General features: G+C 36.4%; 1 protein-coding gene, 2 long non-coding RNA genes and 1 pseudogene across 9 annotated transcripts; 3 read left to right on the forward strand and 1 right to left on the reverse strand.

Moving 5' to 3' along the window:
- The first annotated feature begins 5,616 nt into the window (after positions 1–5,616).
- On the forward strand, positions 5,617–156,546 carry LOC141406589 (uncharacterized). Of its 7 annotated transcripts, none has more exons than XM_073992382.1 (8): positions 5,617–5,740; positions 7,152–7,239; positions 16,230–16,362; positions 16,423–16,620; positions 128,183–128,711; positions 128,783–128,984; positions 129,044–129,109; positions 155,157–156,546. In XM_073992382.1, exons 3-8 carry the CDS (start codon positions 16,255–16,257, stop codon positions 156,316–156,318), a joined length of 2,265 nt encoding a protein of 754 aa, XP_073848483.1. In that variant the 5' UTR covers positions 5,617–5,740; positions 7,152–7,239; positions 16,230–16,254; the 3' UTR covers positions 156,319–156,546. The 7 variants fall into 7 exon arrangements, with proteins under 7 accessions (XP_073848483.1, XP_073848469.1, XP_073848458.1 ...); XM_073992368.1 differs by having other exon boundaries at positions 5,642–5,740; positions 128,183–128,723; XM_073992357.1 differs by lacking the exon at positions 5,617–5,740 and having other exon boundaries at positions 6,987–7,239; positions 128,183–128,723.
- LOC141406613 (DNA replication licensing factor Mcm6-like) lies at positions 33,371–36,800 on the forward strand (annotated as a pseudogene).
- Positions 33,838–35,493, forward strand: LOC141406620 (uncharacterized). The gene is made up of 2 exons (XR_012413451.1): positions 33,838–35,095; positions 35,128–35,493. It is a non-coding gene; the product is annotated as an uncharacterized lncRNA (long non-coding RNA).
- On the reverse strand, positions 121,269–122,775 carry LOC141406618 (uncharacterized). Its single transcript, XR_012413449.1, has 2 exons — positions 122,000–122,775; positions 121,269–121,940 (listed from the first exon to the last, which is right to left on the reverse strand). It is a non-coding gene; the product is annotated as an uncharacterized lncRNA (long non-coding RNA).
- Positions 156,547–288,358: the final 131,812 nt, after the last annotated feature.

The raw sequence follows: 288,358 nt of genomic DNA on the forward strand, positions 1-288,358 counted from the left end.
CCATGTGGCGACTATACGATTTGAGCAACGTAGGACGGTTAATTCTGAGTTGTACACTACAATTTCTTTACCTGAATTCTCCAGAGAAATTCGAAAAAGGAACATGAGAAGGCGAATCATTGAGCACCCTGACAATGCGAGCTCTCAAACACCGATTCCAAACAGCGCCTTTTTGACAGGACAAAACGTGGAATTGATGGGTCATCCGCCGTACAGTCCTGCCTGCTTTACTTCATATAATTCCCGAACTTAAAAAAGGCGTGGTCAACGATTTTCGTCGCCAGAAGATGCTGTTGAGACATTTTTTCTATACAAGCAAAGTGCCCGCTACTTCGTATGCGGAAAGGATATAAAAACAAATAAACAATATATAATATGAAAATGGTGAACACTGAAAATTTTATTGTACTTATACCAATTTTAATCAATATTTATTGTTATTTTAGTACTGTTCGTACGCTTTAGTTCGATTTTCAAAAAGATCAGCCGTATCTCACCCTTACATGTTAACAGCTAGACCAACATTGTACACCAGTACTCACACTAAATCCAAAAAATGCAGATTCCAGCACTGTTTTTACACCCAATAGTACGATGCGCTATCGCTGCACTCAAATTGTACCATTTGGTATATTTCGTGGCCATAAGTACGAATTTCAAAAACTACCTCCATGTCTCAATCCTACACTCCAATCGTAGTCTTACCAATTCCAGGATTCCAGCTCTATCCGTTCCCCGAAATACCCACTGTACCAAATTTAGTATCATTTAGTACTTTTCGTAACCATTAGTACGAATTTTCAAAACTACTTCCATTCTACCAAATTTCAAGATCCCAGCTCTATCCGTTCGCCCAAATCGTAATTGTACCAAATTTAGTACCATTTAGTACTTTTCGTACCCATAAGTACGAATTGTCAAAACTACTTCCATTCTACCCTTCAACTGTAGCCTTAATTCACAATTTCAGGATTCCAGGTCTATCGGTTCATCTTAAATCCAAATTGTACAAAATTTAGTACCATTTAGTACTTGTCGTACCCGTGAGTACGAATTTTCAAAACTACTTCCATTCTAATCTCTAACAGCAGCCTTAGTTCAAATTTCAGGATTCCAGCTCTATCCGTTCAACCTAAATCCAAATTGTACCAAATTTAGTACCATTTAGTACTTTTCGTACCCATAAGTACGAATTTTCAAAACTACTTCCATTTTACTCTCCAACAGTAGACTTATGCTTGGTTTACATTTACGAAATCCACTCGATTCCAACTGTCAAATCCATAGGTTAAACGTCAAACGAAATCAAGATGAGATTTCATTTGACGTTTGAGCTATGGAATTGACAGTTGGAATCGAGTGGATTTCGTAAATGTAAACTTAGCATTAGTTCAAAATTTCAGGATTCCAACTCTATCCGTTCGTCCAAATCATAAGTGTACCAAATTTAGTACAATTTAGTACCCATAAGTACTAATTTTCAAAAATACGTACATTCTACTATCCAACAGTAGCCTTAATTCAAAATTTCAGGATTCCAGCTCTATCCGTTTGCAAAAATCATAATTGTACCCAATTTAGTACCATTTAGTACTTTTCGTAAACATGTGTACACTTTTCCTAACCCAATGATTACACATGCAAGTAACTTGCAGACAATTGTGTATACATATTATAGTCGAAACTTCAATTTTTTCGAACTGACACTTGCATGTGTAAACGTTCGGGGAAAAATGAAGTTACTTTCCAAGCACTTACATTGATTACTGACAATGCAATTTTATCGGCAGTGAGGTTGATAGTTGGCGTGGCAGTGAATATGTGTGAGTGTATTGGTATTTTTCGAACTGTCACTTGCATGTGTAAACGGGGGTTAAGCCACCTCCTTATGTCAACCGTACTTTTTAACCTTGATTCTCACACCGAATTTCAACCTTTGAGGCCTGCGTACATAATCTACCTTGCCTGCTTACCTTGCTTACTTCTGATAAAAGAATAAAAAAGAAAAGGGCAACCCAGTTCGTAATTTCCTCGGCCTTCTTTATTATTTTATTTTTATTATGTCAAAAATGAAGTAGGAAAGCAAGGCAATCAAGCAGAGCTGCTTATGTACGCAGGCCTTTAACCTTTATCCGTTCACAAAATACGAAATTTAGTACACTTTAGTACTTTTCGTACACTTATAATTCGAATTTCTAAAAACCTTTTAGCATCAGTGACCATCAGTGACCTTCATTCCAAATTTCAAAGTTCTAGATCTACCGGTTCGCCAAATACAAATAGTACCATATTTAGTACCTTTTAGTACTTTTCGTACCATTCCCGTACAAATTTCCAAAAACCCAGCCTTATCTGACACCTTCGGACCAAGGCTGACCCTCACATAAAATTTCACGATTCTAGTTTCAGCCGTTTCGTCTGGGCGTTGATGAATCATAAAGTCAGTCAGTCAGTGAGTCATACACTTTACTCTTTTATTAATATATGGTCTGTTCCAGTACTGCAAGAATCTACTAATTTTTACCAAGGCATATTCATATAAGGTAGAAGTGACAATCAGCTGTATTCTTACTTTTTTTGTAAATTTAGTTTTCAAAATGTAATAGGGTCTACTCATGAAATTTGAAACTTCGAAATCTGCTACCATAAAATACTGCTTTTCATCCTAAACGTGTAATAAAAACAACCTACGAGAGTTATGAATGTTTTATACTTACATGTTGCTTCAAATTTGTTCTATTCTAGAGGATTTTCAAAATGCATTTATGTATTTCCTGAAAAAAATTTTGGAACGACCCTATTATTCAATATTTTCTTTGACAATTAATTTTCAATAACAACAATGTTGTTTTTGTAAATTCGTTAGTTGTTGTAATTCATGCATATACCTTATAATAAATATACCTTGGAAAGGAAAACTTGTTATCGTAGTAAATAATTGTAGATTCTTGCAGGTTCTGGAACAAAGCAAGCACAATTACCCAGGTAGTGGCATCGTATAATTTTGAATATGTTATGTCAAAACTTTCTTTTGGTCTGTTCCTTTACTTTTAAAAGGGGTAACAGTGGCAGAAAGTGGTAAAAGTGGTGAACTGTTCTCATATAAGCCCTGTTCCTTTACGAACAAGAATCTTCAAGTTTTACCACCTTTTACTCGAAAAGCGTTCCTTTACTTCAGAGACCATACAATTCATATGGGTACAGTTTACAACTTTTACTACTTTTGCCGGTTTTACCATTTTCAAAAGTAAAGGAACAGGCCAATAAATTGTATGCTTTTAAAAGTAAGGGAACACTTTGCGGGTAAAAAGTGGTAAAAACTGGTAACCTCTGGCACGTAAAGGAACACGACTTTTATGTTGTTGGAGAAATTACAACAAAAATATTTTTTTTATAAAGGGATTTGACTTTTCATATTCGATCAGCTGGTGTGATACCACTACCTGGTAGTTCTGCCATGTCCAGTACATATACGAAATGTCAGAGATTTAGTATTTGGTTTCCGTTGGGTATATAAAACAAGTTTTTATATATTTTTGATATAGCTCTAACAGAACGATTCCGCCCGATTTTCGTTATAACGAATTACCTCTTGTTCTGAGAGTTTTTTTCACATTCCAATAATGCTTTTCGGCTTAAAGTGCTGAATCATATTACTTCTCAACGTGAAATATAGACTTGCTCACAATGTTTGTGCTCATTGCTTGATTTTCTTTTGTCTTCCATGACGTTTGCCATGTAACAACAATTTACCCGCTTTTTATTAGAGTCTATGAAAGTCTATTAAATGACTTCTATTGTGTTTGGTTGCAATAATGAAACTCGACATGTACCTTGCCTATTGTACCGTAATTATTGGTTTGTTCCCATGGTAGAACAAATACAAGGTAAAGTTAATACTACAACAAATACAACTCGAACAACAACCACAAAGGAATTTGTTTTTGTTTGTAACGTTACTGCCAGTTGTATTTGTAAACAAAACAAGGAAATGTCTATAAATTATTGGAACTTAAAAAACTAATAATTTTTCACATTTGGTTGAATATTTTGGAAAACATGAATGAAAATTCGTTACATTTTCAATTTTTATGTTTCCACATCATTCCACTAAATGCATAAATTCTCGCAGAAAGTAGAATTCTTGCAGAAAAGTTTGGGGTCGCTGGAAATTCATAGAAAAAGGAGAAGCTGTTTCAATGTTTTGTTTTAGAAATCAAAGAAGCACATGTTTATTAGGCCTTTATTTTTTTAAATTTTAACAAAATACCTCACATATTAACAAACGTTGTATCGCCTCTACAAGCGGGGATTTACTGCGCGGCTTATCGTTCGAACTTAGAGGAGGTTACATATCATTGATATGAAGAAGTCTTTCCGGGAAATAGTTTTTTCCGAATGATATATTTTTTTTTCAAAAAATATATGTCCCTAATGTACATCGAAATAGAAATAAATGTATAAAATGTCATATGAAATTTGACACTAACGTTACAACCCAGTTCAGTCAGCTGTGTATTGCTGCTACCTTTTCTTATTCTACCATGGTTTGTTCCAGTACTGCAAGAATCTACTAATTTTTACTATTTTATTTTTTTTTTTCGATAACATAAAGGAAAAAATGTTATCGTAGTAAAAAGTAGTAGCTTCTTGCAGGTTCTGGAACAGGGCATATGTTTGCTGCTTATTGGCCACTTGTTAGCTATACTTTTTTTCTTTTTCTTGATTTTCATTTTTAATGGCTGGGGAGCCAATTATATCAACACGCATTAAGAATTAGATTTTATAATTAGTTCTACTCGGAATTTAATATTTTGTTAATACTTGGTCTGTTCCAGAACTGCAAGAATCTACTAATTTTTACTATTTTCTTCGATAACATAAAGGGAAAATTGTTATCGTAGTAAAATTAGTAGATTCTTGCAGGTTCTGAAACAGAGCAACTATTTATTTGGCCTTGAAGGCTTTTGTATTAGTATATGGATTGAATGAATAAAAAAATAAATAAATAAAATAAAGCTTCGTTCCCGTACTTTTTAATAGTAAAACTCGTAAAAGAGAGAACTGCAAAAAATTTGTTCTAACACACAAGTTTTTTGAAATAGTTCGGGAACGGAAAAATGGAAAATACGTCAAAACAACTGGAACAAATGTCAAAGTCGGCGTATCAGCCAATCAGACGCCGGCAACCATGTTACTATTTTTTTACTCGCCCAAATTTGTCGTGTAAAAAGTTTTTAAAGAGAGCGTCATTCAGAGCCATTTTTGTTTAAAGAGAAGTGAACATTTTACAACTTTTTTGTGTACGGGAACGCTTTTTCGAGTAAAATGTGTAAAAGTCGTAAAAATTGTAAAAACTTTTTAGTTCTGGAACACAGCTTAAATTGGAAGTAGTGCAATGTAGACTAGTTCTTTCACGACATGTTCTAATACAGTTCAAACGGAGTCATGAAAAAGGTACTCCATTCCCTACATTTTAACAGCATTTGGTTGCGCTCCAACGATTGACATCCATTTCTCACATTTAAATTGCATCCGGATGCAGTTTAAGGGAGTCGTGAAAAAGTCACTCCGTTCGATACATTTTACAAGCAGTTGCTTAGTGAACCCTACAAGTAAGCAAGCCAATTTGTAGATACCTACAACTATAGATTTTTTCAAAGATAAAAAAGTGTGCATCAATTTCTAAAATTTTAAAATAAAATAAAAAATACAACAAAAATTTGGAAACATTTTTACGGTAACTCACGAGAAGAAAATAAATTGCTGTTGAAGTACTTGCCGAAACCTCAACTGTAGTGGGATTCTGTAACTTTTTTTTCTACCGAACCGATATTGATAATTAACGAAAATTTTCGGTTGAATTACCGAAAGTGCTATTCTGTATTTCAATGTTATCGATACAAAAATTTTACCGACGAATATCGGTAGAATGATGGAATTTTAAAGAAGATGCAGGTCATTTCAAAATGGAATGAAAAAAAATCACACTTTAAACGACATAATGCTTATTCAAATTTCTAATGAAATTATTTAAATCACAATTGTATATAAAATGATTATTTTTCAAATTACATGTAGAAAAATTCAAACTAAAAATTAAAAATCGTAGTTAAAACTATAAATGTACGTTTACATATAACTATATTTATTTTATTTTTTTATTTATTCCAGTGGATTTTTATTGTCAAATCCATTGGGTATACGTACATATAAATTCTCATAACCCGACAAGTTCTAATGTAAACGTGGTGTAATATTCGACAAATTGGTTGAATTGTATTTTGTTTTCAGAATTTTTATGATGTGGAGGGTTGTTTTTAATAACATCGAATATAGGGTGAAAAAGAAGATGTATAATTCTAACATTTAATATGTGTATTTTGAACAGGTTTTTTTAAATTTTGTTTATTGATCTGTTATTTAGAATTACGAATTATCAGGGAATACGACGATCATGGTGATATTCTTTCTTTTATTGTTGATGCTAATCGAAGCCACCAATAAATTTTTATATGGGTAGAAAATGTTACGGAATATATCCTTAAACATATTTTGTTCGTACTAAAAATAGTTATTATTTTCTCAGAAATTTTTCGCGCAATTCTGGAGGTTACCAAATGACCCCCAATTTCATCCATTATTTTATAAAATGTATCCATTTCCATATGTCGCAGAATTTTCTTTTTTATGCGTAAAGAAAAATATATCTCAGCTTAAATTTTTATTCGGCATAATATATATTCCAAAATCATTTCTTAAAATTTTGATTTTTATTGATTTTTTTGTTTAAAATATGAAAATTCTTTTATGTCAGTAGACTTAACGACTCCTTTTTTTTCGTCGGTAACTGACCGATGATTTTCGATAATTAACGACATAAAAACCGGTAGAATTTGTATACAGAATAGCACTTACCGACAAATATCGCTAACTATCGACATTTGTCGTTAATTCCATCGGTAGAGAGTTACAGAATCCCACTACTGGTGATGGGAAGACAATATAAGAACCCCTTTAGCAGATGAAGCAAAAACATTTCACCTTGGATCAGTTGCGATTAAATTTAATGAAGAAATTTCATTATCTGTGTTACCGCCTGTTTTTGTAACATTTTTTATTCTTCTCACCCGAATTGTCAAATTTTGTAGATCGAGTTACTCGCTTTAGCGCAAATGAGGAGCGATGATTTTTTAATGAATTCTTAACGATATATGGAACGGGTACACGAAAAATTAGGTATGTATATCTTCTGGCGGCTGAGCTATGGATACCTAAATTATTAAGAATATAGACGAACTAACAAACATTAGTTACAAAACAGGGGGTTAATGTAATAAAGTTCTTATAATTCTTGTTTTACACAAACAATAATTTTTTTATTTATTTTGGGATAGTTTGTAATGGCTTGCATTTTTATCTTTGAACTCCAAAAAAATATATTCCGAAGAGTGCCTTCAAATTCAACCCAAAGCACTGCATCAAAACACGTTCTTTAGAAGCAAATTGGACTACATCCTATTCCACCCTAAAGGTTAGTTAAAATGCAGTGCTGATGGAGTGCATCTTTCAGTAGTCACGCTCTTGTAAAATCATGAGTGAATATGCCCAATTTTTTGCACTTCCAGATCACTTGTACATATGATCTAACTGCATCTTTGGAGGCAAACATTTTGCTGGGTATGGGTATACAACATTTCCTTACAGCCTGTTTCTGTATGTCGAAAGAAGAATGTGTGCGAAAGAAAAACGTCCAAACTCTTGCGTGTTTTTCAAATTTGTTTTTTGTTCTGAAGCAAAACCAAAGGTAAAATTATTTCGAAAACTAAAGTTCGGGCGTGTTTCATTCGCACACATTCTTCTTTCGACATACAGAACCTGGCTGTTATACTATGTTTACATTTACGAAATCCACTCGATTTCAACTGTCAATTCCATTGCTCAAACGTCAAATGAAATCCTATCGATTTCAAATAAGTTTTCATTTGACGTATTCGCAAAGGAATTGACAGATGAAATCGAGTGGATTTCGTAGATGTAAACATAGTCTTAGAGAATTGATATTCTGATATTGCAGCTTTTTATGAGTATCGGTCCTTTTTTGGTATTTTGAAGGATTCTACCACATTATAGAACCAACATGGCTTATTAAAGTTTTAGCTGGAGAAAAAACAGGCTCAAATACCCTAATGCTTGGTTTACATTTACGAAATCCACTCGATTTCAACTGTCAATTCCTTTGCGTATACGTCAAATGAAAACTCATCTGAAATCAATTGGATTTCATTTGACGTTTGAGCTATGGAATTGACAGTTGAAATCGAGTGGATTTCGTAAATGTAAACCAAGCATAACTATGTTATTTGCCTATCACGCCGATGAACAATTTGGGGCACGTTGTTTGGTACATAGTTGTTTTAATGTTTCTTTATGTTTAGGAATGCAAAAAATGTTAAAAGCAAAGCAAAAATTGGATAGTACCGGTCCACACTAGCGTGAATTTCATTAAAAAATTTCATGAAATTAGGTGTTCTTAAATCGAATTCCCCACTACAGCAATTTTATGATTTTACTTTACTATGGAGGTCGATCTAGAGACACATAATTTCATGTAATTTTTTCAATGAAATCACTCTAGTGTGGACCGGGACATAGTTGTTCAAAATTCAAAAAGTTACCAAACCAAAAACGAAGTTACCAAATTACCAACCTCCAAAAAAGTTACCAATTTTGGTAACATTCTACCAACTATGGCAACTGTGATTCTAAACGATCAACTGTGCAGAGCCGATTGGTCTTATTTGACGGCGGTTATCTCTGTGGGTTTGTAATGTACATGTATTTGGCGGAACAATTTGTTATTTAAAGGCAGTTTACATATCAATTGGATATTGAATTTTTTGGATTTGCAAGTCATTTTCCATAATTTTCATCTCATCAAGCCATTTCATCAATCAATCGCAGTCTTTTTTTTTCATAGAATCTGAATCCATCAAGAATTTAATTTCAATCATAATCAATCGAGAACCAACCAATTCAATTTGTTTCAACATTTCATACGAAGCTTTAAACTTGGAGTGACATCTGCAGTGGTCTTGTGAAGCATGTCGGGGGATCCGGGTGAGGAGAACAATGGGAAGAGAGTAACAGGTAAGAGGAGTCTTAGTAATGAGAGGCTGATGGCCAGACCAAAAGAGAGAAGAGTGGAGGATGGCAGAAAAGTCATCAGGGGTGTAACTAGAGCACGGAATATTTTACCAAATAATTCAATGAATATTGATACATCAGTTAATAATGTAATGGCCAGTGAGAGCACTAACAGTGCTACAGTGGAACCGAGTAATAACATAAATGTGGTTGAAGGTGTCTCAGCGGGATCTGTTGACACAGACAATTTGTCTTTCTATGATGACTCCCATGGAGGTCGGTCCTTATGTGGTATATGTTGATACCGAGCCTAAAAATTTGCGTTAGACAACCGCTTAGTCTTGTTTCCTTGGCGCGGCACGTAAAATCTTTGGACATCAAAGATGTCATAGACGTTACCAAGATTGGATATGGTAGAGGAAAGGTTTCTTTCAAAAATGCAAACGCTGCCAATGTTTTTGTTAAGGATGAACGAATGATCTCAGCTGGTCTGCAGCCTAAGATTTTTCCACATTTCTTATCCAAATGGGGATTGATCTAACTATTATTTCTGATGAGGAGATAAAGGCCAATTTTATTAGCCCAGTGCCAATATTAAAGATAGAAAGAGTTATGAGGAAAGAAGGGGATGAGTTAATAAAGACAAAACGCGTTAAAATCTTGTTCAAAGGGGTGCAAGTGCCTGCTCAAATTAAGATATATAACATATCGAAAATTAATGTCCGTCCAATTATTCCATTTGCTCAATGTTACCGCTGTTATAGATATAATCATTTCGCTAAACATTGTAAGCAGAGAATACCTATATGTCCAATGTGTTTTACACCTCATGAGGTTGGGGATGCTTGCAGTAATGAGCCAGTTAGATGCACAAACTGTTATCATGACCACAAGCCAACTGAGAAAAAGTGCCCGGCTAGAACCAAGGCATATAATATTAAACGAATAATGACGTTGGAAAACCTCTCAATTAACGAGACAAAGACCAAATACCCGACTATTTTTAGTAATAGATTTTATTTACTGGATCATGACATTGAAGGGGACTTCCCAACACTTCCAGTACCAAGATCGAACAATAACAATAACAACAAACCAGCTCAGGGTAACATTGCTGAATCTGCCCGAGTCATGCATAGTTACCAGTCATTTTCAAAGATAGCCAAATCTAACAAAAATAAAGAAAGAAAGAAAGAAGACAAGGAGAATTCAGCAACAATACCAGGATGCTTTAAATGAAGGAGAAACTTATAAGTCGCCAAATGGCACTGCACTTAGAAGATTAGAAGAAGACAAAGTTTTAGATTTCGAGAAAGTTATGAGTGATATCACACTAATGATGAACACATATGTGGCTACCTCCAAAAATGTAAAGAAGGAGGAACTTAACATTATTGAAAAATTAAGAGGGGAAATAAATAGTGGTCGTATTAATTTTGACTTAGAGAATATAAAAAGAGGAATTGCAGATGATAACAATAATAATAATATATAATAATCATGAAGTTATTACAGTATAATATACAAAGTTTATATAATGAGAATAATAAACATTTACTAGAATTATATTTAGAAAACAATGCTATAGATATAGCATTGATTACAGAAACTTGGCTACGCGATAATGCGTCGTCAAATATATGCAATTATAATTATGCTTTTAAAAACCGTCCCGATGGTTACGGAGGGGTCGGTATGTATATAAGAAGAGAGATTCAGTTCTCATTAGTAAATATTGATATCGATATGGAAGCCATTGGAATTAAAACTCTTAATCTTAAAAAAAAATGTATTTTAGTAGTGGTGTATATACCGCCAAATACCCCTCGTTCTCAATTTGAATTTTTTGGTAAATAGTCTTTTTATTCGCCTTGAGAATTCCTCTCTACCAATAATAATTGGGGGTGATTTTAATGCCAGGTCTATGTCATGGGGAGACTCGGTGACGGACTCTCGTGGCTCAATTTTGGGTGATATAGCAACAAGGTGTGGTTTCTTTAGCTTAAATAATGGGCAGCCAACTTTTCGTTTGCAAGATAGACATGCTTCAGTTCTTGACATCACTTTTGCCAAAAACTTAGATACAGTACCTACATGGAAAGTCAATACAGTTAAATTAACGAGTAGTAATCATCTACCAATAATTATAGAGCTTCAATCTGATTCAAATCCACCTAAAGGAACTAGGAGAATTAAAAAAAGAGCAGTTTTTGAGGAAATTGCGGGAATGGATGTGGGTTCATCCATCCAGGAATTCAATGATAATATCCATAATATAGTGGATAGAAATACTATTACTATTCATCCTAGAAATAGGTATGTTCCAAAGAGATGGTGGAATGATGAAGTTTCAAAACTGTTTAGATTGAGGCAAGCGACTAAGGGAAAATATTTTAAAACAAAAAAATTTGATGATCTCGTGGAATATCAGAAGGCTGCAGATGCCTTAAGCGAAAAAATTAAAAAACTTAAAAATGAGAATCTAGCTAATGTGTTAAATGAACTTTCGACTAACCCTTCCTCCCAAAATTTTTGGAGAACCATGAGAAACATGAGAAAATATAAGCAACCAAAGAGTGTTAATCAGTCTTGGGATGAGGACCAAACAAGTAAGAAAGTATCAGTCAGCTGAGCCGACAGAGATATACCCTCAGCCACGTACCCGAAGAAAAAAAGTTAACACAATACTTCTGTAGGTTTTTTAGCTGTTGAGAAAATTTTCCAGGATGGAAAGGGCCGCAAACGACGAGTGCATTTTTTCCAAACTTTGGGTAGGGTGTACCCATAGGAGTGATCCGACGTAGTAAATATTCGGAACTAATAAAAATCTGTAGGAAATATTTTTTTTCTTTATTAGTCTATGGATATTTTCCTTACAGACTATATAATTAAATATGTTGTAAATCGATTTTTCTCTCAAAGGGTTATTTTACACATTAGCCAGTTTAGGTGGTGCCGGTAGGATTTTCTGGACCTCTTTGGGTCATTATCTCAGGAAGTATGGACTTTCCCACGAAAAAAAATTACAACTTCGTAACAGGGGCCGCAAGTGCAACCTGCTGCGCCACAAATTAATAAGATCAGAGAGGAGTTGTTAAACTATACTTTTTCCAAATTTTGTGTGGGAGGTACTCAAATGAGTGGACCGATATAGTCCATATTAGAACTCGATCTATGCCTGAAAGTAATATTACCAATAGCAAAGTTTGGCTCAATTCGGTTATTCCCTCCTAGAGTTATCATGCCCACAATCTTGGCGAAAAATGTTGAACCTTTGTGTGGGAGGTACCGGAAGGAGTGGATCTTCGAATTAAACTAAGTTTGGACAAAATATTGAAAGACCCAAAATTTTAACCAAATATGTTGATCCGTTCGAGAGTTATCGTGCACTCCAACTACGACACATGGTATTATATGGGTTGTTTGCAGTTTTCGTGCTGATTTCAGAGGATATATGGACTTGCTCCTGAAAAAAATTATATCGTCGTAATGGGGGCAGTCAATAAAAGTGGCTGCAACAAAAATCAAAGCGATTCGAGAGCAGGCCTTAAACTGCACTTAAGCAAAATTTTGTGTGGGAGGTACCCGAAAGAGTGAACCAATAGGGTCCATATTGGAACCTCATCTATGTCTGGTAGAAATGCCACGATGTGCAAAGTATGGACTAATTCGGTTACTCCCTTCAAGAGTTATCGTGCGGACAAATTTTCCGAACATTTTTGAACTTTTGTGGGGGAGGTACCTGAAGGAGTGGACCGATATGGCCCATCTTCGAACTTAAATCAAATCTAGACAAAATATTTCGATACCCAAAATTTGAACCGAATCGATTGATCCGTTCGAGAGTTATCGTGCGCACCAGCCAGCCAGACAGACGGACAGACAGACAGACAGACAGACGGACGGACATTGCTAGATCGACTCAAAATTGTCTGAAACGGATATCGTACAAACATACTTGGGGTCTAAAACCATTATTTCGATGAGGCACATTTTTGGCCGTATCAAAGTGTAAATACCCTCTTTAGCCTAAAGGCTGAGGGTATAAAAATTGAGTATTTGGAAATTTTAGCTGCGTCTTCCGCTAATATAGAGTCGCATAATCAAACAAATAACACAACATCTAATGATATGTTAGATGCGCCGGAGGAAAGGACTATTGACCCTAACGCTTCAGTGAGTACAGGGACATCGCATGAGACTGAACAAAGTAATGTACTAATTGCTTATTTCTCTGGGGAGGACCTTGTGGCCATCCCTGCTACACTTCCAAGTGAACCCGACTCGCATCAGAATCAACCGGATATGACTGTTTTTAAACCAAAACTTTCCTATGAAAGCTTTATGCGTTTTCTCCAATCTAGAAGCTCCGCTTCAGCACCAGGTTCGGACTTGGTTTCCTATGATTATCTTAAAAAACTAACTCCTGAAGCTTTGTATAAGTTTTTCAAAATATTATCGGAAATTTGGCAGAAGGGAGAAATTCCGGAGGTTTGGAGAAATATTAAAATTTCTCCGATTCCAAAACCTGGAAAGGACTTAACTAAGGTTGAAAACTACAGACCCATTTCGTTACTATCTGTGCCGCTTAAATGCGTAGAAGCAATGCTCAAAGAATTAATACAGAAGCACATTGAACATAACAATCTACTCCCAGAAAGATGTTATGCCTTTCGCCCGGGACATTCAACGTCCATGTGCATAAACGATGTTATAAACACTGTTTGTGCGTTGAAGGCTAAAGGAAATCAGGTTTTGGGTTTGTGTGTTGACGTAGAGAAGGCTTATGACCATGTACAGGTGGGAATTCTTAAGGAACAACTGGAGGAACTTCAGATCAATGGTGCGGTAGTCTCCTGGGTGGTGGATTTTCTTCAAAGAAGAAACCTCATTCTGGGAAAACATAAGGTTACAGTTAATGCTGGTCTAGCTCAGGGTAGTGCTCTTAGCCCCATCCTTTTTAATTCTTACACTATTAAACTTCATAGTATTGTGTCACCGAATTGTTTGCTATATCAGTTTGCAGACGATTTTTTTATGGTAGTTTTTCATCCTGATTTTGAGACAGCGAAAAATTTGTTTGAAACTATGATTGCGGAGTTTTCAGGTATTTGCAATAATTTGAATCTGAATTTTAATTTAAATAAGACAACGACTATTCACTTCAACAGGAGGCCTAGGCAGTTGGAGTTGACACACAATGGTATTAATATAAGTCAGGTTAGTAGCATTAAGTATTTTGGTTTCTATGTTGCATCAAACAACTCAGCTAAAGAGCATGTCCAACATACACTCAATGAGATTGACAAAAGGAATAAATACATAAACATAGTAGGGGGGTGTAAACAAGGTATGGACCCATCTAAGTCCTTGTTGCTGTATAAGTCATGTATAAGGTCAAAAGTAGAATATGCGTCTGCCGCTCTGGCCAACGCGGACAAGGGTTCGCTTAATAAGGTAAGAACAGTTACGAACTCATGCCTAAGGAAAGCTCTTGGTACGATTAGATCCACCCCTGTGGAATGTTTGTACCATTTGGCTGCAGAACTTCCGCCTAAATATAGATTTCAGCTAACAGCGGCGAAGGAACTTGTGAAGTCCTTTGCGTACAAACGTCCAATTGTAAAAACTTTCAGGAATTTAACTCACCCTATAAATACGGGAATGTATAAAATTTTCATTAGATACAGAAGCCTAATGGAGTCTGTTGGCACCACATCACCTTTAGGCCCTGATTTTAATAAAATAATAATTGATGACGGTTTTTTTAAAGGGGTTTCGAATAAAAAGTCTGAAGTTGGCCTGCCCGTTATAAAGCAAATTTTTGAAGAAAAAATGGCTTGTCTTAAGAGTAAACAATTGGAAATCTTTTTCACAGATGGGTCAGTTATGGATGAATGTACGGGTTCTGCATTTATTCATGAAGGACCAGGTATAGTTTTCTCCTTTTATAATAACAACAAATTATCTTCTATGTCGGCTGAGATCATTGCCATGATAAAGGCATTGGAGTATGCGAAAAGTAATAATATTTCGAGATTGGCAATCTTAACTGATAGTTTAAGTGGGTTGCTAGCAATCAAAAATAATAGAAAAGGAAACTACTTAATTGACAGGCTAGTGCGGTTGTCTAACGAAATTAATGGCGTTATAGAACTTCATTATATTCCTGGCCATGCTAATATTAGCTTAAATGAAATTGTAGATCAGGCAGCAAAAAGAGCCAAAGAAATCGGTACTGAATTAAAGACACCTTTGACGATTTCGGATGCCATAATCCACATAACAGAAGATTTATGGTCAGCTTGTTCAGCGGAATACAGGGACCGTGGTTTGACCAGCTCCTCTCATTATTTTGCCATCTTCCCTGATGTACTCAAAAGCCCATGGTTCAAAAATGCCAAAACTAACCCTCTGGAGACTAAGCAAATAAACAGAATTCTGACTGATCATGCCTTTTGTAATGCCTCACTTGGAAGAATGAATGTTATGCCATCAACCTTATGTGATACATGCGACGTAGAGGAAAATGTTGATCATATCCTATTTCAATGCAACAAATTTTCAAACGAGAGAAGCTTACATCCACTTATTCAAGATTCAAGATCCACCACTGATTTTATAAACAAATTCGGACTAGATAAAACACCTGCCTTAGTTAATTTTTTAAAGAAAATCGATTTTAACCTTTGAATTTAAATCAAGAATGAAGTCATTGTTGATAATTTTTTATCCTCATTCATCGGAACAATTTCTCAAACGAGAGGATTTCTTATTTATATACTCAAGACTCAAGAACCACCGTTGATTTCATGAACAAGTTTGGCCTCGACAGTAATAGTTAATTTCTCAAGGAGAATCAAGTTTAACCAGTGAATTTTATTTCAGAAAGAAGTCTTTGTTGACTACCGTTGTCTAAGAAGGACAACATCATTAAAGTTACAAGGTTTGCGTACCTTTAAAACATATGCTGTGGTAAAGCCGTGACCAAGAAGCCCTAAGGGAACAACAACATTTTTAAGCACAAAAAAAAAAAATAAATAAATAAAGGCAGTTTAGCCTTTATTGACTTTCATTGAAAGCTTTTAGAGATATAATAGATATAATATGGACTTCACTGTGGTAAAGAATAAGGAAGAACTGTGCAAACTAGTTGTCTGCGAGTTAAAGTTATTGGGTGTCAAATGCTTTAAAGAAAAATCAAAAACGCCGCAGGTAATATTTTAAGGTCGGTATTAAATACTTCATATTGGCTCAACAAATTCATATTTGCAGAAGAAATTAAGCAGCAAGAAAGGCATTTTCCGGACTCCTCTTCATCTCCTTGAGTTATGTGATGTCATTCTCGCTAATGGTAGCGTTGTACAAATTCCAAAATTTGTTGCCGACGCAACCAATCGTATATTGGAACAAGTTGAAACAGAAGGTCTATTCAGAAAAGCAGGCTCGTCCTTGAGACAAAGAGAAATTCGGGTAAGTGAATTAAACGTTTTTATGTAGAGCAAGTGCAGCTACTCGATAAGATACAGTGAACGGAAATTATTCATAATTTTTAAATAAACGTCTGTTTAAGAAAATGCTATGTACGTACATTCACGAAAAAATCGTATGCCACAAACCAAGATTTATTGGGTATGGACGGATCCATGAAAATGTAAAATATATTCTTCTGATGGCCATGTCTGGTTACTCAAAAGTTTGCAACAATTTGTACAACTTGCTACAGAAAGTTGTTTGTAAACTCACATTGTTTACCGTTCTTCATTGAGAACTTGCAAGTTTTTGCTGGAGAAATTTCTTTTACCAAAAATTAGGAAGTAACCAGACACACATCTTGTAAACTCTCAAAAGATGCTAATTTTTAACATTTTGGCTTAATTCTAGTTTAGACCGGTCTGAAATGTATACCAAAAATATTGTTGCTTCCCTTTGTTATCCGGTTACAAATCAAGAGCAAACAAACTTTTTCAAAATTTTCCTTAAGACTTTAAGGTTTCTTGCTTTCTTTTTTAGCTGACCTTTGGACTGATATTTTAGATTTTCTACTATAGACTACTATGGGTACCACCGTGGTGCAAACGTATGCACACCCGCCTTGCACGCAGAAGGCCGTGGGTACGATTCCCCGGCTAGGCAACTTCAAATTTTTAACGGTGGCAAAATACTCTTCAGTAATGTTGGCGACATTTCCTGAGTATTTCAGTCATGTAAAACTTCTCTACAAGTGGTGTCTTAGGACACGAAGCTCTACGTGCCATATCATTGAACTATTATGAGTCGGGGTGCAAATTTCGGCTGCGCGGATTAAATTTTCATTACAACTGAAAGTGGTCTAAGTGGGCGACGTTATGCCATTTTCTGATGGTAACATTCAAAAGTTGTGGTTCACTGTGATTACCCATCTCACAAGTTTATATCTCTCGATTAAACTGAGCATCTGTATAAAAATGTCATTACTTGTGATCATGTTAGTGCTCTTGAATTTACACATTAATTTTTGGGCTGCAATTTCGTGATATTATTAAACGAAGGACTATATTACTTTTCTTAAATGTCATGAAAATGCAGCAACTTAAATTGCTTAAATTCTACCAGAAGTGTTCAAATTCACATTCCGCTTGTGCGTTCTTATATTTAGTGCGTGTTTATCGCATCTGAAATTATCTCCCAAGCAGGGTTTGAAAATTCTCAACGATACGGGAACATTTTAAAAGTAACGATAAACCTTATAGCTGTTAAGAATGTCTATAAGTACGTCCGCCTTGCACTGAAAAGGACAGCGGTTCAATTCCTGACCAGAACATCAAAATTTAGGGCTCTGGCAAATCTCCTCAGTTACATTTCTTGAGTATTTCAGCCATGAAAAAATTGTCTACAAATGGCGTCGTAAGGCACGACGTTGGGACTCGGCGATTAATTTTTGTTTGTATATTTTTTCACCATGGGAGCGGCAATATATCCCGGAATGCCTGCTCCGAGCTCTTTTGGTCCGTGCCGGGATATAGAAGAACCCCCGGCCATGGATCTCTTCCGTTTTCCAGATTTGCATCCACCATATGTCAACTCCTGTGAGATGTAATTAATGTAGGCAATAAGTGAACTTCAGAGGCTGCCCAGGTCTTAGTCGCCTCCAGAAATACTGCATTAGGAGTTATGTTGCTGCTTGTCTCGCCAGAGCATCCCCCACCTTGTGTCATATTTTATTGTCGGAATCATCGTCGTCGTCATAATTTGCATAATCTAACAGCCCAAGTTGTTGTACAGCGCATCGGATATGCATCATACCTGCAATTCAATTGCAACGGTCTGCGCATCAAAGTCAGCAGAGTAGTGGCCCAGCAAAAAAAGTCCTCCCAAAATCATGGGTTTTGTAAGGGATTTTTGGCAGCCGTAACTACTCGCAAACCCCCTTTCTTCCCCATTATTTTTACAAGGGCATGTCGCACTCAGTTTGTAGTTATTTTATGACCACTAGAATAACTAGTTATTCTGTGGCCACTAGAAGTTGAAAAGTAAGTTGAAAAAAATTCTATTTTTAGAACAGTTGATGTAGAGATTTTTTTTTAATTTCATCACACTTCTTTACTTTTATTTTATTTCGCTTGCTGTGCGAGTTGAACACACGAACCCTCTGATTTCTAGCCAAAGACACTACATACTATGCCACGCACACGAACATTAAGGGTTGCTTAAGAACTTAAATGTGCAGTACACATGTGCACCACGAACTGTTATTTTTTAATTAAAAAAACTCGCGTGCCGACAGTGAGCGTTGAACACACAACCCTAGGATTTATAGTCAGACACACACTCACTGTGCCACCGTCCTCATTACTAGACATCGGATTTTAGCATGTTTTTTATTTCTTATCCGATTGGACTCAAATTTTGGATCTAGGCGTTTTGAGGGTCAAGTTTTCGATATTTAGGGTCATATCAAAAATATGCAAAAAATATGCAAAAAATATGCAAAATATATGCAAAAAATATGCAAAATATATGCAAAAAATATGCAAAATATGCAAAAAATATGCTAAATATGCAAGTGTTTTTTTGACGAAAATCGTCAATTAAATTTGGAAAATCATCAAAAAAGGATTCTAAATTAAGTTTTGTGTCGTTTAACATAGTTTTTTTGCAGATTATTATGTTATTGAGACTCTCCAGATGTTCCGCCGTAGCAATAAATCTGGACTAATAAGACTTAAATCAGTTTTCACAAGGTGAGAAAATGTCAAATAACCAGCATTCCTATTACAACATAAGTTGCTTCCTATACAAATGAAGGTAATGGAAAATTTTCAAAAACTCAATCAGAAATGTCAAAATCAACGTGTCCAAATATAGTGATAGTTTCTACTCGGGCAAAATTGTCTAGCAGGAAAACAAAGGAACTAGAATTAGTCATCGCAATTTTTGTTTATTCAGTATATGTGGTCAAAATGTTTCTTTGGAAAAATATTCTAACTGCCGCTTTAATATTGATGACATGGTTTTAGTTTAATGCACTAAAAATACATAATTTTATATGTATATTGTACGCATACAACCGCTTAAGGCAGAATTGGGAAATGTTCACTCCTCGGCGAAAAGTAATGCATTATTGTTATACCCATCCACGATGAATAATAAGCAGAATGAAGAACACCCAATGATTAGTGCAAAATAACATCACTCAGAAAAACCACACAATAGCGTGGTAGTGGTAAAATAAGTCAAAAACCTTCGAATTATCTTTAAAATGACACAACCACTCACATATTTCTGCTAGAAAAGCATTTGGAATGCTAAAAAATATAGTTCATTCATTCCTGCTACAGGAAACAATTTAGATAACACAGTCGAAAAGTCATAACCCTTTTGTATATACAATTAATTAACTTATATCTGACCGTGTACTCGATAATTTGTACTAATCATTACAAATGCTTCGAATTTTGACAGTTGTTTAATGGAGAAGTTGCTGTAAAAATTGTTTCAGCAACATTTAGTAAAAATTATCGAGTACAAGGATATAACACCTTTTATAACACATTAGTCTTGTTGTCTAGAATATAAATAAATATATTTAGAAAAATATTCTCCGCAATATTGTCATTAAAATTGCCAAAGGCACTATACACCTAAAAGGCAAAGATTTCAAGGAATCTTAATTTCCAAAACAAAATGAAATTTCACATCTGTCCCGTGTTTTGCTTACATCCTGATGTAAACTTTAAAAAGTCATATTTCTAGCTATACTTTAACAATCTGATTGGCTTTTCTGTAATTTGGGAAAATTGAGCCTTGTTGCATTGTAAATTGGTAAAAAGTAAGGAAAGGAACAAATAGACAAATCTCACTATTTTTTACACGTAGAGCACTTTTTACTTCTTTATTTAATTTAAAAGTTGGGTATTAGCAATTAGAATTTAAAAAAGTATTATTAAATAACTACCACGAGTGATTTAATCATAGAAAATAATTTATTTTCTTTATTATTCGTTATTCCGGACAATTTGATAATTCGGATACCGCCGAAACCTGTGGTGTAGGGATTATCGAGATTATACTGTATATATGTGGGCAATATCCAAATCTGAATCGATTCTTACCAAAATAAACAGGGATCGCGCTAGGGCCAAAAAATCTCCAATTTTTATGCGAAATAGTCTATAAATGTGACCTGTACTTTGTTTTCAAAAAGACATGGCCAGATGGATAAGTGCGAATCTATGCAGATCATCAGAAAGAACTGTGGGTCTATTTCGTTTCCTTTTGTTGCAAACTCATTCACTAAGACATAATACTCTTAGGGCCATTATTACATGTGTTCTTTTACTATCTGATGGATTTGAAAACGCAAAATAAACCAATTTGGAGGCATTAAAAATATAATTTTTACATTGAAAGTTAATTTTAAGAAGCTCCTCCTTGAAATTCAATGATCACTTTTAACTTTAAGTTAACCGGAACGCTATAAATCTGTTCGGTAAATCCAAACTATAACAAAAGAATACTTGTAATAATGGGGGTATGAGTATTAAAATATAGTTATCAGAGCAATCATGAATAAAAATTCCGTGCGGAATTTGTTTCAATTCCACAATTTCACAATTTTTTATTTCCATATTTATGCCCAAAAAGGGAATATTTTTGTCATTCGACTAGAATATTCCATAATAATGCGAATCTAGTAGTTTTCAATTTTTAACAAATATTGATTTTAATATAATTGAGCTACAAATTAAGACTACACTTTCTAAAATTATTATCCGTGAGGAAAATTCAGAGATTCATGATTGCCCTGTATATGTTTTTATATGTTGTATATTTTTCGTAAAATATGAAAGATTTTATGTAGTCTTAATTTCTAGCTAATTTGTTATTCTGTCAGACAATTTTGGCCGAGCAGAAACTATCAACATATTTGGATACGTTCATTTTGACATTTCTGATTGAGTTTTTGAACAAATTTGTATTAGAAAGCAACTTATATTGTAATAAGAAGGCTGGGTTATAGGAAATTTTCTAAGTCTTTTAGTCAAGATTTATTGCTGTGGCGGAATAATAATTAATAACATAATAATCTGCTAAGAAATCGACGTTTAACGACAATAAACTTAATTTGAAACACTTTTTGATGACTTTCCAGATTTAATTTGACGATTTTCGTCAAAAAAGTTAGTTGCATATTTTGCATATTTTTTGCATATTCTGCATATTTTTTGCATATTTTGCATATTTTTTGCATATTTTGCATATTTTTTGCATATTTTGTGCATATGCAAAATATGCAAATATGCAAAAAAATAAAAAATATGCGCCTGTCATTGCATTCAGTTTTCTTCAAAACGAATTTTGGTCCAATCAGAATTTTCGTATCTTTATTAATAAAAAATATGCAAATATGCAAAATCCGATGTCTACTCATTACTTAGTGAGGAGCAAAGTAAGTAGGTTTGCCTTGTAATTTTTTTAAGAAGTATCCCATTACTTTTCAGATTACTTGTAATGGGAAAAGAAACTTGTTTACATTACTTTGTAATGGGTTACGTAATGACTACTGGATCCGAATTTTTGCTGGGGGCTTTATGATCGGAGGAACATCATGGTCGCCGCGAGGAGGACTTATTATCCTTATACACCAGTCTGTCCAGTACAGGCCTATCTCGTTTGATTTTAGTAAACCACATATACATGGAATGTATGGGGGTAGCAGTGAAGCTTTGGACTGGCGAGGTAGAATTGCTGTGTCTTGCGTTATATGCCCGACATTAGTTTGCTATTGGAGGACAATAACTGCCCAGCAAAAAAAATTTGCCTCCAAAGAGGCAGTTAAATCATATGTACAAGTGATTTGGAAGTGCATCAGATTATGCATTTTCACTCATTCTTTTTACAAGAGCGTGACCCCGGAAAGAGGCAGTCCATTGCACTGTATTTTAACTGACCCTTTGGCACTGCATTTTAACTGAACCTCTGGCACTGCATTTTAACTGACCCTTTGGCATTGCATTTTAGCTAACTATTTGGGGTAGAATAGGATGCAGTCCAAAGCACGTGTTTTGATACAGGCATTCTGCGAAATGTGTGCAAGCCATTACAAAATATCCAAGAACAAATAAAATGCATTTATTATTTGGGTAAAACAAAAATATTAAGATCTTTTTTAACTGGCCCTCTGGCACTGCATTTTAACTAACCCTTTGAGGGTAGAATAGGATGCAGTCCAAAGCACGTGTTTTGATACATTCTTCGAAATGTGTGCAAGCCATTACAAAATATATCAGAACAACTAAAATGCATTTATTACACTGTGCTACAGTGAAAATTTGCAGGGGTTCTGATGCATAAAGTCGGTATTGTGGGAGTCCATGGAAGACGAAAATACCTTTGGTTTCTTTGGGTCACTTCGTTTTTTGATTTTATAACGGGAAATGTGTTGTGTTTTTAAGACAAATAAATGCACGCTTTGAATAAGGAATAATTCAATAATGATGTTTTATTAAAATGGTAAAAAGGAGATTAACAACCGATGTGTGTGATGGAAGAATCAAAGAATTGAAGTGAAGAGTTAAACGTTACAATTAACAGTAATCTCATAAAGTTACAAAGTGGAATAGATTTATATACAAAGAAGATAAAGATTAAAAATAGAATTCAATAACATAGAATAAATAGTTGCCATATATCAATTTTGGATACTACAATTCTCCCAGGCTAATAACGAACATGATCTGCAAGATGATTAGGAGGTCTTCTAACTCGGCTTGATCTTCTTAATTCTTGAGTTTGATGTTGTAAAGCTGGTTGTACTAGCGGTTGAGATGTAGCTAAGCTTGGTGGATAGGTAACACGGCGTTCAATTCGGATTTCATCAAAAGGTGGTTTTTCTTTTGCCGGCTGATCAGAAAAGGTAACAGTCTTCCGTGGAATTTCGACATTGGATTTATAAAGTTGGTTGATATGTCTTTTAAGTTCATACCCATTATCGAGTTTCACTTGGTAATGAAGATTTCCAAATTTTGCTTTAATTGTTCCGAATTTCCAGGTTGGTTTATTTTTGTCATACCATCTCACTTGCACTCTGTCTCCCAGGCTTAAATGTCGTATTTTTGAGAAAATTGAAGATGATTTTATTTTTTTCCAAGGGCGAATGGCATCCAATTTTATTCTTAGTTCCCTACCGAGATATAATTGAGCTGGACTTTTCCCATTTGCTAGCGGCGTAGCCCTGTATCGAAAGACAATTTGTTGAACTTTTTCCATTAGCGTTGATTTAACATTTGCCATTGCTTTTAATTTATATTTCAGCGTTTGAACATATCTTTCAGCTAATCCATTAGTCGCTGGATGTCCTGGCGCTATGAATTTCTGAATAATTCCATTCGAAAAGCAGAAGTCATGAAACGTTTTACTTTGAAAAATAGACGCGTTATCCGAAACAATAATTTGTGGCAAACCATGTGTCGCAAAAATGTTTTGCAATAAGCATATTGTTTTCTCAGTTGTCGGTGCTTCCCGAATCACTTTTACCTCTGGCCATTTTGATTTGGCGTCGACCAATACAAAAAAGTAATGATTTTGGAATGGCCCAGCGTAATCTATATGGACTCTCTGAAAATTTTCATCTGGTTCCTCCCACTGATGCGTAGTAACTTTGGATGGATTCTTTTTCACTGTCGCACAATCAGAACAGGATCTTACCAAATTTTCAATGTCTGCGTCGATGCCTTTCCAAAAACAGTATCTTCTGGCCAATTGCTTCATTTTGACAATGCCAACATGGGTGTGGTGTAATTCTTTAAGAATGTTTGCACGGAGCTTCAATGGGATGACAACACGTTCGCCTCGGAAAATGACTCCATTTTGAATTGAGTATTCTGGATCAGAATTTTTACCACTCATCAAATCCTTTTTCAGTTTAAAAAGTTCATTATCTTGGTCCGTTTCGTTTGCAATGGTCACAGCCGTAATTGATGATGTGGAAATTTGATTAACGATTTGATTTTGTATACTTCTTATTTCTTCTTCCAGAAAGTGATTGAATTTTGTAGTTTTTGAAATTGGAGCCCTGGACAAACAGTCTGCGTTTACATTATGCTCCCCTCTGCGATGTTCGACTTTGTAGTTGAAGTTTTGAAGAAAAGATGCATATCTTAGCAATCTTGAAGACGTCATAGCAGGAGTGTTTGCATTTTGATGAAATATACGAGAAAGCGGTCGATTATCCGTTATAAGTGTAAATTCTCTTCCGTGAAGATAAGTAAAAAATTTGTCAACAGCAAAAATTATTGCTAAAGCTTCTCGATCTAGCTGACTGTAGTTACGCTCTGCTTTCGTCAATGACCTCGAAACAAAAGCAATGGGTCGTTCAGCCCCATCCATTATATGCGATAAAACAGCTGCTATTCCAGTAGGACTGGCATCACAAGCAAGAGTAACTGGTAACATTTCATTATAGGGAACCAAAACCCTGTCCGAAGAAATTTCTTGTTTTAATTGTTTAAATGTGTATTCACACTCTGGAGACCATACAAATTTTCGACCTTCTTCCAATAGTTGACGTAATGGTGTTGTTATTGTAGAAACATTAGGAATAAATTTAGAATAGTATGTGATCATTCCCAGAAAACGGCGTAAATCATTGACATTCTCAGGTCTTGGCAAGTTGACTATAGCCTCTATCTTACTTGGGCATTTTGAAATTTGATTATAGCTCACTATGTAGCCCAAATATTTGAGTTGTGTTCTGAAATACTCACATTTATTTTTGTTGACATGAAGATTATTTTCTTTTAATTTTTCTAGGCACTTGATCAAACGGTCTTCACATTCTCTTAAAGTGGCACCATGAATAATGATATCGTCGAAGTAGGAAATTGTTCCCTCTAAGCCTTGTAAAATCTGGTCTAGAATACGGTTGAATTCGCTTGGAGCAGTTTTGATTCCAAAGGAAAGCCTGTTCATACGGTAAACTCCTCTATGCGTTGAAATAGTTTGAATATTTTTGCTATCATCGTCGACTTGAACATGCAAATAAGCCTTATAGAGGTCTAACTTGCAAAAATACCTTGAATTTTTGAGGCTATTGAAGATTTCGTCGATTCTTTTTATGGGGTAGTGAGCCGGTTCTAATTGAGGATTGACAGCTACTTTATAGTCGACACACAAGCGCACGTTCCCATCTGGTTTTGGTATTATCACAAGCGGTGAACCCCAGTTACTGGTATTTATCTTGGTAATAATGCCATCTTTCTCCAAACTGTTTAATTCCATCTCGACTTTTTCACGAAGAGCAAACGGTACCTGTCGCTCTCGCAAAAACACAGGTTTCGCACCCTCTTTTAATTTTAAACAGCATACGGCATCCGGAATACATCCTACCTCTTGTTTGAAAATATCGGCGAACTTTTCCATAATTTTATCGATCGAATTTACCACATAATTTCCTTTCGCATTGTCAGTTGAACGTTCCAGGTCGATATCATTAAGATTTATTTTTAGGTGACGAATCCACACTCGTCCCAGCAGCGGTGAATGATTGGATGACACGACATACATTTCTTCCTTCGATGTTTTATTGTTGTATTTGACGTTGACGTCGACGACACCCACTGGCTGAAAAACATCACCGGTATATGAACGAAAAGATATGTTTGTTTTCCTCATAGGATTCTTTATGTTCAGCTTCTTGAAATCGTTTTGTGGTATCAGCGTGTACCCAGCACCAGAATCTACTTCAAATACTTGTTTTCTGCCTTCAATCAGAATTTCCGTAAAAAAATTTATGTGTATCCACTGCTGATATTTGTTTATGTTTTGAATAGATATCGATTACACTGTTGATTCCATAAAACTCATCACTATGGTGAGTATCGCTGTTTGACGTTTCTGAACAGTTATCGATTGAATGAGTGTTGACCTTCTTTTGTTTAAGTCTGTGTTGAATGCATACTTTCTGTATATGACCAGTTTTACCGCATAGACGACATTTCAACGTGTTTTTATTTAACCTGCAATCATTCGACACGTGATTAGTACGTCCACAACGAATACACATACCTTGCAATCCTAATTGTTTATAATTGATTTTTGTTGAAGTTGATCTTATCCGGCTTTGACTGTTACTTCGATTTCTTCCTCTTCGATTGTTTTTTTGAATGTGGTGAATTTCTCCTGTTGATGTTGAGTTGTTGGAAATCGCTTTGTTATCAACTTTCGCAGCTTCTAACGTTGTTGCTTTTCCCACTACTTCCGAGAATGATGCATTTGGCGTTTGCAACAGCTGTTCGCGAATATGTCTGTCTCTTATGCCCCTGATGAACTGTGCTCGTAGAAAAATCTCAGCCACCGATTTCTCGCACACACACACAAAACCACAATCAGCAGAACGTTGTTGTAAAACGGACACAAACTCTGTGATGGTTTGGTTTTCATTTTGGATTTCAGATAAAAATTTGTGTTGTTCTACCAACATGTTTTTCTTGGGACAGAAATGCGATTCAAGCAATTTAATTAATTCATCATATTTCATGTCACTTATGATTCGCGGAGCGGCAATGTTCGAAAGAATTGAGTATGTTGAAGACCCAATGTACTGCAACAAAAGTTTTCTACATGTTTCTTTATCAGCAAATACACCTTTAAGTTGAAAATGAAGTTCTAAACGTTCTTTATATGTTTTGAAACTTTCTGTTTTATGATCGAAATTGTCGAAGTTCGTTACTATGTTAACGCTTGTTGTTGTGGCTGTTGCTGCAGATGCCTGTTGATTCTGCATTGTTGCTGCCATTGTTGAGATGGCTTGTAATAATGTTTGCAACTGTTCTGAGTCCATTTTAGGTTATGTGAATTCACTTATTGAAATTAATTAATTTTGTCGAAATTTTTATTCACACTTTGTTTAAATCGAGTTTATACTCGTCGCCAATTCCTTGTTGTGTTTTTAAGACAAATAAATGCACGCTTTGAATAAGGAATAATTCAATAATGATGTTTTATTAAAATGGTAAAAAGGAGATTAACAACCGATGTGTGTGATGGAAGAATCAAAGAATTGAAGTGAAGAGTTAAACGTTACAATTAACAGTAATCTCATAAAGTTACAAAGTGGAATAGATTTATATACAAAGAAGATAAAGATTAAAAATAGAATTCAATAACATAGAATAAATAGTTGCCATATATCAATTTTGGATACTACAAAATGTAGTGAAAAACGGGGTTTCTTGGATTTTCAACTTAAAACGGACAAAACATCTTTTTTCACAATGGGCTTTTTTAGCTTATTTTTTATTTAAAAGGTGAAAACAATGTCTTTCGGACAAGCCACAATTTTAAAAAATCGGGTTACAAATGGTTAAGTTATAGTGATTTAAGTGTGACAAAAACGCATTAAAAAAAAAAACAGGAAAATGATTTTCCTCGTGTTCTGAGCTGCGTAGAAGACATCAATTATTTAATTATTTACTTCTATCAAGAAGGAAATTTAGTTAGCTTTACAAAATCGGAAAAACCAATGAAATCGGTTAAAAAATGCGTGAGTTATGCCATCTTTAGTTTTTTACTTTTTGGTTTTTCCTTTATAAAATATTGGTACCTTGTGTGTTATTATTAAGTAGACAAATTCAAATTACAATCATACGCACTAAGGCACCAACGTTTATAAAGGAAAAACAAAAAGGTTAAAACACAAACAATGCTATAACTCATCTATTTTTCAACCGATTTCATTGGTTTTCCCCATTTTCCTTCTTGTTAGAGGTAAATAATTACGCAGTTCGGTGTCTTCTACGCAGCCTAGAGCAAGAGGAAAAGCATTTTCCTGGTTTTTAATACGTTTTTGTCACAAAATTTGTGGCGACAAAAATTGTGGCTTGTTCGAAAGACATGATTTTCAGCTTTTAAATAAAAAATAAGCTGTAAAAGTCCGTTGTGGAAAAAGAAGTTATGTCCCTTTTAAGTTGAAAATACAAGAAACCCCGTTTTTCATTACATTTGCCTTTATAAAATCAAAAAACGAAGTGACCAAAGAAACCAAAGGTATCTTCGTCTTCCATGGACTCCCACAAAACTGAATATATGCATCAGAACCCGTGCAAAAAATGTTTGCCAACTTTTGTAGCACAGTGTTATTTATGTAAAACAAAAATATTAAGAGCTTTATTACATTAACACAAATTATGAAAATTCTCCATTGAATTCAATCGCAACCATGCGTGTTTCCTCCGCTCTCCATTTAATCCAAGCTGAACTGTTCTTGCTACATCTGCTAAATGGATTTGATCTTCCCATCACCAGTTAAGATTTCGACATGTACTCCAACAGCACTCCATTGGGAAATTTTCTTACCGAAAAAATGTTCGCAAATTAAATATTATTTATTAACAAATTTGTGGAAATGTTAACACGCTTATCTCTTTTTGGAAAATGTATGCCGCTGCCTGTAGAGATGAACAAACTGATTTATGTACTTGCAGGGATCTCTAACAACTGCTAATAAAATGTTTGGACTGCATCCGGATGCTGTTAATTTGTTGTTGTTGTTGTTGTTGTTGTAGCAACGCATATATGTTCGTTCGTGTATTATTTCAGTTATCAAGTTCCTCTGTATCCAGACTCAAGAATTCTGCAACCTGGACTGGTTGCGTCCATAAAGAATGAGGAGACAGGTGAGTGGGGTTAGCTGGGCAGTTGAATAAATGCAGAGTATCGTGTGGTCCCAATCCACACGCTGGGCATATGTTGGGTATCGTGGCGTCAATTCTGGCCCAATACGAATTGAGGCGGCTGCATCGTCCGGATCTTAACTGAGCTAAAACCACTCGTGTTTGCCTTGGCAGCTGTCGTTCTTCTGCTGCGATGGATGGGGGATGGTTTCCAAGTACAGCATTCACACTGTATCTTCGTACTGCTTGCGCAACCATGTTGGTGTGAATGCGATTCAAGCCTGCCTGATAGGCTCGTTGATCTAGCGGTTCTCTTTTATACCTTTGGACCTCTCTCTCTAGATCATGAAGGTCTCTCCTGACGTGCCTGGGTGGTGGGCGCCTGTCCATTAAATCGTGACAGGGATGCTCACTGCGGTAACACCCAAGCAGGTACTGCATCGACAACATCTTATTGTGCTGACGCACCGGTAAAACCTTCGCCTCCTCATGAAGATGGTCCACTGGTGTCATGAGGAGGCACCCTGTTGCAGTCCTCAGGGCGGCATTCTGGCAGGTTTGAATCTTCTTCCACTGCGATGCGCTAACCTTTGCGGACCACGCTGGCGCCGCATAGCTTACCACAGACCGGCCTATTGCATTGTAGGTGGTCAACAAGGTTTCTTTATCAGCTCCCCAAGTGCTGCCGGCCAGCGACTTGAGAACCTTGTTCCTACTTCTGATCTTATTGCAAATAGCTGTGGCATGCGCGGACGACTTGAACATGCTATCGAACGTTACACCCAGTATTTTAGGGTAGTTGGTGGTCGGAATCAGTGCACCATCGACCAATATGTTCAGTGGGAGCCTCATCTCAGCCGTCCATGTGGTGAACAGCGTGGCTGTGGATTTAGCGGCGGATATTTTCATATTCCTCAGATGGAAGAACTGCACTAGGTCAGCTATGTAGACATTTAACCTATCACATATGTCATCGACGATAGGACCCGACGCCAAGATCGCACAATCATCCGCATACATCACGATCTCTATGCCGTCTGGAGGGTGTGGAATTTCAGAAAGGTAGAGGTTAAACAGTTCCGGAGATATCACCCCTCCTTGGGGAACTCCCTGTTTCACTCTACGGGTTTTGGACTTCTTGTTTCTGAATTCTACAAACGAATGGCGTCCACACATATAGTTGATTACCCAACGTTTCAAACATGGCTGGAGATTAGTTTTCTCTATATCCTCGAACAGCTTGGCATGGTTGACGGTATCGAAGGCCTTCGATAGGTCAAGAGCCACCATGACTGTTCGGTCGCACGGCCTTTTCTGGTTCAGTCCTCTACTGATATGTGTGGATATGGCGTCTAATGCTGTTGTAGTACTATGCATTTTCCGAAATCCATGTTGGGCAACTGGAAAACACCTTCTCATCGTGGGGAGGAGTAGCGCCTTTAGGATCTTTGCTACTGGCGACAGGAGTGAAATCGGCCTGTACGATTCACCTCTGCTGGCATCCTTGCCAGGCTTCAGTAGCGGGACCACCCTGCCACCTTTCCAGGCATCCGGTACAACATGGGTGGCTAACAATAGGTTGAGAACACTTGTTAAATACTCAACTCCAGGTTCATCCAGCTGCTTAAGCATTACCATCGATATTCGGTGCGGGCCCAACGCTTTGGATGATTTAGCGTTTCGGATGGCATCTGCAACATCGCTCATCGTAAATTGTGGTGGTACCTCCTCGGCTGGAAGAGTTCTTCTTATACGGCGTAGTACACTTCTCTTCGCCCTATCACTCTCGGGGTGCTCTATGAACTGCCGGTTAAAATAACACGCGCACCTCTTTGGGTCAGTTACTGTCACACCGTTGAAAGTAACAGCCGTTCTGTCATCCTTCTTTTCCGGACTCGAGAGTGATTTAACCTTTGCCCACAATTTACTTATTCCTGCACCAATGTTGCACTGCTTCAGATGGTCTAGCCACTTTTTCCGCTTATGTTCGCCCACTAGCCTGTGACTTCAAGAGTAAGTTCTCTAACTCTTGGGTCTTCGGGGTTCGTACGACGAAGCTCATCACGTTCATTTGCTAGTCCCGTCGCCTCTGCTGGGAAATTTGGTCTTATTTCGGGTATTCGACCAGCAGGTATGTAGCGAGCGGCTGCTTTAGTGATGATGTCTCGGAAAGTTCTCTCAGCCGAGGATCTGAGGGGGTGGGCAATTGACTGAAGCGGTGATTGGTAAATTCTCTGAAACCTTGCCAATCAGCTTTCCCATGGTTCAGGAAAGTACGGCGTTCAGAGGTTATGAAGTCGGGTGGTCTGTTTACAGAGACGATGATAGGGAGGTGGTCCGAACTAAGGGAAATGACGGATTGCCAGGTTACGTCATTTATCAGACCTGGTGCCACAATGGTGATATCTGGCAGCTATGGCAGTTTCCTCTAATCCTCGTAGGAGCGTCTTCATTCACCGTGCAAAACGTGGAGCTATCGATTTGCTCTGCCAGCGCTGTACCCCGCTGGTCATTACCTAGGACGGAGTGCCAAAGCTCATGATGAGCATTGAAGTCCCCTAGCACCAGACGGTTATCGCCCTCTAACAGCGAACTAATATTGGGCATATAACGTCGGGCACAGCTATTCATCGGCGGTATGTACACATTAAGCAGCTCTACCTCGGCAGTACCACACTTTTCTGCTACCCCCATACACTCCATGTATGGGTCACTAGAGCCAAGCTCAAGCGAGATAGGTCTGTACTGGACAGACTGGTGTATTAGGAAGGCAAGTCCTCCTCCTCCGCTTCTTGTGCGATCCTTCCGCAAAACGTTGTAACCACCATCACAACGTAAGCTACAGGTGGCGGTGAGCTTTGTTTCCTGGATCGCGGCGACCATGATGTTTTTCCGACTCATAAAGTCCACAATTTCACTGACCTTATTGCGGAGACCGTTGCAATTGAATTGCAGGAATGATGCATTTCCGGGCCGTTGAACAACAACATGTGGTGTTAGATGCTGCATTTGTTGTTGTTGTTGTTGTTGGGGAGACTGCGGGGGCGTCTCGTATTCCGACGACGACGAAGAGTCAGACGACGACGTAGAAGACGCACTGGGTGATGCGCTGACGCAGCAAGCAGCAACATACCTGTCGCTGTAATCCCGGGTGCTACTAAGGCCAGAGCACCCACGCAAATGCACCCATTCCATACATCCATTACATCTCACCATTGTTGACATGTGGTGGATGCGGATCTGGCAAACGGAACAGATCCATACTGGCCCGGGGTTCATTTCTATCCCGGCACGGACCAGAAGAGCTCGGAGCAGGCATTCCGGGATAAATTGCCGCTCCCATGGTGAAAAAATACACGAACACAAACACATAATTGTTGAGGTGACGGCCCCTGGTCGAAGATTCCTCCGAGTCAATCCGGTGCATAGAACCGGCCGTCGCGGGATTGCTGTTAATTTGTGAGGAATTGGAGTGCCTTTTTCACGAATCCGTTGAACTGCATCCGGATGTTGTTAAAATGTGACAAGTGGATGTGATTCTTTGGATTGCATCCAAATGCAGTTAAAATGTGAGGAATAGAGTGCCTTTTTTCACCACTCCGTTTGAACTGCATCTAAACATCCCGTGAAAGAACTAGTCCACATTGCACTACTTCCAATTTATTTTGCTGGGTGCTGCTAGAGGGACTTCAATGCTCTCCATGAGCTTTGGCATTCCGTCCTAGGTAATGACCAGAGGGTAACAGCGCTGGCCGGGCATATTTATAGCTCCACAGACATTGGGACTCGCGGTATAAAAATTACGTGTGCCGGCAACCCGCCATTTCCCTTGGCTCAGACCATCTTCCTATCATCGCCTCCGTAAACAGACCACCCAACTTGATAACCTCGCCGTAGTTTCCCAGTTGCCCACCATCAACATGGATTTCTGAAAATGGACATCACACAACAGTATTACACGCCATATTCTAACATTTCAGTGGAGGACTGATTCTGATCAGGCCGTGCGACCAAACACTTATGGTGGCTCTTAACTTATCAAAAGCTTTCCATACCGTCAACCATACAGCATGGATATTGCTGATTCAAATGTTGGTCAATTGCGTGTTAAAGATTAAGTGGGAATAAGATGTCAGAAACTATTCCAAGATTTCCTGGAAGAATTTAAGGAAGGAGAAATTCTGGCTGGTTATTTGGAGTGATTTTCGCTGCACACTGGAAGTCAGTTTCGATGATGTTGATAAGTATAATCAAAACTTGGCCACAACCATTATTGAGGAATATTATAGAATATATCCATATTTGTGTCAATCTGTATCGAATTTCCCCAGCAAAATTTTATGGAAGTGGTTCCATGAGATGCCATGATTTCACTGGATCTTTTGCATTGGTTCAAATGAAGTCGTGAAAGATCCGATCTTTTCATTAGCATTTAAACCCATGCGAAGGAAGTCGTGAAAGATCCGATCTTTTCATCAGCATTTGAATCATTTGTGCAGATCACTACAAAAAAAAAAAAAAAAACAAGTCGATTTGTACATCCCTACATGTAGCGACATCAAAACAAAAGAGTATACATTTCCAAAAATTTTGTTATAAAATTACAAATTAAATGTAGGTTCACGAACTAGAAATTCTTAAAGGAGTGCTGTTGAAGTCCATGTCGAAATCTGAACTGGTGATGAGAAGATAATAGAAAAGCTTTTGTAAGATGAAACAAAATCTGTGGCTGAGAGTGGACGAAGTAAACTCTGTTGCGGTGCAGCGGCGGTGTTTAGACTGCCACAGCTGGGACAGCCGGAAGTCAAGTTTCTCCCTTAAATTTACAACCTGTCGCTTGCCAAACACATCGTTCCCGAAGTCTGGAAAATAGGCCAGCTACTGAAGCCCGAAAAGGATGCCAGCAAAGGTGAATCTTACAGGCCGATTTTGTCGTCCGTAGCAAGGACCCTTGTGGCTTTAGTTCTTCCACCATCAGAAATAACTTTCCAGTTGCCGATCAATAGCATAGGATCCATAAGCAGCAGGCCATCTCCATATTAGCCGAAGACTCACTCAGAGCAAGCTGTGCGATAGAACAGTGATAGTGACACTTCATTTAGCAAAGCCCTTTGATATTGTCAAGCACCCTCGTTGTTTGATGTCATCGAGCAGACTACGTACCGTCCAAGTTTGAAACGTTGGATAATAAATTTTAAGTGTGGATGACAGTAGTACGTAAAAATTAGGATCAAGAAGTCCAAGACCCGTAGAGTGAAGAAAACCTCTTCTGGATTCCAAACGCTGCAGACGGCATTGAGATCGTAACGTATGCGAATGATTGTACTATCTTGGCGTCAGGTGCCTTCCCTGACGACATTTGTGAAAGACTGAGCTCCTTTTTGTCTGATCTTACCATTTTTTCCACGCGAGGAATATGCAAATACCAGTCAATAAATCTACGGCCTCTTTGTTCACTACCTGGGCGGCCGAGTTGGGAACAATAGAGTTGAATGTCATGGTCGATGATAGCAGAATTCAGACCACAGGCCCAGGCAGCCAGGGGGTCTTCATAATCTAGAAAGAGAAGTCTAACGTTACAAGAGAGAACCACTAGATCAACAAGCCTTTCAACTGGGTTTAAGTAGCATTCACACGAATGCAGTCGCAGATGCAGTAAACAGTTATCGTGTGAATGCGGTCCTTGGAGAACATCCACCATCTATCGCAGCTGAGAAGCGCCAGCTGTCAGGACAAACCAGAGTAGTTTTGGGTCAATACGCTCGGGATGGTGCAGCCGTCAAAATTCCTATAGGGCAAGTATTTATTTTTATTTTTTTTATTTTAGAAACAACTTTACATTAATTCAAAGCCATCTGGCCAAAAAAAAATTGAATTAAATTATATTATATAGATTTATGTACAAGTACTGATGACACCGTGGAAAACATCTGCCCAGCATACAGCACAGGCCCCCACGACACACTGCTCCTTTTCAATTGCCCTACCAAACCATATAAATAGCGAAATAGCCACATTCTTACGACTGATAGACCAAGAGTCAGATTAAGCAGAAAAATGAGAATACAAACATATTAACTACTGTTACAACAACGAGAACAAACTGCAAATATAGATGTAAACTTTATGATGATAAATAAATTATAGTTATTTCATTAATTCCTTTGAATTAATAAAATAAAAAAAATTAAAATCATTTTTCAATACAGCATTTTCCATTTTCCGAACAAGACGTGAAAATTACATGCCAAAGGGTTGGTGAAAATGACATGCCAAAGATTAGTGAAAATGCTATTCTTGGGAATTGGTTAAGATGGCATGCCAAAGGATTGGTATAGATGCCATTCCAAAGAATTGTTGAAGATGCCATTCCATCGAGTTAGTAAAGATGACATGCTTAGGATCTGAAAATGAATTGCATCTTTTGGGGGTCACGCTCTTGTAAAAAGAATGAGTGAAGATGCTGAAAAAATTACATTCCATTTCACTTGCACCCATTCTTGAATAGCATCTTTGGCATCGAACATTTTGCTGGGTCGTAAAGGATCGCATTGGGTTGAAAACTGAAAAGGAATGATGTGTCTCATTTACTGAAGTACCTACACGTCACAAAGTACGTGGTATGACCACTTCCAAGATTGGAACGCTAATTCGCATGGCCAAGTGGTAAGCACATACCCTGTACATCCCGAACTGGTTTTAGGTACATATGTGTTTGGATTGCCAGACTGAGATATGGAACAACAATTTAAGTTTACAAATCCGGTCGTCGTTTTATGTTGGATGTGAAGTAATTGTTTATCGATTTTCAAAAGATTCGCATACAATAAACTCAATCTGAATTGCACAGAGGTTGTATCCCCCGTTCAGTGGAAATTATTTTACGTTCTGAGTTGGTGGATACGGTACAGGCGGGTGGTCGCTTTAATTTTACGGGCACATTGATTGTCGACCCCGATGTTAGTGTATAAAATATGCCTGGTGCTAAGCCAGATCAGTGTTCACGATGGTCTTACCAGTTTGAAGGCTTTGGGCATGCGTGAACTTAATAACCGTGTGCAGTGTGCAGCCACAAATGTGCGTTTTGGTGGTACTGATTTACCCATGTCTGAGGTAACAGCAGAAGATATGAAAAAACAAATGACTGATGTGGAGTGGTTTGGAATAAAGTCTATGAAATGTCCAAGAATCGGAATTTGTACAACAATCTCATATCGAGTTTGTTCCCTTCAATTTATGGCAATGAATTTTGCTGCAGTTGTTTAGTGGTGTGGGCAAGACCACACATGAAAAAACAACTTTGCGTGGTGACATCAATGTTTGCATTGTGGGAGATCCCAGTACAGCCAAATTTAAATCACAAATCAAGTGGCCGATTTCTCTCCGCGAGCTGTTTACACTTCAGGCAAACCCTCATCAGCGTACGTAAAAAAAATACTTTATAAAACATTTCCAATTGTTTTGTTTCGTATTTTCCATAGGAACAATACACGTTGACTGCATTCGAAAACGAAAAAGTTCAAAACACATGAACTATCCCTGCCAGCAATTGGAAGTGAGTTTCGCACTCCCTCGCCTAGGAAGTCACGCCAAGGAAGATCCTTGGTGAATTACACAAATAATTTCTATAGCCTTATTTGTGATTACGTTTTTACCGCGTATGCCGACACTTCGGAGTGACTTTTGAGTGACTTCCAAGGCGTAAGCATACTCGCTTTGCACTCTGAAGGTCCGGGTTCGCTTCCCAAGTCAGGCAACAAAACATCACATTTTTAAAATGACAAAATTAATGTAGGCGGAAATTGCAAAGAATAATTTCTCTAAAAGAGAAACAAAATAATAAATAAATAAAAATAAAGTAATTAAAAAATAATAAAAAAATAAATAGAAAAAAATGTTTTAATTTCCAGAACTATCACGGAAATAGTGTCGCTGGAGTGACTTTCAAAAAGACACTCCGGCGCGGTTCATTTCTTCACAGCGGAGGTCACTTCAGGGTGACTTCTGCGACTATCGCCGCGACTGTTTTCATCGCCATGGGCGGCACGCCTAAGTCACTTCCGCGATAGTTTTTGCTTGCAGGGATTCAATGAATGAATGATTCGTTTGGTGCTTGAAAAAATCAACCACATCAACCCATGGTACAATTACTTATTGTATGTTCAGTATGTTGATGTTAGCGATAGGAGCCCTGTAGGAAATGTCAATAGTGCATCTATACTGACTACTGACATTGGGAGTTGAGTTAAGTAACTTGAGAGAACGGCCGTGTTTTTGTTTAGCTCCGATTAAATAGCAATTTTGTGGTGATTTTAAATATATTTAATCTATGAAAAGTGTTCAACATAATGTCTGAAAATCGCTGATGTGATTGAAAACACTGGTTATATGTTTCAACAGCAAAAAAAGGATCTGTCTTCTAATTAAATGTTCCACGAAATTTCATGAATTTTGATGTGCATAACAAAAAAGAAGAAGAAAAAAAAAAACAAACAAAAACTAGAAGTTTGAGAGAGTGAGAGTGAACTGAGAGCATTTGACGTTTACCTAAGATTATTAAAGGCAAACAATAGATTTTTTAACATTATGTTAAAAAGCTTTTAATCCATACTCAAACCGCCAAAAATACGTTAAAAATCCTAATAATTGCTTAATTTGAAATTATTTGAAAATAATACAACATCCTAAAAGTATACTTTAATTACATATGAAGACATTAAGCGTTTAACGGCAGAAAATGAGGAACTAAGAGCAGAGATGAGAACTTTAAAAGAAGGAAAGGAAGAAGATAACAAGAGACTACAACGGTTGGAAGATCAGTTGAACCGATGTAAGATTATTATACGAGGGCTTCCAAAACAAAAATCTTTATACGGAACTGTAAAGAAACTCTTTTGTTCAAAATTAAAAAAGCAAATTGATTCTGAAATCGAAGACATTAAAAAGCTGCAGGAAACAAGCGATAAAATGACGGTAGCCGTGGAGCTTAAATCGGCGAGAACAGTGTCGGCTGTCTACCAAGTTGTTAGCTGGAACCTCTATCTTCATAGAACGAGACATAAGCGGACCCCGTTTGCAAAGGAAAAGGGTGATGCTGTTACTGAAAAAAGAACTACAGAAAATTAACAAAGATGTCAGGATAGGTGCACGTGGCGAACAGCTTGTAACAGAAGGAAGGTCTTTGTCGAGGTTTGAGCCATCCCAACAGCAAACTATGATATCGATATTAATGTTATCAAACTCGACAATGACGTGATTGTCTTATCGATATTTTGCCATCATTTGTCAACCAAATTGGGGATAAGCAAGATCGTCTTGATCGTCAAAAGCAAAACTAAAAAATAAAAGTTTTAATTAGTTACCGCCTGCGTCCATATTTTGAAACGTTTGTTTTTTTTATTTTCTATTCTCTTGTGGCAATTTTAAATTGCATTTGAATTACACCACGTAAGTATATTTGAAATACTTGTGGTGTCCTTTCTGCGTATTTGCTGTTTTGTTTAGTTGTTGCCTTTCCCGCCAACAACGATTTACTCCACCTTAATTTACGTCCGTAATTTAAAGTCAAATTGCAGATTCCTCGTCATTTTTGGGGAAATCTGTACATGGTCCTTCGAGCGTTTTAAACAAATTAGCGGCCTAGACTTGCCATTAATTATAAACACTTAAAATAAATTAAAAAATTTCCAAAAAAAAAAATCATTTTGTTTGTCATCAGTAGACATCGGATTTTTGCATGTTTATTATTTCTCATCCGATTGGACTCAAATTTTGGATCTAGGCGTTTTGAGGGTCAATTTTTCGATATTTGGGGTCATATCAAAAATATGCAAAAAATATGCAAAAAATATGCAAAAAATATGCAAAATATATGCAAAAAATATGCAAAATATATGCAAAAAATATGCAAAAAATATGCAAAAAATATGCAAAAAATATGCAGAATATGCAAAAAATATGCAAAATATGCAAACAGTTTTTGGTCGAAAATCGTCAAAAAAGTCGTAAAATTTACAATTAAAGTTGGAAAAAATCATCAAAGAAACTTTAAAGTGTCCTAAATTAAGACTTTTGGCCATTTAACGTCGATTTTTTAGCAGATTATTGTGTAATTGATACCTCTTACGACGGTGTGGTGTAGGGTATATGGTATTGTAGTACTATTTTTATTGTTAAACTATGCAAAAATATAAAATTTGATAAAATATCAATCATTTTATGTAAATTTAATATTTTCTTTGTCTTAGTTTGTAGCTTTAGGCTGGTTTTAACTCAAAGGGAAGAAATCGATGTCGGATTTTTTTAGGCGGGGGTGGCGCCTAAACTGTTTACTTAGATTTTAGATAGATTTGAGATTAAGATTGCCAATTGAGCACCATTGGAATAAGTTAACACGTGCTACTGGAGCCTCGAAGTTATGAAAATCTCGTCTCTCTCGGCGACCCATATCTGTGCATCAGTTAAAGCTATTTGCCCGTATTATGCATTAAATTAAAGGCCATTCTGTTTATTTTATATTCAAAAACAAAATGCGTAAGTATTACTGAATTCGAGATAGAAAGCCAGTATCCCGATTAACGTGACTACGTACGTAAAATGGAGTCTATCTGGGTATAGCCGACTACTTGGAGAACGCATTGTTTTAGTTGTTCGTCCTTTGTAATTAATTAATTTATTTATTTATTTATACATTGCGATAGAACCCTATTGGCCAATTGGTTAATTGGTTAATTGGTTGTAATCTGTGGTGAGCTCGACTCGGAGTTAATGTGACTTTTTTTATGAATTTCGAACAGTTGTTCTTTTGTAAGTTTGGGTCGAATATTTCCGGAGAAGTTTCCATCTTCGCTTTGTTAAGATTTTTGTCGCCATTTGACTCTTTACGGTGTTTTGCACTGTCGGATCAAACAATGCCAAAGCCAACAAGTTCAGGACTAAGATACCACAGGTGATTTATCATTTTTTATTTCCTTTTTCTGTCTACGTTTTCGTATTTCAATAGATTTTCAATGAGGTCTAGGTCTTCTTTTGATGCTAAACGCTTCGTAGAATCTGAAGAACCATCTGTCCCGAAAATAATCAAGCGCAGCTTCAACAAAAACTCCTAACTATGAAATTGTCATTGCTGCTGGATCCCTGTAAAGTGTCCTATAGGAACGTTAGTCGTATCATTTTTTCTACAGTAGAAGCTCTCGGAGAGGACCCCAACAAATATGTGATCTTTAGAAGCTTTATCCGTTTATTCCGGAGAATAAACAGTGAAAAATACTAGCAACAACTTCAAGGAAGATACCCCAAAACAAGGCTATTTGCGTGTACTGGCACGTTTTGTTTTTTTTGTATTGTTGAGAGGGATTTTTGACTGCAAGTTTGGCAGCACATCCGGACATCAAACAAACATATTCACGCGATTTCTATAAGAATAGTCTGCGATTGACAAATCCAAGTTCGATGTAGGCGAAAATGTTTTAAAACTACTTCCCAGCTGACTTCCCAAGAACAAGAGGTCGTAGAAGCACTTTGTGTTTTCATCTTTCGAGCCCGGTTTAACGCGCCCAGAACATTTCTTATTTTGTTTATTTATTTTGTATCAAAGGACAACAACTGAGTGTTATAAATGAGAGTGTGGGTTATTGATTTTACAAAACCTATAATGAACAAGATAATGGTTATGTACATATAATACAATCGCTATCACTTTGGATCTCCTCTAATGGTTTGGCTATCAACTGGGATAAAACTGAAGCTGTTGTTTTTAATACGCCTGTTAATTCTGTAATTCCTAATATCTGTGTGAGTTCTTCTGTTGTTAATGTTGTTGGTGAGATTCGGTGCTTGGGTGTAGTCATCGATTCTAAGCTTAGTTTTGTAACGCATATTGATGTTCTGTTGTCTCGTGTTCGCTTTCAGCTTAGGAGGCTTTATAGTCTCCAAGTATATTTACCCCTTAATGTTAGGCGGAAAGTTGCTATGTCGTTGTTGATGTCTCATGTAAACTACTGTTTGGAGGTTGTTTCTGGAGCTAGTTCTTCTCAAATGCTGCGTGTTCATAAGTTTGTTAATTCTATTGTGCGATATGTGTTTGGTTTGCGACGTGGTGACCATGTTTCGCAATTTGTTGTTAAATTCCTGGGCTTGTCCTTTGACAAGTATGTTGAATATCGCCTTCTTTTATGCCACTATAGGATAATGAAGGACGTCAACTCTCCCCTCTTTAATAAGTTTGTGTTTAATCGATACTTTAGGAATCCTCAATTGTCATTTCCTATATTTTCGTCGTGGATAGGAGAGCATTCTTTTGTTGTTAGGGTTGCAAGATTTTGGAATCGGTTACCTCTTGACCTACGTAATTTTGCTTTCTCCACCTTTGTTTTTAAGAGAAGGTGTTTTGAGCATCTCTCTAATAGATTAATGTAGATTAATGTTTGTTTACTAGTCACTAGTTACAGGGTATACATATATACTTGTGATTTTTGTGGCTGGGGAGCCATATTTATATTGTTTGTTTTTTTTTGGACTTTTTTATGATGTGGTTCCTGTAGACCTTCTATGTTCACTCTAGTGATTGAGTGAAATATAGCATTTATTGTGTAGGGACGTCCCTTGCTCATCTCCCCTCCACTTTTCTTAACATTTGTTAAGTGAAGTGCAGTGGTTAGTGGCTATGAATAGGGAGTCTATTTTTATTTGTATTTCAATGAATTTCTTTGATAGTCATTAATCATAGTATGCATAGTATTTATGTATATATTTTATTTATGTATTTATATATATATTTAATTTTAATTATTTACTTCTAAGTTCTTGGTGTTTGGATATTGTAGTAAGATAATATAAGTTATTGGCCATGTTGGCTTTTTTATATTACAATTGATGAATAAATGAAAAATGAAAAAAAAAATGAAATATTGGATGGATTGGGTAAACATAATCAATAGGTTGAAAAGGATTAGAGACAATAGATTGAGTTTAATACAACAAATACTGAAAGCGAAATTAAGAAATATTTTTTAGGTCCAAAAAAAGACCTAAACCGCATTGAAGATTTATTGAAATACGAAACAAATATCAGATAAAGGAAATAACAAAATTATATACCATCTGTGGTATCTTAGTCCTGAACTTGTTGGCCTGATCTGATAGTTCAAACCCCCGCAAAGAGCCAAATGCGACAAAAATCTTAACAAAGCAAGCAGAAGAAGATGGAAAAAACCAAACTAATAGTACGGTTACACTAGAGTTTTTATGCCGGGTTAACCCACTTCGAGAGGATTTATTTGACGTTTGCGCTATGGAATTGACATTTGAAATCCAAACCCACTGGGTTAATCCGGCTACGTGTAAGCGTGGTATAACAAAAGAACAACTGCCGAAATTTCCAGAAAAAGTGTACCAGGCGTAATTACAGGGTATACTTACTTGTTGTTCAGGAGATTAAGCATTAACTCAGCATTTCTTGATAAAGATCCTGTAACTTGACCGCACATCAATTACCAGGAAGGGTAAAGGATGTTAAACAACATGAATGTTGTGAACGACATAGCAGAGCAAAGAGTCGAGTTTATCACCAAGTAGTCATCTTTACCCAGATGTCTCCAAAATCACATTATGTCAGTCCCTTAAATAAATTTAAATATGAACAAAATGTAAAAGACATTTGTTTTCATTGCCAAAAATTTATAATATGGGAAGAAATAAAAAATAATTTAAAAAATTAAGTTACTTACTTACTTACTTACTTAGCTGGCCCATTACAGAACATTTGTTCTATAGGCCGAACTAAGAAGAGATCTCCATTCCTCTCTATTTGTTGCTTTGCACTCTGGAATACCGCGCCTTTTCATCTCATCATCCACTTGTTTGCGCCATCTATTCCTTGGCCTGCCAATTCTGCGTGCACCGCCATGTGGCATGTATTCATACGCCTTTTTAGCGGGTTCATCATCGCTCATTCTTATGATATGGCCTAGCCAACGCAATCGCTGCATCTCGATACGTTTAACAATATTGATGTCGTTGTATAGCAGATACACCTCGTGGTTCATGCGACGTCGATATTCACCGTCAACGCAGATTGGTCCGTAGATCTTTCGAAGAATTTTTCTCTCAAGCACACCAAGCACTGCCATGTCTGCTTGCGCAAGTACCCAGGCTTCGGAGCCATACATCAGCACGGGTAGTATCAGTGTTTTGTAGAGCGTTATTTTTGTTTGACGAGATGTGGCTTTGTTTTTAAACTGCTTACTTAATCCAAAGTAGCATCTGTTGGCCAATACAATTCTTCTTTTTATTTCACAACTGATGTCGTTTGTTGTGTTGACGGAGGTGCCGAGGTAGACGAAGTCTTTTACTACCTCAATATTATAGGAACCAACTTCCACAGTCGGTCCGAGCTCAATGGACGCATTGCGCGTCGACACCATCAACTTGGTCTTCTCACCGTTTACCGCCAGACCCACTTTAGCAGATTCTCCTTCGACCTTTATAAAGGTATCAGTTACTTCTTTTACTGATCGACCCATGATGTCTATATCATCAGCATAAGCAAGTAACATGTGACTATTGGTGTAGATTGTGCCACTTCTTTTGACGTCTGCCTCTCGTATAACCTTTTCTAGAAGGATGTTGAAGAGGTCACACGAAATCTGTCTCCTTGTCTGAAACCTCTTTTGGTACCAAATTCTTCGGAGAGGTTCTTTCCTATTTTAACTGAGGACCTCGTGTCAGTTAAAGTCATTTTACAAAGCCGGATGAGCTTTGCGGGAATACCAAATTCAGACATGGCTTGGAATACCTTTGAGCGCAGCGGGCTGTCGAAGGCTGCTTTATAATCGACAAAAAGGTGGTAGGTGTCGATCTGCATCTCTTGGGTCTTCTCCAGGATTTGCCGCAGGGTAAATATCTGGTCAATGGTGGACTTGCCAGGTCTAAAGCCGCATTGGTATGGTCCCATAATCTCGTTGACCATTGGCTTTAGTCGTTCGCACAATATCCCTGACACGATCTTGTAGGCAATAGGGAGTAGACTTATGCCCCTATAGTTAGAGCATACAGTCTTATCTCCCTTCTTGTGGACGGGGCACAGGATACTCAGGTTCCAATCGTCGGGTACTCGTTCTTCCTGCCAGATGGTGCTAACTAGCTGATGAATACACCTTATCAGCGTGTCGCCTCCGGTTTTGAACAGCTCGGCTGGTAAGCCATCGGCCCCTGCTGCCTTATTATTCTTCAGCCGATTTATTGCTGTCTTTACCTCATCTTGGCTGGGCGGTATACATTCAATACCATCTTCTGGGATTGGGACTGTGGTATCTTCGTCGTCTTTGCTGCTATTGGATACCAACAGATTTGAAAAATGTTCTTTCCATATCCTGAGTACACTATCTGTATCAGTTACCAAATTACCTTGCTGGTCTCTACAGGAGGATGTGCCTGTACCAAAGCCATCAGTTTGATGCTTGACTCTTTGGTAGAATTTTCGGACTTCATTCTGGCTCCTGTACATCTCGATTTTTTCACACTCCCGCTTTTCCATCTCTCTCTTTTTCCTGCGGAAAAGACGTTTCTCCTCTCTCCTTTTCTCCCTGTATCTCTCTCGTGCGCTACGCGTTGCTACGGATTGTAAAGTAGCCTTATATGGCGCATTTTTCTCTTCGGTGGCAGCACGACACTCCTCATCATACCATGGATTCCTTGGTGGAGGTCTCTGGTATCCAAGTATGGATTTTGCGGCTGCTTGCATGGAGTGGGCAATGCTTTGCCATTGCGCTGATATGTTATCGGGATGAGGAGGGCTTTGATTAAGCAATTGGGCTAGTTGAGTGGAATATGCTGTGGCTATCTGTTGTGATTGCAGCTTACCGATGTCTAACTTTCGTGTTGTGTCTGTTCGTACTTTGTTTGCTACGTTTAAGCGGGTGCGTACCTTTGCTGCAACAAGGTAGTGGTCTGAATCAATGTTTGCGCCTCGGAACGATCGTACATCCAACACGCTCGATGAATGCCTTCCATCTATCACAACATGATCAATTTGGTTTCTTGTTTTCTGATCTGGAGACAGCCAGGTGCCCTTATGAATATCGAGATGATTAAATCTGGTACTGCTAACTACCATGTTTTTTGCAGCTGCAAAGTCTATCAGTCTCATACCATTGTCAGATGTTTCACTGTGGAGACTGAATTTCCCGACTGTTGGGCCAAAGATATTCTCCTTTCCAATTTTGGCATTAAAATCGCCTAGTATAATTTTAATGTCATGGGCAGGGCAACGGTCATATGTTTCTTCTAAGCGCTCGTAAAATATATCTTTGGTCTGTTCGTCCTTTTTTCAGTGGGAGCATGAGAGCAAATAAAGCTGATGTTGAAGAATTTAGCTTTTATTCGAATTGCAGCAAGTCTTTCATTCACTGGGGTGAAGCTGGATACAAGATGTTTTAGTCTCCGACTAACTACGAATCCACAACCAAACTCATGCTTTACGTCATGGCAGCTATAATACAGTGCGTCACCTTTAGGTGTTGTTGTGACGCCTTTCCCAATCCATCGTATTTCCTGTATGGCAGTAATATCGGTCTTGTACTTTTCAAGTACGTCTGCCAATGCGAAGACTGCACCTTCTCTATAAAGAGTGCGAACATTCCAGGTGCAGATTCGCAGATCATGGTCCTTAAAACGTTTGCGGGGTTCGTCAACTTTAGAGGGGTTTGTTTTTCTTTTCTTTCGTTTTTTCATAGTAGGCTGTTTTTTCTAGGGGAGGGTTACTAACCCGACGCCCAAACCCAAGTTTTTAACGTTCTTATGGGTGAACGCGCGGCACATGTTAGCTCACTACCTTTAACGGGTGTTAGAGGCAGTTCCCCAGGTGACACCACGGGGAGGTCAGTGTCCACTTGGGTTGAAAGAGGGACCAAGATAAATCCTGGGCTTTGCCATGTTAAAACCGGTCAGGACCGTTCCTTGGTATCTTCCATCCCCTACGTCACCCAAAAAATTAAGTTACAATGTTTTATTTATAAAAGCGCTTAAAACTAGAACATAATTTTTAATGATGGATTCTCTCAAATAAAACGCTGGTGGCCGTTTAATATTGCCACAATTTTTAATTCAAATGTAAGCGTTTTATTTGAGAGATTTAATCATTAAAAAATATTTTCCAGTTTTAAGTGCATTTGTAAATAAAACACTGTAACTTATTTTTTTAACTATTTTTTATTTTTAACTTTTCAGCATTTAATTTTTTTGACCACTGCAAACCTCATAACAAAATTATAGCCAATTTAGGCCGAAAATGTAGATAAAAACTTTAAAATACCTGAAATCGTGTTGTACCGTTATATAGGGGCTATACCAAAACCTTGACCTGAGTCCAACATTTTTAGTGAAGAAGTTTCTGTACCATTGGGAACCCCAAATGCCAAGTTATAGCCAATTCGGCCTAAAAATTTAACCAGAATCCTTAAAATACTTTAAATCGGGTGGTACCGCTATATGGGGGCTCAAAGAAAAAAATGGATCCATATTGGTTTTGGTTTCATATTCATGTATTGTCATCCAAGTCTGAAAAGTGTGCAAAGTTTTAGTTCGATTGGTCAACTACAACTGTGTGGAAAATAAGTTACTAGATTTGAACTAAACAGACACAAAAGCAAGTTAAATTAAACACTGTAAAAAGGTTTTTTCACAATAGACTCCATTTTCACCCTAAGGCGTTTTCGGGACATTGGCTTTATTACCTTGAATTCAGTATTACTTACGTATTTTGTTGTTCGGCAAGAAATATTAAGAATAGTATGGCATTTAATTTAATGCATAACACGGGCAAATAGTTTTAACCGTTTCATAGATATGGGTCGTCAAATAGCCAAAAAGTTGAGATTTTCATAACTACGAGGACCCAGTGGCATGTGTTAAAATATTCCAATCGTGCTCAAACTTTAACAATCTTAAAATCTAACCAAACTAAATACTTTAGGGGATTGCCGCATAAAAAATCCGACATCGATGTTTTCCCTTGAGTTAAAACCGGACTAATGCAACAAATTAAGACAAAGAAAATATTGAATTTTAAATAAAATATTTGACAATTTATCAAATTTTATATTTTTTAATAGGTTAATAATAAACAAGTAAGAAAAGCGTTAAGTTCGGTCGGGCCGAACTTTTTATACCCTCCACCACAAATTTCAGCCATTTCGGTGGATTAGTGTGGCCACAACCTTCAAAATACCGAAATTCGGAAGGTACCGTTCTATGGGGGCTATTGATGGCGTGGACCTATACCTACAAATGTCTGGGAGAAAGTTTTATACGCCTAAAGAAGACTAAATACCAAATTTCAGCCATCTCGGTGTGATAATGAGGCTAAAACCTTCAAAATATCGAAAATCGGGAGATATCGTATTATGGGGGCTATATCAACACGTGGACCTATATAAACATTTTATGGTAGAAATGTTTCTTAGCCTCTGGAAACACAAAATACGTAGTTACAACCAATTCTTTTGCCAAATGGGTCTAATTCATTCAAAATATATTAAAATGACGCGTACTTTATAAGGGCCTTATGTGGAGGCTATACCAAAACGTGGACCTATATAACCCAACTTTGGTAGGAATGTTTTCTGGCCTCTGAAGACACAAAATACCAAATTACAACAAATTCTGTGGTCAAATGGGTCTAATACATTCAAAATATGTTAAAATGACGCGTACTTTATATGGGGCCTAATATGGGGGCTATACCAAAACGTGGACCTATATAGCCCAACTTTGGTAGGAATGTTTTTTGGCCTCTGGAAACACAAAGTACCAAATTACAACCAATTCGGTGGTAAAATGGGACAAATATCTTAAAAATTCCTTAAAACGACGACGCGTCACGCGTCATTTTGTATGGGGGCTATACGAAAGCGTGGACCTACATAGCCCGCTTTCAATACCAAAAGTACTACTTACACATAATATATTTTCCCAAAATTTTATCAACCTACGTCAATCCGTTCGGACGCTAGAGTGATTTCCACAGACGGACAGGCGGACGGACATGGCTATATCGATGTAGAATTGCACGCTGATCAAGAATATATATACTTTGTGGGGTCTACAATGATTATTTCGAGTAGTTACAAACGTAGTGACAAACTTAATGTACCCCCCATCCTATGGTGGAGGGTATAAAAATGGTATTACAATATATATATAACCATATTTTTATATCCACACTGTGGTAAGGGGTCTCAATAGCATAATAATCTGTTAAAAAGCGACTTTAAACGGCCAACAATTTTAATTTAGGACACTTTCATGATTTTTCCCAACTTTAATTGTCAATTTTACGACTTTTATGACGATTTTCGGCCAAAAACTGTTTGCATATTTTTTGCATATTCTGCATATTTTTTTGCATACTTTGTATATTTTTTGCATATTTTGCATATTTTTTGCATATTTTTTGCATATTTTGTGCATATGCAAAATAAATACAAAATATGACCCTGCCATTGAATTTAGATTTCTTTGAAACGAATTTTGGTCCAACCAGAATCTTCGTATCTCTATTATTAAAAAATATGCAAATATGCAAAATCCGATGTCTAGTCATCAGTGTTGAAACATTTCGCCAGTTGCTTATAATTTATGAAAAAAGTACGGCAAATCTCAACACTATCATTGAGTAAAGAAGAAGAACAAAAAAACAAAAACATTTGGTTTTGCAATATTTATTGCTCGTTTATAATTTACAAATAAAACTAAAACAAATTTCGAAAAACATATATTTAAAAATGTTCATATTTATAACAAAATTACCACTTCATATTAAATTTCGTATTTTTCTATTTTATTTTGTGAATAAATAACACGGACAGACGGTCGGTTTGTTTATATAGTGTTATAGACCAGAGGTCCGCAAAATGACACTCGCTTTTAATGCATATTCGCGATTTCGTGCTTTTTTCATTGCTTGCTATTGCCATCTCTGTTTAATGCTATTGCTTGCTTTGCCTTTACTTTCATGAGTGTGTGCCAATTGCACACACACAACACACTACAAGAGCTCGTTGCCTTTTTTTGCACGCTGCCTTCGAAAAAGCACGCTGCATTACAAAAAGCAGTAGATATTTCTGGTCAAATTTACATTTTAATAAACATAAAAAATTAATGTTGAGACAATAAAAACAATTACTAGTTTAGTTTATCCTATTATTAAAGAAACTCAAAGAAAAAGCGAAATTTGGCAAATGTATTCATTTATTCAAACAGAAGATGGTACGATAATGTGTGGTGGTATGCAGTATTGTGCATACTGCATTTGCGAATCGTGTGAATACAAATGTAAAAGCAAGCAAGCATGCACTAAAGCAGTGAATCATTTTTTGGGGTGAATCTGCTTTTTGCACATTCATATTTTTTATATGCAAGGCACTGCACTATTCGCTTTTGGGAAAAGGCAATAGAGTGTGCCTTTTATATGCATTTTGCGGACCTCTGTTATAGACATTATAAGTAACGATTACTGAATATCAGTGATCATATTAAAATAAGAGTTCAGTTAGTGAAAACGTAACCCAACGTAACACAACACACGTAACATAACGTAATTCGATACGGTGATTGCATTTCATTGTATTCCATTTCATTATTAAATAATATCACAAATAAAATTGAAAGGTAAAAAATAAATTAAAATATATCAATAAAATAAAAAATATAAAATAATTAATAATAAATATAAATAAATGCTGGACTTTACTCCCAAAGTTTAAAAAATAAACTTTCGAGGAGTATATTTATAAAAAGCTATTAAAGCCAAAATAAAAAATAAATTAAATAACTTCAGTCTCTTTATCTTGAAAGAAACTTGATAGTTAAAGAAGGCAAATAGCAATAATAATATAAAATATATAAAAATTAATATAAATTACATATATAAAATAATAAATAATAAAATAAAAAATTTTGTTTGGTAATAGTTTGGCTGAACTATAACCAAACAAAATTATAATTCAACAGGTCAACAATAACAAAAAACAATAAAATTAAAATTAATTGTATAATAACATAATAATAAACAAATATTGAAATGGGATCAACAATTTGCGCACGTTTCGAATACGAACGAGATAATTTGGTAAGATATTAAATACCCCGGAAAAAGATCTATCTGAATCGTTGATAGAAACTAAATTAGAGGCAATCGATGAGGATTGGCATAACGTCTGTAGCGCCTTTGAGAGCGTTTATCTTGCCGATGACATGGCAGTAAACGGTGAATATAAAAAGAAAGCAAAAGACGATTCTGCGTCCGTTCGTAACCAATATCAAACAACCAAAGCCAATTTAATGGAAATTTTAAAAAAGAGAAAAAATCTTTCCAATAATTAAGTGGGAGAAGACACTACCAATTCCTCAATGTTTCATAGTTCAAGCATGTTACCCCCAACCACAACTTTTGATTTGTCGGAGGTGTGCATTAAAGTGCCACCTTGTGATACGAAAGACTTCTACGGAAGTTACGAAGAATGGCCAACTTTTAGGGATATGTTTGCGGCCATATATGGTACTCAAGCAAGATTAACATCAGCGCAAAAATTATATTACCTAAAAAGTAATACAAAAGGTGAAGCTGGGAAAATCGTTGATCGATTTCCTTTGACAGATTTAAATTTTACCCTAGTAGACAATCAACTCAGACTTTTGTTTGAAGTTCCACCTGCAAAATCTGAGAACAGTGAAGATATAAAACAGATCCAATTAACTATTAGCGATTGTCTCGCAATTCTCCAGGCTAACGATATCAGTGTGGGTCAGTGGGATCCGATATTAATTTATTTATGTTCTACGAAGCTTCCTAGAGAGACATTGACATTGTGGGAACAATCTCTTGAATCTCATTCCGAGTTACCAAAGTGGTCTCAAATGGAAGAGTTTCTTATTAATAGGCATCAGGTGTTGGAAAGAATTGATCGCCTCAAAAGTCAGACAGTTCCTCAACCTTCTCGATTTGATTACGGAACTCAACAAACTTCCATATACCAAAATTCAAATAGATGTGTTCTATGTGGAAAAAATCATTTGTTAAAAAATTGTTCAAAGTTCAATAGCATGGCCACACTCCAAAGGATTGAAGTGGCAAGAGAAAACCGACTATGTAATAATTGTCTAACAAGTGGACATGTTACTCCAGAATGTATCAGCATGCATAGATGTATGCATTGCAGCAAGAAACATCATACGAAGCTTCATTTGACAAACGCATCACAAGAACAATCGACTGCTAATGCCGTAGCGCGAGAAATAAACAGTTTTCCTCAACCACGAATGAGTCGACAAACTGAAACACACTTCACGACTGGCGAACAGCAGAATGAATTGCCTTGCTCCGTACATGTACATGACTTTGAGTAATGGTGATGTTACGTTGCCAACTGCGTTGGTACAAATTAAACATCGTGATCAAATTTCTACTGTAAGAGCTATTTTTGATTCAGCTTCTAAACGATCGTATTTGACGAATGAATTAACAGAGCGCTTGAAAATAGAAACTAAACAAGCCGAGTTCCACATTAGTGGATTATGTGGCACAATGGTGGCTGATGCTAACAAATCTTGCAAACTAGCATTATGTGCCGACAAACACAATTTCGAACTCCACACCGAGGTGATAGTAGTTCAAAATCTGACTGGTTTAATGCCAACAAGATCACTCCCTAACTTGAATTTAAGTGAAGTGGTAGATTTAAATCTTGCTGATCCAGAGTTTGCCATTTCAGCACAGGTGGATATGTTAATTGGAAGTGACATACTCCCCTCCTTAATACTAAATGGTATAAGAAAGAATGCGCTCGGAAAAATGATAGCACAAAACTCAGTTTACGGTTGGTTTATTTTCGGGCCAATAACATACGACAGTATCGTGTCGGCCCCAAACGTGGAATATTCAAAGATAGAAGAAGATAGAAGTGACGTAGGGGATGAATGATACCAAGCAACGGTCTTGACCGGCTTTAACATGGCAAAGCCCAGGATTTATCTTAGTCCCTCTTTCATCTCAAGTGGACACTGACCTCCCCGTGGTGTCACCTGGGGAACCGCCTTTAACACCCGTTAAAGGTAGTGAGCTAACATGTGCCGCGCGTTCACCCATAAGAACGTTAAAATCTTGGGTTTGGGCGTCGGGTTAGTAACCCTCCCCTAGAAAAAACATCCTACTATGAAAAAACGAAAGAAAAGAAAAACAAACCCCTCTAAAGTTGACGAACCCCGCAAACGTTTTAAGGACCATGATCTGCTAATCTGCACCTGGAATGTTCGCACTCTTTATAGAGAAGGTGCAGTCTTCGCATTGGCAGACGTACTTGAAAAGTACAAGGCCGATATTACTGCCATACGGGAAATACGATGGATTGGGAAAGGCGTCACAACAACACCTAAAGGTGACGCACTGTATTATAGCTGCCATGACGTAAAGCATGAATTTGGTTGCGGATTCGTAGTTAGTCGGAGACTAAAACATCTGGTATCCAGCTTCACCCCAGTGAATGAAAGACTTGCTGCAATTCGAATAAAAGCTAAATTCTTCAACATCAGCTTTATTTGTGCTCATGCTCCCACTGAAGAAAAGGACGAACAGACCAAAGATGTATTTTACGAGAGCTTAGAAGAAACATATGACCGTTGCCCTGCCCATGACATTAAAATCATTCTAGGCGATTTTAATGCCAAAATTGGAAAGGAGAATATCTTTGGCCCAACAGTCGGGAAATTCAGTCCCCACAGTGAAACATCTGACAATGGTATGAGGCTGATAGACTGTGCTGCTGCAAAAAACATGGTAGTTAGCAGTACCAGATTTAATCATCTCGATATTCATAAGGGCACCTGGCTGTTTCCAGATCAAAGAACAAGTAATCAAATTGATCATGTTGTAATAGATGGAAGACATTCATCCAGCGTGTTGGATGTACGATCGTTCCGAGGCGCAAACATTGATTCGGACCACTACCTTGTTGCGGCAAAGGTACGTACCCGTCTAAACGTTGCAAATAAAGCACGAACAGACTCAACGCGGAAGTTGGACATCGATAGGCTGCAAACACAATAGATAGCCACAGCATATTCCACTCAACTAGCCCAATTGCTTAACGCGAGCACTCCTTGTCCCGATAACATAACAACACAATGGCAACATATTGCCCACTCCATGCAAACAGCCGCAAAATCCATACTTGGATTCCAGAGACCTCCACAAAGGAATTCATGGTATGACCAGGAGTGTCGTGCTGCTACCGAAGAAAAAATGCGGCATATAGAGCTACTTTACAATCAGTTACAACACGTAGCGCACGAGAGAGATATCGGGAGAAAAGGAGAGAAGAGAAACGGCTTTTCCGCAAGAAAAAGAGAGAAATGGAAAAGCGGGAGTGTGAAAAAATCGAGATGTACAGGAGACAGAATGAAGTCCGAAAATTCTACCAAAGAGTGAAACATCAAACAGATGGCTTTGGTACAGGCACATCCTCCTGTAGAGACCAGCAAGGTAATCTGACATATTTCACCTTTTTGTCGATTATAAAGCAGCATTCGACAGTCCCCTCCGATCAAAGGTATTCCACGCAATGTCTGAATTTGGTATCCCCGCAAAGCTCATCCGGCTTTGTAAGATGTCTTTAACTGATACTAGGTCCTCAGTTAAAATTGGAAAGAACCTCTCCGAAGTAGAGTTGTATAGTTCATGAACGAACTAGTTCAATTGAACGATTCATTGAAAAGAGCGTATGAACTAGATCAGTCGATATAGTTCATTATAGTTCAATAGTTCACTGAACTATAATCAGTCGGTGACCGTACGATCAACGAACGATTCACAATCTAGTTCAACATGTCGTTCACAAATATATATAGAGGCGGCGTCGTTTTTATGTTAAGGGATGCCTTTGTAATGTGATCAGTTTGTTTATGTTTTGAATCAAGGTACATGGAATAGCTGTCCGAAAATTAAGATTTTTACAAAAACATACGAGACATAACATATTACAATATGTCGAATCCAGATTCAATCTGCCTTTTTGGATAGAAAAAAAGGGGAAAAAATAAAAAGAAACACACACACATAACATACGATTTATTGCCATCCACCTAAATGAAGGATGATTTTTCTAAAATTAATTAATCTTTCTTTAAGAATGCAATAAAACTATGCAAATGTAATATTTTTGTTGTGGAGTAGTTAAATTATATAAGTCATTTGTTTGTTTGTATTTGGTGTATGTATGCGTTTTCATCAAACGACCGATTAAGAGCCGGTGAACGATTTTGATCCGAATGATTGAACTGGACAATGAACTATGAACTAGATTACTGACCTAGTTCAGTTTAAAGAGCTGAGCTATTGAACTAGATCTTTCAAATGAACTAGATTGTACAACTCTACTCCGAAGAATTTTGTACCAAAAGAGGTTTCAGACAAGGAGACAGCCTTTCGTGTGACCTATTCAACATTTTGCTGGAAAAGGTAATACGAGATGCAAATGTCAAAAGAAATGGCACAATTTACACCAATAGCCACATGTTACTTCCCTATGCTGATGACATAGACATCATGGGACGATCAGTAAAGGAAGTAACTGATACCTTTAGGAAGGTCGAAGTAGAATCTGCGAAAGTGGGTCTGGCGGTAAACGGCGAAAAGACCAAATTGATGGTGTCGACGCGCAAAGCGTCCATAGATTTAAAAACAAAGCCACATCTCGTCAAACAAAAATAACACTATACAAAACGCTGATACTACCCGTGCTAATGTATGGCTCCGAAGCATGGGTACTTGCGCAAGCAGATAAGGCAGTGCTTGGTGTGTTTGAGAGGAAAATTCTTCGAAAGATCTATGGGCCGATATGCGTTGACGGTGAATATCGACGTCGTATGAACCACGTGCTATATAAGCTATACAAAGACATGAATATAGTTAAACGTATCGAGATGCAACGATTGCGTTGGCTAGGCCATATCATGAGAATGAGCGATGATGAACCCGCTAAAAAGGCGTATGAATACATGCCACATGGCGGTGCACGCAGAATCGGCAGGCCTAAGCTCCGATGGAGCAAACAAGTGGATGAAGAAATGGAAAGGCGCGGTATTCCAAAAAGTCAAGCGAAAAACAGAGAGGAATGGAGATCTTTTCTTAGTTCGGTATATGGAACAAATGTTCTGTAATGGGCCAACTAAGTAAGTAAGTAGAAGAAGACAATACAAATATAAAATCAATCAAATTCTGTGAAAAAGAGGAAGTCAAACGGGCTCCTTTTCTAACAAAACCGTCGACAGGACGGAAAATCAGATGCTAAAATGCCATTATCGTTTTCAGAATCGCCTCGATTCGGAATGTTACCTAATGATAATGAAGAATGTGTGGAAAAATTTTAAAAATTTTACGATGAAAACACGAACCGTCGACCGGACGAAAATCCTGATGTAAAATGTTCGTTTTTGTTTCTAGAATCGTCACGATTCAGAACAAGACTCCACAGTACGAACGTGAAAAGGACAAAACAAATAAAAGAATACGAATCCCTTGCTAGTACCGGCAATGAATTGTCAGAAAAGTACATAGTCATAAAAAATATCCAACAAAGTAGATCAATATAAGGCATATTGATTCAAAGAGATATCTGTACTACTTTTTACATTACGCGGTCTTTTGCCCGGAAAGTACCAGTAAAATATGTATGTTTATTAATGACTTATACCAATCAAAACGTTCTTACTCACTCAATGCTAAAGTAAATATAAGCAACGAATTGATTTCAGCAAATTTAAAACAGTACATTTACATGTGCGTATATAACGGTGACATCGAGAAGATGTACCAAAAATTAACACACGAATCTGATATGTGTCAGAGTATTTTGTATCGAAAGGACATACACGGTCCCTCGGTAGATTATGGAAATTTTAAATTTGGTGTTAACTGTGAGTCATTTCTGGCAATAAAAACGTTATTGCAGGTGGCCACAGAATGGCAAGTTGACCGGCTGCTAGCAGCAAATATACTTCGAAAAGAATATGTGGTTGACATGTTAGCAGGCGGTCACACAAGATATTCAGCTTTAACGGCACTAGAATATATGACATTTACGGGGAAATCGATCGGATTTCCGTTAAAGAAAATAAAAATCGTTCATTTTCTTAATATATATTCTCAATATTTATTTTATGATAAATTGAGCAAACATCTTTTGTCTGATCTTGCAAAAGAAATACTATTTGATTCCGCAAATCGGCTGGAATTTATATTTTTGACATTTACGAGGAAGTCGATTGAATTTCTGTTGAAGAAAAGTTTGACAAATGTTCTATATGATATTTATCCTCACTATTCCTTCTATGCTGAATTGGATGATAATGATGTCATCACTGTTGCAATCGTAACACAAGGCAAATCAACTGTTCCAGCGGATCAGTTGGCTTCTAAATTTATAGCATCGAAATATACCAAATATGTTTCAAACGATCGAATATTACAAGATATTTGGTCGAAAATCAATACCTACAAGGAACAAGTCTGTGGTATAACATCCACGAAATTCGTTAATTTGGTTCGAATTATTGCATATGTATTGTACAAAGACGAACAAAACATAACTAACGGGCCATATATCGTATGGTCGATTTCTGTTTCTTTGTTCCTTAAGTATCTTTTCAGAAATATTAATGGATTTCAAGTGCGCTATGCTGTTTATTGCAAGCACAACATTATGATGACTGAGTCCATATCGAAGAACACGACAAATTTCAGAAAAGAATACGTATCAAAACCCAACGACCACTGCATAAATGTCTTCAATCAATTTTGAATTATATCTCCCATTGATACAAACGAAATCAATCAGGGAAATTCGCTCAAGTCAAAAAGAGAGATCGCAGCAACAGAAGGCTCAACGACGGGAAAGCCTGGATGAAGGTTCCAAATATCCTGCCGGAACAAATCACTAATTTTGCACCCGTGCAAGGGGGGGAGCATGTCGAGGTTTGAGCCATCCCAATACCAAACTATGATATCGATATTAATGTTATCAAACTCGACAATGACGTGATTGTCTTATCGATATTTTGCCATCACTTGTCAACCAAATTGGGGATAAGCAAGATCGTCTTGATCGTCAAAAGCAAAACTAAAAAAATAAAAGTTTTGATTAGTGACCGCCTGCGTCCATATTTTGAAACGTTTTTTTTTTTTCTATTCTCTTCTGGCAATTTTAAATTGCATTTGAATTACACCACGTAAGTATTTTTGAAATACTTGTGGTGTCCTTTCTGTGTATTTGCTGTTTTGTTTAGTTGTTGTCTTTCCCGCCAACAACGATTTACTCGACCTTAATTTACGTCCGTAATTTAAAGTCAAATTGCAGATTCCTCGTCATTTTTGGGGAAATCTGTACAGTATTTCTACTGGAATAATGAAAATAGGCTGATGTGTGGGCAAAGTTGTGGTATAGACGTTTTGATCAATATTTTCGGTGGTATTATTAAAAACATAAATTTAAATTACACAGACTTTGTTGAAAAACTATACTCAAAAAAAACTAAGCAAATCTATAAATGCGATTCCTAATATTTGTCATAAAAATAAAAAATCTTTATATACTTTTAAACAATCTAATAATTATACACTAAAGATAATAGCTTTCAACATTCATGGCTTGGCCAACAAAAACCTTCACCACTGTTTTTTTCAATACCTAGATAAATGTGATATATTTATTCTTACGGAAACTCACCTAGAATCAAAAAATCAGGAACATTATTCAAACAAATTTCCAAATTTCAAAACCTATTGGACTCCAGCTACAAGAACTAGTTCTAGAGGAAGAGGAATTGGTGGACAATTACATCGTTTGAGGAAAAAAATAGAAAATAATGGCTTTAAGCATACTTTCACCCCAATGATAACGGTCTGGTAATATTAAATGGTCGCTGCAATAGGGATACGGAAGGAAACTACACTTTCTCAAACAATAATGGAAGCTCAGTGATCGACCTTTGCGCAATTAAAATAGGAATTTTAAATTGACTACAAGTAGATAGTCAAATTTGGTCGGACCATTTTCCTCTTATTCTGTCATTATCTATGCCTGGCGCACGTTTGGAAACTTCAAATAAACCCAACCTCTTGCCAAAACTTATGTGGAGAGAAAGAAACTTACCTGTATACCAAACCACATTAAATAGAAACTTATATAAGTTATCACATAGCTCCAAGGTTAATGAGTTATCCAGTTTAATATACGAGTCATTCCCTAGTGAAAACAATACAAGGAAAAGATTAAAAAATAAATGGTTTGATATTGATTGCTCAAAGGTCAGAAAGAATACGATGGAGAAAGCTTAATAAATTTCGTAGATCAGGTAACGCAAACGACAGATATTTATATCTTCAAGAAAAAAAGAAATATAGTCATTTATGTAAGAGCAAAAACAGGAATATTACCAAAAAAATTAACAAAAGTTGGAGTCTGTATCAGATAGCAAAGCCTGGTGGAGGTTAGGTTTTTTATGTCCCTAATAACACAGAAGATGGTCTTTTGGACCGAGATTTCACACTTGCAGAACTCAAGAAGCAATTAAAAATTGTCAAATAAAGCCCCAGGGGAAGATCGAATACCATATGAGTTCTTTCTCAACGCTACCGATGAATTCTTAAGAAAACTCAGGAATTCCTACACCAAAATATTGAATGGCGATGACGGTCTTGAACTATTTCGCACCTCTATAATCTTCCCAATTCACAAAAAGGGTGATGTAACCGATGTATCTAACTTTAGAGAAATATCTTTTATGAATTGCATTGCTAAGCTGATGATTGGAATGCTGAATACCAGGATCACCGAATGGGCAAACCGATACAAAATACTCAATGAATACCATGCAGGTTTCAGAAAAGGTTACTCTACAATAGATAATATATTGAATCTGGCTGCAGTAGTCAATATTAAATTAAACGAAAATAAGAAAGTATATGCCTTCTTCGTGGTTTTTAAGGCTGCCTTTGATAGAGTGCCAAGGGATTTGTTAATCTTTAAGCTATATGAGATTGGGCTGCCAACAAAAATAGTTTCTTTTATTGAGAACATTTATCAACACACAAAGTCTGCTGTTTGGTCCGGTACCGAGATGTCAGAATATTTTAGTACATATACTGGAGTAAAGCAAGGATGTTTGTTGTCTCCTATTCTGTTCGCAATATACTTAAATGATTTGCATGATCAACTTGGTGGGTGACTATACATAGAAGAAATAAACATACGACTTTTAATGTATGCGGATGACATAGTGTTAATGGCTGATAACCCTTTAATCCTGCAGCGAATGATCGATAAACTTGAAAATTGGACATACAAAGGTGAAACAAAAAGAATAGTTAATGAATACAAATATTTGGGGATGATCTTAACGCCCAAATTTTCTTTTACCAAACATTTGCTTAAAAAGGAAGAAGCCAGCAAAATGTCAATAAACTCGACATGAAAAAATTTTATATGCAGACCATCTATAAATTTAACTTCGAAATGGAAAATGTTTTTGGCTGTATGTCGTTCCATACACAGCTATGGTGCGCAAATATGGGGAAATTCATATTTTAACGAGGTGGAAAAACCTTATCGGTATTTCATAAAAAGAACATTGAAACTACCAGATTCAACTCCAAACTATATAATATCCTTGGAAACCGGGTACGAACCTGGGTATATATACATATTCTCTACACATAAGCTACTTGGCAACAGTTTTATTTGACCTTAGCAATCATAGGCTACCAAATATACTCGCCTTGAAACTGGGAAACAGAAATTTATCATGGATCAAAGACTACAAGTCAAAACTTGCGGAAAACAATATAGATCGTGTAAATGTCATGACAAATAAGAAATGTTGGATAGATGCCGGATATAAACTGTTAATTGCATTGAAAGAGTTTGCTTCGTTTATACAAAAGGCACAACAAAGCGAGCATCGGATATATAAATACCTTGATTACGGCATTGGTCCAATGTACTGTAATGAAGCTTTAACGCAAGAACAAATCACGCTTATAATGAAAGCTCGGGGAGATCTACTTCGGTTAAATAGTAACAAACAAGCAAATGCTGATAATCAAACATGCTCCCTGTGTAACTCCGAAGACACAGAAACAGTGGTCCATTTTATTGGACGGTGCCCAATTTTGAAATACACAAGAGCAAAACCTTTAAATAAAAACGTCTTGGATGCAGTTGAAGTTATTAGCATACTGAATGGTGGTGAAGATTTTTGCTGGCTCAGTTTATATCAATTTTTAAAAGAGTCATTAAAATACAGAATAATGTTAATTGCAGAATTTAATTACTAAACAGATAAATACTAAAACTAAATAACATGTAGTGTGCATGCCTCAGGAATGACAAAATTTTCCATAAAATTATTTGCAGATGAACTCTAGGGCTGACCACGCATATTCCACCGGCCTTAGTGCTCGTCGTATGGGGGTGGGACCTTGACACAGAGTCACCCAATTATCCACTAACCAACAGTCTTAAATTTTTAATGCGTGTATGAGTAACAACGAAGAGATAGTGTTAGAGAAAGTAACAAATGAAAAGGCTACCTATAGTGAAAGGGAGAAAAAGACGTTAAAACATTTCCCATTATGCCAGGTTGACGCATGCACCGATGTAACCGCATGCCAGCCCACCCTACCTGTTCACCTAATTATCCAAAACCGCAAGAAAATATCAGAACACTCTATAGTGAACCCGCCATCAATTATCCTACCTTACCGATCAGTACCCGTCAAACTGGAAGAATTTTTCAGTTCATAATAGGTAAAAATACATTTTATTGAAAATGAAAACTAATTATAAACAACTTGAGATTGCGTTAAAACTAAAGCAGAAGTAACACTTTTATCAATATAATAATTTGGTAGAATTTGCCACCACTATTCTTAAAATTCATTATAGAAAGGCAATGATAATATTCGCAACAGGCTAAGCAACCTATCATTAAACAAGTAAAGCAAATAACAATGCACCCAATATCGTTACAATTGCAGTAAATTAAGTTTATAAATCAAATAACTTGTTAGCCTTATTGGAATTACAAGATTTAAAATTAACTTGGATAGCGTTCTTAATACTTAATACTATCAGACACCATACGCTGGCTATTCCAATTTTGTACAAAAATATGTTTTGACAATGCGTATTAATGTTGAAGGAATTCATTCAAATCATATCAAATAAGTACAGTAATATGACGAAGCTGATTTGGATATATTGACTCAACTTAATAATTCATATCAAAATTTATTAGCATGAAAATCATAACTTGGATGTCAGGGCCAAGCAGTGCTTTACAAACTGTGACTCTTTACCAAATGCTTAACAGCGAATCTGGCAACGCTATGCCTTATTAGAAGTGTGTTTTAGCAGCTGTTCGTTTTTTGTTTATTTTTGGCTAGACTGTGCCTTTGAATGTGAATAAATTCTTTAAATATTATTCCGCGAACTTTTTTTACTGTTGGATTGAATGAAATTAAATCGTTTTTGAATTGGAGTGGACTAATTGTTGAAATTTTGCAAATTACATTTTTTTCAATACGTTGTTGTTGTGGCAGCTACTGTATTCTTATTGCTGAATTTGTAACTGTGACTATTTACTTTTGATTCTTTGCTGCCCACCACCTTTTGTTACTATTCTAATATGCCGACTGCAAGAAGTATGAAATGTGGATCCTGTGATCAAGCTATTAACAAATCGGGCAGCATAAATTGCAAAATTTGTTCCACCTGGTTGCATGCTGCATGCGCTAAATTGTCTGAAGCTGATCTTCAAGCCCTTAAGACTGTCAAAACCAGTCTGTTTGTCTGTGGTTCTTGTGAGCAAAGATGTATTGGGGCGCAAGATGATTCGAATGTGCCTACTGGTATTAGAGATATTAAACGCAAACTCGATACTTTTATTTCTACAAATCAGTCTGAACTAATTTCCATTAAGGATGCGATTCAAGGTATGAAAAGTGAGATGTGTTCCTGTTTGAAGGAGATGAAAACTGAAATTAGTGAATGCAGTAAGCGGATTACTACTGTTGAGTCCAAGAATAATGACAGAATAAAAGGCCTAGAGATGCAGAATCATGTCTTGCACCGAAGACTTAACAGGGCTGACTTTGTGGTCAGTGGTTTGCCTGAAGGACTGACTGATCTGATTGGGACTGTTGTTGCTATTGCTGCTTTTTACAATATTACATTGATGAAGCAAGATGTTAACCATGTGTGTTATATGGGGAAACGCAAACTAATTCTGGTTAAGTTAAATAGTGTTCAGTTACGGGATACTATAATGTCAGAGTACTTCAAAACTCGGACGCTCAAAGTATCGGATGTACTAAATGGTGATGGTAATGATGTAGACAGCAGGATTTACCTGAATGATCACCACTCACCAGCGGCAAGCAATCTGAATGCTATATGCCATAAGCTATTGCGACAAAAGATTGTAATGAAGTTCAGTGTTCTAAATGCTGATAAGCTACAAGCTAAGTTGAAGATGCCTGATGGCAGGGATATGTACTGTAATGCTGAAGAATGTTATGCCCTTTTAAATCCGTCTGATGCTATTATTGCCTGAAAGTTCGGAGTTGGTTTTTTTTTTTTCTCGAAAATTTAAGTGAACTTTTATATAGATTGTAATTTTTTTTTTCTTAAAATTTTCTTAAATGAATAAGATACTATTTTGGATCTCAATTTGTTTGAAGAATTTATTTATATATCATTCTAATTTTTTTCTTAACATTATAACGATCAGTTGTTTTTTGCATGGAAATGAGTTTTTTAATGATTGGAGAGATTACATTTGTTATTAGCATATCCAATCCTTGGTTCCCCATCAAATCGTTAAATATTTTTGATGTATTTTGATAGTAATATTGGTCCGATAATTAGTAATAACTCTGTTCTGAACTCTGAGTTGCGAGGTAGTAATGAAGTATTTAATGTGGGCCATTGGAACTGCCAGAGTATACGTCCGTCAGCTAACTCAACAAAGTTTGAGGAATTTAGATCCATATTTGCAGGTAGCCGACTTGATGCCATTGGACTGTCTGAGACGTGGTTGAAGTCTACTGTTTCTACGCGTTCTGTGCAAATCCCTGGCTTTTCGCTGGTGAGAAATGATCGTAAAGGCTCTAGGGGTGGTGGTGTGGGTATATACATATCGAATAGAATTAAATATAAGGTTGTACACAAAACATCTATTTTGGGGAAGTGTGAATCCATCTTCTGCGAGTTATATTCCAGTTCGGGTACAATTTTATTCGGTGTTGTATATTTACCCCCACCTGCTGACATTGCTAAATTTGAAGAACTTCATGCTGAACTCTTTTTGAAATATAGGAATATAGTAACTGTTGGAGACTTTAATACTAACTTGTTTAACACCTCGTTGGCTACATGTTTCCGGTCTTGTTGTGCTAGATTATGTCTCTCTGTTTTTCATAACTCAAGACCCACCCATTTTGATATCTCTCATGGGTCATCTTCTCTAATTGATTTTATGCTGGTGAGTCCTGATGTGCAAGTCTGCTTTTCAGGTCAAGCTCAGTGTCCATCGATTTCTCGTCATGCCCTTATATTTTCATCTCTTGCTATCAAGTTTGAGAGATCTGAAGAATTTGCACGTTTCTATGATTATTCGAATATTGACTGGAATGGTCTATTATGTTACTTATCTGAGTACAATTTAGCACATTTCTTCACTGCTTGCGATGTTGATGTTAAGTGTGAACTGCTTACTAGGCTTTTGGACCAGTTGCATACTTTTGTTCCAACCGTTAAAAGGAAGATACCTGTAAGGGACGACAAGTGGATGGACTGTAATGATATACGTTTAGTGAGATCTTTGCGAGATCTGTCATATCGTGCATATCTTGATAATAGAACTCATAGAAATTGGAAGGTGTATACTAGATATAGAAATAAAGCTAAATCTATTATTAGGAGAGAAAAGAGGAAGCATTATGTGAAACACTTTAGTGGAATGGATGCAAATGGACTTTGGAGGGTTCTTAGAAAATCTGGATGTGTTGGTGGTGATGGTCTATTATATAATGGTAACTTTGATGATCTTAATTCTTTTTTCTCCAATACTTTTCTTCCTGGTGATGCTTATGGTGTTGATGTTAGTATGCTCTCGGATTCAAATGGTTCTTTCTCGTTTCGATGTGTCAGTTTTGACGAAGTTGCGCTAGCTCTTAATAAAATAAAGTCAAAGGCTGTGGGCGTGGACAATGTTTCGGTAAAATTTTTAAATGTGATCTTTCCATACATAGCGGACATAATTGTAGATCTAATGAATACAATTCTTACTGCATCAGTTTTTCCTATGGCATGGAAAACAGCAAGGGTAGTTCCTATACCAAAAACATCTGCTGTGAATTGTCCGAATGATTTAAGGCCCATTTCGATTTTGCCCGTTTTATCGAAGCTTTGTGAGCACTTGATGAAGGAACAGGTTATGCTACATATTGATGATTGTTTGTTTGAAAATCAACATGCGTTTCGTAAGGGTTACAGTACTACATCTTTATTGCTTCATGTTACTGAATTGGTGAGATACAATGCTAATGCGGGAAGGTTATCTTCATTAGTTTCACTAGACTTGACAAAGGCTTTTAACTGTATCTCTTATGAAATAATGATTAGAAAGCTACATAGTCTGTTCAATTTTTCGAAATCTGCGTGTCGTTTGATCTTGTCATACCTGACTGATAGATCTCAATTTGTGGAGCTGAATGGTGTGAAATCTAATATTGCTTTTTTGACGTCGGGTGTTCCCCAGGGTTCGGTCCTTGGACCGTTGCTATTTGTTATGTACTTGGATGATCTGTCGCAGCACTTGGATCCAAATATTTGTACTCCGTTCTTCTTTGCGGACGACATTCTTTTACTTTTTAATGCCAGACAAGATAGTCCTGATGTTTTAGAGGCTAAAATCAATTCTTGTTTAGAAACAACTTTGAATTGGACTAATAACAACTCTTTTACAATTAACCCCTCTAAAACGAAGGCTATTTTGTTTGGCAATAATAATGTTTCCCTGGATGTCTTTTTGGGCCAACATAGGATAGAGTTTGTTGACAGTTATATGTGCTTGGGTATTCATATAGACAGAAACTTGGATTTTGGGTTACATGTTAATCATATATATTCTAAAATATATGGTATTCTGCGTAGAATTTACTCATGTAGCATATATTTTCCGTATTGGGTAAAACTGAGGTTGGCACATGCTCTATTGCTGCCACAAGTCCGTTATGGCCTTGAAATTGTTTCTGGAACTGGGTCTTGTAACATGCTAGGATTAAAAAGGCTAGTAAATACCGTAGTTCGTTTCGTTTATAATATTAAAAGACGAGATCATATTTCTGAACATACAAAGCGTTTTTTGGGAATTTCGTTCATGGATTATGTTGATCGTGGTAACATGCTTTTTTTTCACAAGATGGTTAGAAGTGGAATACCAAATTCTCTTCGACAAATGTTTATATTTTTCCGGTCATTCCGAAATCCGCAGATAATAATTCCCTTAATATCTTGTTCAACCTTTGAAAGGTCATTTTTAGTTCGTGTTGCGAGGTGTTGGAACCGGCTTCCAATTGAGTTACGCATATTTTCTCACTCAAACAATGTGTTTCGAAGAAAAATTACTGATTACTTTCTAAACCCTTTGCGTATACGTCAAATAAATCCTCATTAAGAAGGGTAACCCTGAAAAAGGCTATAATATAAACATGGTCTTGGTATATGTATTCTTTTATAATCTTTGCTTTTTTATTTTCCTTGGTGCTTATTTTAAATGTTATTACTGATTCGGACTTTTTAACATAAAAAACTTTTTTCTTGATGTTATCATTTTGGTTGGGGAACCAGGAAATTGGAATGTATTTTGTGAAAGTTTGAATATATTTTGTGAAAGTTTGAATATATTTTGAGAGTGTATTTAAAAATTGGATATCTTTTTGAAGTAGTATATGTTAAGGCATAAATTTGTTATGTAATAATTTTTAATTTTGGCCTAATGAGGCTTAATTATTACATTATGGAATAAATAAATAAAATAAATAAATAAAATAAATTGAAACGACATTAACAACAAATCGACTGTTAAATCAGTGGTGCTAACATATCCAACTCAGCTTACAAGGTACGAGACAAAAGGAAATGAAAAGGACCCTACACTCAGAAAAATCACTTGGAAAATTGTAATAATAATATTTTATATTTGTTAAAAATATTTTAACAAATTGATGTAAGAGTTGAGTAAATAAATTTTAATCTGGACAAGCGCCACCAAGATCGGGAGAGTTAACGGGATTACTGTTCACTCTCTGACCCAAGTGATTTTACAGCGAGTGCATTATGTTAAGAAAAAAATTTAACAAAACTTACTTTGTCGTGTTGTTGGAGCTCCCACGCAGAAAGGCCTTTCGGTGAGGGGGGTGAAACATAAAATATTCTCCGCAAACTCCAGCCAATATCAGCATTTAGTCTTATTGCACAGAAAATACGCACATACGTGATGTTCCAAATTATTTAATATGATTTCTAATTAATTCTATGGTTCTTCCCTTGTGATTTCTTTTCAATAGATTTGTCTTGAGGCAACCGCTCTCACTGCACAATAAATGTTCATAAAATATTTCACTCAATTACACCTTGTTTCACTACCAAAAGTTCCGTGGTTACAGTAAAACATTAAGATTTCTTCTTACACTCGAATGGCAAATAATATTAATATTTAAAAATAAATTAATTAACTAGATACGTCTTTCCGTGTGCAATATGGAGATTTTTCCCGGTTAAAAAGCAATTTACTTCACCAGTCAACATTTGCGATTAAAAAATGATATGAAGAGCTTAGTTTTCGTCTGTCTTCCACTAGTATTGATATGTAGACAACCAACTCAATGGTATGTACAAAAACCACTGAGCATTCCAAAAATTTGGTTTTTCTCTCCTCAGACTGTAAAAATTCTGCCGACAGCCTGGGACAAAGGGAAGTGTACGGGGCAAGAGGGTATCCTGCGAACAAACGAAAGGAAAGGCCACAAAGACACCATCAGTTCTCAATTTATTGAGATAATTAACAGAAGTAATGCAACCTTACCAAGTGAATTCTCCTCCAAGAGCTTGTACTTATATGATATGTGCAGCGAAATACAATGGGATTCCGTGATTAGTAAAACAGCATAACAGCATCAAACAGAAAAATAAATTCACTTGCAGGAAAGTGCAGTGAAGCAAATGAAACAAATAGTTTCCAAACGCAATTTCTTCAACAAATTTCCTCCCGAATTTATTGATGGTCGCTGCGATTTTCACCAAAACACTTTTAATGATCAAATTTTGAAATCCTACGGAATCGAATGAACAAAGGTATAATGTTGGAACGGACTACTCCATAACCTTTGTTGTCACCATTAACACGATCTCACGACCATTACCAAGTTTGCACAAAAATGATCCCTGTGTCCAGTCCGTTATCGGGTTTTGTAATTTCAGCTACCCCAATAGTATATGCAGCTGAAAACTACCACAAACCCAATTTTCAAAAATGCCAATATCCCAGCCAGCATTTTTTTAAAATTTTAATCAAATTCGAGTCTTTTTTGATCCGACTGCACGATCAAAAAGCTGGAATATGAGCTCATTTTCTGATCATAAATGACTCCTTTGTCGGTAGGAAAACATAACCTCAGGCGACTCGCCTAAGCAAAGCACAAATGAGTCTTCCTCTGCATTAGTTTCGAGTCATTTTTGCCCATTTTCTGATGGTATATAAAGTCTTTTTCGAGTCGTATTTTAATCATTTATTGGTGATTTGTTGATTAATTTGGGACTCTTTTTCGAGTCTTTTTTGAGTCATGTTTATTATCGTTTATGAGTCTTTAGGGAGTCATTTATGAGTCTTTTTATTAGACGAAAACATTAAAAGAATTTTCTTTTTATTCTTCTTTTTTTTTGTTCTTTTCTTTGTTGTGTTGTCTTTTCTGCTTTGCTATGACTTTTAATTATCCCCTTTACCTGAACATGTGTTGTGTTTGTCTACACTCTTAATATTATACGTTACATTTATATCAATTTTTTGTAGAAAGTGTACATGAGAATTATTTTCAACAAAACAAAAATAAAACAAAACAATCAGTATTTAATCACCTATCTGTTCAAAATATGATCAGAAGATACATAATTATAATCACTTTTCACCTGCATGACCCTTTTTTGATTAAGCATTTTTCAATCTTCCAGATGATCAAAATGTGACAATAAATAACAAAAAATGGTCACATTTTAAACACCTCAATGATTTATTTGTGATTGCTACACATTTGTTGTTGTATTTTAAATTGAACACTTTTAAATCATTACAGGGAGTCACTTTCGAGTCCCTTTCTGATCACACAAGCGACTTAATCAATTTTTGATCACCAAAAGGACTCTAAAAAGACTCCTCAATGTGATTTTTGACAAAACAGTCTTCTAAATGCTATCTGGGATGGCTACCTATAATAGTAGTATACACTTGCCACTTTCAAATTTCCATGTCAATGTATGAGTAGGCAAAAAAAAAAAAAAAAGAAATTGGAAATGCCACTCAAAGAGGGAATTCATTTTTCACCACACCATGGCTAGGGGAAATTATAGCAACATGTCCAACTGCCCTTCTGCCAACCATCATGAGTGCCCAATTGAAAGTACATCACGTTAAAATAATATCATAAATCAGGAAAAACGAAGGTTGTGGAAAATATCAAGAGTAAATAAATAAATAAAAAAAAAAATATTATGAAAAAAAATCACCCCACTGGGATTTGAACCCTCTCCAACCATCTATTAGCCCAGGACTCTTCCTCCGGGCTATCGACAGCCAATGCGGGCTACTGACTTAACGGTAAGCAGAACCGATCCAACACAATTTTAAAAGTATGTTACAATAAATGTAACAGCGTCAACACCACAATTGGATGTAACCGCTGTTAACAAGATCTGTAATCAGGGATGGAAAATTAAAAAATTCAAACAGTACTAAAATGGTACTTTTTTCATTGAAAAGGTATTTTTTTAATATTTTTTTAGGAAAAAAAAAATAACTGAAAATTGATACTTTGTATTCGATATAGATATAAAACACTCCTATAGAGAATGTGGGTATAGATGCACGTTTTAAATAGCCTAGAGCTGGCAAACTATCGTTAGTTCGACTATCGTTTTGATCGCTGGCGTAAAGCCTTGTTTATATTGGACTCTAAACAAATTATTTTTTAAATAATTCGTGACAGATAGTCCAAAAAAGTTTTGGTGGCCGATATAAACTTTGTTTTTCGTCAGTAATAAAAACGATAGTCAGACTGTCTTGGTTTTGTAGGACCAATATGGCCCCCATAGAAGAGATATTGCAGATTCTCATATTGGAATCATGGTAGAACAAACCAGGTAAAGTAAATACTACAACAAATACAACTCAACAACAACCACAAAGAAATTTGTTTTTGTTTGTAAACGTTAGTGTCAACGTACATGTAAACAAAATAAGGAAATGTCTATAAATTATTGGAATTTAAAAAACTAATAATTTTTCACATTTTATTGAATATTTGAAAAACATGAATGGAAACTCGTTAGATTTTCAATTTTAATGTTAGTGGAATGATACTAAATGCATAATTTCTCGCAGAAAGTAGAATTCTTGCAAAAATGTTTGGGGTTGCTGGTAATTCATTGAAAAAGTAGAAGCTGTTTCAATGGTTTGCTTTTGAAAACAAAAAGGCACATGTTTATTAGGGCTTTATTATTTTCAAGTTTAACAAAATACCTCGCATATTAACAAATATTGTACCGCCTCTATAAGCGGTGTTTTAGTATATGGCATGTCGTTCGGACCTGGAGGAGGTTACATGTCAATTATATGAAGGAGTCTTTATGGGAAATAGTTTTTTTTCTGATGAATAAATTTGTTCTTCAAAAAAATATATATCCCTAATATACATCGAACATAGAAATAAATATATAAAATGTCGTATTGAATTTGACACTAACACTACAGCCCAGTTCAGTCAGCTGGGTATTGCTGCTACCTTTTCTTGTTCTACCATGTATTGGAATGTACTTCGATACCGCTCGATGTGAAGTCTTCTAAATGATTGATACCGTTGTGACTGTAACTTGATATTTCGGATTCTCAAAGAGTGGAAGAACTCCACAAAGAAAATGATCAATATATTTTGGTATGTTCCCAACATATATCCAGATTTTTAAAATTTCTAGTAAACTTACCTTGAATTTAGCATTTTTAGTTCCACATAAAATTTTTCTAGACTATAGTATGGAAATGGTACTTAATTGGCCGCGGGGGTACTTCGGTACTTTTTATAGTGAAATGGTACTGAAAAAATTACTATTGTACTGAATTTTCCATCCCTGTCTGTAATCCTCCCTTAAACAGTGCTAAAATAGAACGAAGCAACAGTCAAAACTGTTTATGCAAATTAACATAGAGCCAGATACAAAACAAAACCTGAGAAGTACAACCATCAATTCCTAGGTGCCAGCAATACTCATCTTTGCCAGTATCTACAATGCGCCTCTACAAACAACTCAACATCCCAGCTGACAGTTCTCTATATAACCATGGTGGAATATTCTTTATAATTTGTATAATGTATTGCAAAATTATTATTTTATAACGTTATATGAAAATAAAGAACAATTGAATTGAATGCTGACATTGTCAATAGTACTACTAACAAACTGTAGACAACTCATGTAATTTCCTATAGACATTTTGTCTGAACGTGTCATTCGAAAGTCAGTAGTGACATTGGAACTAGTGTGTCAGTAGTAAGTCAGTAGTTGCTGAGGGACCATGTGTTGACATTGGAGGTAGTGAGTCAGTATATACATTGGAGGTAGTAAGTCAGTAGAGACATTGGAAGTAGAGAGTCAATAGAGACATTGGAGGTAGTGAGTCAATAGTACATAAAGGGTCATATGGAGACATTGGTACCAGATATTCACTACTAAGTGTTTGGCCTAGTTAAATTTTTTATAGATTAAGAAGCTATATATTGTGTTTAATAAGACGATGAAGTTACACTTTTGTTTAAATATGTAGTATATTTTATTAGAGAAAAATCATATAATATTGAAAATGCTAAAACAGTACAAATTGCGTATTACAGTATTTTTTATCTTTATAAAGGGCTTAGCCCAAGATTCCACATAAGCACAAAATTAGTAAATAAAGCCAATATTTTCAAGGCTGGCTAAACAATAATAAGGAAATCATTTTCATTGTCGGAAATATCATCGCCTTTTTTTCTTTTTTTGCCATAAGAATTGGTGCGACTTGCCTGTTTAAAATATATCTCCTTCTGTTGCACTTAACGTTTTATCAGGCGATTTGCTGAATGTTGATATAACATCTAGGAATTGAAAAGAATAAACATTTGTAAATAAACAAAATGTCCTTAAATTTGCTTACATATTATAGCTGTATAAACATTGGAAAAATCTCGCAATCGATTTTTGCCAAATAATGCTTCAACATTGTAACTCATTATTATGTCATGTCCACATATCAGATGCAAGTTGCGTTCAGCATTTCCAGCGAGACGGGACAATGTATTCGTCAGGCTCCACAATCTTCTCTAAAGATTCCACAAAATGTCTAATTGTCTAAGTTTCACCACAAATGTGAATTTGTTTCTATTTTTTCACTTGTCTTTATAATTTACGTTCGCTCATACTTGTTATTAAAATTATCGTTAAATTCACGATACTTTATTGATTTTTCACAAAAACATTTTATTAAGAATGGCCAAAATTATTTTAACCAAACAATTAAGAAAATGAAGAAAAAATAAGAGGCTTAACTCTAGTTTAGTAAAAACTCTCCGATTTTTCTGAATTTTTTTTCCAGAGGTAGATATTGTTGCACTGATCACGGAAATGTATAATTTTCTTGGGGGACGGACCCGGTTATTGGACCCGAAAGTCCGGGTACAAAACCCCTGTTAGACCCGGCTCTACCGAACCGATTGCTACAAAATGGATATCATTCGAAAATATGGAAATACCTATCTAACAAGTGGTCATATGATGGGGTTGGTTTCAGGTGGTCAGGTGATATAACCCAAAAACTGATTTTTGGACCCGGATTTTTCCATAAAACCCTCAAAAAGCCGAAAATGGGCCCATTATGTGTCCCATTTAATTTAAACCAGATTGTAGCCCACACTTTAACCTTTCCAAAATGGTGCTATATTTTGTAATACCTTCCCTGGATCCAGAGATATGGCCCTTAGAATCTTGAGAATTCGGTTCTGTAGGGCTCATTTCTTTACATTATAGGCGTCTATGGAAAAATTTAAAGTTCTAAATTAAACAAAATTTTCTTTTAAACTATATTTTTTATTGTTTTTTAAGTCTGGAGTGTTAGATAGGTATTTCCATAAGGATTTTTTAGGGTTTCAGCCCTTGGTAAGACATCCTTTGTTATCCTTTACAGCTTTTACCCTTTTTGGAAAAGATTTAACTAAGTTTTCGGGGCAAGATATCGGCATTTTTCCCCATTCTTCTTGCAAGGCAAATTTCAGGGTTCCTGTACTTTAGATGTTAACAACATGTAACAAAATGTAAAGGTTAAACGAGGAAGAAAATAATTCTAAGTGAAATTTAAAATACCATAATGAATTATGTTAAAATGAATTATAATATATATTTTCCTCGACGTTTTTTCACAGGAAAGAAATAGTTCAGATAAAAATAATTGAATGTGTTGGTTAACCGAAATGGTTTGACAAGATTTAACGATTAAACATGGACGAAAATAATGGTAATATAATTTGATTGAGATTATTATGGAATGATTATTATTGCATGTTAATACAATTGTTCGTTTTTTTACTTTTTTTCTTTTCGTCGACGTTTAGTCAGTATTTATTTATTATTTTTATTTTTTTTTAAATTCATGTAAGATACTGTTTTTTGTGATTATCTAACTATGTATACATAATATGAATGCAGTTTAAATATTCAAGGGAATGTTTCACGTTAAGACCTAAAGAACATTAAGTTCGGTGAGTTTTGAGTAGTGAATTCATAATTATGTTTTTTTTTTCTTTCATAAATTAATGCACATACGATTTTGTTTTAAGTAAAAAAAAGGAGGAAAAGAAAACGATGGCAAAGGTTTCAATTGAAAGGAGAAACAAATTCAAGCAAAATGTGTGCTAAATATCAGGAAATAGAATACAGATTAATACGTTACGTTTCTGACTTACCAACGTTTGTTGAGAATGCTGCTGTCGCCGAGGCCTCGATGATCAGTGTATGCTCAATGGTATGGTTTTATGTAAAATTTTACGTAATTTCAGGATGACGATGACAGATGGTATTTTAGATTCTTCTTAAAAATGCCACTGAAATGCACAAATCTGGCTTGAATATATAAAATTGTAACCTTTGCTATGTTGATTATTTTACGCAAGTATTTCTTAAATAAGCTATGCAATATTCTTATGCTACCACGCTGGTTTCTTAGTTGCGGTTGATACGCCAAGTGCTCACAAGTAGTTTCTGACAAAAATTCCTGGAAAAAAGTCCGGGACGGGAGTAGATAACTCTTGGGGTGTTAGATGAATTACACCTGTTTGAATTAATTGGTGAAAGGTGTTTGCTGATTGTCTTGTAAAAGTTTCCAAACACGTTAATCTTCGCTTGGAGTTGAGGTTATAGATGGTGGTTGCGAATTCAATGACTTCTAATAAGCAAGACTGCAGGTTTTGCAAAATTCGCAATGCCACCTTTTATGGATAACCACAAATTTCATGCAAATTCGACAGGATATTTCGGGAGGAACTTCGGTCCTCAGACGAAATTGTCTCTCTCTGGCTGATGGTTCTATGTTGGTTCTATCAAATAAAAAACAAGAACACAGGTGGCCAAACACAATGAACAATCCGATGTATCCGTTCTTTGACCGGGGATAAGGTCCTAATATGTCAACGTACAGCCGTTGAAATGGTCTTATGACGGGTACGAGTTTTCCCATTTCTGGGCGAAGGACAATGTTTGGGTGTTTTGAGCCTTTACACACCTCGCATTGATCGACGAATTTTCGGACATCAGATACAAGTCCTGGCCAATAAAAATTACGCCGAATCAACTCTACCGTTTTACTCATTCCTCCTTGAGCTGTTATGGGTAAATTATGAGCTCTGGATATGACTGACTGCCTTAAATTTTTCGGTACCCATAGTTTCCACGTTCTATCATCTTGGACCCCCGAATAGTGTTCGGTACCGATGTATACGAAATTGTCAAGTATTTTCAAAGCGGGATATTTCTCCGAATTCTCCTTAATTTTGGCTTTCAACTGGGAATAGTCTGAATCATGAAAGCAATTGGAGGTCAAGTCGATTTCAGGCTCCATCAATTCTAGCCCCGATACCTCATCGCACGGTATTCTTGATAGCGCGTCTGGGACAATATGGTCTCTTCCCTTCCGGTGGCTTATTGTAAAGGAATATGGCTGCAATTTAAACACCCAGCGGGCTAGCCTTCCTGTTAAGTCTGGCTGTTTCATAAGGGGTCCGTTACTACTTCGAAGTCTTGCAACTCTAAGTAGCAACGGAACCTTTTGATTGCCTCAATAGCCGCTAAACACTCTCTCTCCGTCACACTATAGTTTCGTTGAGAGGTGTTTAGCTTTTTAGACATGAACGCGATGGGTCTTTCTTGTCCTTCATCGTCGATTTGTACTAAAACTGCGCCGATTCCGTAATCGGACGCATCGCAATGAAGGTAGAACTTTTTCTGAAAGTCCGGGTTTGCAAGGACTGGGGCGGTGGTCAGACGCTTTCTGACATTTTCAAAGGCCAATTGGGCCTCATCGGTCCATTTCCTTTGGAGGACAAGGTCTCAGTTATTGGAAATGTCAGCGTTGAAAAGTTTTCAATGAAGCGCCTGTTCCACCCCGCCAAGCCTAGAAAACCACGAACTTCTTGTTTTAGTGTTTTTGGTACCGGCCAGTTGGTAATTGATGTGACCTTTTCGGGGTCAGTTTGTATACCCCCATGCCCAATAACGAACCCGAGGTACTTAACTGACATTTCTCCAGGTTGAGGGTCAGGTTTGCCTTCTTAAATTCTTCGGGAATACGTACAAGAATGGCAATGTGGGCAGAAAATTTTTCCGATATGATGACCAGGTCGTCGAGGTATCCGAAAACGCAATGCCTTAGGTCTGGCGGTATGAGCTGGTCCATGAGACGGCACATTGTCTGTGGCGCATTGCACAGACCAAAAGGCATTACGACAAACTGATACAACAGACGACCTGGTATCGTGAATGCCGTAAGAGCCTTTGATTTTTCCGACACGGCAATTTGCCAATATGCGTCCTTCAAATCCATTTTCGTAATGATATTGGCTTTAGGAAGACGCGCAAAGATGCCCTCGATGCTTGGTAGAGGGTAAGCATCTTTCTTTGTCATCTGATTAAGACGTCTAGCATCTAAACAGAGACGTACCTTGTTTGGTTTAAGGACGAGGCGCATAGGGGAAGACCAGGGAGAAGATGACGATTCTATGGCCCCTGTAATGAGTGCCTGTGTACATGCCATTGCAATATTTATTTTTAATTTTTTTTGGTGTCGTATGGTATGCTGGGTAACTCTAATTATCGTTGTTGATACTATTACTCCCATCGACCTCCCTTTCTTCTTATTATTCTTTACTCTACCCTCTTTTTGCAATTACCTTTTAAACATTCTTTTTGATCTTGTAACGCGTTAACCGTTGATCGCAGTTTTTGCATTAGTGTGGGTGATCAGTTTAGCCAATGCATGTTACTTAATCTTTGGATATACGATTTGTCAGACTTACAGTAGCCCAGGGGGTGAGTGCTGGCGTAAGATGCCGGAGGCCGATGTTCGAGCCACCGGGCCGGCAGATGTTTCTTTTTTTCATTGTTTTTTTTTTTTTGTCATTATGATGTATGAAGGGTAGAAAGGAGAAGATAAAAACTTCTCTTAATATCTGAACAATTCTCTTGATATTCCCTGAAATGAAACGGTTCAACCGAGGTGAAATTTCATTCTATGTATTTAATCTTCTGTGTCGGCAAATGGGCATAAGGTTACATTAAAATAATTTTAATTTCTTCTCTTTGTGGTTGCTGAACGAAACACAACAGTAATTAAAGTGTAAAATAAACTAGATTGAAAGTTTTATTCTTGGCATTAAAAACGTAAAGTGAATTTATCGAACAATATCTGAGTAATCCTGCGCTAAATTACCAAACTCCCACAAACAATTTATTGAAAATAAACAATTCTGTACAATTCCGAAAGAATTTCGTAAACATTTTTGCCCCGAAACTTTGTTTTTTAAACGCAAAGTCTTGATTGCTGATGAAAATCCACACCACTTTGGGTGAACTTTGAAGTGGAATCATCATACAAGCCCCAATTAATAGTTTAAAGCAAACTAATAATATCTGCTCAGGTAATATATTATCGACAAAAGAATGATCGTGGAATTCATAAGATCTTTTTTCCATAGTCCCCTTGTGACCACAATTTGCACCACATTCCAGGTCAGTTTTTTTTTAACTGATAGGTTACAAGGAGGGCTGCGCTCTAATCTCCACAGAATATAAACCCTTAACTGGTATCTCATGTTGTTGCTAAAGTGAATCCCTGCTGAGGGGAACCTTTGTCTTCTACATAAATGAGTGTTAAGTGGAGTCTACTAATTCAATAAATGTGGATGAGTAGAACTGACCAACGAAGAAAATATTCACCGACCTAAATGCAGACCATCGCAGAATGTAAACTGAATTTTCTCATCCTGAATCCACCTTTATAACCTCTACATTGAATTACATCAGCCATTTACATCAACTGAATTACATCATCGATCCAGAAAGTTTGATCACTGTTCTATTGCTAGTGTATCACCTATCCATACACCAAAACTCAAGTTCCACGATTTAGAACTGTGTAATATCATTAAGCATAATTAATAATTTTGCCTTCATAGCCACAAGCGTCCAGATCGATATATTCGAGGCCTCGACGTAATCAACGGACCGGTAAAGATGGTGAATCACTTAAAACTGTGTTTCATATTTAACTATATGTTTTAATGAACTTTATTGTATAATTTGAAATCGTAAAGGCACAATTTTTCAAAGCTAAAAGAAAAAAAAAGAAAATTCAAGAAAAAGAAAATTAAAAAAAAACTTTGGTGTTCGGATAAGAGTATACTTTTGCTAATCCCATTGTGGCTTCTAGCAGCAATAAAATTTGGGTATTTGACTTGTATAGTAATTAGTTAAATAATTTAAAAAGTATTATTGGAACATCTTAAACTCCTTAAAAACGAACTTAAAAGTCATATCTTAATCTCCAAATTTGCCAAAAAAAAAAAGAAATGTTTACTTAATCGTTAAACCCCAAAGGTTCCATATTCTAATAGTCATCCCTTACTATTATACACTTCGATTGACCCCAATTAATTTAAATCTAACATCATTGAACAAACGTAATTTAAAACTTAATTATTAAGCTAATAATCATATACAAATGTTCTATGAAACCAGTTTGAGTTCGATTGTAGCTTAATGTATTTTCGTGTATTATAAATGAATTTTACAACAATAAATATTAACATGAATAAATGAATTCGAATGTTAATGGATTAAACATGAATTTGTAAAAGAATCTTTTAGTATGGATACGATGTAGGGGTAAGACGAATAGAGTATGTTAGGGGCCTTAACAAAAACAATAGCCATAAACGCCAAGGTTGGGACGGGTCATGAGGCTAACGATTTCGTAACATCAGAAATCTTATATTGCTTTCATTGAAATTACGATAGATTGTTGTTGTTTTTCTGGTTGGGGTAAACCAATTTGACCGATTCCTTTTATGATTTTCTTGTAGTTTCAGCTAATTTTTTTTTTTGGAGTCTACACAAATAATTTTGTTTATGTGGAGGGTAGGAGCTGAGGCATTATCGGGATACGAACCTCCCAACTGACTGAAGCTAGTGATATACGGCTCCCAGTCCCCGTAAAGTCCAGAGATATAGTTAAGATTTTTTTTGTCAATTCACCTACCACTCATGCAGCTGCTAAGTGCAAGCATGCACCTAACCAGTTTGTACATTACATAAATGAATGGCGCCCATCGTGGGGCAAATTGAACTTAAGATTTGGGAGATATACTAGAATGAAGACTATGCTAGTTGATTTTAAAACTTGAGGCAGATTTATGTTTCTGTCATAAGAATTTGTCTTTAATAAAATAACCCAAATTTAGAGGTTAATGCCACCTTATCTTTAGGTTGTGAGGAGCCCTTTTTCCATAGACCAGTAGTAGTAGAAATATAAATTTCCATATCGTAATCGGATGTAGACTATGGCGTGGTCGGATAACACTGCGTGTTAGAATAAATATTGGAATTCCCTGGACTTTCTAGTATCTGATGGTTTCGGTATGTAGACAGGGAACAACTCCAGTATTATTTTCGATACGAGTTATATTCGACCAGATAATTTTCTATATTTCGTTAGTGAGTACACCTCCATGCTGCTATAGGGTTTTGAACTGAGGTATAAGCCTCCTGTTTGCTATTGGAATTACTTCATTTTAGCTAAGTGCATTATGAAGTCCATAGGAAATAGTAATCGTTAAGAGATATTAGAAGGCTAGTTTGTTTAAATCTTACAGAGGTACGCAGGAAATATTTACTCCATTGCCCATTTTATTTATTTATTTTTTTTAACCTATCGTAATTTAATTTTACGTTCGTCTTACTCCGTTATGCATCAGTAAGTAGCCATAAATGTAATTATTGAATTTCTCCCTTATACAAATTTTACAATTATACCCCGAAAGGTAGTACATTAAAAGAAAACTTATTATTTCCAATTAATTGTTATTTCCACAATTAATCTTAACTTGAACTTGAATTACAATGACTCAACGCAGTCCACCTCCACCATTAGGCTCCACTTTGGGAGCATGTTCGCTTGCCTCAGGTCTTAATGAAGATAAATGTAGTATCTGTGAGGAAGCTATGCTCGTTGATTTACAAGAATGCTATACGATAACGACTTGTAATCATGTATTTTATCTCAGCTGCGTTGAACAAGCTTTGTCCTCTTCAGCAGAATGCCCCCAATGTAATCTTACATGTGGTCCTTCAGATTTGCGGAAATTTAGTAGTAACGCCAACGCGATTTGAAATAATTCAGTGGGGATGTCCACTCAAACTGGCAACCCCAAATATCCGAAACAAATACTTCGAGGTAAAGGTAGAGGGGCCATGGCTAACCGACCAATTACCAGGAATTTTAGTAAGACTTTGTTTCCTGAAATCTCTGACCTGGATGGTATCCATAGACCAAACGTTGAGCATTTAATCGAGGTCAATGAACCATTTTCGGCGATAGGCAAGTCTAACCAGTATCAACGTCTCCCTCAACCAAAATATGATAATTTGTTAGTCAGACCCCAAACCCAGGTAACGATTGATCGACGTAATCAACGGACCGGTAAAGACAATGAATCACTTAAAACTGTGTTTCATATTTAACTATATGTTTTAATGAACTTTATTGTATAATTTGAAATCGTAAAGGCACAATTTTTCAAAGCTAAAAGAAAAAAAAAATTCAAGAAAAAGAAATTAAAAAAAAAATTTGGTGTTCGGATAAGAGTATACTTTTGCTAATCCCATTGTTGCTTCTTAGTAGCAATAAAATTTGGGTATTTGACTTGTATAGTAATTAGTTAAATAATTTAAAAAGTATTATTAACTCCTTAAAAACGAACTTAAAAGTCATATCTTAATCTCCAAATTTGCCAAAAAAATGTTTACTTAATCTTTAAACCCCAAAGGTTCCATATTCTAATAGTCATCCCTTACTATTATACACTTCGATTGACCCCAATTAATTTAAATCTAACATCATTGAACAAACGTAATTTAAAACTTAATTATTAAGCTAATAATCATATACAAATGTTCTATCAAACCAGTTTGAGTTCGATTGTAGCTTAATGTATTTTCGTGTATTATAAATTAATTTTACAACAATAAATATTAACATGAATAAATGAATTCGAATGTTAATGGATTAAACATGAATCTGTAAAAGAATCTTTTAGTATGGTTACGATGTAGGGGTAAGGCGAATAGAGTATGTTAGTGGCCTTACCAAAAACAATAGCCATAAAGGCCAAGGTTGGGACGGGTCATGAGGCTAACGATTTCGTAACATCAGAAATCTTATATTGCTTACATTGAAATTACGATAGATTGTTTTTGTTTTTCTGGTTGGGGTAAACCAATTTGACCGATTCCTTTTATGATTTTCTTGTAGTTTCAGCTTATTTTTTTGGGAGTCTACACAAATGATTTTGTTTATGTGGAGGGTAGGAGCTGAGACATTATGGCGATACGAACCCCCCAACTGACTGAAGCTAGTGATATACGGCTCCCAGTCCCCGTAAAGTCCAGAGATATAGTTAAGATTTTTTTGTCAATTCACCTACCACTCATGCAGCTGTTAAGTGCAAGCATTCACTTGACCAGTTTGTACATTACACCCCTAATGCTCCACTGCGGGAGAAAATGGATAAAACCTTTGTTTTATCGGACGGGCGTCTCCTACCTCGATTTCGTGCTCGATAGGAGCTGTTCTTCCCAGGCCTTGTTGCTGAAAATCCGGGAATAATTTCATAATTGCATTCATTAGTTTCAAGGGCTGAGATATCGGTAGGTTGAAAATTTGGTTGATTTTTATTCTCTGAGATTGACGAAATTGGAAGAATGCCACAATTTGACACCAGTGCGGAATTGAAAATATCGGTGGCCAAATTGAAAGCCTTCCAGAAATCAAGACCGAGAATTAAACGTTGGGTAATTGATGGTACAATAAGAAATCTTAATCCTTTGGTCTGATCTCGGAACGTCACGTCGACATGTAAAAACCCGATGGTTCTTTGCAATATACCATCTGCGGTCTTAACGCTAGATTTAGAGGGTATGAATTGATTGAAATCAGAGAAGTCTGTGGATGCCAGATTGGAACCAATGCAAGATATATTGGCACCGGTATCCAACAATCCGTATTCGGAAAATGATAAAAATTTTATTAGTGCATAATCAGCCCAATCATGAATATACTTGCGGAATGCAGTTCTCGCGGAATAGTTTTTTCTCGAGAGAACATTCCTCCTATCATGAATAGCTGGGGAAAAATAATCATTGAATTTGGCAGCACTGAAGGGTCGTTTTCATACCTTGTGTGCCCTAATTGTTGTGAAAACAAAGAGAAAATGTCAAGTGTTTGTGTTTTTAGACAAAATAAACAAATTTAATCAAATAAATTACGTTTTTACACATCAAAGAAATTCAGAAGATGTTACTTGTTATGAAAATCATTAAATAAGATTGTAAAATTCCAAGGAAACAGTGCATTGTGCTATCGAACTGCCACTATCATGAATGTATAAAAAACGAGTGTTTTTAATAAAAAGATGGCAAAAATAGAAAAATATGAATTTTGAAGTAAAAATAATTGCAAATATGCATTTATCCAGTGTTTTTCAACAATATCGAAGCGGTGTTTTGTATGTGCAAAATTCTGCCATCCTTCGTTGATAAAGTTGAGAGTGACCGAGTTTGCAAACTAATGTTATTTTGTGAAATATGTTAATTTTTTAATAAATTTCCATCGCGAATTGAAGATTTTAGTATAAAAACCCAACAAAAGTGTTTATTTTGCATGTTTTGTACAAAGTTTGTGGGAAATACTAAAATTTTTTGTAAACTCCCTTCAGTTTTGCAAGGGAGATTTTTTTGGAGGAAAACACATGTTTGAGAGCGTTCATGATACCTACTTTTTCTCCATCGGAATTTTTTTCCGTGCGGATTTTTTGTTTGTGATAGCAAAGAAGGGAAAAGAGAGAAATTCCGCACGGAATTTTTATTCATGATTGGGCTGAATACCTTTGGTCTTTCATATTATGAGTTATTGAGGAAATGGTATTTTTTTTTGCTTCTTTGCGTTTTTTATAATAAGTTCTCAGTCGTATAGTGGACCTCTTTGGTCGTTTTGGTGCCAATTCGCACATTGAAAATATTTTGTCTCGTTTTAATTTATATTCTAGGTATCTTTCGTGGTATGGTTTGATGAGGTACAACTTTTGGGTATGGGATGCATTATCCTTGAAATGACGTTTGAGTATTTGAATTTGAGGTGGTGTGTCAGGATGATGACAGTGTAAAGGGTTGTTCGACAAATGGTCTACTGACGACTTTGTGGTGGGTTTTGGCTCAGATAGTTTTTTGTGGTAGTTAGTTTCCTACTAGCACATCTGGAGCACTGGGGTTTGTATACATTTTTTGCCCCACACCCATAGCGAAATATTGTTCATTCTCGTAGACAGTCGTCCCAGAAGTGTCCCGATTCGTCACAATTCCAGCATTTCGCTGCATTGGTATTTTGAGTTATGGCATGAACACAGATATCTGGAGACGAATTAGTGGCTATGTCATCAGAAGATTCGAGTTCAGATACATTTTTTCGAAAACTTAAATTACCAGAAGTTGTTGGTTATATTGGCAAGCTTTTGCGATAATAGTCTTCGGAGAAAAGTTTCTCCCGTTTTTGGACTAAATTACGCAAATGAGCTATAGTAAATACCGGTACGTAAATGAACTCATGGCATATTTCCGGTCTTAAGTTTCGCATTAATATCTCCACTAACTCTTCTTCCGGCAGTGGTTGGGACAGACGGTCCACTATTAAGCTTATTGCATCACAAAACTGTTCAAAAGTCTCTCCCGGTTTCATCTTTCTGTTCCGAATTTCTTCTTTTATATCGAAACTAGACCTCATCTCTTTATACTGACACTTTAATGCCTCGCAGAAAGATTCCCACTGAATGGAGTCCACTTGCTTGTGGTATCTCCAATACCACTCTCTTGCTTTACCACTCAGTAGAACGGGAAGATGTTTACAAAGATGTTGAAATTGTTGTCGAAATGTTCGGCTTTCAGAGACTTAATTCGGTACAGAAACTCTTCTACGGTTAGACCGGAACCTGACCCATCGACCTTTACGTTCCAATTTTGCACAATGGCTGTAATTTTCTCTGGACGCATTGTGGAATCAAAGTTAGAATAGGTTGGAATATTAAAAGGATAACCAGGAATTGGGGGAATACTCTGATTACTTCCGGGAATCTGAGCATTTGCTGGTCTGAGATTTGGCGACTGTAGATTTGGTTGTGGGACAGACGATAAGTTCATATTTTGTAAAATTTTACGAATATAACTTCCTATCATTCTATTAATTTTTGAATAATCGACTTTAACAGGTTTTTGAGCTGGTTCTGAATCATTGGCCTGTTGGATTGGTTTATGGCTATTTTGTTGCAATGGGGAAGCTGGTTACTCAAGGTCTAGTAAATTGTTATTAAACAAACTTTTACTTAAACTTCTGGTAGTCGGACGAAAGGCAATAGCTCCACGCGGTTTTCCCCGAGAATTCTTACTTTTCTCTTCTGAATGAGAAGGATTGCTAGAATTCTTACTCTGCTCTTCTGAATCATTGAGTAATGAAGTGCTTCCACCCGGATTAAATTTTTGTATTAAATTGAAATTAAATTGAGATATTGTGCTCCAAGCTCTGAAGCTATTGACGCTGGAGTAGTTCTCTGGGTCATTTTGCAAACATATGCTTTTTATAGTAAAAATAATGTCAATATTCAAAATTTTGTTTAAAGTGGATATGTGTTTTTATGATAGTTTATAAAATTTTCCATAAATTAAAGTTCTTACATTATGGGGAATTTCGAGATTTGAAAATGTTATGGTGTAATGTATTGAGTTAAAATTGTGATTAATAGAGGAAACAGGTCTGGGATATTGTGTAGAAGTTTCGTTGGGTAGCAGAAAAAATAGTGTTCGTAAACCAACATACTTGTTTATACGAATGGCTGAATTAGAACAGCGAGGGGAATGGAATGGACTGTAAGTATGAGTGGACAGACAAGCAAACTCCCTGAAGCCTAAACAAAATCAAAGCAATAACTTTGATTTGATTTTGTGGCTCGCCAACAAAAAACAAACGACAGCAGTGTAATGAACAGACACCAAAATGAATACACAATTGGATGCGAATGATGATGAGTACAGTTTTATTTTGTATATTGGAACCTTACCAAGTAGGTGTTGATGCTTCAACGGTTAAAAAAATAAGAAGGAATTCAATCTTAGTTTATATATTAGCAATTTTCATGATTACTTTTTCGGAGTTAATATCAATTATTTCCATTTAACTAAGGTCGATATTACACTACCTTAAAAGTATTTGGGAGATATTCTTAAAAGTAGGGATTTCAGTTTTGACGTATTCATTCCGGCCCCCATTGCAGTACAACTGCAATAAAAGCCAGACAGTCTATGATTTAGAATCTAAATAGTATGAATATATTAACTATGTTCTTATTTATGCACTGGATAATTCAATGTTGCTAGGTACTTCAAATTATAAATGGAACTAAGTAGCAAAAATATTAGGCGTACGGATAAAAATATCATAATTTTTGATTTAGGTTACAACTTCTTCTGTTCATGTGGAAAATGAACCGAACAAAATAATTGCAAAAGTTGTATTTTGGGCCGTAGGAAGTCCTGTTCGCACAAAGATGCCGTCGGAGACCATTCGGGAATAAACATCGACCCCGAGGATGATATCGACAGGTGAACGAATGTTAAATGTTTGGTCTGCCAAAACAAAACTCTGAAATTTAGCCTTTATATCATCAGGGAATGATTTCTTCGGGGTGACGTAACGGATTCGGCCGTTGACTTTTAGGGTGACATCCAGCTTAACGTCGAGATTGACCACAGATTGTAGTGTGACTGCGCAAAGTGTTTCACCGTTTGACTCTAGTGTCGCTAATTCCAATTTCTCGACAAGAGACTTCGAGATACAGCTCATACGACAGGCAGTATCAACCAAGCACCTCGCTAAGTTATCTCCTTCTTTTGTATGGATCTTTACTCTTAAGGTTGGAAGAATGGTAGCCACATTTTGTTTGAGGATCGACGTAAGAGTGGTTGCGAAAATAGGCTCGAAAGATGAACGAATTGGCGCAGAACTAAAGTTCACTTCTTTAGATGTGTCATTGAAAGAACGTTGGGGTATGATGGTTTTAGATCTGGAACGATCGGGGGATTTTTCTAAGCGACTATGTAAGTGTAGCAATGAATGGTGTTCCTTATGACAGTACCCGCAGCCGGTTTTGGTAAAGCACGTCTGTTGTGAGTGTGAATGAGCGAGGCAATTAGGGCAATACCCAAACCTTTTGACAACCTCTCTACGCTTCGCAGTATTCATGTCCCGAAATCTCCAACAGTTTTTGAGTGGATGATGCTTTCTGCAAACTCTACAAGCGAATTTAATGTTTTGTTTACGTGAAGATTTATTTGGGCTCATATTTCTGTAAGAAAGGAAATGGGATTAGATATATGGATTGGTATGGAAAGGTAAAGGAAATAGGAATCAGTTTAGGAAAGGGAAAACAATACTTATTCAGGATTCTGTGATGACGACTAATTTTGTAATTGGGCGAGTAATGGTGCCTTTTTGAGTAAGCACATCGGCAACCCTTACTTTTCTGTCGCTACCCTGATATACATTAGTTATCCTCCCGAGACGCCAACTGTTTGGAGGCAAATTCTCTTCCCGCACAACTACAATCGCATCCTTCTTCAGGTCACTTTCTGGCTGTTTCCATTTATTTCGCTTCTGGAGTTCCTTTAAATACTCATTTTTCCATCGGGAGCAAAAATGCTGATGTATGGATTTCAGACGTTGCCAACGATTTTGAATGGATATTTGGGAATAGTTGGCGTCGGGATCTAATGGAGTCAGGATTGGACTTCCGATTAGGAAGTGTCCTGGAGTTAGGGCTACTAAATCCGAAGGATCCTGGGAAATGGGAGATAGGGGCCTAGAGTTCAAACACGCTTCGATTTTACACAGCAACGTCTGCATTTCCTCAAAGGTATATTTAAAAGATCCTGCCATTTTCTTAAAATGGAGCTTAAAACTTTTGACGCCGGCTTCCCATAAGCCGCCCATATGTGGAGCCCCTGGCGGGATGAAATGCCATGAGATATTTTGACAGGAATAATTGGACATAACTGCTTGGTGGGATGTTTCTAGATATTGCCTTGTTAGGACTTTGGACGCACCGACGAATGTAGTCCCATTGTCGGAGTGCAAATGGAGTGGACATCCTCGCCTGGAAACAAAACGGCTAAATGCTGCTAGAAATGTTGAAGTGGACAGGTCAGACGTGACTTCGAGGTGTATCGCCTTTGTGGAGAAACAAACGAAAACACACACGTAGCCCTTGGAAATCCGACAACATCGACCCGAATATGTCTTGATATCGAAGGGCCCGGTGAAATCAAGGCCAGTGTGAGTAAATGGACGAGAAAACTCACACCTCTCTGGAGGAAGCGCTGCCATTAGTTGGCTTTGACACCACTTTTTATAGATAATGCAGGGTTTACACCTGTGAATAGTGGTTTTTATCAAATTCTTTACCTTGGGGATCCAGTATTGTAGGCGGATCAAACGCAGGACAAGCTGATTGCCACCGTGAAGACTAAGAAGGTGAATAAAATTGACTAAAAGTCTGGAATACTGGCACTGATAAGGCAGAATTATAGGATGCCTTTCATCGAACGTTAATAATGGAGACTTTTCTAGTCGACCACACGCACGCATTAAACCATCAGGGTCTAGAAAAGGATTGAGATTTAGCAATGTGCTGGAAGATGAAATCGTTTTCTTTGAGTTAAGAGAGGAGAATTCATTCGGAAAATATGCCTTTTGGGTGGTTGAAATAAGTTTTTTCCGAACTAATTGAATTTCGCTAGCTGTTATTGTGTAATCAGTCCTTTGATAGTTTGGTCTAAATTTGGGATGAGTGGCAAAAAAGAACCTGTATATGTAGGAAACAACACGCAAAGCTCTGGGAAACGATGAAAAGTTTTCTAGGATATCTTCGAATTTTTCGAAATATGCAAAATTTACTTTGATATCTTTCTGCTCCAATTCCATATCTTGGATTATAACATTTTTGTGGGTTTCAGGCCAATATTCAGAAGGTTCTGCGAGCCAACTCGGTCCTTTCCACCATAGGTCCCTTTCTAACAGATCCTGGGGATAGACACCTCTGCTGGCCAAATCAGCAGGATTGTGCTCGGAATCTACATGGAACCATTTGCTGGGATCTGCTACTTCTATGATCTTGGACACCCTGTTCGCCACGAACGTGTTCCAGTGGCAAGGCGGCTTCGCTAACCAGGACAGGACAATCGATGAATCAGTCCAACAGAATAAGGAATAGTTTGACACATTTAACTGAGGAATAAGCGCATCAGCCATTTCGGCCAAAAGTGTAGCACCACATAGCTCTAACCTTGGAATTGATAAAGTTTTTATTGGAGCTACTCTCGTTTTGGAAGATATCAAATTTGTGCAAATGGAATCAGGATAAATAATCCGTATATATATTACGGCTGCATATGCCTTTTCTGAGGCATCAGAAAAACAATGGAATTGAACCTCACCGCCTGGTACAAAATTGATCCATCGAGGTATTCTAATGTTTTCTATAGCTGGATAATTATTCTTAAACGTTTTCCAAAGTTGTAAGGAATCAGGTGTTATTTCCGCATCCCAACTGGTTTGGTCCATCCATATTCGTTGCATTATTATTTTAGCCATTATAATAATCGGGGCCAGCCAACCAGCGGGATCAAAGAGTTTGGATATTTGTGAAAATACTTCTCGTTTTGAATAGATCTCAGCATCTGGAAGATTACTTGTGGAAAAGTAAAACTCATCATTCAGTGCGTTCCACCTGATTCCAAGAGTTTTAGCAGCACTATGTTCATAAAAATTCAAAAAATCGGCATACAAAAGATCTTCCGCTGGAATTCCTTTTAATATTTCCTTTGTGTTGGAGGTCCATTTCCTCATGACAAAACCTGCAGACTCCAAAGCTTCAACTAACTGCTTTCTGGTTTCTATTGCGGAATGAATGTCATGGGCTCCAACTAAAGCGTCGTCCACATACATAGATGTTTTAAGAACCTGGCTAGCCAAAGGGTACTTTTCCTGTATATCGTTTGCTAATTGGAGAATTGTCCGTATGGCAAGATACGGGGCACAATTGAGGCCAAATGTAACGGTCTGAAGCTCATAGTCCGTTATTGTCTCATTTGGATCCTTGCGATATAAAATCCTTTGGAAGGGAGTATGGATAGGATTCACGAGGATTTGGCGATACATTTTCTGTATATCACCATTAAATACAAACTGATAGAACCGCCAGTTAAGTATAAGGACGGTTAAATCGCTTTGGAGAACTGGGCCTGTGTATAGGACATCGTTTAGACTAACACCATTCGAAGTTGGAGACGATGCATTAAACACCACCCGAACCTTAGTGGTGGTGGAGTCGGGCTTGAAAACCGCATGATGCGGTAAATAGTAGTACGGTGGACTAGAGGAATTATTTCTCGGAGGTTCGCCGATAGAGAACATGTGATTCAATGTAAGATACTCTATGATATTCTTATCATATTCTTCCTTAAGGCAAGGATTTCGGAGAAGACGATTTTCGCTTCGGAAGAATTGTGCCATTGAAATGGATCGGGACTGTCCTAAACACAGTGATGCAGGAAATTCTTCCTTAAATGGAAGACACACCACGTATCTACCTTCTTCGTTTCTGTACGTGGTGGATTGATATAAGTCCTCACAGAACTTATCTGCTGAAGAAATTACACGTTTTCGTGGAACGTTCTCCACCTCCCAAAATTTCGAAATTGTCTCGTTAAGAGAAATTTCATTGATCAGAGAAACTACATTGGAGAAGCAAGACTTATTCTCGGAAGGCACGGGTCCTGTGAGGATCCATCCAAACACAGTTTCTTGTGCCATTAGCGATCCAACTAAATTATTCTTACATCTTGATAACATTAGTGATGGCAAAATATCGGCGCCTATAAGAAGGTCAATCTTAGAGCTCACATAGAAACGTCAGCCGTAACTGTGTTGTTCAGCCCTGAAATTGTGGCAGTGACACGTCTGAATGGAAGCTTGAGAAGATTCGAAAGTTTCTCAGAGATGAATGTGCCTTCTGACCCCGAATCTAAGAGAGCTCGTGCTCTATAGGTGACACCCAAATATATGACGTTGACTATTGCTGTTCCAAGCAACACCCCTTTGACATTAGATGCGAAACAATTTTGAACAACCCCTGCGGAAGGACGAGTGGATTGGGCTGAGTTCATGTCCTTGCTATTGCTGTAGGAATGATGAGAGTTAGATGGAGTTAGGGCAATATTTGGAAAATCGGATTCCTTATGGAGCAGTGTGTTGTGCCTCTTATTGCACTTAAAACAAGAGTTCTTGCTTTTGCAACTCCTTACAGTGTGCGCACTAGAGAAACAATTTAAGCATAAATTACTGCTTTTTATTTCTGCTAGTCGTTGATTATATGTCATCTCAAGAAATCGAGGACATTTCCGTATAATATGGAAATCCTTGGGACATAACTTACACTGCGTCTTACTCACATTTGTCTGGAATGTATTTATCTTTCCAGTTTTAGTTTTAGTGAGAGAATTAGATTTGGTATTGTCTAATTTTCGTTCATTAGATATTCTCATCTCGGTAACTGACTCTAATGTTCGATACCGATTGGTTAGGAAAACATCGAAATCCGACCATTTAGGAATATTGGTCTTATCAATCAAGGTTTGCTCCCATAGAGTGAGCGTGGAATCAGGCAAACAGTTGGAACAGAGAAAAATGAAAATTGGATTCCAACTTTCAGTATCGATGTCATACAGCTTCAGATTGGATATGCACGAATTTATATCCATTTGTAACTTCTTAAGGGAACGAGAAGTTTCTGTCGGCATTTTTGGAAGATGAAACAAATTTTTCAATTGTTCGTTTATTAATACCCGTTTATTTTCAAAGCGGGCACATAAATTGTCCCAAGCTAAAGCAAACCCGTCATTGGTGAGGGGACTTTTGGATACAATATCATAGGCCTCGCCCTTTGTTTTTTGAGTAAGGTGGAAAAGTCTTTCCACCGGGGTTAATTTTGAGTTTTTAATACAGAGGGCTGTGAACATGTCACGAAACGTCGGCCAGGATTTATAGTCACTATGGAAAGTGTTCAATTCGATCGGAGGTAAATTGAAGCTATGGACAATAGGACGACTTATGGATGGGGCAGAAGGAGAGTTGGAAGCTGTGGCTTCAGTCAATTTCGAGATACACCTACAATAGGTAGAGTATGACTTTTTGTATTTTTCCTTGACTGTTTCTGCTACATTTGCTGGTTTTCCTTCCTCATCCCCCTCTTCTTCTTCATCCTGTTCGGCTTCATTAGCTAAATCCGTCAGGCATTGTTCGTAAACCTGTTTCAACCTGTGCCATATGGACTTTACTTCTTCCCTGTGTATTTCTAAGAACGCTATGTTTGTCAATGGAAATTCATTTGCATTAAGGGATGCTTCGAATTCCACCAAACTATCTGCTAATCGAATAAGTTTTTCCAGCGACATGTTTAGGGTTCAAATGCGTATAGGATTGAAGGCAATAAGAAGTATAGAAATCACGAATGTTTTTTTTTTTTAAAAAAAATTTGTCTGCAGCGGGAATTCTGTACGTGACAATAGTGTACGGAAAAATATGACCTACGGATTGGGAATCACCAGTAGAGACGAATGGAACGGGTATTCAAGTCAGGTTCAATACGAAAATAAATATCGCAACACCTTCGGCTGCCAAAGTCTTAACCAATACCTGAACACTTGCGATCATATATTCGTTAATCCTTTGTCTACTTTATGCAAATCACCGAGCCACAATTTACAACCAAGAAAATGTGACCACTAAATCTACTTCTTTGAAAGTAAGATATTGCTTTCACAGCAAGTTAAAGTCGGTGTTGGAATTTGGGTTCATTTATTTGATTTAGTAGCTACGAATATGTAACCAACAGTACAAACTTCCCTCAAGAAATACTTTAAAGCTGTAATTGGTACTGGCGAGGATAGTAAATATATAGTAATTATTGCGAATAAAATATAAGTTTCCTGCTTAGTCTCCCAAATTCGAAATCCCACAGATGGCGTAAAGTACAATTTTCAACGTAGAAAAGTCAGCCAGTTTTATATTGAATTCGATGATAAATGAACAATTCAATGTACTAGTTTAATTTTGTTTTTCTTGCAATGTGATAATTTACAAACAGGCCACTGTGCGCAGTATGATTGGAAATGTATCTTATTCAATTATAGGTTTCATCAACATATCTAGATACGATAAGTAGGTCACACAATGTTTACATTCTTTATTGGAAATGAAACCATATGATCATAACAACAAATGTATAGGGCAATGGAAGAAGTACAATTAAATTGGAAAGAGCAATTCTCAGAGAACAGACAACTTTGTGTGTATGATTGCTGAGCAGTTACAAAAGTCGAAACCAATAGCGTAATTAGAAAATATCAATAAGGAGAGTCTGGCTCATGCGAAATCCAGAGAATATTGTATGTAGGCCAGAGAATTTGAGAGGGAGAATGAGTGATATTGGTAATGAGCGGACATGCGCACTACGCTTGCAGGAAAGGAATGAAGAAAGAATCACAAACAGCGGTAAAATGAGTGATATGACAACTTTGTTTGCCGTTCGAGTGAAAACATATTATGGATCAAATAACGAAAGCAGTATTAAAACAGATGAGGGTAATGTTATGTATCAGTGTTCATGTTAATTTACACGTGATTTTTAATGATGATTAATGTTACACTGATTTAGTATCGTAACGTTGATATAACACTGACATTATGCACCATTTAAACACACTTCTTTACCGAAAAATTTTAGAGCCACTTCAAAGGATTTATATGGATATATGAGTGGAGAGTTGTTAATTTTTAGCGAGAACAATGCTCACAAAATGCATAAATATTTTTTCTAAAAAAAACCACTGATCAATTAAAAAACTTATGAGGTACTTACAGCTTGCTCTTCTTCTATGGCGTTCTTTTGTTTAATCCAATACTGTTGATTGTTTAAAACGTCTTCTTGACAATCGCAAAATCCAGCCACAATATGGAAATAGCTTTATCGTAATCCTCCAAAATATTACGCACCAATCTTGTAAATTTTTCCTTTTTCAACTCAGCCTTTTAGATATACCAAAGAAACACATATGACGCATTTATGAAAAATTGAATAACCGTGTAACATCAGACGTAATGTCTTCCCGAAATTATTTACAGCACTTCTGGCAAAACACTAAAACTGCATGCAAAACAAAGTGCTCAATGAACCCACATAGGTAGAGCTGAAATCTTCTGAGAGTTGTTTGTCAATCCGGTTCGTTGTGGACCAATGTTTATACGAATGGCTGAATTAGAACAGCGAGGGGAATGGAATGGACTGTAAGTATGAGTGGACAGACAAGCAAACTCCCTGAAGCCTAAACAAAATCAAAGCAATAACTTTGATTTGATTTTGTGGCTCGCCAACAAAAAACAAACGACAGCAGTGTAATGAACAGACACCAAAATGAATACACAATTGGATGCGAATGATGATGAGTACAGTTTTATTTTGTATATTGGAACCTTACCAAGTAGGTGTTGATGCTTCAACGGTTAAAAAAATAAGAAGGAATTCAATCTTAGTTTATATATTAGCAATTTTCATGATTACTTTTTCGGAGTTAATATCAATTATTTCCATTTAACTAAGGTCGATATTACACTACCTTAAAAGTATTTGGGAGATATTCTTAAAAGTAGGGATTTCAGTTTTGACGTATTAAATACTCATTTCCTTTCCGAACTGACATTTAGGGATTCTAAAAGGCAACGAAGTGCACTAATAAAATAATTCCATCAAAAATCAGGACGTTGATACCTCAACGATCTACCCTTCTCTTACCACCGATTAAACATCTACTTTGAAGTGAGGAAGAATCCCGCCGAATACTCCAAGTCCCCAAGCGATAGTCGTAAAACTAGCTCTCGGTCATATATTCCGACACAATCAGGATAACGAGGTTCCAGAGAGAAGCATTATAAATATTCGTGAAGGAGTTGAAATTTTTCTCAGATATCTTCAAAACTTCAATTTATTTGAAATTTAACAGATTAGCTAGAAAATTAAAATATTTTTGGAACAAGAAAAGATTGATGAAATCAACGAATTCTTGCCCCACCTTGGGCGCCATTTTATGTAGTGTTCAAAAGGGTCGTTATTTAAAAATTTGCTTCAGTTGAGTTCAATGATTCGTTAACCTTCCTTTGAAGCTATGATTGTAGGGATAGCTGTTAGATTTCGTTCAGTTTATGTGCTTAACAGAGACAGTGGGAGCCATTAATACTAGCAACAGTCGGGTTGGGCTGGGTTCTTGTCCCCCTAAACACCAACTACTACAATCATTACATAAACATATTTTTATTATAGACTCCCATAATATGAAAATTTAAGATTACCTGATACTACCCTCATGGACCTCTTCCAACCATAAAAAAATCAAAACCCGAATGGATGGACAGTATGAATAATACAAGAGAAAAGAAATAACTAAAATATTAATCACAATACCTCATATAAAAATATAAAGGGGGGTTGATGTTTTTACCCCAAGGCCTCTTTACCCTATCCCTTCCATGATCTTATGGCCTGACGCTGTTAATAAGATCCCAAAAATTAAATCTGTTAATTACATTTCAGCTCTACATTCCCCTGTAAAAACAGACAACTCGCTTACGTATTCATGTTTAATTCATGTAGATACATGGGCTTTATTAATAAATTCTGTTAACTCACAAGCAAAAAATTCAACTGTTAACAATAGACATAACTGATCGAACATCAAGCATGTTCGCAATGAAATAAAGAAATTTAAAAATTCTGAATGTGTTTTTGTCGACCTTTGATCTTTTTATTGCTTTTGAGGTTTGTTCGGCTATAGGTCTCTTTTTAATAAAACAAAGTTATGTTTGTTTTATTTGTTTTTTATTTCCAATATTTCGGCCGTCTTTGACGGTCATCATCAGGGATCTTTTTTGAAATAAAGATAAACATAAACATTAATTATATAAATTAACAAACAAAAATACAAAAAACAATATATATTTACATTTTTTTTGTATTATTCAACTAATACACAACTTTCATCCTTTGTCACTGTTGATGTTGAACTGATGTTTCTTCTTTGGTTTTGATGTTTTTGGATGACGTTTCGATATATTTGCGCACAGTGTTCCGTGTTCGACTTATAATTTATTCTTTTTTCTGTAGGAACATTTATTATGTGAAGCATTTCCAACATATACCGTCGTTTATAATTGTCTTCTTGACATAAGATTTTCACATCCTTAAAATTTGGAGTGTGACCTGTTTTGGAACAATGTGCTGCTAGAGCAGTTTTTTGTTCTATTGGTTTGTTGTTGGCCTTTTGGTCAGACTTATGGCCGCTGAGTCTGGTCTTTAGTTTTGTTTTTGTTGTGCCAACATATGCCTTTTGGCATATGTTGGACTTGTCTCCATTACATTCTATTCTGTACACTAGGTTAGATTTATCATCATTTGGTATTTTGGATTGCTGAAAAATTTATTATTTGTGTTGGTACTTTTAAGAGCTATTTGGTACTGGTTTTGTTATATAAATTGGATCTAGAGAAACGCTCTGAGAATCCATGCACATAGGTAGATCGTTTGTATATTTTTGTATCTCTTTCTATTTTGTTATGGGTTTTATTTTTTGCTTGTGTTATAAGTTGATTTATTGTATGTTTTGGGAAATCATTCATTTGTAGAATTTTTCTAACCTTTTTCTCATTTTTGGCATGAAATGTTTGGTCGCTGATATTGAATACTCTCTTTATGAAGTTTGTCGCCGTGTTGATCTTCATTCTTCTTGGATGTTTCGAGTGAAAATTTATAATTCTTCCCGAGGCCATTGGCTTTTGATACCAATCTAACAGAATGCAATTTCCATGTCTCTGCACCATCGCGTCTAGATATGGTAATTGTTTGTTTGTTTCACATTCCATAGTGAACTTGATTTGTTTATTGAAGTTATTCAATGCCATTAATGTATTCTCCACTTGGCTCTTCTTTATGATACAAAAAATATCATCTACATATTTCGTTAATAACCTCGGTTTTACCTTTAATGTTTTTATAGTTTCGTTGAGTAGTTCTTCCATCACGATATCGGCGACAATTGGTGAAATCGGTGACCCCATAGGCATTTTCTTTTGCTGTTCATAAACCTTGTCTTTGTATATAAAATACCTTGAATCTTTAATGCAGATCATCAAACTTTCAATAAAAAGGTTCATTGGTATATTGGTCTGTTTTTCTATGTGGATCCATTTACTTTTTTGTATTTTTGTTTCTTAATTTATATAATTAATGTTTATGTTTATCTTTATTTCAAAAAAGATCCCTGATGATGACCGTCAAAGACGGCCGAAATATTGGAAATAAAAAACAAATAAAACAAACATAACTTTGTTTTATTAAAAAGAGACCTACAGCCGAACAAACCTCAAAAATAATGAAATTTAAAAATATAATAAAACTTATATTTTCCACAAGGGATCTAGTTAATAATGTAAATGGAGGTTTTGGTGAACCGATAAGGTTTAACAAAATGTAAAGGTTAAACGAGGAAGAAAATAATTCTAAGTGAAATTTATAATACCACTAGCTGAACCCGTTGCGCTTCGCTGCCCCGACTAAAATAAAATATAATGGAATGATATAATTATATTAACTTTTTAATATTTTAACGTATAAATATAGAATATATGACGGCATTCTCTACCCATTCAGGGCTATTATGGAGCTACTATGGTATTTTTGTATGTTTCAGGAGGTAACACTCCTCCTAAAGCTTTTTCGACTATAAGTATTCCTACTTAGGTTATATTAATTTCTCTTTATTTCGACAGATTGGATTTAGATCTACCAAATTGAATTAAATTAAGAATAGAACCAGTTTTGAGAACCTTAAATTTGAGGATAGATGTAATTTATTTTTTATACATGGGACTTATTTTTTTCCAAGTCATATACATATAACCTATTGTGATACCTTAAATTACACTTGTATTTACAATTTTTAATCCAATAATGCTTTAGATATATCATAATAAATTATCCCTCTTAGGAAATCTCTCAAAGATATGATATTTAATAGCTTTAGCCTATTCAATTCCTTCCCAAATGTAAGAACTTGCGTATATAATAATGATTTCTACTGACTACTTCAAAATTTCATTGAAATTGGACATACGTAACAAAAACATGAAGTCGACCAAAATATATTTGGGAACTATTTTCCGATATGAACCGATCTCAATATAATTTGGCAAATTTATGTGTAGACCAAATTCCGTTACACATATCAAATTTCATTGAAATTGGACATAGTGGCGTGTTCGGAGCATAAAATACAGGAAATCAATCGAAAATATATATGGGAGCTATATTCAAATCTGAACCGATGTCGATATAATTTGTCCCATTTATTTCTAGAACAAATTCCGTCACGCATTCCAAATTTCAGCGAAATTGGACATATATGCGTGTTTGGTGCATCCAATACAGAAAATCGGCCGAAAATATATGTGGGAGCTATGTACAAATTTCAACCGATTTCGATATAATTAGGCACGTTTATTCCAAATTTTATTGAAATTGGATATAAATAGCGTGTTTGGTGCCTCAAATAAGGAAATCGGCAGAAAATATATATAGGAGCTATATCCAAAACTGAACCGATCATATTGGCACCTATATTCCTACGCCAATGTCCATCACACATTCTAAATTTCAGCGAAAGTGGACATATATAGCGTGTTTGGTGCGTAAAATAAGGAAATCGGCCGAAAATATATGTATATGGGAGCTATATCCAAATCTGAACCAATCTCGGTATAATTTGGCACATTTATTTCTAGAACAAATTCCGTCAGACATTCAAAATTTCAGCGAAATTCGACGACACATACAAGTGGAAGAGGTTTGAATTGTTTTCGCAGACACTTTCGTCGGAGTTGTATGAAGTTGCCAAGGAAAAACTTCTCATTGAACTTTTTTCTTTGCTTACCTTTATACTTCGAGCTGACGATTGATGTTTGGGTATAAAAAGTTTCTTGTTGAAGAAGTTATTGAAAAATAACTTCGGTGGAGAATATCCACAAACAAGAAACAAGGGAACTGATGAGATCCAGTGGCGTGGATCGAAACCATAGTATTCCCTGCCTTACCCCTTGGCGAACAATGCCAAATCTTTTCCACTAATAAAATAGTTGTTTTAAAATATTAAAACAACAACAATGGGATTAAGCCAGACTATTTTGAAAAAAACAAAATAGCAAACGCTATCCCAATACAAAAACGAAACAATGCTTGAAATTGGACATATATATATTGAATATACTTCTATATTGTAAAAGTTGTGGAGAATTTTGACAGCTACAACCTTTTCTTTATTCCCATTTTGATGGGACTTGCGGTTTCCAAGCAAAATCGCAAAAACCTAAACAACCCCTAAAATGTCAACTTGAATCGCGATTTATTTAAAAAGCGCTCCGGCGATTTTTTTTGTTTTTTGATTTTTCTCATCTATGAACATTGTAGTTTCAGAGTCCGCGAATATTTCCCAGGTGTAAGCACCTTCCATTTAAATTTGATTCAAGAGCGCCGTGTACATATATGAATGCAGTTGAAATATTCAAGGGAATGTTTCACGTTAAGACCTAAAGAACATTAACAGCATGTTCAGGTATGTCGACCGAAAGGTTTTTCGCGCTTCGAAAGTGGAAAAAAATAATTTCCTGTTCATGTAAACGCCTTCGAAACGAAAATCGATTTTGTTTTAAGTAAAAAATGAGGAAAAGAAAACGATGGCAAGGTTCCAATTGAAAGGAGAAACAAATTCAAGCAAAATGTGTGCTAAATATCAGGAAATTGAATACAGATTAATACGTTCCGTTTCTGACTTACCAACGTTTGTTGAGAATGATGCTGTCGCCGAGGCCTCTATCATCAGGGTATGCTCAATGGTACGGTTTTATGTAAAATTTTACGTAATTTCACGATGACGATGACAGATGGTATTTTAGATTCTTCTTAAAAATTCCACTGAAATGCACAAATCTGCCTTGAATATATAAAATTGTAACCTTTGGTATGTTGATTATTTTACGCAAGTATTTCTTAAATAAGCTATGCAATATTCTTATGCTACCACGCTGGTTTCTTAGTTGCGGTTGATACGCCAAGTGCTCACAAGTAGTTTCTGACAAAAATTCCTGGAAAAAAGTCCGGGACGGGAGTAGATAACTCTTGGGGTGTTAGATGAATTACACCTGTTTGAATTAATTGGTGAAAGGTGTTTGCTGATTGTCTTGTAAACGTTTCCAAACACGTTAATCTTCGCTAGGAGTTGAGGTTATAGATGGTGGTTGCGAATTCAATGACTTCTAATAAGCAAGACTGCAGGTTTTGCAAAATTCGCAATGCCACCTTTTATGGATAACCACAAATTTCATGCAAATTCGACAGGATATTTCGGGAGGAACTTCGGTCCTCAGACGAAATTGTCTCTCTCTGGCTGATGGTTCTATGTTGGTTCTATCAAATAAAAAACAAGAACACATGCCTCTTGGTTTCTTGGCCTTTTCACAAACGTCAATTACAATATATTTACCTCTTTTCAGAATATTAGGTAATCTTAATTAATTTAAAGGAGATTTTATCTTGTAACTTCTATAATTTCACAGAGTTTTGTTATATTTTTTAGTATTTTATATATCGAAGTTAAGAACTGTACAGTTTCTGTACTTTGCAATGTTGAAAAATATTTCGCAGCAAGAAAGAAGTTTTCTACGTGTTGATTTGATCAAATAGACGAATAAGAAAGAATAGTTTATTATCAGTCATCACACAGCAAACCCTCAAAAGAGATCTAGCCAAAAATTCACCACTAATAACTAATGTGAGTGGAGATTTTACAGCATCCACACTACTAAACGATCGAAGGTACAAAAATAACGTTACATGCATTCTTCTTCCCTTCCCCTACGTTATGTGAGGATATGGTTGGTCAAACTATGATTAAACGTATTGGGTAGTAGTCAGCATATACAAAAGAAAAAGGTTGTGCATGAATATTATTTAGGCACTGCGGTGCGTTGCTGTTCTTCTGGTATTTGCGTATGCTATCCACTAGAAACCCGGTGAATTAACTATTCGAATTTAGCTTTTTTGTTATAGCCACTTGGTAATATTTCATGAGTCATCATTAATTTCATGTCGATTTGGATCTGGAATATTCGTTTTACTATCAACATTAATTTTTTTGTCTTCAAAAAATGATCTTGCCAGCAAAAAAAAAAAAAAACATAAAACTGATTAACAAAAAAAAAAAAAAAAATACATGGGCTGAGGTTTGAACCGTGGACCTTAAGAATGCAAATCAGGAGTTCTCCCACTGGGCTATCCTAAGCCGATGTGATTGAGGGAATATTTACTACGAATTTAGGGTGACTGAAGCATTAAGCGCTTATGTTCTATACATATGGATACAGAACGCTTTGATCATTCTAATTTTAGCTCTCAGTCAGAAAGACAAAATTAAAGATGCAAGCTTGTAATTGATGTAAATGTTATTAACATTGAGTTTATGCTGTTAATTAACAGTTTAAATAAGGAATAAAGTATTTTACAGATGGGGTTTCAATAGGAATAAAAAGGTATATTACATTATCAACCAAACCACATGCATAACAAAAAATTCTTCGTGGTTCCATGCAATATATAAAAGAGTGTCCTATTTTGTCGCAGTGTATAAAAAGCTTCATGGCAGCCTAGGTTGATAATATTAAACAAATCGCGGTGAATAGAGTTAAGGTAATAACACGGATGGATATACATATGATCGATCGTTCCCAACGTCATCGTTCCCGCAACCGAGGGGGCGACCTCCCTTTGAACGTAGGGATCGCGTACACACCAATATCCGGATAATGGTGGATGCTAAGTGATCATTGAATACCAGCTACAGATTATATATTTCCAACAGCCGGTTAGTTTATATAATTACTAAGATTAAGAACTTATGGGTTAAAGAAAGAAATTAGTCTAGACTTAATGATGTCAATGTTCATGCCAAAGTCTATGTTACTATACAAAAAATTGAAATCACTGCACATTCTACTTACAGGTTCACATGACAAATAATTCGTGCGATGAAAATCAGTATACAATATTTGATAGTTTCTACTACATCTAATAGGAACATTTAATCTAATAGAAGAAATAAGGAAGTCTGAAGGTATATCGCCATTTAAAATTTTAAGTACAAAAACAGTGTTCATCATTATGCGTCTGCTTTTTAATGTGGGTAATCGTATTAATTTTAGCCTGCAAGTGTATGGAGGAAGAACAAAGTCAATATTCCAATGAAAATTTCTCAAGGCAAAGAGTAAGAACTGTTTCTGAACAGATTCTATTTTATCGGCATAAATTCCATAGTAAGGATCCCATATTACTGACCCATATTCTAATATGGGCCTAACAAGTGAAACAAATAATTGCTTAGTAACATATGGTTCTGAAAATTCTTTAGCCCATCGTTTTATAAAACCTAATACACCATTTGCTTTATTCACCATTGATATGATGTGATTATTAAAATCTAATTTTGGATACATTAAAATGCCGAGATCAATAAACGATACTACGGACATCAAATCTGTCCCATTAATGTTATAATAACCTGAAATTGGATAATTCCTAGTAAAGCAGATATGTTTACATTTTTTAGGTTTAAATCCATGTTGTTAAAATCACACCAAATATCGAAGCTATTTAGATCGTTTTGAAGTAGATCAATACTTTCTTGAGACTTATGAGTATAGTAAATTTTAACATCATCTGCATACATAAGTAATTTTGAATTGTGTACCGATGAAGGTAAATCATTAACAAATAGTAAGAATAAAACTGGACCTAGGTGACTCCCTTGTGGAACACCAGATGGAACACTAATCAACTTTGAGTTGTAATCTTCAAATAGAACAAACTGGGATCTGTCTTGTAAGTAGGAAGAGATCCACGACAATAAACTTTTACTAAAACCAATGCGATCTAGCTTATATAAAAGCAGTTTATGATTCACTCTATTAAATGCTTTACTAAAATCCGTATAAATTGTGTCAGTATGTTTACGTTCTTTAAACCCTTTAATAATATCAGATGAAAATTGTATAAGGTTTGTAATAGTTGATAGTCCATTGCGAAATCCATGCTGACATGGGCTCAGAATAGATTGAATTTTATGAGAAATAATATCAGTGATTAGTTTTTCAAATAACTTCGATATAGCACTTAATTTTGCTATACCTCTGTAATTTGAGACATCGCTTATACTGCCAGACTTATGGAGGGGAACTAAATAAGATTTTTTTCCAATATGATGGAAAATGACCTAATTTTAAAGAATAGTTAAATAACAAAGACAAAGGCGTGGCCAGGGTAGTATGACAATGTTTGAGTACTATGCTAGGCCCACCATCAGGACCAGAAGTTTTAATTGCTTTAAGTTTCCGTAAGTTTTTAGAGATATCATCGGTTTGAAGATGATATACAGGAAAATTGCATATAGTGCTTAGTCCATATTTACATTAGGCAATTTTCCTTGCGGCAATTGTCAGTTTGGTGTTGAGAGGCAATGGGTTACCATATGCCTCACCTCTCGCACCATCAAACTGGCAATTGCCGCAAGGAAAATTGCTTAATGTAAATATGAACTAACATTATATTATGAATTTGAGAAAGCGCTTGTGGATCAGCTGTCTCAATAAAATGATGATAATTAAATTAGTATATGTGTGTAGAATGGCGAATTATAACAATAAGTACTGCGTAATTATGATAAATAAATGGAGTTTGATCCATGAGGTATGATCCTTTGCAGATATACGGGCATGTTCTGGAATTCACCGTGTATCCATTTCACATCACACATGCACTTCACCTGTGAACGCAATTGATGTTCTATATTTCACGTGAAAAGAGCTTTCGTATTTCATGAAAGAACTTTGGAAAGCTTAATTACAGCTTTCAAACTTTATCATTAACAATGAAAAAATATCAGTCTGTGTTGGCGCATCAACGAATACACATGCGTGTGTGGGTATGTACGCTTTATTCGTTTGATTGTTTACGAAACAGGTTTAAACGAAGAAACGAACTTCTACAAGAGCGCGTACATGTTGAATTTTGTACTTCAAGAGAAAATACATTTTTAAATCATATTGTGTTAAGAAAATTAAATATTTTTTTAAATACTCATAGAAAACACATTAAATTTTAGTCCTATGCAGTTTTTTGTAGGAATTTGCAATTAGTTTCTTTAAAAAATAAGGATTCACTCAGCTCTCGCCATCAAAATTACAGTGTAAGGAATACACCCCAATTAGGTGTAAAGTGTGTTGCAGAACAGCTTTAGGTGTGTTCGATACCGTGAGGTGCAGAGGTGAATGCCAGAACGTGCCCGATAATTGTTTGTAGTATTTCTTTAAATCCGCGAATTTATACTTCAGATTCCATATATTAAAGTTTTGCCACTAAAAATTGAATTTAGTTCTAAATTGACCAATGTATTCGTTCAGAGTTGTGAATTAAATGCTTGATCTTTATCCATTAGCGAATGGCGATAAATTCTCAATTAAGGGGCCTAATTATGTGATTCGATATCGAGTTGTTTCGACCTGAGTACTCAATGTTGAGATGACAACATTCGTTATCGAGTAAAATTATCGAGTAATTGAGCATAAATTTGCGAGTAATTTCTCGAGGCCAAATTACCTATCGTAATCAAATAAAATGAAAGATTTCCTTATTGTCTTTTTGTTTAAAATGTAAAAATTGTTGTTTGTTGTCGTGTTATAGAAGAAAAACGATGTTAGTAAATAATTGGCAGCATTTTTTAGACAATATAACAAGAGAAATTGGAAAAAGTCCTTTGCAGTCGTTTTGAGAAATTGTGATAAATTTAGAATTAAAATGCATGCAATCATTAACCAAAAATTACTTTTGCAGTCGTTAAAAAATAAGTTGAAAAAAAGCATTTCTGGAAAAAAGAAAAAAAAAATATTTAATATTAATAGCCTTTATTGTATAAGGGAAGTACATTTTAAACATTTCATCCACCGTTGTTTACCAAAGGAAATATTCTCTCAGAGGGGCTAATGCAAAACATCCACCAAACTCTCTCTCATTTATTTTGAGAGAGGATTATTAAGGTGGATGTATCAGCAATCCGTTACAACAATGTCAAAAAGATTTTGCAAGAATTAATAATTTTCTTATTTTCATAGCACAACTTCATTCCGAAATTATTATTGAATGTATCGTTCAACAAATTCCACAAATATTTACATTTTTCATTATTAATTTTTTTTTGTTCTTGCTTTCAAAAAACACCATTTTTTACATCTACCTTCATAAGATTCCCTATAGTACACATAGGTTTTCATAGTTCGATTACCGGTTACTCTCGAAACATTCGATCAACGATTTCGATCGAATCTCGTCATGCCGCTTTTTTATCGTGTCGAAATCTTTTTTACGAGCAAATGCTCGATCGAATCGAATCACGTAATTAGGCCCAAGATCCAATGATGGTAATACGCAATTGATAAGATAAATTCGGAAGGTTTGCTCAATTAAAATTTGCGTTATAAAGAATTGTATGGTTTGACGACCGGTTGGGCAATTTAAAATTCCTAATGTGGTCCATATATAATATTCAGCATACGACACAAAATTCCATAACTGTCAATAATGAATGGCGATTTATCGAAATGGAACGTTTTAAAGCAAATATATATCCATTTTAGCCAATCTGCTGCTTTTCCCAGCAAAATTTTATAAATTTTCTTCCAATTTCAAAATTATTAAAAAATATTTTACGTATTTTAATAAGTTTTTGTCAGCTCGAGGACCAGAAATCGAATGAATCAATGAAAATTTTCTATCTATCCCGAACATCAATAAAATTAATTTGCATCAATTTAAAAAAAATTTGGAATATCTAAATCATGGTTTAAAAACGTTCATATAATGAAGCGACATTTTCTAGCATTAGGTAAATGTAGTTACTTCCAAAGAAACCATTACGATAAAGGAACCCACTTATATGTTCGACAGTAGTTCTGTTTTTTAACCGCTATATTGCTATAGTTTGCAACAAGGTTGAGGTCGAGAAGAATATGCCCCCAGAATTCATAATATGGAAAAAACATTAAATTTTAATGTTTTCCCACAAAAATTATGGCCAACATCACCCGCTAAATACTGTCTTATTATTATCCAATATGATTTGGCATTTTCCTTGACCAAAACCCTTACCTTGTGCAAAAATTTGTCAGTATTGAACTATAATAGCGACATCTAGATTGATTATGATTACACTGCACAATTGAAACTGTGGGATTCCTGTATAAAATAGGCTGTAACTCGGTTATTGTTGTACCAATGGAAACGTCGAGAGTTCCTCTTTCAAATATAACTTACGTGGTTACAACATGTCTTCCAGCAATAAGGATATAGCCATTAGACTAAAAATGTTAAAAATTTTCACACAAAAGTTTTGGTCCATTTAACCCGCTAAATATTATCCGATCAACATGTTAAATTGCAACCTTCTTCATTCTCGTAAACCCAAAATTTTCTTAATTTTTCGAGGCAATCAGGCAAATATTGCGACCTACAGAGCCGCTTAAAAATCGGACAAAAATTTATTTTTGGTCCATTTCACCCCCTAAATATTTTACGATCTTCACCAAAAACTAATCGTTTCTATTCAGATCAGAACCCGACCTCCATACAAAATTTCGTGACGATTGGTCCATAATTGAGGCCTGTAGTTTGATTATAATTTTTAATGGACGGACAGAGGGAAACACATCTCAAAATACCACATATACCGAGACGAATGTTTTGACGAATATTTCGTGGTGTTACATGAATTTTCGGAAAAACAAACTTTTCACATTGTCTTGTAGGGTATAAATATGTGCAATAATATAATATGTATAATATGTGTATGCCTCACATTTAAGCCTGTTCGCCCTTACTATGCACAGCTCCCGTTCTGTAGTGGTGTTAACCGCCTTAGACGTATTCCCGTCATCTTCGACTTTCCAAATTTTCTCCTTTTGATAACATAAGCTTACTTCCGTATCGTCAGTTACTTTGTGTTCTTTAAACTTCGTAAAAATATTTCAGTTGCACCTTCATACATAGTTCCTCTAAAATGCTCAGAAATAAAAATGATACATGTTTGCTTTTTACCTGCGTTAGAAATACGTATTTTTTGACGTTATGAAGCACGTACCTTCGCAGTTTTCAGACATTTGTAAAGCAACTGACGATGCGGAAATCAGCCATACTCGACGTTGCGCTCTCTCGATACGACTTTGGGGCAATCTTTTAAATGCCCGTTTGGCATTTTTGCGATTTTAGTTATAATGACGAATATCAGAGCTTTGGTTGGCTCTGATATTTACATATTTACAGTGATGCAGTAGTGATGAAGTAGGTTGACGTAGGTGGCCAAATAACGGAGTTATCGCAATAGTCGGTAATACATCCTATATTTCTATTTTTAAATCACGCTACAGGTCGCAATTTTGATCGGATCGTCACGAAATTTCGGTGGTTAATGGGGACCCCGGATGGGAAGAAGACTACATATTTTGGTGATGGCCAGATAATATTCAGGGGCCGGAATGGGCAAAAACTTATTTGGAGAAAACGTCAACGTTTTATTCAAAAACAATTATCCCAGCCTCTATAAGGAGTATACCAAAAGCAAAACCTGACTATGAAAGTAGAAAATATCACCTTTCTATGAAGTAAAGTAGGTTTTCGTAGGTGGTCAAACAACGAATGTATCACAATAGTCGCTAATGAAATCCAACTTTCATTTTTGCGAGTTTAATTATAATGACGAATATCACAGCCTCGGTTGGGGACTATGAAAGTAGAAAATCCCATCTTTGCAATGATGCAAAGTAGGTTGGCGTAGGTGGCCAAATAACGGAGATTGGCAATAGTCGGTAATAAATCCCATTTTTTCCCCTTTTTTTTTTGAAATGAAGCTACAAGTCTGAATTTTGATCGGATCATCACGAAATTTTTTGGTTGATGGAGTTCTCACAGAGAAAGAAGCCTATTGATGTTGGTGATGGATAATATTCCGGAATGGGCATAACATTTATGTGGAGAACATTCAACGTTTTATTCAAATGCGAATATCTCCGCTTCTAGTAGGCGTACTCCAAAAGGAATGGATGAGGAAAATGTCAGCTCTATTATGATGCAAAATAGGTTGGCTTACGTCCGACTATCCCGTTTTGTATTTGAATTGAACTGTCAAGTATCTCAGCTTTGGTTGGATGCGTTTCAACAATAGAGATATGTTCCCAATTGCTTTACCAAAATTGATGAAATGATTGTGATGTTAAAAAAGACTTAAGGATATCCCAATTTCCAATTTATGCAATTTTATTTCATTGCCAGATATTCCTGCTTCTGTTGGACATATCCCAAGGAGAGAGCTCAAACTAAACCATCAGAACTTTAAATTAATACAAAATGTGTCATTTATGGCAAAATATTATATGTTGAAGTTTTTGCTTTAATGACAAATACTTCAGCTTCTATTTTGTGTATTAACGATTAATCAAGAATACTAGCAAAGCGGCAGAAGTCAAATATAAAATTAAATATTTATTATTTTGTTTCAGTTCGCCTTAAGTCATTTGGTACAAACGCCAGATAGGAAAAAACTTTATTATCTCCCTAAAAAAATGTTTACGAGTGAAAATTTTATGCAGAGGGGTAGTGGTGTAGCGTATCACATAGTCGGCCCCGTCCCGATTATAGCCTTTTCTCACTTGTTATATATTAATGGGATGGTACCTTCACCTGATTCACAGAAGAAAGTGAGTATATATTATTCCAATGGACTTGGCATAACTTTTCTTGAAGCAACTTCATTTTCTTTTTATATTAAAATTATATTCCAGATATATAAAATCTTGTCTTAAGAAATTGGAGCTGATATCAGATCATAAAGTAATATACATATTTGAAGAATTGTTGACGAAAATATATCGGTTTTTCGTTTTTCGTAAAGCCTACTGGTTTTTGTCGAAAAATATGTTGGGTTTGTGCAATTAGGTGGGGAAAATTCCAGTTTAACAAGTTTTTAATGTGGGTTCAACAAGAACATGTTGTTGTTGTAGCAGCATGAAACATACGTGGAATCATAGGTTTGATGCTGGGTTGGCTGCCGCTGGCCGAAACACTATGGTTTCGAGTCAATCCGGTACGAAAGAACCCGCTGCCGTGGGATTGAACAAGAACATAGTCATCCAGTGGTGACTACCTCATTAAAACCTTATTTTCTAAGACATTCTGTAGTTGAAACATGTCGATGGTATTATTTGAACGATAAATGCAGGCAATTCAACAAGCATTGCCTTCTTCTCCGCGACTCTCCCTATCTGACCTGCACAAGTTATACTCTTTCAAGGTTACTAAACCATTAGGAATAGAGGAATGCAGCCAAGTTTCTGATATACATATTACGTCCATATCCGAATTTTCAAATATATATTGAAATTCATCCGGTTTATTTAGTGAACTCTGGGAATTTTTGACAAATCGTCGGTGTCATGCTTAAGTGTTCCATACGCCATTTTGACTTTTTGAGATACAGGTGGTTTCTAGGGTTTTCCGGTGTGCTCTTTCTGAATTTCTAGTCGGCTTTCTCCTATCTGCTCTAGTTTCCGAGATATCCACGCCTCGACGGGAAAGCATAAACTTTTTTCAGTTATGAAATTAATATTTTAAAAGCTTACAAGTTTAAAAACACATTTCAAAAATCAGAATTTTAATTTTCGATTTAGCAGTATTTAATTCATTGAGAAAAAGAGGGAAAATTTTGTTTGTCACTTTGTTCCATGTGATTTACAATATTTCACATTTGTGTCATAAGTGCGGATATGGAACAATTCGACAAAAATTCTTTTTTTAATAAAATCTCTATAACTTTTATATTCCAATACATATTCCTCTAAATTTGTGCAAATATGTTCTATATACTTTTATTAATATTTCAAGTAAAAAATATAAATATTTGCTTTAGCCAGCTCCACACAGTTGTGACGCAAAACATTAAAAGGCGATTATCTCAAAACAGGCAAATGGCGTATGGAACACTTAAGCATGACACCGACGAAATGATAAATCTTAATATTTTTTTGTTTTGTAAATATTCTTACTACTAGAGTCTTTGTAACGTCTTTGGAATATCTGTCATCATTACAGATTCGAATCATTTGATGGAATGCGAAAAGATGGCAAAAAGTTATCAGCAACACAGTTAAAGATAAGTGCCACAGTAAAGATTTTAAACAAAGTTATTAAAAAATATATGTGTAATTGGAATAAAATACGAGAAAGTTATAAAATAACTTTCTTGCATTAAATCAAATGCACCTGGTAATGAGGGTTTTCTTTAAAGTTTTATAAAATAGTTCTGCCTCATATTGGATCAACATTTCTCCATATAATTAATTCTATTATTATGACTAACACATTCCCAACGTTGTGGAAAGTTGGTAAAATAACTCCCATTAAGAAAAAATCGAATGTTACATCTCTCGACAACTTAAGACCAATTTCAATTTTACCTATTCTAGCTAAAGTCATGGAGCATATATTGAAAAGACAATTGCTAGAATATATAGATTCTAAGCACATTTTAAGTGATTCGCAGTGTGGATTTAAAGCCAACAGAAGTACAGCAAATCTGCTGTTGGGGGTTACTGACACTGTTAGAAGGAACTTGAATAATCGCAGTCTTTCGGTTTTGTTATCTATGGATTTTGAAAAGGCATTCGACAGAGTGGATCATTCAATATTGGTTAATAAGTTACACAGAATTTACCGTTTTCATTCCAGTGCGTGTCGTTTGATGTCTTCTTATTTGATTGACAGGAAGCAGTACGTAGTTGTCAGTAGAGTTGTGCCAAAGGAACTATATGGAACTATCTCGTTCACTTCGCAGTTCCAATGGCCCACATTTTTTCTTTGAACAAACTGCGTATACTTAACAACACACGTTACATTTCATGATGTTACCCATACGTTTTGGAACTAGTACAAGGAACTAGGAACTAGATTACCCAACTCTAGTTGTCAGTGGTGCTACGTCGGAAGTCTTATCTGTTAAGAGTGGAATACCTCAAGGCTCAGTTCTGGGGTCAATTCTCTTCTTACTGTTTATTAATGACATTATTACCAGTATCGGTAATTTCTGTTCCACCTACCTCTTTGCGGATGACGTCCAACTTTTGTTTACGGGTAAATTGAGTAATGTGGATGCATTAGAATCTTGTATAAACATAACTCTATCCTCAGTAAGAACTTGGATGAATTGAATTGAGTGTTAATCCATCTAAAACGAAGGCCATGATTTTCTCTTCGCATGATATTAATCTTGATTTGAAGTATGAAGATGTTCCATTAGAATTTGTGGATGTTTTGGAGATTTTAGGTGTTCTCGTTGATAACAAATTAACATTTTCCACGCACATTGACCGAGTTGTTTCTCGCGTACACATTGCGTTGCGTCGACTTTACAATTGTGACCTTATTCTTCCGTATCATGTCAAGCGAAAGTTGGTGCATGCACTCGTAATGCCAAACATACTTTACTGTTTAGAACAGTGTTCACCAGCGAGCCCGTACTGAGAGCAACTGAGCATACATTACCGTGTGTTTTGGATTGAAAGTTACGATAATTTGCTCTCAGTAGCAGCTCGCTGGTGAACACTGGTTTAGAAGTATATTCCGGAACTGTTTCGCAAAACATAAGAAAAGTGCAGACAGCTTTCAACAGTTGGATAAGGTATATTTTTTCTGTGGGTATTTACACCCACATTTATCCATTCGTTAAACGTTTCTTGGGTTGTTCCTTCGCTGATTTTATTGACATCAGATGTATGTTGCATTTCTACAAAGATTGCAAGATACAGTGTCCTCACTTCTTGGCAAATACTTTTCAGTTTTTGCGATCCACTCTTAGTACGAATTTGCGTATTCCCAGGTTGGATGTCCATATGGATGAATCGTTTATTGTGAGAGTGTCTCGTTTGTTTAACTCGCTGCCGAATATTTTTTTATTATTATTAAGCAAATTTGTTTACAGATATTTATGCTTAATTTATACTACAACTAGTCTCAGATTTATAACGTGTGACTATCTAGTAGTTTTGATTACTCTATAATAAATATCAAAGTAATATAGCTTAATTTTGTGTAATATTAAGTTACGTTACTATGTAAGAAATAATTTAATGTTATAATTATGTCTTCAAATAAAACGTGTCATCAAGTCATGTGGAATATAACGGCGCAGTCTTCTCTGTCCATTCGTGTTTTCAAGAAGTTTTTTGGCTTCAGTATTGCAATGTTCTTGAAGACGAGAAAAGTGTTTTTGTGCTTGAGTAGATATCTCCTGTTTAATAGTGTTGATTTGCAGATCCCGATGTAGATCGCTATTACGAATGTACCAGGGTGCATTTACTGCATTCCTTAGGGCTTTATTTTGAAATTGTTGAATTCGGTTTATTACAGTATTGCTTGCGCAACCCCATAGTTGCATTCCATATAGCCATACTGGCTTTAGTACTTGCTTATAAATCATTAATTTATTATCAGTGGACAGTACTGAATTTCTGCCGATTAACCATTTCAAGTTTCGGTATTTAGTATTTAGTTCTTCACTCTTTTTGTTCACATGTTCATTCCAATCTAACTTGGAATCTAGTGTCATTCCGAGATATTTTGCAGATTTTGAATAGGGTATTTGCATTCCGTTGATGTACAATGGTTTGTAATTGGTTTTTTTCTTTGTGAAGTCCACATGCACCGATTTGTTACTATTTAACTTCAGATCCCAATCATCTGTCCATTTATATAAAATATTCAATTCCCGCTGCAATTTATTTACGGAATCTGTAGTGTCTCGACCTGTTGACATTAATACCGTGTCGTCGGCGAAGGTTCCAATAAAGCAGTTTTCACTTGTGGGCATATCATGTGTATAAACAAGGTATAGTATAGGACCTAATATGCTTCCTTGTGGAACTCCCGATATTATAGGATATAGGTCAGAGAATTAATTTTCGTATCTGACTCTAACGAATCTGTCAGTTAGATAAGATTCAATAACTTCACTAATGGACTTTGGTAGTAGAAACTTAATTTTTTGGATTAATCCATTGTGCCATACTCCATCTTCCATAGTGAATAATTAGTTTTCTTATCATATGTTAGCTCCGATATATGCTGTCGTAGTGTTAATTCGTTATGTTTTTTTTTATTGATCTGCTTAATTTTTTTGTAGCTTTGTTGAGGTTTCGTTCATTTTCAGTAGTACGAGAAAGTTGCCATTTTTTCCTAAGTTTCCTTTTTACGTTGACGAGTTTTTGATATGTGCTGGGTAGGATGGGATATGTTGGGCTTGTTTCAATTGAGGTATGTTTTATTGAATTATTTACATAGATTTTGAAATAGTTCCAGTCAGTGTTTTTATTTACTTATCCGGAATACGATTTTTCTGGACAACCCTGACTAAAGTATGTAAGATATATCGGTGAGTGGTCTGAACTAAGTTCATATCCATCTTCTATTTTAATTTTATTTAGTGCGATTTTACTGATAATAAAAAAATCGATCAAATCTGGACGCTTGGTTTTATCAGTAGGCCAGTATGTTGGCTTCCCAGTCGAAACTGTGTGGCAGCCTGTTCGTCTGATTGTTTGGTATAGTTCTCTTCCTTTTGGGGATGTTAATCTCGATCCCCACATTATATTCTTTGCATTGAAATCTCCTCCCATAATAAATCTATATTTATGGGATTCTATAAGTTGTTTGTATTGTTCACTAGTTATATTGTGCCGAGGAGGACTATAGACGGACGTGAAGGACAATGGGGTTTTGTGTTCCATTAAGGTTACCGTTGGTGCTTGAAATTCTTCAGTTGATATAATATTTTCGAGCCAATGTTCAATTGATTTTTTTAATAATGATAGCGCTACCACCCCTCCCATTGCTACTCGGATGGGTTGCATGATATATTTCGTGTTTTTTTTAAGTTTACATACGAGGTTCTGACAAAATGAGTCTCACTGACTAGACATATATCTATATTTTTTTCTTCTAATAAGAGCAAAAGTTCGTCTTTGTGTTTCATTAATCCATTTGCATTCCAATGCATAACCTTCAATGTATTAGCCATTTAATTTAAGGAAGCAAAAAAGTTTTCTTCTAACATACTTAAGCGCAAATCAAGTGATTTATTGAATGATTCAATCGCCTCCAGTTTGGATAATATTTTAATGAGCGTGTTTTCTGGTTTTTGGTTCAATGTGTTTGATGGCTGGTTGTACGAAGCTTTTGTGGCTTCGGAGTAAAGTCTTTTTGAGTTTTGGTTTAAATTTTTTTGATTTAAAATTTTTTGAGGAATTTGGTTTAATATAGCATTTCCACTTGGGACGGGCGGTGTTGTGTTGCATGCTACTGGTTGCAATGATTCAGCTGGATTATTTGAATCTGTGGTTTCCTTATGGAACCTCATCTTTTTATTTGTAAGTTTTTGCAATTCTTTCGCAACGATGCAACCCCTATAAGTTGCAGGATGTTGTTCGCCGCAGTTACAACACTTTGGAAGGAAAACTGTCGGTTTTTCACAATTCCTTGTTTCGTGTTTGGCTGCACATCGTGCACACCTCGGTTGCCTTGAACAGTAGTTTCTTGTATGATTATATCCCTGACAATTATTGCATTGTGGAATATGTGTGGACGCTTTCATTTCTTCTATCTTTATGGTTGTCCCCAGTATTTCCTTTATACCGAAAATTTGCGGAGTCAAAGCTCAGCACGAACATGTTTAATGGTTCTTTAGTAAAATAGTGTTTTTGTTGTAAGCATTTAGGACATCAAAATTTTTTTCGTTTAGATTTGAAATTATTTTTGCAGGATCGCAGGTATGATGCAGTTTTTTTGCCACTACTCGGATTTGGCGAGTTTGCTTATTTTCGTACGAGTGCCATTGAATGGCTGCTGCTTTCGACACTTCTCTGTAGTCGCTTTCTTCAAATGTTGAAATTTTAAGGGAGTTGTTATCCAACAAATTGGTTAAAAACCCGTGTTTTGCTGTTGGTTTCACAATATTGTGAATGGTTTCAAAATTTTCAATGGATTTTACGATTATTGGAGGTGTTCGCTGGGACCGTTGCGCTGGATTAGGTAAACAAGCATTTGGATTGGGATTAATCACCGATTCTGTCTCATTAGGAATCGGTGGAGTTGGTATATTATCGACTTCCACGGTGTCTGTGGCATTTTTATTTTTATTCTTTCTCTTATTTCTCTTCTTCTTTTTTTCTAGAATCCATTCGCTTTCTTTTGCTAGTTCATCCTCATCAGTAACATATTCTGTGGGATTTGATTCGCCCGCCACATTACAATTTGTAGCGGTTGTGGGGTTTGGGGTTTCGATTTGAGTCTCTGCCTGATTATTCGATACCTTAGAACATAGTTCTTCGCATCTTTTCTTCAGTTCCTGGTTTTCCAAATGTAGCTGTGTACATACCTGTTCCAATGACTTTATTCTTTCTAACAGGTGAAGATTATATTGCTCCAGTTCCTTTAGTTTTGTTACTCGGAAATGGCTAAGGCTGTTTCTTGGGGTTGAGAGGTACGCAGTCTTCTCCATTTCCCTTTCAAAAATCAAATTTAACGGTTTTTGTTTGTTTTTCTAAACTGATTTTTTGATATGGCAATGCTGTTTTGAGGATCTTATGAACATATGGTACTGCAGCTACACGCAGAGAAAAAAATATGATTGATCCAACAATATTCGAAGAGCAAAATATGTATTGTAAAGATATTGTTAAATTCCAAACGTAGTATTGTGATTCCAACAATTGGGTTTTGTTAAATCCAAAAATTGTTTTTGTCAACTGGACAATAGTTCTCTCTTTTCTTCGACAAATTTTTCTCTTCTCTCGCTATTCGATGCCGTGTTGAAAAAACAATTATGGTGTGTTTTGTTTGTATGACATGATGCCTTTATCTTTGTTTTTGTGTGTATGTATGTATACCAACAAGGAGACTCTTGTTTTTATTTGTTTCTGTTTTGTTTCATTCTTCTATCTTCATTGTGCTTTGAGGTTTGGTGTTATACCGGAGTTTTTTATGGTGCTTAATTATTCCTTATGTTGTGGTGGGTGCTTGTGGCTTTTTGTTTGTCTTTGTTGTCAGCCAATGCAGCAAACCATGTATTGTGTTCATCAATGATTGCAATATTATACGCGACATTTATATCCAAGTTATGCGAAAAGTGTATATGAGAAGTATATGCACTCAAATCAAAAATTTCTGGGCTGGTTTTCTGGGTTGACAATACTTTTTGTAAACAAAATTAGATTATGATAGTTCCTACAATCGGTATTGTTAACGATTTTAACAATATTGCGGAAATTCGAAAGTTGTTTTTGTTTTCTATGTTTGGAACAAAAGATGGTATTTTTGGATTTGGATTACAATGTTTGAACAAAACAAATACATTTTTGGAACCAAAACATATATTTTTGTTCCAACAAAAGCGAAAAATATTTTTTCTCTGCGTGTAGCGTTGCCACTCTTTGAAGCGACACGTACAGCTGTTTTTTGTTATGTGCTGAATTTATTACTTATCTGTCCGTATCAGATGTTGTATCGTAATTTAGCTATTTATTATTTATCTATTTTGTTTGTGAACAAAAAGTTTGTGTTTTTTTAAGAAATTATATGCACACATTGCGCACCTGCACTACCGGACGGAGAGTACACGGCGCGCAAACGATCTGTTAAACGAAGGTTTGTATTGGAGTTATTGATTCTTAGTTTTTTTTTTGAGTGGCAGATGGAGCCAATAATAACACGTCTAAGCGATTTAAGAAGATACTTGAATATGAATAATAATTTAAAGCGTTTTTATCTTAAAATCTTGTCATTTCGGAATAAACTGGTTGCTTCTCTTCATGAAGCAAATTAATTGATTACAATATGTTTTTCCTTCCCTCTTTGTACAAGAGGAAACAGAAATGTGTATTTTTTGAGTAGTCATCTTTGACGTAATGTTATATTTCTTGCTATCGCTAACGTGTGTATTTTTTTAATTTTATTAATGATTTTACTTCTATCATTGTTGCCTCATTAAAAAGGTTTTTCATGGAGTAGTTGCTCTTAATAGGAGACCCGCATATTTACGATTTTCGTTAGTTTTAAGTTTATTTCTAGATGTTTTTATGTCATTAATGTTAAATGTAGAGTTTTTATAATAACATATTGTAATAGTTCCTTTGCCAATGGGCTTTTTATTACAAAATAAAACACAAATAAAATTAATTAAATTAAATAATAGATAAGAAACATAAAAATATGAGAATCAGTGTAATGGGTACTGGACGGAACCAAGACATCAACAATGTGGCTAGGACTGAAACTCTGTTTTGGAAACGCCGCAAAGATTTCGAAACTCGTCGAGTATTTTATTTTACGATGAAATACGCATATCGGCCTATCTCAGTTGTGACGCTTAATAAAAACAAGACCACGAAATGTATATGCAGCTTTTATGTGGCCTTTTTTCTTCAGATGTATGGCATCTTGGAGGTATTAATAATTTGTGTTTGAGATGTTTTCATTAATGTAGTATTTTGTGTTGGATTCAAACCCAATAGAATTTAGGAGCTTTCGATAAAAATTCTTGTCATATGGCGACATAAACTGAAAAAGAATTACACCATCAATAGAATTGCGTTTGTTAGTGTTATTCCTGTTTTGAAGTCGGTGTATGGATTTAACTCGAGGCGTTGTTATATTCATGGAATTAAACATTTTTTGAAATGCTGCTATCAAGTCCTCATTTTTCTGGAAATTATGGCGTTTACCCTAATTTCTGATGCAACGTGCGAGATTTCCTGCCTCAACAGTTGCATTATGAGGTCTTCAATATCGGTGCTAAGGGACGTAATTTCATCTGACACCGTTTCAAATTTAAGTACTCGATATTAATATCACTTAGTTCTACACGGAGTTCGCACAACCTCCCTTCCAGATCATTCAAGATTCTAGTCAAGTCTCTTTCAACATCAATTCAAACTCACTCAGAAGACGCTCACTTAATTTTGTGAACCGATCGTCGAGTATCTGTATTACAACATTCAGATGATAGCGTTGAATTCCCGAAGGTAAGTGTAAAACTCCACGACACGTTTGGGAGCTTTCGAATCATGTATGGCGCTGTGATTATCAGCAAAAACATTAATTTGTGTACCTTCTGCTTGATGTTGCTCACTCATGTTTGAATTTTTTTTTGATTGTGTGAGTACTAAGGCCAAACCACCCTGCACATTTTCTGAAGTATCTTAAGAATCTTCCGAATTCGTTCCCATTTTCTAATGGATGTTTTTGTTTGGTTGTTATCGAAAAACAAAGTTATTTGTTATGAAATTCGCATATAAAATTTTAACAGGAAAAACCATTAGAACGTTTGAAATTTAGAATATTTCATAAATAGCTCATTAAAAGAAAATTGTCTCTTAGTGGAGTTTGTTGTGTGTTGTGTCAATATCAAAGGCGTCAGCTTCCAAGAATTTTTTTAGAAAATCTAAATTTTTCCCCGAATTTTTTCAGAATTTCTTTCCGAATTCGGACCGATTTTCTTAAGGAAATCTAAATTTTCCACATTTTTTTTCGAATTCGGAACGAATTCGTCGCGAAACTCTAATATTTTTTTAGAATTTCCTTTGAAAATTCTTTCCGAATTCGGTGACCACGTCCATATAACTTTCGAATTCGAAACGAATTCGGAAAAAAATGTTAGCTGGGTAATTGAAAAAGCATGCACTCACACAATGACACCCCCAAAAGTATGCAATAGAAATAGATGGTGCCTATCGCTGGTTTAGACTTAATGTAAATACATAGACAAATAAAGAATTAGACAGCAGGGGCTTTCACGAAAAGTTTTTGCGTGTTCAGCTGGCTCAGCTTTTCTGTTGGCATGGTCATGTCTCTCGAAAACAAATAATTTAGTTTTCTAACAAATACATTTATATTTTGTACTAGCCGGCCCGGTCCGCCTTGCTGGCCCTTGAAACAGTTTTATGTTACCTTTTCTTAAGTAATTTATATTTTTCTTGCATCGCAAATTAGTCGGGAACTGCAAGTGACTATAAATAAAACATCTTCGGAAATGTTGGTGTCTATATGAAATTTTTGCGGTATGTTAACTGATGACTTGAGACATGCATTTATTTCATCTGCTGGAATAGTATAACTGAAAGTGTTTGTCTGAAATCTAAACGTGAATTGCTCTTAAATCCTTCAAGAATCGTTCTAAAGCTTCTTGGGAATTTTTACGTGCTATCGTACATTCGTTCCAGATGATAACATCTATTTAATACTGCATGTGTTCAATTTAATCAAAAGAATGTCCAGTGGAAACTTAAGGGTCGACTGTGTCGTCCTTGTACCGTCTTATAATGTATACCTGATGAAGCTATAGCTATCGATATGTTGCCTTCTAATTTAAAGACTTGCTTTCCAATAAGATCAAAGCTTCGTTATGCATAACATCTGGTATTTCCATTGATTTGTAACATATTTCAGAAATTAAGAGTGATCGGGTCTTAATGCTAAAATATGTAACACGGGTTGGGAAAACGGACACGTTCGTAAGTTTATATAGCCTATTTCCGCCAGTGGCCAACCCTGTATATCATCTGAAAATGAATTGGAAATCTGTTCAGAAGTTTTGGAGATATAACGTATTTTAAAAATGGGCGTGCTAAGAGTGTTTTAAAATAAGGAGGGCATGGGGGAGGTACCCCGTCCCATCCGATTCAAAAAAAAAATCAATTCAAAAAAATATATAACCTATTTTCACCACGGGTGTTCATGGTGGGCCATCGCTGTACATTCTCGGTAATTTTAAAGAAAATCGGTCGGCTCTTTAAGCCCCAAATAAGTTTCAGGGTCAAAGATTCAACCACCGTTGTCTCGCAAATTTATTTTCTAAGCCATATGTTAGTAAGTTTTGCAAAGACAGAGTTTTAATAAAATAGAAATTCAGTAAAATATATAGCCTATTTTCACCAGGGGTCAACACTTTCCATTCTCTGAAATTTTCAAGAAAATCGGTTTAGTAGTTTTGGATATACATATAAAATATTTGAAAATTGGGCGTGGTCTGGTTCCAAATGAGTACATAGGGTCGGAGACATAACCACCATTGTCACCAAATTATTTTTCTCTCCGATACGTTCATCAGTTTTGTTAAAATATCGTTTTCAACCGGTTTCAACAAAATATATAATCTATTTTCACCACGGGTCCTCCCAGTAGATTCTCTGACATATTCAAGAAAGTCGGTTAAGCAATTTTTGATATACATATAAGCTATTTAAAAAAGTGGGCGTGGTCGGGTCTTTAGGCCCCAAATCAGTACCTAGGGTCGGAGACACAACAACTATTGTCTCGCAAATTAATCGCAAATTAATTTTCTCTCCGATACGTTCCTTAATTTTTGTAAAAATAGCGTTTTTCAAAAATGGGGTATGTGGGAGGTCCCACGCCCCCTCCGAAATTCAACAAAATATATACCCTAATTTCACCACGGGTCATCCCAGTAGATTCTCTGAAATTTTCAAGAAAATCGGTTAGGCAGTTTTTGATATATAAGCTATTTAAAAAAGTTGGCGTGGTCGGGTCTTTAGGCCCCAAATTAGTACCCAGAGACACAACAACCGTTGTCTCGCAAATTAATTTTCTCTCCGATACGTTCGTCAGTATTGCTAAAATAGCGTTTTTAAAAAATAGGACATAGGGGAGGTACTCAACTTTTCGTTTTATAGAGTTAATCGATGTGTGCACTGGGCGGCTCAATTGCCAAGTATTTTTTACTTTTATGACTTGTTTTCATCTCAAAATGTTCTGTATGATCAATTTTTTGTTCCTTTAATGTGGTTTAATGCACAAATTAAATTTGTATATTACAAAAACACATTATTCCAAAAACACAGTCATTTTCACCAGTCATTTGTCATGCCATTTTCACTAATCCTTTGATACAAATTAAAACCGTGGTTGTGATTTCAAGTCTTCGATATCATCACTGTAGAACATTTCGAATCCGTAATATACATATACTTGTTCGATTGGTGTTTTGTTTTTGTATGTTACTCGAACGTCCACAACACCCACTCATAGATACCATGACTTCACTGGTGTAACATCGAAATGTAATTTTTGGTTATCGAATTGGTATATTTAATTTTAATTTTTGAAATTGGTTTTTCGATATTAAAGTGTGATTTTTGTCATCTATTTGAACTTCAGCAAAAAAATTTTAGCCTCTGCTATTCAAATTTGTTTAGGTTTTTGCAATCTATTTGAACTTCAGCAAAAAAATTTTAGCCTCTGCTATTCAAATTTGTTTAGGTTTGTTTTGATAGACGTCGATAACAATTGATACCAAAACATTCATCTGTGTATCTGCAACAATAGGGTCTTCATGGCAGAGTTACACTGAAAAAGCCAATCATAAATCATAAAAACCGCTAAATTCGATTGGAGTTCGTTCAGGTACACGAAAAAAAGTATTTTGAGTTTTGGAAGACTGCAATTTTTGTCGATGAAAGAAAATTTAACTTGTGCGGGTCGGATGGACCATGTAAGGTATTGCATAGGGCAAATACGGCCTTGGACTAAACTGACAATTCCAACCGTAAAGCACGGATGAGGCTCTGGTATGGGGTCGTATGAGTGCTTCCGGTGTAGACAATCTTGTCCTTATCAAAGGAATTATGGATAACATGTGTTATTTAAACAAACCGAGGGAAAAGAGAGGGAGGGAGTAGTGGGAATATAAATATTTGTATGAATTTTTTTGCCTTATGGCTTCAAGTATTTTCGTAACTATAGGATTATTTCATATACATATAAAGTTCCATATGCACACAGAGTAGTGATAACATACATATGGTCACCTGAAATGCCCTCAAAGGGTTACTTTGAGGGTTACGTCTTTTGGCATTTCAGGTGACGATATGTATGTATATCGTCACCAAAAATGCCCGAAGACGAAACCCACACGCAAATCGAAATTCGTTTTTTGATGGGATCTGATATATAAAGTTAAAATACATGATCTGGCAAGATTTGAAGCTTCTACGTTCAAAAACAACGTTCCTATTCATGAAATGACATTTCGGAAAATGGGGCAATATTGCAGATTTTGTTGTAATGACGGATCCCAAAACCAAGCGTTTCCGCTGTTTTGGTTTCATTTATTTCTCCCATTCGTATAGGATTGATAATATCCCGAATACTCGCCCTCATAAAAGTTACATTCCATAAAACAGTTATTCATTTTATAACGTTTTTTGCTTCTCCTCTCCTCTCGTCTTCGGGCATTTATGGTGACGATATGTAATATAAAGTGATTCAAACACCTCCCCAATCCCAATACCCGGAACCGAATCATATAGAAAATTTAAGGAGTATTTTTAATGTAATTATATTGCTTTATTTACAAAATTTGTGTATTGCATTTAATAGCTTATTTTAAAATTACTGTGCAAAAAAAGAAAATTTTGATTAAATAGACAATGTTTTTAAGGTAAACCGACTGTCCTTTGCGTTTGTGCGTTAATATAAGTTTATACTGCACTTTCCGTGTTATATCTGGTTGCATTCAAATTGATCAGATCACATCGTGCCTTAAAGTTCCATGAAATTTGATCGCTAGTAAAAGAGTTAGTAAAGTACATTTCTCCCATTTTATAGTCTAAATGTTTATATATTCTATCTTGGTTTTGATGTTTTAGCCTCAAGTTTTTATGTAACATCGATTTTCGTTCGCCACCTAAAATGCATCTACTAAATAAAGTCCACTCATGTTCATTTGAGGTATTAGGCCATTCAACGTTTAATCGTAGAGCAATACTTTTAATATTTGATACACAGAATCCTTCATTTTCCATTATGTGTAGTGTATTATATCATTGTTATTTTTTAATTTAAATTAAGTTGATTAGTGATTTAAGTTTTCACTCTATGATATAATAAAAAAAATTATATTTACAGTTATGTTTTTTGGTTTTATAATTGTTTCGCATCTTTTTACGATTTTTCGCGAACCGTCTTGAATGAATGTGTCGTTGGAGTTGCGGCATCTATTGAAGGTAGAAATTTAGTGATAATTTTTTCAGTTAATTTTGTAAATTGAACTTACTTTATATAGCGTTTCTTGTGCAATAGTGCAAGGCGCACTCTGTATGTACGGTTTCGATTCTCAGGTCGGGCAAAAACATCATACTTTCCAATTGTGGCAAAATATCACTCAGCGTAATGTGGACGACATTTCCGGATCAACAATGAAAAACTTTTATAAAAATGGTGTCGTAAAACACGCCGTTCGGAATCGGCGATAACAAGTATGAAGCTGCATGCACTCATTAATATGAAAGAAATCTACCTAAAAACTTCTTCAGATTCATATTTTCTTATAATTCAAAAGTTCAATGACTCTTTTGTGTTTTAACACTGTTTTATATTTTGTAGGCATCGGCAATTATATTTTAACACAACACGGATATAGTTATTTAGTTCACACAACGCGGATAAACATTTAATCACCCAAAAACTAAGAGATCGATGTAAAATACAAAATAAAATTCTACGAAAACTAATTTATCAACAAATGTCAATCAACAAAAATGTGTATACAAATAATTTTCAGGCGGACTTAAGAAAAGTTTGTGCATGTAATAGTTTTACAAGCATTGTTACAAATTGATTGTGAATTTTCTATTTTTATAATATTATTCTCAAGTCCTATTACTTTTTATTTTTATTTAGTATGTTGGGTTTTAAAGAACCTAGCAACGGAATAGGTTTGGTGTGATTGAAAAGCAAATGTGGAGTTTTTTAGACTTTAAATTTGTAATTAAGTTAAAAATAAATGAAAATATTAAAATTATAAAATTACAATGAATAAAGATGTGTGTGGGTATCTGTGTAAAATTCAAAATGTAAACAAAACTATTACCTTTACAAAGGCAACAGTTAACTCTGACTACGGCGTCACATTATGATACATGAATGTCGTGCTGAATCGTTCGTTCTTTGATTTGATCGTTCTTTTATCTTTCGGTCAGTGCTCAGTGAGCTACTGAACTATAATGAAATATATCGACTGATCTAGTTCGTACACTCTTTTCAATGAATCGTTCAATTCAACTAGTTCGTTCGTGAACTATACAACTCTATTATTGATAAGAGTTGTTTAATATTCTGGCTGTTACCTAAAACAACACATAATGATTGGTATCCTATAAATTAGTGTATTTTGATCCATGAGCCAATTATCCTTTATCCATTAATCCTTTATGAAAGGATCGGCCAAAAAAGCGCATCTATAAGGCATTTATTCCTCGACCAAATAATATTATGAGGTCCTCAGGATGTTAACTTTGTGTATACAATCAATTTCACTACTATTCAAAAATGTTTTAAAGCGTGAACGGTTGAAGCGTAGTTTTACACCATTTTGTGATAATCTGGCTTTGATTACACTATGGTTCGTAAACACCGTTCTATATTTTTATAAATAAACTCACGTTTTTCGTTCAAAAATACTTAATTTAGATTAGTCATCATAGAAAACTGCGTTCTATACAATGCAAAACCTAATAAACATATTTGTAGGACAACTTCAAAAGTATTTCTTTAAAGTTTGCTTTTTAACAAAGCGTATGGAAAAATGGTTCATATCTGTCAATCATCCAATTTTTTAAATATAAACAAAATCAGCGCAATCATGAATGAAAATTCCGTGCGGAATTTCTCTCTTTTCCCTTCCTTGCTACCACAAACAAAAAATCCGCACGGAAAAAATTCCGATGGGGAAAAAGTAGGTATCCTGAACGCGCTCAAACATGTGTTTTCCTGCAAAAAAATCTCCCTTGCAAAACTGAAGGGAGTTTACACAAAATCTTAGTATTTCCCACAAACTTTGTACAAAACATGCAAAATAAACATGTTTGTTCTCATTTTATGCTGAAATCTTTAACTTGTGGTTGGAAATTTATTAAAAATTGAACAAATTTTGCAAAATAACATTAGTATGCAAACTCAGTCACTCTCCACTTTTTGTACCGATCAACGATGGGATGAGAGAATTTTTGTTGTTGCACATCAGTTGTTAAAAAAACACTGGATAAATGCATATTTTCAATTCTTTTAATTGCAAAATTTATATTTTTTCAAATTTTGCCATTATTTAATTAAAAACACTCGTTTCTAACACATTCATGATAGTGGCAGTTCCATAGCACAATTGAGTCAATTGCACGGTCTCCTTAGAATTTTCCAATCACATTTGATGGTTTTCGTAATTAGTAAGGGGTAGTTTACAGTATATGTAAATGTCATATGACACGAAATAAAAACATTCCATATCTACCCACGCAGGCAATGTGGAGACGTAATTTTATTACATTTTTGCTGATGTGGACGCACAAAATCCCCAATATTGCACATATTAGCGACTATATAATGATGGAAAATTTCATGTCATATGACATTTACATATAGTGTAAACTACCCCTAACATCTTCTGAATGTCCTTGATGTATAAAAGTGTAATTTATTTGATAAAATTTGTCTAAAAACACAAACACTTAAGATTTTCTCTTTGTTTTGACAACAGTTATGGCACACAAGGTATGAAAAAGACCCTTCAGTGCTGCCAAATTCAATGATTATATCTCTCCAATTATTCATGATTGGAGGAATGTTCTCTCGAGAAAAATCTACTCCTCGAGAGTTGTAATCCGCAAGAATATTCATGATTGGGCTGAATATTTGTTCTTCGTGCAGTTAAGATGCTGAGGGTCTCAAAACATTATTTGGTCGAGGATGGTCGATCCTTACATAATGGTCTAATAGAAACTGCGTAAAACTTGGCTCAAGGATCAAAATACACAAATTTATGGGCTACAAATCATTATGTATTGCCATATTTCTGTTTATGAATTAACACTTGGGATGTTAACAATGTTAAACAAATACCAAATAGGGCAAAATGGAGAAGTGTAACCATGTTTTTTTGACCATTCCCTCGGGGTGTATGGGCACTCCTATTATTTTGAACACAGCTGTAAGTGACAGATTTCAACATTAGTCTCGAACATAAGAGCGTAGTTGTGTGCAGAACTTGGTACTTTGAGGATTTTCTTCAAAAAATAACGCTGCAGTTTATCAACCCGTCAATCAGATTCCACTTTTCACAATAGCTTTCGAGGTTTCAGATCATGGTTTGCAGCGTAATTGTATAATCTGACAAAATAACATTGTCGTCTGCATAAAGCAGAAGCCTAATATTCATATTTTGAATATAAATACCTACTTCTAGGTGTTCGTGCAGATCATTGATATAAAGCGAGAATAACAGTGGAGTATTTTGGAGGCAAATATGAGAAGTCATAACATCTCAAGTATAGAAACCCTGAAAATGCCTTGCAAGAAGAATGGGGAAAATTTCTTATTTCATGCACCGTCGTTATCAAAGGAATAATGGATATGTGTTATTTAAAAATACGGAGAGATAATTTGAATAATTTCATAATTTGAAATAATCTGATGGGGGACAACATTTCAATTTTATCAAGATAATGACCCCAAGCACAAATCACACATTGTTCGAGAGTGGATGCTATACAACTGTGCAAAAGTGATTCAAACACCTCCCCAATCCCAATACCCGGAAACGAATCCTATAGAAAATTTATGGAGTATTTTGGAGACAAATATGAGAAGTCATAACATCCCAAGTATATGAACCCTGAAAAATATTTAAATCTATTCCAAAAATGTTCAGATCTGTAAAGGATAACAACGGATATCATACCAAGTACTAAACGCTTAAGAAATCCTTAAAGCTTTTAGTGTGGATACTTTTCTCTGTGAGGTAGAAATCGATGTTGCCGCCAGTTTCGTGAAATGTTATATCTCTTTATTAATTTTAACTGTTTTGAGACACAGGTGGCCTCGTTTACTGTTTATATAACCTAGTATCTTTTTCGTACATCTGGCAGCCCTCCTGATTTAATTTTTCTGAAGGTAATATTTATTTTAGTTGATGGCATTCCATCCTAGTGAACTAAAGAAACTCATAAAGCGTCTTAGTTTTCAGATATTCCCGGTTTAAAACCTATAGGACCCTGTTTACATGTAATATGACCTGGTACTCCCATGGTCCATATGGTAACCCTCCTAGTACGGATATTCGATGCCTAATATTGTTGATACTTGTTAGTAGTTACTCCCTGTTAAAAATAAAATTGATAAATTGTCTGATTTTCAAGTATTTACCGAAAATATGGGGTATATTGGAGTCTCCATTACATTTCGAAAACATTTATTTGACAACTTGCGTTGCATGTAGTTATTGGTTTTCGTTATTTTTTTTTTTTTTTGACTACGTGGGTTAATTTTTTATTTATACATCCTATCTTCTCTTAAATAGGTCGTCCAACTAATTTTTGCAAAAAAACCGACACTTTTATCACAATTATTAGTAATTTTTCATAAATTAATACAGAAAAATGTTAGTTTTCTTGGTTCGAAAACAATTACTTGACACCGCCGACGAACTCACCAATTACCCATGCTTCGGAGCCATATATTAGCACAGGTAGTATTGTGATTTTTGTTTCTCGAGAGGTGGCTTTGTTTCTAAACTGCTTACTAAGTCCAAAGTAGTACCTATTTGCCAATATTATACGCGTCCTTATTTCAGAACTGATGTTGTTTGATCTATTTAAGTTGTATGTGCCAACTTCCACAGTTGGACTACAATCAGATGATGTATTACGCGTCTATACCATCAACTTTGTTTTATCGCCATTTACTGTCATCTCTATCCTGGCAGATTCTTCTTCAACTCTTACAAAAATATTCCGTACAACTTGTTCCGACAGACCTATGATGTCGACGTCGTCGGAATATGCGAGTAGCATGTGGTTTTTGTTGTAGATAGTGTCATTTCTATTCGCTTCTGCATCTCGTATGATCTTCTCCAGCAAGATATTGAAGAGATCGCACGAGTGACTATCTCCTTATTTAAAACCTCGTTTGGTGACGAACTCCTCAGAGAGGTTCTACCCTATTTTAACTGATAAACGCGTGCCCGATAATGTCATCTTGCAGAGTCGTATCGTATACCAAACCCCGACATGTCTTCAAACAACTTTGTACGCAGAGTGCTGTCAAAAGCAGCCTTGTAATCGACATTCTCCTACAGGAGAATGTGCATGTTACAAAGCCATCAGTTTGATGTTTCACTCTTTGATAGAATTTTCTGGCTTCATTTTGACTCCTGTACAACTCGAGTTCTTCACATTCGCGCTTTTCCATTTCTCTTCTTTTTCTGCGGAAAAGACGTTTCTCCTCTCTTCTTTATCTCCCGATGTCGCTCTAGCATGTTACGCGTTGCTACTGATTGTAACGTAGCTCTGTGTGCTGCGTTCTTTTCTTTAGTAGCAGCACTACACTCCTCATCATACCATGTGTTCTTTGGAGAACACGTGCTTTTAGGTTGTCGTTAATGGGTGTTGCTTTTTTCGTCGGGTGTTGCTTATGTCGTCTGTTGGATCAATGACCTCCTGCCAACCCTATAGTTTTCCAAGCTTGGAGATACAAAAGTTGGATTAGTACCTCCGTTGTATATGGTGAGGTTATTAATAGTTATTAAATCTATTGTCTGTCGTTCATTTCAGTGCTGACCACAACATCACCCTGAAACCAGGATGCACCTCGATAGATTCGAAATGGGAATCCTTGTTTGTGAAAACTTGTTTCATGACAAATTTCGGACAAGTTTGTCTGAAATAGATCCATATGAATATGAATTCATATATTTTATTCCAGATACAATTTTGCGTTGCGTTCTGGTTCTGTTTCTGTTATGTGTTAATTGCAGCAAGGCATCGACTCACATTTCCTGTGCTTATGAGCATACACTTAAGGGCTAAATACAATTGGTCCGTTGAGCGTAAGTTTACCCTCCAAAACAACCACATGAAAAAAGTGTAAGTGATGCCAAGTTTTCTTTTGAAGTTTTCATTTGGTTGTTGTTTTTAACGCGCAACGCGTCGCACATCCGTGTGCTTTAGTTTGGTTGAGGTTTGTTTTTGTTGTTTCACACAATACAAGCACAATGTTTGGTCTATATTTGTGATGGTGCTTGATTCTGGTTTATAGTAAAATTAAGCTACAGGTTTATATCTTTGGCATTATCCTTGAATTTTAGTAATACCTATATCCGAAAATACTGTATCTCACTAAGCTGCATTTGCGTTCTATTCTTTGCCTAATTCCAAATACTATAGCTAAATAAGATTTCCTTATATAGATAATTTTAGAGAATGGTATGCCGCTCGGAAGATCACATCACGTTATTGACGTCGCAAATGTTATCAAATATTTTTTTCGTGAGCTGCCTGAACCGTTAATACCGACGTTCTTGCAGGATACAATGTTACGCGCTTTGCTAATTGGTGAACAGAATGAAAAAGCAATTATATTATCTTGCCTTCTTCTGCCAACACTTACAATTAATACCTTGAGGTTTTTCATGCAATTTCTTCATACAGTTTCACTCAGTGAGTCTGTTAATAAAATGTCTACAGTGAATTTGGCAATAATCCTTACTCCGGGAATAATGCCATTTGGAGACATAAACAGTCGTCGTTTTATTAACCACCTGAAGGTTGTTAAAATTCTGATCGAAAATGCGAATACTATAGGCATTGTACCCATTGATATTGGAAATAAGCTGCAAATAAAGGCAAACCCGGAATCTGAAATTACGACATCTATATCATCTGCAAATTCGATTGATAAAATTGCAAATATTCAAAAGAAGATAAAACGGCGCAGCGGTTCGTTAACAAGTAAACATTTGCACTTAACCCGAAAATTGTCTTATATTCCATCATTGAATGATTTTCAGATATGTTCAATGGCTTTAAAAGAATGGTCGGATCGACTAATGGAAGTTCAGAAGAGTTGGAAAGAAACATACAAAAATGTACTAATGTTGTCCCAGAATCACAAATATCTGACCTGATAATTATTCCAAGCACACCCTGTAATAAATCAAGAAAAAAACGCAGATTTGCAGAACCAATGAGTGCTTTTAGCTTAAAAAAGAAGTACGTACTAGGGTCTATTCGAATGTGCTGTTAATAAAAATATATATTTTTAATTTCAGACGCGATCTTTTGGCACTTCTTCCAAATAATAGTGGTGGATTTCTACCAAATACTCCAATTACAAAGTAAGTAATAAAATTTAACATTAAGCTTATGATTGTTTCCTGTTATATATTTGACTTAATCCATTGTGCATATTTACATACCATATATAACAACTGTGTTATTAGTATAAGTGATCTCCAATACTTGTAAGAACACCTATGATAGCCACAAACAAATGATTAATAAATCAGTCTCAAAATAACTCTGAACGCGTGCTCACCTCCTTCATATACAAAACAACAGTGGCGACGTGGGTAAAAAAAATTGTGTGTTGACCGGTCGTTTGTTTCGGTAGTGCTAGTGTTCTATCAACAACAATTATTCAATAATTATTTTTCAACAAAGACGCGAGTACAACTGAAATTTTTCAAGTGCTAATACATCAAGAGTAAAATTTCGCAAGAGATCTTTTGGAACAACAACAAAAGTTGATGCAGACAATGATGGAAAATTTCCCATCATCCACCTTACAACGTTCAAAATTGGGACATGTTAAAGCATGATTTTTTAAAAAAAGTTAAATGAAGGTCAATCAAACATACAAGGAGTGGATAGCGGATCTCCTTGGAGAATGTAAATTCGTTTGCAACTTCGGAAATTGCTCCCACAATTATGTCGTTGAGACGATACGTGACCATATAATTGTTCGTACTCCTCATGATGCACTTCGCGCAGCAGCTCTACAGAAACAACAGTCAACTTTAGCAGATGTTCTCATGATAGCAGAATCATACGAAGCAAGAAAAGATTTCGTTGATTCTATGTATGATCTAGGATTGTCACAAGTGAATACCATATTTAATTTTTCTGGTAAGCTTTTGGATTTAGGTTTTGTCAACGATCCCTTAGATGTGTCAATTAACTCATGTGACCCTCTAACGCAACCAGGAGACCGCTTTCATCCCACAATTGAATTGAGAATTATAAAGTGTATGTTATGTCGCGTAGAACTATTACAGTGCCAAATCGTCAGTACTGCTTTGCGAAGACAGATTATTTCAAGTTTAATTCCTTACTATCAACTGTTGACTGGTTTAATATTTTATTTAATCAATATTTTGACACCCAAATAAATACATTTTACTCAATTCTTTACGATTGTATATCAAAATCCGTTCCCATAACTTTACCCCAACGTTCATCAGGCCCACTCTGGAATTCCATTATTTTAGCCAAATTTAAATTTTTAAATTTTTAGAAACGGAATAAGTAAAACAAAATGCCCTTTAACGAGGTCCGAAAATCAAAATAAAATATTTTACATATTTATATGCAGAAAATTGGTGGCAAGGTGCAAAACGTTATTGCCGTGCTGGGGACACAGCATCGTTTTGTGTTCAAAAAAACACTGATATTCATTTAATTATCAAAATATATTATATAAACAAAGGAGGAAATAAGTTATGTGCAAAATGAAATTAAGAACCTCACTCCTACAAAAGTAAATATTGATGGAAAAGAATTTGCTTATATTCACATTTTAAAAATGACCATGGTTGATGGCAAAGTTTGCAATGCTGTAACCAACACGACCTCAACTAGCCGATGCTATATATGTGGCGCCACTTCCAAAGATTTCAATAATTTAAGCAAAAAGAATGAGATAAGTCACGATGTTCATGAGTTTGGAATTTCGGTATTGCACGCAAATTACGTATTTTTGAAAGCATTTTGCATTTGGCATATAAATTGCCCGTGAAGAAATATGGAAAGAAAAGGACCCAGGAAGAGAAAGCATTAGAAGAAGAAAAGAAAAAAGAAATCCAAGAAAGATTCCGCTTAGAAACTGGGCTGTTGGTGGACATGCCTAAAGCCAATTTTGGTAATACCAATGATGGCAATACGAGTAGGAGATTTTTTGAAAACACAGAATTAGCGGCGGACATAACAGGCATTAACCACGAATTAATACATAGATTTAAAATCTTATTAGAGGCGATTTCAAGTGGACACAAAATAAATACAACAAAATTCGAAGAATGTGCCTTCAACACCGCGCAAATGTATGTGGAATTATAGGACTGGCATCCCATGACTCCAACAATGCATAAATTACTATTACATGGGGCGACCATCATAGATAATGCACTGCTGCCAATCGGCCAATTGTCGGGGGAGGCTGCAGAAGCTCGAAATAAACATTTTCGGTCATACAGACAGAACTTTTCAAGAAAATTTTCAAGGGAAAAATGCAACCGTGATATTTATCAAAGATTGCTTCTTACATCAGATCCACTCATAAGTAGTGAAAGATTGTTAAAGAAAACTTCACACAAGATGTTTTCCAGTGAAGTTATAGAGCTATTAGAACCTGCCGAACTCCACACACTATCATGTATTGAGCACGAAGAAGTCGAGATAGAAACAAGACAAGAAGTCGAGATAGAAACAAGACAATTTAATTTATTTATAATTTTTATTTATTTATTATTTATGAAAATAAAATTTGTTTTTATTATAAAATATATGTTTTTCTTATTTATTTTGTTAAATAAATACATGTCTTTTTAAAATATTGTCTTTCGAAGCCATTAACGTCCAAAAATATTTTTGGCCGCCTAAATATTTCAAATCTACCACTGTGCAACGATTACAAATACACAGAAAAAATAATTACTGGATTTCAGGAATAGTGTTCATAAAGTCTTGCCATGGTTCAAATTTCTGAATTTCATGAAGGCCTTTCATAAAGCAAAAAAATACAGTTTTTTTTCTAAAAGATTGAAAAAAACAAGTTTGGGGAGTTCTTGTTTTTGTTATTATTGACTAACAACCACCACACCAAACCAGATACAAATTTTGCTGCTTTTTATTAATTAATGCTTTTATTTTGTATTATTGTAATTTACCGTTTCTTCTAATGGATTTTCGCTGTAGTTGTTATCGTCTTTGAACATAGAAGATCAATACGAACCATATGTACATACATGTAGGGGTGCCAAGTTGGTGGTTTTCCCGCCACTTGTGGTGATTTTTGACGTACAAAAACCACTGTTTAAGCAGGAATGTCAACTGTTTTAAGGTAAAAATGGCTACAGACCTATGGTGCGTATGTGGCTGTAGCGATTTTTACCTCGGAACAGTTGGCATTCCTGCATACATGTTGAGTCTATCAGTACTAAGTTGAGATATTAGATGTTGCCTTTATTTTAAAGAAATTAACAATTTGTAGTTGCGAACTATACATCCAAACACTGCCTTTTCAATACCAAACGCACTGTAGTTGTTTGGTTTGTCAGTTAACTAACAACAAAATTGTTCCGACCTACAGTGGTAGTTTAGGTATGTTCTGTGGTGTGTATATGTGTGGTGTGGTTTGTTGAAATAGTCTCAATGTAATGGTGAGAAGATGTTGGGGTTATGTTGTGGTTTGTTGATACATTGTCAATACGATGGGGAGACGACGAGACCATTCAAAAGAAAACGAGAACAAAGTTGAGAGCTTTTACCAAACAAGAGAGGAAATATGAGAGCAAATAGGGGAATATAGGGAAAATAGGAAAGTGATTTTGCATCTCATGAAAATCTTACATATTTTTGAAACAAATAGTGGCTTTCGGATGGAAATAAGAAACTGCACATGCATCTTATGTGAGGTACCTGTACAGTATGAAAAAAATATGTAAAATATGTAAAAAATATGTAAAATTCTTGAAATTTTTTTCTGTATAAGAATTGACCACTATTGTTAATCATGGGTTTAGATCTCGATTACAGACTGATGTTATATACTCCGATTGTACTAAAGCGTTTGATAAAGTTAATCATACTCTATTGCTCATAAAATTGGATAAAATGGGCTTCAGCTCACATTTACTGCATTGGTTGAAATCATATTTGTCTGGCAGAACTCAGAAGGTGAAATTTAACTCCGCTGTATCGAAAATTATATATTTTTCCTCTGGTGTTCCACAGGGAAGCCATCTTGGCCCAATTCTTTTCACACTCGTCATAAACGATTTGCCCTCGCCTGTCAAAAATTCTAATATGTTAATGTATGCCGATGATGTGAAGATATTCCGCTCATTTAATGACCCGAACGATCAGCATCTTCTTCAATGAGATTTAGATAATTTTTATAACTGGTGTAATTTTAATTTAATCGAGTTGAATATACAAACATCTTTTTACCGACTGCTTACTAAATACTACATTGATAATCACGAGCTAGACACTGTAGAATCATTCAATGGCCTTGGTATATTATTGGATTGTCGTCTTAATTTTCGACATCATATAAATTCTGTGGTGAATAAAGCCAATGGAGCACTGGGCTTTATGAAACGATGGTGTAAAGAATTTGCGGACCCTCAAGTCACCAAACGTCTTTACGTATCTTTTGTTCGCAGCATACTTGAATATGGCACTATATACTCAAACTTGATTGAATCCGTTCAAAAACAATTTTTTTTCTTTTATTCTGTTTGCGTCATCATGGATGGAACTATCAGAACCTACCTTCGTATGAGACAAGACTTAATATGATTAAACTGCCTACATTGAAAAGTTGCCGTGTAATGCTGGGTTTAAATTTTGTTTTAAATATCATTCAAGGAAAAATATATTCAGACCTGATTATGAGTAGAATCGTAATAAACAAACAAGAAACTTTCAACTGCTTCAAATTCAAATTTTCGGAGTAATTATGCCACTACGGTACCTTTTTCTTCAGTTCAATAAATTTTATAATCAGATCGACTGTCTGAAAATAAAGCTAGTTTAAAACGGAAAATAATATTACATCTTAATATATAACACTTCCACCCAATGCTAATTGTGTATATGTATATTTTTTAGTCTGTAAGGATACATGTATTATCTATAGACTTAATCGATAAGAAATGTAATATAAAGTACAGTGCATTGTGATCTCCATTGTTGTATTAAATAAACAGTTTTTTTTTACGAAATAAGCAATTAAAAGACATCTTACAATTTACGACAAATTTTGGCGACGAGGCATCGAGTAAATTGGATACCGAATTAAAAAAAAAGGAGAAAAAAGCAAGCGCTGTTTTTTATTGGAGCAAGTGCTTACAATATTTAATGTGTCATATTGACTCCACTGCAAACAGAGTATAAAAGTTTCGCTAAAATTGTTAAAGTTCTGGAAGAACATTTTGAACCCAAGCCTTTTGAGTTGGTTAAATGTTTTAGATTTTACATGCGCATCCAACTGGAATGCGAGTCGGCGAGTGAGTTTGTGGTTGCATTAAAGAAGTTGGCGGTTGGTTGTCAGTTTGGTGATTATAGAGATATGACTGTGCGGAATCAATTTGTGGTGCAAAAGTCGGTTGTTAGAGAAGAAGACGCTGACATTGTATGATGCAATAAGTGTGCTTACTGCAAGTGAGATTGCAGAAAAAGAAGGCATGGAATTGTAAAATGCCGGTGAGAAGACCTGTGTGAATAAAATAAAGAAAAATGAAGAACAAAAAGGAAGAGAGGAAAGAACACCAACTAATAGAAAGTGTTTTAGATGTGGTAGTGCGCAACATCTGGCAAACCAATGCAAATACAAAAACGACATTTGTTATTTAAAGGCAGCGTAAACAGAATAAACAACAAATTAATGCAAGATATATATGTAAATGATCAACGAATTAAATTTTAATTGGATACTGGTTCACCAGCAACAATTGTAAATCTGGCGATGCAATAAAAAATTTTCTAAAATTTAAAGTGCACGCTGCTGATGTGGAATTGGTTAGCTACTGCGGTACAAAATAAGTTGGGTACATATTGGTGACAGTGTCAAATGGTGGCGAAATTGTACATTGTGCGTTCCGACCAAAATCCGATTATGGGAAGAGATGGATAGCGGAAAATAATATTGAGTTGGAATTGAAAATGTATCCAGAGCTGTTTTCTGAATCTTTAGGGAAAATAGAACATTTACAAGCCAGACTGTATTTGCAACTGTATGTGCATCCTAGTGATCGACATTTGTTAACTCTTAGTACACATAAGGGACTTTATCAGCCTACGAGGTTAATGTATGGAGTTGCTAGTGCACCTACCAAATCTCAACGTTTGATGGAACAAATATTAGGTGATATTGATGGCGTCACACAAATATTAGGTGATATTGCATGTCACACATGCAACGACTGCATACGGTGTTACGGCGGCTTGACAGGTACAACATGAGGGTAAATATCGAGAAGTCTGAGTTTATGAAGGGTCATATTGAATATTGCGATAATGAATATGAAGAAGCCTAGCAGCGTAGACGAATAACGTGGTTTCTTGGGTATGGTGAATTATAATGGAAGATTTATTGAAAATTTGAGCAGCGTCTTCTACCCTTTGAACAAGTTATTATGCAAGAACTAGAAATTTTGTGTTTGATGAGCGATGCAAACGCGCTTTTGAGGAAATCAAGAAGCAAATGCAGTCAGATACGGTATTGGCTCATTACAGTCCTAAGATTATATTGGTGTTAACAGCCGACGCAATTCCCAATAGTGTGGGGGCAGTATTAAGTCAAATTGGTGATGATAATGTAGAAAGGCCCCTTCAATTCGCTTCGCAGACTGAAGTTTTATGATTATCTATATGGAAGAAAATTTTATTTTGGTAACGGATAACCGAGCTGTATCACAAATATTCGCACAACAAAAAAGTATTCAGCTACAAAGATGCAACATTATGCAGTTTTTCTATAGCAATTCGATTATGAAATAGGTTGCAAAAAGTCTAAAGATAACGCAAATGCTGATGCATTGTTCAGATTGCCGAGTAATACAATGTCGAAAGTGGAAGAAGTTTTTGTAGTACAAGAAAAATTTATAGAAAATTTGCCAGTGACTGCAGCAGAGCTTAAGGAAGAAACTTCAAAAGAGACAAAAGCATAAAAAATCTTGAAATGTATGCAGTATGATCGTATATGTGATGCGGAAGACCGCAAAATGGATGTATTTTTCGAGGAAACATTTTGCCATGTCACGAATGAAAAGTTCGGCCAGATGTTATGTATGGTGGATGAAACCCTACAAACCTTTCGAAAGGGTACATGTTGATTATGCTGGTCCAGGGTTTGGAAAATATTTATTCGTGATGGTGGATGCATACAAGAAGTGGCTGGAGGTGTATATCTGTTCCAGTATGGATGCAAATATTACGATCCAGAAGAGTCGTGAAATTTTTGCTCAATTTCGAATTCCAAACATTTTAGTGAGTAATAACGGGAAGTTCAAGAGTTTTTAAAAGTTAATGGTATCGTCCATAAGCAAGGAAGCCCATATCATTCCTCAACAAATGGGCTGGCAGAACGATATGTCCAAACAATCAAAAACAAGTTAATGGCATCCAAGTGTAATGCTAATACAATGCATGATAGCGTATAAGAGAGCTATACATTCAGAAACAAAAAATTCACCAGCTATGCTGATGCTTGGTAGACAAATTCAATCACGTTTAGAATTATTAATTAGTAATGAACACGTGGCATATCAGATGCGACCGGTCCAGGTGAAATATTTTGACCGTGGGTAGAGACTGCGACTCTCTTATTTATAAAAACAGGAAAAGTGGCGATTTGGAGTAATTCAAAATAAAGTTGGAGATTTGCCATACATCTGCTGTTAATACAAAAATCAACAGTTCCAACTAGTTCGGATGAAGAGATACAAGCCGACACTTAGGATGCAAGAGGAGATACGATGATGCCAAGCGGACTACGAAGGTCGACGAGAGAGAAGAAATTGCCTATCGGTTCCAAGACTCCAACCTTGAATTTGATTAAATTACGGGGTGGGAATGTTATAATGTAAACATGGTATAAGATTGCATTATTGTAATCGAGTGATGTTATGTTATCGATAAGATAACACTCGCTAGTAAAGTGCTGCGGAATGCTGTATTAAATAAAAGGTATCTTTACGAACTCAACATTAAATATACCTCCTTTAAGATGCAACACTTATAAATAAAATAATCTACATATATAAAAGGAAATGGTGTTAGTTACTACGCTTATAACTCAAAAACGGCTCAAAAAGTGTGAGTGCCCTAACTGCTTTAGCCTCTAAATTGGTGTGGCTGTCGATGGCCAACGGTTGTTGGGCAATTTGAGCCAGTGAGGACCATGCCACCAGAGTTGCTAAGTATGTAATTCTGTAGGTAAACATCCTCGTCTGGCTATATCAGCTGTATTGTTCCCAGAGTCAACGTGTCTCCAGTTCTCCTGACCCACACTCTCAGAAATCTCTGAAACTCGATTTCCCACAAGTGTGCTCCTGTAAATCATGACTTAGTGTTTTCATCAACCATAAACTCTTCTGTATGTGCAAGTCCTCCATTCTCAGAACCTTAAGATATTTATCATCCTACCCTTATGGTAACTCTTGAACTCAATCGGGCATGTTCTGGCATTCACCTCTGCACCTCATGTGTATCGAACACACCTAAAGCTGTTCTGCAACACACTTTACACCCAATTTATATTCATTATTAAACTCTTGAATCGCAGTTTTTAATAGGCGAAATAAATTGTAATGTACCTTCACGTAGTACTCGAAACTACATACCACTTAAATTAACGTTAGCGAAATCTAATTATGAAATAAGTAATCCACTCCAATCTTTATGTGATGAATATAACAAGTTATATAATAGGATGTCTTTATCCGAACCTTTGCATGTCATAAAAAACTTTATCTTACGTTCTTAGTATTGTCGCAACAGTTTCCAGGCAATATGTTAGATTAGACCTATTGATTTTTTGATGTGTTTGTCTTTAAAATGTAACTTCCCTGTAGGAAATGTCAATAATGAATCTATACTGACTTACTACTGACATTGTCAACAGTACTACTGACAAACTGTAGACAACTCATGTAATTTCCTATAGAAATTTCGTATGAACGTGCCATTCGAAAGTCAGTAGTGACATTGGAACTAGTATGTCAGTAGTAAGTAGAGTTGTGCCAAAGGAACTATATGGAACGATCTAGTTCATTTCGCAGTTCCAATGGCCCACATTTTTTCTTTGAACAAACTGCGTATACTTAACATAACACGTTATATTTCATGATGTTACTCATACGTTTTGGAACTAGTACAAGGAACTAGGAACTAGATTACCCAACTCTAGTAGTAAGTCCGTAGTTGCTGAGGGACCATGTGTTGACATTGGAGGTAGTAAGTCAGTATAGACATTGGACGTAGTGAGTCAGTAGAGACATTGGAAGCAGTGAGTCTATAGAGACATTGGAGGTAGTGAGTCAATAGTTCCAGATTTTCACTACTAATTTGTTGGCCTATTTGGAACTTTTTATAGATTAAAAAGTTATATAGTACGTTTAATAAGGCAATAAACTTACACTTTTGTTTAAATAGTATATTGTATTAAAGAAACAACATATAATATTGAAAATGCTCAAAAAGTACAAATTGCGTATTACAGTTTCTTTTATCTTTATAAAGGCTAAACCAAAGATTCAACGTAAGCACACAATTAGTAACTAAAGCCAATGTTTTCAAGGCTGGCTAAACATTTTAACATTTAAATAATAAAAACACGTTTCCATTATACTTTTCTTGGCCATAAGGTTTTATCATGCGATTCGCTGTATTTTGATATAAAATCTAGGAATTGAAAATAATAAACATGTATAAATAAACATAAATAAGGAAAATTTGCTTAAATTTGCTTACCTACTACAGCTGTATAAACATTGGAAAAATCTCACAATCGATTTTTGCCAAATAACACTGGTCAACACGACTTTTGTTTCAACCGAAGTTTTTATTGTTTCTAAATGAAATCGGCGAGTTATTTTCAAATCCGGTCGAGTCCATCAGCTCTTGTCCTTGAGATATAGCTCTAAATCCGTTTTTACGAGTTTTACCCAGAATTTCATTTCATTTCATTTATTATAAATATCAATACATAGGAAGCCTTATAAGGCCAATTAATAATGCATTGTACAGAAAATTCTATGCTAAAGTTGTAATTAAATAACTAAATAATCCATATATTTCATAAGAATTTATATAAACTCATTTTATATATTAGGCTCCCCAGCCAGATGAACATTGCTTAAAAATAAAAGACAATATGATGGTCCTATGGCAGCTAGCTAGCTCAAAATGTGAAAAAACTTCTTATAAATTTATTGGGATCAAACGACCATTAATGTAACCTAAGAGTTTGTCTCTGAACGAGTTATATGAGTACGAAAATAATTTAAGAGGGGTAGGCAAATAATTCCAAAAACGATAAACTCGAACAAAGAATGATTGTTCATAGATAACCGAATGAACCAAAGGGATATCGATTTGAATATTGCGAGTCGAGTTGATGAATGAAAATTCATTAACAAGAACTGCAGGAGAAGACGTTTTCATAATTTTATAGAATTGTAGAACCAAGCGGAGGTTAATATAATCACGAAATGAACACCCCAGAAAAGTATATGCACATTGCAATACACGGGTATGCTCATGCAATTTAATACCAAACACATAGCGTATAACTTTTCTGAAAATTCTTTCTATTCTATCAATACAAAATGACCATGTTCCAGAATAAATTTCAATTCCATAATTCATAAGGGACATTAATAGGGACTGAGCTAAATGGCATCTCACATGTCTCGGAGTATATACCCTTAAGCAATACAGCCTTCTTAAAATGAGACATACCTTATTACCAAGGTGGTCAATATGATCTTCAAAATTAAGGTATGAATCAATAATAACACCCACGCATCTAAGAAAGTGTACAACTTCTATCGGCTGGTCATTTATAAACAACTGATGGCACGGAAAACATCGATTTCGGGGATGAAAAATAATGGCCTTAGTTTTAAAATGATTAATTACAAGACTATTAGTAGTCATCAAGTTTGCAAGAAAACCAAGGTGATCATTAATACAATTTTGAGTAGTGTGCGATGTAAACAGGAGATAAATGTCATCAGCATAGACATATGGTTGACAATGGGTATTTTGCATACTCGAAATAACGTCATTAAGATATACTAAAAAAAGAATAGGCCCCAATACGGACCCTTGAGGTACTCCCGAAGTAACCTCTCGAATTGATGAATTAATACCATTAAGAGAAACATATAGAGATCTGTCAGATAGGTAAGAATAAACCAATCTGCAGGCGGTTTTGGAAAAATTAAAACCACTCTGAAGTTTTGATACGAGAGAGCAATGATTCAGGCTATCAAACGCCTTAGACAAATCCAGTGAAACCAAAGTGCAGCTATTATGGGTATTTAATTGTTTTCTAACTGAGTCTGTCAAAGCCAATAACGCTGATATGGTGCTGTGGTTTCGTCGAAAGGCAAATTGGTTCGGATGAAAAAGAGAGAATTTATCACAATGTTCCAGAATTTGTGCTTTCATCAGATTTTCCAAAACTTTTGACATAACGGGAAGTATTGTTATAGGCCTCATTTCATTGCTATTATGATCATTTTTTGAAATAGGTGTGATCCGCCCTAATTTCCAAGCATCTGGAAAAGTGGATACCATGAAAATTGTGTTAATTAAATGTAACAAATAAGGGGATATAAGAGGAAAAATCAATTTTAAAAATTTTACCGGAATATTATCATACCCGGAAGCATTGGATTTAATTGAATAGATAGCAAAAGCAAGATCATTTTCATTGATCATATGAAACGAAAAAGAATCAGATTTTTCTACAAAATTATCAAAGCAAAAGGTAGCATTATCTTGATTCATAGTACTTGAGAATGTATCAGCTAATAATTCTACATCAGCCATATTGGCATCCATATTAGTTTTCCCTATACAACCAAGTTTACGAATATTTTTCCACATCTGGGCATTATTGCAACCCGTAAACATACGCGTTCCATATTTAAACCTTTCTCTTCTAAGAACCGATTTTGCCTTATTTCGCAACTTGCAATAAATTTTCCAGTTGTCATTCGTACGACTTCGTAGATAATTTGCATATGCTTTATCTCTATTTCTCCTTGCTTGAATTGTCAGAGTCGAGTTCATCCATTTATTATAATTAGCATCAAATCTTCTGGCTCTTGACATTGGAACTAAAGAATGCAATTTATCAACAACTCCGTTGAGCAAATTTAATTGAAAGTTAACATCACTTGACTCCAACAACGGGGAAATATTGATGTTACTGAAACATTCATATAGATCATCAAAACACACTCTTCCATAATCTTTGAAGGTTACCCAGTCCTGTTGTACAACAAAATCAAACTCCAACGAAATAAAAATAAAGCAATGGTGAGATGAAAAAAAGGGAAAATTTAACTGTCCCTTTACTGCAAGACGATATGGTTCGCTCAACAAAAAATAATCAATTAAAGAAGTACTGTTATTTGGTAAATGAATATGAGTTGGTAAACAATTATGAGCACATTGAAGGCCACACCTGGAAACAAGTGATCTGAAATATATTGACTTCAAGGGATCAAAAAGATTAAAATTGAAATCTCCCATAATTACAATGTTTGAAAATCGGTCAAATATATCACAATGCATATCCTCAAATGAGTCAACAGAACCGGTTGGTAAATATACAACACCCACAACCACAGAAGATTCATTACCAAAAATTTCAACAAATAGCGATTCACAGATTCCATATTTAGTCCCTTTGAACACAACTTTATATTTTAGGTGTTTTGAAATATAAAGACATACACCTCCTCCTCTTTTAGGATTACCGTTTGCAGAATTATTTTGGTTATTAGGCCGATCATTTCTCACTAAATTGTAATTATGTAAATTTAAGGAACTAGAATAAATGTCCGGCTTAAACCACGTTTCTGATACTCCAATTACATCAAGGCCACAGTCATCAAATGTATTTTTAAACTCTTCAAGCTTTGCATTTGAATTAGAGGGGCAAAGGCTCTGTGCATTTATGTGACCAACATTTAAATTATTCGAGAAAGGAGACATATAATCTTTTAGTAATTGACTACCACTAGCTACAGGACCAAGGTTGCTGTCAATAGACATGATACTGTAAGCAATGTTCAAACGTATGGGGGAGCCGAGAAATAATTACAATTAAGTTTATGTAAATCAATAAAGACATTTTTAAGTATCTATTCATCCTCATTAAACCTTAAAAAATCCTCTCAATTGAAAGTTAAATTAGATAAATACATAGGGTGATATCAAAAATACTGTTTAATAGACCATTTGAAAATAATACATAGGGTGAGATCAAAAATACTGTTTAATAGAACAATTAAAAAAAAATATTTAAAGTTAACGATTTGCATTAAAGGAATCAACAAACTCGATAAGACTAAAAGCCTCCTTTTCATTATTTAACATCACAATCTTTGCTTTAAGTAATTCTCTATTTATAATGCTAAATCCCTTTATTTTATTTTCTTTCCTCAGTTTTTTGCATGCTTTAAGTAGTTTATTGGCAAGAGTAGAATAATTATCATTTAAGTAGATACGGCTCATATCATCACCACCAAGAACATCAAAAACTGTAGGAGGTTTGGACTTGAAATAGGCTGACATAAGTTTGTCTCGTTTGTTGATATCTCGGAACTTCATCAGGATTGCATGACGATTCCTAATGTACATAACATTGGTAATATCTTCAGGTACAAAGTCCACCTTCAAATGGGCAAATAAAAACACAACAATATCATTCAGACTCTGCAACTTGTCAGCAAGCCCAGTTACGATGATGTCACATCTATTTAATCGATGCTGCAAGGCATGATTCTGTAGTTCGAGATCCAAAAATTTACTTTTGTACGACTTGTCATTAGATGCTATTAGACTCTCACATTTGTTAACGCCACTTTTCATTTCTTCTACACCTTTAGAAAGCTCCAATCGTATTTCGTTTGCAAAACTTTCAAACATTGTCTTCATTTCGACATGTTCTTTTCTGATGTCATCAGCATGACTACGTAGACTTTCCTTAAGAGAAGAAAATTCGTTTCTCATTTCAAGTTTGAAGGCTAAATCTGAATTGTCTGGCGGATTAGCCACGCAACGTACACAAGTGTATGCAAGATTACGATTTTTGTCTAATGTTGTAAAAAGAGTTTTTGATACATTATCACAATCAACATGAATCCAAAAATTGCACGATCTACACAATAAGCATTTGGTTCCACTTGTTGCTTGCTTGCAAACTCCACAAGGATGCGATGTTGTAGACATTTTTATTAAATTTAGAGAAAAAAAAAAACAATTTGCGGGATATGTGATCAATAACGTCAAAGCCAAGGTTAAATTTCAAATGACGGCGTTTAAAAGATGGTAGACAATATGTCGGCGTCAGGGATCAACTGTTGCTGCAACTGTGTTGTTGTTGTTTTTCCTTTCTTGCTGAATATTCCCTTGTGGTATTTAACAGCAACAACAATGACAATAAACGAGAAAAAGTCTTTTAATAATTTTAACTTATATCTCGTAGATAAATGAAAAACTTCATATATCTGATGACAAGCACAAAATTAATAGTATTTTGAGCACTGCACGGTTTGATATTAAACAGTTTTTTATTGATTTTAATGACTTTCAACCGAGAAGGTGTTTAAGCACGTTTAGCTCCACATAGCGTTGCCAGACTTTCGTTGTTGCCAGAATTTCGTTATTTTTGTGGGGTTTTCAACACTAATATATTAAGAAGATGTTGCACATTCGATACAAACAGTTTTTGAAACAATTATAGTGAATATATATTAAACAAATATAGAAAACATACGACGGACCTTGTAAAAATTGCATATTTTGAGTACTTTAAGCTGTGATGACGTCTTTTGTGTGATTACGATTTTTAGGTTATGGCCGAATCATGGGCGCTATGAACTTTATATTATATATTTGAATACTGGACTATATAGTAGACACCCTAAGCATATCCGTTATGCCATATGAAGATCCTATGACTTGCCCCTTGAGACAATGCACTGACTGTATCGCCTCCTTATAAAACAATGTCATTACTGCAATTTCCCAAATTAAACGCCGGAGGGATTTTCAAATAAATCGCGATTTAAGTTCACATTTTTAGGGGTTCTTTAGGTTTTCACGATTTTGCTTGGAATCTTCTCTAAAGTTTCCACAAAATGTCTAATTGTCGAAGTTTCACCACAAATGTTGTTAGCCGCCTCTGAATTCGTATTTCTTTTGCTTATACTTGTTATTAAAATTATATACCATAAGTTTAATCACTCGTTAAATTCACAATATTTAATTGATTTTTCACAAAAAAACACAAAAATTATTTTACACCAAACAATTAAGAAAATGAAAAAATCTAAGAAGATGCTTCATTGGGCTATCAGCTCTCAATATAAACAATGCTTCTTCTTATTAAGGTAAAAGTATCAATTGTTGACAACATGTTGACTTTGTCACCATAATAGTAGACAAAGTGGTGACATGTCGTCACAGGACCCCATGCTTCCTACAGGGTTTCTAACCGGGTGATGTTTTGTTGTAGCTGGTTTTCCCTAGTCTACTAACCCCCATATTCCGGAATATGAGGTGTACGCGAGTTAAATCCAAAAATAACAAACTCCGTTTTAAACGCTTTAAGTGTTCATTTATTTGCAGTGGTCTTAAGACTAATTTTAAAAATCATATTTTTAATAGTTTGTCATTTAATGTAGCGAAGGCTTTTTACTTACGCTGCATTAAATGACTGTCTGTGAATGTGGAAACGAAAACAAAAGTTTCAAATTTCATTTGAGACTTTTGTTTTTCGCTACATTAGGCCGACATAAATGAATTTAATTTAATTTTAGTCAAGGGGGAAGGGTTGGGACGTAACGTTTATTAATAGAGCATTTGAAATTGTTATTATTAGCAACAATATATAGTGTTAAGTTTCTATTATTTTTAAGTTTCATACATTGTTGTATGTATTTATCTATTTTATAAAAATAGAGTATTTTACTCATTTCATTTATATATGAACCTATTTTTATAAATTTTTGATCATTTCAACTTCCATAATTTCTTGTGACTTTTTATTTATTGTTTGTTTGATATTGTTACCGTTTTGTATATGTGGGTATATAAATAGGTAACAAAATTTTCAATTAACATTGTTTCAAGCCAATTCAAGATTATTTTTTTTCTTGTGACTTTTATATTTTTTCTTTAGAGACTTCTCATAATTTTATAATTCTTTTTGTCTATTAAATAGAAACATTATATTTTTATTTATGGCATCATTACCTTTTTTGATTTTTTAAGTTGGTTTTTAGTTACCATTTTTATTCTTAAGTTTTTTCCGATATTTATATCATTTTACATAATTCTATTAAGCAGTATTACGACTCTATTATTGTATTCATAATTTTTACATTATATGTATTCTTCTTTTATTAAATATTTTTAGCTCTAATCACTATTCCCAATGTTTGATTATTCCTTCTCATTGTCATTTGGCATTCTCTAATTGCAGCCAATTGGGTGTCGCTCTTAATAGGATCACCCCAGAAAATTTTGATAATCAGTGGTACCTCAAAAACCATTTAATTGTTTACGGCTGGGGGTAATTCAGCTAAAAAGTACCCTAATATTTTCCTTGTTTGATATTCCTACATTAAGGCTTGAAATTTGTCCCAAACAAGTTTTAAAAATGAAAATTGACAATAAATCCCCATGAATCTTCAGACCCAAGGAATGAGAAGTTTTCCTCAAACAATGGTACAGTTGTATGGAGTATATAAAATATATGATATTTTATTATTATAAATTTGATTTTAGTTTGTTTTTTACTATTATGTTATATTATTAGTATTTTATTATATATTAATTTGTTGTTATTATCTTTATCTTCATTATTATTATGATATTTTATTATTATGTTTATGTTTATTGTTCTTTTATATTATTTATTATTTATATATTCTTCTTCATTATTTATATTATTACTGTTATTATAATTATATATTATTATTACTATTTTTATTTTTTATTGTTATTATTATTATCGTAATTATTATATATTAGTATTATTATTTGTCTTCGCCAAATCTGGAACAATACTGAGATTTCTCTAATTTGCCTAATATGAAACATATTAGGAATTGGGTACTCTTCAGTGGTGTTAGTGTACATCATAACCTATATAACTACACAGCACTTTATTTTATTTTCAGAATAAGTTTCATTAACAAATTAAAGTGTGCTGTTTTAGGCTATGCATTGGTTCCTTATTTAATTTTTTGATTTGGCGTTTAATCTCAATCGATGTTATAGGTCATTGTAATTTGACAACTTTATGACTAACTTTTTTTTTTAGTTGTGAGTTTTATATTCGGAATTTATTATTTTTTTGTAACATTGCGAACACTAATACTACTGCAAATGTAGTTTAAAATCTAGTATTTATTCAATATGTAATATTAATATGTATTGATATAATATTAATATTTTTAAATTTTACTTATTTTATTAATGTATTACATATTTCTGTTTGTTTTTTTTTATTGTATGTTTATCATTTTATTAACATAAACATCAATTTGTTAATATATACAAACAGTTTGTATAAAAATATATTTTCTTAAATTTGTCCATCGTTATTTTTTAATAAAAGTCAAAGGGGTTTCACTCTTCAGAGGAATACACCCAACTTTTAATAGAAGTAGACATTTTTAAAAATTTTTGGTTGTCTCTATTTTTGACATTGAACCTGTATATGTATTTCCCAATAAAATAATATTTATTCGACAGCTACTGAAAATTAACCGTTTAAATCTTCATGTGTATAAATTTTGTTATTATTTTTGTCCTTAAATTTTTGATTTATTTTCGTAGTGTCAAGACCTTCAGGTCCAATAATAATAGTATTGAAGGATTCAATTCGTTTTTCCTGCTTTCTACTTGGATGCATAGAGGATATTATTAGATTCCTATCTTCTTCTTTATTGCTTATTCGATTTTTGAATGTTAGCGATCATATTACCATTGTCAAAAAAAAATTACATATTTATGTTTTTATAAATTATTAACAAAATAGGAAAATATATCTCTATTTCGCGCTATGCTTATTAAATTTTCGGCGTTCTGGAATTCTGTCCATTGTTGGATATTTTGAATCCATGACATCTCTTTTCTTCCTCTGGTACGTCTTCCTTCTATGTTTGCTTGCAGTATTTCCTGGAGAATGATGTATTTACGGTTTCGCATAATGTGCCCTAGATATGCCGTTTTCCGTTTCTTTATGTTGTTTAATAATTCTCTTGTTGTATTCATTCTTCGCAATACTTCAGTATTTGATACATGCAGGACCCATGGTATTTTTAGAGCTCGACGGTACACCCACATCTCAAATGCTTCGAGTCGTTTGATATCTGCCGCTTTTAACGTCCACACTTCGACTGAATATAACAAGACTGGCCATATATACGCTTTTATTAAACGAGATTTTGTTGCAATATTTATATCATGGCTTATTAGAACTTTTTTATATTTATGAAATGCATCTCTTGCCATTTCTATGCGACATTTGATTTCTTTTGAGTAGTCCCATAGATCATTTAGCAAAACTCCCAGATATTTGAAAATTTGTACCCTCTCAATATGGAAATTTTGTATTTTTAAAATCAACTCGTTGTAAGCGTTGTTCTTACTTATTATCATAAATTTTGTTTTGGGGGTGTTTATTTTTAGCCCATACAACTCACTACTTGATGTTAGTCTATCAACAAGATTTTGTAGACCTGATATGCTGTTGGATATTAATGTAGTGTCATCAGCATATCTGATATTATTTATGTAATTGTTGTTTATCAATATACCTTCTTGGATGCCATCTACTGCTTCGTGAAAAATGTTTTGGGAGTAAATATTGAAGAGTAGTGGGGATAAAATGCATCCTTGTCGAACTCCTTTAGATATTGCTACATCTTCAGTTAAATCTCCATTTATGTTGACTTGGCAGTCTGGTGCCAGTACAAGCTTTTAATACACCTTATCTCTTTCTCATCGATTCCAATTGCTGTGAGAATTTCCATGAGCTTATCATGCTGCACAGTGTCGAATGCTTTTTCGTAATCTATAAAGCATAAAAATACGTCTTTGTGGACATTTCTGCATTTTTGAACGAGTATTTGTATGCAGAATAAAGCCTCACGGGTTCCCTTTCCTTCCTTAAAACCAAATTGAGTTTCTCCCATTTCCTTTTCACATTTCTCATATATTCTCTTCTGGATAATTTTAAGAAAAATTTTAAGAGCGTGACTCATTAAACTGATGAGACGATAGTCATTGCATTTTTTGGCATGGGGTTTTTTTGGTATTGTTATGAAGGTGGATTTTAGCCAATCCTGTGGGTATATACCAGTATCGTAGATGTAGTTAAACAGTTTTGTCAGTTTTAATAATTCAACTGTAATTTCATCAGGCCCTGTAGCTTTTCCATCTCGAAGGGATTTTATTGCTGATTCTACTTCATTATTTGTGATGCTGTTTCCTGTCATATAATCTGGTGCATTGTTAACGTAGCTTGATCTGTTATCATCCTTAAATAGTGTTTGGATATATTCTTTCCAGATATGTTTCTTTTCTGTAATTTCAAAGATCGGTTCATTGTTGTTATTGAAAAGGATAGAGGGATTTGTATTTCTATATTGTCCAGATGCTTCTTTCAATTTCTTATGCAGGTTGAAATCGTCATGTAGGCTCATAAGTCTTTCAATTTCCTGACATTGAGTATTTAGGTGATTATTGTTTGCGTTACGTATCTCCCGTTGAATTTCTCTATTTAGTTCCCAGTACTTTTCGTAATCTTTATTTTTAAATGCTTTTCTTTAGTATGAGTTTTTAGTTTTATGCGTATCTTTGCCATTAAAAGGTTATGATCAGATGGTACATCAGCACTCGGATATGTTGTGGCCTTCCTTATTGATGAGCAGTGTCGCATGTTGATAAGAATGAAGTCCATTTGGTTTCTAATGATGTTGCCAATTCTGTCTTGTGGAGATTTCCAAGTGTAGAGCTTTCTTGGCGGTAGAGTGAAAAGTGTATTTGCTATCTTCATGTTGAATTCTTGACAGAATTGAATGAGTCGTTCGCCTCTTTCATTTTTTTCGCCCAATCCATATCGTCCTGTAACACCAGTTACTTCACCTCTCCCTACTTTTGCATTAAAATCACCTTGGATGATATTTATATCATGGGGTTTTGTAAGTTTAACAAGACTTTCTATTTCCTCATAAAACATTTCTACTTCTTCATTGCTTCTGTCTGATGTGGGAGCATATACTTGAATTATATTGATGTTGAGCGGCCTTGCTTTTATTTTGATCATCATGGTCCTATCTGACTTTGGAAAAAATCCTACCTCGTTTTTGGAAATGTTCCCTCTAATGATAATCCCAACACCATTCCTATGATTCTTGTTCGAATTTCCAGAGAAGAAGATTTTGGCACCATGGGATACGAATTCCGAAACATTCGGCCACCAGGTTTCGCAAACACCTAGGATATCTATATTCAGTCTTTCCATTTCGGATATTGTGTTGCTTAATTTGCCTGACTCATAAAGGCTTCTAACATTCCAAGTACCAATGTTAAGCGTCTTTTTAGTTTTACCTTCGGGGATTCTTAGCACCCTCGAGTTACCGGAGATTGAGGGCCATATGTTTGTTTCTGCATTCATTGTAATATGGTTTTCAAGGGATAATACATCAGTGATTTCCCCTTATCTTCTGATGGGTTGTAAGTTTTCCGTCCTCGTTTCAGCCGCTCTTCTTAGAGTACAGACGCTGTTTGCAGCCGCCCACTGTGGAAACAGACACCTATAATAATCAAATAATAGTTTTACATTTTGTAGTTTCATTCTCTTTAATATATGACCCATTTTAGGGAACGATAAATATATTCGGATTTTTTTCATCATAGTTTATCCTCTTTGAAAATATTTTCATTTCTTGTTTTTATTTATTTCAAAAAAAAAAAAAAAGCGCGATTCTCATATTATTTATACATGATCTTCTATAACTTAATTCCGATATCTTCAGTAATTCGCAATTAACTTTATTTTCTTCCAATTAAAAGGTGTATGAAACATTTATTTATGAACTTAAGTATTATGAAATCTTCTTCAAAAATTAAATTTAGTTTTATTTAGTCAAAAATATATATTTTTAAATTGATAGTTATTTTCTATTTTTGTATTTTGATATATTTTTCTATAAGAATATATATAATGCATATCATTCATTTTTAAATATTTGTTTGCATAATTGGTATTTATTCTTTTTTAATTTATTCTTGTAATTGTATCTTTAGTTGTTGAAATGTTGTATTTTTTCTGCATATCATTTTTTTCTCCTTTTCATCTTCATTTTGTTATATTTTCGAGGATTCTCATATTCTCTTTTTCGCTTTTCATAAACATGTCAGTTTTTTAGAGTTATTTTTTATTTTGTTCTTCCCACTACTGCAATTTCATAAAATTGCTCTAGTATGGAACTCGATTTAAGAACCCCTAGTTTAATGCACGAATACAAAGTAACTGACGATTCGAAACAAGCCCATGATTTCTATCATCAGATGTTTTTTGCTCATATATTATATTGGTTTACCAAACGCATATTTGTTTCTTCCAATGCATAATGGTCCCAAATCCAAATTTTCTGGCCAAAACTATTTCAACGTCCATTTTGTATTGAAATTAGTTATTATTTTTAATAAATGTGTACAATCATCAATTCTTACGTTTTATCGACCAAAATGACCAAAAACTGCCAAAATTTGTTGAACAGCGTGGTCCCGTTGTGTGGGGTCTAAACCAAAACATTGACCTATGTTAACAATTTTTGGTACGAAGGGTTCATATCTTCCAAGAGGTCGAAATACCAAAATTCAGCCGAATCGGTCATAAAGTGGCGCTAAAATTCTCAAAATATCTAAAATCGGACGGTACTTTTATGTGGGGGCTATGACAAAAAAATGGACCTATTTTCAAAAAACTTACACGTACTTATTTTCTACACTCTGAAACCCTTAAATATGAATTTTAAGAAAAATCGCTTGATAGATGTAGGTATTACCGTTCTATTTCAATTTGATACTACGTAAAGCCACAACAGGTATTTACAAAAAATTCTCCTATCTTAAAATAGAAAAATCCACTTTATTTTAACTGTGGCAAATTTGAGCAAGAATTTATTTCTCAATTTATTAGTTCAGACCCCCAGCTATCTTCCAAAATAAATTTGGAGGTGGACAAACTTGGACATTTTTTTAAAAGTTTAAATATATTTTAAAAATATTTGTAAAAAATAATTTTTAATATATATATATAAAAATTGATTTTATTACGCTAATTTTACAAATTGCATCGCCCTTTTTGTAAATATTATGAAAGTACTCATTAACAGCTTCCCGATTCATAATAACTTTGGTCTCACATCTGTATATTTATGCAGCAACGCAATACAACAAAAATTGTATATTTTGCAGCACAAAGTCTGTTTTATTTTTACATAAAAAAGTGTCAACTTTGGTACTGCGCCAATCAACGAATACTAACGTTATTTACAAAAACTAATTATTTTCAGATGACTTGAGGTGTTTTTTATTATTCTGTGCAAAAAAAAGTTACAATTTCGAAACTTCAAAAATAGGGTTTTGGCCAAAAATTTCCTGATTGAAACCTATGTGCAATGGCTCCAAGATATTTGTTTCAACTTGGGTTCCGTTTTTCCAATATTCAGTGAATTGTGTGCCAATCTCAGTAGCTGGTTCATAATTTGGGGAATCTAGTATAAATTTGAATCCGGTTAGGTTATCTTTAAAAATTCCATGTTTTGTGATATCGTTCAACTCGGACTTTCTATTTTATTTATGACCTTCCCTTGTGGTAGATCGTAAGATGGCTTGTATTCATACACCTTTATGGCGATGGCATCTGTCCATCAATTCTGTTCACATGGCCCAGTCAACGCAATCGTTGTCGCTCGATACGTTTTATGACCGCTTCATATGACCGGGTCTCATTTATACTCTTAAATATCTACAAAAAGAAGCAAGTTTCAAAGAATAATATATTATTTTGTCTTATTTCCACAGTATGTTTAAGTTAAATATGTCAGCTTTTGCCACTATTGATTACTTTTACACAGTCTTACATAAGTATACGTACGCCCCATAAATCTCGGGTTTTAGAAAAAGTAATGATATTTATGAAATTCCAAGTACACAGGTTTATTTCGTCTCACTAATAAACAATATTTAATACAAAAAGAGTATATTCCATAATATAAATAAAGGTAAATTTTACAAAAACCAAAAAATGATACTTACAAAAGTATACTTACGCCCAAGGAAATATGAGTATTATCGTACAATTTATGGAATTAGCAGCAAAATTTTTGAATTTTATTGTTTTGGCGAATGTGTCTGGGTGTCCGAGATATATTTTAGAGAAAAAAAAATAATTTTTGGGTGTTAAATGCCGTTATTTAATGCCAAACTTCTTGTATAGCTCGTTAAAGCGGACCATTGCTGATTTCTTTCCGTTTTAGTTATTTGAGTATACAAAAGCCACAATATTAGTGTCATATTATTGATTTTGAGATCCTAGAAAGCTTTTTAGTTGACCTTGTGCATAACACACCTTCCTGGGTGTCGATAAATTCACATTTTCCTGGAATATCTCAGGAAGTTAATAGATTCCTCGGAATTCTTGTCTCAAATTACATTCAGAAGACCTTGAATTGTGTTTTAATATGGTGTTATATAATCCTTGGACACCAATTGAATCAGAAATGTACAATTATCCGATACTTTCCGGCGCTATATTGACGATAATGGTCATAATACGAAAACTACGTGGTTCACAGTGTAAATTTAATGCTTTTTGGTGATTATATTTTGATGCTTTGGGAGCAGGTTTTTAACAGAATATTTTACATTTCTGATTCAATTGGTGTCCAAGGATTATACAAGGCCATATTAAAACACAATTCAAGGTCTTCTGTATGTAATTTGAGCCAAGAATTCATCTACTAAAACGCGAGATACGAGAAATTCCAAGGTAAGCAAATCAACTAAAATTGATTTTAAAAATATGGCGCATTTTATCGCGTGCGGGTCGTTTCCAGTGCAATGAAAAAACTGGTACAGCATCTTGGTTTTTGCGGAAACAGAGATTTAAAAACTTCACTGATAAGGGAGCTACATTCATTTTATCCCAAAAATAGTGTGTGATGCTACATCCGTGGTTCTTGATTGATCGCCTTGAAATAGATATATATCGATGTGTATTTTCATGTGACACTGAAACCGGATGCGGAACAAAATTGTATGCACGTTGCGCAAATTAGCGATGTTTTATAGGTCCAAATCAAATTTCGAAAATATATACAAATTAAAAGATATGGTCTTGTTGTACATGAAAATCTCATGCGGACAAAATGATTTTGATAATTTCGCCATTTACACATATTTTAAAAATGCATATAAATTAAAACGATTTATTTGAACTATATTTCCGTTTAAGAAGCCTAATGATTTATCTCAACAACTCGATAACATTCCTCAATGGGAAACTTTCATGTGAATGTAGATAAAGCAAAACCCGCCCATTTTCTTGAGAGTTTCAAGAAAAATAAAAGAAGTACTCCTATAGATTTTTTACAATACTTGCAATTTATAATGAATGTGGAAACTATTTTTCAAACCCAAATTAATTTTTTCTTACCCAAATATGTTTTTGTTTTGGCTATAAAATCCAAACTATTATCCCGATCATTTTAATTTCTCATCTGATTCCCCGTGAAGTTTTTATTTGACACTATTTTTTTGTAATTTTTGATATTTTCATAAATTTAGTGAGTAATATTTTACAAATATTAGGCAATCTACCTACTGACGCCGCTTCGTGATAACTTTTTAGTGACAATTGTGCTCATTAAAATAATCTTCATATATCTCTATCTCTTCCTATCATCTAGACTTGATAGTGTTGGTTGACGACTCCTAACTGTATATTGTCTCAGCACTCGCAACATTTATGTTGTTTTCTTTAATTTTGACGTTCGTTAGCGGCATAATGCTCTTCGTCATCTGATACGGAACGGGATAAGATAGTAATAGGTTTTCCTGTGAAAGTACAGCATATGAAGAAGCATCCTTGTTAAATCGAACGGCTTTTGAAACTCCGGGTATGTTAATGTTACGTCCTCAGATGCCACTACGTATTTCTTTCACTCTATTGTGAAAGCACTTTGCACTTCATTGAGGTCAATTTTGATTTTCTTTGAATGTGATACCGCGACTCGGCCATGTTCCCTCTTCAATATGTTTGATAGTACCTTTTTATCTTTGCGTAGTCCTTTATAAGGCAGCGATAGTATCCTGACAAATCTAAAAAAGATTTCAACGCCTTAATGTGGTGGGCTCAGGAAAATTTGTTTTAATTTTAGTTCTGCAGGCCTATTCTGTAACTTTTAACAACTATCGATATTGTTTAAATTTCTTTTGCTTTTGTAACAACAATAAAACAAACAAATGGAATTGTTGTAAAATAGACAATGAGTTAAGTTGTTAAAAATTGGCGTTGGACGTCAATTAAGAGTTTTTAATAGACTTTATTTATTTAATAATGGATTTTTTATTAAAGTCTGGTTGGCTTTCTTATTTTATGATGAGTTTAAAACTAAAAGTAATTTTTCAAGTTTTAATAAGTCCTTGGTCACACCAGCGAGTTTCTTGAAACGAAGCAACATCGCAAACACAGGCAATTAAGTACAGCGGTTTCACTACCTCATACCCCTCGCCTATAAACTCGAAGTCTACCTAAGCACATATCATTGAGTTGCATCGCTGCTCCGCCGCTTTGCTGCTTCCGTCCAGTCTAATCTTTCTGCTGAGTTGGCAGCTCGCGTATGAGCAGGTAGAGTTGGATGTTGTGTTTTATGTTCACAATTATGCTTACATAGCAGCTCGTGTTGTGGTTGGCTGTTTATTTGAAACCAAACTGTAGGAATGTGGGATATTTCCAGGTTTTCACCATAACTTATATATGCAGTTTTCGAGTGTGTTATATATTGATAATATTTTAAATAATTGTTTTCGTTTGTTTTTTCTTTTTAGGAAAACTTTAAAACACCGTACAAGTTTAAGTAGTCAGAAAAATGGAAATTCACATCACCAAATATGCGTATCACCCATACAAAGACGATGGAGCATTGTTGTGGGCCCTAATTGGCATAAAACCCAATTTGGAGGAGGTCTGTTAAACCAACAGCATGAAAACACTTCTATACATTATAACATAAATCAATTGGAAAGAAATATAGATGATTTAATCACAGGGCACTGCAACCAACAAAAAGCAGAGCAAATTGAAACAAATCCCCTTAAACAAAGTAAAAATGGACTAGAAGAAAAATCTGTTATTAATGAAATTGAAAATATACAAAAGCATTACGAACGAATTTTGAAAGAGACCGAATCCTTGTCTATACACAATAGCAATATACTTGATTGTGAGCAAAAACATCTTCGACGTTCTTGCACCTTAGATTCGCGATCTCCAAGTGCACGCAAAATAGGAAGCATACGGCGACGCTGTAGAGAAACGACTGCGATTAAACAAAGAGATAGTTTTGTTTCAAATAACACTGATATGCCCGATAAAAATAATATAGGTTCCAGGGTCCATTTAAAGCGAACTCGACGAAGTGTTGGATCCACTTGTAATTTTCCTGAAACCCATAAAAAATTTATAGAGGAGAAAACTCTTTCTGAAAATAGTCATACGTGGATACCAGGAGAACACTTTTTTAAATGTCCATTCGATGAAAAAAACAATGCCGAGGAAAAAGCGGCAAGTAATGAAGAATGTGCCGGCATTATTGGGACTAGAAGAGATTTCAGCGAAAAATCTGTAACAAATGCAGCATCGTCTACCCAATTAATAAAGCAAAGAACCGCTAAAAAAGCACCGCCAAGCAATGTACCATTAGTCAGTCGTATTAAAATGTCTGGGACAATAAACAATGATGACAGTGGTCGGGCTTCAATTAACCGATTGAGAACGGATAATGCTGGAATGGTGATAGCAAAAGCGAAACTTTTTGACCAAATGGGAACTTTTAATGACAGAAAGAATCAGGAAATCGATTATAGTAAAACAAAAAGGTTAACCGGTTCAGTCGACTCTGGTTGCAAAACTACAAAAACCAAAACTGTAACCATGCCGGATGAATGTATTATTCCAAGGAATTTTCTTAATAAAAAGTACCAAGAGTAAAATCAAATGCTAGCAGGTGAATATCAAATGAGTATTGCGTGAGCAATACTGATTTCGCGACATAAATATAAGCATTTATACAGGGATATAACAACCGATTCAGTTAATTCTGTTAAAGAAAATTTTGCGAACGAAATTTGCAACGGTAAAATACCCTTTAAAAATTAAAATGTCATTTGAATGTTTATATAAGATAAATAAACACACATGTTAATTAATTAACATAAATGTACCGCTTGGATTTGTTCGGGGAAATTAAAATTTTATAAAAAGTGCGTAAAAGTTATCTGTAAAATAATATTTTATCAGCGTAAAAAGCAGAAATAAGAAAAACAATAAGAAAAAAAAACAAAAATCTGAGTTTTTGTCAACAAATTTTAAGTTATCCATTAGGTTACTATTTGTATGTAAGTCAAGCTTAATCTCTGTTGTTTTCAAATTTAAAAACAACAAGTTTAAAGTGGGATGTAGTTAAAATTGATTACTTTTGGGATGGCAGAGAAGACTAGTTTCGTCCAACGCCACTTGGACTCATCAGTGCTCTTATTTCTTTGCTCCCTTCCCCAATTTCATGACGACTCGAGCTCAAGAGTAAGTGTGTCTGATGAATTCGTTTAAATGCGAATTCAACCGAAACACCTAAAAACTCTCGTAGCCACATATGTAAATCAAATTAACTACTCGCACTGTCATGTGTCTCCACATTGCATCCATTAGGGTTATGACTTTTTTACAACCTCATATCCCTATATCATATTATGATAAGTTTTTACCTAAAATTAGATAAAATCTTATAGTTAAGATGATTCGATGAAAAAAGCTCACGTACACAGTCATTTGAATGTTTTTCTATATGAACTGTTTTGACAAACTTTTGAAGCCACTATAAACTGATATAAAACTTAGCAGAATTAAATTAGAATTATAAAAGAGACTAGATTTATTAAAAGACAAATAAAGACAAAGATATGACAGAAGCAATAATGTTGAACGTTAGACGGGTTAGCGCGTATTGTAACATAATATATGCCAGAGAAATGATGAATACATATGATCCTAAAGGCATAGAAAAACAATCGGGCATGTTCAGGGATTCACCGTGCATCCATTTCACATTACACATTCACTTCCACGTGAAAAGGGTTTTCATATTTCAAGAAAGAATTTTCAAAAGCTTTATTGGGGCTTTTAAACTTTACCACAAACAATGCAAATCATATGAATTAGTCTTCGTTTGCATATCAACGAATACACATGCTTACACTGCGCTCACTTGAATAGAACCCCCCTGCAAATTTTTTTCAACCTCCATTTTTTCCGAAGTATACAAGATGTGAAGTGTTTAAGATTTATTATATATTGCTTTATGTGTTTGGAGTTAACTTAGTCATTCATTTGCATTCAAATGTAATTTATATAATAATTATATAAGGAAAACAAAATAAAGTCAAAAATTGAAGTAAGAAATGTGGCTCATTTGAATAGAACCCCCCTTTAAAACTTGGGAATACAGAAAGATTGTGTAACGTGACTATTACATTTATTTCTGTTCCTTAATAATATTTTACTTTGTAGTTTACCCACCTGAATATATGCCCCACATTAATGTACATCTTTCCTTGAGTACCGCTACTTATGAATTTACCTTTGGCCAATACATATCTTGCCATCTTCATAACATACCATCATTTCATAACACTCGTTGTAATGGAATTATTTTACTTATTTTAATTATTTCTAAAGTGTGGGAAAGTAAATCTCATTCATTTCGCATTGCCCCCCGAATAAGTACTCCAGGTTTTGACACCAGAAGTCGTGAAGTGCTGGAGTTAACCGAGGATACACAAAGGTGACGTGTGGCAGTGTCCGCAGTCGCCTGGTACCCATAATAGCTTCCTGCGATTCGTTCGCTTCCACGACTCGTTGGCTTCCGCGACTCGTTCGCTTCCCTCTAAATACGATCGTCTTCTCGTTCCAGGCTGACTAAACCAAAGGGCCCCAACGAGAACCACTAGAAGTCGTGAAGTGCTGGTGTTAACCGAGGATACACGAAATTGACGTGTGGCAGTGTCCGCAGTCGCCTGGTACCCAACATAGCCGAAGCTTCCTGAGATTCGTTCGCTTCCGCGACTCGTTTGCTTCCCTCTAAATACGGTCGTCTTCTCGTTCCAGGCTGACTTAACCATAGGGCCACAACTAGAACCAACAACCCGACTTCCAAAGCCGAGGGTCACAACACGATCGCACAAAGCCGACGACACTTACGCGAGTCTCATCAGCCCGAGCCGAGGGTTATCAACACATCACACCACGCCGACGACACTTAGCCGAGTATCATCAGCCCGAGCCGAGGGTCATAGACACAATAACACCAAGCCGAGTGTCAGAAACACGACAACACCAAGCCGAGTGTCACCAATCCGAATACCACAAACCGAGTCCCTTCAACACGACCACATCAACCCGAATATAACAAGCCGAGTCGCCTCAACACTGCAACATCAAGCCGAGTCACACCAACACGATTACACTAAGCCGAGTATCATCAACCCGATTCGCTCTAACACGACTACACCAAGCCGAATAACATGAAACCGAGTCGTTTCAACACGACTACACCAAGCCGAGTAACATCAACGCGAGTCGCTTCTACACGACTACACCAAGTCGAGTATCATCAACACGAGTCGATTCAACACGACCACAAAAACCAGAATACAACAAGCCGAGTCGTTCGGTACGAGTGCTACAGCCGAGCATCAACACAACAACCACTACCACTGTGTACGACCGAGCCGACACCTGCCACCAGCGCACCGCCGAGCCAACTACCACAACTTTACCAACATCAATCTTTCCCGTGCCGCCCGAAGACGATTGACTGCGAGCTTACAGTAAGATTCCACCCAGCTGAGACGAATAACCAACATATATAATTGCATATATCACATAAATATCCACATTTTAATCATAAATTAAGCACCAAGAGGTGATAATAAAGAATTGAATTGTCACCACTCGTGCTTTCACTTAAGGTTTCGTGGGTCCTTGAGTTGACCCTGGCTGCGACTGAACTCACCTCAGCCTTAGAAAAAACCCTCGTTATAAATTGCGCCCGAGCAGAGACCCGACAAAGACACGAAAAGCGGAAAACCACAACCTGCCGCCAGCGAAGATTTGTCGAGTCCAATGAAAAACATTTTAGGAGAATCTGGTGCGAATGAATCGTTGAGTCCCGAGTCACTCAGCTGGGTATATTTACTGAAACGCGAACAACTAATACCACACTGTCAGACTGCAGGGATTGATACCGAAGGATACAAAGTAGAACACCTTCGGAAAAAAACTCTGCAAATACTTAAGAGAAAAACGAACACGCGCCTCGGCAGAAAACCTGCTTCGTGAATTTGAAAAGGAAGTTATGTGAGCGGAAAAGGTCTTGTACTCGAGTGCATCCATCGAAGTCCCGAAACCACATCAACCCACAGGTATGACCGATTTGGAAGTTATGAATATATTCCACCGTTGTTCACTCAAATTTTCGGGCGAATACGATGTCGTGGAGTTTCTTGAAAGGTTCGAGAAGTTAGCTGAATGTCACGGTATCCACTTCGATCGTCTCTTCCCTTCCCTACTCACCATCTTGGAGGGAAATGCGCTAAAATGGTACCGTGTCAAAAGAGACGACATTAAAATGTGGTCACAGTTTCGAGCGGAGGCCGAGAGATTCTTCCTATCGAAGAGATATCTAACCCAAATCGAACATTCCTTCTACAATCGTCGAAAACAAACTAGGGAAAGAGCAAAGGATTATATTTTGACGATGCTGACAACTTCCAGACGGCACCCTCAGTTACGGAAAACATGTCATGTGGATCGGATCTACGGCGGCCTACGACCCGAGTATAGACATTATTTCGGCGTCACGATTTTGCCACCCTGGATGAACAAATAGAATTAACCAACGCTTTTGAATTACTAAAGCGCGATGAAGCTCGAATGGAAAAGCCCCGATGGCAATGTCGGAGAAAACCGCAATTATTCTGCTCATACTGTGGAAAGGACGATGTCTACTCAAGAGAATGTGGATGTAACATTTCAGAGTTACCGACATTCGAGGAGGCGGTAGCTGTTGGACGAGTTAGTCGATATTTCCTCTCCGTGATAGTCGAGGGTATCCGAGTCAACGCTCTCATCGATACGGGAGCGTCCATAAGCTACATCGATTTGGCTATGAGTAAGTCGCTGCAAACAAGGGGGGTACAACCCGGCACGGATAAGAGAATGATCTAGATGGCCGATCAGAGGATGACGAACTGCGAGGCGGATCTACGCTCAGGGGTAGAGTATCGGGGTAAAACGACTTATCTCGCAGTGACGGTGGTACTGACGTTAGCCGAACCACTCATCCTCGGTATGGATTTTCTATCAGCACGGAGCTGTCGTCTAATTTTGTATGGCGAGACAATACCCCGAGTAATCGGCGAGCCGAGCGACATCTGACTTAGACGCTTTACTCAACTACCACACCGAAAAGTTTGCTAAAAGTTCCGGCTTGTGTTCGGTAGCCACACATACTATCCGATTGAAACATCAAAATCCCATAAAACAGCGATTCATGCCTCGTAACCCCGCTATGATGGCGATAGTCAACGAAGAGGTCGACAAGATAATTCTCCAGGACAAATAGTGCCGTCACATAGTCCATACAGTTTACCAATCGTGTTAGCACGGAAGAAGCAAGGAGGTTGGCGAATGTGTATCGACTACCGACAATTAAGCGAAGTTAGCCTACCCGACGCGTACCCACTACCCCATATCAATGCGCTACTGGATCAACTGAGAGAGGCAAAGTTCATATCCACGTTGGATCTAAATAACGGCTACTGGCAAATCCCACTGGATGAGGCTTTCCGACTATGTACGGCTTTACTGTTCCAGGCCGATTGCATGGCGCCCCCGCAACTTTTCAGCGAACCCTCGATGGGATAATTAGAGCCGACCTCTATCCGTTGGTGTTCGTATATCTGGACGATATAATCGTTCTCGGAAGGGATTTTACCGAACACCTTAAAGCTTTGGAAACCGTCTTCGAGAGGTTACAGGTCGCTGGAATGCAGTTGAATATCGAAAAATTTCAGTTCGTCCGAAAATCTAATAAGTCATATCGTCACACCCGAAGGTATTCGAACCGACAGCGAGAAGGTGAAGGCAGCGCAGAACCTCCCCCCTCCTACGAATTTGACGGAATTGCGAAGGATTTTGGGCATGGCGTCTTGGTATAGAATATTCATTCCAAACTTTTCGAAGATCGTGCATCCTCTCAACCGACTCCTGACGAAAACCGTGCAGTGGGAATGGGGTTCAGACGAAGCAGAGGCGTTCGATTAACTAAAGCGTATACTAACCAAAGCTCCTGTTCTGAGATGTCCCGACTTTTTCTTACAGACAGATGCCAGTTGTGAAGGGCTGGGGCTGGTTCTGTTCCAACGACATTCGGAGCATGAATCGGTAATCGCATACGCTAGTCGGTGCCTATGAAATCCGGAAAAGAATTACACGACCACAGAGCAAGAAAGCCTAGCAATCGTATGGGGATACGAAAGATGCGGCAACACCTAGAGGGCTATCATTTCACAGTCATAACTGACATCACTCATTGAAATGGCTGCATTCTTTGAAGAATCCTTCGGGCCGACTAGCGAGGGGGGGCGTTGGAGCTTCAACAATACGACTTTGATATCGAGTACAGAAAAGGAAGTTTGAATGTGGTCGCCGATGCACTTTCCCGGGCTCCTTTGCCGAACATAGACGATTGTTTCGCTCTAATCACCGCCTCCAACGACTGGTACGAAAGAATGCTGAAAAGGGTTGCTCTCAAACCACAAGATTATCCCGATCTGCAAATTCTCGAGAACCGACTTTACAGACATTTCCCTCGGAAGAATGCTTCCACGTGTTGAGAATTTAATCAAATATTGTACTTTAGCATAAAACACTTTGTTCAATATTATTAACATAATCTTAGTATACTTTGGTTGGTATCAATATGTTTGTTGTCAAATATGTATTCTCATTTTTTCAGTTCAATAAACGAATTCAATTATAACAGGTTATGGGCCTTAGTCACGTTTGAAAAAAATATTCGGCAAAACAAAATAGATACATTTTTTAATATTGAAAACTAGTGACGTTTGTGAAAAAAATTAAAATGGCTGGTAATAACATAGCTTTTCCGCTAGAAAGATTGCGTGGACGCGAAAACTTTGATGTTTGGAAGAGGCAAGCGCAATCATATCTGGTCATTAAAGGGTGCTGGAAGGCATGTGTTGATAATACCGCTGATGCTGAATTGAATGCGAGAGCTTTAGCCGAGATCACATTGATGATTGAACCAGACAATTACGGCCACATTGCAACTTCAACTACCGCGAAAAATGCCTGGAGTGCGTTGATGAATGCGTACGAAGATACGGGCCTTACCAGAAAAGTTGAATTGCTGAAGCAATTTGTGAACATCAAGCTACAGAACTATGGATCCATTCAGGAATACGTCAATGACATTGTAATAGTGGCTATTAAAGTGAAAAATGCTGGCTTAAACATTGACGATGAGTTGACCGCATCTCTAATGTTAGCTGGATTAACGGATGACTTTAAACCGCTTGTGATGGCCGTGGAAAATACCAAGGAGAAATTGACGGTGGATAAAGTGAAGAATGTTCTACTTCAAGATGCGAAATTTGATCGAGCTCCAGAAAAAGAATCGGCGTTGCAATCTAAAGGTATCAAGAAAGGTAAGAAGCAAATCAAATGCTACAATTGCAGTGGACTTGGACACATCTCAAGAAATTGTCCCAGCAAATTGAAGTCAAATGACAATGGAGCTACAAGGAAGCATGAAAAGAAGTCCGATGTTTTATTTGCTACAACTACCGATTTGAGCGCGTGTGCAAAAGCTACGGAATCCACTTCAAGTTCAGATTGTTTAAATGCCTGGTACGTTGATAGTGGAGCAAGCCACCACATGCCGAATGAGAAGAACCACATGTACAACATCCGTGATGTTTTTAATAAAAAGGTGATTATTGCGAATAAGCATGAACTCGTAGTGGACTCCGTTGGATATGTTGATATTGAAGTTGGCTCTGGAAAAAATAAGAGATGTGTTACAATCAAAGACGTGGAGTATGTTCCAGACTTGTGTACCAACTTACTCTCCGTTCGACAAATGGCTAAGAATGGAAAAAGGGTGACTTTTGAAGGTGAAAAATGCCGCATATCTGATAAAAATGGACGTGTTATAGCAACGGCAAGTGCGCAGAATCAATTGTACCGGTTAGAATGCAATTCTAAAGAGGAAAAGGGTAAAGTTTTTACCATGGCCAATGATTTCAATTTGTGGCACCGAAGGAAGGGGCATATCTGTAATGCGAAACTAGGTGATGTCAAGAGCGCAAATGATGGCATAAATTTCGGCAAAGAATGTTCTGAACCATGTGTTGTCTGCGTGAAGGGAAAGCAAACCCGAAAAGTCGGTACTCGAGCCAAAGAGTTATTGGAAATTATTCATTCGGATGTTGTTGGTCCACTAAAAGAAAGTTCGTTCTCGGGAGCTCGTTTTTTGTTGACATTTGTGGATGACTACTCAAGAAAACTGTTTGTCTATCCAATCAAGAAAAAGTCTGAGGTATTTCCGAAATTTTTAGAAGGCTTTAGTGGAAAACCAGTGTTCTAAAAAAATCAAGATTCTACGATCGGATAATGGGGGTGAGTACACCGGCAAACATTTTTCTGAATTCTTGGAAAAAAGTGGAATAATACATCAAAAAACATGTCCATATACACCCGAGCAAAATGGTGTAGCCGAGCGAATAAATAGGACGATTATTGAAAGGGTAAGATGTATGCTTATCGACAGTGGATTAGATCAACGTTTTTGGGCAGAAGCTGCTTCTACCGCATCGTACTTGATAAATAGAGTGCCATGCCGAGGAAATGAAGGATGTCCCGAAGAACTATGGTCGGGTCGAAAACCAAATTTGAAGCATCTTAGAGTCTTCGGATGTCCAGCTTTGGTCCATGTACCAAAACAACGAAGATCTAAAATTGATCCAAAGTTTTTCTTTTTATCTTTGTTCGGCTTCAGGTCCTTGTAATAAAACAAACTTTTATTTTGTTTTATAATTGCATTTTATTTCCGATATTTCGATTGTCTTCGACAATCATCATCAGGGAGATTTTTCTTTAAATAGAGAAAACAACAAACGACATTTACTTATATGTAAATATAAACAAAAATATTTTTAACAGATATGTAATAATTACATTGTTACAAATCAATCGATGACCACTTCAACCTTCTTTCTTAACAACTGACTTCTAACTAAAGCTTTTTTAAATTTTTATGTTTTTCTATGACGTTTCTATATATTTGCGCGCAATTTTCGGTGTCCGTTTTAAAATTCATCCGTTTTTCCGTCGGCACATTAATAATGTGGAGCATTTCAAGCATATATCTCCTTTTGTAATTGCTTTCTTGTGTCAAAATCTGCACTTCCTTAAAATTAGGTGTATGACCAGTTGAAGCGCAGTGTGCTGTAAGTGCAGTTTTTTGTTCTGGCAGTTTGTTTTTGACCTTTTGGTCGGATTTGTGTGAGCTCAGTCTGGTTTTTAGTTTTGTTTTAGTAGTACCAATGTATACCTTTTGGCATACATTGGACTTGTCTCCATTGCATCCAATTTTATAAACGACATTGGACTTGTCGTCATTCGCTATTTTAGCTTTAGTCTTGCTGAAAAAGGTATGGTTTGTGTTGCAGCTTTTTAATGCCAATTGGTAATTATCCTTATTGTATAAGTTCGACCTGTAAAATCTTTCTGAAAACCCTGGTATATATGAAGATCTTTTATATACCTTCGGTTCTCGATCATGGCTATCAGGTTTATTGGTTTTGGTTTGTTTTAATAATTCATTAATGGTTCTCACAGGAAAATCATTCTTTTTTAAAATGTCTCTTACTTTCTTTTCATTCTTCGTGTGGAAGATGCTGTCGCTAATATTGAAAACCCTATGTATGAAGTTTTTCGCAGTATTCATTTTTATTTGCCAGGGTTGCTTCGAATGAAAGTTCACGATTCTTCCCGACGCCGTGGGCTTTTGGTACCAGTCTAGTAAGATTGAGTTTTCTTTTTTGTGAATTATTGCATCTAGATATGGAAGCTGGTTGTCCGACTGCTCAGCCGAGGGATATGCCGACAATAGACGAAGGAGTCCAGGATCAGCCAGGCCATGACCAACCACATACATCAAGGACGGCAACCACTCCTGTCGCCAAAAGGCAACCGATCCAGACCCCAACACCCCAGCCGCCACAGAAACGCACTCTCACATGCTGAATTCAAACGACGGCATCAACAACAGCATCTACCTCAGTCGGTAATCCTCATCCAGTTCTGGCATCGACAAATGCGTTAGCACAGCAGCTATCGTCGCCAACTTCAGCACGTACGAGGCAAAACCAAGCGGTACAGCTGGTCTACGCCATGAACGAGCAGGTACAGAGTGGCGTAAGTGTCAACCAACTCGGACCTTCGGCAACAGCACCTAATACCATAGGATTCGTGCAAACAGCTTCGGTCCTGCCAATTCGTCCCAACCGGCGCAGCAACAACCCTCTGCGGCATCATATACCGACCATAATCAACCCGATCAGCTGCCTTAAGTTCAGTATTCGTATGCAGACCGCGAACTACTTCGGTGGATGCAGTCATTGCACATTCAAAGTCCACGCGGTCGTCGGCACCAAACGGTGCTGTAATGTGCCAAAAGGCCAGCGGTGGAAGTCACCTTTTTAAATACGTAGTTTGCACCGTTATTTTGATACCCCGCTCAACTCGTCCTCCCACTCGTTATAATAATGTATCATAAAACATTGAATTGTCATAACCATAAGGCTGTAGGACAGCCAATGTTTTCATTTGTTACTTCCCTTATGCTGTACGACTGCCAATATTAGTTTTAAAGATAATGCTGTAGGACAGCACTTGTTTTGCAACTCATAATTAATACATAAAAATAGGTTTAAAAGCTGTAGGACAGCTAATATTTTATGACTTAACAATATGTATTATAATAAAAAACAAGTTGACATTAGCTCTCCTTCCAGAGATTAAGGGTCGATTATGCATTGCCACTAAACTTGAGTTACGTCGTCTATTTTAAGCACAACTGAGATGTTATATTATTGATGTCAACCCAACTGGGTTGTCGATAAACGTGTTATCGATCAGTGTTTTTTTAACTTCTGAAGAGATCTGTATAATCATTGAATTATTTTAGGTTTAAGGCTTATTTATGATTGAAAAGGATGTCGTAGTTTACATTGTGGAAACGTTAAAGGATGACTTCAAAGTAAGTTAGATCAACAAGAATACCCCCACTTTTAAAAGTGTGCGCTGCGTTGAGATTTTTTGCGGGGGGAAGTTTCCAAAAGTCCCATGGCAATGATTACAACAATTGTATTGCTCAATCTATATAGTCGAACTTATTGAAGGAAGCTGTCCACTTGATAGAGGACAAATTGTGCCAAAATCAGATCGTTTCGAAATTGTTGGAGGAGGAAAAAAGACAAAAGAAAAATAATTTTTATTCAAAAACGAAATTCCCTGGTGTTGTCGGCTGTATAATGGAACCAATGTGCACATTGGATTTGCACTCAATTTATAAATTAATATTTCAAACTGTTGTTTTATTGTTATTTTCACAATATTATAATCATGCAAATAATAAACAGTTGTTAAGAAAATGTTTTTTCCTTTCAATTTTACTTCTTGTTTCTTTGAAAATATTCTCTGCAACTGAAAATAACTAGTTGCTGAAGCCGGTTCGTCGACTGAGATTCGCAACTTCAGTTGCAGGTTGCCATACATAAAGTAATTTTGACAACTGATAACTCCACTCAACGATAATCGATCCCTAAAATAACACCTACATTTAGGTGGTACGGGCCAAAGGCCAAAATTCTGTCAACAAATAACGGCAAGTAGATAAAGAAGAGGACACGGCACAGGACACAGAGACTTGTTTTTTTCTCGAAGTAAGGGTGGATGTAACGTGACCATTACATTTATTTCTTTTCCTTAGAGGTAGTTTACACTATATATTAATGTCATATGACACGAAATAAAAACATTCCATATCTACCCCCGCAGGCAATGTGATGACGTAATTCTATTACATTTTTGCTAGTGTGGACGCACAGAGTAAATGGCGTAAGAAAAATATCCAATATTGCACATATTAGCGGAAATATAACGATGGAAAATTGCATGTCATATGACATTTACATATAGTGTAAACTACCCCTTAATAATATTTTACTTTGTAGTTTACCCACCTCAATATATGCCCCATATTAATGTACATCTTTCCTACTTATGAATTTACCTTTGTTCAATACATATCTTGCCATCTTCATAACATACCATCAGTTCATAACACTCGTTGTAATGGAATTATTTTACTTCAGTGCATATAAACAATAATTATTTCTAAAGTGTGGGAAAGTAATTCTCATTCACTTCGCATTGCCCCCCGAATAAGTACTCCAGGTTTTGACACCAGAAGTCGTGAAGTACTGGTGTTCAACGAGGATACACGAAGTTGACGTGTGACAGTGTCCGTCTTCTCGTTCCAGGCTGACTAAACCAAAGGGCCCCAACGAGAACCACCAACCCGACTACCACAGCCGAATCCAAAGCCGAGGGTCTCAACACGATCGCTCAAAGCGGACGACACCTAGCCGAGTCTCATCAGCCCGAGCCTAGGGTTATCAACACATCACATCAAGCCGACGACATTTAGCCGAGTATCATCAGCCTGAGCCGAGGGTCATAGACACAATCACACAAAGCCGAGTGTCACCAACACGACTACAGCAAGCCGAGTGTCATCAATCCGAATACCACAAGCCGAGTCCCTTCAACACGACCACATCAACCCGAGTCGCTTCAACACGATTACACTAAGCCGAGTATCATCAACCCGATTCGCTCCTACACGACTACACCAAGCCGAGTAACATCAAACCTAGCCGTTTCAATACGACTACACCAAACCGAGTAACATCAACCCGAGTCGCTTCAACACGACTATACCAAGCCGAGTATCATCAACCCGAGTCGATTTAACACGACTACAAAAACCAGAATACAACAAGCCGAGTCGTTTGGTACGAGTACTACAGCCGAGCATCAACACAACAACCACTAACACTGTGTACGATCGAGCCGACACCTGCCACCAGCGCACCCCCGAACCAACTACCACAACTTTACCAACATCACTCTTTCTCGTGCCGCCCGAAGAGGATTGACTGCGAGCCCACTGTAAGATTCCACCCAGCTGAGACGAATAACCAACATATATAATTGCATATATATTACATAAATATCCACATGTTAATCATAAATTAAGCACAAAGAGGTGATAATTAAGAATTGAATTGTCACCACTCGTGTTTTCACTCTTTCATCTCAAGTGGACACTGGGGAGGTCACTTGTCACCTGCGGAACTGCCTTTAACACCCGTTAAAGGTAGTGAGCTAATATGTGCCGCGCGTTCTCCCATAAGAACGTTAAAAACTTGGGGTTGGGCGTCGGGTTAGTAACCCTCCCCTAGAAAAAACTGCCTACTATGAAAAAACGAAAGAAAAGAAAAACAAACCCCTCTAAAGTTGACGAACCCCGCAAACGTTTTAAGGACCTTGATCTGCGAGCCTGCACCTGTAATGTTCGCTCTCTTTATAGAGAAGGTGCAGTTTACGCATTGGCAGATGTACTTGAAAAATACAAGGCCGACATTACCGTCATACAGGAAATACGATGGATTGGTAAAGGCGTCACAACAACACATAAAGGTAACGCACTGTATTATAGCTGCCATGATACAAATCATGAGTTTGGTTGCGGATTTGTAGTTGGTCGGAGGTATAATTTTCTGTTTATAATAATTCGTAATACGTCAGATATCGAGAATATAACTGCCACTAATTCAAATTAATAATAAATACAAACACTTCCCAATGATATATTAAAAATTCTCGCAAAACATAAAAAGTTATTTCAAAAAGCTACATAAATAAACGCAACTCATAAAAAACCCAAACAAAAAACTCTTTTTTTATTTTTTTACATCGAAATAAATAAATATTACTGAAATTTATAAAATATACATATGAATAAAATGAACTACACTGAGAAATAATAAGCAGTTTTAACGACATAGACATGGACTATCTGAATTATAACATGTCGTTATTACACTTAAATATAAGATCATTAGGAAAAACTTTCTAGCATTTCTAACCAATATTTCTAAAATGATAAATCATAAGTGGTATAAGTAAACTAAACAATTTAATCATTGTGGGTGATATAAACATAGACATATTAAAAGTCAATAATACAACAACAAACTACATAAATATGTTATCCTGTCATGGCTTACATTGTATGATCAATAAAGTAACCAGAGAAGATAACACCAACCATTCGAAGACATGCCTAGATCACTTATTCACCAGGTGGAACAAACAAATTTCTATTGCTCACGCAGCGGTAATAAAAACAGATCTATCTGACCATTTTGCTATATTTGGTAGTATCAACGAAATCAATTATTCACCGAATCACAAACAAGACACAGAAAACAATGAGTCGCTTATACTAAACAATTCTAAAGTTAACCAACAAACAAGTACCACAAATTGGGAACAACTAATCAACTCATAAAGCAACTCAAATGATCTGTTTAACAATATTTATCAAACATTCAGCAACATATACCAAACATCAAAAATTCAACAAGGAAGCGACCATATTTTATATTGTTGCAACATCAAAGACAAACTATATAAAAAGTGGTCACAAAACAAAAGCAACAAAATAAATGAAAAACTTTACAAATGATTCAACAACACTTTGAACAAAAAATCACTAAAGCAAAGAACGATTATTATCAAAAACAATTCCTACTAAACCGAACGAACATAAGGGGTACCTGGCAACTAATTAATCTAATTACTGGTAAAAAACGGAAAATCTAACCGATTCAATTAAAAGTCATTTTAAAATCGAATCTCTTACTGACATAACACAAAACTTTGCATTCACATTCAATGAAAATGTGCTAAAAATCATACACTCTTGCTCTATTGTCACACTAAGTACAAATGCGGGAAATACTCTTAATAATTCAATATATATGGAGCTAGCGACTGTAAATGAAATAAATAACATCTTAAAGACATTACATCCCAGAAAAGTGCGGGAATAGACAATATTATATCTATATATCTTAAACAAAATGCAAACATATTAACACCCGTCATAACAAAACTAATCAATGGCAGCATTTCTGAAGCATCAATACCAAAAATAATGAAGCAATCCATCATAAGACCAATTCACAAAAGTGGCGACAAAGCGGACTATAACAATTATCGGCCGATCGCAATACTGCCCGTCCTTGAAAAAGTGTTAGAAAAAATCATCGTAAGAAGATTAAACGATTTTCTTAAGAAGTATACCATTATAAACAAACAGCAATTTGGATTCCAAAAAGGAAAGAACATAAAGCAACTCTTAGGTTACTTCACTAACCACATCAATGAATCTCTCAATCAGAATAAAAAATGTCTAGGACTATTCATAGACTTCAGCAAGGCCTTTTATACACTATCTCACTCAAAACAGATACAAACGCTTGCAACGATTGGTATCAGAGGGCAGATATTAAGCTGGTTCGCAGACTACCTTCAATCTAGGTCTTTGTATGTCAAAGTATGTGATACAACAAGTAATTTTATAAATGCTCCCTATGGCGTACCTCAGGGTTCAAAAATGGGGCCAATCCTCTATATTATTTATACGAACGAAATGGTAAATCTACTTAAAAATAGTAACACTTTTTCATATGCTGATGACACAGCCGTCGTAGTAAGTCACGAATTATTACATATAGCAGAAGAAATCCCTCAAAGTGAGTTTAACCTAATCACTAGATGGTGCCACGACAGTGGATGCAAACTTTTTGCTGGGTAGGAAAAGATGTACTCCAACGGTAATTGTACTGTACACTTGTACTGATTAAACCGCATCCACGTATGCAAACCTTTTGCTAAGAAGATTAAACGATTTTCTTAAGAAGTATACCATTATAAAAAAACAGCAATTTGGATTCCAAAAAGGAAAGAACATAAACCAACTCTTAGGTTACTTCACTAACCTCATCAATGAATCTCTCAATCAGAATAAAAACTGTCTAGGACTATTCATAGACTTCAGCAAGGTCTTTCATACAATATCTCACTCAAAAGAGATACAAACGCTTGCAACGATTGGTATCAGAGGGCAGATATTAAGCTGGTTCGCCGACTACCTTCAATCTAGGTCTTTGTATGTCAAAGTATGTGATACAACAAGTAATTTTATAAATGCTCCCTATGGCGTACCTCAGGGTTCAAAATTGGGGCCAATCCTCTATATTATTTATACGAACGAAATGGTAAATCTACTTAAAAATAGTAACACTTTTTCATATGCTGATGACACAGCCGTCGTAGTAAGTCACGAATTATTACATATAGCAGAAGAAACCCCTCAAAATGAGTTTAACCTAATCACTAGATGGTGCCACGACAGTGGCTTGATAATTAACACCACAAAAACAAAAATAATGCACATCAGACCCAATAGCAGACCAAAACACAGCATCCGGATCGTATATCATGATAGAAAATGCCTACACAACGAACAGAACCAAACTAATCAACAAAGCCAAGACAACTGCAATACAGAGCTAGAATTAGTGGAAAGCTATAAATATCTTGGTGTGTTTTTAGATGACCACTTCAAATGGAAAATTCACATTCAACATCTCCAAAAAAACTAAGACAATCGTCGTACGCACTATACCATTTTGGTAAGAGCGCGCCTTTCTATGGCTAAAACAAGCATATTTCTCGTTAATAGAATCGCATCTTAGACATGGGATTACAGCATGGGGAAATGCGAGATGTTGTCGACTACTTCAAACGGCACAAAACCTTATCGTAAAACGTATTCACAAGAAACTGGAAAAAAACAACAAGAAAATCTGCGCAGCAATACGCATGGAAACACAGCAACATTAATTTTCAAGTCCCTGGAATTATTAAACATAAAGGAAACTTATGCAATCACAATAGTAAAAGAATTCATGGATGACGGAAGCATAGCAAAGAAGATAGCACACAACCAGAACACTCGAAGAAGAGCAGAAGGAAAATACATCGTCCCAAAATTCAAAAATGATTATGGAAAATATGCACTCTCTGTCGCACTGCCTAACACGTTAAATGAAATGCCAAGAGAAGTATTAAATGAAAGAAATAAGAATATTAGAATTAAGCTAATGAAAAAACATTACATAACTAAGAGATAAAAACAGAATTCCTAAAATACTATAGAAGTCTACAAATAGTTTATTTTTAATCATTCAATGAACAATCGTTATAGATATTGCACCCACACACAAGCTTAATGAAGCTTCGTGGGACTTAGTGTATAATGAATTGTAAAACTTTTATATTTGAATAAAATAAAAATAAACATCTGGTCTTGCTGCAATTCGATTAAAAGCAAAATTCTTCAACATCAGCTTTATTTGCGCTCATGCTCCCACTGAAGACAAGGACGAACAGACCAAAGATATGGTATGAGGCTGATAGACTTTGCAGCTGCAAGAAACATGGTAGTTAGCAGTACCAGATTTAATCATCTCGATATTCATAAGGGCACCTGGCTGTCTCTAGATCAAAGAACAAGAAATCAAATTGATCACGTTGTGATAGATGGAAGACATGAATCAAGCGTGTTGGATGTACGATCGTTCCGAGGTGCAAACATAGACTCGGACCAATACACAGTGTCCGATTTTCCAAAAAAACCTGGCCAAAAATAGAAAAAAAAAATCAATTTACACTAAAAAGGGTCAGTTGGTTACAGGATCCCAGTGCGTGTAGTTATGAAAAAATATATACATTTCTTGTTTAATAAGTGGGTATAAAAGCAAGTCGAAGTGACCCTATTTGGAGTTTTTTTCGATTTTTAAGTTGTTTATAAGTGGTCGATTATGGATAGCAACTCAACTGTAGTTGCGTTGCCCGATGTGAAAATCATACAATTAAAATAACAGAAACTGCGGAAATTTTTGTCAAATCCATTCAATGTCAGTGTTTCGAACCTTCAGCTATTAATTTAATTGAAAAAAGTATGAATTTCAATGAGGAAATTGAAATTTTTATTTTTAAATTTGCTTTCGGCAACGTAACTGGAGTTGGGTTGCTATCCATAATCGACCACTTATAAACAACTCCTGACAACTGATGAGTCCAAGTGGCGTTGGAAGAAACTAGTATTCTCTGCCATCCCCAAAAGTAATCAATTTTAACTACTTCCCGCTTTAAACTTGTTGTTTTTAAATTTGAAACAACAAATATGAGATTAAGCTCGACTTCCATACGAATAGTAAGTAAAACACACATCTCAACAAAATTGCCACAGTGAATCTATAAATCAGTTTTACAAAATTTGCTATTAAATTATTATCTACTAACGTCATTGGGAATGCTGACGTAGTACCTGTAAACCCCAATATAGATTCTAAATCATCAGACGAGTACGAGTCTGACAGCGAATAGCATTGACTTATTGTGTGTATTTTCATAGTAAACGAAGCAATTACATATATATCATGTATGTATATAAAATGGACCTTTTCACCTTATTTATAATTATTATAATAATTTATACATTTTTAAATGATCAAAAATAATATAAAAAAGAATTTAAAATTTGGTTGTAAAATTAAAAAAAAAAATAGTTTTCTGTATTATTTAGTACCTTACAAATTTCATTTCATTGATGACTCATAATGAAATTTAGCGGGGAAATTTTTGTCTTCGACACCATTCTGCTATAATCATGTTTTGTATGACAAATTTGCCAAAACTTTGACGAAGTACGACATTAACCCTAAAATGTTTTTCTAATTTGTATATTTCTGGAGTTAAGGTAAGATATAGAGTTTTGGTGTATTCTAGGACCTATAGTAAAAGTTGATGGCGAAAAAATTTGTAGAATATTTTGATCCGATAAAATTACATTTTATAGGAGGAGGGACCAAAAAGATCCCTTAAATGACCGCCTGAGTGTTAAATAATATAAAAAATTTAATCAGCGGCCCGAAAAACATAAGAAACAAAGGTTAGGTCAAAATCCATTCATTTTTAGGGTTTTGGCCAGGTTTTTCGGAAAATCGGACACTGTGCACTACCTTGCTGCAGCAAAGGTACGTACCAGATTAAACGTAGCAAACAATGTGCGAACATACACAACACGGAAGTTGGACATCGGTAAGCTGCAATCACAACAGATAGCCACAGCATATTCCACTCAACTGGCCCAACTGCTTAATCAAAGCACTCCTCGTCCCGATAACATATCAGGACAATGGCAAAACATTGCCCATTCCATGCAAACAGCCGCAAAATCAGTACTTGGATGCCAGAGACCTCCACCTTGGAATCCATGGTATGACCAGGAGTGTTGTGCTGCTACCGAAGAGAAAAATGCGGCATATAGGGCTACTTTACAATCAGTAGCAACGCGTAGCGCACGAGAGAGATATCGGGAGAAAAGGAGAGAGGAGAAACGTCTTTTCCGCAGGAAAAAGAGAGAGATGGAAAAGAGGGAGTGTGAACAAATCGAGATGTACAGGAGACTGAATGAACTCCGAAAATTTTACCAAAGAGTGAAACATTAAACTGATGGCTTTGGAACTGGCACATCCTAATGTAGAGACCAGCAAGGTAACCTGGTAACTGATACAGATAGTGTGCTAAGGATATGGAAAGAGCATTTTTCCAAACTGTTGGTATACAATAGTAGCGAAGATACCACAGATCCAATCCCAGCCAAGATGAGGTAAAGACAGCAATAAACCGGATGAAGAATAATAAGGCAGCAGGAGCTGATGGCCTAACAGCCGAGCTGTTTTAAACCGGAAGCGACACGCTGATAAGGTGTATGCATCAGCTAGTTAGCTCCATCTGGCAGGAAGAACGCGTACCCGACGATTGGAACCTGAGCATCCTGTGTCCCGTCCCTAAGAAAGGAGATAAGACTTTATGCTCCAACTATAGGCGCATAAGTCTTCTCCCTATCGCCTACAAGATAGTGTCAGGGGTATTGTGCGAACGACTAAAGCCCATGATCAACGAGATAATTGGACAATGCCAATGCGGCTTTAGACCTGGGAAGTCCACCGTTGACCAGATATTTACCCTGCGGCAAATCCTGGAGAAGACCCAAGAGATGCAGATCGACACCTACCACGTTTTTGTCGATTATAAAGCAGCCTTCGACAGCCCGCTGCGTTCAAAGGTATTCCAAGCCATGTCTGAATTTGGTATCCCCGCAAAGCTCATCCGGCTTTGTAAAATGACTATAACTGACACGAGGTCCTCAGTTAAAATAGGAAAGAACCTCTCCGAAGAGTTTGGTACCAAAAGAGGTTTCAGACAAGGAGACAGCCTTTCGTGTGATCTCTTCAATATCCTGCTGGAAAAGGTTTTACGAGAGGCATACGTCAAAAGAAGTGGCACAATCTACACTAATAGTCACATGTTACTTGCTTATGCTGATGATATAGACATGATGGGACGATCAGTAAAAGAAGTAACCGATACCTTTATGAAGGTCAATGGAGAATCTACTAATGTGGCTCTGGCGGTAAACGGCGAGAAGTCCAAGTTGGTGGTGTCGACGCGCAATGCGTCCATTGAGATCGGACCAACTGTTGAAGTTGGTTCAACAAACGAAATCAGTTGTGAAATAAAAAGAAGAATTGTATTGGCCAACTTTGGCTTAAGTAAGCATTTTAAAAACAAAGCCACAACTCGTCAAACAAAAATAACGCTTTACAAAACACTGATACTACCCGTGCTGATGTATGGTTCCGAAGCCTGGGTACTTGCGCAAGCAGATAAGGCATTGCTTAGCGTGTTTGAGAGAAAAATTCTTCGAAAGATCTACGGACCGATCTGCGTTGACGGTGAATAAACTATCATGAACCACCTTATTATTCATTTTCTTTTCATTCTTTCTTTCTCAACAATAAATAAATGGAACGAAACTTCCGCCCTACAATTAATTAAAACTATTTCATTTATAGTATTTTTCAGTTGACATAGTTAAGGCCTGCGTACATAAGCTGCCTTGCCTGATTGCCTTGCTTTCCTGCTTCATTTCTGACATAATAATAGGTTGCTCTTTTCTTTTTTATTCTTTTATCAGAAGCAAGCAAGGTAAGCAGGCAAGGCAGCTTATGTACTCAACCCTTTATACAATTAATATTTCATCGATTCCAAAGAACTGGGTCACTATACCAAAAGTTCTTTGGAATTAACTAATTTATAATTAAGCAGTTATTGAATGTTATTGGTATCTAAGCATTAATTATATAATTATAAGATAAAAATTGTATATAAAGATCAACTATAATTCACATAAGTCAGTTATTGTTTAATTATTATAAATAAAGTTAGTTAACTCCAAAATTAATCCCGTATTTTTTATTACTATAAAAAATCGGGAAATCGAAAGTGGCGCAGTCGGTAGGATAAGCGAATATGTACATAGCAAAAGAATATGTATTTGGGAAATGTTGCCAATTATTTCATATTCCATTTCTAAAAAATTTAATTTTTTCTTTTCGCGCTACATTAACGATTTTTGGTACATATGTTAAGAAAAAAATCTCCAGTACAAATCCGCTCGCGACCAAATTTTTGGTTGTTGCGGACAAATGTTATCGCGGTTTTACTTCTGCTTTTAACAAAACATTATTATAAAAACGCTAATTATTTTATTCAGCACAATTGTCACTAAAAAGTTATCACGAAGTGACGTCATTAAGTAGATTGCATAATATTTGTAAAATGTCACTCAGCATTCGCGGAATTTACAAAAAGTTGGAAAAGTTTTAAATGTAATCCGAATTTTTTGAAAATATATGTCCATTTGCCCGTCAAAAATTACAAAAACACAGTTTTAAAAAAAGACTTCACGGGGAATCAAATGAGACGAAACTTATAATCATCGGGATAGTAGTTAGGATATTATAGCCAAAATAAGCACATATTTGTGTTACAAAAAACAAATTTGGTTTGGAATAATAGTTTTCACATGCATTCTAGAGTTGAAAATATTGGAAAAATTCTATAAGAGTACTTCTTTTATTTTTCTTGAAACTCCCAAGAAAAGGGGCGGATTTTGCTTTATATACATTCACATAGAAGGTTTCCCATTGAGGAAAGTTATCGGGTTGTTGAAATAAATCATAAGACTTCTTAAACGGAAATAGAGTTCAAATAAACCGTTTTAACTTATATGCATTATTAAAATATGAGTAAATCGCGCAATTTTTAAAATCGTTTTGTGATTTTCATGTACAGCAAGACCATTGGCCTGTTCCCGTACTTTATAAAGTGGTAAAAGTCGTAAAAGTTGTAAAAGTCGTAAACGATTTTCATATAAATTTTGTGTACGGGAACGCAAAATGTGTAAAAGTGGTAAAAATTGTAAAAACTTTTTAGTTCTGGAACAGAGCTCATATCTTTTAATTTGTATATATTTTTCGAAATATAATTTGGAGGCAAAGATGTAGCATTAGCATTAAAATAAATGTAGCTCCCTTATCAGTGAAGTTTTTAAATCTCTGTTTCCGCAAAAAGGAAGATGCTGCACTAGTTTTTTCATAGTCGTGCAAGCGGCCGACAGAATACGCGATAAAATGCGCGATATTTTCAAAGACAATATTAGGTGATTTTCCTACCTTGGAATTTCTCCTATCTCGCGTTTTAGTAGATGGATTTTAACGAATAATGATAATAGGTCCGCAACGTAGGAATCCAAAATATGCAATCATGCACGAGTAAATCGAATGCCAATTGTACAAATTAGACCCGAAATATACGATTTTTAGAAATTTGTTCGCACAAAATTTTCGAATTTGGATACAGATTTCTCGGAAGCTTTGTAGGCTACATTCACGACACATATATCAAATAAATCAGAATCGTGAGTTCTTCATTCCTATACGAACGAAATTATAAGAAAATTTCAAAAAACACTTAAAATCTGGCTTCAAAATTTCAGCATCATTTAATGGTAGACGCAGATCAAATTTTGAAAAGTTATACATTGGTGGGATGATCCTTATTTAGTTGGCTTCTACTTTCACTTTGATAGGAAAATCGGGAAAAATGTGGTTTAATCACAAATCGAGAGAAAACAAAAAAAGTTACTTTGGCTTCAACCCATTTTTACCCATTTTTTAACATAAATATATCCACAGCTTCCACGCAAATCAACTTTGAAGACCAATATTTTTGCCAAGTCTAAAAACATTTCATTTTATCGAAATGCATTTAAATTGTACAATATACAACCACAATTCGCGAGTTATAAAGGGGTGTTTACCCCATTTACGTTTTTGTCGTAGAACCGAGAGTAAAAAGGACCTAAAGATCCTGATGCGAAGTGGAAAAAATATTTTTTAATTCGCCTAAACAAAAAAAGGGCAATTGGAAAACAATTTCCTTATCTATAAAAGCAAAGGAACTATAAAAAAAAGATCCTTCCGCGAAATATAAGAAATATTAATCGCTTATAAACCACTCGTTAAAAAAAAGTACAATTGGTAAACAATTTCTTTTTCCGTAAAATCTATTAAGGACCTACACAAGTAGATCCTTTCGCGAAATAAAAGGTAGTATCCTTAATCGCGCTGAACTTAAAGGGCAATTGGAAAACAATTTCCTTCCTAACAAAAATTATAGGATCTACAAAATAGATCCTTCCAGAGTGAAAACGGATATTTAATAGATAATACCCGCACCCGCGTAAAAAATACGAAATCAGAACAATTTCTTGATTCAGGATTCGAGTCAACGGACGGTTACTTAACTGACATTAACGAAAACATCGGACTAGAAAACAACAACCATACAACTAGACATTGTATTAAAAGAATAATTAATAGGAAACGAAGACTTCAGATTTCAAATTTGTAAAAATAAAAATGACTACGCCTCCAAACAACCCTCCGTTATCAGTAAATATAAACCCACTGAAATATCTTGGGAACCTTCCAGAATTTCAGGAAGCCTATAGGCATTTACAAACTTTTTTAAATTTAATTGATAGGATTCATCCATTACTAAGAGTCTATGATGAACCATCTCAATATTTATTTCCTGATATCATAAAAAGTAAATTAAAAGGAAAAGCCAGACAAGTCATTGAAATAAACTGTCAAGCACAAACATGGGAAGACATTAAACAACTGCTAGGAAATAATTTCGGGGAAAGACACAGTCCCATTCTTACCACAATATAAGAAACGTGACATTTAAGACTAATAGTGTTGAATTTTATAGCGACATCAAAATAAGACTAAGAAGTTTGAACAACAAAACAATTGTCGTGTTAGGTTCAGGACCAGCAGCCAATGAGTGCGCTAAAAATAATATGAAAACAGCTTTAAATATATTTAAGGAGAAACTTTCAGAACCTATGAAAACAATTCTGACTTGTAGAAATCCAGATTCATTGGAATCAGCTATGCACATTTTTTTCAATCAGGCTATGCCTACACTACACCAAATAATAGCTTATTTTATACTAACTCAGATACAAGTATTCAAGGACCTAAAGCAAACGGACATAAGAACAAATCAGGAAAATACCATAATAACAATAATACAACAATCATTCTTATAATAATCATTCAAAGTATAACCAACCAAATAAATATCAATGTACACAATCAAATAATCATTACTATCCCAAACATCCATATTCAAACAATAATCAATATCAAAATTCCAAAATTTACACCACCCAATAATCAATTCAATCCACATCAAACTTATACAAATACTAATAATTATCAAAGAAATAATCCAGAACCAATGGATATAAATATAATTCACAAAGCACAATCACCAACTCATGACAACAATCACCAATCCAAATCCACAAACACACTTCAATAACAATCAAACACACCTGTTTAAGTTAGAAACTCTCTATGGGTATTTTCACTACTAATCTCCAGGGAGCCTTTGTTCGCCTAGTTCGGATCGCAGACAGGCCTCCCTTCCTTAAGTGTTCTCTACAAACCCTCTGAGAAACTATGTTCGCTTACGGCGGACCGTAGGATGATATTTCCAATCATTGCTCTACAAATCTTCTCAGAGACTATGTTCGCTCAGCGCGGATCGTAGAGAGTACTCTCTTGGTAGGGGAATTTATCTGCAATTTCTTTCTGGAACTGTATTCGCTCAGTAGTGCGATTCTCTAACTCATTTTTTGAGTTACCGACAAAAATCGGTAAAATTAAAACGCAAAATTATGAACGAAAAGTTCAAATAAAAGTTGACAACACTCTTGATATCGGTAGAGCTTTGCAACAGCTTTTTATTCGTCGCTAACTTACCGAAAAACATCGGTAATTACCGAAATTATAAGTATTTTAATTTTACCGACAATTGTCGGTAACTCAAAAAATGAGTTAGAGAATCGCACTACAGGTCGGATCGTGGTGAGAACTTTCCAATAAGCAGTGATTGCCTCAGCCTTGATTCACTTTCGGTTTTTATACACAAAACACTTATAAGTCATCTCTTCACCAGAACGGAAGTACTTCTCGGTTTACGCGTATTGTAACGCGTCTCACCCACACCAGGTAAAGTCACCAGTACTTTTTGCCTGAACAAATAAATCACCTACACACCATTGTTATTATTATACCAACTAAAAACCTTTGTGTTTTATTTCCTCCTCTTTTATTTATCGGTAACACTAGGGTTTGTATCAATTGTTCATCCCCACAAACAACAACTATTCTCTGCGGCAGATTTTGTTGTTGTCCACCTAAACATTTCATCTAATCGAGACGGATCAGTGGACAACTTACACGGTGTTGTTTGTGCTAATCGAAGTTTTTGTTCTATTCTTCACCACACAAAAGATGCCCCAATCACACCTCACCCCCATCCTCATCAACAAAACCATACAATCGCATCACTAACAACACATATTCCACCAAAAAACATACCAGGTATGTAAATTCAGTGTTTTCCATTAGTGAGCAAATCGCGAGTGTTCAATTTTTTATCTCTATTTGCATAAAAAATATTTCGGTATACTGATCGTCTTTTATTCACCCTATCGGTCGGTAATTACAAATAACATCTTCTTACAGTCCACACAATAAATCTTTTTATAGTTATTCTCACCAAAATACGGTCGTGTTCCCTAAAATACATGCAAAATGTCGTTTATTTTTTACATCCAATAAATCTAATATTCGGCATACTGTGTTTCTTTATTATTCACAAACAAGTCAACAAGTGTAGTGATCGCCAGTACGTGTTATTGTAATATTTATCTCGGTTTATTTTCTCACTATCCCTACATCCATAATTATTCCAAAGGTAGAGCCCTTTAGTGAGAATTACAACAACAAACGTCTTACAAATCAACCGCCTTTTTAGCTTCACCTAATAAAACGAAAAAAAACCTACCAACAACAATTCAATACGTTGTGGTCTCTCTACCTGCTTACCTACTAGTACATATCTGCATACGTCTACTGCGGCATCGACGTTGTGTGTACTTTCGTTTTGTTGTACATATTCGTTATTTCTACTGCTACTTTTAATTTTTAATATTTTTTCGGAAAAACAAATATTTGCATATTTTTGAAAAATAATCGGTGTTCGGAATAAACGGATTTTGGACATCGTACACCCTACAATCGGCATTATATATTTATATTTTTAGTAAATATAACATATATATTTATTCAAATATTCAATATAAATTTATATTTTTATACTAAAATCACCTATTTTATTAACATATTTGAATTTTCGGTTGTGGTTTTTTGCTTTTTGGTTGTTCTGAAGTAGTGCACCCTACATTCGGTCCCTTTGGAATTTAAAATTTTCATTTTTCACAAGGAAAATTCCCAAATTATTCGGTTTTCGATATTTTGGCCATTTGTGTTTTCCCATTTCACAAAAATTAATCGATTTTGGACATTCAGTCATTGATTCACACTACACCTCGCTGCTAAAACAATAAATTCAATTGATTTTTTGCAGCTTTTTGGAAATTTGTTGTTTTTTGCAATTTTTGAACAGATTCGCGGGAATTCGTTTAATTTTTCGGACATTTGGTTTATTTGTGTTTCCTTTTCCGCAAAATAAATCAGTTTTGACATTCTACCAATTTGTTCGACCTACACCTATTGCAAAAATAATAAATTCTATTGAATTTTTGCAACTATCTGTGTATATCTGGTCTTTTTCTGAACTATTCCTACTAATTCGTAGAAATTTGTCTGACAAATTCTCTACAAAGAAATTCTGTACAATGCCGGTCACACTTTTAGATCTCTTTATCAGAGCATCGGATGCTTTGATCAAATTCTATTCCCATTTCAACCAAATGCGTGATGATCAGTTAGACGAGTATGAATTGGAGTTCCGTAGCGAAGAAATTGACAAGTTATGGTCCAAGGTCCAAACAATGTTCGATACTTGTCTCGATTATTTAATGTCATCGGTAGACCCAGGAAAAGATATCATCGATTCTATAGATAGTAAATACGAAGGGTGTCATCAGACGTATATATCATGTAGATCGACGATGAAGCAAAAATTCGCCAATCTTTTAAATCCTCCCCTCAAACCTCATTAAACGGTTCGGACCTCTCGGCAGAAGAATTTCATGGCGACCAAGCAAATGTATGCAGAATAAAGCCTCACGGGTTCCCTTTCCTTCCTTAAAACCAAATTGAGTTTCTCCCATTTCCTTTTCGCATTTCTCATATATTCTCTTCTGGATAATTTTAAGAAAAATTTTAAGAGCGTGACTCATTAAACTATTGAGACGATAGTCATTGCATTTTTTGGCATGGGGCTTTTTTTGGTATCGTTATGAAGGTGGATTTTAGCCAATCCTGTGGGTATATACCAGTATCGTAGATGTAGTTAAGCAGTTTTGTCAGTAGCTCAATGTTGCTGTTATTTAGCATTTTTAATAATTCAACTGGAATTTCATCAGGCCCTTCCATCTCGAAGGGATTTTATTGCTGATTCCACTTCATTATTTGTGATGCTGTTTCCTGTCATATAATCTGGTGCATTGTTAACGTAGCCTGATCTGTTATCATCCTTAAATAGTGTTTGGATATATTCTTTCCAGATATAATTCTTTTCTGCAATTTCAAAGACCGGTTCATTATTGTTATTGAAAAGGATAGATGGATTTGTATTCCTATATTGTCCAGATGCTTCTTTCAATTTCTTATGCAGGTTGAAATCGTCATGTAGGCTCATAAGTCTTTCAATTTCCTGACATTGAGTATTTAGGTGATTTTTTTGCGTTACGTATCTCCCTTTGAATTTCTCTATTTAGTTCCCAGTACTTTTCGTAATCTTTATTTTTAAATGCTCTTCTTTCATCCAATAGCTGCAGGATTTCTTGAGTCATCCAATTTTTGGTCTTTGGTTTTATAAAATTGCCTAGGGTGTTTCTGGCTGTTGAGTTTATAGTATTCTTTACATTATTCCATATATTTTCTATATCTTCGCTGTCGACATTATTCAGCTCTGTATTTATTCTTGTACATACATCCGATTTTAGTGTTTGGTTTTGAAGTTTTCCTAAGTCAAGTTTTTTACTTTGTGCCTTTTTAGTTTGAGTTTTTAGTTTTATGCGTATCTTTGCCATTAAAAGGTTATGATCAGATGGTACATCAGCACTCGGACATGTTGTGGCCTTCCTTATTGATGAGCAGTGTCGCCTGTTGATAAGAATGAAGTCTATTTGGTTTCTAATGATGTTGCCAATTCTGTCTTGTGGAGATTTCCAAGTGTAGAGCTTTCTTGGCGGTAGAGTGAAAAGTGTATTTGCTATCTTCCTGTTGAATTATTGACAGAATTGAATGAGTCGTTCGCCTCTTTATTTTTTTTTTTTTCGCCCAATCCATATCGTCCTGTAACACCAGTTACTTCACCTCTCCCTACTTTTGCATTAAAATCACCTTGGATGATATTTATATCATGGGGTTTTGTAAGTTTCTATTTCCTCATAAAACATTTCTACTTCTTCATTGCTTCTGTCTGATGTGGGAGCATATACTTGAATTATATTGATGTTGAGCGGCCTTGCTTTTATTTTGATCATCATGGTCCTATCTGACTTTGGAAAAAATCCTACCTCGCTTTTGGAAATGTTCCCTCTAATGATAATCCCAACACCATTCCTATGATTCTTGATCGAATTTCCAGAGAAGAAGATTTTGGCACCATGGGATACGAACTCCGAAACATTCGGCCACCAGGTTTCGCAAACACCTAGGATATCTGTATTCAGTCTTTCCATTTCGGATATTGTGTTGCTTAATTTGCCTGACTCATAAGGGGCGCGTCCCTAGGGGTTACAGGCTCCCCCGAGGATATTTCTACTGCTACTTTTTATTTTTAATATTTTTTCGGAAAAATAAATAGCTTCATATTTTTGAAAAATAATCGGTATTCGTTATAAACGGTTTTTGGACATCGTACACCCTACAATCGGCATTATATATTTATATTTTTAGTAAATATAACATATATATTTATTCAAATATTCAATATAAATTTATATTTTTATACTAAAATCACCTTTTTTATTAACATATTTGAATTTTCGGTTGAGGTTTTTTGCTTTTTTGGTTGTTCTGATGTAGTGCACCCTACATTCGGTCCCTTTGGAATTTAAAATTTTCATTTTTCACAAGGAAAATTCCCAAATTATTCGGTTTTCGATATTTTGGCCATTTGTGTTTTCCCATTTCACAAAAATTAATCGATTTTGGACATTCAGTCATTGATTCACCCTACACCTCGCTGCTAAAACAATAAATTCAATTGATTTTTTGCAGCCTTTTGGAAATTTGTTATTTTTTGCAATTTTTGAACAGATTCGCGGGAATTCGTTTAATTTTTCGGACATTTGGTTTATTTGTGTTTCCTTTTCCGCAAAATAAATCAGTTTTGACAATCTACCAATTTGTTCACCCTACACCTATTGCAAAAATAATAAATTCTACTGAATTTTTGCAACTATCAGTGTATATCTGGTCCTTTTCTGAACTATTCCTACTAATTCGTGGAAACTTGTCAGATAAATTCTCTACAAAGAAATTCTGTACAATGCCGGTCACACTTTTAGATCTCTTTATCAGAGCATCGGATGCTTTGATCAAATTCGATTCTCATTTCAACCAAATGCGGGATGATCAGTTAGACGAGTATGCATTGGAGTTCCGTAGCGCAGAAATTGACAAGTTATGGTCCAAGGTCCAAACAATGTTCGATACTTGTCTCGATTATTTAATGTCGTCGGTAGACCCAGGAAAAGATATCATCGATTCGATAGATAGTAAATACGAAGGGTGTCATCAGACGTATATATCATGTAGATCGACGATGAACCGCAAGTTAGCAAAAATTCGCCAATCTTCTAAATCTAAACCTCATTAAACGGTTCGGACCTCTCGGCAGAAGAATTTCATGGCGACCAAGCAAATGACTTGAGCACTTCGACACAGGTGTCGCGTGAAATCGGCATTCAAGTGAATCCTCTTACCGTTCAAAACAGTTTTCATACTCGTGACTCAACCTTTTCTTCACCAAATCCGGATAGTGTACATAACCTTGTACTTCCTCCATGCGACATAGAAACCTTTCATGGTGATTTCTTGTCGTGGCCATCTTTCCGAGACCTTTTCACCGCGATATATGTTAGAAAGCTCATTTAGTTAGAAAGACAGACGGCGAAGCTAAAGAAATTGTATATAAGTTCCCATTAACTCACCGTAGCTTCGTCTTAGCATGGACAGCTCTCAAAAATAGGTTTGACAATAAACGGGTTATTGTCAATAGTCACTTGAAGCTTCTTTTAGATCTTCCATATATCGATCGTGAAACTAGTTCGGGATTGAAAACCCTTCAGCGCGGAACAAATAGTTGTTTATCTGCTATGGCCGTATATGATATCACCACAGTGCATTGGGATCCTATCATAGTCTTCATTTGTATTCAGCGTTTACCGCGAATAACTGTCACTCTATGGGAACAGAGTGTTATAGACAAATCGGCTTTGTCTTCTTGGGAAGACTTGGATTCATTTATTTCTGGAAGAATTCAGACACTTGACTGTTTGCGTGATATCAAAGGCCCTGAACCCAATAAAAAGATTTCTTCGAAAGGATTTAAATCACCAATCACCAATAAATCGGTCTCTAGAAAATTAAATTCTCCTTCCAAGATAACTTGTCTTCTATGTCCTACGGAAATTCATTCTTTACGATCTTGTCCAAAGTTTAAACAATTGTCCTTTGACCAAAAATCTTCAACGGTGAAGAAACAAGGCAGTTTTTTGAATTTTCTTTCACGGGGTCATACAATTAAAACTTGTACTAGCGCCCATAATTGCAATATGTGACGTGGAGGACATCACACACTCCTCCACCGTTCTACTAATTTTCCTCCCTCAACTACATCTTCATCAAATTCTACACTTCTTTTTCCGTCATTCTGTAGTTCACCACAATGACAACATAGCTTCCACCTCCACTCGTGCCAATCCAACTATAGCAAATCAACAAGTTTTCCATACATCACAGAATCGTAGTGTTCTTCTGGGAACTGCTATAGTGAATCTTCTTCATAATGATAAAGAATATACAGTTCGGTCCGGCATCAGAGGGTTCTTTTATCTCAGACACCACAAGAAAACAGTTAAATTTGCCTACTTGCTCTGCTCTAGATCGTATTTCAAGAGTAACGGGAACGGTATCAGCTAATACTCAGAAGAGTTGTTCTCTGAAAATCGGTTCAAGAATCAATTCTTCTTTGGTACTTCAAATAGAAGCTTTTATTCTCCCTCGGATATCGGATGATCTTCCATCTTTCACAATAGATCCCGATATAACACATCGTTTACCAAGCATTCGGTTAGCTGATTCACACTTTTTTGATAGTAGACCCGTAGAACTATTGATTGGAGCTGATTTATACCCAAAAATCCTTTTAGACGGAATTCACCCAAATATACTCGGTTCACTTCTAGCGCAAAATACGGTATTCGGATGGATCCTAACTGGTCCAATGTCCTCTTCTCCCCATCATTCGAATTAATTACGTTCAAACGACTGCACCATCAGACAACCAAAAACCGCGAATACTTTATTATTCTCACCAGTATGTATTTCCTATCGGTTTCTCCTCGTTAACATAAGATTTATTTTCACCTTCGCCATTTTTATTAGCTACGTAACGGCTATCGTTTTATTACAGTCTAGAATTAAAAAGAATGGAAAATTTGAAATCGGAAAAGCTCACCTAACTGAATTTACATACTTGGATTCCTAGTTGTAAGTTACTTTAATTTCACCCATTTTATGTTAAAACACACCTATGTGTTTCAAGGCTGGCGGCTAACGTTTAAGTTAGAAACTCTCTATGGGTATTTTCACTACAAATCTCCAGGGAGCCTTTGTTCGCGTAGTTCGGATCGCAGGGAGGCCTCCCTTCCTTAAGTGTTCTCTACAAACCCTCTGAGAAACTATGTTAGCTTACAGCGGACCGTAGGGTGATATTTCCAATCATTGCCCTACAAATCTTCTCAGAGACTATGTTCGCTCAGCGCAGATCTGTATTCGCCCAGTTCGGATCGTAGTGAGAACTTTCCAATAAGCAGTGATTGCCTCAGCCTTGATTCACTTTCGGTTTTTATACACAAAACACTTATAAGTCATCTCTTCACCAGTACGGAAGTACTTCTCGGTTTACTCGCGAATTGTAACGCGTCTCACCCACACCAGGTAAAGTCATCAGTACTTTTTGCCTGAACAAATAAATCACCTGCACACCATTGTTATTATTATACCAACTAAAAACCTTTTTGTTTTATTTTCTCCTCTTTTATTTATCGGTATCACTCGGGTTTGTATCAATTGCTCATCCCCACAAACAACGACTATTCACTGCGGCCTTTCTGAGCTATATCCTAAACAACACTTCTTCAAGATAATATAGATACATATAAAATTTTTCATATTCAAGCCTCCAAGGACAATTAGTAGTAAAGAATCACTAAAATTCATTATAGATACTGGGACAACTCATTCAACAGTTAACCCAGGCATATGAAAATTCAGTCAGGACCTTTGACTTTAAAAACTCTCCAAAATAATGTTAAAACAAATACAATTTATAGAGTACCTCTCTTTTTGAATTTGGAAAACCCAACGAAAGTTTTGATTTAAAAGAATGCAAATTCCATGACTATTACGATGGAATAATTGGGAATGACGTTCTCAAACGCTTTTATGCTATACTAGATTAAAATAATGACAACTTAATAATAAGTAATAAAATTCCCTTGCTATACGCAAAAGCGCGTACAGTTCAACTTATTGTACCAGAAGAAAAAGGATTGATCCATTTTAATGAACAAAGGAATGTGTCAGGAAATTAATATTAGAAGAAGGTATCTATAATGTACAAAATTTCAAACTAGGAATACATACCTCTTTTGAAAGTTTTAAATGAATTCACCTAAATTCCAATGACATAACTTCCGTAAACACAAAAAATTTCTGCATCGTCGACCAAGAATTTCAACAAAAGGATTCCATACTATCCGCACTTCACACATGAACAGAGAAGAAGAAATGAAAATTCTTAACATCATAAAGAAATACCAACAGGTATTTTACCCATATGTCCATAAAGAAGAAGTACAAAGACAAATACAGGAAATGCTTGACAATGGTATAATACGACATAGTAATTCACTATACTCTGCTCCAATTTGGATCGTTCCAAAAAAGGAAGATGCCAGTGGCAAGAAAAAATGGAGACTAGTAGTTGATTAAAGGAAACTAAATGAAGCAACGATAGATGACCGATATCCAATTCCTTATATTGATGAGATTCTAGGCAAACTAGGAAAGAGCATGTATTTTACTACACTAGATCTAGCAAAAGGATTTTATCAAATCGAAGTTGCAAATGTGATGTACATAAAACTGCCTTTAGCGTAGAAGGAGGACGTTACGAATTCTTAAGAATGCCATTCGGACTAAAAGCAGCTCCAGCAACTTTCCAACGTTTAATGAACAAAGTTCTTCAAGAATATATAAATAAAATTTGTCTTGTCTATCTTGACGATATAATAATCTTTTCTACATCCCTTCAGGAACACAAACTCTTTAGATTTAATCTTCAAAAGTTTATAGAATGCAAACTTGAAAGTTCAACTCGACAAGTCAGAGTTTTGCAAAGGAGAAACCCAATACCTTGGACATGTCGTAACACAAGACGGAGTAAAACCAAACCCATCAAAGGTTGAATGCGTAGTAAATTTCCCAATTCCAAAAACACCCAAACAGATTAAGCAATTCCTTGGACTCACAGGATATTATAGAAAATTTATAAAGGAATATTCTAAACTAGCCAAACCAATGACAATTTGTCTAAAGAAAGATGCAAAAATAAACATATCAGACCCATCATATACAATGCTTCGAAACATTTAAAAAACTTCTTAATAATGATCCAATACTAAACTATCCAGACTTTAACAACAGACGCCAATAACTATGCACTAGGTGCAGTACTTTCACAAAATGATCAACCAATATGCTATGCAAGTCGTACTCCGAACGACCATGAATTAAATTATAGTACAATTGAGAAAGAATTATTAGCAATAGTTTGGCCAACGAAATATTTCCGACCCTATCTTTTTGGAAGAAGATTCATTATTGAAACTGACCATAAACCTTAAACGTGGTTTTTTTCCATAAAAGAACCGAACTCAAAACAAGACAAATATTTTAGAAGAACAACTGACCGAAATCATAACGCCGTATTCGAAGAATTAAAATTAAAAATCTACAATCCTAAGCTAAAATTAAGAATTACACAATTTATTAATAACTGCGAAATTTGCAATATAGAAAAGTATGAAAGAAATCCACCCAAAATTCCTTTCAAAATAACGGAAACAAACACCAACAAGACCCCGAGAAATCGTACATATAGATGTTTTTTATTCTCTAAATAAAAGCCTATTTATGACAGCAATATATAAGTTCTCTAAATATGCAATGGCTAACCAAATTAATGGTAGAACTTGGACTGAATTTAAATCAACACTACTACAAATGATTAACACACTAGGAAAAATTGATAAAATAATTGTTGACAATGAACTAGGATTCAAAGCGATACCAAACAATAATTTTTAACCGTCGAAAAAATTAATATACAGTACACATCCAACGGTAACCACACCTCGAACGCGGACATAGAACGATTACATAACACTATCAATGAACATTTAAGGCTATTAAAACACGACAATCGAACCAATAATGAGATAATTGAAGAGAAAATGATTAGAATCATAGGATTCTACAACAGTACTATACAAACTACTACTGGACATAAACCAATTGACTTTATTAACGGAAAAATCCATGAGGACACTTATAACGGTATATATGACAAAATTGTCACAAAAAAGATAAATATATAAACAAGCTGAACAAAGACAGAGAAGATGTAACATTAGAAGATGGAACAAAAGAAATAAGAGGAGTAAAACACCATAGGAAATATAGAAAAATAGACGATACCAAAATATAGATCATATAGAAAATTCTATAACCAAATTAAAATACTATAAAACACACGCCAAACCAAAGAAACGATACCAAGACAGAGATTACCCAACTACGGAATATTAAACTATTCTTTTATCCCTTTTAAACAATGGACCCACTTCCGATACTGATTGCAATCACAATGACACAAAACCTGGACATTCAAGACGTGACCAATAACAATGGATACATACCAATAAAAGTCGCAAAATTCAAAGTAATTACACATTACAACAAAATTTTACACATTGTGAACCTGACTGCTTATCAAAACACATTAAATACTATCAGGGAAAACATCAAAACACTTAAAACAACTACACTTCGCTCATTTACTCAAAGAGTGGCATAACTCAAAAAATGCGACTTCTGAGTTAGGAATTTCTATTTTTTGTTCGATTTCTACTTTATCTTCTGTCAAATTTTCATGCTGATAGCTCTAAAACTCAACGAGTTACAGCTCATTTACTACGAGCTTCGCATAATTCAACACAACAGTTTTTTGAGTTTATGAAGCACTGAAACAATTCAAATCATGCTTGATTTTGCACAGAAATTTAGCACTGATATCTGGCTAGCTGTTTGCAAGATATGGTCCAAGAAGTTATTTTAATTTTTGTGTAATAATCTTTTTAAGTTGGGAAGTCAAATTCCAATCGCGAACTTAAAATGCGTTTTTCTCGAAACACTACAAATAAACATTTCGAACTACTTCAATCCAAAATAGATAGTCTATATCCTCATTTTAAATCAAAGCGCGGATTAGCAAATATTTTAGGTAAAGGATTAAAAATAATAGCTGGAACCATGGACACTGACGACGAAAAAGAAATTGAAATAAAACTTAAATTATTGATCTGATATCCTCTCAAATACAAAATATTACTAACCATATAAACAACCAACAATATAAAATAGAATAATACTTAAACGATTTCAAGAGAACAATACAGCGCAAAATAAGCAGTTTAGAAGAATTTACATACATGACACAAGTTTATCAAATTAATAATGACATTATCAGGTATGTGATGAAAACCGAATCGACTCGATTTGCAGAATGGGAATAGTATATAATCGGAGTGCCGTTGATGATATATATAGTTTTGCTTCACAAACGCCCCTTATTTGAATAATATTTTTATAATCCATTTTCAATTCAATTAAAATATTCACCAAAATTAGAGATATACGATTTCGATTTATGGCAAAACGAGTCGAATCGTTTTCCATCATATACCTGTATACTATTTAAGGACCATATAGGCGACATAGGACAAATTATATTCTCTAGTAAACTAGGAATAATCCCAACAAACATATAAACTAAAATTGAACTAGAGCTTATACAGACTTTGAATGCTACAAGGATATTAAGTTTTCAGTAGATTTCCACAATGAAAACCTCATTATCATTTTACAAATATCAGAATTGTCTGAAGAATATGTCTCAAGAATTTTTAACCTTGAAGTTTTAGTTGGCTCTAAGAATAATATTTATGAACCAAACGTTGAAAACAAACTAATTAAAAATATGATAAAAATTAACAATGAATATTTAAAAAATATTTTAATGTTTGAAGAGGCTAAATGCCCAATGAAACTATTCAATGACACAATTGTTATGGAAATAATTCCAGGTATTTTAGTATTTAAGAACTTTAATTCAAACATCAATCATAATTGTAATGAAATAAGATTAAAACAAACAGGAAACTTTATCCTCAAATTCGAAAACTGTCAGATTCAAACCCTAAACAAAACATATATGAATGTACACATAAAAGTCTACGATAAAATTGTATTACCTAATATAGTAACAAAAATCAAAGAATTTAAAAACTTTACCATTAACGATATCAAACATGAATCTCTTATACTAAAACAAAAATAATATGAATGACATAATATACCGCAACAATAAAACAACAATATTAAGCTTTAGCATTGACGCGATAATAATACTATTCATAGCAATCATATGCATTATGTTTATGATGAAACTTAAGCAAAAATTTGTAATTTCGTCGGAGCCTCAAACTAACGATGGGGTTTTATAGCTACACCTATGTTTGTAATATAAACTATCATAACCCACCTTTTTATTCATTTTCTTTTCATTCTTTCTTTCTCAACAATACATAAATGGAACGAAACTTCCGCCCTACAATTAATTAAAACTATGTTATTTATAGTATTTTTTCAGTTGACATACTTATATAATTAATATTTCATCGATTCCAAAGAAATAGATCACTATACCAAAAGTTCTTCGGAATTAACTAATTGATAATTAAGCATTAATTGTAAGACCAGAATGTTATTGATATCTATGCATTAATTATAAGATCAAAATGGTACATAAAGATCAACTATAATTCACAAAAGTCAGTTATTGTTTAATTTTAATAAATAAAGTTACTTAACTCCAGAATTAATCCCGTGTTTTTTTATTATAAAAAAATCGGGAAACCAAAAGTCTGTGTCTGCTATACAACGACATCAAACGTATCGAAATGCAGCTATGGCTAGGCCATATAATAAGAATGAGCGATGATGAACCCGATAAAAAGGCGTATAAATTCGAGCCACATGGCGGTGCACGCAGAATTGGCAGGCCAAAGAATAGATGGCGAAAACAAGTGGATGAAGAGATGACAAACCTTAAGTCATCAAAATATACGACACTTGTAGACAGACGCTTCCAAAAATTAAAATGTTGAAAGAAAAAATCAAGCTTTGTTAAGCATTACTCTTCATTATTTAAAGAATCCTTGCCAAAACAGGATATACGAGTGTATCCTTAATCAGGAGGGATATACTTTTACTGAATATTACTGAAAGTACTTCGTTTTCAATATAGAGTGAATATGCATCGCTATTCTAATACAAACTTTCTGTATTCTTAAGTTTTAAAGGGGGTTCTATTCAAATGACCAAATTTTTACTTAAATTTTTGAGTTTATTTTGTTTTGCTTGTATAATTCTTACTTACTTAGATGGCTTTTGTATTAAACAGAACGTCTTGTTCCATAAGCCGAACTAAGAATAGATTTCCAAACGCACCGATCTTATACTTTACTTCTCCAGTTTTGGATGCCATGCTCTGTGATATCTTCTTCAACTTGGTCCTTCCATCGGAGTTTTGGCCTTCCCTTGGGGCGTATACCGTCGAGTGGCTCGTATTCAAATGCCTTTTTGGCGGGGGCATCTTTATCCATCCTGCTGACATGGCCAAGCCAACGCAATCGTTGCAGTTTGATACGTTTTACTATATCGATGTCGGTCGGCTGGTATAGCTCGTGGTTCATACGACGTCGGTATTCACCGTTAACTTTACCATTAACGATATCAAACATGAATCTCTTATACTAAAACAAAAACAATACAAAAATAATATGAATGACATAATATACCGCAACAACAAAACAACAATATTAAGCTTTAGCATTGGCGCGATAATAATACTATTCATAGCAATCATATGCATTATGTTTATGATGAAACTTAAGCAAAAATTTTTAATTTCGTCGGAGCCTCAAACTAACGGTGGGGTGTTATAGCTACATCTATGTTTGTAATATAAACTATCATGAACCACCTTTTTATTCATTTTCTTTTCATTCTTTCTTTCTCGGCAATAAATAAATGGAACGAAACTTCCGCCCTACAATTAATTAAAACTATGTTATTTATAGTATTTTTCAGTTGACATACTTATAAAATTAATATTTCATCGATTCCAAAGAAATTGATCACTATACCAAAAGTTCTTCGGAATTAACTAATTGATAATTAAGCATTAATTGTAAGACCAGAATGTTATTGATATCTAAGCATTAATTATAAGATCAAAATGGTACATAAAGATCAACTATAATTCACAAAAGTCAGTTATTGTTTAATTTTAATAAATAAAGTTACTTAACTCCAGAATTAATCCCGTGTTTTTTTATTATAAAAAAATCGGGAAACCAAAAGTCTGTGTCTGCTATACAACGACATCAAACGTATCGAAATGCAGCGATGGCTAGGCCATATAATAAGAATGAGCGATGATGAACCCGATAAAAAGGCGTATAAATTCGAGCCACATGGCGGTGCACGCAGAATTGGCAGGCCAAAGAATAGATGGCGAAAACAAGTGGATGAATAGATGACAAACCTTAAGTCATCAAAATATACGACTCTTGTAGACAGACGCTTCAAAAAATAAACTTGTTGAAAGAAAAAAGCAAGCTTTGTTAGGCATTACACTTCATTATTTAAAGAATCCTTGCCAAAACAGGATATACGAGTGTATCCTTAATCAGGAGGGATATACTTTTACTGAATATTACTGAAAGTACTTCGTTTTCAATATAGAGTGAACATGCATCGCTATTCTAATACAAACTTTCTGTATTCTCAAGTTTTAAAGGGGGTTCTATTCAAATGACCCAATTTTTACTTCAATTTTTGATTTTATTTTGTTTTCCTTGTATAATTCTTACTTACTTAGATGGCTTTTGTATTAAACAGAACGTCTTGTTCCATAAGCCGAACTAAGAATAGATTTCCAAACGCACCGATCTTTTACTTTACTTCTCCAATTTTGGATGCCATGCTCTGTGATATCTTCTTCAACTTGGTCCTTCCATCGGAGATTTGGCCTTCCCTTGGGGCGTATACCGTCGAGTGGCTCGTATTCAAATGCCTTTTTGACGGGGGCAGTTTGATACGTTTTACTATATCGATGTCGGTCGGCTGGTATAGCTCGTGGTTCATACGACGTCGGTATTCACCGTTAACGCATATTGGTCCATAAATCATTCGAAGAATTTTTCTCTCAAACACACCAAGTTCTGCCTCATCTGCTTTCGCAAGTACCCATGCTTCAGATCCATACATAAGTACGGGTAGTATCAGTGTCTGGTAGAGCGTAAGTTTTGTTTGACGGGAGGTGGTTTTACTTTTAAACTGTTTACTTAGACCAAAGTAGCGTATGTTGACCAATATTATTCTTCTTTTGATTTCAAAACTGATGTTGTTCGTTTTATTTATGGCGGTGCCGAAGTAAATAAAGTCATTTACTACCTCAAAATTGTAGTTCTGAACATCAACAGTTGGTCCGAGTCTACTGGACGTCTTGCGTGTTGATACCATAAACTTTGTCTTATCGCCGTTGACTGCCAGACCCACTTTGGCAGACTCTTTTTCAATTTTCGCAAAGGTGGCTGTTACGGATCGAGTTGAGCCACCTATTATATCAATATCGTCTGCGTAGGCCAGTAACATTATATCCTTATTGTATATAGTGCTATTTTTATCTCTATCGGTATATACATTCGGTTCTCGTATGACCTTTTTCAATAGAATGTTAAATAGGTCACACGATAGGCTGTCACTTTGCCTGAAACCTCGTTCCGTTTTAAAAGGTTCCGAGAAGTTCTTTCCTACTTTAACAGCTGACCTTGTATTAGCCATTCTGCATAATCGTATAAGTTTTGCAGGGATACCAAACTCAGACATGTCTTGAAACACCTTTGATCTAATTGGGCTGTCGATGGCGGCCTTATAGTCGACGAACAGGTGGTATGTATGTGTCGATCTGTCTTTCGTAGGTCTTCTCCAGTATTTGGCGCAGTGTGAAGATTTGCTCAATTGTCGATTTACCAGGTCTAAAACCGCATTTGTATGACCCGATTATATTATTGACCATGGGTTTTAAACGTTCACACAGCACACTCGACAGCACTTTGTATGCGATTGGGAGCAGACTTATGCCTCTGTAGTTTGTACACACCGTCTTGTCTCCTTTCTTGTGTACGGGACATAGGAGGCTGAGGTTCCAATCGTTGGGTATGCTCTCTTCCTGCCAAATTTCGGTAATTAACTGATGCATACTCCTTATCAACATTTCGCCACCGGTCTTGAACAGTTCGGCGGGCAGCCCATCAGCTCCTGCTGCTTAATTGTTTTTCAGCCGATTAATTGCTGCCATGACCTCGCTTTGGCTAGGTGGAAGACATTCAACGTCGTCGTTTGCGGTTGGTTCTGGTGTATCTTCATCGCCGCCCATATTCGATACTAAGAGCTTCATGAAATGCTCCTTCCAGATCCTCAGTACGCTATCTGTATCAGTTACCAGATTCCCTTCATGATCTTTGCAGGAGAATGTGCCTGCACCATACCCTTCAGTCTGGTGTTTTACACTCTGGTAAAATTTGCGGACTTCATTCTGACTCCTGAACATCTCGATTTTCTCACGCTCATGTTTTTCTTGCTCTTTCTTTTTTTCTTCTAAAAATACGCTTCTCCTCTCTCCTCTTCTCCCTATATTTTTCTTTCGCGCTTCGTGTTGCTACTGAATGCAGGGTTGCTCTGTATGCCGCGTTCTTTTCTTCAGTAGCCTTACGGCACTCCTGATCGTACCATAGATTTTTAGGTGGTGGTTTTTGGTACCCAAGCACAGATTTTGCGGCAGTTTGAAGTGAGTGGGTTATTCTTTGCCACCGCGCTTCCACATTATCGGGACAAGCAGTTCCGTCTTCCAGCATGTGAGTCAGTTGAGCGGAATAGGCTTGTGCTATCTGTTGTGCTTGCAGCTTCTCGACATCCAGCTTCCGTCCTGTATTAGATCGCACTTTTGCCGCAACATTAAGGCGAGTGCGTACCTTTGCTGCTACAAGGAAATGGTCCGAATCGATGTTCGCTCCTCGAATCGATCGGACATCTAACACACTGGACGAGTGTCTTCCGTCTATCACAACATGATCAAACTGGTTTCTTGTTTTCCCATCTGGGGATATCCACGTGGCATTGTGTATGTCGAGGCGTTGGAATCTGCTACTGCTCACTACCATGCAAAATCGATCAGCCTCATTCCGTTGTCGGATGTTACCTCATGAAGGCTGAAATTTCCGATCGTGGGACCAAAGATATTTTCTCTCCCAATTTTAGCATTAAAATCTCCTAGAACAATCTTAATGTCATGGCCAGGGCAGCGGTCATATGCTCTCTCTAGGCGCTCGTAGAAAATATACTTGGTCTCTTTATCTTTCTCTTCGGTCGGGGCATGGGCGCAGATGAGACTGATGTTAAAAAACTTTGCTTTTATTCGGATTGTGGTAATTCTCTCATCAACAGGAGTGAAGCTGGAGACGAGATTTTTAAGCCTCCTATTTACCATAAATCCAACACCTAGCTCATGTTTCGTTTCATGGCAGCTATAATACTGTGCGTAATCGTTTGTTATTTTTACGTCTGCCCGGTTCCATCGCACTTCCTGTAAGGCGATAATATCAACATTGTACTTGTCAAGTACATCCGCCAGTGCGCAAATTGCACCTGCTCTGTAGAGAGTCCTGACATTCCAGGTGCAGATTCGCAGATCATGGTCCTTAAAACGTTTGCGGGGTTCGTCCACTTTAGAGGGGTTTGTTTTTCTTTGTTTTTTCATAGTAGGCGGTGTTTTGACGGGGTGAGTTACTAGCCCAACGCCCAACCCAAGTTTTTAACGTTCTTATGGGTGAACGCGCGGCACATGTTAGCTCACTACCTTCAACGGTGACACCACGGGGAGGCCAGTGTCCACTTGTTAAAGCCGGTCAAGACCGTTGCTTGGTATCATTCATCGCCTACCTCACCCTCCTTGTATAATTCTTATATAAATTATATTTGAATGCAAATGAATGACAAAGTTTACTCCAAACACATGAAGCAATATATATTTATATAATAAAACTTAAACACTTGTATAATTCGGAAAAATGGGGATTGAAAAAAATGTTGTAGGGGGGTTCTATTCAAGTGAGCGGCAGTGTATGTGGGTATGTGCGCTTTTTTCCTTTGATTGTTTACGAAACAGGCAAAAACAAAGAAATGAACTTCACAAGAGCGCCCATGTTGAATTTGGTACTTTTAGAAAACAGTCGGTGAATCTTGATGGTAAACTTTCGATTTATAAAATTGATTTATATGTAGCTTAAGAACGTAGTTGTCGTCAAATTTGATTTTATAATGGAGATTCCCCAGCTCTTTCAAAACGCTGCCAAATTTCCATGTGGGTATACCTTTATTGTACCAACGTACTTGAACTCTTTTACCCACGCGAAGACTTCGAACTTTCGGTTTCATCATAGATTTTTCCAATTTAAAAGGTTGAATAGAATAGAATGTGTTTGTGGGGGCTTGTACTTTGTAGTGGGGGTCCTGTACATCGTAATGATTTCCTGCACTTTACGTGGTATCGTTCCACTTTTTCACGCAATGTGAAGGGTGATTGCTTTTCTTTTATGAATGCCGGCTTTGCACTTTCCTTTAAACGGTCTCTGTCCACTTCATTGAAATTGTGTGTTTTGCGTCCACAAGAACCATTTTTTCTTTCGATTGTCTTCCTTTGTACCGTACATTAGCATGAACAACACCCAGTGACACAAAAAATACCTCCGGTATAAGCTCGAAAGGAAATGTTGGTTTTTCGTAATTTTGTTTTCTGCTTCAATTTGTCTAAATCAGTTGTTGGAATTAAGTTGTAGGCTGCTCCTGAATCTACTTCAAAAATTTGCTTTTTTTCACATGGCCACGAGATAAGCAATTAAGGCAGCACTTAAACTTTTTAACAATAAAGACTTTGTCCTCAAATGACAATTTATTAAACCGTGGGCAGAGACGCAGAACATGACTCTGATCAGGACAAATTACATACAAAGTATTGGACAATGAAGGAGGAGGTGATACATTTTTAGATATTTGTACCGACAACCAATTATTAAGAGGGTTTAATGGGATCAGATTTTTAGGGGGTTTAGACGCTTGATAGCCGCAAATATTTTGAATACACATTAATGTTTGTATTCTCTCTGTGAGGAAAGCATCTAAGTCCTTCCATGAAGACAAAGAAGACCTGTTTTTGATGCTTTGCTCCCACAGAGTCAAAGTCAATTTTGGCAAACACTGCAAACAAATATAAACAACTATTGGATCCCAATGATCCGTGATGACGTCATAGACGGTCATTGCAGCAAGACAACTACTAATCCTATGCTGGATAGGTTTCAAACCCGAAACTGTTTCTTTATTGAAAGAGGGGAGATCGAACAATTGCTGGATGTGATTATTCACCAAGATGCTGGCTTTGCACTTTCCTTTAAACGGTCTCTGTCCACTTCATTGAAATTGTGTATTTTGCGTCCACAACAACCATTTTTTCTTTCGATTGTCTTCCTTTGTACCGTACATTAGCATGAACAACACCCAGTGACACAAAAATACCTCCGGTATAAGCTCGAAAGGAAATGTTGGTTTTTCGTAATTTTGTTTTCAGCTTCAATTTGCCGAAATCTACTTCAAAAATTTGCTTTTTTTCAGTAAAAACAGCTGTGTAAAATTTTTCTATTTCTGCAGGGAGAAATTCCGATTTATTGTAAATGTAGACAATTTGATTTATTGCACCATTATTATTGTCGTCACTATTGTCTTATTCAGATGAATCTTTTTCAATTGTATTATACTGTAGTTTTGTTCCATTTTTGATTTCTAGCACACTTGTCTCACATGGCCAGTTTTTTTGCGCACTAAAAATTTTAATTTTGTTTTCCTTATTTTATATTCGTTCGATCGGTGATTATTCCGCCCACACCGCAAGCACAACCGCTCAAGTCGTAACTGTCGATAATTTACTTTTGAGGAAGCATATTGATTACTTTTTTGATATCGATTATTCACTTGTTTTTAAGAGAATTGGTCCTTTATTTTATTTATCTCACTTGTTGATGAGTTTTGCGTGATTTCTTTGTTTTTTATTTTCGCCGCTTCCAATGCCTTTGCCTTCCCACAAATTTCCATAAAAGTTTTATAAGGTTTTTGTAGCAATTTCTCGCGAATAGAATTATCCCGTAATCCTCGTTTAAATTGAGCTCGGCAAAGTATGTCAGACACTGATTGTTTAGGTGAGGGAGGGGAAATCCATAGGTTTCTTCAATAGCTCAGTTACCATTTGATGAGCAATGGAGGGAGAAAAGAACAAGAAAATAAAACCCAAGCAGTATCAGTTTATAATATTAAATAATATGCTGGTTTATTTGTGTATATATATTTCTTTTCTTACTACAAAAAGATTACCTTGTAATTTGGGGTGGCGACATAGGCCTGTTAGTTACAACAAAGATTACCAATTGTAGGTGTTAAAGGCAGTTCCCCAGGTGACACCACGGGGAGGTCAGTATCCACTATTATTACTTATAGGGTGTTTATACTATTGAAGGTTAACCCACTGGATTTGATACATCCAGTGAGATAATCTTTTCCGTTTACATATACCTTTTTGGGGGATTCAAGTAACAGCTGATGTTTGTTTTTGGTATACACACATAAACTGTAAACAAATCTGAAAATATTTTTTAAAGAAAAAAAATTAAATTTTGGATACGCTGTAGATTGTTACAGAACTGCCTACCAAAACATTTAAAGATGAGACGCTGTGTTTTTCCATTAAAATAAACGTGAGGTTGCACCGTTTCCAGTCCCCACATTATCGAATGTTTTGGATGAACGATTCAGATTCCAATCGGAGAACTAATTAATTGCAACATAAATTTGAAACCCCATTTTATGACGGTAATAAAACCGATTAGATCATTGGAAACTTGCCACCACAATAGACAACAATCCGCCTTACTGAACAAATGGTTGATGAAAACGTCCCGATAAGATATTGGAACCCTGGGAAGTATTGGCTGTATTTAGACCAAGTCACCACTCTTCACTTTATCCGAATTTTCTGTGAGAGGTACCCGAAGGAGTGGACCGATATATGTAGTCCACATTCGAATACGATCCCATAACTCGAAGGAATAATTCAGTGTGCAATGTTTGGACCAAATCGATTGCTCCCTTCGAGAGTTATCGTTCACACCATTTTAAGAAAAATTTTGATCTCCGATATGGCCCATCGACTCCAAATTGTCTGAAACGAATTTCATCCAAACATACTTGGAGTCTAAACCCGTTATTTCGATGAGGCATATTTTTCATCTTATCAATCGGGTGTGTTCTGAGACACCCTTCACGTCTCAAGCTTTTTGTTTACCCCATTTACGCTTATTTTTCGGGTATTTTATGGACTGACTAGGTAGTACTCTTCTTTTTAAATATCATAATGAATATTAACCCCAAAAAAATTCGAGAAAACAGGGGTAAATAGGTTGAACAAAATGCTTGAGACGTGAAGTGTTCCCAGAACATACATTACACTCGTTAGCATAAATGCTGAGGGTATAATAATATTGACATCCCGCTATATTATTTATATTTCACCTCTATGTACATATGCATGTATATATTTTATGTCTAAATAATAAAATACTCTCAAATTATATTTAAATTTTAATTACTTTTATTTTAGTTCGTTAAGAACCCCTTAAGATGAGATTGCTGGGATAGAAATTGTTACTTATACATAGAATATGTACTGGTCATATTTATATCGCGCGATGAATTGCGTTATGAGCGATTATTAAAAAAAAAATTTTATTGGAAATTCTAAACAATTTCTAATAAAATGTTCCTTCTATTCCAAAAAGTTAATTCTATTGCTTCCGTCTTCCATTGGTAACTGGTGATTATTAAGCATCTGCTTGTTGACATGAGGAGGCACCCTATCGCAGTCCTTTGGGCGGCATTCTTGCAGGTTTGAATATTCTTCCATCGCGTAGCGATAACATTCGGATACCACACTAACACCGACAGCTTACCAAGTGGATGCTGATAACGATATGGGTTGTTTAAGTACGGGAACGGGATGTGGTGTATGTTGAACGTATATACGCCATATTGCGGGCGATCAGCTGCTGTAGAAGTGGAGGAAGAAGAATTATACTAATCGCATCAATAGCAAGTGGCTACTGCACTAAAGTTGGCTCACCGAGTTAGTTGGACTGGCGAAGATAGCTTTGCTAGTAGCTCAAAGTACCAGATGATGTACGATTTATTGCAGGTCGATTATAAATAAACGTTCACATTTCACCTCCTCAAAAGCTTTCTTGAACTATTTTCTGGACGTAAACTTCATCAGATGGCTTCCAATGAGGAAGAAGATCGAGAACTGCCACCACCTCTTTGCCACTGGAGGTAATGCCAGTAATGCCTGGTTTAAGACATTTCCTATAAATTAAAAGAAGTATGATATGTTTTGCTATTTATTTAAAGGTATGCTCTCATTCATTTTTTAATTAATTTAATTCATTTTTTCATTCTCTGCTGCTTGTCTTTGACAATAAAAAGTAAACAAATAATTCGTTACAACAGTTGCAACTTTTGGTGCTATGAGAAACGGTTGCATTTTTTTGTTCAAAAACAGAGTTGTATGACAGGTTTTGTGCTGGATTTGAAATAAATCCGTTCATGAGAGGATTTGATTTTGTATGGTAAATCTTGATAAATTTGGTCAGATTAAAATGAAGGTTAACCCCGCAAAAAGCTTTAGTATAAACAGCATATTACTCTTAATTTATTTTTTTAAATAAAATTGAAAATGTACTCACCTCTGGCATTTGTGTCTCTGCTTCCCCAGTGGAAATGGTGGGCTTTAGCATCACATCCGACGATGACCCAGCAATGCTCCCTAGTTCATCTCCTAGATCCTGAGTGACCTTGCCTGGCGGTTCGGGGTCTTCATAATGTCCATGGTTTAATAAGAAAGGTTAGCCAAAGCTTTATGTCAATTTAAATTTTTTCATTCGAGTATGCCTAAAACATCAAAACAATATAAACAAACTGTGTATGTGTGTGTGGTGTTTGAATAATATGCCAAACAATTTTAAAAACAATCGAATTCAATGATTTTTAAAATTGTTTTTAGACCATTTGTATGGAAGAAATTGGTGAGATTTGCATTGAAACAATCAGTTTATCATATTCACAACTCGATTATGTGGAGAAATCTTAACTCTTCATTCATTTTTCGCGTTTTTTATAAAATACTCAAAAAATACATTGTAAACAAACCCACTTGTTGCTTTTATTTTGAAGTTTTAGGAATTCAAGAAAAACAAGGGTTCTATAGATTTTTTCATTTAAATCTACCTCTTTACTTATACCATGATAATGTCATGTTCACACGAGCGTTTGAAGTACGAGGTTCCCCTGTCGAAATGCGAAATGCCACTGGAGGTAATGCCAGTAATGCCTGGTTTAAGACATTTCCTATAAATTAAAAGAAGTATGATATGTTTTGCTATTTATTTAAAGGTATGCTCTCATTCATTTTTTAATTAATTTAATTCATTTTTTCATTCTCTGCTGTTTGTCTTTGACAATAAAAAGTAAACAAATAATTCGTTACAACAGTTGCAACTTTTGGTGCTATGAGAAACGGTTGCATTTTTTTGTTCAAAAACAGAGTTGTATGACAGGTTTTGTGCTGGATTTGAAATAAATCCGTTCATGAGAGGATTTGATTTTGTATGGTAAATCTTGATAAATTTGGTCAGATTAAGCAATTAAATCCTGAAAATGAAGGTTAACCCCGCAAAAAGCTATAGTATAAACAGCATATTACTCTTAATTTATTTTTTTAAATAAAATTGAAAATGTACTCACCTCTGGCATTTGTGTCTCTGCTTCCCCAGTGGAAATGGTGGGCTTTAGCATCACATCCGACGATGACCCAGCAATGCTCCCTAGTTCATCTCCTAGATCCTGAGTGACCTTGCCTGGCGGTTCGGGGTCTTCATAATGTCATGTTCACACGAGCGTTTGAAGTACGAGGTTCCCCTGTCGAAATGCGTACAAAATTATCCCGTTTCCACGAAACCATTAACATTAACATACTTCATTTCTTCTCAATTTTTGCTTCCTGGTTTTTAAGGAAATTCGACGAAAAACACACATAAATACACTAAATTACGCAGAACAGAAAGTAATCTTTCTTTCAAAGACGTGTTTTACATTTAATTACACTCCTTTCATTCATATTTTCCACATATTCTGAAAATTCATAACTTTTCTATGTATTTAAATTTTCAAAATTAAGGAGAGAGACATGTCAAAACAATGTTTGTGTATACAGACTTTCAGTTGATTATTTCCTTCTTGTTTCTAATTATGTACGTGATTTAGACCTAATGGATAGGCAATAATTTTGAAATTATGAAGGATATATAATCTTCTTCCTTCTGCATCTATATACAACTTTTAATTCAATACTTTTCATTCATGATTTCTCTTTTTCTGAAAATATTTATGTTTTTAACATGTTTTTCTATTTTGAATTTATGCATGTCATAATTTATTTTATCCATAAATTCTCTCATTTATTAGGGATGTAACATATTTATTCGTCGCTCGGAGAGTATTCCCACTTGAACAACGTAGAAAAATCGTCGTTCACTTACAGAATTGTGTATGGGGAATCAAGTAATTTATTCGTAGTTATGGGCGTAGTGAGAACGGCACATACGGCAAGTAAATCGAAGACAGTTATTAAAGTTCAAATGTGATTTTTATTCTTATACGATTCACTTTTAGTCATGTGTCAACCCCCCTTGTCAGAAATAGTCTACTACGTTAATTATGCAACTTTGCGCATTCGGCGCAAAGTAATATTGACATATTCTGACAAGGGAGATTGACAATTCGCCCGCCAAAGTCTAGTTAAAGCTGCGTTTCAGTAGTGTATGTTATTCGACACAAGGCAGAATAGACGAACTTCGTTCACGGACTCCGTCCACTTAACAATACCAACAACAATTATTGTTTATTGTGTTATTCGACACAAGGCAGAATAGACGAACTTCGTTCACGGACTCCGTCCACTTAACAATACCAACAACAATTATTGTTTACAAAAAAAGGTAAAAGCGTTACGAGCAAACATTCAATAAACATACTAAACATCAATGCTTAAAACAATTGTGTTTTCCTTTCTTTTCGTTTATTTACACCACACAACCTCTTCGAGGCAAACAACAACAAAGCTACGCTTTATTGTGGATACTCCACATATCCGAAAATATACAGTCCACTCAACATTTGGTGTCCCACCTAACAATTCTGCTTTCGCAACTAAACATCTGGTGACTTCAGGCTGGATTAAACATTTTGTCCATTCGTACCGGATAAAAACAAGCAAGGATTTTATCCACTACGTCTGGCTCCGTCAGCATCATCAATAATTTCATCAATACAAAAGGTACGTACTGTCAGTTTTCTGCGAAAGTGAGCAGTGTTACCTTTAAACAATAACAACACAATAATAAAAACATCCATCGATCGTTTTACAATAGTGCCCCGTTAGTGTTTTTGTTGTAATATTCTCTTTCGAAATTTGCAATAATAATTCTCTTATTTTTGTTACACGAAAATAAGCACAAAACGTGTGGTGTAACTAGCAGCAGTGATCAGTGATTTTTACAAAAACAACTGTGCTTGCTATTTAGTGGTCAATTTCATGCATCAAAAAGAATAAAAGAAATTGACAACAACAACAAGTAACAACAACTACAATAATGCTAAGTCTACATTTACGAAATCCACTCGATTTCAACAGTCAATTCCATAGCTCAAACGTCAAATAAAATCTCATCTGAAATACATTGGATTTCATTTGACGTTTAACCTATGGATTTAACAATTGAAATCGAGTGGATTTGGTAAATGTAAACCAAGCATAAGATCACTTATCAGTGCTGTAGTTTCGTTGATTTCGTTTTGATTATTAAGAAGTAAATAATCAGTAACCACATTTACGGTATAATAAAGCGGGTCGTCAAAAGTTAAAAATTAATTTTATAAAATTAAAAGCTTTATAAAAGTAAAGCTGGGTACACATTGTCAGTTTTGAATGACAGTCTTGTTGTTGCTTGCTAGTGTGACCGTTCATTTTTGTCATTCATCATGCAACCACAAAATATTTTGTGGTTGCTGGATGTTTGGACAGTTATCGATAATTGCAAAAAATCGTCATTCAAAACTGACAATGTGTATTGTACTTCAAGGTTTATTAGTGAATTTTTCGATACACCGAGCAAAATTACGTGTATTTTTCGATATACTGAAAAAAATTAAATATTTACTTAAATATTTATTTTTTTTCGATACACTGAACAAAATTACGTGTATATTTCGATACACTGTTAAAAATTATTGGTATATATTTCGATATACTAAATTCAATTCGCTGTAATTTTCGTTACAATCAATCATTTTGTACAAAATTAGAAATACTTTGGTAATTTATTCCAGATTTCGTTCTTATTTTTTCATTGCTGCTTTTAATCTTCGATTAAAATGGCCCTCACCCCATTCGATTTCTTTATTCGAGCAATTGATGCTCTAATTAATTTCGAAGCGAGCTTCACTTCTTTACTGGACGAAGATCTCGACATTTATTTGCTAGAAATCTACGGATCAGAAGCAAAAAAACTATGGAATAAAGTCAAAGACACATTTGATAAGTGCTTGGATTATCTTCAGACCTCCGAAAAGCCAAACACGTGTAGCATCACTTCTACCAAGAGCAAATATGATATCGCATACCAATCATATATGCATGCCCTGGCGAGTATAAATAGAAAGACAAGTGCACTTCGTGCAACACCAAATCCTTCCATTCAGCCGAATATGACTCCTAGGTTGGATGATTCACATCCATCCAGTAATCACACTTCGGTTTATTCTAAAGATGAGAGTGCTACGCACAATCTTAACGTGCCTCCTTGTGATATTGATGTATTCAATGGAGGATTTGAATCATGGCCAACATTCAGGGACTTGTTTTGGGCAGTTTATATTAACAACTTCAGAATAAGAGACGTCGAACGGTTGTGTCATTTAATCAATAAAACAAGCGGTAAGGCTCGGGAAATTGTTTCCAAGTTGCCTCTTATACATCGAAGTTTTAATTTAGCATGGAAGGCATTAGTAGATGTATACGACAACGTCCGCATCTTGGTTAATAATCAAATTAAATTGCTATTCGACCTTCCCGTCTTAAATTTAGAGACAAGTTCGGGTCTGAAAGACTTACAACGTGGTATAAATAGGTGCATTTCTGCCCTGACGATCTATGTGTCAACTAACGGTTGGAATCCATTATTAGTGTTTCTATGTATTCAGCGATTACCAAGAGATACTGTTACCTTATGGGAGCAAAGCATTACAAATAAATCTGTTTGTCTTTATGGAAAGATCTGCATATCTTTCTTACAGAAAGAATCCAAACCTTAGATTGTCTTCGCAATATAAAGGGCTTAGATTCGAAACCCATCTCCAACAAAGGCATTCTTCGAGTGCACCATACTCTAAGTCGCCTTTTTCAAATTCTAAGAAATATTGTCCAGTATGTCCCCGACAGAAGCATCATCTTTGAACTTATGAGGAATTTCAAAAACTTTCAGTTCCTGATCGTTTTGATGTTGTGAAACGGAACTACTGCTGTGCCAACAGTCTTTCTCGTGGCCACCATGTCAAGGGTTGCAGTAGCCGTTTTAATTGTTCTTACTGTAATAAAAGGCACCACAGTCTTTTACATCGTGAGATGACAGTAGGATCTCGCAATTCGGCGATAACATCGACTTCTACTTCTAGTCGTCGATTTTGTTCTGAGACTGGTTCACAACCTTCGGGTCCGAGTTCGTCCGATTCGCCCACCATAAATACAACCCCTCCAAATTCTTCCACTTTCGTGAATAGACAGGTATTTCATACCACTTCATCCAACAATGTTGCCTGCTCTTATACGAGAGCTTGCACAGGCGCTGTTTGTTTGATCAACCGTTAACTATGATAAGGTGTCTCCTCATCGGGAGTTTGTACTTGCCTTTCATGGTTCTTCAAAAAATGAATGTTTGCTTGGTTACTCAACTAATCATTACTAACAAAAGTATTTGCATCATTATCGCCATCCAACTGCTCACTGAACTGACAGCTACACCTTTCGTATCTTTATTTTTATAAAAATATTCATTTATTTTGCAACAAACGTAGTTTTTGCAAAGCCGGCGGAATGTTAAAGTTCAAATGCGATTTTTATTCTAATACGACTGAATTTTAGTCATGTTTACGAAAAAAGGTAAAAGCTTTACGAGCAAACATTCAATAAACATACCAAACATCAATATTAAAAACCCTTGTTTTTTTCCTTTCTTTTCGTTTATTTACACCACACAACCTCTTCGAGGCAAACAACAACAAAGCTACGCTTTATTGTGGCTACTCCACATATCCGAAAATATACAGTCCACTCAACATTTGGTGTCCCACCTAAAAATTCTGCTTTCGCAACTAAACATCTGGTCACTTCAGGCTGGATTAAACAACAGTATTAGGGGTTTGCTCCGACCTTGTTACATCCTTACCGTGGTTATACCACCTCTACTGTAATTGGACAGAAGGATTAGGTAAAGATTATTTTTATAAGTGTCGATGTCGATATCCTGAGCCGAGAGGGGTTTCCTAACCCTGTTGAAGGATGTCACCATCCCACATGATATTTTAGATGTCCTTAACTGTATTAACAAGAAAATCTGCAGATTCCTTGTTTTCACAGGTAATCACCGTGACTCCCTTGTAAATAGCAGCCTGGTCTAGCCGCACATTGGTTTACTAAACAACGTCCACGATGAGGGTGTCCCGAAGACCACCTTCTACTAGCAACTAATGACAGTCGCTGATACGCCCATTGGAGTCAGCCCTGTCTATGATCGTCAGCCGGATCTCACCCGGGGCAATCCGTCGAGCAGTGATGTCATACTGCTTCGAATTTGACGAGCACGGAGTCTACAGAGCAATAGGCTTTGTGTTGTCCTTACTCGCCTTCACAGACGAGCTTGGAGTCTGCAAAACGCTAATTTCCGCGTTGTCCTTACTCGCAGGGAGTCTGCAGAGCGCTAGGTTTTGTGTAATCCTTACCCGCCTTTACGGAACACTAGGCTTCGCGTTATCCGTACTCGCTTTTACAGACGTGCAAGGCTTCAGAGAAGAAGCATCTGATGAAGAGGTTTTAACCTTTTCAGCAGTGACCCTCTCACTAGCTTTCCTCGTCACCGAAGCAAACGATGCAGACGGATGGACCGGATGGGACGACATAGACTTCTTCGCAGCAGGAGGTTGTTCCTGAGACGACCTCATCCTCTTCACAACCACTGGTCGTGATTTTGGATCGGACGACCGAGGTCCGCTTTCCTTTGAGGAAGTCAATGCGATCGTAGACCCATCACTGTTCCGCCCGCTCGCGTTCGCACTTGTTTCGGATGGTTTCTTCTCCTCCATCAGCTGACTCACCTCTATCACCCTTTTGTGGGGTTAAGAAGTTGGGACATCCCAGAGGACTTGGGTACCTTCTTTTTGGCTTCTTCTCAGCATTCTATGAGGGCTGCGACGTTGGCGCATTGGATAAAGGGGTGTCCTTATTTGAGTTGGAGTCTCCTCCCTTCTTCTCCTCTTTGGAGATTTCGATGGGGGTTACTCCCTCTCTTGTCGTGTGTTAGAACGTATCATCTAAATGGTGTTGGGGTCTTTATTAGCATACCGATTGCAATAATTAGTTGCCCTTCAGTATGTTTTTTGCTTCTTTGCGAGTCATCCATCTTATCGATTGGTCCTTCACTCGTGCCTCACCCCTCCTCTACTGCTTTTGGCCTTAGAAGGTTTGTCGCCTCGCCCTTTTTTGCAGTCCACTTATTTGCAACAGAATTTAAGCCGCTGGCAGCAATATTGGGGGAATCGTTGTCATTGTCCATATTTGTAATTGTCAGGGATAATAAGGATGATGCACTTGTAAGTGTAAAGACTGAGGGTGCCAAGGCATCCACACCTACATCAGTCGAAGATTCGTTTTGAGGGTTTTGGGGTTTTTTATTAAAAGTTCGTATGTCCATGGGATATTGAATTGTGGAGGAACTGAGGTCCACCGTGACATAGTCTCCTTACCACGGCAATTGCATAAAATTACACGTTGAGTCGCCCAGGTATCAACGAGGCTACGTTCAAATACAGTAGGTACCCTAACTGCAAACCTTCAGAACACCGATGGGCACGTGGTCGCTTAACACCCCGATGTTAGGGGATCTCACAATTATTTTGGTTGTTGTTGTAACAGTGTTTTATTATTATGTTTGTATGTCCGTTCTCCTGTTCAATTTGGCTCTATCTCCAGTTCCAGGAAGTTGGCTACTTCGATGGGATGGGCAGTTGAATAGGTGCTTAGTATCGTGCGGGCCCATGCCTCATACTGGGCAGATGTCTTGCACGGTGCGATTGATTCCCGTCCAATAGGAATTTAGGCGACTGCAATATCCCGAGCGTAATTGAGCCAACTCTGGTTTGTCCTGGCAGCTGACGCTCTTCAGCTGCGATAGATGGGGGATGTGCCCCGATGACTGCATTCACACAATAATTGCTTATGGTCTTAGCAACTGTGTCCGTGTGAATGCTGTTCAAACCTGCCTAATATGCCTGTTGATCTAGAGGTTCTCTCCTATATTGTTGGACCGTCGTCTCTAGAGCATGAATATCCTTCTTGATATGTCTGGGTGTATCGGTGGCCAGCAGATGATGATTGGGATGGCTCTCACGGTAACACCCGAGCAAGTACTGCAACGATAGCATCTCATTATTTTGTCGTTCTGGAAGAATCTTTGCCTCGTCATGTAGATGGTCCACTGTAGATTTGAGGAGGCACCCTGTTGCTGTTCACAGGGCGGCGTTCTGACAAATTTGAATCTTATCCCTCTGCGTGTCACATAAATTCGGAGACCAAACTGGCGCATAGCTGGCCGCATAGCTTACCACAGACCGACCTATCGCTTTATACGAGGTCAACAAGGTTACTTTATCTGCACCCCAAGTGCTGCCGGCTAGGGACTTGAGGACCTTGTTCCTAAATTTCAGTTTATCGCAGATAGCTGCGGCATGCGCGGACGACGCACAGTGTCACGACCGTGGCCAAAAATGGTAAAAACTAAATACTTTGTTGAACAAATTTATTGATGGGGAGTGATAGAAAACATATTAAGAAGAATCTGAATTTTGGTACTGATACGTGAAGTAGTTTTTGCTATATGAGGATTAAAATCCGACAATTTTAGTTAATACGTATTTTTGTGTTTTTTTTTTTCTAAAATTAATAAATAATATTATGCGTTAATATTTAAAATTTAAAAGTAACGGTGGCTGCAAAAATTGTTCCTAAGTTCTCTTGGGATGTAATAAACTTGGCTACACTTTTGTTTTCATGTAAATATTAATCATATGGTGTTTACATTTACCCGCACATGTATTACTAAGTTTATTAATTTTCTGAAGCAAATTTTAAATTGAGTGGAGTGGGAAAAAATGGTATAAAAAGGTATATCGATGTATGAGTTGTACAATGTGAGTACTTCAAATATATAAAGGTCCCAGCTGCAGAGGTCTGCAGACGAATGTGTCATTTCTCTTTTTCAGCGACCACCTCACTGAGAGGGTACCCCCTTTTTTTACAAATCGTTTTGTGGTGTTGGCTATAGCGCGAAAACGAATGAACCGATCATCATATAATTTTGTGGGCTTATTAAGTACCTAATAATCTTGCTTTAAAACGAGAGAATTTTAAAAATATCAGTTTTTAAAAAAAAATTGTGAACAGTGAAATTAAAATTCGATTTTTTACAAAAAATTTACAGTTTTTTGACCACTAATCTTTCAAAAAAATGTTTAAAGGAAATTTCTCATATATAAAGACAAGAGTTTGATATATTCAATATGCTCACAAACAATATGAAGACTAAACACCAAATTTCAGTCATATCGGGTGGATATTGAGGTCACAACACTCAAAATACCGAAAATGAGGAGGCACGGTTCTATGGGGGCTATAGGAAGACGAGGACCTATACCGACATATTTCTGGTGGAAGGTTATAAGACTTAATACCAATTTTCAGCCATTTCGGTGTAATAATCAGGCTAAAACCTCCAAAATACCGAAAATCGGGAGGTACCGTCCTATGGGGGCTATATGAAGGCATGGACCTATACGAACAGATTTCAAGGTGAAGGTATAATGCCCCTACGAAGACTAAATACCAAATTTCAGCCAATTCGGTGGGATAATGAAGCTATAAACTTGAAAATACCGAAAATCGTGAGGTACCGTTCTATGGGGGCTATATCAAAACGTGGACCGATATAGCCCATTTGCAATATCAAACATCCTAGGAGTAATAGAAACTTCTATACCAAATCACAAAGCTCTATCTTAAAAATTGCGAGCTTTATCTTGATTTCAACAGACAGACAGACGGACGGACAGGCGGACAGATCGACTTAGAAATTTACCCTGATCAAGAATATACATACTTTATAGGGTCTCCGATGAATATTTCGATGTGTTACAAACGGAATGACAAATTTAATTATACCCTCCATAGTATGGTGGAGGGTATAATTACACATAAGAGGTACCGTGGGTTCAATGGGGGACATATCACCGTATTACACCAAAATTAAATGTTTGCAGGCTCCAATAGCATGACAAGCTGTTCAAAAGCCAAAATAACGCTTTGTTTTGTTATAGAAATAAACAATTTCTTACGTTTGGCAAAAGTAGACTTTATTTTGACGCGTCAATTTTTGGGTTATTTTGGAAATCTTAATTTATACCCTAATGGAACTTAGGAAGAGCCTAATATTTTCTGCATTTTAAATCACCACTAAAAACTTGAAAAAGTTACATTCACGTCTTATATGTATAATATCCTTTTACCGGTGTAATAATGCAATTAAAAATGTTTGAGTGGTGTAAAGTTTATTTTGTATTGTATTCTGTATGCATGACACATTGCGAGAGATTGTCGTACAGAATAGGTCTGTTCGATAACTTCGCAAGTAAAAAGTACTTGCAAGTCAATTAAATGTCACTCATTGCACTCTCCGAAAAATTTTGTACCAAAAGAGGTTTCAGACAAGGAGACAGCCTTTCGTGTGACCTATACAACATTTTGCTGGAAAAGGTAATACGAGATGCAAATGTCAAAAGAAATGGCACAATTTACACCAATAGCCACATGTTACATGCTTATGCTGATGACATAGACATCATGGGACGATCAGTAAAAGAAGTAACTGATACCTTTAGGAATGTCGAAGCAGAATCTGCGAAAGTGGGTCTAGCGGTAAACGGCGAAAAGACCAAATTGATGGTGTCGACGCGCAAAGCGTCCATAGAGCTCGGACCAACTCTGAAAGTTGGTACCTACAATTTTGAGGTAGTTACAATTTTGAGTTGTCGGCACTGCCATAAACACAACAAACAACATCAGTTGTGAAATAAGAAGAAGAATTGTATTGGCCAACAGATGCTACTATGGTTTAGGTAAGCAATTTAAATACAAAGCCACAACTCGTCAAACAAAAATAACACTATACAAAACGCTGATACTACCCGTGCTAATGTATGGCTCCGAAGCATGGGTACTTGCGCAAGCAGATAAGGCAGTGTTTGGTGTGTTTGAGAGGAAAATTCTTCGAAAGATCTACGGGCCGATTTGCGTTGATGGTGAATATGTCACCAGTGTCACGACCGTGGTCAAAAATGGTGAAAACTAAATACTTCGTTGAACAAATTTATTGATGGGGAGTGATAGAAAACATATTAATTAAGAAGAATCTGAATTTTGGTACTGATACGTGAAGTAGTTTTTGCTATATGAGGATTTAAATCCGACAAATTAGGTAATACGTATTTTTGTGTGTGTGTTTTTTTTTTTCTAAAATAAATAATATTATGCGTTAATATTTAAAATTTAAAAGTAACGGTGGCTGCAAAAATGGTTCCTAAGTTCTCTTGGGATGTAATAAACTTGGCCACACTTTTGTTTGCATGTAAATATTAATCATATGGTGTTTACATTTACCCAAACATGTATTACTAAGTTTATTAATTTTCTGAAGCAAATTTTAAATTGAGTGGAGTGGGAAAAAATAGTATAAAAAGGTATATCGATATTTTTTGCTGTATGAGTAGTACAAAGTGAGCACTTCAAATATATAAAGATCCCCGCTGTAGAGGTCTGCAGACGAATGTGTCATTTCTCTTTTTCAGCGACCACCTCACTGAGAGGATACCCCCTTTTTTAACAAATCGTTTTGTGGTGTTGGCTATAGCGCGAAAACGAATGAACCTATCATCATATATTTTTGTGGGCTTATTAAGTACCTAATAATCTTGCCTTAAAACGAGAGAATTTTAAAAATATCCATTTTTAAAAAAATTGTGAACAGATGACACAACACTCAAAATACCGAAAATGAGGAGGCAGACAAATTTCAAGGTGGAGCAATAATGCCCCCTACGAAGACTAAATAGCAAATTTCAGCAATAATGAGGCTAAAATCTTCAAAATACCGATAATCGGAAGGTACTGTTGTATGGGGGCTATATCAAAACGTGGACCTAAGCCCACAATTATCTGTTGGGATGTTTGATAACTCTGCCGAAGACTAACCACAAAATTTGAATACTTTCGGTTGGTCATTGTGTCTAAAACATTAAAAATACCGAAAATCGGGATGTACGGTTCTATGGGGGCTATATCAAAACGTGGACCGACCAACACAATTTTTTGTCCTGAAGATTGTAAGTCAATAATAGGCACGTGTACCAAAATTGATGCACCTAGACAACTCCTTCTATTTTTGGCCACAGTTAATATGAACTCGCGACATTGTGCGACGTGAAAGTGGTGTCGAATGTGACCCCTAGAATTTTGGGGCAGTTTGTGGTCGGAATTCTGCTACCATCGACCCTGATATTCAACTCTCTTCTATACTGCGCCGTTCATGTGGTGAACAGAGTGGCAGTCGATTTAGTGGTGGTAAGATCGGTTAAATAGGAGTTCAGTCTCTCACAGATGTCATCAGGGTAAGTACCTGACGCCAGGATCGTACAATCATCCGCATACGTTACGATCTCAGTGCCTTCTGGAGGGTTCGGAATACAGGAAAGGTAGAGGTTAAACAGTTCCGGAGATATCACCCCTCCTTGGGGAACTGCCTGTTTCACTCTACGGGACTTGGATTTATTGTTCCTGAACTCCACACATATAGTTGATTTTCCAACGTTTCAGACTTGGCCGGAGGGTTGTCTGCTCGATGTCCTCGAACACTGTTCTATCACACGGCCGCTCCTGGTTGAGTCCTCCACAAATATGTGTGGAGATGGCGTGCAGCGCTGTTGTCGTGCTGTGCTGCTTACGGAATCCATGCTGATGATCGGCAACTTGATAGCTATTTCTAATGCTGGGGAGCACTAAGGCCTCAAGGGTCTTCGCACCGGGTGACAAAAGCGGCCTGTACGGTTCACCTTTGCTGGCACCCTTGCCTGGCTTCAGTAGCGGGACCACCCTGCCCATTTTCCAGACTTCGGGAACAATGAGGGTGGCTAGCGACAGGTTGAGAACTTTAGTGAGATACTCCACTCCCGGCTCATCCAGATGTTTCAACATTACCATGGAAATTCCGTCAGGGCCCAACGCTTTGGATGATTAGCGCTCCTGATAGCATTCGCAACTTCATCCATTGTACATGTAGTTATTTTGCTAGGAGTTCGCTACCAAATACAGTGAATCACAGTCAAAAGTATCCACTTCAGTTTCTTTCATTAAAACTGCGATTGCTAAGAATTGGTTAATGATAGCGATTTCATTCCTTTTTATATTTTTACATTAGTGTCTTAACTTAAATATAATAAAATAAAATTAACGAAGTTCAGGTAAATTTAGATAAAATAATAAAAATGGTTAAACAACATCGATTTCTACCTCACAGTGAAAAGTATGCACTCTAAAAGTTCCATGAAACAAAAAGGATTGTTTAGGGTTTCAGCCCTTGGTATGACATCCTTGGTTATCCTTTAAAGCTTTTAGCCTTTTTGGCAAAGATTTAACTAAGTTTTTGGGGCAAGATATCGGAATTTTCCCCCATTCTTCTTGCAAGGCATATTTCAGGGTTCCTATACTTTAGATGTTACGATTTTTTATATTTGTCTCCAAAATACTCCATAAATTATCTATAGGATTCAAATCCGGGAATCGGGGAGGTGTTGGAATCACTTTTGGACAGTTACATAGCATCCATTTTGGAAAAATATGTGATTTGTGCTCGGGCTCATATACCCGAGAAAGGAAATGTGGATAACCTTTGGTCGGTCACAACCACCCAGTTCAACACTCTATGATGTTGAATGGGAAGATTGTGGCGTCAAGCCCCCGCATCGCGCCAAGATCGTTATCCCCGGCGGGGTTGTTTTCTAGAATATTTCTGCCGATCACTGTTAGAGGTCATTTTTCCTGTAAGGAAATAACCACAAAAACTAAGTTTATCCGTATTTTCTCATATTTTTTTCGAATTCGTGTGGAATTTCATCTGTTTCCGTTCGAGAATTTCCTGGTTTCAGCTAAAGACTATTAATCTTTCGAGCAGATTTGTTTCGCAAAGTCGATTCTCCTGATACCACTGAGAGTTCCTCAAATAAAAGTTCAATTTCCGTCGTCCTTTTTCAATAATTTCCATTCCAGAATGTCGTTGGATTCATTTATTCGCAACGCTGACCAGTTGGTTGCATTCAGTGCTGGAGTCGCTGATGGCACTATTCCGTTAACCTCTGCTCAACTGCTAAAAATTCATATTTCCGAATTTAAAGCCTTGTGGAAACGCGCAAAGTCATGACGGAGAGAGCTAGTGAGGAGGGTGAAGCGGATGGTGAGGAGGTAGTGTCCGAGTGGGACATCTTGCAGACTAAGTACAATAGCATAGTGACTTATTGTACTTGTCTCACAAGGTTGTCCGAACTTTTGGAAAGTTTACAGACGCTTCTGTTCCAAAACCGAATCCACATTTTTATCCTCCAGTAGTCCCGTTCAACAGGAGCAAAAAGATAACGTCATTATTTCCGCTTCCTCCTTGCGACACCGAAATCTTCATCGGAGATTATAGGTCATCGCCTACATTCCCAGACATGTTCACGGCTATGTGCGTTAAAAACTCCAGTCTCAATCCAGTCGAGCGTTTATTCCACTAAACGTAGAGGTGAAGCCCGTGATTTAGTCCATGGATCGCTATTGACTAATCATCATGTGCGTAATTGTTCCAGTAAAAACAACTGTTTCCAGTGTCAGAAGAGACACAACACTATGCTCCATGATAGTTCCGTGCATAGTCGTCCCTCCAATCTTTATTCCAACCGCAATAATAACTCAGCTCTGAGTGCTAGCTCTGTTCCCTTCACTCCAAATTCCGTAAAGTCCACTAGTTCGGGGAACAGAGTGATACAATCCTGCTTCTCAACAAGCTTAAGAGGAGTTTTATTGGGGACTGCCCTGGTGAATTTGATTCACCTGGTTCACAAGGAACTTTGTCTCTGAGAAGTTCTTCAACAAATTGAAGCGTACGAACCCAGCAAAATGTTCGATGCCAAAGATGCTATTCAAGAATGGGTGCAAGTGAAATGGAATGTAATTTTTTCAGCATCTTCACTCATTCTTTTTACAAGAGCGTGACCCCCAAAAGATGCAATTCATTTTCAGATCCTAAGCATGTCATCTTTACTAACTCGATGGAATGGCATCTTCAACAATTCTTTGGCATGGCATCTATACCAATCCTTTGGCATGCCATCTTAACCAACTCCCAAGAATCGCATTTTCACTAATCTTTGGCATGTCATTTTCACCAACCCTTTGGGATATAATTTTCACGTCTTGTTCGGAAAATGGAAAATGCTGTATTGAAAAATGATTTTCATTTTTTTATTTTATTAATTCAAAGGAATTAATGAAATAACTATAATTTATTTATCATCATATAGTCTACATCTATAATTGCAGTTTGTTCTCGTTGTTGTAACAGTAGTTAATATGTTTGTATTCTCATTTTTCTGCTTAATCTGACTCTGGGTCTATCAGTCGTAAGAATGTGGCTATTTCGCTATTTATATGGTTTGTAACCACAAAGCTGCAAACTTAAGTTTCTTAGCAGGATTGGTAGGGCAATTGAAAAAGAGCAGTGTGTCGTGGGGGCCTGTGCTGTATGCTGGGCAGATGTTTTCCACGGTGTCATCAGTACTTGCCCTATAGAAATTTTGACGGCTGCACCATCCCGAGCGAATTGACCCAAAACTACTCTGGTTTGTCCTGACAGCTGGCGCTTCTCAGCTGCGATAGATGGCGGATGTTCTCCAAGGACCGCATTCACGCGATAACTGTTTACTGCATCTGCGACTGCATTCGTGTGAATGCTACTTAAACCTGGTTGAAAGGCTTGTTGATCTAGAGGTTCTCTCTTGTAACGTTAGACTTCTCAGTCTTTCACAAATGTCGTCAGGTTCTACGTACTACTATCGTCCACACTTAAAATTTATTATCCAACGTTTCAAACTTGGACGGTGCGTAGTCTGCTCGATGACAAGAAACAACGAGGGTGCTTGACAATATCAAAGGACTTTGCTAAATCAAGTGTCACTATCACTGTTCTATCGCACGGCTTGCTCTGAGTGAGTCCTCGGCTAATATGGAAATGGAGATGGCCTTCAGCGCAGTTGTTGTGCTGCTTACGGATCCTATGCTATTGATCGGCAACTGGAAAGTTATTTCTGATGCTGGAAGAACTATAGCCACAAGGGTCCTTGCTACGGGCGACAAAAGCAAAATCGGTTTGTAAGATTCACCTTTGCTGGCATCCTTTTCGGACTTCAGTAGCTGGCCTATTTTCCAGACTTCGGGAACGATGTGTTTGGCAAGCGACAGGTTGTAAATTTAAGTGAGGAACTTGAATTCCGGCCGTCCCAGCTGTTGCAGTCTAAACACTGCCGCTGCACGCAACAGAGTTTACTTCCTCCGCAACAGGTTTTGATTCATCTTACAAAATGATTTTACTTCCCATCAGTGCAGTGCAGATTGCGACATTGACTTCAAGTGCAGATTACTATTTCGTGCATTTTATTTTACAAAGTTTTGGAAATGTTTGTTGTTTTGTAGGGATCCACAATCGACTTGTTGTACAGCAGGCAAGGAAAATTTTATAATTGGTCTGTTCCTTTACTTTTAAAAATGGTAATTGTTGCAAAAATGGTAAAAGTGGTGAACTGCTCTCATATAAATTGTATGCTTTTAAAAGTAAGGAAACACTTTGCGGGTAAAAACTGGTAACCTCAGGCACGTAAAGGAACATGACTAATACCAAAGAGTGCAGCCCGACTCTACTTTTAGCTCAATGATTGGGACTTCATAGCGTAATAAATCTTACATTGCTTTAAACGTACATATTTAGATAAATAAAAGAATATATACATGTGTAAAAATAAAAACACAAAATTCATGTCTATTGGATCGATGGAATGGGTTCAAGTGCTAAGGAAAATATCGGATCTATTACGACTTCCTTTGAATTGGTTCAAATGCTGATGAAACGATTGGATCTTTCACGACTTCCTTCGAATGGGTTCAAATGCTGATGAAAAGATCGGATCTTTCACGACTTCATTTGAACCAATGCAAAAGATCCAGTGAAATCATGGCATCTCATGGAACTACTTCCATAAAATTTAGCTGGGAACGTGCAGATTTCCGGCTTCAAAAATACCATTACAGCTTCCGTTCGTTTGCATATTTTGTGCTCCAGATTTGAGAAATCCGTCCAAGTTGCTGTCCAGCCATTTGATGTTCCACAATTGTCTGGAAATCTCCCTTCGCAGAATCTGCCGGCGTCTTTGTTCTCTCGTCTTTCTAACCTCAAGCTAGAAGATCCGCATTTCTATAAGAGTACCACTATTGATCTGCTAGTAGGAGGTGGTTTTATTAATCTTTCGAGCAGATTTGTTTCGCAAAGTCGATTCTCCTGATACCACTGAGAGTTCCTCAAATAAAAGTTCAATTTCCGTCGTCCTTTTTCAATAATTTCCATTCCAGAATGTCGTTGGATTCATTTATTCGCAACGCTGACCAGTTGGTTGCATTCAGTGCTGGAGTCGCTGATGGCACTATTCCGTTAACCTCTGCTCAACTGTTAAAAATTCATATTTCCGAATTTAAAGCCTTGTGGAAACGCGCAAAGTCATGACGGAGAGAGCTAGTGAGAAGGGTGAAGCGGATGGTGAGGAGGTAGTGTCCGAGCGGGACATCTTGCAGACTAAGTACAATAGCATAGTGACTTATTGTACTTGTCTCACAAGGTTGTCCGAACTTTTGGAAAGTTTACAGACGCCTCTGTTCCAAAACCGAATCCACATTTTTATCCTCCAGTAGTCCCGTTCAAGAGGAGCAAAAAGATAACGTGATTCTTTCCGCTTCCTCCTTGCGACACCGAAATCTTCATCGGAGATTATGGGTCATCGCCTACATTCCCAGACATATTCACGGCTATGTGCGTTAAAAACTCCAGTCTCAATCCAGTCGAGCGTTTATTCCACTTAACGTAGAGGTGAAGCCTGTGATATAGTCCATGGATCGCTATTGACTAATCAAGGTTTCCAATTAACCTGGCAGAACTTATGCGCTAGGTTCGAAAACAAAAGAATTCTTGTGAAGGGTCAGCTCAAGGTTCTTTTCAATCTTCCTTTTAAAAAATACGAATCTGCCTCTGCCTTATAGTCGATGTAGCGAGATATTAATGCCTGTATATCTGCGCTTTATTGTGTGATATCGATGTCAACAGTTGGAATCCGATATTCGTATTCCTTTGCTCCAACCCCCTTCCAGATTCAACTCTGACGTTGTGGGAGCAAGGTCTGACCGATAAAACGGCCCTTACAAAGTGGGAAGACCTTTCTTCCTTTCTCCCAAACCGGTATCGTACTCTTGAGTCCGTTTTCAAAATGCGCACAACTCAAAGTCGGAGGACAACAAAGCGAACCACATTCCAATCCCAAAACTTCGAAGTTTATTTCATTTCAGACTATAGTTCTGCTCCGAAATGTCTTCTATGCGCCAATTCCGCGCATATTCTCCGAATATGTCCTAAATTCGTCGCAATGGAATTCAACCAACGCTCATCCGAGGTTAAGAAGCAGGGGCTCTTCCTGTATTGCTTCTCTAAAACGCATCATGTGCGTAATTGTTCCAGTAAAAACAACTGTTTCCAGTGTCAGAAGAGACACAACACTATGCTCCATGATAGTTCCGTGCATAGTCGTCCCTCCAATCTTTCTTCCAACCGCAATAATAACTCAGCTCTGAGTGCTAGCTCTGTTCCCTTCACTCCAAATTTCGTAAAGTCCACTAGTTCGGGGAACAGAGTGATACAATCCAGCTTCTCAACAAGCTTAAGAGGAGTTTTATTGGGGACTGCCCTGGTGAATTTGATTCACCTGGTTCACAAGGAACTTTGTTTCTGAGAAGTTCTTCAACAAATTGAAGCGTACGAACCCAGCAAAATGTTCGATGCCAAAGATGCTATTCAAGAATGGGTGCAAGTGAAACGGAATGTCATTTTTTCAGCATCTTCACTCATTCTTTTTACAAGAGCGTGACCCCCAAAAGATGCAATTCATTTTCAGATCCTAAGCATGTCATCTTTACTAACTCGATGGAATGGCATCTTCAACAATTCTTTGGCATGGCATCTATACCAATCCTTTGGCATGCCATCTTAACCAACTCCCAAGAATCGCATTTTCACTAATCTTTGGCATGTCATTTTCACCAACCCTTTGGGATATAATTTTCACGTCTTGTTCGGAAAATGGAAAATGCTGTATTGAAAAATGATTTTTATTTTTTTATTTTATTAATTCAAATGAATTAATGAAATAACTATAATTTATTTATCATCATATAGTCTACATCTATAATTGCAGTTTGTTCTCGTTGTTGTAACAGTATTTAATATGTTTGTATTCTCATTTTTCTGCTTAATCTGACTCTGGGTCTATCAGTCGTAAGAATGTGGCTATTTCGCTATTTATATGGTTTGTAACCACAAAGCTGCAAACTTAAGTTTCTTAGCAGGATTGGTAGGGCAATTGAAAAGGAGCAGTGTGTCGTGGGGGCCTGTGCTGTATGCTGGGCAGATGTTTTCCACGGTGTCATCAGTACTTGCCCTATAGGAATTTTGACGGCTGCGCCATCCCGAGCGTATTGGCCCAAAACTACTCTGGTTTGTCCTGACAGCTGGCGCTTCTCAGCTGCGATAGATGGTGGATGTTCTCCAAGGACCGCATTCACGCGATAACTGTTTACTGCATCTGCGACTGCATTCGTGTGAATGCTACTTAAACCTGGTTGAAAGGCTTGTTGATCTAGAGGTTCTCTCTTGTAACGTTAGACTTCTCAGTCTTTCACAAATGTCGTCAGGTTCTACGTACTACTATCGTCCACACTTAAAATTTATTATCCAACGTTTCAAACTTGGACGGTGCGTAGTCTGCTCGATGACAAGAAACAACGAGGGTGCTTGACAATATCAAAGGACTTTGCTAAATCAAGTGTCACTATCACTGTTCTATCGCACGGCTTGCTCTGAGTGAGTCCTCGGCTAATATGGAAATGGAGATGGCCTTCAGCGCAGTTGTTGTGCTGCTTACGGATCCTATGCTATTGATCGGCAACTGGAAAGTTATTTCTGATGCTGGAAGAACTATAGCCACAAGGGTCCTTGCTACGGGCGACAAAAGCGAAATCGGTTTGTAAGATTCATCTTTGCTGGCATCCTTTTCGGACTTCAGTAGCTGGCCTATTTTCCAGACTTCGGGAACGATGTGTTTGGCAAGCGACAGGTTGTAAATTTAAGTGAGAAACTTGAATTCCGGCCGTCCCAGCTGTTGCAGTCTAAACACTGCCGCTGCACGCAACAGAGTTTACTTCCTCCGCAACAGGTTTTGATTCATCTTACAAAAGGATTTTGCTTCCCATCAGTGCAGTGCAGATTTCGACATTGACTCCAACTGCAGATTACTATTTCGTGCATTTTATTTTACAAAGTTTTGGAAATGTTTGTTGTTGTGTAGGGATCCACAAATCGACTTGTTGTGCAGGGTTCTCTACAGCAGGCAAGGAAACTTTTATAATTGGTCTGTTCCTTTACTTTTAAAAATGGTAATTGTTGCAAAAATGGTAAAAGTGGTGAACTGCTCTCATATAAATTGTATGCTTTTAAAAGTAAGGAAACTCTTTGCGGGTAAAAACTGGTAACCTCAGGCACGTAAAGGAACATGACTAATACCAAAGAGTTCAGCCCGACTCTACTTTTAGCTCAATGATTGGGACTTCATAGCATAATAAATCTTACATTGCTTTAAACGTACATATTTAGATAAATAAAATAAATAAAAATAAAAACACAAAATTCATCTCTATTGGATCGATGGAATGGGTTCAAATGCTAAGGAAAAGATCAGATCTATCACGACATCCTTTGAATTGGTTCAAATGCTGATGAAACGATCGGATCTTTCTCGACTTCCTTCGAATGGGTTCAAATGCTGATGAAAAGATCGGATTTTTCACGACTTCATTTGAACCAATGCAAAAGATCCAGTGAAATCATGGCATCTCATGGAACCACTTCCATAAAATTTTGCTGGGAACGTACAGATTTCCGGCTTCAACAATACCATTACAGCTTCCGTTCGGAAACTTTGTTGCATATTTTGTGCTCCAGATTTGAGAAATCCGTCCAAGTTGCTGTCCAGCCATTTGATGTTCCACAATTGTCTGGAAATCTCCCGGCGTCTTTGTTCTCTCGTCTTTCTAACCTCAAGCTAGATGATCCGCATTTCTATAAGAGTACCACTATTGATCTGCTAGTAGGAGGTGGTTTTATTCCTGAAATCATGCGAACCGGGGTAATGCATATTTTGTGCGAATCCCTAAGGGCCAAGAGACCATCTGTGGATGGATTATCTAGGAATTCGTTGGAACGTACGTTCAAATTCATTCTTCTTCGTCACAACGCCTTTTCCAAATACTTGTTCCTATATAAAGAGGGAGATTCTTTCTCAAATCTCCAAACTTGTCGTTCCAGCACGCTGGCTTTCACCATGCATCGTTGTGACAAAAATTATAATGCAGAAGATTGGGACGAAGTCATAAGTCTGACCACGCTGTCTCAGTGGAAGATTTTCCAATCCGACTATTCTAGTCTTGATCGTGTCCGAATTCCAAGATGGCTCCATTATACTCCTTTCGCTGAAGTCCAATTTCTTGGCTTCTGCGATGCCTCTGAAAAGGCCTACGCACCCGCTTTATATGTATGTCCGAATAGCTCGAGGTTCCTCCATATTCACTTACCTGGTGTATTCCAAAACAAGAGTTCCTCCAGTTAAGACATTAACCATTCCACGTCTAGAACTATGTGGGGCTGTCCTCTTAGCAGAAATGATCGATACGTTGCTTACGTCACATGATATCTCCACTTATTCCTTGTTCTGCTGGACAGACTCTACGATAGTTCTCTCTTGGCTTTCCAAACCGCCATGCCATTGGCTAACATTCGTAACCAATCGGGTTTCCAATAGAGTACTGGTCATTCATCCTTCCGAATTCCACAATGTTCCTTCCGAATCCAACCCGGCAGATTAGCGAGTCCTGGTCTTCTAACATCGGATATCGTCGATAATGATCTCTAGTGGTTCGGACTGAATTGGCTTCGTGACTCCGCCGATCGGTGGCCGGACAATGTTCCTATCCAAGACACCAGCAGGGAACGCAAACCCCTTAAGGTCCATTTTTCCTATTTCGAGGATTCCGCTGATATTCTTGAAAACTTTTCGTCTTATCCTCGGGCCCTCAGAGTGGTTGCTTACGTCCATCGGTTTTTCAGGCGGACACACCCAAGATTCCGTTCCAATTTCCTTCATGAGTCACACTTGGTTTCCAGTTCCGAAATCCTTGTTGCTCGGAGTCTGTAGTGGCGCATGTAGCTACTACTCATATGCGAACACTTTTCTTTCCTTTTGGCACCCACTAGATTACGAGTTTGGACACTTTGGATAGGTTTTATTAATTGGTAGTATGTTAATTAACATTAATATTTACATTTATCTCTTCGCAGTTCCATTAACAGTGATGATCTATATATTTATAGATCTTGGATTATCTCCTCTTCCTCTGTTAAAGCCTACATCAATTGTGATTGACACACGCAAACGGTGGTTTAGTTTCATTTTAGCGTTTAACCGTTATAACTCTAATGCATTCGGCAGCCTAGAGGTGGTGTCTCGGCTTATCATGCTAGGAACCCAGGTTCAACTCCCGGCTCGATCGTATATTTTTTTTATTTATTTTTTTTTAATTCTTCTGTTAAAACATTAAGTTAGTAATTTTGTTTTATTTGTACTTAACAAAATTACGAACAACAATAGATACAAATAATAAGAAATATGAAGAGCACCGAAATTCTAATCGTCAGGAACTTTACGAGATTGGATCGTTTTACTCGTTACTTTGATGCTATAATTTCCCCTTCTAAACTGAAAATTAGCTACTACCCGCTTGGGCGATGGGCTAGTTCGGCATCGGAAACTCGTCGATTCTCAGCGTTACAGTAACTAGTTCCACTTCTGACCCCTCACAGTGCAATCAACTGTAAACTTTAACATGGGGATGTCATAGGAGGTAACCAATTGACACTCTATGCATTACCTGTAGGTGGTATTGTACTAGTTCCAGGTTTACAGTCATATACCAGTTTATTTATAAAAAAGTGGTGGGAAATAGTCACAACTGACGCTTCGTCGTTTACTTGGGGATATATAGGTGTCAATTGGTTCCCATCGCATTACTTATGGGTCAATTGTGAACTAGTACCACTTACCTCTTGTTTAGGACTATTTAAATTGCGACAATTGGAATTGCTAGCGGGTAGAGAGAAGAAGAGCGCGATTTGCATATTTCCTTCGTATTCCTTTTTTATACCAGAATAATATGAATAATATGCACGAAGATATTCAGTCCATCAACACTAGCTTCTGTTATAGGATGCTTCTTTTATATTAAAGTTATGAAGAAATGGAAATGTGAATTATTTATACAACTCGTCGTTTATGTTAAGTTAATTAAGTCGCAACTGACGCCTCCTCGTTTACTTGGGGATAAAAAGGTGACAATTGGTTCCCTTCGCATTACTTAGGGGCCAATATTTGTACAAGTACTGATTAGAACTAGTTCTGGACTACTTAAATTGCGACAATTGGAATTTTCGTCGCAAGCGGGTAGCTACTCGCTTATGATCGCTATTTCACTCAGACACCTATACCTGAGCGTTTTATTTCCTTGTAGTGGTTAAACAATCGGAATAGAAAGAAGACATATTTGATTTTGGAAATATAGGATGGTATTAGTATTCGGCTTTTAATAACTTTATTGCCTCCGAAGTTACAAATTTTGGTTTACGAAGACATCTTGCTCACTTTCTTCCAACCTTGTAACTAACCACACGTCCCCTTGATGTCCAGTCTTGTCGATTTTGGTAAAGACATCGATATCCTTTTTGGATAATCATCATCCTGGTGTGATTGCTTTAGATAAAAACAAAGACTGAAAGTTGAAAGAAAGTTTCGTCTGTGTTAAAATTTTAATACCAATTTTTGCACAGTTAATGCTTGCATACTTATTTCCCTTTGGAAAAGCTGATAACCTGGCCGTTGCTGTTAATTTTTCTTTATTGTCATTGGCTCCTTAAGAATTATTGCTTACAAAATTTTGTGTTTCTTTTGGTTGCTGACTCACTGGTAAGATTACATATTAATCTGTGTGTTCTTTCTTCTATGTGTGCTAATGGTTCCCCTCGTACCCTCTTTTACCCGTCTTTAGGACACTTTGTTTTCTCCAGTTCCACATGTCCACATTTGGCTGATTTTTATTTTGCTGAGTCTAGTGAGAATTGCGAAAATTTATTGTTCTTAGTGCCTTGTGTGCCGTTGACGGAATAGCGATTGCTCTGGAAATCAGTCAAATCATAATTTATCGGAGTCTTAAGGATATTCTTTTGGCGTTAGACTGGCTATAAATAAGTGTTGTATAAGTGAACAAGTTTCCAATTTGAAACGTAAAAAAATTATAAGCTTTAACCAGTGGCTCGGAAAAAGAAATATTTTTCTAATTTAATTTGATGATGATAAAAGTCTCTCATTGCATGTCTAAATTTATGTCAAAATATTGTTAATACCTCTCAAATTGTGCGGTAAATAATCTGAAACAGACGGTAGTGAAACAGTGATTAGAACTTTGAAGAGAAGAAAATAACACGGTGTAAAGAAACAAAAAAATTAATTTATTAAGTTAATTGCAAAGGATGCATTAAAAAAATATTTTAAAAAAAATCATACAAAGCACCAACATATTTGAAAATCGTGGTAATTAAGACAAGGTATAGGGAATCATAAAATTATTTCCTCATTTGATTGGAGTTTGATGGTAGCTGATACCCTTCACCCCCGCATCGAAAGGCCTTTCATCGAGGGAGCTCCGCTGTTAACAAAGTAAGTGAGAAACATTTATATTTAAATTGAACAGAAACAACAAGAGAATTATATATTGAGAGTGTTTCGTTATTCTCTCTCTGAACTATCGAGATAATTTAATTTTGTTCTTTTGTTTAAAAATATTTTTTCACTTTTTTGTATAAAAAAATATTTTTAACCTCACTAAATTTCTAAAGGAAATTTAAAGGATTTTCTTGTTGATTCTCGTTAAGTTTTATTTCCTGCCACATATATGCCTCTGTACTAGTTGTATGGTTCTGTCAGTGTTACATCTCAGGTTAACAGAATGATCGCTGTTGAAACAGAATCATTTCTTTTAACTGTTTACATGAGAGACTTAAGTTTAAAAAGCACTGCTTAAAAAACTTTTAATTTTTTTTAAACCTGTTTGCACTTTTGCAACAATTTTTAATTAATATTAACAATTTAAAGTAACATGTCCATACAATTAGCTATATAAACCTTGATTATTGATATTTGGTGCATTGTTAAAAAAAATCACGTAACCAATTCAAAGATTTATTTGTGAGAAAGTTGGTTATAAGTTAGCAGTTTTCGTTAACATTGCGCTGTTAAAAAGAGTGTAAAAGTTGAATGACCTAACAGCTGTTTTGAAACAAAAAGAAAGAACATAAATGGAGCACACAAACCGATGAACATTTCGTTTTGTTTGTATTGCCCAGCAACAATTTATTTATTTCATTATTCTCTTCGTTGATTGTTACTTATTACTGTATAAAATTGCGAGAAGTTTGCCTTTAGCGGACTGTATTAGTTAAGCGGTTTAGCGGTGGCAACTTTGCAATTATAAAGCGGTTTCCTTTTGAAAATGAAAGGCAGTGGATCTTCTTCAAATTGATTTTGGTTGCGGTTTATTAAACAACTTATGACTCTTTTGGCTTCAGTTTTACAAGTGAAGTAAATACATTTCGTTAGACATTTTCTTTTTGTCATAAGTACATGAGACAAACGGAATTAGAATGTGCAGATGGTAGCTTATGCATATTGAGTGAAAGCTTTATCTGTTGAAGGTTACCATATGCAAGCTTTAGATACAAATTATAATTCAAGATTTAGTTTAAATTTTGTAACGGAATTCATGTTTATATTTCTTAGATAACTATCTTAAACTAGTTGTTGAAGTCAGTCACTTCAACATGCCGGGGCCTCTTGCTTGGATGCAACTTAATATTCACAGCTTCCGGATATCATCCAACCAAAGACTGTGCTTTGGGCAATGGGCATGTTTGAAGCGGTTTGTATTAATCCAGCTCTGAGTATTTTTGAGATATGGTCGTTGGCCAAAATGATTTCAACATTGATTGGATTAAAGTAATGGGGATCTGCCAAATCGGTGAGGTGGTTATAAATGGAGTGTAAGCGCTTTTCATTAGTTGACTCGACAAATGAGGTGTTAAGTTGCGTTCGTACTTCGCCAGAAATTTGTACCTTGACGGTATGGTCGTGAAAAGATTGCAGGTTGATGGTGGCAAAGGTTTTTCCCGCCCTCTGGGTAATTGGTAACTCGATTCGTTCCACCAGTTTTGTAGAAATCAATGTCTGTGTTGCGCCGGAGTTCATCAGCAACCGTACTTTGCCGCATCCTTCTGTGGTAATGATTTTTGCTAAGGCGGTTGGCAGGAATACATGCCTGTTTGAGCGAACGCTCAGTCTATCACTAACGTTGAACCGACCTTTTGGTGTGGAAACGGAGGACTTTGTGTGTGGTGTTGATGAGACTCCCCGTTGGTAGCTAGATGGTGGTTTTGATGGCGTGGGCTTCGAGCTGGTCTTGGGTGATGGCGACCTCTGGGGATTGGCGGTCCTGTGTTTGCTGTTGGAGTCGACGTGGAGCATCGTGTGGTGATTCTTGTGGCAGACCATGCATGTCCTACGGCTTGGGCACCAATCACGTGTGTGTGCTGTACACAAACAGTTGAAACAGAAGCCTTTTTGTTGAGCCTCAGATCGTCTCTTCAAGACGCTCATTTGGGTAAAGGTGGGACAGGATTTTATGAAATGCCTTTGTTGGCATATGCGGCACTTAGGAACGCTATAAACATTTTGGTACATAGGATTATATTAAATATGTGAGCGGGTTCTCAGTTAACATTTTGGGAGGAGACAGAGTTTAACAAGGGGGCGAGTAATGGTTCCATTTTGTGTGCGTATTTCTGCCACACGAACTCTGGAATCTTTGCCCGTGAACACTTTAACTACTCGGCCAAGTCGCCACTCGGTCGGAGGAAGATTGTCGTCCTTTATGACGACAAAGTCGTCAGGAGCTAAATCTCGTTGCGTGGTTTTCCACTTATACCTACGTTGAAGTTCAACTAAATATTCGTTTTTCCACCGTTTGGCAAAGTGGAGTTGGACAGTTTTTAATCTTTGCCATCGGTTCATTAGTGACAAATTGTCGGAAAATTGTTCGGGAATTGCAACAAGTGGAGCCCCTCTCAATAAGTGACCAGGGGTTAATGGTAGTAACTCGTTGGGTTCTTCAGTCAAAGGAGATAGTGGACGAGAATTCAGAGTGCTTTCGATTCGGATCAACAATGTAGAAAACTCTTCGTAAGTGAATTTTAGATTTCCGGCTACTTTTGTTAAGTGTGTTTTCATACTTTTTACCCCGGCTTCCCAGAGGCCTCCCATATGTGGGGCATGGGGCGGAATGAAATGCCAGGTAAAGTCATGCAAATTGTATTTAGCGACAAGATCATGTTCAACAGATTGCAGGAATTTTCTATATTCTTCAGATAATTTTCGATTTGCTCCGATAAAGTTAGTCCCGTTATCAGAGAAAACCTGACTTGGCAGACCTCTTCGACCTACAAATCGACTGAAGGTCGCAAGAAACGCTTCTGAAGACAGTTCAGAACAGACTTCTAAGTGGATTGCTCTTGTTGAGAGGCAAACAAAAATAGCTGCGTAACCTTTCTGTAATTTGGCATTACGGAGGCGTGAGGTCTTAAGTTCAAAGGGTCCAGCAAAATCTATTCCGGTATTAGTAAAAGGTAAAGAGAATGTACATCGTTCTGGCGGAAGTGCAGACATTATTTGGTGTTGGGAACGGTGCTTGTAAATAATGCATTTGTGACAGTTTCGGATACATTGTCGAACAGCGCTTTTTAATCGGGTAACAAAAAATTCCTGCCTTATGGCTCGCAGCATAACTTGATGTTCTGCGTGTAATAATAAGATATGTGTGAAATGGATGAACAGTTTACAGAACAATGATTTTTCTGGCAGAATTATTGGGCATCGTTCGTTGTAACTGAGGTTAGCATTAGACAGCCGTCCATTTGCTCGGATCAATTTATGCTCATCAAGAAACGGATTCAGTGTTAGCAATCGACTTTTAGTTGGGATAGGTTGGTGTGACTCCAGAGCTTGGTATTCCCAGGAATAGTGCGACATTTGTGCAAGCCTTATTAGCCGATACTTGACAAAGGTAACTTCCTGAGCTGTTAAAACGTCCTTTTGTAGTGTCTGGGCTTGAAGTCTTTTACATCCGTGTATAAAACGGAAAACATACGCAATAACCCTCAGGGCTCGGTTTAAGGACGAAAAGTTTTCAAGGATCGAATCACCAACAATTTGGGTATGAAGAGCGATTACTTTTTGTTCAGGCGCAGTGTCTTCTGCAATTTTTGATTGTGGCCAGTGTTCGGGAGCTTGAGATAACCATTTTGGCCCATGCCACCAAAGGTCGCTTGTTTGGAGATCGCCGGCCGTACATCCACGAGTACCAAGATCAGCAGGATTATCAGTAGATGACACATGTCGCCAATTGGCATTACCTACGTTGTCCAAAATTTCTGAGACCTTGTTGGCTACGAAGGTTTTCCAGTGATACGGCGGTTTGCTAACCCATGCTAACGTAATTGTGGAGTCAGTCCACAGACAAATTTCGGGATCTTTGATATCAAGATTTGTGCAAACCGATTTGACTAACTTCGACAACATAGCTGCTCCGCATAATTCTAATCTGGGCAGGCTAACAGTTTTAAGTGGCGCCACTTTACTTTTGGAAACAAGCAGGTTAGTATAGGTAATATTTTTTGAAGAAGTGGAACGGATGTATAAGCACGCACAATACGCCTTCTCCGAAGCGTCACAGAAGCCGTGTATTTGGATCTTGGTCTCGGAAGAATAGTGAACCCAACGAGGGATTTTTATACTTGGAATTCCAGAGAAGTTCATCAAGAACGAATTCCATCTTTCAAAAGAATGTGGTTTGATTTCCTCATCCCAATTCGTTCCATCGATCCACAATTGTTGCATTAAGACTTTGGCAACCACTATAATTGGAGTTAACCACCCTGCAGGGTCGAATAACTTCGCTACTATGGACAAAACTTTCCGTTTTGTTATCGAAACAGTTGGCAACTCTATGTGCGTTACCTTGTAAAAAAAGTAATCTTTCATTGCATTCCATTGAATGCCTAAGGTTTTAGTCTCGCTGAGATCTTCAATTTGTAGGAACTCTTCGCTGAGAAGATCCTCGGGGGGTATGTTTTGTAGGATTTGCGGATGATTTGATGTTATTTTTTTGAGTGGAAAGCCCGCGGATTTAAGCAAGTCAATTAGCTCTTGAAGATGCGATCTTGCTTCCGTTATTGAATGGGCTCTGGACAAAATGTCATCAACATAAATTTGACTTTTCAAAATGGAGGATGCAGTTGGGTGTGACACATGACTATCTTCACTGAGTTGTAGCAGAGTTCGAATGGCCAGATATGGCGCACAGTTTACCCCAAAGGTAACAGTTTGTAAACAGTAATCATGAACTTTCTCTTTTGGAGAAGTCCGAAACAGAATCCTTTGGAATTGTTGATCATCCTCATGAACTAGAATTTGGCGGTACATTTTCTGAATGTCGCCATTAAACACATATTTAAAAAATCTCCATTTTAATACAACGTTCATCAAGTAATTTTGTAACGTGGGCCCTGTGTAAAGAATGTCATTTAACGAAAGACCACTTTCAGTTCTCTTGAATGCGTTAAACACGACTCTAACTTTGGTCGACATTCTCTCTGGCTTGACTACAGCGTGGTGGGGCAAGTAATATGAAAAAAATTTTTTGTTATTGAAAATTTCTACACTTGAAGTTTGCCTCATGTGGCCTAGCGATACGTATTCTGAAAGCACCTTATTATACTCGACAGCTAACTCCTGATTTCTGTCAAGTGTTTTTTCCATCCTTAGGAATTGACCCATTGCAGCAGGTCTTGAAGAACCAAGGTGTTGGTCTGAAGTTAGGTTTTGCTTGAACGGTAGTTTTACTACGTATCGACCATCAGGTCTACGCTTTACGGTCTTTTTATAAAATTCTTCGCACCACATGTCGTCAGTGGACATTGGTTTCTCAGTGGAGACATTTTCTATCTCCCAAAACCTTTGTAAATCTTGATTAAGTGGATCAACAGTTGCCGTCCACGAGGCAAAGGAAACAACAGAGTTCGATGTGGGCTTGCCACTAATGATCCACCCAAATTCGGTATTCTGTGCCAACAAATTTCCTGCCACATTCTTCTCAAGTCCGGGTTTTATAATTGCTGGTAGTATATCACTACCAATGAGTAAGTCAATAGGAGCGGGTTTGTGGAAGTTAGGATCTGCTAACTCTATAGATTTCAGGTGAGTAAAATCATGAATTGCGGTTGAGGAAGCGGGCATTAAGTGATTCAGATTTGAAATCACAATAACGGAAGCGGTCACCTTGAAATCGGATTTCCTTGACTTTATTGTTAGTTTACAGATTTTTGAGGAACTTTCCAAAGGAGTTCCACCCAGGCCTGAAATCATCGTATGTGATTTCGTTGTCGGAATACCAAACCGATTTATAATACGGTTAGCCACAAATGATTCTTGGGATCCTTGGTCTATAAAGGCTCGGATAGTGAAGCAAGTGCCTTGATGCTCTACGTCCACCAAGGCTGTAGGCAGAACAGTTTTTTGGCCAGACTGCGAGAAATGATTGTGGGTATTAAACGTATTGGAGTAAGCAGCTGCGGATGTGGTAGGCAATTCATCGTAAGTGTCAATGTGGTAAGAAGCTGATGCAGACCTAGGGCCTTGCGAATTTGGTTTGGGGTTATTACCATCATCAGAGTGCAACAGGGTGTGATGTTGCTGCTTACACGTTTGACACACAAATTTACTTTTACACTTCTTTGAAGTGTGCCCATAGGACAGGCAATTGTCACAAATTTTGTTGTCAGAAACAAATTTTCTTTTCTGTGAAAGCGACCAAGAACGAAATTTAGAGCAAGCCCTTAAAGAATGGTCTAGCTGACAGGCTTTGCAGGCTTTGTGTGGAGTGGCAATGTTAGCATTGTAAGTATTTACCTTATGAGAACTGGTATTTGCTGATGGCTTTCTCATATCTGAAATTGATTCCATCATATTCAGTCTTTTGGAAATGAACTCGTCCAGTTGATCCCAAGACGGCATTTCCTTGTGGTTTGACAGTGAATTTTCCCATGCTGTCAATGTTTCTTCAGGCAACTTTGAAGAAACCCAATAGACTAATATTGGATCCCACGAGATTACAGAAATATGGTATGTTTGTAAGACAGAGAGACAGTTGTTTACAGTGTACTGTAAGTTTCGTAAAGCCCTTCCCTTTTCAGAGGAAACATTTTCAATTTCAAAAATTTTCCTTAACTGATGGTTGATGAGAATGCGTTTATTCTCATAACGTTGACGCAAAGCGTCCCAGGCTAATTGGAAACTGTCATCAGTTAAAGGAAAACGTTTAACAATTATATTTGCTTCGCCTCTGGTCTTGGCTCGCAAGTGGAACAGTTTCTGAGCGGGAGATAATTTGAGATGTTTGATGTAGATCGCTGTGAACATGTCACGGAAACTGGGCCACTTATCGTAGCCTCCGTTGAACAGTTCTGTATCACATGGCGGTAACTTTAGTGAGAAACTAGTATCAAGGTTTGAGTCAACTTTGTCTTTCGATTCTGACTTTGCAAGTTTTTGGTTTTCTATATGTAAAAGGTCAAGAATCGACGCTTTACAGTCCTTATAGGACTTACAGGATTCGGTGAATTTCGAATGAATAGAATCCGTAATATCTTTAGAAAAATCGGGGTTTTCCGAAGTCATTTCGTATTCATAAACTTGAAACAGCTGACGCCAACGCCTTTCTAAGTCATCTAATTCGACTTGCAAACTGGAGGACGTATGTTCCTCAACCGGGGTTTGTTGAAAGTTGGCGCAGAAGGTGACTACTTGGTCAGAAAAGAATATGAATTTCTGAGGAGTTTTACCAGTATTATTTATGTCGTTGGTGGCCATTATGAGCGAAAAAAATTGAAACAATGGAATGATACAACTTTTCACAGAAATAGATTATGTTCAATAGGTTTCCGATTTTTTTTTTTTCAATATTAGAAAATATTTTATTTTTAAAATATTTTATATTAAAAAAAACTAAATATTGAACAGAACAATGAAATTCCTTTGGATTCTCTGACTAATATTTGTCGTGGTTATTATTAGACAAGTATTTGAAAATCCTTGAAGGTCGTAAACACTGTGGAAAAATATAAATTTGTATCAACCAATTGGATGAGTAACCCCAGGAAGAGCAAACCAGAAAGAAACAGACAAAGTTATACGTATGTAAGAAATTCAGAGATCAATGAGATTCTTGCCTGATTTTCGCTTGGATTAATATATTCGGAACCAATTTTTTTTTTTTTTTTTTTGTACTTGAAAAATGTCGATTCTCTTTACAATTAACCGTAGTACCTGGATAAAATTATAGTCTTTAATTAATTTAGCCTTGAATGCAGTATCTTTTCTTATTGAGATACTAGCTTAATTGACAGAAACTCAAATTTTCTGTTATCTCAAGAATTCTTATAGCTCAATGAATATTATCGTCCTAAATATTCAACCTTTGGATTTTTAACGAAGCAAAGACGACATTATTTGCACTATTGATCCTTTAATCGGACGTTTCAACCTAGAATCTTCGTTCTAAATTGTAAATAGTATCCACCTCATTAAAATGTGGCGCAGTATCAAACGTTGCTAAAAGATTTTCTCGTTATGGAACGTAATAGGCTCATGAAAAAGCTGGTTTACTATTGTAAACAAATTTTTACCTAGGCTCGGCAATATATGTAAATGTAAATTATCAAGACATTTCGATGGTAACAGAAGAGCAAATGAATGAATAAAAGAGATATTTACTTACAGAACGCTCCACAATTTACAGCTCTCACAATTTCCGATGTTTTTCAGCAAATATACTTGTGACTCCGGAAGCAATTCTGTTTAATAGTTTCGAAGAAGAAAATGTTAAAAAATGATATTTTGCCTTGTTAATATAACATGAATATTAAACCTGTTGACGTTCTCTTGATGATTAATATCTCGTTTATATTGTGAGCATGAAGTGGAATATCGTGATTGATGTGATGACGTTGCATTGGGATGATAGCTTAAACAAACGTATCCGCTAAATCCACTTCAATGTAAACCAGGTGTTAATTCTCCCTTTGGATTAATTCATACCAGAACTAGTGATGACAGAAATCAGTTTGTACTGTACAACAATGTGCTTGTTTACAATCGTTGGTTTTCTTCTTTTTCTTATTGGCACCACGTTTCCGCTGTGTTCTTCATTTCATCAAATATTTTATCTTGTATTAAATTTCGTGTTACCGTTGTAATAGAAAAACAGGGCACAATTGTTGATCAAAGTAATTTCTTTTCCTTTCGTGAAGATGTTTAATTTACGTTTTCCAATTTTTGTATGAAAACATATAAAGCATAGCACTGAAAGGAAACAAAGAAAGCAGCTTTTGTTTTTGTTACGCTTATGTTCTTTCCTTTGATATTATTTTGGTTTCAGCACCTTAATAATTTCCGTTTAACATCTTCTTAAGTAAATTAATTTCCAACGATGTCTGATTTTTTGTTACGATTTATTTATTTTTTACCATTGAAATTATACCGGCAAATATAATTATTTCTATTTGGTTTATGTTTCTGCAATTATTCCTTTTTTCTTATGATTGTTTACGCCACGATTGTCAAATGATGATTACAGTCTCTCGTTTCTTGTTGCGGTTTGGTGGTGAAGGAATCGATTTTGGTTTCTCTACGATCCCACAGCGAAAAACGTGTCATCTCACTAAGAGCACGGCATTAACCACTACCATTAAGAGTGTGTTGTATCTTTGTTATGCATTGCGGAGTGTAAATTGTATGTTTTCTGCAAGGGGCTGCTTTAAAATTCTATTGTTCTTTTTTTTTTTCGTTTGAAAAATTTATTTGACAAACTGTATGCGATTTTATTATTTTCGTTTTTGTGTTGTATATTTCCCAGTAGTGGGTTATAACTAGTATTTTGCTTTTTCTTAATTTTATCTTCAATAAACGTATAATTAATTCATTTAATATTTCGTTGTTCACACTCTTGTTTTTTGTTTAATACATGAGACATATTTTTCTTCTAATCCACACGACACAACCAGATGTTTACGTCACGATTCTTTCTTAATTGTTAATATTTGTTTTTTTTCTATTCTTGAAAAGTATTTTTTTTTCTTTTTTCTCCCGTGTGATGCTTCCAATACTACCGTCAATTTTAACTGGCAATTTTTAATGTCTTCTTCTTCTCCTGTAATGTTCCTCTAAGAGACTGCATTATTTCTTAGTATGAACTATAAGAGAATATAATGTACAGAATGCTCTGTAATAATGTTATGTTCTCTGCAGCGTTTCTTTGGTAATAATGTTCTTGTGTGTTGATGTGGAGATGTGGAGATAGAGTGATTGGTTGACTGTGTGGATGATGTAAGAGCGCGATTATTTTGTGCTCTGTCATATGCTTGTAGTTAGTTATGTAGTGTGATTTAGAATATGATTATGCAGAGCCTAAACATAGAGTGGAATTGGTATGGCCCAGCAGTCACTCTTGGGAAAATAAACCGAAGAGATTCCTGCTGGTATTTGATACAGTAAGAGGCTGGTTGACAAGCCGTGTTAGTTGCTGTTGACAAGCCGTGTTAGTTGCTGCTGCGTCCCAAAACTCAATAAAATTTGCCTAACGTTTTGAAACTGTGCGAAGTTTGGAAAGGAGACCAATATAAAGTTTCTCTTTTATTGTCTGTTGGTAAGAACTTTAAGAGCATTTGGCGGCGATATCTCTGGCGTTGGATGACTCTGTAAATTTCGCGGATTTTTCTTTGTCCAAATTCTTTGGGTTTGTTGTTTGTACTGTGAGAGATGATGGAACTCTATTGCAGTTAAACGACGCTCTTTTTGCGATTTATACTTTTGATCTTTGTTGTTGGTTTCTAATGAAACCTTTACTTATGAACGTAGGCAAGGAGAAGGTAGCAATGTAAAAGGGGAATGACCTAAACATGGGCATCGAAGGGAAACAAAACAACTCTAACATATAAAAAGCAAATGCTGGTGTAAAGACTTACGTCTGAAGAGTCAAAGTCAGCTTGCAATTTTGCAATAAATTGTTATTATTATTTTATCTTACTGCGGTTTGCTTTTTGCATGCGTGCGGGTAGAAAATTTCATATTTTTCTTGTTATATGCATAAAGGGTAGACATGTAAATTGCGGTTATGTAACGACTGGACCTGAGCTTTTAGTGTTCGAAACAAGCGTTTGAATTTAGCGTTTAAATTCAAACTGAAATTTTGCTCACAGAAAATAAACCCTATTTGCTCACAATTTAATATAATCCACATACCTCTTTTCCATTTTTTATTTAAAATTTGGTGTCCAATAAGGGGAAATTAAACAGCGGCGGACGATATCCAAATCAAATAGCTTCTTCCTTCAGATTCTTCGAAGGCTCGACAGGACCATGTATAAAATTGCGAGAAGTTTGCCTTTAGCGGACTGTATTAGTTAAGCGGTTCAGCGGTGGCAACTTTGCAATTATAAAGCGGTTTCCTTTTGAAAATGAAAGGCAGTGGATCTTCTTCAAATTGATTTTGGTTGCGGTTTATTAAACAACTTATGACTCTTTTGGCTTCAGTTTTACAAGTGAAGTAAATACATTTCGTTAGACATTTTCTTTTTGTCATAAGTACATGAGACAAACGGAATTAGAATGTGCAGATGGTAGCTTATGCATATTGAGTGAAAGCTTTATCTGTTGAAGGTTACCATATGCAAGCTTTAGATACAAATTATAATTCAAGATTTAGTTTAAATTTTGTAACGGAATTCATGTTTATATTTCTTAGATAACTATCTTAAACTAGTTGTTGAAGTCAGTCACTTCAACAATTACTATTATAACGTAATTTCGCATAATTTGTAATGAAATAATTTTTTATAATTAATTGAATTCAATGAAATTTAGAACATAATTTGAATGGAATTTTGTTATTGATTTCTTGATACAATTTTTGAAAAATGCATGCTTTGTCTCAGGAGTTCATCTGACATCTATATTGATAATTTTTTTTTTTATTTCACCGATGCATACTACAAGTCTGCTGGTAAAGTGGTACCAGAAGTTCAATTTTCTTAATTAATACAAGGCGTTATCCTGCAAGCATCCTATTTCCTCATCCAGTTCGATTCTAAGTTTAAATCAATTCTTAGATTCCGATGGCTAAATCCGTTCCTGTGGTCGTTTAGATTCAGCTCCATGCATCCTGTACGACGAGAAAAGTTCTATTATCCTTCTGTACAACGGACAATTTCCCGACTATATGTTAATTTTGTCCATAAAATTGCTATCAACTGGTTCTTCGAGTAATAAGATCCCAATATTGGATTCCTAAAGTCAAGAACCTGATTAACCCACTTAGAGCCAGACATTTTTTTTTGGAAAATTTTAAATTTTTTTATTGAATTCAGTTTTATTTTCATTTTTAAGCACTTTTTTTAAAAAATAACTTTTTTTCTTAAAACTTATACTTTTTCCGGAATCGGATGTCCGTTAAAACGGACAGTGGCAAAATCCACTACCGTAAATTTGTATGGGAAATTGGTGTTTTTTACAAATATGTATAAAGTAAACTTCATTTTTAGTCGTACGCACAAAGCGATTTTTTTTATATTTTTAAATATATTCTCTATCTTAATCATTATATAAAATATTTTCCTTCGTACGCCATAAAGGACGGCATGTTTACTTTATCCATAAAAACACCAATTTCCCATACAAATTTACGGTAGTGGATTTTGCCACTGTCCGTTTAAAAGCACAGCTAACTTTGCAGTGTAATACAGAATAATTTCTTCTTCTTGCTTTGTATTCACAATTTATGTTTTTAGAATAATACTTTTACATCTTTTCTAACTAATGTCTGCGTTGTGTAAGTGTAACTTATCTACTTAAGTGTTTTTTACCATTGTAAGAAAATCAATAAATCACTTCACGAATAAGGTTATTTTTGTGACCGAACCGCGAAAAATTGTCCAGATCAAATGTCAATTTATGAACGGGGAAGGACAGACATATGAGTAAACAATTAGAAAATACAAAAAAAAAAAAACCGCAGTAAAATACGTATCTGTTTTTTACCTGATTTTTGCGCAAATTTTTTGCTGGCGTTTAAACGACCAGTGGCTTTAAGTGGGTTAAAACCACCATCGACAAGTGACGGCCTTGTATCCGAAAGGTCAGAAGTTTCCCCGTTGAAAATCTCAGTTGGCTTTCTATTCCACCTGGGGCGCCTCATATGGATGGCCCCTGGGAAGCCGGGTTTAAGAGTTTCAAAACCCATTTCCGCAAGTTCGCCCGGATTGCACAAATTCACTTTCGAAGAGTTCTCCACACTTCTGTCCAGGATTTTAGCCTGTCTGAACTCTCGTCCTTTGTCTCCTATTTCCAGTGAGCCAACTGATTTCGCCGCTTTGACGCCAGGTCATTTCCTGATCGGGACTCCCATTTTACCTCCAATTGATACCAACGTTAATGAGAGTTCAGTCTCCATGCTCAACCGGTGGCAGCGTTTTCTGTGCTCGGTGGAAAACCGAATACCCCCGGAAGCTTCAAAAGCGTTATAAGTGGCAAACTCCAAAGAAAGATAGTATAGAAGATAACGCACTGGTCGCCAAATTCCTGGCGTCTGGGTAGAGTCTCCAAAACTTACCTTGGCCTAGATCAACAGTCGAGTCGCTGATATTGTGACAAAAAAGGGCGTTGTTACGAGTCCGATCACAAAGCTAGTTATCCTGTCAGCTAATTAACTTAACGATTTCTTTTTTTTTCCTTTCTGTCCTGTGTTGTTCCGTCCATACGTTCCGTAGAACCATCATGCCCAAACATTCCTCCAACCACCAACGCAAACATTCCAAGTCAGCTCCGTTCAGAAGGGGACAGTTCTTATGTCGCCTCTACAAGCGTCCTCATGCGTTACGTCGATGCTACAAGTTCTAGACATGGACAATGCAAAGAGAATGAAGGTTGTTCGTGAGCACATACAACGAGTAGTATATCGATGCGAAGAATATGGTATTTGTGAAAGTATTTTTGTTGAGATTTTATGTAACAGTGATACTATTCTATTTGTAGTAGTTTATTTGCTTCAGGGGCAGGTAAATGTCTTCGAAGAGTTTCACTGTGACCTATTTGCCGTTTGTCGTTGTTGTTGGGAATTTTAATTTAAATCTATTTGAAATTAGCCACTCTGATCGTATGCGATCAGTTTCCTCGCGATTGGTAGTCCACAGCTCCTTGCCTACTCATTACGATGTAGCGCACTCATCTACTCCCTAATTGATTTTTGTTTGTTGAGCCGCATAGATTTGCTGGAGCACTCCGGTCAGGTGCAATGCCCTTCTATTTCCCACTATGCATTCATTTATGGCTTGTTGAAGGTTTACGTCTTGTCGCACGAAGTTTTTATTGAATATCGTAATTATAAGCATATTCGGTGGGAAGAATTTTTTAAATATATGTATATCAAATATTAACTATGATGTATCTTTATTGACATACGATGTCAATGAGCAACTTGCCTTTCTAAATTCTGTTATATCTAATTTGCATTCATGTGTGCCTATTGTTAAAAGGAGGTTATCTTATACAAATGATACTTGGCTTAAGTCACAGTCCATTCTGTTGTCTAGACTTTTAAGGGATCTAGCACACAAGGAGTACATGCGTCAACCTACGCCGGAAAATTGGAAAATTTTTCGGTTGTACAGAAACCGATCTAAATCTGTTCTTCGGCGTGAACGCCGGAAGTACTTTACTGAATTTTTTAGAGGGATGAATTCCTCATATTTGGTGTAGGTTGCGATCTGGCGGTTTAGTTGGTGACCATTCGGGAAATGTTGGTGACCAGTTTAATGTTGATTAGATTAACGATTCATTTGTTCAGTCTGTATCTGTCCCAGTTGTTGATAGGGTAGATTTATCTGTTTACTTAGGTAAGCATCCTTCTTCTTTCTTCGATTGTGTCTTCTAGTCGTTGGGTACGGATGGTATTCCAATTGCTTTTATTAAAGTTATATATCCCTATATATCGAATTATTTACTTCATTTCTATAATACATTATTTACGACTTCCGTTTTTCCAGCAGCATGGAAGGTTGCCAGTGTAGTTCCTATACTCAAAGCAAAAGGTTTATCTTCGGTGGACAATTACCGTCCAATATGTATTCTACCTTCACTTTCAAAAATTTACGAACATCTTATGAAGAAGCATATGTAAAACTTCGTTAAAAATCTAAAACTGCTAAATCCGTTTCAATATGGATTTAGACGTGGTCACAGTACCGTGTCTCCCCTTTTGCATCTTACTGAGACAATTAGAGAGGCTGTAGATATGGGTAATAATGGCGTATTGGTTTCACTTGATTTGTCTAAAGCGTTTGACAGAGTAGAATATGCTACTCCCATTCCAAAACTACGTAGTGAATAATTATTTGATGCCACGGCACGCAGGCTCATTTTCTCTTTTTTGAATGGTCGCTCTCAGTTCGTGGATTTTAATGGATAAATTTCTAGTGTATGTCCTCTTAGCAGTGGAGTTCCGCAAGGATCCGTTCTTGGTCCTTGCTTTTTACCTTGTGCATCAATGATGTCAATGTCTCTATTGATATGAATGTATGTACTTACTTACTTAGTTGGCCCATTACAGAACATTTGTTCCATAGACCGAACTAAGAAAAGATCTCCATTCCTCTCTGTTTTTCGCTTGACTTTTTGGAATACCGCGCCTTTTCATTTCTTCATCCACTTGTATGCTCCATCGAAGCTTAGGCCTGCCGATTCTGCGTGCACCGCCATGTGGCATGTATTCATACGCCTTTTTAGCGGGTTCATCATCGCTCATTCTCATGATATGGCCTAGCCAACGCAATCGTTGCATCTCGATACGTTTAACTATATTCATTAGGGTGGGGCGATTTGTGTGGAAGCAAAAAAACCTTAACGAGCCCTTCACGACTCTGATTCCTGGGATTGAACTGAGCAAAAAAGTCCACTGGACCATATATCTACCGTGAAAATCGAGCCTCCCGATTTTGACTTTAAGTTTTTTATTGACGTTTTTTGGATATTTTGGCATATAACAGTCAAACCATTGAGATTTTCGATTCAACACAAAGACAAATCAAAATAAATATTGAACAAAACAAAAAAACATTATATTTTTGAAAATTATGAGAAATTCCTTTATAGGTTTTTTGAGGGGGTTTTCAGACTTAAACCACTATAACTTAGCCATTTGTTAACCGATTTAAACAAATAATAACTTGTTCTAAAGATATTATTCATCCCTTTAAAAGGAAGAAGGATCACTACAAATCCGTTGTGAAAAAAAGAAGATATGTCCGTTTCAATTTGAAAATGTAAGAAACCCAGATTTTCACTACTTTTACCGTTATAACAAAATACAACGAAGTGACCCAAACGAAATAAAGGCATTGTCGTTGTCCATGGATCCCAACACGATATAATTTTGCATCAGAACACTTGAATATTTTTCGGGTCAAATTTTGTAGCACAATGTCATTTATCGACATTTTCTGAAAAGTTTCCACATTCTCAAGGCCAAATCTGCCTGAAGGAGCATTCCTATGCTTTTGCGATGTATTAGAGAGTTTTCAATTAATGTCTTGGCTACAATGTTTGTCTTTGTGTTGCATCGAAAATCTCAATGGTTTGGCTGTTATATGCCAAATTATCCAAAAAACGTCAATAAAAAACTTAAAGTCAAAATCGGGAGGGTCGATTTTCATCGTAGACATATGGTCCATTAGACTTTTTTGCTCAGTTCAACCCCAGGAATCAGAAACGCGAAGGGCCCATTAAGGTTTTCAAATCGCCCCTGCCTAATATTCATGTCTTTGTATAGCTTATATAGCTCGTGGTTCATACGACGTCGATATTCACCGTCAACGCAAATCGGCCCGTAGATCTTTCGAAGAATTTTCCTCTCAAACACACCAAGCACTGCCTTATCTGCTTGCGCAAGTACCCATGCTTCGGACCATACATTAGCACGGGTAGTATCAGCGTTTTGTAAAGTGTTATTTTTGTTTGACGAGATGTGGCTTTGTTTTTAAATTGCTTACTAAGACCATAGTAGCATCTGTTGGCCAATACAATTCTTCTTCTTATTTCACAACTGATGTTGTTTGTTGTGTTTATGGCAGTGCCGAGGTAGACGAAGTCTTTAACTACCTCAAAATTGTAGGTACCAACTTCCACAGTTGGTCCGAGCTCTATGGACGCTTTGCGCGTCGACACCATCAATTTGGTCTTTTCGCCGTTTACCGCCAGACCCACTTTCGCAGATTCTGCTTCGACCTTCCTAAAGGTATCAGTTACTTCCTCTACTGATCGTCCCATGATGTCTATGTCATCAGCATAGGCAAGTAACATGTGGCTATTGGTGTAAATTGTGCCATTTCTTTTGACATTTGCATCTCGTATTACCTTTTCCAGCAAAATGTTGAATAGGTCACACGAAAGGCTGTCTCCTTGTCTGAAACCTCTTTTGGTACAAAATTCTTCGGAGAGGTTCTTTCCAATTTTAACTGAGGACCTAGTATCAGTTGAAGTCATCTTACAAAGCCGGATGAGCTTTGCGGGGATACCAAATTCAGACATTGCGTGGAATACCTTTGATCGGAGGGGACTGTCGAATGCTGCTTTATAATCGACAAAAAGGTGAAATGTGTCGATCTGCATCTCTTGGGTCTTCTCTAGGATTTGCCGCAGGGTAAATATCTGGTCAATGGTGGACTTGCCAGGTCTAAAGCCACATTGGTATGGTCCAATTATTTCGTTGACCATTGGCTTTAGTCGTTCGCACAATATCCCTGACACTATCTTATAGGCAATAGGGAGAAGACTTATGCCCCTATAGTTGGAGCATACAGACTTATCTCCTTTCTTGTGGACGGGATACAGGATGCTCAGGTTCCAATCGTCGGGTACGCGTTCTTTCTGCCAGATGGTGCTAACTAGCTGATGCATACACCTTATCAGCGCGTCGCCTCCGGTTTTAAACAGCTCGGCTGGTAAGCCATCGGCTCCTGCTGCTTTATTATTCTTCAGCCGGTTGATTGCTGTTTTTACCTCATCTTGGCCGGGCGGTATACATTCTATACCATCTTCTGGGATTGGATCTGTGGTATCATCGTCTTCGCTACTATTGGATACCAGCAGATTGGAGAAATGTTCCTTCCATATCCTGAGCACGCTATCCGTATCTGTTACCAGATTACCTTGCTGGTCTCTACAGGAGGATGTGCCTGTACCAAAGCCATCTGTTTGATGTTTCACTCTTTGGTAGAATTTTCGGACTTCATTCTGGCTCCTGTACATCTCGATTTTTTCACACTCCCGCTTTTCTATTTCTCTCTTTTTCTTGCGGAAAAGACGTTTCTCTTCTCTCCTTTTCTCCCGATATCTCTCTCGTGCGCTACGCGTTGCTACTGATTGTAAAGTAGCTCTATATGCCGCATTTTTCTCTTCGGTAGCAGCACGACACTCCTGGTCATACCATGAATTCCTTTGTGGAGGTCTCTGGAATCCAAGTATGGATTTTGCGGCTGTTTGCATGGAGTGGGCAATATGTTGCCATTGTGTTGTTATGTTATCGGGACAAGGTGTGCTCGCGTTAAGCAATTGGGCTAGTTGAGTGGAATATGCTGTGGCTATCTGTTGTGTTTGCAGCCTATCGATGTCCAACTTCCGCGTTGTGTCTGTTCGTGCTTTATTTGCAACGTTTAGACGGGTACGTACCTTTGCGGCAACAAGGTAGTGGTCCGAATCAATGTTTGCGCCTCGGAACGATCGTACATCCAAAACGCTGGATGAATGTCTTCCATCTATTACAACATGATCAATTTGATTACTTGTTCTTTGATCTGGAGACAGCCAGGTACCCTTATGAATATCGAGATGATTAAATCTGGTACTGCTAACTACCATGTTTTTTGCAGCTGCAAAGTCTATCAGTCTCATACCATTGTCAGATGTTTCACTGTGGAGACTGAATTTCCCGATTGTTGGCCCAAAGATATTCTCCTTTTCAATTTTGGCATTAAAATCGCCTAGAATGATTTTAATGTCATGGGCAGGGCAACGGTCATATGTTTCTTCTAAGCGCTCGTAAAATATATCTTTGGTCTGTTCGTCCTTTTCTTGAGTGGGAGCATGAGCGCAAATAAAGCTGATGTTGAAGAATTTAGCTTTTATTCGAATTGCAGCAAGTCTTTCATTCACTGGGATGAAGCTGGATACCAGATGTTTTAGTCTCCGACTAACTATGAATCCGCAACCAAACTCATGCTTTACGTCATGGCAGCTATAATACAGTGCATCACCTTTAGGTGTTGTTGTGACGCCTTTCCCAATCCATCGTATTTCCTGTATGGCAGTAATATCGGCCTTGTACTTTTCAAGTACGTCTGCCAATGCGAAGACTGCACCTTCTCTATAAAGAGTGCGATATGAATGTATGTTCTCCATTTAAATACGCTGATGATATCCACCTGTTTTCTACTCTCCTAACTTTAAGTCATAGCCGACCAAGAAGAGCGAGCGCTTAAATTGTTTATGTGTGGGTAAAATTACACTAACAGGACAGGGTGATGATTTTCATATTGAGTGTGAATGACTTAAATGAATTCGCTTTGTATGACTTAAATTAAAAATAATATAAATAACTTCATAATTTGAATAGTATTTTTCTTCATATGTTAATTTTTTTTGAGAGAAAAAAACAAATTGTGTATAAAAATGATTTTTTAAGACTTTCTAAGCATACATAAATTTTTATTGTTGCATTGCAGACGAGGCATTCTGCGTCATTAAAAATATTTATACAAAACAAAAAATCATTTTCAAATTCTTCCCTCCACATATTTGCTGTACAACTGCAAAATCTTTTCAGTGTACCAAAAAAAAAAAAAAACAAAGCGGCATCAACCTGCTTGCATGACATTCAGTACAAGACTGAAGTAAAAAAATCTAAACATTTGCTCTCTTAGTTTGCGTTCGGGTCGCGTGTATGTGATTTGCCGAAAAACTTCGGAACCTTAACAATACTAACGAACGGGTTTGCTTTAAATGCAGTAGGTGATTGGATGGAACAGAATAATTTCTTTGTTAACGTTAGCAAGACAAAATCACTGTTGTTTGGTTTTATTCGGCAGAGTAGCCAACTATTTACAATGTATATGAATGGCAATATTGTTCAAGTAGTGGATAGGGTTAAATGATTGGGTGTGTACATTGATCACAAGCTTGATTTTAGTGCTCATATTGATGCTTTGTTTTTTGTGAGGAGGCAGCTCGCGCATACGTTATTGATGTCTACTATTTCATATGACATCGAAGTTATATCTGGCACTAGTCAACAGTGTTTAGATAAGATTCTGCGTCATTAAAAATATTTATACAAAACAAAAAATCATTTTCAAATTTTTCCCTCCACATATTTGCTGTACAACTGCAAAATCTTTTCAGTGTACCAAAAAAAAAAAAAACAAAGCGGCATCAACCTGCTTGCATGACATTCAGTACAAGACTGAAGTAAAAAAATCTAAACATTTGCTCTCTTAGTTTGCGTTCGGGTCGCGTGTATGTGATTTGCCGAAAAACTTCGGAACCTTAACAATACTAACGAACGGGTTTGCTTTAAATGCAGTAGGTGATTGGATGGAACAGAATAATTTCTTTGTTAACGTTAGCAAGACAAAATCACTGTTGTTTGGTTTTATTCGGCAGAGTAGCCAACTATTTACAATGTATATGAATGGCAATATTGTTCAAGTAGTGGATAGGGTTAAATGATTGGGTGTGTACATTGATCACAAGCTTGATTTTAGTGCTCATATTGATGCTTTGTTTTTTGTGAGGAGGCAGCTCGCGCATACGTTATTGATGTCTACTATTTCATATGACATCGAAGTTATATCTGGCACTAGTCAACAGTGTTTAGATAAGATTTCACGAATTGTTAACATGGTAGTTCGTTTTGTATATCGATTGAATTATCGTGATCACGTTTCGAGCTATGTTTAGGAGTTTTTGGGTGCCCCCTTCCAATCATGTGTAAATGCTCGAGTTATTACATGTTTATACAAAATTATAAGAAATGGAACCCCCAACCCCGCGTAACCCCCAATCACGCTTCCACGTTTCGGGTCGCTGATTTATGATCGCTCATTTGTTGTTCGAGTAGCTAGGTCTTCCGTAATTTTGTTAATTCGCCTCATACTTTTAAGCAACGTTATCTATTGCATCTTCGTCATCCACATATATTTGAATAGTAGCATTTTGATTGTCACAGTAGAGGGTATAGTTGTTAATATTACTAGGGTTTAACTTTTTAATTTATTTGATTTTTATTGGCTGGGGATCCAAAACATTTATAGGTTTTTCTTTATACTTTGAATTTTCTACATAGATTTTTGTTAAATTATTTGAATTATACGGAATAGTGAATGATTTTATTATCTGGTCATGTGTATAAGCTTAATTATTGTGTTTAATGGTAATGCTACCTTGGGTCTATTTGACTTATTGGCATTGCAGTGTATGAATAATAAATAAAATATTGTTGTAGAAATAACATAACAGAGAGAAAGAGCAATAGGCAAAGAAATATTAATTTGCTGTCGCTGTAAATATCGAGGGAATTAGAAACAGAACGTCAGTAGAAATATAACACCGGACGATGGGGACAATGACAAGTTTTTGAGGAAAAAATTCCTTTTTTCAATCTGCAACGGCCCACGACGACATGTCAAGCTGCAATGATTTTCATTCCGTTTATTACTGGCATTCGTAATTAAACAATTTAGATATTTTGGCGCCATAACCTGATCTGCTGATACAGTATATATTTTTTTAAATGAAAAATACGGGTTATGATATGTAAATTAAGATTATTATTAAAAATGTAAATGTAATATTATGCCACCGTGGTGCAATGGTATGCACACCCGCCTTGCACACATAAGGTCGTGGGTTCGATTACCCGTCCACTTCAAAACACTTTTCAACGGTGGCAAAATACCCCTCAGTAATATTGGCGACATTTCCTGAGTATTTCAGCCATGTAAAACTTCTGTACACGCCGTTCGGACTCGGCGATAAACTGTAGGTCCCATATCATTGAGCTAATATGAATCCGGGTGCCCTCATTGATATGAGAGAAGTCTCCCTTGTTCCTATGGGATGTTGTGGAACAATTATTATTATTATATTATATAATATTATGCTTGGTTTACATTCGGCGTCGTTTTGTAATTTCGAAGGCGTTTCGGGATTTCGCGCGGAATTATGCAAAATTTATCATGATTTCGCATACAACAATGAAATCAAATCATTTCGTGATTTCAGCGAAATCAACATCGAAATCACAGTACACATGATATACAACCCTGCTTTTGCCTAAAAAATACCAAAAGTTGCAACACTTTTCACGTATCACAATAAACATGGTAGATGGTCAATTGCTGCAACAAAAAATTTTAGTATCAAAATTTTTAAACAATGTGAAAAAATATTAAATTATGTACTTTGTTACAATGCTATTTTTCATTGTGTTTCCGTACCTTTTTAGTGGTAATATGTATTAGAAAAAAGAGCGAATTGTCAAAAATTGCTTCCCCATACAAATATCTTAAAAAATACGGAAGCGGAAAAATTACGGAAATTGCAAAAAATGCAGCAGAAATGTCAAAAACAATGTACCAGCTATCCTATTTAGATGCCAATGAACATGCTGCTAGTTTCTACTAGGCCAACATTGTATGGCAGAAAACATGAGAACAGGGTGTTATTCGGAGGTATTTTTGTATTTTCGTAGTGCCAAAACGTATTTTAGCACTAAACGGAGAAACTATTGCAAGTAGTAATATTTTTGCAGGTTCTGAAACCAACTTTTATCTATCAAAATTTATTATTATATATCAACGATAAAATCATTTTTATTTTTTCATTTGTTAGTACTATACACAATTAATACGATATATAGACAATTTTACGATAATTTTCGAAATAAAGTTGTAATGTTCTATATTGTCGAATATTTTTGATGACTAATTCAATTTACAAAAACTTGTTTTGTCGATCAGCTGCTCATATGCATCTACCTCGATTAATGTGATATGTTTGAAATCAACAAAAAATAAGTGTAAACACCGGGGTGTATTTCAGGATTTCGTGAAATCCAGTGGATTTTGGAGCGCAAGTGTAACTTGGCATTAGATGTGGTGAATAATTTGTTGAGTCAGTAAGTGATGTTTTTTGATGGAGTAGAACTTTAGAACTTTGTGTTGTTTGGAGTAGAACTTTTGGTATCGGGCGTATTCATCATATATATATATCTATATAGAGGTCCCTGTCGACGTCGGGCAACTCAGGCTTTTTGACATCTTCCGTGTCCATTTTCCTTTACAATATCGCTCACCTATACATACGCATTCTACTTTTCTTGTTCGCATTCTACTTTTCGAGTTTTCTATTTTTCTCCCACTTCACTTTCAATTCAACCTTTGTTATATTCGGCAAGAGTCGATCTCCACAACTTACTTCCCATTTTCTTTCAATAAAAACAAACATTATTCTGTTCAAATTCACAAATTGATTCCGCTTGTGTTTTTACTTTCTTTTCACGCTATCCAATCTGGGAGAACTATTGTGTTTCCAGCAATACTTCTTTGGTTCGGCTTTCAAGCTTTTTCACTTTCTACAGGAAAAGCACCAACGTCCATGCTTGGTGTTTTCATTTGGTCCCAACGATCCGGATTCAAAGCCTGCCCTGAAATTACTGTTCCAGCTTGGATTTTCATAGCACACATCCTAATATTTCCATCAATTCATTCATCAAATCTAAGGTAAGTTTGTGATTCGTTCGTTTATAAAAGTGAAAATTTTTCTACAAACAAAAATAAAACATTCAGCTGAGCCCGGCTGGGATTCGAACCTGGGTCGTCGCCAACTAACAGACAATGTTGCTGACGTCTTAGCGTTCTAAACCACAATCCACTTAAAAAATCTTTCGATTTGAAAGACATATATACAGTCTACGATGGAAAAAAGCTATCGACTGTAATATGAATGTAACATTGAAAAAATTGATTTCTGGAATAGAAGGGGGACAAATGAGTCGTCTTTGGAAATAAAAAGCTGCAATTTGAACTTCACAAATGCAAAATTTGCAATCTTGGATGTATAAATAGGAGCTCCAAATGGCGAAAATTGTCTAGCAACAACAACACATTAATATGCCTGATGATGTTAGCCTAACCAGCTAACGAAACGATCGTCGCATAGTGGTTGATGTGTGTGTGTGTGTGTAGGACTTCGCTAGATATCAATTTTTCAATGTAATTTCCTTAGGTCATAAAAAAGCTCGATTAATTAAATTAATTAAATCTCACAAATAATGGCCTTCGCCCCTAAAAAAGGCAAAAACTTTAAAATAAAAAGTGCGTTTGCCGTCGGAAAAACATCATTTCATTTTCTTCAATACGCGATTTCGGTGGAAGGGTTTCTGTTTTTTCGTTCGATTTTCTAAAAGAAAAGTGCAGTTGTGTTTTTTCCTGTTGAAATTATCCATTCGGTGGCTATTTTAATAAAAAATAGTAATGTCTCTTTAATTCGTTCAATTTCATTGCATTTGTTGTTGCATTTGCACACAAAAATCAATAATAAGAGAAGTGTTCCACTCTTTTTTCCTTCATTGAAACATAATTGCATTACTTCTCCTTTTTTTGTGCTTTATTCCCGCATAAATTCGAAATTCGCGCTGCTTTCATTCGAGTGTGTTTTTTATCAACAAGTGACAACAACAATTCTATTATTTTCATTATTCCTTCATTTCACTAGTTCCCGCTGTGTGCTGGTGATATTTCCGTGCGTTTTGTTGTTGTTACTTGTTTTCTATTCCCTCTCATACGATCATAGGGGTCTAAATATCGAAATTCGGTTTTTCGTATTTCACTAAAATACAGGGTTCTCAAAATCGACTTTAGTCGACTTTCGTATTTTGGAATTCGACTTTTGTACAGGGGTCTCGAATTCGATTTTTCCTCTCCAACTAATATTAATTATTTGCATTTTTTTTCAATATTTTTCGATACTTTCTATCCAAAAAAATTAAATTTGTTTCATTCTTCGCTGACATTGGTACGATAAAATATTTTCTGGAACATTATTTTTCCTTTTTTTGAAAATATTTTAATTTTCACCATATAATTATTATTTCGTATAATTATAAATACGGTTTCTTGGTACAGGTGTATTTTTTTTTGAATAAATATACAGTCGGACCTCGATTATCCATGATGGTCGGGACCGGAGGCATTACTTGCTTTTATGCAGTTTTTGAACATATTTTTAAGTAAAAATGGCATAGTATTGTACAATAATATGAAAATCTGCAATTTTTACTAAATTTGTTATTGTAATCCACCAAATTTTTACAAGCATACGTAATATCATCATCATCAGTTTCATCTGAATGGTTTTTGTGATACCATTAATACACAAATTGTATAATATGAGAAAATTTCCAGTTTTCATTTGTTTACCTTTTGTTTGCTTAACCAAATTAATTGGAAAGTGTGCTTTTACCCCCGTGTAATGAAGTTTATAACGAAAAATAGAGGAAATGGAAAAAAGTCCAACATTTTTTTTCTATCACGGATAATGGAGGTTCCCGGATAATCGAGGTTCAACTGTATTTGTATAAAAGGTCGTAAATATTGATTTCAAAATTTTTTCTCAGATTACATATTCATTTTATATGTATATTTCGCTGATTTTTCGTCCATTTCCTAAAAACAATCGCCATTTTCAGATTTTTTTGGGTTTATTTACTATTTATAAATAATATTTGTTGATTTCTGCTGAGTCAAGAGTTAACGTTCTTGATACTTATACAGCACATTTCAATTCTAAAGTCGTTCTTTTTCCTCGGAAATTCCAAATCTTGCCTATTCGACATATGTTTATTGGGGTTTTGTTCATTCTTTTCTCGATTCAAAGCTATTTTCAAAATGTCGCTTGATTCATTCATTCGTCTATCAGACTCCCTTGTGAGATTTGAAGTTGACCTTACAAATAATCTTCTTCCGGTCAACTTCATTCATTCAATTAAGATTCATACTGAAGAAATAAAGTCTATTTGGACAAGAATTAAGTCGGAGTATGAATCTTTTGTAAAAGAATATGGGTCCGAAGACCACGGGGATGAAGAATCTGGTGACGAAGACCAAGCTTCTGAACTGGATACAATTCGCGCTAAATTCAAGAATATATACCTTACATATTGTAAGTGTATTTCCCAATTGTCCGAAATTTCGGACGAGCTACAGGCCGCTGCATTTCCTAAGGAGTCTCCGGCTCCACCCAGTCCAGCTCCTCAGCCCCATTCGTCCAACATTCCCTCCGGTAATTCTTTCAATTTGCAGCATTGTGATACTGAAGTTTTTTCAGGGGATTATATGGCATGGCCCACATTCCGGGGCATGTTCACGGCTATGTGCATAAATTCCCGTCTCAGTCCTGTGGAAAAACTTTTTCATTTAGTTCACAAGACCAAAGGCGAAGCAAAAGAAATCGTTCAGAAGAGCCCTCTCACCAGTAATGGATTCTCTCAAGCTTGGTCCAGTCTTAGCGATCGCTTTGAAAACAAGCGAGTTCTCGTTAATGGTCAGCTTAAAGTTCTTTTCGATTTACCTACTGTCCATTCTGAGTCTTCTCAAGGGTTGAAACGCTTTCAGCGCGATATCAACTCTTGTATTTCCGTTCTGAAGACTTATGATATTGATGTGAAGAGTTGGTATCCGATGTTCGTCTTCTTGTGTTCAAACAGCCTTCCTGATTCCACCCTCACCCTTTGGGAACAGACTCTTGATGATAAGTCCAGTATTCCACGATGGGCGGAATTGGAAACATTTCTGATCAACAGGTTCCGTACCTTAGAGTCTGTTTCCGAGATGCGCAGAAGTGTTTCCATTCATAAGGAAAGTTCGTCCGAAGGGAAGTCCAACCTTTCAAAAATTTTCAATTCGTTCCAGAGGAATGTCTCTGATCCAAAGTTTCCCTTGTGTCCAAAGTAGGCTCATATTATTCGAATATTTCCAAATTTCCTCCGGATGGATCCTGATCTCGCAGTTCCGAGATTAAACGTCAAGACTTATGTCTCAGCTGCTTTTCAAAAACCCACTCCGTTCAAAATTGTCTAAGAAAGCATAATTTTTATACAGGCAATATGCGACATAATACTCTTCTTCACAAAATTCTATTCAATTCCGTTTCCTCCGTAACATCATCTGCATCCAACACAACTTCAAACTCCAATCTCAATCCCAACTCTGCTTCATTCTCTCAGTCTGCTATACAGTCCACTAGCAGCGGAGCCGGGAATGTACAAAATTACTTTTCTTCCAACATTCGGAGAGTTTTGTTGGGTACAGCTATGGTACAAATCGTGCATAACGGAGTTCCTTATTCAGCTCGTGCCTTGTTTGATTCTGGTTCTGAAGGCACATTCATCACAGAACGTTTATTCAACAAAATGAAGTTACCATACAGGCGCACAAATGCGAAAATTTCAGGTTTGAATAATTGCCAGTGTACGTAAGCAGTGCACTTTCATTCTTTCTTCCAAGCTTGACCACGATTTTGCGTTGACAATGTCCGCTTTTGTTCTTCCAAAACTGTCAGGCAATCTTTCCAGCAATTCTCTTCCTTCATCGTCCTTTAAGGATCTTCCTAATATAGCTTTGGCTGATCCAAATTTCTTCAAGAGCACTCAAGTCGATTTGCTTTTTGGAAGCGACATTCTACCGTCTCTGATATCCGCCCAAAAGTAGTATTTCTGCCGATACCATTATTTCGTTCTGACGTCCAATCTATAACATTCCGTTATTTTTGTTCTGACGTTCAAACTATAACAATCCGTTGTTCGTTCTGATGCCAAATATATAAAAATCAGTTATTCTTTCCTGCTATATCTAGCAGAACAATATATGCAGCAGATTTAGTCATTCCGTGCTATATCAATCAGCCGTTCCAGAGAGCCAAAGTTCGCATACTTTTGCCGCATCTGCAAAAACCGTCACCCGTTTTTCTGACCCTCGCTTTGAAGACTCTTTCCACGACAATGCCGGAGAAGACCGAGGATCATTTCCAGAACTTGTACCTTGACGATTCCAGATTCTTTAACCACTCCTTCATGGACATCATCATTGGCGCTGATACATACATACAACTATTCCATGGAACTATATTCAACGTAGCTCCAGTCCTGCTGTTATTATAGTTGTTTCTATTCTGAAGTAACACGTTCCTTTTCTGACACATCATTATTTCTATTCTGAAATAATCGGTCTCTATTCTGAGACGTCAGCTACTACATTCATTCTGAATTCCAACGAAAATTTTGCACTCTTTGTTTTAATTTCTATTCCTGTGAAACTTTCCATTCAGCTATATATGTATACATCATACAAAACATATTCGATTTTTTTTAATAACTTTCATTCTGTTCATATTCCATTGTAATCAGAAAAAGTACACACGACATGAGTATATGTTTTCTTTCATTGCAGCCTGACTGCAAGTCTCCAAGTCGCTCACCTATACATACGCATTCTACTTTTCTTGTTCGACTCGTGTCTTTTGTGCTTTGTCTGAGTTTTCTATTTTTCTCCCACTTCACTTTCAATTCGGATAGAAATACATATTTAAAGGCACATTCCCACGAGCGTTTGAATTACGTTGTTCGCCTGTCGAAATACGTATACGAATTAACCCGTTCCCACGACACCATTCGTCCTTCACAGTAACATACTTCATTTTTTGTTTTAAAGAAATTTGAACAAAAACATGCCTAATACACATTAAATGAACAGGAAAAACAACAGCCTTTCCATTGAATGTATGTTTAATATTTAATTACACACTTTTCATTCATATTTTCCATTAATTCTGAAAATTTAGCTATTTTCAAAATATTCTTGGAGTTTTGGTTTGGCTTTAGGTCATGCAAAACATAAAAACAACAATTTGTAGTTGGTTTTAATGTATCACTTTATTTTACCGATATTTCGATCGTCCTCGACGATCATCATCAGGGTTTTTTTGACTTTAAATAGAAAAAACAATAACATATTGTTACATAAAAAATTTTCAAATAACAAAAATATAAATTTAGCAATAATTACATTTTGTTGTTTTACGTTAATAAATTGGCGAAAATTCTACTTCCACTCATGTTCTAAGGTATTTTCCAACTGAAGAATTTCTGTGTTTCTCAATAGTGCTTCGGTAGATTTCAGCACAATTCTTAGTATCTGTCTTGTAATTAATGCGATATTTTGATGGTACATTAATGATGTGGAGCATTTCCAACATATATCGCCATCTGTAGTTATTTTCTTGTGACAGTATTTGTACATCATTTAAGTCAGGTGTGTGTCCTGTTACTGCACAGAGTGCTGCTAGTGCAGTTTTTTGTTCTATAGGTTTGCTCTTTATTCTTTGGTCAGATTTATGCCCACTTAACCTTGTTTTTAATTTTGTTTTGGTTGTCCCGACGTAAACCTTTTCGCATGTATTAGAAATATCGCCATTACATTTGATCTTGTAAACGACGTTCGATTTTTCTTCGTTTGGAATTTTCGCCTTTGTGCGGCTGAAAAAGTTGCTGTGGTATTGTTGCTTTTCAATGCAATTTGGTATTTTTCTCTGCTGTATAGATTTGTAAATCTTCTCTGATTTCGGTTCGGTGTGACAAATTTTATTGGTTTTAGCCTGCTTTATTAATTCATTGATGGTCTTTTTTGGGAAGTCATTCATGGCCAGAATCTTCCTTATTTTGATTTCATTACTCGCGTGGAATTTGCTACCACTTATATTGAGTACTCTGCGTATGAAATTTGTAGCAGTATTTATTTTTATGCGTCGCACTGTGGGCGAAATTCAAATCTAGCGGAGCAAAAGTCCGAAAACTGACCTTATGTTATATGGAAATTATTAATGACGTCCTGTTCTAAACATCTTGCGGCACCCGAAAACAATAAACAAATTTGTATTTTATTGTAGTTGGCTGTTATAGCGGTACATACATTGGGAGTTTTTATTCGTGATTGCGAAATCGAGTTTTTGGTATTTGTTTTGATCGTCAAAAATTGTGGGAAAAATTAAAGTAAAGAGTGCATAATTGAATTTTTTCTAACAGTTTGGATGTGCTGCTTTAAAAAGAAAGTGATTGCTTAATTATTTACTGTTGTAAATATTCAAAAAATAATCTTTAATTATTAAGACAAAACTTTTCGACTTTAAGTATCTTATATAAATTACAACTAACCGGGGATAACCGGGGATCACTTCCGAATATTGTTTTTCTTAAAATACATACTCCGAGGTAATTACTCCGAAAATTCCGACTGCTACTATTTGCAACTCTTCATTTTATCGCCATTTTATTTTGAAGTAAAAAAGTCGTTTAGTTTGGATATCATTACATGGAACCTATACCAAAACGTGAAGCTATGCCTCCACTTTTTTTGGGAGAAGTTTTTTGGCCACTGGTTACCCTAAATGCCAAAATACAGCTAAGTCGGTCAGAAAAATTTGTTAAAAACTTTAAAATAAGTAAAATCGGACAATACCTATATATGGAGGCTAAACCAAAACGTGGATCTATGTCCCCAATTTTTGTGGAGAAGTTTTTTGATCTCAGGGAATCCGAAATGTCAAAATACAGTTGATTCGGACAGAAAATTTAGCAAAGTTATTCAAAACGCCGAAAATCGGGCGGTACCGCTATATGGGATCTACACCAAAATGTGGGCCAATATAGACCATATTCCATAACATGGGGCATACGGTCATAAAAAATATATGATCAAAATTTCAATAGTCTATCTTAACCAGTTTAAAAGATATTAATTTTTCCCCGCTAGATTTGGATTTCACCCACAGTGCGTCGTGGGTGTTTTGAATTTAAGTTTATAATTCTTCCCGACGCAGTTGGTTTTTGATACCAATCTAGCAACAGTATATTCCCTTGTCTAATTACGAGTGAGTCAAGATATGGTAATTTATTATTTTTCTCAGCCTCCATTGTGAAACGTAGCTGCTGATTATATGAATTTAAAAGACTGAGGGTAGCGTCAACTTCATCCCTTTTCACAATGCAAAATATGTCATCGACTTACTTCGTCAGAATCCTTGGTTTTGTAGTCAATTTTTGCATGGTTTCGTCAAGTAATTTTTTCATGATAATATCCGCGATTATTGGGGATATTGGTGAACCCATTGGCATGCCTTTTAATTGTTCGTAAATTTGGCCATTATATAATACATACGGTTAGTATATCTATCAGCGTACGTAAAAATACTTTAAATAACATTTCCAATCGTTTCGTTTCGTATTTTCCATAGGAACAATACAAAACGAAACATAACCCACGTTGGCCGAGCTCGCTGTTTAGTTTTGTTTTGATTACATTTGTGAGTGCAAACAAAACGAAAAGCGAAAAGTACTCAACTCCACAAGAGCAGATAGAAAACGGAATAGTACTAAACACATGTGAATAAATCAAAAACGTTTGGTGGTTGATAAAATTCACTGTGGTATGCTGATTGGTGGTTGATAAAATTCACTGTGGTATGCTGATGCTAACTTATAGGGTTGTTAAGCAATCACATGTGCGTGTGTCTGAGTGTGTCATTGACAATACGAACGGGAAACGTTTCCCAAAAATACTTTTTGTTTCGGTGGTGAATGAAACAACTCGGCAAAGCATAGCCGAAGATACAATACAGCAATCGTACGGTTTCTATCTTCTTACATTGAAAAGTTTGTGTTTTTGTTTTGGTTGTGAGAATGAAACGATTCAGAGAAGCTGAAAAGTTTGTGGCTTTGTGTGATTGGTACGGGAATCGTTTTGTTTGTTTCCGTTCATTGATATCTATAAATAAATGCATTGGAATTTGTGTGTGTTCCTTAATTATATTCCACTTTTCTTTTATTGCATTGATCGCAAGGTTTATTGGCACACTGGGGGATAGAGAAACAACATCGAAGGAAATCAACATTTCGTCGTCATCTATGAATTGTTGGTTGACCAAAGACTTAAATTCACATGCATCTTCAAAATATTAGCCATGTATTTTGATAGCTCATATGATGGTGAATTTATAAAGGAGCAAATAGGACGTAATGGAATCCCGTCCTTGTGAATTTTCGGTAGTCCATAGATTTTTGGGACTACCGAAGTCCTGTTTATGAGTTTATTTTTGTCATTTTCATTAATGACTTTTAATTCGAAAAGTTGCATGATTAATTTGTTGCACTTTTCTTGTAAGGTTTTTGTGGGATCTTTTCTAATGCGTTTGTATGTGCACATATCCATTAGTAATTGTTGCATTTTTAACTCGTATTCGCTTTTAAGCATTGCAACCGTTTTTCCACCCTTATCTGAGTTTAGGATTAATATCTCCTTATTTTCCTTGAGAAACTTGTTAGTTTGCACCACTGTACTTTAAACAAAGCGATCTCTTTTGCTCAATTTGATGTTTCGCATGTGGTCGTTAATTAGAGTTACAAAGTTCATTCTCGCGTTCTCCTGTTGTTCTCTACACTCTAGAGTAGGGATGCACAAAACAATATATGTGATTGTAGTGGTAAGAGTACCAAATTTACTGAGGGTATCTAATGTTGTCCTTATATTTGTTGGTATTGTGTTGTTAATTTTGAACATGGTGTGGGTGTTTTTTGTTGAGTTAGTACCCTGCCAGCAATTGGAAGTGAGTTTCGCACTCCCTCGCCTAAGAGGTCACTCCGGAGACACCCCAAGGAAGATCGTCGGTGAATTACACAAACAATTTCTATAGCCTTATTGTGATTACGTTTTATCGCGTATGCCGACACTTCGGAGTGACTTCTGAGTGACTTCCATTTATTTAATGATTCAACAAATTTGAACAAATATAGAACATTTTCTATCTGATGATTATATGAGACGGTGGTGCAGTGGTAAGCACACTCGCTTTGCACTCTGAAGGTCCGGGTTCGCTTCCCAAGTCAGGCAAAAAACATCACATTTTTAAAATGACAAAATTAATGTAGACGGAAATTGCAAAGAATAATTTCTCTAAACGAGAAGAGAAATAAATAAATAAATAAAAATAAAAAATATTAAAAAAATAAATAAAAAATTTAAATAAAAATAAATAGAAAAAAAGAAATGAAAAAATAAATAAAAATAAAAAATTTAAATAAAAATAAATAGAAAAAAATATTAATAGAAAAAATAAATAGAAAAAAATATTTTTTTAATTTCTAGAACTATCGCGAAAATGATCTTCTAGAAGTGTCGCTGGAGTGACTTTCAAGACGACACCCCGGCGTGGTTCATTTCTTCACAACGGAGGTCACTTCAGGGTGACTTCTGCGACTATCGCCGCGACTGTTTTCATCGCTCTGGGCGACACGCCTAAGTCACTTCCGCGATAGTTTTTGCTTGCAGGGTAATAAAATTGGGTACTATACCTTTTTCTCTGCATTTGATAAGAAAAGTTGTCGTTGATTTTAGGCGTGCTGATTGCCTGTTACATTTTGTATATTGCTTGATGATTTTCCTCGTATCATCGTCATATTTTTGTTTTAAATTTTTGAATAATTTCATGTTGATTGTTTTAATTTTGCGGCGTGCCGTCCGTGCTTTAATTTATGTTGTATTATAGTTGACCTTTGGACTTATTATTCTAGAATACATGTTGTGTATAAAGACTTTCAGTGATTTGTTTCCTTTTCGTTCCGAATTTTTACGCGATTTTGAACTAATGGACAAGAAGTGTGAGTGGAATTAGAATGGAAATACAACCTTCTTCCAACTGCACCTATCAAAAACGTTTAGTACATTACTTTGCATTCATAATTTTCTCTTTTTTCTGAAAATTTGTGTGCTTTCAAAAAATTTGGAATGTAGACATGTCATAATTTATTTTTTCGATAAATTTTCTCAATTTTTTCGGGATGGAACATATGTATTTATTCGTCGTTCAGGGATTATTTTAACTTAAAAAACGTTGAAAAATCGTCGTTCGTTAACAAAATTTTGTGTGGAAAAATAGAATAGAGAACGAACGACGTACCGTGGAAACGGCATATAATTCTTTGAAAATTAATTAAATAAATTACACGAAGGGGAGTATTAACTCGTAAATAAGTACAACCCCATTGAAGAAGTGTTTGGATAAAATATTAATTGCCCGTCGAACAAGTGAGTTGATTTTAACCAAGAGCCCATCGGGCAAGTCCAAGCAAAGCTAACTTGGTTTCTTGCTCAAGGCCGACAGTATTTTGCTCCAACATATGGTATGTATATCGAAAAAGTATGATATTCAAAATGTAAAAAAAATTAGCAAGAAATTGGAGATACTGGAGGTTTTTTGGTCGAATTATGTGTCAAATATTCTGTATCGGGCGACATAAGGAAGTAAATACCTTTTAAACGATAATTAGTTTGTGATATTAATTTGACTATGTTATTACAATTCTGCATTCAGAAGTTTTTATCTTTGGCACAAAACCCGTAATGTAACATGAACTCGAAATTAAATACAGTGTGGCCAAGTAATCGCATGAGAACAGTAACGTGTTAGAGTGTTCCCTCGCCGGGGATAACAATCTTGGCGCGATGCGAGGGCTAGACGTCGCAGATCTCTCATTCAACTTCCTGTAGTGTTGAACTGGGAGGCTGTGATCGACCAAAGGTTATCCACTCATTGTCAGATACCAACTTAGTGCACTGAAAGTCAAAGTGTATCCTTGGATTGAGTGACATATATTTGGTAGCGATCTCCTACCAAAGTAATTGAGAGATCCCCTAACGCCGGGGTGTTATGCGACCTCGTGCCTATCGGTGTTCCAAGGTTTGCAGTTAGGGTACCAACTGTATTCGTACGGAGCCTCGCTTGATACCTGGGCACCTCAGCGAGTAGTCAATGCCCCAGTCATGGTAGTGGAGGGCTATGCCATGGCTGTACTCAGCTCCCCCATTACCGTCAATTTCTTATGGATAATTCAAACTTAAAACAAAACCACAACAACAATCCCAAACCATCTTCATTATCGACCCTTGCTTCGAACCCGGACAATGCCGCACCTCGTGCGAACACTCAACCCCTGGGCGGGGACGTCAACGAACCGACTCTGGACAATGTCAGTGACGCAATTAATAAGCAGAGCAGGGAATTGCTCGAGCTCCTGAGGGACAGTGAGAGTCTCCGACTCAGTCAGGAGAGCCCCCCTCCATGGGACTGGGAGAGTTGGGAGGATGATGAGATGGATATCACAATTATCCCATCTCAATCATCCACCGCTACTCTCTCTCGTGCTTTGGAGAGCTCTAACCTAACGGTTGAGGCTCCCTCTCCTTCAGGGGCTAAACTGTCGGTCGGTTCCGACAAACCAACCCTGAACAGGCAAGACGCCTTGGTTGAGGATGCTGTGGAGGAGGATACGTCGACGGCCTCCCCCATGTCTCCCTCTACCAAAGCCAATAAATCTCGGCAGAAGAAGGACAGGTATAACTACCGGAGAGCCATCTACTACTGTCGTAGATTTATTGGCAAGGACCCATCCGAGGTGACCCCGTCGGAATTTAGGGAAATTGGCCTGAAGATCAGATTTGTGAGGCGTTTTGAAAAGAAATACCCTCACTTTGAAAGGATCTCCCTGCCAATTGACCAGATCCCGACCCCTGTGGAGGCTGCAGTTTCCAGCTCAGCGGCTGAGAAAAGGGCAACCTCTATGGGGAGAACCACAAAACCAGTGCTGTCAACCTGCTCTAATCCCTTGCGAGCGTCTGCGACGACCGCGGCAGGATTAGACAGGTCGACTCCACTTGCCCCGAAAAGTACGGAGCGTAAGGGACGCACTGGAGTGATCCCTTCCGTTTCGAAGTTGGCGCAGGGTAAAGTGCAGCCACCAGTTAGACAGCCGTCAAAGGTACCGCCTATGCCGACTGTCTTGCCAGTGTCTGCCACTGAACCCGCCGGGGTAAAGAAGGGTGTAGATCCAGTAGGGGCGACGAACTTACAGTTGACTGGACAACAGACAACTGTAAGGTCGTCGACACCTACTGGAGCTCATTCTTCTGATGTAAAGAGAGGTGCTGGCAGTGTGAGTGGCCATGGGGTTGCAGCGGATGACGGACCATCGACCTCAAAACAGAGCGGATACTCGAAGACATCTGCGCAGGAATGCGTCAAGAGGGTCAGATCTTCTGAGGATCCGCATCCTGTAGCTAAGAGGGTGGTGGATCGTCGACCGGGCAACCACATGGCACCGCTCTCACAAGGGACGACCGGTCAGGGGAAGTCTGAAGGGACTCAACCTGGGAAGGCTAGTAAAGCCGACCCAGGAATGTCATACCCACGGACTTCCAAGGGCAGGACCCCGTTGCCAGTTAACCGGGAAGGCGTGATCGCCCCGGAGAATCTCCGGGTGGCGATAATTGACAAGGCTGATCTGGATGGGAGGATCAGCGATTCTCACTGGATTGCAGTGGAAGGCCTGTTGAGAGAGGCCATCACCTCTGATGAGGTTGACGCCAGCAAGACCGGCTTCGGCAGAGCAGTCATCCAAAGGGGAATCAGAATTCTCTACTGCCAGGACGAGGAGTCGAGAGACTTCCTTGTCCAGCTAGTAGGGGATTCTGGTAACCTCTGGGAAGGCTGTAAACTAGCTGCTGTCCCTGTGGAGGAGATTCCCAGGAGGATTGTGGCCACTACGTGGGTGCCGCCTCCTGACTCTGACGCAGGGGGAGTTGTTAAGATGCTGCGGAAGCAAAATAGGGGTCTGTCGGTAGACGGCTGGAGGCTTTTGAAGCGCTTCAGAGAGAGAGATGGCATTCATGGAGAGATGCGTTTCACCATTGACAGTGAGAGTGCTGAATACATCAGAGACTGTGGGGGAGTGCTGTACTTCGGGTCCGGTGGACTTCGGTTCAGGTTCTCGGGGTCACAGTAAGGTTGTTCAGCAGCACGGTCTCAAGGTGTTGCAGATTAATCTGCACCACTGTAAGGCCGCAGCTGCTGAACTCCTTCTCTCCCTCACAGACTCTGCTGTGGATATTGCTTTGGTCCAGGAACCCTATTTGTATAAAAATAGGGTTTCTGGGCTAAACAATAAGCACTTCTCACTATTCCATGCGAATAATGGAGATAAAGTAAGAACTTGTATTGTAGCTAGAAAAAGTTTAAATCTTATTCAACTCTACAATTACAGTGATGGTGATACGACTGTGGTGAGACTGGATGGGGTTACCGGTAGGGCTCTAGTCTTGGCCTCAGTCTATATGCCGTATGAGGCACCCGACCCACCTAGCGAATTGGTGCGCAAACTTGTGGAGGAGACGGCGGGCAGCTGCAGATTGGTGATGGGCTGTGATGCAAATGCTCACCACTTTCACTGGGGAAGCAGAGACACCAATACGAGGGGTGAGTCCATATTCGATTTTATTTTAGTTAATAATCTTAGAGTATGCAACAGGGGTGACACCGCCACCTTTCATAATAGGGTAAGGGAGGAGGTCTTAGACATCACTCTTACGAATATGGAAGATACTTCCATAATGGACTGGAGAGTATCGAATGAGTGTTCTTTTTCAGATCACAAGGCGATACACTTTCGAGTGCATTTTGGAGGTAAAAGGCAACTACCTCATAGGAATCCAAGGAGAACAAGCTGGGAAATCTACAACTCCCTTGCTTCCTCGAGGTTGTGCGAGTTCTCCGAACCACGTACAACGGAGGAAATAGATGGCCAAGTTGAAGATCTCACGCGTGTCCTCCTGTGTTGCTATGAGAAGTCCTGCCCGTTAACTTATCCTGGTAGGAGAACACAACCAGTTTGGTGGAATAAGGAGCTGGCTAAGCTTAGGAAAAGTTGTAGGAAAGCATATAATAAAGCTAACAGAACAAAGTCTGATACCGACTGGAATCTCTATAAAGAGAGTTTCAATCGTATAAGAGTGAAATCAGGAAAGCTAAAAGGGACTCGTGGAAAAGCTTTAGTGAGTCGATAGAAGGGGTTAATGCAGCGGCGAGATTCCGTAAGGTGATCTCGAAGGATCCAAAACCCTTCGGGAGTATCAAACGGGATGACGGTACCTGGACTAACTCCGCTCTGGAGACTCTAGATCTGCTGACAGGAACACACTTCCCTGGGAGTGAGGATGCCAGCTCGAGTGCACCGAGTGTGTATGAAAGCAGGAACCGCACGCCCGAGGAGGTGGCTCTTGTCAACAGATTAATAAGCTATCCCAAGATCTCATGGGCGATAAGTACTTTTCAGCCATATAAGTCTCCTGGACCTGATGGTGTCATTCCAGCGATGCTTCAGAATGCACCGGCTGTGCTGATAACCATCCTTCAGAAGATTTTTAAGGCATGTTTACTACTATCGCACATTCCGGCACTATGGAAAGAGGTGACAGTGACCTATATTCCCAAAGCTGGGAAACCAAGTCACTCGTTGCCTAAAGACTATAGGCCGATTAGTCTTTCCTCTTTTCTCTTAAAGACTTTGGAAAGGTTGTTAGACTTAGAAATTAGAACTTTCTTCAGCAGTGACCTCATAAGCAATTCTCAACATGCTTATATTAAAGGTAAATCAACAGAAACAGCGCTACACTGTGTCGTAGGTTGTATAGAGAAGAATATGGGGGATTCGAATTTCACTTTGGCTGCCTTTCTGGACATAGAGGGTGCCTTTAATAACGTGAAGCTCGAATCCATTCATCTCGCTCTAGAATCACTGGGTGTCCCCTCTATCTTAATAAATTGGATTGACAGTATGCTTAGAAGCAGACTGATCAATTCTAATATTGGGGAGAGCTCTATTAGGAGATCTGTCACCAGGGGCACACCTCAAGGGGGAGTCTTATCCCCCTTGCTCTGGCTACTGGTGATAAATGGGATACTCTTGGAATTCGACAATTTAGGAACAAGGGTAGTTGCTTATGCGGATGATGTGGTAATCCTGATTAGTGGGAAATTCTTAACCACATTATCTGATTTAATGCAAAGGGCACTTGCTAAACTCTCACGCTGGGCTCACAACAATGGACTGGGTGTGAATCCGGCTAAGACAGAGCTGGTGCTCTTTGCTAGGAAAAGAAAGATCAGCGAGTTCGTACCACCAACACTAGATGGAGTGCAGTTGAATCTCTCTATGGAGGCGAAATACCTGGGTGTGATTCTTGACCATCAACTTAGATGGAAAAGGAACACAGAGGAGCGCACCAAAAGGGGTCTAATTGCACTCTATTCTTGTAAGAACTCGATAGGTAAGAGTTGGGGTCTGAGACCAAATGTCGTACATTGGTTGTTCTCGACAGTGGTATGCCCCATTCTGACCTTTGGGTGTCTTGTTTGGTGGCAGGCCCTGAATAGTAAGTCAAATTTGTCTAGACTAGCTAGTGTGCAAAGATCAGCCTCAGTTCTTATTACGGGGGCAATGAAGAGCACCCCTCAAGCAGCACTGAGTGCAATACTGAACATCCACCCTCTGGATGCTTCTGTTCAGTATCTAGCATCCCGTAGTGCCTTGAGGCTCAAGGAGCTTAATCTATGGCGTACTTCAGGGTCTGGACATGCTAGCATTTTACATCTTAGCAGCCAGATCGGACTATGTGGCGGTGGGTCTGAAACAGACTACATCTCGCCTTCGCTGGACTTTGATGTAGCGGAGGTCTATATCCCTGCCAGAAGTGAATGGGAGCATGGCAGGCCACTACCCGATAGCCTCTCCATCTTTACTGATGGCTCTAAGATGGTCGAAGGTACTGGTGCGGGGGTGTACTGCAATGAGCTAAACATTAAACGCTCTTACAAGCTTAATACGAATTGCAGTGTCTTTCAAGCGGAGGTCTTCGCAGTAATGAAGGCCTTAGAATTAATAGTAGGACTGACGGACGAAACAGGTAGGGCAGTCACAATCTATGTAGATAGCCAGGCCGCCCTTAAGGCGCTAAGGTCTTATACTATTAAATCTAGGATTGTTCAAAACTGTAGGTCCTTGTTAAAAACTTGTAACTCACGTGTTAGGCTATGCTGGGTACCAGGGCACTGCAATGTTGAGGGAAACGAGATTGTTGACGAATTAGCAAGACGTGGCTCCCAGTCCTCTAACCTTATGGTAGAGGACTACGTCAAACCCCCGCTTTGCTATTTTCTCGGCAAGCTTAGCCAGTTCTACGCAGAGAAAACCGAAAGGATATGGCAGGACGTACCTGGTTGTAAGGTATCAAAGTCTATCTGGCCGGCTATCTCGAGGCGTAGGACTGCGTCCCTTCTCTCACTATGCAAGTCGGAGATCAGGATCGCCACAGGAGTCATAACTGGCCACTGCGGCATTAGATCTATGACGTGCAAGTGGGATGGCAACAGCATTGAGTACTGTAGGCTATGTGAGGATGAGGAGGAAACGGAGACAATTGAGCACCTTTTATGTAAATGTCCTAGACTAATTGTCAAAAGGCATTTACTTTTTGGTGTACACGTGATTGAATCTCTTTCCTACTTTTCCTCTGTCGACCCAAAAATCTTGGTAGCGTACTGCAAGAGCCTTAAGTGGCTCTGGGGCAGTACAGTGCGGTCTTAATCTGCATCCGTATGTAGCATGTAGTATACCTATATTTACATATTTACTTATATCCATATTTTCCTTACTTTCATTTACTCTTCTCCTACTCTTGATTATTACTAATTACTGTATTTTCTTCTCCCTCCTCTCATCTATTCTGTACACTTCCATTTTCTCCCTCTCCTTCCTATCCAAACCCCCTACATAACCAACCATATCCCAAACACATAGCATTGGAACTCTCAAATTATCATCTTTGGCATCACCATAACAAACACCCTAACCAGCAAAAAATCATCATCTCCATTATGCATGCAATCACCATATATTCAACACAATAACCTGATTTACCTAACTACATCACAACAACAACACCAGCAATCACCAATAACAAACACATTAACCAGCAAAATCATCATCTCCATTATGCACACAATCACCATATACTTAGAGATGGACAGTGGGTAAATACCCAATGGGTAAATACCCGGTAAATTGGGTCAATTGGGTAAATACCGGGTAAATACCCATTTGTGGGTATTTATTTGGGTATTTACTATATTGAATCGCTAATACAACATCTTAGACCCTATTTCTGGGTTTAGGCTATGAAATCGATTCAAAATGGATAGTTTTACAATACTTTAAACAAGTGGGTAAATACTTGGGTAAATACCCGAGTATTTACCCAAGTGTTGGGTAAAAACTCATTAACTGCCGAACCACTTGACGTAGGCTGACAAAATTTGGCTCAAATCTTACTTATGTCAAGAGAATAACTAGCATTGAAAATGGGGTCTCTGGGTCCATGTTTTGATATAGCCCCCATATAACCGTACCTCCCGATTTAAGGTATTTTTTGTCTATTTGCCTCATTGTGCAATCATAGTGGCTGTAAATTGGCACAGTGAGTCCTCAAGGAGTAGAAAATATCCTTGCAAAAATTTGTCAATATAGGTCCACGTTTCCTAATAGCCCCCATATAAGGGTACCCCGATTTCGAATATTTACCCAAATTTTGGGTAAAAACTCTTTAACTGCCGAACCACTTGACGTAGGCTGTCGAAATTTGGCTCAAATCTTTCTTATATCAAGAGAATATTTAGTATTGAAAATGGGGTGTCTAGGTCCAGGTTTTAATATAGCCCCCATATAGCCGTACCTCCCGATTTAAGGTATTTTTCATCTATTAGCCACATTTTACAACCAAATTGGCTGTAATTTGGCACAGTGAGTCCTCAATGAGCATAAAATATCCTTTCTAATATTTGTCAACGTAGGTCCACGCTTTCTTATAGCCCCCATATATGGGTACCCCGATTTCAAGTATTTACCCAAATATTGGGTAAAAACTCTTTATCTGCCGAACCATTGGCGTAGGCTCATAAAATTTGGCTAGAAACTTTCTTATATCAATAGTATTAAAGGTATTGAAAATGGAGTCCCTGGGTCCACTTTTTGATATAGCCGTACCTCCCGATTTCAGAAACCCATATTGTGGTCACAAGAAAACGTGGACCTATATTGACAAATTTTTTGCCAGGATATTTTCTCACTGTGCCAAATTACAGCCAATTTGGTTGTAAAATGTGTCTAATAGATGAAAAATACCTTAAATCGGGAGGTACGGCTATATGGGGGCTATATTAAAACATGGACCTAGAGACCCCATGTTCAGTACCAAAAGTTCTTTTGACATAAGAAAGATTTATGCCACGTTTTGTCAGCCTACGTCAAGTGGTTCGGCAGTTAAGGAGTTTTTACCCAAAATTTGGGTAAATACTCGAAATCGGGGTACCCTTATATGGGGGCTATTAGAAAACGTGGACCTATATTGACAAATTTTTGCAAGGATATTTGCTGCACCTTGAGGACTCACTGTGCCAAATTACAGCCAATTTGGTTGTAAAATGTGGCTAATAGATGAAAAATACCTTAAATCGGGAGGTACGTCTATATGGGGGCTATATCAAAACATGGACCCAGAGACCCCATGTTCAGTACCAGAAGTTCTGTTGACATAAGAAATATGTAAGCCAAATTTTGTCAGCCTACGTCAAGTGGTTCGGCAGTTAATGAGTTTTTACCCAACACTTGGGTAAATACTCGGGTATTTACCCAAGTATTTACCCACTAGTCTAAAGTATTGTACAACTATCCATTTGAAACTAATTTACAACCTAAGCCCAGGAATAGGGTGTAAAATGTTGTATTTGCCATTCAATATAGTAAATACCCAAATAAATACCCACAAATGGGTATTTACCCGGTATTTACCCACCGTGTGGGTATTTACCGGGTAAATACCCGGTAAAAACCATCTCTACATATACTCAACACAATAACCGGATTCACCTAAGTACATCACAACAAAACACCATCAATCAACAATAACAACAATAGTCTGGATGATCACAATGGACCTCAAGGTCTCCGAGTGGAGTGGCTGTCAGCATTGGCAGTCACGCATCCTGAACCTAACCTAACCTAACCTAACGTGTTAGAGTGACCAGACTTCAAGCATCAGAAACACACAGAGAACGACAACTGATAGAATAGCTCTGCTAACAAGGAGAAATGTACCAAGTACTGGATTATGCAATCTTAGTGAAAATACAATTACCGCAGTTATGCGTGTTACCAGAGCCAATGGCATTTAATTCCGAACTTGCAAAGCAAGTAGAATAAGGGAGATCACTTCAAACATAGTAGTAAGAAAGAAAAGCAGACGAAGATGGTTACTTGATAACGATCGGATCCCTCTGCTCAAAATAGGTTTATTGATTAAATCTCAAATTTAAATGAACCCTCCCCCATCCCAAAAAATTAAATATTTTCACGTTCATTATTTTTTGCTACTATGTGTTGTCACATATACACAAAGTGACGACACATACATACGTAAAACCTTTTCGTGTAAAGTAGCAATTAGTAAAGAAGCACTACAATTTTCTATCATTTTTATCACAATAATAAATGATCAAATTGTAAGAAGTCAAATTGTAAGAAGAAGTCAAATGACTTAAATTTACGCAGCCTAGAGCACAAGGAAAAACATTTTACTGTTTTTTAATGCGTTTTTGTCACACTTAAACCACTATTAATTAGCCATTTGTTAACCAATTTTAAAAATTTATGGCGTGTTCGAAAGGCATTACTCTCCCCTTTATAATGAAAAACATGAAAAAGAAGTAATGTCCGTTTAAAGTTGAAAATCCAAGAAAGCCCATTTTTCACTACATTTACCGTTATAAAATGAAAAACCGAAGTGACCCAAAGAAACCAAAGGTATTTTCGTCTTCTGTGGACTCCCACAAAACCGAATTTATGCATTAAAACCCCTTCAAATTTTCACTGTAGCACAGTGTAATTAGCAACAACAATATAAACTTTGCGTATGAACCCAACATAACCTTGAACACAATATTTACGAACACCAAAACACCAATTAACAAACAACAACAACACAACGTTGTCTACCAAATTCAATGCAAATGAGACAACAACGAAAATTGCACCAAAATATACATCGGCACTACGAAGAGATCATTAAATATTAGAATGGCAGAACATACAATGGATATAGAGAAACAAAAAGCAACAACAGCATTAGCGCAGCACGCACTGAACTCCGGCAACTGACCTGACTTTGACAACGTCAAAATATTGGACAAGGAAACAAAAGAGAAAACAAGTAAAAAAGCATTAAGTTCGGCCGGGCCGAACTTTTCATACCCTCCACCATAAAATATTCTGAACTAAAATGGAATAATTACTTTTCATTCCTGTCCCCAACTTTAAGTGGGTACGTTAAAATGTCAGATAATGTTTATGTACATTTATGCTTCATTCGGGAGGCCCTTTTTTATGGTGCCTATATCTAACTATGTATGTTGACAATTTTTGGTGGGCTAGAAATTGGGAGGTACTGTTATATAGAAGTTATAATAAAACATGGACCTATGTTGACAGTTTTTGATGGGAGCCTTTAATGTCAAATAACTCCTAATTCGGTTAAAAAATTTAGCTAGAATCTTCAAAATATCGAAAATCGGTACATAACGTGGGAACGTCAAATGTCATTAACAGCTAGTTCGGAGGTATCTGGGCTATACGAAAATATGAACTTAAATGAACCGTTATATGGGGGCTATACCAAAACGTGGACCTATGTCCACAAGTTTTGTCATATAAGTTTATTGACATTTAAGAACTTTAAATGTCAAATTATAGCTACATCGGTCTGAAAATGTAGCTACAAACTTCAAAACACCGCAAATCGGGGGCACCGTTATATGGGGGCTATACCAAAACGTGGACCTATGTCCACAAGTTTGGTTATATAAGTTTATTGACACTTAAGAACCCTAAGTGTCAAAATATAGCTAAATCGGTCTGAAAATGTAGCTAAAACTGTCAAAATACCGTAAATTGGGGGGTACCGTTATATGGGGGCTATACCGAAACGTGGACCTTTGTCCACAACTTTTGTTATATAAGTTTATTGACATTTAAGAACCCTAAATGTGAAATTATAGCTACATCGGTCTGAAAATGTAGCTAAAAACGTCAAAATACCGCAAATCGGAGGGTACCGTTATATGGGGGCTATACCAAAACGTGGACCTATGTCCACAACTTTTGTTATATAAGTTTATTGAGACTTAAGAACCCTAAATGTCAAATTATAGCTATATCGGTCTGAAAATGTAGCTAAAAACATCAAAACACCGTAAATCGGGGGGCACCGTTATATGGGGGCTATACCAAAACGGGGACCTATGTCCACAACTTTTGTTATATAAGTTTACTGACACTTAAGAACCCTAAATGTTAAATTATAGCTACATCGGTCTGAAAATGTAGCTAAAAACGTCAAAATACCGTAAATTGGGGGGTACCGTTATATGTGGGCTATACCAAAACGTGGACCTATGTCCACAACTTTTGTTATATAAGTTTATTGATACTTAAGCACCCTAAATGTCAAGTTATAGCTAAATCGGTCTGAAAATGTAGCTAAAAACGTCAAAATACCGTAAATCGGGGGGTACCGTTATATGGGGGCTATACCAAAACGTGGACCTATGTCCACAAGTTTTGTTATATATGTTTATTGACACTTAAGAACCCTAAATGTCAAATTATAGCCAAATCGGTCTGAAAATGTAGCTGAAAACGTCAAAATACCGTAAATCGGGGGGTACCGTTATATGGGGGCTATACCAAAACGTGGACCGATATATCCCATCTTCGATCTTCTTCCGACGGCTAAAAAAATGGTATTCCCCAATTTTCAGCGAAATCGGTCAACAAATGCGACCTGTATGTTGCGAACGGACGGACGGACATGCATAAATCGACTCAGAAAGTGATTCTATGTATATCCCTAGAAGGAACTATGGGTCTATCTCGCTTCCTTTTGTATGTTACATACAAATGCACTAACACATAATACCCCTTACCACATAGTGGTGTAGGGTATAAAGAGAATATTAATTGAAAGCTTGAGGATACAACAAAACATTGACAGAACCATGAACTTGAAAGAAGATACCGGCAACATAAGCGCGAGTTACGAAATAGCAATAATGTAATTGAGATTGATACTAGTTTATAAGTCGTGTTAATTATCTTATATGTTTTAATTAGTATAAAATAATGTAACGCGTCTTAAAATTATTATTGTAAGTGCAACTCTATACAATTTCTTTGTGTTTTTGTTAAAAATGTAATTTGTAATTTTATTATTTTTAAATAGACGAATTCCCTTGAAAAAGTCGGCAAACAAGCGACGAAACGTCGGGATGAAAAAGCAATAAATTATTACTTATTTGCTCAAAAATACCTGAGGCCTAATAGCTAAACATGAACAAAATTATAAAAGTAAAAATAGGCCAAAAATAACAACTCCAAAATAAAAACGATTTGACTCACTGTGTTTTGCTTAGACGTTTAATGGAATCATTGGATTATTTGTGAATTTAAACGTTATTATTTTGAGTGAAGGTATATTGTATTAGAAATTTGCAAGGCAATCTAGACCAATATTATTTGGTACAAAATTATTTGGCCTTTATGGATTATGGCACAGTGGGTAAGAAGAAGAAAATTTGGAACAACAAAAATATTTGAGATTTTTCTTTTGGACTTGCTGGTTGAAAAATTGTTGGCTTTTATACAAATTTAAACTTACTCGTTTAGCCTATTGGAATAAAGGCACATTGGAATAAGAAATTTCGGATTTTTTAAGACTTCGAATAATAAGACTTCGAGAATAATACAATTTAATAGGTTGATGATCATTTGTTCTGATTTTTCTTGTGAAACTTCGTCGTTTTGAAAAAAATGTCCTCTTACAAAAAAAGGAAAAAAAACTGACTCATTTGGAGATTAAACATATTTTTGGAATGTTGCTCAATTCCTCTCACCTCTTGCTCATCACTTATTACCTTTTTGTGAGTTTGGAATACTCATACTGCGTTGGGCATTTGAAAATTTTGCCGGTGTAGTGCGTAGTATGTAGTACGGCAATTGATACTATTGCGAATTTGTACAAATATCTTGCTATTTATAATAACTCATTTGGAGTTTAAGAAATTGGTTCTGTAATAATTTTACGGATTTTGAAATTTGCAAGAAATGTTGCTCTTCTGGAGTCTACTGTATTCGGTTTTAGATTATTGATAACACTTTACTCTGTGTGGATACTTCGTCTCAAATATTATTTTGCTATCTCGTGGAGATAATTCATGAGGTATCGTAAATGAGGTTTCGTAATTTAAATTTTCGAATTTATAAACATTTTCTTCGACAATGGCCTTTATAGAGCAATTTTTTACTCAGTTTGTGGAAATCTTGTCCTTTGAGTAGAGTTGTACAATCTAGTTCATTTGAAAGATCTAGTTCAATAGTTCAGCTCTTTTAACTGAACTAGTTCAGTAATCTAGTTCATATTTCACTATCCAGTTCATTCATTCGGACCATAATCGTTCAATCAAGCGCATACATACACCAAATAGAAACAAACAATAGCAAAAATCTTATGTTGTGTGTGTAGAAACTGTCAATGCGAAAAAGCTTTGTGCGTGTGTGCTTCTTTTCTTTTTCTATCCAGAACAAGGCACATTCAATATGGGAATATGTGGAATTTGCTGTGTTTTTGAAGAAATCTTCACTTTCGAACAGCTATTTATGGCCTGTTCCCGTACTTTATAAAGTGGTAAAAGTCGTAAACGATATTCATATAAATTCTGTGTACAGGAACGCAAAATGTGTAAAAGTGGTAAAAATTGTAAAAAACTTTTTAGTTCTGGAACAGAGCCTCATTGTACCTTGATCCAAAACGTAAACAAACTCATCACATTACGAAGGCATCACTTAACACTGACGACGGCGTAACTTTATGCATATGTGAACGACATGTTGACCTAGATTGTGAATCGTTTGTTCGTTGATCGTACGGTCGCCGGCTGATTATAGTTCAGTGAACTATTGAACTATATCGACTGATCTAGTTCATACGCTCTATTCAATGAATCGTTCAATTAAACTAGTTCGTTCATGAACTATACAACTCTACCTTTGAGGAAAAGCTTATGGAGACAGATGCCACGGGATTCAATGATTGGGCAATTGAAGCCGAGCGGTCGGAACTCCAAGGTGTATGGGTAGATTAGAATGAAGCCTATGATAATACTGTGATACAAAAGTTGACAAAAAATTTTTGCAGGTGTTCTGATGCATAAATTCGGTTTTGTGGGAGTCCATAGAAGACGAAAATACCTTTGGTTTCATTGGGTCACTTCGGTTTTTGGTTTTATAACGGTAAGTGTAGCAAAAAATAGGCATTCTTGGATTTTCAACTTTAAATGAATATTACTTTTTCACTACAAAGGGGAGAATAATGTCTTTCGAATAAGCCATAGATTTAAAATCGGTTAACAAATGGCTATGTAATAATGGTTTATATGTGACAAAAATCCATTAAAAAACAGTGGCATGTTTTTCCTTGTGCTCTAGGCTGCGTTAACGGTATCTAACAGTACAATTATTTACTGTTAGCAAGTAGGAAAATGTGAAAAAAACCAAAAAGTTGAAACACAAAAAATGCCATAGCGCATTCGTTGGTTTTTCCCATTTTGGAAAGCCAACTAAATTACTTATCCTACTTGCTAACAGTAAATGATTGTGCTGTTAGGTATCGTTTACGCAGCCTAGAGCACAAAGAAAAACATTTTACTGTTTTTAATGCGTTTTTATCACATAAAAACCACTATTACTTAGCCATTTGTTAACCGATTTTAAAAATATATCGATTGTTCGAAAGACAATATTCTCTCCTTTCCAATAAAGGATAGAGTCTGAAAATCGGTTGTGGAAAAAAGAACTAATGTCCGTTTAAAGTTGAAAATCCAAGAAAGCCCATTTTTCACTACATTTACCGTTATAAAATCAAAAACCGAAGTGACCCAAAGAAACCAAAGGTATTTTCGTCTTCTATGGACTCCCACAAAACCGAATTTATGCATTAGAACCCCTGCAAATTTTCACTGTAGCACAGTGTAATTGTAATCATGACACCGAATCACAGTGGAAAAAAGTACCGATTTAGCACGCCAAAAGTACAAATCTATGTTTTATTGCATGTTTGCCCATAAATTCGATATGAACAACTATAAATTGACAATTTTACTTCATTTATTAATATATTTGGTAAATTTGTATTTTTACCATAGAATAATACCCATCGATTTTCGATATTTTAAAGATTTTTACCACATTATCCAACCGAAACGGCTAGGATTTGGTATTTAGTCTCCGTGGGGGTTATGCATACACTCCTATAAACATTTTCGGTATAGGTCCACGTTTTCATATAGCCCCCATAGACCGGTACCACCGATTTCGGTAATTTTTGAGGTTTTAGCCACATTATCCAACCGAAATAGCTGAAAGTTGACATTTAGTCTTCGTTGGTGGTATAAAATATTCCGACGGAGAATTTTCGTCACAGGTACACGCATTGATATGGCCCCCATAGAAAGTTACCGCCCTAATTTCAGCGTCTTTACATAAAAAATACTATTAATAAAAATAGTAATAAAATAAAATGTTGCAGTTTGTTTCAGCTAAAATTTTACAAATTGGCTAAGAACTATCTGTACTAAAAATAAAATAAAAAATCTACGCGCCATCCCACGACACTCCTTAGTAATAGCTTGAACAAAGTGCACAATTTGGAAAAAAAAATCGGATGTCACATGTTTTAACTGTAAAATCCGAGTTGCAATAAATAACATCTTATATTCAACATTTTTTAAATCACCTGCTTCACGAAATGTTAAATTCAGTAAAGCTTTAAAATTACTTTGTAGGAAGAGTGCATGCGACGATCATAAATTTACTACTAAACTATATTATGAAAACTAGTTCAAAAAATGTCAACCAAAAATGGACCGTTATTCCGCTTAGACTGATGCAAAATAAATTATTTTAAATGCCGTTGCATTCTGTGGACATCTTAGATTAATACTGCAATAATAGTTTTTAAATTTGCGTATGTGATTTTTTTGACTTTTGGCGCGCTAGATCGGTATTTTTTTCCACTGTGCGAATGTCTTAATGAATATAAAGAAGTCCTCGCAATGAGTAATAAGCTTGGTCAACAGCATTACATCAGATGTCTTAATATTCTGGAGCAATGGGAGAAAGGGGGAGATAATGAAAGAAAGCCTAAAAGGGAGTTGCAGAAAGAATTGAATGTCGTAAGAGAAGAGAACCGATGTTTTAATGGTTTGACCCTGGGTGATAGAGATGCGGACTTCGAATTGCATAGTGGCTTAAGAAGCAAACCGGGTCATAATAATACTCTTCCTCATATGGATAAAGTATATAATTGTAATATACATGTGTCTTTCACTTTACAGAAAGCTTCTTTTTCAAAGATAAGAGTACCATCAAAGTGTGCAACATCTTCTTTAAATGCTTGTACACACCATAACAGTATCTCAATGCCTGCCCCAACTTTGGTAAATGTGTTGGAAAACGAAGTTTCATGCCAAATAGTTGTACCTTGTTCAAACGAGGGGTCTCTAGGGGTGTTTCTGGCGTAGTCGAGGTTTTTGTTGGAAATATTTCAAAGCAGCCTCTTGATAGCATTTTTACTGATAAACTTCCGGATTTAGGTTTTGAAAAACCTAAGATTTATCCAAGTGACCCAGAAGATGTCTTTTTCGCTGGGAAAACGAATTCAAATTATGGAGTCATGAGGAGTATGTCCGTCTCTCTCTTGTCCAGAGAACCTGGATTATTTTACATCAGATGTCTTAATATTCTGGAGCAATGGGAGAAAGGAGGAGATAATGAAAGAAAGCCTAAAAGGGAGTTGCAGAAAGAATTGAATGTCGTAAGAGAAGAGAACCGATGTTTTAATGGTTTGACCCTGGGTGATAGAGATGCGGACTTCGAATTGCATAGTGGCTTAAGAAGCAAACCGGGTCATAATAATACTCTTCCTCATATGGATAAAGTATATAATTGTAATATACATGTGTCTTTCACTTTACAGAAAGCTTCTTTTTCAAAGATAAGAGTACCATCAAAGTGTCCAACATCTTCTTTAAATGCTTGTACACATCATAACAGTATAACAGCTCAATGGAGTCATGAGGAGTATGTCCGTCTCTCTCTTGTCCAGAGAACCTGGATTATTTTGTGGTTCTTTGGCACTTTCTCAGAAAATAAATATTGCAAATAGTAATAGAGTGCCAGTATAAAATCAGTTTGCCAAATTTTCGGTAAATTGTATACCAAATTGTATAACTGAAACACATGGTATTTATGGTTCATTGGAGTCAGCGAATGTATCGACTTTATATTTGAGATTTGTTGCACGCCCTTGGGAAAATATGAATCTTCTTCTACTGGAACGATATTGGCCTTTTCTAACTGTTGAATTAATCGATATAATGTTGTATCAATTTATCATTTCGAAGCCTTCGTTCATTGCTTGGCCTGACTCAACCTAGCTTTTATCTTGGCTCAAGGAAACCATTATCAAGCTATGACGTGGCTGGAGTCATGTTAGGTTTAAAGATTACTCGGCAGATCTAGCAACCCGGGGTCGGACTCCTTTACATTTAAAGGAGTGTAATATGCGAGGCCCGGCACAAAACTGGCCCATGGTGAATATAATTGATTGGCCTCCTGGGGCTGGATTCTTGCTCTATGAAAATTTGAAATGAGACATATTTTCTTTATAATATTTTTCATTTGACAGTTTGTCATTTTACATTTTCATAGAAACAGAATTGAGCCTCTGGTATGTTGATACCAGAAACTGAGTTTGAAGCCAAACCTATTGATGTTACTTTTGCTCGATCAGCCTAGAAGAGATGTTTCGGAGAAGTGATCTCGTGCAATTAGTGCTAAAGCCGTCGTTATTCCCTTACTAATTTTTCTTATTCAGATGCAAAGAAGACGTTTTACTTTGAAAGTATATGGCTTTTGGGCAAAAACATAACTCTTGCTCGATTCTACTTGATGTTTTTGCCCAAGAAAACTGAGGTTGCTTCGGGATACTATTGTCTGGAGAGGAATAGGAATCGATTCACATTTTTCTTTCTTTGAAGCCCCTTTTGGACAAGGGTCGACTTACTCCAGCTAATGGATGCTTAACTATTACTCTTGCTCTCTCGTATAGTAAAATGCATCAGCTTTTCTTTGTATATCGGTGCAAACTGGGTGAGCCTTAAACCAACATAACTTCTGGATCATAATGTGAAGCAATCTAGTAAAATCATATTATCGTAATTTTACAATATTTTTAATAGCTCAGAAGAGGTTAAAAATCAAGATGGTGATGGCTCTTTCTCTTGAGAAGACGTCGTATGGTCGACCTTTCTCAAATTTTGGTGTACTGGGTTTTGGCCTGTTTGATATTAAGACTCTTACGGACGTAGAGTTCATGCCTCTACGACGCTATTGCACTCTTCACAGTTTTTTTGTGGATATCGAACGGGAAAATTAGTCTTACTTGATGGCAACTTCATTTGACTGCAAAGAAGCAAAGTAAGTCGTTTATTTTAATTATGTCTCAGTAGCTCACATGGATGGGCTTTGGAATGCTGACCATATCGCGGCCGAAGAAATTACAAACACACTTCGTGATATTGCTTCGTTAATAGACAACTCTTGGTCTCTTGTTATCTTAATCGGCATTCACGATCTCAGCTCTCCCCACTGGGTTGTCTCCTGTATCGAAAGTTCATATGGGTAGGCTATGGGAGGACGTAAAGAGCTGCAGGTCATTTTCGAAAAAGATGTTAAGATGTTAAGATATTTTCCTTGCCAAAGCGAAGATTTGTCCCAACCTTACTCTATTGTCTACCAGCGTTGATTAACCCCGTTCGTCAACAAGTCATTTGCTAATTGAGGGATTTACAAGCTTGCTCTTTCTCGCTCTGAAGAAAGTGAAGTACAACCAATATTGCCTAGCGATGTCTTGCTCTGGAATATCATATCTCAACTCTGGCTCAAATACTATGCATCCTGCGGTGTTGGCTTTGATGGTGTTTATTATTTCCAATCTTGCTCCATTTGGCTGGTTCCTATTTATTAATAAGTTTATGCTACAATTTATTTGAATTTCTCTGATAATTTCAATTTGTGAATAATTGTAATTTATTAGTTAAATTATTCTAGTTATTCTATTCTAGTTAAATTGTTCTAGTTGCGATGAGGTCCCAAGGGGGAGCATGTTTATGTGAGAAACGCTACTGTGACATCACTGCAGCATACACTGAACATACCTCACATAAACGTTGGAATTTGAATTTTGTCTCAATATTTAAGTTGTTTATAAAACTAGGACAATATCCAAAATATTTTTTTTGTGATTGTAATGAAAGGTATGTGAAATGTATTTAAGATGTTCAGTGTCGCCAATGAAGTGTACGTTCTTTAATAATTGATGTCCGTACTTCTTAATTTTTTTCAAGGTCCATTTTCACAATAAATGAGGAAAATAGTTGTGAGTAAGGTCGAGTTGGACGGTGTACCTTATCATTTCATAAAAAGTGAAGAGTTTTTTTACCAATTTCCATCAAAACATCTTGCACATATTTAGAATATAGTATAGGGTAACTTCCTGGCATTTAGGTAAAATCTAGAGTTTTGATATATTCTATGACCTTTAGTAAAATATTATGGCGAAAAATTTCTAGAATATTTCGATCTGATACGATGACATTTTATAATAGATTTTAACGATTTGTGGAAAAAAAGGATCAAAGAGAACCCTTTTATGACTCACACGAGGATTAATTTTTTAAGAAAAATATTCCTCGCGTTCAGTAAAGTGGCCAAAGACACCATATAAATAAAGTCCAATAATTCCAAGTAATCTTAACTCAAACATTTTCAAAACTCTAGAAATGGTAGAAGCTTGCACCCCTGTTTTAGTTTCTCGGTTTTTTTTGTGGCAAAATTGATACCGATATTTCTTTAGTAGTAATGCAAGTAGATATTTCATTTCTTGGGTGACTTATACTGAAATTTAGGGGAGAACATTTTTGAATTTGACGCTATTCATCTATAATAATGTTTTGTATGACAATTTTGCCAAACACACATGAAGTACGACCTTAACCTTAATTTTGCATATTTCTGGAGTTTAGGTAAGATATAGAGTTTTGGTGTATTCTAGGACCAATAGTAAACATTGATGACGAACAAATTTGTAGAATATTTTGATCTGATACGATCACATTTTATAGGAGAAGGGACCAAAAATACCCCTTTAATGACCGCCGGAGTGGTAAATAATATGAAAAACAAGTGAGCAAAGGCAATAGTCGGGACGGGGCCGACCATGTGATACCCTACACCACTACCCCTGTGCATAAGCTTTTCACTGTTAAACATTTGTTTTACGGAATATAATCCGACTATCACCAAACATAATATGCCTCTTTCTCTCTGGGACCCCCATAAGCAACCAAAATTTTGTGACTGTCCAATCAAAATTGCGACCTGTAGCGTGATTGCAAAAAAATGGAAGAATTGGATGCATTACCAACTATTGTGGTATCTCCCTTGTTTGACCACCTTCGCCAATCTACTTTACTCCAATGTAAGGGTAATATTTTTTTCTTCCATTGACAGGCTTTGCCGTTGGAATACCCCTACTAGAAGCCGATATATTGACAAAGAATACAACTTTGAATTTGTCTCCACATGAGTTTTTCCCCATTCCGACCCCAAAATATTATCCGACTATCACCAAAATCAATAGGCTTCTTCTTCTGTGGGGCCCCATCAACCCCCAAAATGTCGTGACTATCCGATCAAAATTCCAACCGGTAGCGGATTACAAAAAAAGGAAAAATTTGATATCTTACCGACTATTGCGATATCTCTATTGTTTACCCACTTATGCCAACATACTTTACATTAATATAAAGGAGGTCTTTCCTTCTTTCATCTTGGAATACTCCTACCAGAAGCGGAGATATTCGCATAAGAAAAAAACTTTGAATTTTCTCCACATAAGCTTTTTGCTTGTATCGACTCCTGAATATTATCCGACCATCACCAAATTAAATAGGATTCTTCCTCTGTGGGACCCGCATCAACTTCCAAAAAATTCGTGACGATCCGATCAAAATTGCAACTGTAGCCTGATTATAAAAAAATTGGAAAATGGGATGCATTACCGATTATTGCGATATCTCTGTTGTTTGACCACCTACGACAACCTACTTTACAACGTTGTAAATGTGATAATTTTTACCCTCCTTGTCAGGTTTTGCTTTTGATATACCCCTTAAAGAAACAGAGATATTGGCTTTGAAATAAAACGTTGACATTTTCTCCAAATAAGTTTTTGCTCATTCCAAACCCTGAATATTATCCGACCATCATCCGATCAAAATTGCGACCTGTAGCGCGATTTTGAAAAAAAAATTAAAAATGGGATTTATTACCGACTATTGCTATATCTCCGTTATTCGACCACCTACGCCAACCTACTTTGCATCATTATAAAGGTGAGATATTCTACTTTCATAGTCAGGCTTTGCTTTTGGAAGCTCTCCAACCAAAGCTGTGATATTAGTCATTATAATTAAAATGGCAAGAATGAAAAGTTGGGTTGTATTAGCGACTTTTGCGATATCTTCGTTGTTTGACCACGTGGTAAAGGTGATATTTTCTACTTTCATTAGCAGGACTTGCTTCTGAAGTACCCCTTATAGATGCGGAGATATTCGCTTTGAAATAAAACGTTGACTTTTTCTCCAAATAAGTTGTTTGCCCATTCCGACCCCTGAATATTATCCGACCATCACCAAAATCACCGGAACCCTCACCAATACCCAAAATTTGGTGACGATCCGATCAAAATAGCGACCTGTAGCGAGATTACAAGTTTTAGGTGGACCGACGGTATTTGGTATATATAAGTATGGGTCTACGGTCATTATTTCGATGCGTTACAAAATGTTTGGCCAAAACCAACTTATAATACCCTCCCCACATAGTGGTGTAGGGTATAATGAAACCAGCGACACCAAAAAAACATAAGAACCAAAGGTTAGGTCAAAATCAATTCATTTTTAGAGTTTTGGTCTGTTTTTTTTTTTTTTTTTTGAAAAATTGGACACTGCACCCCTAGAAACAGAACATGATAAAATAAAGTAAAATACTTTAAGAAAGAGTTGTTGACATTTGATCAACATAAGATAATAATTGGAATCGAGTAAAAGTAATATTTAATTCTTTGAAAATAAATTCAATTAATTACACGAAGGGAAGTGTTGTAAATAAGTACAAACCCATTGAAAAAGTCAATTGTTTTTATTTGGATAAAATATCATCAATATTTGTCATCGGAAGCTTCGACAAGTTGATTTTGGCGTAGAACACTAAGACGCCGGCAACCGTGTCTGTTGGTTTCATCTATTCATTCACTGTCCTGATTTTAATTTTGTTTTCTTTTCGATTATACTTTAAACGTTCGGGTTTCATTTTAAGTCAAAGTGACCCTATTTGGAATTTGAATTTTATCTCAATATTTAAGTTTGTTATAAAATTAGGACAATATCCAAAATAAACAACGGGTTATAAATATATTTTTTGTAATTGTAATGAAAGGTATGTGGAATGTATTTAAGATGTTCAGTATCGTCAATGTGCGTTCCTTAATAATTGACGTCCGTACTTCTTGATTTTTTTTCAAAGACCATTTTCACAATGAATGATGAAAATAATTGTGAGTAAGATCGAGTTGGGCTGTGTTCCTTATCTTTATAAATAACAAGTAAGAAAAGTGTTATGTTCGGCCAGGCCGAACTTTTTATACCCTCCACCACGAACTGTATTGAAGTGAATGGGAAAAACTAGTTTTATTTCGTTTATGAAAGTACTAAACTCTTCCTTTTGTTGCAGGAGTAGTACATATATCTCAACTGAGAATGCTCCCTTCAAAACAGTTAATATGGGGCGACATTTTGTTTCTTTCCAAAACATGGACCAATATTTACAATTTTCCGAACTGAGCAAAATACATAAAATTGGGCAGAACCGACTAGACCTAAACCTGGATATTCTGGATTTGGATAGTTAACGTCATCGGGAGCGCGTTAACCTGTACCGATAAAATTCTGGAGGAAAGCTTCGTAACCCCAGCGATGACTAAATACCAAATTTCAGTTATTCGCATTGAATATTGTGGCTAAAACTTTCAAAATACCGAAAATTGGGAGGGATCTTTCTATGGGGGGTATATAAAAACATGGAACAATACGGGAAATTTCCAGGTGGGAAGTTTTATACCACCAACGGAGATTAAATATTAAATTTCATCCGTTTCGATGGGATATTGATGACACAACCTTAAAATACCGAAAATCGGAAAGTACGCTTCTATGGGTTATTTGAAGAAAAGGGCTTATACTGATAATTCTATTCTGCAATATTGCCATGGCAATTTAAATACTAAATTTCAGTCATATCGGTGGTATATTGAGGCCACAATTTTCAAAATACCGTAAATCGGAAGGTACGGTCCTATGGGGGTATTTGAGGACGTCGACCTATACCGGCACATTTCGGCTGGAATGTTTCATACCTCTCTCAAAAACTTAAAACCAAATATCAGCTATTTTTGTGGAGAACGAGCTGTATGTAGAAAATCGGGAGGTACCGTTCTATGGGGGCAATATGAAGACGTTGACCTATACCGACTAATTTCAGGTGGAACGTTTTATACCCTCAACGAAGACTATGTACCAAATTTTAGCCATTTCGGTGTTTCAAAACACCATGGGGTGTACATTAAAGCGTGGACCGATACAGATAAATTTCTGGGAGAAAGTTATGCATCTCAAAACAGGAAAAATATCAAATTTTAGGCATAGTATAGTATAGCTAAAACTTTCAAAAACACCGAAAATTGGGAGATATCGTCCTATGGGACTATATGAGGGCGTGTGACCTATACCGACAAATTTCATATGGAATGTTTTACACCCCAAGTGAAGACTAACCACCAAATTTTAGCCATTTCGTTGGAATATTAAGGCCATAACCTTCAAAATACCGAACATCGGGAGGTACCGTTTTATGAGGGTTATATGAAGACAAATTTCACATGGAATGTTTTATACCCCAAATGAAGACTAACCACCAAATTTCAGCCATTTCGGTGGAATATTGAGGCCACAACCTTTAAAATACCGAAAATCGGGTGGTACCGTCCTATGGGGGCTATATAAAGGCGTGGACCTATACCTACAAATTTCCAGGGGAAAGTTTTATACACCCAACAAAGACTAACTACCAAATTTCAGCCATTTCGGTGGAATATTAAGGCTAAAATCTTCAAAATACCGAAAATCGGGACATATCGTCCTATATCAAAACCTATGTAAACATTATATGGTAGAAATATTTCTTAGCCTGTAGAAACACAAAATACAAACTTACAACCGATTCTGTAGCCAAATGGAATTAATATATTCAAAATAACTTAAGGTGACGCGTACTACATATATATGGGGCGTTATATGGGGACTCTATCGAAACGTGGACCTATATAAGCAAACTTTGGTAGAAATGTTTTTTAGCCTCTGGAGACACAAAATACCAAATTACAACCAATTCGGTGCCCAAATGAGACTAATACATTCAAAATATCTTAAAATGACGCGTACTATATATGGGGCGTTATATGGGGGCTATACCAAAACGTGGACCTATGTAAACATTTTATGTTTTTTAGCCTCTTAAAACGCAAAATGCAAAGTTACAACCGATTCTGTGTTCAAATGGGACTAATACATTAAAAATATCTTAAAATGACGAGTACTATATATGGGGCCTTATATGGGGGCTATACCAAAACGTGAACCTATATAAACAAACTTTGGTAGAAATGTTTTTTAGCCTCTGGAGACACAAAATACCAAATTACAACCAATTCGGTGGTCAAATGGGACATATATCCTAAAATTGCCTTAAAACGACGACGCGTCACGCGTCACTTTGTATGGGGGCTATACGAAAACGTGGACCTACATAGCCCGCTTTCAATACCAAAAGTCCTACACACATATAATAGATTTTACCAAAATTTCATCCACCTACTTCAATCCGTTCGGAAGCTAGAGTGATTTCCACAGACGGACGGACATGGCTATATCGATGTAGAATTGCACGCTGATCAAGAAAATATATAGTATTTCGAGTAGTTACAAACGGAATGACAAACTTAATATACCCCCCATCCTATGGTGGAGGGTATAAAAATCATATGTCGTTCGTTGGTAATGGCATCAGTTGAGAACGGCTGGACCGATTTGGATAATTCTTTTTGTGAAATGTTCGCCATAACCCGACTTAGGTTTTTATGTAAAGAAAATTTGACAAATTTGAAGATTTTAGCCTTAATATTCCACCGAAATGGCTAAAATTTGGTGGTTAGTCTTCACTTGGGGTATAAAACATTCCATATGAAATTTGTCGGTATAGGTCACACGCCCTCATATAGTCCCATAGGACGATATCTCCCAATTTTCGGTGTTTTTGAAAGTTTTAGCTATACTATACTATGCCTGAAATTTGATATTTTATCCTGTTTTGAGATGCAAAACTTTCTCCCAGAAATTTATCTGTATCGGTCCACGCTTTAATGTACACCCCATGGTGTTTTGAAACACCGAAATGGCTAAAATTTGGTACATAGTCTTCGTTGAGGGTATAAAACTTTCCACCTGAAATTTGTCGGTATAGGTCCATGTCTTCATATTGCCCCCATAGAACGGTACCTCCCGATTTTCTACATATAGCTCGTTCTCCACCAAAATAGCTGATATTTTTTAATTAATTTCTCGTTAGAGACGAGCTTACTGACCAAGATGCTTTTTGAAAAAGGAAAGCCGACGATACGAACCCACACAATCACCACTGTGTGACATGCATGTTTCGCCTTTGGTTTAGGAAGGCTCCTCAGACACATCGACTGTGGGGCGGCTTCACTATCCTCTAACTTATTTCCTCTTTCAAATGAGATTTGGTTTTAAGTTTTTGACAG

The sequence above is a fragment of the Musca autumnalis genome, unplaced genomic scaffold (genome assembly GCF_047663935.1).
Source record: "Musca autumnalis isolate F117 unplaced genomic scaffold, ASM4766393v1 scaffold_1, whole genome shotgun sequence".
Taxonomy (NCBI): Eukaryota; Metazoa; Arthropoda; class Insecta; order Diptera; family Muscidae; genus Musca; species Musca autumnalis.

Bases quoted from the DNA above. Each gene is read 5' to 3' on its own strand.
- LOC141406589 (XM_073992368.1), top strand. From the start codon at position 16,255: ATGGACTTCACTGTGGTAAAGAATAAGGAAGAACTGTGCAAACTAGTT. The intron at 16,363-16,422 runs GTAATATTTTAA...TCATATTTGCAG, and splicing joins AAAAATCAAAAACGCCGCAG to AAGAAATTAAGCAGCAAGAA. The intron at 128,724-128,782 runs GTAAACATTTGC...AATGATTTTCAG, and splicing joins GCGCAGCGGTTCGTTAACAA to ATATGTTCAATGGCTTTAAA.